We start from the raw sequence: 288358 nt of genomic DNA on the forward strand, positions 1-288358 counted from the left end.
ATTTGCGATTTTCATGAATAGTTAACGTTGCGTTATGCTAATGAGCTTGGGGCTATAAATAGAATCCCGGATCCGGGATTGCTCGACGCAAGAAGTTAAGCGCTAGTAAAACCAAATGCATGCTTTTCAACCGTTCGCTGCCTGCACCCGCAAGCCCGACTAGCATCACCACTCTGGATGATTCCGACCTAGAATATGTGGACATCTATAAGTACCTTGGTGAATAGACTGTAAACTCTCCTTCCAGTCTCATATCAAACATCTTCAATCTAAAATCAAATCTAGAGTAGGCTTTCTATTCCTCATCAAAGCCTCCTTCACTCACGCCGACAAACTTACCCTTGTAAAACTGACTATCCTACCGATCCTCGACTTCGGCGTCATCTACAAAATAGCTTCTCAGCAAACTGGATGCAGTTTATCACAGTGCCATCCGTTTTGTTACCTTATACCCCCCACCACTGCGACCTGTATATTCTAGTCGGCTGGCCCTCGCTACATATTCGTCTCCCTGTCAGAAATGCCATGCCACAGCTGCTGTTAGTTTGAAGATGAAATCTGGAGACAGACATCTCTTTAGCTATTGTCATGACGTAGGCCTGGGGGTAGGTTTATGACAGTCATAAATACCTCTTTCCCCCTTTTTCCTCTCTCTACCTTACTGGTGTTACATTTGCAAAACCCTTGGTTAACATAGAGATTCTGGGAACATCAGAAGGTGGGGGGGGGATGAACTATATTCTGGTAATGCGACCAATTAAACATATGTGGTGGTACTTGATGAATATGATGTCAGTTCGGTTGTCATGTGAGACGTTCTCATCAATGATAAGATGACACAAACTCTACAGTGGAAAGTCTACACATCAGAGTTGTCGGATTCACATGGAATTGTTGTTCAATTTAAATGTTTGAATATGAAATTATTCGTGATGGGATGAAATGTAATTTTAGCTTCTAAAATGTGAGATTTGGGTTTTCATAAGATAGGGCACTGCTCAATTAGTGGCCCGCCCCTGTGAAGGGACATGGGCTATAAAACATTTCAAACACTCCCTCCTCTCCCTTCCTATATAAGCCACCAAGATGGCACAGCAGTCAGACGTCTTTTGTCCTCGTCTTGTCGTGTCCCGTATTTATATATACAGTGCCTTGCGAAAGTATTCGGCCCCCTTGAACTTTGCGACCTTTTGCCACATTTCAGGCTTCAAACATAAAGATATAAAACTGTATTTTTTTGTGAAGAATCAACAACAAGTGGGACACAATCATGAAGTGGAACGACATTTATTGGATATTTCAAACTTTCTTAACAAATCAAAAACTGAAAAATTGGGCGTGCAAAATTATTCAGCCCCTTTACTTTCAGTGCAGCAAACTCTCTCCAGAAGTTCAGTGAGGATCTCTGAATGATCCAATGTTGACCTAAATGACTAATGATGATAAATACAATCCACCTGTGTGTAATCAAGTCTCCGTATAAATGCACCTGCACTGTGATAGTCTCAGAGGTCCGTTAAAAGCGCAGAGAGCATCATGAAGAACAAGGAACTGGAACATGCTTAACACCCCAGCCATCCTACAATCTAAGCTTGATGCCCTCAATCTCACACAAATTATCAATGAACCTACCAGGTACCTCCCCAAAGCCGTAAACACGGACACCCTCATAGATATCATCCTTACCAACTTGCCCTCTAAATACACCTCTGCTGTCTTCAACCAAGATCTCAGCGATCATTGCCTCATTGCCTGCATCCGTAATGGGTCAGCGGTCAAACGACCTCCACTCATCACTGTCAAACACTTCCTGAAACACTTCAGCGAGCAGGCCTTTCTAATCGACCTGGCCGGGGTATCCTGGAAGGATATTGATCTCATCCCGTCAGTAGAGGATGCCTGGTTATTTTTTTAAATGCCTTCCTAACCAGCATGCCCCATTCAAGAAATTTAGAACCAGGAACAGATATAGCCCTTGGTTCTCCCCAGACCTGACTGCCCTTTAACCAACACAAAAACATCCTATGGCGTTCTGCATTAGCATCAAACGGCCCCCTTGATATGCAGCTGTTCAGGGAAGCTAGAAACCATTATACACAGGCAGTTAGAAAAGCCAAGGGTAGCTTTTTCAAGCAGAAATTTGCTTCCTGCAATACTAACTCAATAAAGTTCTGGGACACTGTAAAGTCCATGGAGAACAAGAACACCTCCTCCCACTGCACTGAAGATAAGAAACACTGTCACCACTGATCAATCCACTATAATTGAGAATTTCAATAAGAATTTTTCTACAGCTGGCCATGCTTTCCACCTGGCTACCCCTACCCCGGTCAACAGCACTGCACCCCCCACAGCAACTTGCCCAAGCCTTCCCCATTTCTCCTTCTCCCAAATCCAGTCAGCTGATGTTCTGAAATAGCTGCAAAATCTGGACCCCTACAAATAAGCCGGGCTAGACAATCTGGACCCTTTCTTTCTAAAATTATCTGCCGAAATTGTTGTCACGCCTATTACTAGCCTGTTCAACCTCTCGTGTCGTCTGAGATTCCCAAAGATTGGAAAGCAGCTGCGGTCATCCCCCTCTTCAAAGGGGGGTACACACTCTTGACCCAAACTGCTACAGACCTATATCTATCCTACCCTGCCTTTCTAAGGTCTTCGAAAGCCAAGTCAACAAACAGATTACCGACCATTTTGAATCTCACCATACACTCTCTGCTATGCAATCTGGTTTCAGAGCTGGTCATGGGTGCACCTCAGCCACGCTCAAGGTCCTAAACGATATCTTAACCGCCATCGATAAGAAACATTACTGTGCAGAAGTATTCATTGATCTGGCCAAGGCTTTCGACTCTGTCAATCACCACATCCTCATCGGCAGACTCGATAGCCTTGATTTCTCAAATGATTGCCTCGCCTGGTTCACCAACTACTTCTCTGATAGAGTTCAGTGTGTCAAATCGGAGGGTCTGCTGTCCGGACCTCTGGCAGTCTCTATGGGGGTGCCACAGGGTTCAATTCTTGGATCCACTCTCTTCTCTGTATACATCAATGATGTCGCTCTTGCTGCTGGTGAGTCCCTGATCCACCTCTACGCAGACGACACCATTCTGTATACTTCTGGCCCTTCTTTGGACACTGTGTTAACAACCCTCCATGCAAGCTTCAATGCCATACAATTCTCCTTCCGTGGCCTCCAATTGCTCTTAAATACAAGTAAAACTAAATGCATGCTCTTCAACCGATCGCTGCATGCACCTGCCCGCCTGTCCAACATCACTACTCTGGACGGCTTTGACTTAGAATATGTGGACAACTACAAATACCTAGGTGTCTGGTTAGACTGTAAACTCTCCTTCCAGACCCACATCAAACATCTTCAAACCAAAGTTAAATCTAGAATTGGCTTCCTATTTCGCAACAAAGCATCCTTGCATCCACTCATGCTGCCAAACATACCCTTGTAAAACTGACCATCATACCAATCCTCGACTTCGGCGATGTCATTTACAAAATAGCCTCCAATACCCTAATCAACAAATTGGATGCAGTCTATCACAGTGCCATCCTTTTTGTCACCAAAGTCCCATATACTACCCACCATTGCGACCTCGTTGGCTGCCCCTCGCTTCATACTCGTCGACAAACCCACTGGCTCCATGTCATCTACAAGACCCTGCTAGGAAAAGTCCCCCCTTATCTCAGCTCGCTGGTCACCATAGCATCACCCACCTATAGCACGCGCTCCAGCAGGTATATCTCTCTGGTCACCCCCAAAACCAATTCTTTCTTTGGCCACCTCTCCTTCCAGTTCTCTGCTGCCAATGACTGGAACGAACTACAAAAATCTCTGAAACTGGAAACACTTATCTCCCTCACTAGCTTTAAGCACCAGCTGTCAGAGCAGCTCACATATTACTGCACCTGTACATAGCCCACCTATAATTTAGCCCAAACAACTACCTCTTTCCCTACTGTATTTATTTTATTTATTTATTTTTCTCCTTTGCACCCCATTATTTTATTTCTACTTTGCACATTCTTCCACTGCAAATCTACCACTCCAGTGTTTTACTTGCTATATTGTATTTACTTTGCCACCATGGCCTTTTTTTCTCTTTACCTCCCTTATCTCACCTCATTTGCTCACATCGTATATAGACTTGTTTTTACTGTATTATTGACTGTATGTTTGTTTTACTCCATGTGTAACTCTGTGTCGTTGAATGCAATGAACTGCTTTGCTTTATCTTGACCAGGTCGCAATTGTAAATGAGAACTTTTTCTCAACTTGCCTACCTAGTTAAATAAAGGTTAAATAAAAAAATAAAAAGCCCTTGACGACAATATAACCTCCTGTTCCGTGGACGTGAGGACGACTGTCCGATGTCAGAATGGTTCAGATAATAACTACAGAACGAAGCCAACATCAGCGTGAGCTTTGGTTGCGAAAGGTATGAACTTTGAACTCTTATTCACTACAGAAGTCATACCTCCTAGCCATTGAGTTAGCAACAGCCGCTGCAAACAAGGGGTAGGAAGGAACAGACAGAGTATCCCGTCTACCACACAATGACGTTACTACAACGTATTCAGTTTACCAGCAGAGACATTCTTCAAAGGATAAAGGACAAGGTTGGGCAACACGGCCTTCCGTCTACCACCAACCTACCGAAGCGCAGCTCAGATGAAATATTTATTGCATTTTCCTTTTCCAAATGGACGGTAATTTAGAATGCATAAGATACTATATTTACGATAGCACAGCTTCGCCTTTTGTTCCTCAGTCTACCCGCTCTTTCACTCAAACCCAGCCCCTTTTCTCGTGTAACCAGCTGTCATATCTGTTCCGCCCGCTAGGGACGTCTTCCTTTATGACGTAATTTGTAATCAAGTTATGATTTAAATATGTGTATGTGTAATTCTGTGTGATTAGTTAGGTATTTAGTAAATAAATAATTAAACCCAATTTTGTATTGCTGATTCAACTTGTTAGCCAGGGTACGTGCAGATAACTAAGAATTTACAACTTTCAGATGAGACTGAATTAAGATGACGATTAATATTGACTGCTATTGATGTAAAATATTACTGGGTTCGGAAGAGTTTATTCGGAAGATAACAGCTCTATAAATATTCTTTTGTGGTGCCTGACTCTCTAGTTAATTACATTTTTACCTTTATTTTACTAGGTAAGTCAGTTAAGAACAAATTCTTATTTTCAATGACGGCCTAGGAACAGTGGGTTAACTGCCTGTTCAGCGGCAGAACGACAGATTTGTACCTTGTCAGCTCAGGAAATTGAACTTGCAACCTTTACGGTTACTAGATCTGCCTACAAATACGTCACAATGCTGCAGACACCTTGGGGAAACGACAGAAAGGGCAGGCTCATTCCTCTCGCATTCACAGCCATATAAGGAGACAATGGAAAACAGAGCCTCAAAAATCCTGCTCATTTCCTGGATGCCGCCTCATCTTGGTTTTGCCTGAAGCTCACGTTCTAGGGCACGCACAGAAAATATCTTGGTAGTTCTGGACATCAGAGTGTTTTCTTTCGAAAAGCTATCAATTATATGCATAGTCGAGCATCTTTTTGTGACAAAATATCTTGTTTAAAACGGGAACGTTTTTCATCCAAAATGAAATAAGCCCCCAGAGCATCTGTTCAGGGGGCCGACAGATTTGTACCTTGTCAGCTCAGGTTTTGCAACCAACGCTCTAACCACTAGGCTACCCTGCCACCCCACATGATTAGCTCAATCAGGTAATATTAATTACAGATGAATTATTTTATAGCATAGCATGTCATATCACTTAATCCGGCATAGACAAAGACACGACACTATCATACTCCACTGATTTCAAAATTTGATCCTCCAGAAAGTGGAGAGCAACACTTATGCAACTCCACTACACATACATTTTTTTTAAAGCTGCGTTTGGCAGGATTACCAACACTGACTCACAAGCTTCTATTGCAGACTTGTTTGAACCTGTCTCTCGGCATGTCCAGCCCACTCATTACCTCAGCCAATCATGGCCAGTGGGAAGGTTTCTAACTTTTTCTGTGGCTTAACCAACAAGGCTCATAATTGAACAATTGTATTCGTATTTACAGATGGCATACGAGTTTGTAATTAAGTCACATGAAAGTTCACTTGTTCCAGAAGGCAAATCTGACAAAAAACGCATTTTGATTAAAAAAAATGTTTTACGTTCAAACGGCTCTCCTGTTAAGTTGTGACTTACGTCCAGTTTCCTGAATCGGGTCACAATGGTGACACAATGAGAGATACTATAGTTTTTTACGTAGTTGAAAGACTGTTTGGTGTCAGGACATAAAGAAGAGAGATGAACTTTTTGAAAGTCCGAACCCAAGACAAATACACTGAGTTGCTATTAGATTTATTAACCAGGGATAACGAGGAAAAGGGGCAATGGACAATGGTTTAGACTCTCTAAAACCTACATGATCAATATGTGGAGCTGAGCTGTCTCTTTCTATTAGATGTGGATCTCGATTAAGGCAGCCCCCCCCCCGGGTTAAATGCAGAAGACACATTTCAGTTGATGGTATTCAGTTGTACAACTGACTATGTATCCTCTCTCCCTATTAACAAATCATTGATATCGCAACACCAGGGGAAAGTCCATCCGTCTTCTGAACAGTTGTGTCTCTCCACCCTGACTAGAAGGTCATTACAAACCATCTTCATCTTTAAATAGATTGTGGTTTCAATCACTGTTGCCATTGCATGGAAAAATAATTAGAAGCTGTAGCCTAGTCTAATGGGTTGGAGGTTGGTGTTATAGTTTCTGCACCTAAGGTGATGTACCATAGAGCTAGCATTCAACCAGCACTGGCTCTCTCTGCATGTTGTGCTGTGACAGCCAGTGTCCTCACATATTCATGTGCAGAGGGAAAGGGAATTGGTTGCACTGAAAAACTAGTAAAATTATACCGTTAAATGTTTAATGAGCAGAACTTTGGCGAAGTGGGTTAGAGGAACAAACAGGTAGGAAGAGAGTGCTGTTTGCTGTGGCCACATGTAACAGTCAGCAAATGGAGGGAGGAGAGGAGGAGGAGGCATGGTATGTTTCCAGGGTCTCTTACGACATGACCTATGCAGGCCTGCCTCCTCTCCCCAATATAAAACAGGGCTTATGTGTGCATCACTGAATCACACAAGATGTTCAGGCCTTTTTTATAAACCAGGGAGTGGACAATGAGAGCCATCTTGGCCGAACACTTGCGAGGCGAGCTGAGACCAGAGAGTAATGTTCTCCTTTTATTTTACCAGGTAGGCCAGTTGACAACAAGTTCCCATTTAAAACTGCGACCTGGCCAAGATAAAGCAAAGCAGTGCGACAAAAAACACAGAGTTACACATGGGAAAAGCAAAAGTACAGTGAATAACACAATAGAAAAAGTATATAGACAGTGTGTGCAAATGGAGTAAGAAGGTAAGGCAATAAATAGGGCATAGTTGAAGTAATTACAATTTAGCAAATTAACACTGTAGTGATAGATGGCCAGTGAGATATACCTGCTGGAGCGCGTGCTATAGGTGGATGCCACGGAAGGAGTGGTGTATGGCATTGAAGCTTGTTTGGATGTTTGTTAACACAGTGTCCAAAAAGGGCCAGATTGTAACGGGATTCTTCTGTTGAAGGAGAGGCGGACCAATACGCAGCGTGGTTGAAGTTCATGGTTTTTTAATAAGAAATCTATACATGAACAAACTACAAAACAATAAATGTGAAAACCCGAAACCAGTCCCATGCGATACTGACACAGGAGACAATCACCCACAAAACCCAACACCAAACAGGCTACCTAAATATGGTTCCCAATCAGAGACAATGACTAACACCTGCCTCTGATTGAGAACCATATCAGGCCAAACACAGAAACAGACAAACGAAACACACAACATAGAATGCCCACTCAGATCACACCCTGACCAAACAAAACATAGAAACATACAAAGCAAACTATGGTCAGGGTGTGACACAGATGTATACAGAATGGTGTCGTCTGCGTAGAGGTGGATCAAGGAATCACCCACAGCAAGAGCGACATCATTGATATATACAGAGAAAAGAGACAGCCAGAGAATTGAACCCTGTGGTACCCCCATAGAGACTGCCAGAGGTCCAGACAACAGGCCCTCCGATTTGACACACTGAACTCTGTCTGAGAAGTAGTTGGTGAACCAGGCAAGGCAGTCATTTGAGAAAACAAGACTGTTGACTCTGCCGATAAGAATACGGTGATTGACAGGATCGAAAGCCTTGGCCAGGTCGATGAAGACTGCTGCACAGTACTGTCTTTTATCGATGGCAGTTATGATATCGTTTAGTACCTTGAGTGTGGCTGAGATGCACCCATGACCAGCTAGGAAACCGGATTTCACAGCGAAGGTACGGTGGGATTCGAAATGGTCAGTGGTCTGTTTATTAACTTGGCTTTCGAAGACTTTAGAAAGGCAGGTCAGGATGGATATAGGTCTGTAACAGTTTGGGTCTAGAGTGTCACACCCTTTGAAGAGGGGGATGACCGCGGCAGCTTTCCAATCTTTAGGAATCTCGGACGATACAAAAGAGAGGAGTGGAGTGATCAGAGGAGTGTAGTGATCAGAGCTGCTGTAGAATCAAAATATGGCCGGTATTCAGACCAAATGGAACTCAGCCAATGATGCATTGCTAACATAACGTTAAAACAGTGTATGCGTTATCAGTGTAGATTTGTACAGTGTTGTTTAAGTGTGTCTGAGCACCCATTTCATTTGAATCTGTTGAGGGGGCTGAACAGTAAATGGTCTTGCTTATTGAGATTCTAGCCGCATACATTTATCTGGTATCACTTTAGCAATGCTGCATTGAGATTGGAGTGCTCTGTAATTGACATGCAGCCACTGCAGCAGCAGCAGGGCTGCCTCAAACAGTCAGCGCCCGAGCCACAGGGGTTAAGGTTGTAACCTCTATAATTTGGGATATATCCAGGGGACTTAATAACAGGCCTGTCAGACACTGATGCACACTGATGCCCATTCATTACATACACAGCCCTCCGTTCACTGACCTTCACCCTCCACTGTCCACCTTATAACCTGCACCCACCAACCCCACAGCCCTCCTCAGGGCCAGTGCTGGTGAATGTCTCATCTCATCCAATCACAGATTACCCTCCACCTCTCTCCTCCTTCTCCTCTGCAACCTCCTCCTCCTAGTTATTTATTATTCACTTTTATTTAATCAGGGGAGCCCAATTGAGACCAGGGTCTCATTTTCAATAGTGCCCTGAGGACATAAAATAAAATATAAAACTACAAGATACAAGAAAAACAAGATAGAATAACAAGTACATTACATTAAAACATCACAAACATCAAACACAGGTATCATAAACAAATTATTAAAGTCAATCAAAATAATCCTCCTCCTCCACCACCACCTCTTTCTTCTTCTTCTTCTTCTTCTTCTTCTTCTTCTTCTTCTTCTTCTTCTTCTTCCTTCTCCTCCTCGTCCTCCACCACCTCCTCCTTCTTCTTCTTCTTCTCCTCCTCCACCTCATCCTATACCTCCTCTTCCTATACCTCCTCCTTCTCCTCCATCTTCTCCTCCTCCTCCTTCTCCTCATCTTCATCCTCCACCACCTCCTCTTCCTCCTCCATCTCCTCCACCACCCGCTCCTCCTCCATCTCCTCCTCCTCACCAGACATGGTAGAACCAGAGGCCAGGATGGGCACTGGCATTGGTCGAACTACTGCGGATAGAGTAGTAGAGGGATGATATGAGCGAAGAGAGCAGAATCCAGATGGGTTCTGTCTCTCACATCTCATTGATGTGGGTTGTGATGAGGGAATAACTCCGGATGGGCTGTAGTCAATGATTTATATATACACTAGATAACTGATAGGGGAGCTGTGTTGAAGCCACTGCACCTCCATCTTGGCACTCCTACAACATCGTAAAACATATTTTGGAAGCTATAGAAATGCATTTATTAATTCATATTTTTAAATCATATTATGTGAGCTAAACATGAAAAACATAAATATTTTTGGGAGATTACTCATGTTACTGTTCCCACTATAACAAAAAATACTTAAATACATATAATTTTGTCCTTGAAACATTTTATTGAAATACTGTAGAATTCCATTCATTCCTATGGAGGCCTGCTCCTACTGGGGACTGCCAATATGGCTGACCAGTGGCTTCAGAGCCTCTCAATGGCCAAAACATAGCATCAGCAATATTGTATTAGTTACTAAAATAAATGGTATTAGTTACTAAAACATTGTATTAGTTACTAAAATAAATAGTAAGAGTAGTGAGCTCGGGGCGGCAGTGTAGCCTAGTGGTTAGGGCATTGGACTAGTAACCGAAAGGTTGCAAGTTCAAATCCCCGAGCTGACAAGGTACAAAATCTGTCGTTCTGCCCCTGAACAGGCAGTTAACCCACTGTTCCCAGGCCGTCATTGAAAATAAGAATGTGTTCTTAACTGACTTGCCTAGTAAAATAAAGGTAAAAAAAAAAAAAAATTAAAAATATACAGTTGAAGTGGGAAGTTTACATACACTTAGGTTGGAGTCATTGAAACTCGTTTTTCAACCCCTCCACAAATTTCTTGTTAACAAACTCTAGTTTTGTCAAGTCGGTTAGGACGTCACCTCTTTGCATGACACAAGTAATTTTAGCAACAATTGTTTACAGACAGATTATTTCACTTATAATTCACTGTATCACAGTTCCAGTGGGTCAGAAGTTTACATACACTAAGTTGACTGTGCCTTTAAATTGCTTTGAAAATTCCAGAAAATTATGTCATGGCTTTAGCAGCTTCAGATTGACATCATTTGAGTCAATTGGAGGTGGACCTGTGGATGTATTTCAAGGCCTACCTTCAAACCCAGTCCCTCTTTGCATGACATCATGGGAAAATCAAAATAAATCAGCCAAGATCTCAGAAACAAAATTGTAGACCTCCACAAGTCTGGTTCATCATTGGGAGCAATTTCCAAACACCTGACGGTACCAAGTTTCATCTGTACAAACAATAGTTTGCAAGTATAAACACCATGGGACCACGCAGACGTCATATCGTCCAGGAAGGAGACGTGTTCTGTCTTGCGAAAAGTGCAAATTAATCCCCGAACAACAGCAAAGGACCTTGTGAAGATGCTGGAGGAAACAGGTACAAAAGTATCTATATCCACAGTAAAACGAGTCCTATATTGACATAACCTGAAAGGCCGCTCAGCAAGGAAGAAGCCACTGCTCCATGACTGCCATAAAAAAGTCAGATTATGGTTTGCAACTACACAAGGGGACAAAGAATATACTTTTTGAAGAAATGTCCTCTGATCTGATGAAACAAAAATAGAACTGTTTGGCCATAATGACCATCTTTATGTTTGGAGGATAAAGGTGGAGGCTTGCAAGCCGAAGAACACCATCCCAACCATGAAGCACGGGGGTGGCAGTATCATGTTGTGGGGATGCTTTGCTGCATAAGGGACTGTTGCACTTCACAAAATAGATTGCATCATGAGGGAGGAACATTATGTGGATATATTGAAGCAACATCTCAAGACATCACTCAGGAAGTTAAAGCTTGGTCGCAAATGGGTCTTCCAAATGGACAATGACCCCAAGCATACTTTCAAAGTTACTTCTTTGGGATGGGGGCAGCATTTTCACTTTCGGATAAATAGCCTGCCCAATTTCAACCTCCTGCTACTTATCCCCAGAATATCAGATATGCATATTATTAGTAGATTTGGATAGAAAACACTCTGACGTTTCTAAAACTGTTTGAATTATGTCTGTGAGTATAACATAACTTATGGAGCAGGCAAAACCCCAAGGACAAACCATTCAGATTTATTTTTTGAGGTCACTGTCTATTCAATGAGGTCACAGTCTATTCAACGACTTGTTTGCAGTTCCTACCGCTTCCACTGGATGTCACCAGTCTTTAGAAATTGGTTGAGGTTATTCCTTTGTGTAATAAAGAAGTACGGCCATCTTGAATGAGTGTCATTTGAAGTGTACATTTTGAGAGAAGCGCATGACTTGAAAAGTAGTGTCAGTTTGTTGTCTTCCTGTATTGAACACAGATAGTCCCGTCTTCAATATGATCGATTATTAACGTTTAAAAATACCAAAAGTTGTATTACAAAAGTAGTTTGAAATGTTTAGGCAAAGTTTACAGGTAACTTTTGAGATATTTTGAACTGACGTTGCGCAAATTGGAAGCGGTGTTTTTCTGAATCAAATGCGCCAAATAAATGGACATTTTGGATATATCGACGGAATTAATCGAACAAAAGGACCATTTGTGATGTTTATGGGACATATTGGAGTGCCAACAAAAGAAGCTCGTCCAAGGTAAGGCTTGATTTATATTTTATTTCTGCGTTTTGTGTTGCGCCTGCAGGGTTGAAATATGCTACTCTCTTTGTTTACTGTTGTGCTATCATCAGATAATAGCATCTTATGCTTTCGCCGAAAAGCCTTTTTAAAATCTGACATGTTGGCTGGATTCACAACGGGTGTAGCTTTAATTTTTGGTATCTTACATGTGTGATTTAATGAAAGTTTGATTTTTGTAAAAAAAAATTGGGCGCTCTGCATTTTCCCTGACTATTGGCCAAGTAGGACGCGACTGTCCCACCTATCCCAGAGAGGTTTTAAGGACAACAAAGTCAAGGTATTGGAGTGGCCATCACAAAGCCCTGACCTCAAACCTATAGAAAATTTGTGGGCAGAACTGAAAAAGCGTGTGCGAGCAAGGATGCCTACCTACCTTGCTCAGTTACACCAGCTCTGTCAGGAGGAATGGTCCAAAACTCACCCAACTTGTTGTGGGAAGCTTGTGGAAGACTACCCGAAACGTTTGACCCAAGTTAAACAATTTAAAGGCAATGCTACCAAATACTAATTGAGTGTATGTAAGCTTCTGACCCACTAGGAATGTGATGAAAGAAATAAAAGCTGAAATTAATCATTCTCTCCACTATTATTCTGACATTTCACATTCTTAAAATAAAGTATTGATCCTAACTGACCTAAAACAGGGAATTTTACTAGGATTAAATGTCAGGAATTGTGAAAAACTGAGTTTTAATGTATTTGGCTAAGGTGTATGTAAACTTCTGACTTCAACTGTACATCATTGGCTGTAGTGCCCACATGATGGCTGGTTGGGAGTGTCTCTATTTCTGAGATTAAAGACCCCTCTCCTCCACTTCTTTTTCATCTCTGTGACCAGATGAGGAATTACAATCACAATATGACTATATCCTGTAGAGGCTGTTGCTTTTATTCTGATTTGAACAATTGTGATTGTAATCCCTATTCTGATCATAAAGACAAACAGGAGTTGAGGGATGGGCCATAGCTAGGACCGTTCATTAAGCCTCAAGCAGTCTTGTTTCACATTTACACACGTTTCATCAAATAACCATTTATTTATTTTTATTTATTTTTTTATTTCACTTTTATTTAACCAGGCAGGCTTGTTGAGAACAAGTTCTCATTTCTAACTGTGACCTGGCCAAGATAAAGCATAGCAATTCAACACACACAACAACACAGAGTTACACGTGGAATAAACAAAACATAGTCAATAATACAGTAGAACAAAATAAAACAAAAAAGTCTATATACAGTGAGTGCAAATGAGGTAAGAAAAGGGAGATAAGGCAATAAATAGGCCATGGTGGCGAAGTAATTACAATATAGCAATTAAACACTGGAATGGTAGATGTGCAGAAGATGAATGGGCAAGTAGAGATACTGGGGTGCAAAGGAGGAAGATAAATAAATAAATACTGTATGGGGATGAGGTAGGTAGATATATGGACTGTTTACAGATGGGCTCTGTACAGGTGCAGTGATCTATGAGCTGCTCTGACAGCTGGTACTTAAAGCTAGTGAGGGAGATATGAGTCTCCAGCTTCAGAGATTTTTGCATTTTGTTCCAGTCATTGGCAGCAGAGAACTGGAAAGAAAGATGAACCAAAGGAGGAATTGGCTTTGGGGGTGACCAGTGAGATATACCTGCTGGAGCGCATGCTACGAGTGGGTGCTGCTATGGAGAGCTGCGATAAGGCTGGGCTTTACCTAGCAGAGACTTGTAGATAACCTGTAGCCAGTGGGTTTGGCGATGAGTATGAAGCGAGGGCTAACCAACGAGAGCGTTTAAGAGCAGTTGGCGGCCACGGAAGGAGAGTTGTATGGCATTGAAGCTCGTCTGGAGGTTAGCTAACACAGTGTCCAAAGAAGGGCCAGAAGTATCCAGAATGGTGTCGTCTGCGTAGAGGTGTACCAGAGAATCACCATCAGCAAGAGCAACATCATTGATGTACACAGAGAAGAGAGTCGGCTCGAGGTTTGAACCCTGTGGCACCCCCATAGAGGCTGCCAGAGGTCCGGACAACAGGCCTTCCAATTTGACACACTGAACTCTATCAGAGAAGTAGTTGGTAAACCAGGCGAGGCAATCATTTGAGAAACCAAGACTGTCGAGTCTGCCAATAAGAATGTGATGATTGACAGAGTCGAAAGCCTTGGCCAGGTCGATGAATACGGCTGCACCGTAATGTCTCTTATTGATGGCGGTTATGATGTCTTTTAGGACCTTGAGCGTGGCTGAGGTGCACCCATGACCAGCTCTGAAACCAGATGGCATAGCGGAGAAGGTACGGTGGAATTTGAAATGGTTGGTAATCTGTTTGTTAACTTGGCTTTCAAAGACATTAGAAAGACAGGGTAGTATAGATATAGGTCTGTAGCAGTTTGGGTCTAGAGTGTCACACTCTTTGAAGAGGGGGATGACCGCGGCAGCTTTCCAATCTTTGGGAATCTCAGACGATATGAAAGAGAGGTTGAACGGGCTAGTAATAGGGGTTGCAACATTTTCGGCAGATAATATTAGAAATAGAGGGTCCAGATTGTCTAGCCCAGCTGATTTGTAGGGGTCCAGATTTTACAGCTCTTTCAGAACATCAGCTCTCTGGATTTGGGTAAAGGAGAAATGGTGGGGTCTTTGGCGGGTTGCTGTGGAGGGTGCCGGGCAGTTGCCCGGGGTAGGGGCAGCCAGGTGGAAAGCATGGCCAGCCGTAGAGAAATAATTATTGAAATTCTCAATTATAGTGGATTTATCAGTGGTGACAGAGTTTCCTAGCCTCAGAGCAGGAAGCTGGGAGGAGGTGCTCTTATTCTCCATGGACTTTACAGTGTCCCAGAACTTTTTGAGTTAGTACTACAGGATGCAAATTTCTGTTAGGAAAGCTAAGGCTATCTTTTTCAAACTGCCTGTGTATATTTGTCCCCAACGTCCCTGAAAAGTTGCATATCACGGGGGCTATTCGATTCTAATGCAGAACGACACAGGATGTTTTTGTGCTGGTCAAGGGCAGACAGGTCTGGAGTGAACCAAGGACTATATCTATTCCTAGTTCTACATTTTTTGAATGGGGCATGCTTATTTAAGATGGTGAGGAAGGCACTTTTAAAGAATAGCCAGGCATCATCTACTGACGGGATGAGGTCAATGTCATTCCAGGATAACCCGGCCAGGTCAATTAGAAAGGCCTGCTCGCAGAAGTGTTTTAGGGAGCGTTTGACAGTGATGAGGGGTGGTTGTTTGGTCGCAGACCTATTACAGATGCAGTGATCGCTGAGATCTTGATTGAAAACAGCAGAGGTGTATTTGGAGGGCGAGTTAGTTAGGACGACATCTATCAGGGTGCCCGTGTTTACGGATTTGGAATTGTACCTGGTAGGTTCATTGATAATTTGTGTGAGATTGAGGGCATCAAGCTTGGATTGTAGGATGGCCGGGGTGTTAAGCATGTCCCAGTTTAGGTCACCTAGTAGCACAAGCTCAGAAGATAGATGGGGGGCAATCAATGCACATATGGTATCGAGGGCACAGCTGGGGGCTGAGGGAGGTCTATAGCAAGCGGCAACAGTGCGAGACTTGTTTCTGGAAAGGTGCATTTTTAGAAGTAGAAGCTCGAATTGTTTGGGTACAGACATGGATAGTAATACAGGACTCTGCAGGCTATCTTTGCAGTAGATTGCAACACCGCCCCCTTTGGCGGTGTTGCCAAAGGTTTTTGGTGGTTTTCCTAAGCCAGGATTCAGACACGACTAAGACATCCGGGTTGGCAGAGTGTGCTAAAGCAGTGATTAAAACAAATTTAGGGATGCTGCTTCTAATGTTAACAAGCATGAAACCAAGGCTTTTATGGTTACAGAAGTCAACAAAGGAGAGCACCTTGGGAGTGGAGCGCTAGGCACTGCAGGAACTGGATTAAACTCTACATCACCATAGGAACAGGAGAAGTAGGATAAGGGTACGGCTAAATGCTATACGAACTGGCCGTCTAGCACGTTTGGAACAGAGAGTAAAAGGAGCAGGTTACTGGGCACGATAGCATAAATTAAAGGCATAACATACAGACAAAGGTAAGGTAGGATGTGAGTACATTGGAGGTAAACCTAGGCATTGAGTAATGATGAGAGAGATATAGTCTCTAGAGACGTTTAAACCAGGTGATGTCATCGCATATGTAGGAGGTGGAACAACATGGTCGGTTAAGGCATATTGAGCAGGGCTAGAGGCTCTACAGTGAAATAAGACACTAATCACTAACCAGTTCAGTAATGGATGAGGCATATTGATATTAGAGAGAGGCATGCATAGCTAAGTGAACATATGGGTCCAGTGAGTGGTTGGGCTGACTGGGAACACGGCGATTCAGACAATTAGCAGGCCTATGCTAACACGCTAACAGTTAGTAGGCCGGGGCTAAACAAGCTAGCAGTTAGCAGACCGGGGCTGGCAAGCAAGCAGTTAGCAGGGGCTAGCAGTTAGCAGACCAGGGCAGGCATGCTAGCAGTTAGCAGACCGGGGCAGGCAAGTTAGCCTTTGGGGGACGTCGCGATGGGGGTAAGTCTGTTTTGCCTCTTCGTGCGGTGACGTCGATAGACCAGTCGTGGAATTAGTAGGGTTCCAAGCAGCTCTAGGTAGCTAGCAGGCCTAGCAGGTTAGCAGAATGGGCCTTCAGCGGACGTCGTGCCTGTTCGAATCCTCGGACAGATTATGTTGGTATTCCAGTCGTAGAGGATCGGAGGGCTTCCGTGCCCCGTACCAGCAGTAGAAGGGGTCTTGATATTGTAGCCCAGGAGTGGGCTTCGGTGGTAGCACAGGAGCCCTGGCCGGGCTAGCTTCAGGCTAATTGGTGCTTGCTCCGGGATTGAAACGGTAGCCAGGAGTGGTCACCCGGGATTGCAGTTAGCTAGTTGCGAAGATCCAGGTGAAAATGTTCAGAGTTTGTGGTTGGAATCCGGGGATATGGAGAGAAAAATAGGTCTGTTATGCTCTGGTTTAAGTCACGTTGTTTGAACTGGCGTGAGCTTTCCGAGCTAAAGGTTAGCTGATGACAGCTAGCAATGGTTTGCTAACTGATAGCTGGTAGGTAGTTAACTGGTTAGCTAGCTAGCTTCAGTTGAGGTATTCCAGTTCGGAGGTAAATAGAAATACTTTAGAAAAAAGCAGATCCACACCACATTGGGTGAGGCTGGTTGCAGGAGAGTATTTAGAAGTTGAGGTTGAGGAAAATTAAAGAAAAATATATGCGAAGAAAAATATGTAAAAAGATATATATATATACAAGGGACACGACAGGACAAAAGACAAAGACGTCTGACTGCTACGCCATCTTGGAAGACATGACTGCACACACACTACACACGGATATAGAAGGTCAGGATCTGGGCCACTGCCTCTGATCCTAAGGGAGTTGGGAGTGGATTAAGCCCTTTGTCACATTGATGGTAAAGGTTATTACAAGGCAGAGAGCAAATGGCTTACCAGGATTCCCCATGTTGAGACAAAGGTGCTACAAGGCTCTACCAATGTCTATGGGCTGTCTGTCTCTTGACATGATCTATGATGGCCAGGCTGAACTTTCCTTAGATGTAGCTCTGCTTTGACGTTCAGTACATATACAGTAGTACTCTCTGTTGTTAATGACTGTGGTCTATTGACGGTTATATAGAGGGGTGGATGACTACCATGCTCTGCTCGCTGCGTTGTATAACCAGGCGTGATGATTCTCAGCCCTGCTCGTGCTCCCTCTTGCTTCGTGGGGATCGGCTAGCTAGGAGACTGATCCAGTTCTGTGTGTTTTCCTCCAGCCCTCAAATTCTTCCTCTCCAAGAGGACCTACTGGAGCAGAAACAATGTTCTTGCATGCATGAAGCATTCTGTGTGCGTGTAGCTAGCGCACGCATACTCCCTCCTGAGGAGGTTCTGTGACACCAGACAGAATTGGGTCTGTGATTAGTAATGGCGGTGGCCTCCAGGCTCCAGGCCTGATGCTGAGGTTGCAGTAGAACAACCAGAGTATTTTTAAAGGGCACAGTGGAGGGATGAATCCTCCCGGCTGCCCATATGTCTACACAACCAAATGTCAACATTGGAAAATGCACACAGTTAATATCCTAGTTATAAGCAGGGCAATATAATGAGACAACCAACAAAGATGCAGTTTCTAGAAGGGGTGTACAGTGTTTAGCTATATATCCTACACTTAGTTATGTGAAATCTGAAATGGGTGTACCGTGTTTGTGATTTAAGATTGTCTTAACTGTCTGCTCTTCACTGTGTAGATGTGGATGGACCCATCTGTCAGGCTGTGTGATGGCGGTGTGTTCAGAAGCAGATAGGGGTACTGGACGTCCTTGGCCTGCACAGTGAGTCAACACAGGGAAAACCCAGCTTCATGTCATCCTCGCTACTCTACCATGCTCTTGTTAAGGGGAAATGTGAGAGCCTGATAGTAGATTACTGTAAGATAAGGCACAAGCAGAGACATTGATTTGGGAAGTGGAAGCTTGGCCCTCAGTTTAGCATCAATATCCGATGTGGGATCTCCATGCAACTCCAATAATGGCACTTTAACCAGTAAAGAAATGCACATAATTTACAGTAATTGACTGGTACGTTATCGATAGACAAGGAACTCTGCACGTACATCGGAAGCACTATGCTTCCTCTCCCATCCTGTGGCACTTACTGAAGCGTGTATCTGGAAACACACCAAGCACCAGCAACGTCATCAAGCTTGATAATCTCCCTTTCCTTCACTACATTCCTCCCTTAAGAGCAAAGCGGAGAGACAAATGTGTGTAGACAGCAAGTGCATTCTGTCTGCTCAATCTGGAGGAGCCGCTCTGCTCAGAAAGCCCTGATCAACGACACAGCACGAGAAGCAGGGCTAATGGAGGATCAAAGTGGAGCGTGTAGTAAAACCAAACCTGAAAATGCATCAAGAAACAGTGAAGTGGCCTTCAGAGTCGTTTAAAAGCTCTCTCCAGTAAATCCAAACAAAGTGAGCCAGAGTCATTGTCCTCTGTTCAATAACACAGTGTACTGTTGAAGAACCGTCCACAATGATGCTGTGTGAGTCAATTTAGGAGATTATGTCTGTTTTAATCTGGATTAATGAAGGGCGCTGAGGAGTTATCGTTGGGCCGGGGCCATTTCAGCTTTAGAGAGGAAACAGGTCTCAGGGGACGATGGGACGTGTGAGTGCAAACAGCCGCTTTAAAGGAGCTAGACACCCCACCGAGATAAGACTGGCTAAATACGAGTCTCAATTATTTAGCGTTCAGTGGCTTTAATAGAATTGGAGGAGCTTGTGGGCATTGTGGGAAATTGAGGCCTTTGTTGCCAGAGTGAGTTTTAAATGGTGAACACTGAGCCGAAGCCACAAAGGTCACTTTTAGTCTGTGTGTAGTTCATTCTCACCTCGGAGAATGAACTACTTCATTCTCACCTCTTACTAAATGATGAGAGCAAACCACACACACAAGTCAGAGTTAGTTATCAAAGTCCATCTTTAATTATATGAGCTCTATCACAACCCTGTGACTCTCAGATCAATTCAGTGTCTATCAATTAATTCTCTGAGAGTCCCTTCCACATTTCAACTGACAACTTTTATAGCAAAGACACACACAGGATAAGACAGCATCGGCATAATTCATTGTTCAGCTTTTTCTCCTTTCTCAAACTCAGAACCATAAACCAATCCTCCATATCAACAGGCATATATCAAATCCATCCTATCTTGACAAGATCACAGAGACACACTGACTGGCACACAGACATTGTGGTGCCAAGAGATACACGCTTGACCTCTCCCCTCTCTCCGGCCCAAACAACTTAGTCTTGACATAGAACAGATACTGCAACCCCGCCACAGTATTATACAAAAATAACATTCTGATGAGAAGTAACTTACAAACATATGATGAATATAAAACATCTTACCTATGTTACCAACCAATTCTGATTATTCCCCAACAGGCCTCTTTCTTCTTCCTGCCTGGTGGCCCTCACCACCTTCCTGGTTCAGATTGAGGACTGCTAGGACACACATAAAGCAAACGACTTCCTGTTGATTATTTACTGACTGCTATCACTCCTCATCAGTTGGTGTTGTCTACTGAGGTTACCTTTTGATTCACGCTACACACGCGTCTTGATTTAAAGCTGTTGTACCCAGAACTGGTCTTGCCATATTTCTAGGTATTTTTCGCTTCATTGTTTGGATCCAATGAACTGAGTAGGCTGGGCTGACATGCTTATAACCTTTGCGGGGACTTTCTTAATATGTGCATGAATCTATAATATTGTTCTGTTATTATCTCTCTCAATGTTATCTATTGTTATTGTTACTATTGTATTTTTCATGTTATTTGCTTATTTCTCTCTTAAAAAGCTCCCCCATAGATATGCAATATACCTATGGGGTTTTGAATGTGTGAGTGAACCGTGGCAGTATTTAATTATGGGGCTCCCGAGTGGCGCAGTGGTCTAAGACACTGCAGTACCTGGTTCAATTCCAGGCTGCATCACACCTGGCTGTGATTGGGAGTCCCATAGGGCGGTGCACAATTGTTGCTGAGTTAGGCTGTCATTGTAAATAAGAATTTGTTCTTAACTGACTTGCCTAGTTAAATAAAAACCATTGTTCTGGCCTATGCCAATTATAAATGTGATATTTCTGTTTTTATTTTTAATAAATGTGCAAAAATATCTAAAAGCCTGTTTTTGCTTTGTCATTATGGGGTATTGTGTGTAGATTGATGAGGGAAAAAACAATTGAATCCATTTTAGGAAAAGGCTGTAACGTAACAAAATGTGGAAAAAGCCAAGAGGTCTGAATCATTTCCAAATGCATTGTATATGGGGCATACAACAATCTCAGCTCTGTAGCTCTGTAGATTTAGCTGTGAAGAGACAGAATCACTACATAATTTATTCTAGTATTGCCCCTATGTAGCTTGTTTCTGGTCACAGGTTCAGGAATGGTTAAAAAATCACAACATTCACTTAAAATTAACCTTACAAATAGCAGTGTTGTGTGATTTGGAAAGCCATAGTCAGTCAATCAATAATATAATAATACTCATAGGAAAGGTTTTCATCTTTAGCTCACAATCTGTGGATACTATATGATTAGAAAGGTTAGAAGTTCATGTAAAACATCACAGTACAATTGAAAAATATATGACACATGGAAACCAAACGAGGGTGGTCTATGGTGATAGGTGGGATGGGCTGAGAGTGGCTGAGGGATGGGTTTAAAGAGCTGAGGTCTATGGTGATAGCTGGGATGGGCTGAGAGTGGCTGAGGGATGGGTTTAAAGAGCTGAGGTCTATGGCAACTATTGGAATAATGATTACACCCTAGACAAGCTAGATGCAGGCAAGGTGCAGGCAAGGTGGTATTGAATGTGTCACTGTCTGTCCATGTGTCACTGTCTGTCATCTCAAATTTTTCCCTCGACCTGTGCACCTACGGTGTAAACTTGAACTCATAGGCTAGGTTGTAACAACCTCATGATGGGTATAGGGAAAATGTGAGTATCACGCTTCCGGCGCCGACAGAGATGGCCGCCTCGCTTCGCGTACCTAGGAAACTATGCAGTTTTTTGTTTTTTTTACGTGTTATTTCTTACATTGGTACCCCAGATCATCTTAGGTTTCATTACATACAGTCGAGAAGAACTACTGAATATAAGAGCAACTCACCATCAGTACGACCAAGAATATGACTTTCGCGAAGCGGATCCTGTGTTCTGCCTTTCAACCAGGACAACGGAATGGATCCCAGCCGGCGACCCAAACAAACGACTTCATAAAAGGGGGAAACGAAGCGGTCTTCTGGTCAGACTCCGGAGACGGGCACATCGTGCACCACTCCCTAGCATTCTTCTCGCCAATGTCCAGTCTCTTGACAACAAGGTTGATGAAATCTGAGCAAGGGTAGCATTCCAGAGGGACATCAGAGACTGTAACGTTCTTTGCTTCACGGAAACATGGCTCACTGGAGAGACGCTATCGGAGTCGGTGCAGTCAGCTGGTTTCTCCACGCATCGCGCCGACAGAAACAAACATCTTTCTGGTAAGAAGAGGGGCGGGGGCGTATGCTTCATGGTTAACGAGACGTGGTGTGGCCACAACAACATACAGGAACTCAAGTCCTTCTGTTCACCTGATTTAGAATTCCTCACAATCAAATGTCGACCGCATTATCTACCTAGAGAATTCTCTTCGATTATAATCACAGCCGAATATATTTCCCCCCAAGCAGACACATCGATGGCTCTACCCAAATCCAGATAGCAGATGTTCTGAAAGAGCTGCAAAACCTGGACCCGTATAAATCAGCTGGGCTTGACAATCTGGACCCTCTATTTCTGAAACTATCCACCGCCATTGTCGCAACCCCTATTACCAGCCTGTTCAACCTCTCTTTCATATCGTCTGAGATCCCCAAGAATTGGAAAGCTGCCGCAGTCATCCCCCTCTTCAAAGGGGGAGACACCCTGGACCCAAACTGTTACAGACCTATATCCATTCTGCCTTGCCTATCTAAGGTCTTCGAAAGCCAAGTCAACAAACAGGTCACTGACCATCTCGAATCCCACCGCACCTTCTCCGCTATGCAATCTGGTTTCCGAGCCGGTCACGGGTGCACCTCAGCCACACTCAAGGTACTAAACGACATCATAACCGCCATCGATAAAAGACAGTACTGTGCAGCCGTCTTCATCGACCTTGCCAAGGCTTTCGACTCTGTCAATCACCATATTCTTATCGGCAGACTCAGTAGCCTCGGTTTTTCGTATGACTGCCTTGCCTGGTTCACCAATTACTTTGCAGACAGAGTTCAGTGTGTCAAATCGGAGGGCATGCTGTCCGGTCCTCTGGCAGTCTCTATGGGGGTGCCACAGGGTTCAATTCTCGGGCCGACTCTTTTCTCTGTGTATATCAATGATGTTGCTCTTGCTGCGGGCGATTCCCTGATCCACCTCTACGCAGACGACACCATTCTATATACTTTCGGCCCGTCATTGGACACTGTGCTATCTAACCTCCAAACGAGCTTCAATGCCATACAACACTCCTTCCGTGGCCTCCAACTGCTCTTAAACGCTAGTAAAACCAAATGCATGCTTTTCAACCGATCGCTGCCTGCACCCGCCTGCCCGACTAGCATCACCACACTGGATGGTTCCGACCTTGAATATGTGGACACCTATAAGTACCTAGGTGTCTGGCTAGACTGCAAACTCTCCTTCCAGACCCATATCAAACATCTCCAATCGAAAATCAAATCAAGAGTCGGCTTTCTATTCCGTAACAAAGCCTCCTTCACTCACGCTGCCAAGCTTACCCTAGTAAAACTGACTATCCTACCGATCCTCGACTTCGGCGATGTCATCTACAAAATTGCTTCCAACACTCTTCTCAGCAAACTGGATGCAGTTTATCACAGTGCCATCCGTTTTGTCACTAAAGCACCTTATACTACCCACCACTGCGACTTGTATGCTCTAGTCGGCTGGCCCTCGCTACATATTCGTCGCAAGACCCACTGGCTCTAGGTCGTCTACAAGGCCATGCTAGGTAAAGCTCCGCCTTATCTCAGTTCACTGGTCACGATGGCAACACCCATCCGTAGCACGCGCTCCAGCAGGTGTATCTCACTGATCATCCCTAAAGCCAACACCTCATTCGGCCGCCTTTCGTTCCAGTACTCTGCTGCCTGTGACTGGAACGAATTGCAAAAATCGCTGAAGTTGGAGACCTTTATCTCCCTCACCAACTTCAAACATCAGCTATCTGAGCAGCTAACCGATCGCTGCAGCTGTACATAATCTATTGGTAAATAGCCCACCCATTTTCACCTACCTCATCCCCACAGTTTTTATTTATTTACTTTTCTGCTCTTTTGCACACCAATATCTCTACCTGCACATGATCATTTATCAATCCAGTGTTAATCTGCAATATTGTAATTATTCGCCTACCTCCTCATGCCTTTTGCACACTTTGTAATTATTCGCCTACCTCCTCATGCCTTTTGCACACTTTTTTCTACTGTGTTATTGACTTGTTAATTGTTTACTCCATGTGTAACTCTGTGTTGTCTGTTCACACTGCTATGCTTTATCTTGTCCAGGTCGCAGTTGTAAATGAGAACTTGTTCTCAACTAGCCTACCTGGTTAAATAAAGGTGAAATAAAAAAAATAAAAAAATAAAAAATAAAATAAAAAAGCAGACACATCGATGGCTCTGAACGAACTTTATTTGACTCTTTGCAAACTGGAATCCATATATCCTGAGGCTGCATTCATTGTAGCTGGGGATTTTAACAAGGCTAATCTGAAAACAAGACTCCCTAAATTTTATCAGCATATCGATTGCGCAACCAGGGCTGGAAAAACCCTCGATCATTGCTATTCTAACTTCCGCGATGCATATAAGGCCCTGCCCCGCTCTCCTTTCGGAAAAGCTGACCACGACTCCATTTTGTTGCTCCCTGCCTACAGACAGAAACTAAAACAAGAAGCCCCCGAGCTGAGGTCTGTTCAACGCTGGTCCGACCAATCTGATTCCACACTCTAAGACTGCTTCCATCACGTGGACTGGGATATGTTTCATATTGCATCAAACAACAACATTGACGAATACGCTGATTTGGTGAGCGAGTTCATTAGAACGTGCGTTGAGGATATCGTTCCCATAGCAACGATTAAAACATTCCCAAACTAGAAACCGTGGATTGATGGCAGCATTTGCGTGAAACTGAAAGCGCGAACCACTGCTTTTAATCAGGGCAAGGTGACCAGAAACCTGACCGAATACAAACAGTATAGCTATTCCCTCCACAAGGCAATCAAACAAGCTAAGCGTCAGTATAGAGACAAAGTAGAATCTCAATTCAACGGCTCAGACACAAGAGGTATGTGGCAGGGTCTACAGTCAATCACAGATTACAAAAAGAAAACCAGCCCTGTCACGGATCAGGATGTCTTGCTCCCAGGCAGACTAAATAACTTTTTTGCCCGCTTTGAGGACAATACAGTGCCACTGACACTGCCCGCAACCAAAACATGCGGACTCTCCTTCACTGCAGCCGACGTGAGGAAAACATTTAAACGTGTCAACCCTCGCAAGGCTGCAGGCCCAGACGGCATCCCCAGCCGCGGCCTCAGAGCATGCGCAAACTTTGATTTGATTTGTTCATTGACTACAGCTTAATACCCTCCAAACTCGTCATTAAGCTCAAGACCCTGGGTCTCGACCCCGCCCTGTGAAACTGGGTACTGGACTTCCTGACGGGCCGCCCCCAGGTGGTGAGGGTAGGCAACAACATCTCCACCCCGCTGTTCCTCAACACGGGCCCCACAAGGGTGCGTTCTGAGCCCTCTCCTGTACTCCCTGTTCACCCACGACTGCGTGGCCATGCACGCCTCCAACTCAATCATCAAGTTTGCGGACGACACAACAGTGGTAGGCTTGATTACGAACAACGACGAGACGGCCTACAGGGAGGAGGTGAGGACCCTCGGAGTGTGGTGTCAGGAAAATAACCTCACACTCAACGTCAACAAAACTAAGGAGATGATTGTGGACTTCAGGAAACAGCAGAGGGAACACCCCCCTATCCACATCGATGGAATAGTAGTGGAGAGGGTAGTAAGTTTTTTAAGTTTCTCGGCGTACACATCACAGACAAACTGAATTGGTCCACCCACACAGACTGCATCGTGAAGAAAGCGCAGCAGCGCCTCTTCAACCTCAGGAGGCTGAAGAAATTTGACTTGTAATCAAAAACACTCACAAACTTCTACAGATGCACAATCGAGAGCATTCTGTCGGGCTGTATCACCGCCTGGTACGGCAACTGCTCCGCCCACAACCGCAAAGCTCTCCAGAGGGTAGTGGGGTCTGCACAATGCATCACCGGGGGCAAACTACCTGCCCTCCAGGACACCTACACCACCCGATGTCACAGAAGGCCATAAAGATCATCAAGGACAACAACCACCCGAGCCACTGCCTGTTCACCCCGCTATCATCCAGAAGGCGAGGTCAGTACAGGTGCATCAAAGCTGGGACCGAGAGACTGAAAAACAGCTTCTATCTCAAGGCCATCAGACTGTTAAACAGCCACCACTAACATTGAGTGGCTGCTGCCAACACACTGACTCAACTCCAGCCACTTTAATAATGGGAATTGATGGGAAATGATGTAAAATATATCACTTGCCACTTTAAACAATGCTACCTTATATAATGTTTACATACCCTACATTATTCATCTCATATGTATAAGTATATACTGTACTCTATATCATCTACTGCATCTTTATGTAATACATGTATCACTAGCCACTTTAACTATGCCACTTTGTTTACATACTCATCTCATATGTATATACTGTACTCAATACCATCTACTGTATCTTGCCTATGCCGCTCTGTACCATCACTCATTCATATATCTTTATGTACATATTCTTTATCCCCTTACACTTGTGTCTATAAGGTGGTAGTTTTGGAATTGTTAGCTAGATTACTTGTTGGTTATTACTGCATTGTCGGAACTAGAAGCACAAGCATTTCGCTACACTCGCATTAACACCTGCTAACCATGTGTATGTGACAAATAAAATTTGATTTGATTTACACTAATACATTTAAAACTGGGAGCAAAACCTTGCAGGATGAAAAAGTCTCACTCCTGTATCAACATACTCTGGTGGTGGAGGAATCAACATTAGTCATCTTAACCATACAGATGGGATTCCTTACATTGTTAACAATGTGACTGAGAACCATATTAAATCATCTAATCATTCCTGAGATTCACTTGTCAGATCACCCATCGGTCAGTCCTCCCAACCCTTCTCCTTCTGGAGACCCGTGATCATTATGTGACGCTCAAGTTGTCATATGGATAACGTTAAACCATGGCACACACTGGTCTGCTGTTTCCCAATCTATTCAAACACAAGTAACAGAGGCAGCAGCCAAATCATGTTGATTTGTGAGAACATGTTTATTTCAGTAATATGAGATTGAGCCTGTTCTATTACATGCATCGCTAGATCGAGAGAGAGTCAAATAATTATCTTGTTAGATGAACATGCACTACAAGAGGCCAGATGGCAAATCCTAAAATAATTGACCCAGATTTAACTCTTGGTTTTATCACCTCAAATCTGTTTCTAACAGTATGGCCTTCGTCTGTAGTCTTTCAGGACAGTATGGGTGTTTACATGCTGTTGCAGATTACCTTTGGTTTGCCAGTGCTTGCCTGCCTTCCTGCTATACTGTATGGGTGTGTATCGTGGGAAGCACAGATTCTGAGCTTTCCTGAGCTGACAAAGAGAAAAAGTGAAATTTGAGCACATACCAGGGAGAGTTGACAGAGCTGTGGGACTGAACAGCTGAGGAGGCTATTGAAAGACCAATGATGGTAGGTGGGAATCTGTGCCAACATGGATTCCAGGCAGTATGGCTACCCCCTTCCCCCCATCCACCCTACCACCATATCCCTCCATCCCTCCCTCCAACACAGCAAATTGGTTAGTGTTGATTTTCAGTGTTACACTTATAGTGTTGATTCAGGAGTTAACTTCACTCTGTAAGACCACCAATGTTGGTGTTAATAACCAGAGTTATTGTTTAACACTGGAGCGTAAAACAGCCCCATCAAAACCACGCCCCTCATTGTCCTATTTCCCAGCATGCTCTACTGCTGGTCAAATTTTTTTTACGATTGTTTTTAAGTATCTGTTTTTGCATGTACATTGATTTATTGATAAATCTTATGCAACACAAAGATAAATAACATACATTTTTCTAAACTTTTCCAATCAGTTAGTTCAATGTATTGCACCCGGTACTGGAATGGTTGTTCTGGTTGAAATGGTTTAGGTAGTGTTCTTATATCAAGTTTCCTAACCCTGACAGTCATTCTGAATGCAGGTAGCGGATGAATAAAAATTCCAATTGTTGGCCAATATCTAAGACCTTTTGATATATGTATTGTCATTCAGTTTTTATTGATAACATTTGCCTAGGAATTCACTTGGTGAAAGGCACATGTAGTCAAGGGAAAATGTATATGCAAATTAGGCTTTACACCACACAGTGTTAAAACAACACCACAAAATGATTTACTATTATTTACCATACCCCTGTCTGTACATTATGCCCTGAATCTTTTCTACCATGCCCAGAAATCTGCTCCTTTTATTCTCTGTCCCCAACGCACTAGACGACCAGTTTTAATAGCCGTTAGCTGTACCCTCATTCTACTCCTCCTCTGTTCCTCAGGTGATATGGAGGTTAACCCAGGCCCTGTGTGTCCCCAGGCCCTCTCATTTCTGGACTTCTGTAACCGTAAAAACATTGGTTTCATGCATATTAACATCAGACGCCTCCTCCCTAAGTTTGTTTTATTCACTACTTTAGCACATCCTGATGTCCTTGCCGTGTCTGAATCCTGGCTTAGGACGGCCACCAAAAATTTGGAGATTTCCAACCCCAACAACAACATTTTCCATCAAGATAGAACTGCCAAAGGGGAAGAGTTGCAATCTACTGCAGAGATAGCCTGCAAAGTTCTGTCTTACTTTTCAGGTCTATGCCCAAACAGTTTGAACTTCTAATTTAAATCTAATTGAATTTAATCTCTCCAGAAATAAGTCTCTCACTGTTGCCGCCTGTTATAGACCCCCCTCAGCTCCCAGCTGTGCCTTGGACACCATATGTGAATTGATTGCCCCCCATCGTTCTGCTAGGTGACCTAAACTGGGATATGCTTAAGACACCCCGGCCAATGTAAGCTAGATGCCCTCAATCTCACACAAATTATCAAGGAACCCACCAGGTACAACCGCAAATCCGTAAACATGGGCACCCTCACAGATATTATCCTGACCAACTTTCCTCTCCTGTTTTCAATCAGAATCTCAGCAATGGTTGTCTGCATCCAATATGGGTCCACTGTCAAACGCTCCCTAAAACACTTCTGCTAACAGGCCTTTCTAATCGACCTGGCCCGGGTATCCTGGAAGAATATTGACTTCATCCCGTCAGCAGAGGATGCCTTGTTGTTCTTTAAAAGTTGTTTCCTCACCATCTTAAATAAGCATGCCCCTTTCAAAAAATGTAGAACTAAGAACATATATCAAATCAAATCAAATTTATTTATATAGCCCTTTGTACATAAGCTGATATCTCAAAGTGCTGTACAGAAACCAAGCCTCTGCTGTCGCTAAAGAGTTGAAAACAGCAGGTCTGGGACAGGTAGCACGTCCTGTGAACAGGTCAGGGTTCCATAGCCGCAGGCAGAACAGTTGAAACTGGAGCAGCAGCACGGCCAGGTGGACTGGGGACATCAAGGAGTCATCATGCCAGGTTGTCCTGAGGCATGGTCCTAGTGGTCAGGTCCTCCGAGAGAGAGAAAGAAAGAAAGAAAGAAAAAGAGATAATTAGAGAGAGCATACTTAAATTCATACAGGACACAGGATACGACAGGAGAAATACTTCAGATATAACAGACTGACCCTAGCCCCCCGAGACAAACTATTGCAGCATAAATACTGGAGGCTGAGACAGGAGGGGTCAGGAGACACTGTGGCGCCGTCCAATGATACCCCCGGACAGGGCCAAACAGGCAGGATATCACCACACCCACTTTGCCAAAGCACAGCCCCCACACTATTAGAGGGATATCTTCAACCACCAACTTACCATGCTGAGACAAGGCTGAGTATAGCCCACAAAGATCTCCGCCACGGCACAACCCAAGGGGGGGCGCCAACCCAGAAAGGAAGACCACGTCAGCGATTCAACCTACTCAAGTGACGCACCTCTCCTAGGGACGGCATGGAAGAGCACCAGTAAGCCAGTTACTCAGCCCCTGTAATAGGGTTAGAGGCAGAGAATCCCAGTGGAGAGAGGGGAACCGGCAAGGCAGAGACAGCAAGGGCAGCTCGTTGCTCCAGAGCCTTTCCGTTCACCTTCACACTCCTGGGCCAGACTACACTCAATCATATGACCCACTGAAGAGATGAGTCTTCAGTAAAGACTTAAAAGTTGAGACTGAGTCTACGTATCTCACATGGGTAGGTAGACCATTCCATAAAAATCGAGCTCTATAGGAGAAAGCCCTGCCTCCAGCTGTTTGCTTTGAAATTCTAGGGACAATTAGGAGGCCTGCATCTTGTGACCATAGCGTACGTGTAGGTATGTACGGCAGGACCAAATCAGAAAGATAGGTAGGAGCAAGCCCATGTAATGCTTTGTAGGTTAGCAGTAAAACCTTGAGCCCTTGCCTTAACAGGAAGCCAGTGTAGGGAGGCTAGCACTGGAGTAATATGATCAAATTCTTTGGTTCTAGTCAGGATTCGAGCAACCGTATTTAGCACTAACTGAAGTTTATTTAGTGCTTTATACGGGTAGTCGGAAAGTAGAGCATTGCAGTAGTCTAACCTAGAAGTGACAAAAGCATGGCTAAATTTTTCTGAATCATTTTTGGACAGAAAGTTTCTGAGTTTTGCAATGTTACGTAGATGGAAAAAACCTGTCCTTGAAACAGTCTTGATATGTTCGTCAAAAGAGAGATCAGGGTCCAGAGTAACACCGAGATCCTTCACAGTTTTATTTGAGACGACTGTACAACCATTAAGATTAATTGTCAGATTCAACAGAAGATCTCTTTGTTTCTTGGGACCTAGAACAAGCATCTCTGTTTTGTCCGAGTTTAAAAGTAGAACGTTTGCATCCATCCTTATGTCTGAAACACAGGCTTCTAGCGAGGGCAATTTTGGGGCTTCACCATGTTTCATTGAAATGTACAGCTGTGTGTCATTCTCATAGCAGTGAAAGTTAACATTATGTTTTCGAATGACATCCCCAAGAGGTAAAATATATAGTGAAAACAAAAACAGAACCTTGAGGAACACTGAAATTTACAGAAGATTTTTCAGAGGACAAACCATTCACAGAGACAAATTGATATCTTCCGACAGCTAAAATCTAAACCAGGCCAGAACTTGTCCGTGTAGACCAATTTGGTTTCCAATCTCTCCAAAAGAATGTGGTGATCGATGGTATCAAAAGCAGCATCAAGGTCTAGGAACAATGCTTCAGTCTGGTTTTAGACCCCACCATAGCACTGAGACTGCACTTGTAAAGGTGGTAAATGACCTTTTAATGGCGTCAGACCGAGGCTCTGCATCTGTCCTCGTGCTTTGTATAGATTGTTTGTCTTCAGGAAGGCAGTGAGTTGCTGCACAACAGCTTTTTCTAATATTTTAGAGAGGAATGGAAGATTTGATATAGGCCGATAGTTTTTTATATTTTCTGGGTCAATGTTTGGCTTTTTCAAGAGAGGCTTTATTACTGCCACTTTTAGTGAGTTTGGTACACATCCGGTGTATAGAGAGTCGTTTATTATGTTCAACATAGGAGGGCCAAGCACAGGAAGCAGCTCTTTCAGTAGTTCAGTTGGAATAGGGTCCAGTATGCAGCTTGATGGTTTAGAGGCCATGATTATTTTCATCATTGTGTCAAGAGATATAGTACTAAAACACTTGAGTGTCTCCCTTGATCCTAGGTCCTGGCAGAGTTGTGCAAACTCAGGACAACTGAGCTTTGGAGGAATACGCAGATTTAAAGGGGAGTCCGTAATTTGCTTTCTAATGATCATGATCGTTTCCTTAAAGATGTTCATGAATTTATTACTGCTGAAGTGAAAGGCATCCTCTCTTGGGGAATGCTGCTTTTTAGTCAGTTTTGTGACAGTATCAAAAATACATTTCGGATTGTTCTCCTCAATTAAGTTGGAAAAATAGGATGATCGAGCAGCAGTGAGGGCTCTTTGATACTGCATGGTACTGTCTTTCCAAGTTAGTTAGAAGACTTCCAGTTTGGAGTGGAGCCATTTCCGTTCCAATTTTCTGGAAGCTTGCTTCAGAGCTCGGGTATTTTCTGTATGGGAGCTAGTTTCTTATGACAAATGTTTTTAGTTTTTAGGGGTGCAACTGCATCTAGTGTTGTGCAAGGTTAAATTCTGAGCAGATTATTTTTTGCGATTGCAAACGTAATAAAATGGTGGATTCGATAGTCCAGGGTTATGAGGAAAAACATTAAGATCCACAACATTTATTCCATGGGACAAAACTAGGTCCAGAGTATGACTGTGGCAGTGAGTAGTTCCAGAGACATGTTGGACAAAACCCACTGAGTCGATGATGGCTCCGAAAGCCTTTTAGAGTGGGGCTGTGGACTTTTCCATGTGAATATTAAACTCACCAAAAAATAGAATATTATCTGCTATGACTACAAGGTCCTATAGGAATTCAGGGAACTCAGTGAGGAACGCTGTATATAGCCCAGGAGGCCTGTAAACAGGAGCTATAAAAAGTGATTGGGTAGGCTGCATAGATTTCATGACTAGAAGCTCAAAAGACAAAAATGTGTGTTTTTTATTTTATTTTAATTTGCTATCGTAAATGTTAGCAACACCTCCGCCTTTGCGGGATGGAAGGGGGATATGGTCACTAGTGTAACCAGGAGGTGAGGCCTCATTTAACACAGTAAATTCATCAGGCTACAAATCTACTGTAATACCCTGCTAACCCCAGGAATGAAAAATTATTGGGGTTTCACAATTTCTCTCCCGATCTGATAGCCCAGGTACTCCATCTTGGCGTAGCCAAGAAAGGTTGCTGGTGCCCCGTGGAGCCCGAAAGGCAGAACCCGGTAGTGGTATAGCCCCCCCCCCGGGGTGGAGAAGGCCGTCTTCTCTCGGGAGGCCGCTGCCAGTGGCACCTGCCAGTACCCCTTCATCAGGTCCAAGGTGCTGACATATCTCGCCATCCCCAAGCGGTCGAACAGTTCGTCCACCCAGGGGATGGGGTAGGCATTGAACTTACTGACCTCGTTCAGGCCCAGGAAGTCATTACAGAAGCGGATGGTTCCGCGGTCTAGCACTATGGGGCTAGACCACTCACTGTGTGACTCCAGTACCCACATTTCTAGCATTGTTGCCACTTCCCGCCGGACTGCCACCCTCCGGGATCTGGTATCCGGTTTGGCCGTTTACGCACATTTTCTCCTAGACGGGTGTGGATATGATGTTCCACGAGATCCGTGCGCCCCGGCACCTCGGAGAACACAGCCATATTCCGCTGGACCAACACTCTGAGCTCTTGTCATTGGGTTGGACTGTGGCCGGGTCCACGTTACGCACAGTGCCTCGCGTGCGTGCCATTTTTTCAGTGAATTCACATGGTAAAGCTGGAGGGGTTTTCTCCGCCCCGGTTGGCTGACCTTATAGTTGATGTCGCCTACCCACTCAACGATGTCGTAGGGTCCATGCCACGTAGCCAGGAATTTACTCTCCGTTGTTGGGATCAGCACCAAGACCTTCTCACCTGGTTGGAACTCTCGTGGTTGTGCCCCCCGGTTGTAGACACGCTCCTGGGCACATTGCGCCTGGGCCATGTGCTCCCTCACCACTGGCCAAATCACTGTCATCCTCTCCCTCATCTCCTCCACATGTTCTACTACACTGTGAAGGTGGGTTGGCTGCTCTTCCCAGACCTCCTTGGCTAGGTCCAGGAGCCCGCGGGGCCGACGGCCATACAGGAGATCAAAGGGGGAGAACCCCGTGGATGCTTGGGGTACCTCACGCACTGAAAACATCAGGTGGGGCAGCAGCTGGTCCCAGTTCCGCCCGTCTCTCTCAATGACCTTATTCAGCTTCTGTTTTAGGGTCTTGTTGAAGCATTCCACCATCCCATCCGTTTGTGGATGGTACACACTGGTCCTCACCTGTTTTATTTGAAACAGATTGCAGTCATCTTTCATCACCCAAGACATGAACGCGGTGCCCTGGTCCGTCAGGATTTCCTGCGGAATACCTACCCAGCTAAATAAATGGAAGAGGTATTACACGAGAAGGTCTCGTGCGATACCTTTTGCTGCCACCGTGCGTAGTGGGATTGCCTCAGGATACCGGGTGGCGTAATCCACGATGACCACGATGTATTAGTGTACCCTCGCGGTCTTCACCAACGGACCCACCAGATCCATTGCCACCCGCTCAAATGGCACTCCTATAATTGGCAAGCGAACCAAAGGGTTTCAATAATTCACCCTCGGAGCTGTGATCTGGCAGTCCTGGTAACTATGGCAGTAGTCCTCCATGACGCGCTTGACTCCGGGCCAGTGGAATCCGCTCCCTGATTTTCTCCATCCCCAGGTGTGCCCCAAGCAGGTGGGTGTGGGTATGAGTAACAAGTCTTTTGTCTCCCCATTATGCCATACTACCTGATACAATAAATGATGCTTGATTGCGAAGTGGGGTTAGCGTCAATCACTTACCCCAGGTAACAGTACGCCATCCACCGCAATCACCTGGCCCCTAGCGATCTGGAGATTGGGGTCTTCTAACTGGGCCATCCCGAACTGACCCGTGAGGATTCCAGTGTCGGGAGGTCCGTCTAGGGCCTCCACCTCCATAAAGGGGAGCCTGAGGTCTTCCTCGCACGGTGGCTCGCTTGCCGGAGCGGGATAGTCTCCCTCCTCCGGGTCCGACTCGGGCCCAGTGGACACCTCTCGTGCCGGGGGTTGGGTTGCACAGGCCACTGTCCTTTTTCATTTTCTTCCTACCTCCCGTGCTCGCCTCCCCAGGTCCCTCCTCCACAGGGCCTGGAAGAGAGGGCAGTCTTGACCGAGGAGAATGGACATGGGTAGGTTAGGAACAGCTCCCACGTGCATCTAGCACTCCCCCCTTGGGGAGGTTATCCTCACTGGCACCGTTGGGTACCTCTTCGTGTCCCTGTGTACACAGGACACCGTCACCTCCTCGTCCATACTTCCCCTCTCGTGTGAGCCACTGCGGGTGGGCCAGGGTCACCATGCTGCCGGAGTCTATCAGAGCGCGGGTGTCGATGCCATCGATTCGTACAGGAACCATTGGAGGGGCTGTTTCGGTGTGCGCCCAACAGGAGGTGACGTGACTCGCCATCCGGGTTACCCCAGAGCTGGGGGATGCGGAGGGCATGGCCTGCTCCCGGCCGGGACAGCAGAGCAGAGAAGAGCAGAGTAGAGTAGAGCAGAGAAGGGCAAAGTAGAGTAGAGTAGAGCAGAGAAGGGCAGAGTAGAGTAGAGCAGAGAACAGAGTAGAGTAGAACAGAGCAGAGCAGAGTAGAGTAGAACAGAGCAGAGTAGAGTAGAGAAGGGCAGAGTAAAGCAGAGCAGGGCAGAGTAAAGCAGAGCAGGGCAGAGTAGAGTAGGGCAGGGCAGAGTAGAGTAGGGCAGGGCGGACTAGAGTACAGCAGGTCAGAGTAGAGTAGAGCAGGGCAGAGTAGAGCGGAGTAGAGTAGGGCAAGACAGAGTAAAGCAGGGCAGAGTACAGCAGGTCAGAGTCGAGCAGGGCAGGGCAGAGTCGAGCAGGGCAGGGCAGAGTCGAGCAGGGCAGAGTAGAATAGAGCAGGGCAGAGTAGAGCAGGGCAGAGTAGAGCAGGGCAGAGTAGAGCAGGGCAGAGTAGAGCAGAGAGAAGAGCAGGGCAGAGTAGAGTAGAGCAGAGTAGAGTAGAGCAGAGAAGAGTAGAGCAGGGCAGAGTAGAGCAGAGAAGAGTAGAGCAGGGCAGAGTAGAGTAGGGAAGAGTAGAGCAAAGAAGGGCAGAGTAGAGCAAAGAAGGGCAGAGTAGAATAGAGCAGGGCAGAGTAGAATAGAGCAGGGCAGAGTAGAGTAGAGCAGGGCAGAGTAGAGTAGAGCAGGGCAGAGTAGAGCAGGGCAGAGTAGAGCAGGGCAGAGTAGAGCAGGGCAGATTAGAGCAAAGCATGGCAGAGTAGAGCAAAGCAGGGCAGAGTAGAGCAGAGCAGGGCAGAGTAGAGTAGAGCAGAGAAGAGCAGAGCAGGTCAGACTAGAGTAGAGCAGGTCAGACTAGAGTAGAGCAGGGCAGACTAGAGTAGAGCACGGCAGAGTAGAGCAGGGCAGAGTAGAGTAGATCAGAGCAGAGTAGAGTAGAGCAGGGCAGAGTAGAGCAGAGTAGAGCAGGGCAGAGTAGAGCAGGGCAGAGTAGAGCAGGTCAGACTAGAGTAGAGCAGGTCAGACTAGAGTAGAGCAGGTCAGACTAGAGTAGAGCAGGGCAGACTAGAGTAGAGCACGGCAGAGTAGAGCAGGGCAGAGTAGAGTAGATCAGGGCAGAGTCAAATCCTACTCGGAACATTTCAGTAAAGAGAAAGCTGGATTATCGTTGATATATAAAACATATCCCCACAAAAAAAGTAACTATTTCAAATCTAAACATAGCAAGACAGACAAATTGTTTAGAAGTATGTTGGGTCAACTTAAGAATCACCCAATAAAAATTGGTCACCGGTCAAATAGTACATTTATGTTCAGAATATACAAATGCAATTTCCAGTCAAGAAACCAGTCTCTTCAGAAAAAAGTTTAATTTACAAAGAGCCAGTGGAAGTTTTACAGTGCAAATTTACACTCAGTAACACTTTGAGGTTCGCAGAACCGCAGTTTTAACAACAGTGCTGAAATGACAATTATAGCTGTAAATATGAATAAGACTACAGGCAGGAGAGGCTCATAGAGGCTCTTATGGCATAAGTTTTTTTAGAGACCGTCCGTCTGTGTGTGTGATTTACTGAATATAATCCAACCTGAATATTGAAAGAAACCCATGTGTTTTCAGTATATGAAGAGATATTTAAAGGCCCAGTACAGTCAAAAACATGATTTGCCTGTGTTTTATATATATTTCCACGCTATGAGGTTGGAGTAATGCTGTGAAATTGTGAAAATGATGATAAAGCCCTATTAGTGTAAGAGCTGTTTGAATAGACCGCCTGAAATTTCAGCCTGTTTTTTGGGGATGGAGTTTTGGCCTGCCTGGTGAGATAACAATGAATGAGTGTTCCAAACCTCTCTGCCAATAACAACTAGTTTACAGTGTTCCCATCCACACTCAGTCCTAGGTACATTTTTGTTTGAGAAATTGCTCATGCTAAGAAGGTATTTTTGTTTATTTTTGACAACTTTAATCGAAAACAATCACAGTAAGTTACTTAATTATTTCCCAGAAAATGATTTGATATTGAGATAAAAATGGCTACATTGGAACATTCATAATCATGTCTGTTGAATTAATGGATGGGGTGATGTTTGACTTCTCAGGCCACTCTTATTACTAGTGAGGGCTGAGGATTGTACTTGCATACCGTGTGTTTTCTAAAGAAGATAAATAGTTTTTGTAATTACAGTGATTTCCCTGAGGAAATTATATGTGGAGCTCAGCTCTGGAAAATGATTGCAAATGTTGCTAAACCATTCTAATGTTCATGCTGCTCTCTCAAATCTCTTCACAACACCTCCTTCATACAGTTTCATAAAGAGTGCTTGGTCTAACCACATATCTTCCGGGTTCAACCTCCATCTCTTTAAGTCCCTTTTTAAAATGACTTTACACAATGGCTAATCGACTTTGTTGACATCATGACATTTAGTACTGCATGTACATGTGGAATGATTCACTGTAAACATTCTCCTCCTCCTCAGTCCTCTGCTGTCTACATGAACTCTCCAGGCCCTGTCTCCAGGCCCTGTCTCCAGGCCCTGTCTGGTATTACATACATAGGACATATACATGTAACTTCAGCATCACAGCTTAGGGTTGGTTTCAAAACACCCGACAGCCTACGCTGAATGACTGCACCTCTTGTCTGTGCTGCTAGCTTGTCCTTATGTAACTGTAGGCAGCCAGATGGTACACAGCTCTTTCGCTCTCACTCCCTCTCTCTGCCATGTATAATACACTATCCAGGAGGATTGGCTGAAGAGCCACGATGTGCCATCATGTCTGCATGTCTTTTCAAACAGCTCTTACACTAAAAGGGCATTACAATCATTTTCACAACCTCATAGTGTGGAAATATATATAAAACACAGGTAAATCTATTTTTTTGACTGCACTGGGCCTTTACCCTATCCTGTGTGTGTAGGTGGATGGTGAATATGTAACAGAGGTGGTTCGAAACCAAGGAACCATGTGATGAGTAACCTTGCCTGAGACCTGAAGACCTGTGTTAGCTCCCCAAGCTAATACCTAGGCTTTACCTCAGCGGGCTAACAGTCTTGTGGTGTACAGGAGATCCAGGTTTGAACCCAGTCGGTCACACAGGCCACATCCCGATCCCTGAGTTAGGCTGATGGAACAATATTACACTCTGTGTGTATTCATCCAGCCGTCTGACTCTGGGCAGCGAGGCAGAGAAGCACCTGTGGTTGTGTTCAGTGGCAGTTCAGTGACTGTTTCACAATGTCATAGATGAAACATTTAGTAGTGCCCATGCAGGATGTGTCACAACTGACAGAAGTACGAGATGAGGGTGGGGATACACTTGGGTATACAGTAGAATTCAAACATATGAAACAGGGTTGAGGTTTGAAACCATGATGATGCTGTAACAACTCGAGAGAAATTCAGAGCATTATTATGTCCATATTGAAGTACCGTATATTGTATAGTCCAGGGCACTTATGCACTCATTAGAATCTTATTAACTTTGGTGAACCCATCTATTAGAGAAAGTCCTGCTTGCTCTCACAGTCACAGACAAAAAGGTCTTAGGATTGTCAGACAAACAGTTTCCCTGATAATCTCTCTATTGGGAAATAGTCTGGATATTCATCCCTCAGTCTGCCTTTTCTCTTGGAGAAGGAGACAGACAGACACACAAACCTCCTTGTTTCCACCCAAGAGCTCCCAGCCAAATCACCAACACCTGCCACCACCGCAGCATCCTAGAGCAGCGTCAGCATCACACCCACACAGCCGTGTTATAGTCAAACAAGGGCAGCATTTTCTCCATTCTGGCCCCTTGTCTCCTGTCTATGTAAAGCCCAGAGAACTGGCCCTGGCTCGTGGGATCTCTCTCCTCAGCCAACTGGGGACATGGCCGTCCCTTACCCTGCTGCCCGACACCTGCCCAGAACGGGAGGTAGAAGCTCCCCTTGGTCTGCTGCTTAGACACTTTCTTGGGCCTTTTAAAGAGCTCGGCCTCCTGACTCTCAGGGACCATCCAGCCTGGCCTCTCCTTAAGTAGCTTGTCCCTGTCGGGCCTCACACTGCGCAGGAACTTCTTGAAGATATTGGTGGTCAGAGAGACCTTCCTGCAGATCTCCTGGGAGCGGCTGAGACAGAGAGGGTGGGCCGGGGAGTCGGGCCTGTCGGTCCAGCCAATCATCTCCTCCTTCTCCAGCTCAGGCAGGTCCAGCCAGTTGCCCACCAGGTCGGCGAAAACGTTGTCCCCCAGCACCAGCGGCTGCCGGTTGCGGCTGCGGCTCATGAGCGAGGAGGTCCAGTCTCTGGAGTCGTCCATGCTGTCCTGGGAGTAGTCGCTGTCCAGCGAGGGGCCTTCCCTGGACAGGCTGTAGAGAATGCCAGGGAGATCCAATACCTGGCCTGAGTGAGCCGGCTGATGATGCTCTGGAAACACTTGGCTAAGATGTGGGCCACAGTACTCCACCTGTGGGGTGGTGTATCCAGACACTCTGTGGGGGAGAGGCTGGTTCTCACTCTCAGTCTCTACTGTCTCCAGGCTGGAGGAAGAGGGCGAGGTGCCCAGGCTGCTCTGGTGTCCCCCCCGGCTGGATGTCCTGACCAGGGGGGGCCTCAGGGTCTCATTGTGGCCAAAGCCAATGGTAGCATTGGGGCTGGGGATAGGGCCAGGGCATGTGTCCTCTGCTGGTGGTGGGGCCGCCCTTTGGACAGACCTCCCTGAGATGTCTAGCTGCTCCAACGCTGTCTGCACCTGTAGAAGCTTGAGTTCCTGAAGAGCCCCCATCATGGAGTTCATCTGAGCATGGAGGCCGTCTCCTGCCTCCTTCATAGACACCTGTAGAGAGGGAGAGGAGGGAGAGAAAAACAACAGGGAAATGGCTAGTTAGCTTAACAAAAGGACCTGCAAAACTCATCCATTCAAGCACTTGACCCATAACCTTCTGTCAAACATCGACCATTGTTTTCATTGCCCCTGTACGGTTGAACTTATGTTAGATCACAGCACCTCTTAGGACAAATAAATGCACTCAAGGACAAACCAAAATGTACACATGGTACTAACATATGAAAGAATTCTTCCTTTAGTGTTGCTACAGTTAATCGCTCTCTGCACCGTTGCCCTTTTGTGTTTTGAGGCCACACATGGTTTGTTCAGTCACGTGACCCGTTTAGAATGATAGGGCCCCCATCTGGCCTGAATATGTGAGAGGACCCTGTCGCACGGCAGCTGTAGGGAGGAGTAGCACTGGCTGTAGCTCTCTCTTTCTCTGGGCCAGCATCCTGTGGGACTGAGCTTACGTCATGTGACCGACCATGTTGTAACTGTTTCCCCTGCAACCAACTAATCCCTGAGGCAACAACCTGACCCCATGTCTTGACTTGTTCAAAATGAAGTCATGCACCCTGACTCACTTTGATATGACTGTTGTGTCTTTGAAATTAAGAATACACAGAGGCGAATGCAACCTATTAAAAGCAAAGCTGTGTGATCTTACGTCAAATGTAGCTTGACAGAAATAGAAAAAGATTTGCGGATATCCTTTTGAGAATACCATGTTGTATTCGAACATTTGAATAACGCATTGGTAAAATGGATAAAATAATGGATAACATTTCAGTAGTCTGATCAACTATGGGTTTTCACTGAACACAGATCTCTCTGAATATAGACAACTTTCACCCTAGAACACAATCTGCCCACCATACCAACAATGCAACATTATATGAGATTGCTCCAACTCACATTAGAATGCAAACATCGAAACAAGTTAGATAAAGTGCTGTTCAATACAATGACATATAGAAAACCTCTGGTCTGTCAATGTTCCTGAAACTTTTACAGGGCAGAACCATCAACATTCACCTTTATATCAATTAAATATTTCAACTCAATTTACTGGCATGGAAAACATATGTTTACATTGCCCAGCATATCTCCCTCTATACGTCCTACATCATCAATCTACCTCTCTGTTGGCTGCTCTGTCAGTCCGTCTCTGCTCCCCTCTCTCTCACCTTTCAAACAGCCCTTCCTGTCAGCCCCTATATGAAGCCCCTGCCAATCAGGGCCAGTGCCTGTCCTGGTAGCCAATCAGCTGTGTGTCTAGACGTTAATCCCTAACTGTGGGGGTGGGTTCACTCAAGCACACATTGATTGACAAAGACCGGGTGAGAGTCAGCAGCAGTGGAAGTGGTTTTTGGGGTAACAGCAGGGTAAGTTCGGGTGTGAGGGTCGTTATGGGGGCCTTGCCATATGTTTTTTTTTACCTTTATTTAACTAGGCAAGTCAGTTGAAAACAAATTCTTATTTACCTTGGCCAAACACTCCCCTAACCCGGACGACGCTGAGCCAATTGTGCGCCGCCCTATGGGACTCCCGATCACGGCCGGTTGTGATTCAGCCCGGGATCGAACCAGGGTCTGTATTGATGCCTCTAGCACTGAGATACAGTGCCTTAATCCATCTAGACGTGGCGCAGCGGTCTAAATGATTGAAGAACGGGACATGGGTGGGTGTCATAAATCACAAGGTCAGTGGTACTGTATCTGGGTACCATTAGTGCGTAGTGGGAAAGCATTGGATCCTGTTTTACAGTAACTAACACAGTAGCACATGACAGACAGGAGAGTATCACCAGCAGTGATTGAGAGGTGAATCTAATCATCTGCAAGTTTGTCCTAGTGTATGACTGTTGTTTTTATGTAACGACATGTTAATAACATGTTATAATGCTTCATATGTAAAGAGCCCTCATGAATCACATTGATAATACTTCATACTTTCATATTGAAAGAGTAACTCAAGTTAATCCGCATGAAAAATAATCTGTTGAATTTTGTAATTTGTCTACTTTCAACCGTTGCAAGAGCCACTACACTGACAAACGCTAAACTAGCCTTTCAGTCTCACATATTCCAACAAACATCATTACGCATTAAGAAGCACTTGAAAAGGTCTCATAGAAGATGTCATTTGAATCAATACGCAGCTCAGCTGACATTTCCACCGAAAATGAAAAGTAACATCAGTAGGCCTACTCTGAAGCATATGGAAAGATAGTGGAATAACTTAGGGTATGAATAACATTGGCAAAGGTCATATAATATGTCGATCTAAGCATATGCTGGAGACAAAGGAGTCTTTGTTTCCTGAGTAGCCATTATAGAAGGAGAAGGTAATTGGAACAATGAGGTCATCTCTGTGTTCTCCTGCGGTTCTAGGCGCTAACACCTATGGTTGACTTCATTAGGTATAATTAGCTGGAGTCTTTAGAAGCTGGGGAACTGACTGTATATAATTACGTTTTACTTCAAACCACATCAAAGTTCAACCAGCATTACCACACGATGCACACTTTCCCAATAACAGACGTCTCCATTAAACAACGTGGCTCTTTCAAAAGCATTACACCAGTATGATTCAAACGACTACGTCACAAGGTATAGAAGTTACCCTTCTACAGCTTCACTACAACCCCTGTTTGGAGATGCTACTATTCATCCTATTCTCATGGAATCTAGCTGGCTAACTTGTTCATGCCATTTTTTAATGCCTTGCTTACTGCTCACATGCAACCCTTCCCCGTGCCCCCAAATACACGCATTCCCTCCAGTTATCAAAAAGCACACGTGGTTTACTCCATCTTGACTCTCTGGCTGTGTTAAATGATTCAGAATGTGCCCTGCAGAGCAGTCCTATTGTTGGCCTCACTGTGCCATCTAAGGCACTTGCTCTGCCAGCGCATGGCCACAAAACTTTTAACCCAAATATGTCAGACATTTCCAGATTTTTATTTTTAACTAGGCAAGTCAGTTAAGAACAAATTCTTATTTTCAATGATGGCCTAGGTACAGTGGGTTAACTGCCTTGTTCAGGGGCAGAACGACAGATTTGTACCTTGTCAGCTCAGGGATTTGATCTTGCAACCTTTCGGTTACTAGTCCAACACTCTAACCACTTGGCTACTTGCCACCCCCAAATCATATCCTATAGCTGGCATCAGATTTTTGCTGGATGAGACTGACTGAATGACTGCTCACCCCCTGTCCCCCAGGGCAGTGTACTGTACCTCCCCAGATGTTTACTGTAATGTGTTGCAGAGATAGCTTGAGTCAGTGACTCATAGAATACGACTGCTATTCGCCTCCCTCTCATATTAACTGGAATAGACAGGCGCTGCTCCACATCCTCCAGGTCGAAATCTGTGAATCAGGAGCTTCAGGGCATGAAACACTGTGTGGTCCCATTAACTTAAGCAATGTCTTAAATACTGATGCTAAGTCCGCAGCTTTCAGTAACGTTAGTGTGCTAGCATTACTTCAGCAGTGTGATATGTTACTGTCTGCCTGTAACTGTCAGCTGTAAGGGTTTGGGGAATGACTGAGTATGTATTGAGAAGTAAGAGTGCAGGCTAAAGGCAATCCAGACATCCTCACACACAAACTAAAGCTAATTGTCAATGAAGAACTCAATACTCTCAAACTCTGGGAGTAATCGCTGCCAGTCTCGAATTAATGTTGGATGATCAGCCATTAAAGGCCCAGTGCAGTACAATTTATATTTCCCTGTGTTTTATATCAGATTGCACAACAGCTTATGAAACTAACATTGTAAATGTGTGAAAAAAAATGTATCACTGTTATTTCCTGATAGTTGCTGGTTCAACCTGGTTCAACCTGGATTCAGGGGTAGACGTCACATAATGAACACTCAAATAGATATGATATGTTAGGTTTGGTATGGTATGTATCAATTTGTGGATGTAACATGATATGTTACGAATTACAATTAGTATTGTATTTTATGAATTACAAATCGTATGATACAATATGTTAAGAATTTGAAATATGGATGATATGTTACAAATTCCAATTTATTGTGGCTAATGTTAGCTCGGTGAGCTAGGGGTTAAGGTTAGGAGTTAAGTTAAATGGTTAAGGGTTAGTGTTAGGTTTAGCTAACATGCTAATTAGTTGCAAAGTGGCTAAAAAGCAGTAAGTAGTTGCAAAGTTGCTAATTAGCTACATTTGTCAGTGATGAGATTCAAACACGCAAACTTTGGATTGCTATACGTTTGTGTTTTTTCCTTTAGTTTTTGCCTTCAGTAATCTTCTGTCTTATGTAACATATCATATTTATTTGAGTGTCCTGGATTTTCGTTTACTATGTCACGTCTAGTCTATGAGACCAGCCTGGCTGGTTGAAAATACAACTACAAAAAATTACAAATACAAAAAAAAAAATACAAATACAAAGGACCTTCTACTCAGCAGGTTTGCATGGGTGGGAGTTTCGGTAAATTGGTTAATAGACAAGTAACAAAGAGAGTTCTAAACCTCTCTGCCAATAATAGCTAGTTTTCAGTTTTCCCATCCCACTCAGACCACTCCCAGACAGGCCGACGTAAATTCTCGCTTGAGAAATATTTTTTCCAAAAACCTATTTTGCCCATTTTAATGGAAATCGATTACAGTAAGGTACTTAATTGTTACCCAGAAATGATTTGATATTGATATAAAACTGCTGCATTGGGCCTTTAAAAGATAAGGTGATGATGTCAGTGCTTCTTTCTTCAAATTCATATAAACTGTTCGCTAAAAGCAGGAAAGGAGTGTTCAGTTAACACACATTAGTCATTGAATATGCATGAATGTGAATTAAATCCAACCTAGCATAAATAAACAAACACTATATTGCACTCAGTTGAGATTAGGGTATGTGCTCTTCCGTGTTTTCTCATTCAGTTAATATATCCCATTTAGCAGACGCTTTTGTCCAAAATAAATGCTGGGGCCACTACTTTTAATATGGGTGGCCCCTGACCCGACGTTGGAATGCTCTACCGTTACACAGGACCCAGTTAAGGAGAAAATAAATGCGAGCAAACCTGACCCAGTTGGAATGGTTAAAGCCTGCTCCCTGTATGTGTGGTTGTTCGCAGAACCCGCATTGACACGGTTAAACTGGATTCAGTGAAGCAAACCAACACACAAAAACACGTCTTTAAGTGGCAGTTCATTGTAATAAGGGACAGTCAACTAAACACCCTTATTTAATGTCATGAATGTAAAGAGAGCCATTCAGAGTTGTTGACCAGAGGCAGGGGAAATGGGAGGCCAAGGCCAGCTTATCAAACCCTGGGCTTTTAGAGAGGGCATTATCCCATACACACACGCACATGCACGCACACACAAACATCCCCACAACCCCCCACACCCCTCTCATTGAGTATGAATGGTAGGCTGTGTTGGTCAGGAGCAGTAATAGGATGTTTGTTGGGGGCATACAGGCCATGCCTCTGTACTAGAGATGGTCAATATGGACAAAAATACAATTGACGCAATAACGATAAATAGTTTATAACATGAATGTGCATCACAGTTTTTTTATTACCCTTTAAACTACTACTACTAGTTTGTTTGATTGTAGCCATGTTATAGAGCAGAGCCCTGTTGTGGGGTGAGCTGCTGCACTGCGCTGACCATAGAGCAGGGACCAGAGGTGGGGTGAGCCAGACCAGGCCTCCTGGGGCATCTAACACTGGGAGGTGGTCTAATGGGCAGTTTCCTGGCCCGAGTGAAGCTGGAGAGATTACCAAGCTACTTCTTTGGAAGAACCGTTTTGGAGACGGTTGGTGATCCAATCTGGAGCCTTGGCTCACAATGACCAACAGCAGAACAGAAAGTCTGCACATGCTGTGTGCTGTTCAAGTGAGCATTAGTTTACTATCCAAACAAAATGCATAACAATAACAATATCAAATGTTACTGCATCATTGTACTGTAAACGCTCTAGATAATTGTAATTACTTTATCTATTTTTGACTTGCCTATTTAACTAGGCAAGTCGGTTAAGAAAAAAGTATTATTTACAATGATGGACTACCGGGAACAGTGGGTGAATTTCCTTGTTCAGGGGCAGAACGACAGTATTTTAACTTGTCATCCCGGGATTCAATCTAGCAACCTTTCAGTTACTGTCCCAATGCTCTAACCACTACAAACCTGCTGCCCCAATAACCATGAAATTAATTAGGTCTTGAGCAACTTGCTTATGTTTTCTGTTGAAGAATTGACTTTCACTGTGGATCCCATTCATCAGATCTCTGTGCAGATTGGAGTGGCATAAAATACATTAGTCCTTGTGGGAGGTTATCAGCGATCTCTGAAACACAATGATCACATCATGCAGCTGCCAATGTGACCTCGGACAATTTTAGCAGAGGGGAAGGAAGGGCTGGCTGGAGAATGGAACCACAGGAGAGGCTCCAAACAAACGAACAAGAGACCACTGCTCAGACTCAGAGCCATACCACTACCAGCCCAACGCCCTCGAGGTAACAAAGAATAAACAAACTCTGTGAGCACAGTAGCTTGGCCAACCACCTCAGGACATAACCGCATTGCCAGAGTTCACCTCTCAGAAGTTCCATGACCTTTACGGCTCACTCACACCCTCCTTTGAATAGAATTCCAAATTGACAGCCAGTTAGTTTAAATGTTGTGAAGCGAGTAACAGCTATAGAAGAACCATGAAATAAGAAACGTGTGTTCGTATCGATATCAAAAGCTTTGACAGCACCATGCAAGTGTTCAACTGCCATTTAGAAGATACCCAGGGGAACATTGAAAAGGACTGAGTCTTTGTGTGACTCATGATGAATCATCGTCGCTTAGCAACATTGTATTGTTAGAAACGGAAGAGTTTGTTTTGCCATGCAGGACTTCCATATGAAAGGAAATGTAAGTAAAGAGTCAAGGTTAGGAGATCTATCAGGCTCTGGTATGTTTCCAGTAGTCAGTACAGGTTTAAATAGTCCCAGATATACGGGCGGCTGGTAGCCAGGCCAGGTTAGAGTGTTGGGTCTCTGCTGCCAATGACTGGAATGAACTACAAACATCTCTGAAACTGGAAACACTTATCTCCCTCACTAGCTTTAAGCACCAACTGTCAGAGCAGCTCACAGATTACTGCACCTGTACATAGCCCACCTATAATTTAGCCCAAACAACTACCTCTTTCCCTACTGTATTTATTTTATTTATTTTGCTCCTTTGCACCCCATTATTTTTATTTCTACTTTGCACATTCTTTCACTGCAAATCTACCATTCCAGTGTTTTACTTGCTATATTGTATTTACTTTGCCACCATGGCCTTTTTTTTGCCTTTACCTCCCTTATCTCACCTCATTTGCTCACATCGTATATAGACTTGTTTCTACTGTATTATTGACTGTATGTTTGTTTTACTCCATGTGTAACTCTGTGTCGTTGTCTGTGTCGAACTGCTTTGCTTTATCTTGGCCAGGTCGCAATTGCAAATGAGAACTTGTTCTCAACTGGCATACTGGCCTACCTGGTTAAATAAAGGTGAAATAAAAAAATAAAAAAATAAAAGGTTGGGACAGCAACGCTGAGCTGGCAGGTTGGAAAAATCTGCTGTTCTGCCCTTGAGCAAGACAGTTAACCCTCTCAACAACTGCACCGATGATGTCGATTAAGGCATCCCCCTGCACCTCTCTGATTCAGAGGGGTTGGGTTAAATGCATTCAGTTGTGCAATTGACTAGGTATCAAATTAAATCAAACTTTATTTGTCACATGCGCCGAATAGAACAAGTGTAGGCTTTACCATGAAATTCTTACTTACAAGCCCTCAACCAACAGTGCAGCTCAAGAAGAAGATCAAATATTTACCAAGTAGGCTAAAATAAAAAGTAATAATAAAAAGTAACACAATAAGAATAACAAAAATGAGGCTATATACAGGGGGCACCAATACCGATTCGAGTAACTATGCATAAGTAACTATACATAAGTAACAAACAAACAGCGAGTAGCAGCAGTGTACAAGAGGGGGGAGGATCAATGTAAATTGTCCCGTGGCGATTTTTATGAATTGTTCAGCAGTTTAATGGCTTGGGGGTAGAAACTGTTAAGGAGCCTTTTGGTCCTAGACTTGGTGCTCCGGTACAGCTTGCTGTGTGGTAGCAGAGAAAACAGTCTATAACTTGGGTGACTGGAGTCTCTGAGAATTGTATGGGCTTTCCTCTGACACCGCCTATTATATAGGTCCTGGATGGCAGGAAGCTTGGTCCCAGTGATGTACTGGGCCGTACACACTACCCTCTGTAGCATCTCGCGGTCAGATGTCGAGTAGTTTCCATACCAGGCGGTGATGCAACCAGTCAGGATGCTCTCGATGGTGCAACTGTAGAACCTTTTGAGGATCTGGGGACCCATGCCAAATCTTTTCAGTCTCCTAAGGGGGAAAAGGTTTTGTCGTGCCCTCTCCACGACTGTCTTGCTATGTTAGGACCATAATAGTTTGTTGGTGATGTGGGCACCAAGGAACTTGAAACTCCCGACCCGCTCCACTACAGCCCCATCAATGTTAATGGGGGCCTGCTCGGCCCGCCTTTTCCTGTAGTCCACGATCAGCTCCTTTGACTTGCTCACATTGAGGGAGAGGTTGTTGCCCTGGCACCACACTGCCAGTTCTCTGACCTCCTCCCTATAGGCTGTCTCATCGTTGTCGGTGATCAGGCCTACCACTGTTCTGTTGTCAGCAAACTTAATGATGGTGTTGGAGTCGTGTTTGGCCACGCAGTCATGGGTGAACAGGGAATACAGTAGGGGCCTAAGTACACACCCCTGAGGAGCCCCAGTGTTAAGGATCAGCGTGGCAGATCCTTGTCCCCTTTCAAAGTCCACTGTTCAGCTTGACCTCCTGACACCACACTTTCCCACACATAGTGCTGCGCTACCTACCAGCTATGGCGGGTGGATCAGAGGGTCAAGTCAAGGTCTGTTGCAGATGTTTGTACTTTTTTTGACATTACAGAGACCCCAGATGATACAACAGTCCATAAAATGAGACATAACATCCACATGTACAATAAGAAGACTGTAGACTTGGATCATAAGGCTATTCTATTCCACTCTATTCTGTTGCCCTTATACACACCCTTGCTTTTTCCCACTGGCATAATGGTACAGTGTACCTCTGTGCCATCAATAGCGTGCCGTGGTTCTGGGGCCTGGGCCTTCAGTGAAGTCCTACACAGTCCCACCCGAATTAATCCACCTCTAATTACCATCATTATGATGCCATGGCTCTAGACACTATACATTTAGACAGAAACGCAGTATAACCAGGCGTTGCGTCACCTTGAAATTGACATTTTTAATCAGAGAATTGCAGGGGAAGAGTACAATACCTTTTCATTGTGCAGCTTCGTTGCCCTGCATGCTTGTTTGTTGAGCTGTAGATCCACTCGGGTGTCCCCAAAAGTTTTCAAAAGCACCATTGTTTGTAAGTGCCCAGCCGTACTTTGGTGTCTCATTGCTGCCTTGGTTAGACAACTCAGGTTTGCAAAGCCAGTGTGGCTCCAAACACCAAATCGATCACTTGCAAATAATAGGCATTCCCAGCAGTACAGTTTGCAGTGCTTCTCGGAGCCTGTCTTTGTAGCGTCGGCGTCTACTTCTCCTAACAATGTCTAACTTTTCTTGAAAGTTTGTCTTGAGAATGGCGTTATAATTATATCCTCGACCAAATCGATATCTTCTCCTTCCGCCATTGTGGGTTGAAAAAACAGTTTAGTAGTACGCAAATTAATTCGTTGATCAATTTCAGTTTCCTAGTTCTGAGAACTGCCCATATAGGACCTGCCTCTCAATATTGGTAATCCAATCAAAAGACGTGCAGGCACTACGCCTGCTAGCTGGCTCCTGTGTAACACTGGAGCCAGCCAGCAGGTGTACAATAGCCAACTCTAAAGCTGATTGGTTGACACAAAATTTTAATTTCCATTCACTTTAAGCTGCAAGCGCCCGCACTGTTGATTCTGAAGGCCTGAGGGCAGATTTTAGACCCCTGGCAACACATGATGGCTGAATATGATTGGATAAAATATCTAACATAAAGACCAGCCCTCCAAATCTCAACCTGGGGCTGGAAGCAGTGCAACCAAGAGGAACGCTATGAAATGAAGAGTGTAACTCTTACTCTGGGGAATAATTTAATACATATTTGTGGGAAAATATATTTAAAAAAAATTATATTCTGATGATGTTTAGGCCAGCAGAGAAGGCCTTGCTGGCCCTGACGGCCCACCACTGTGTGCCATGGGTGTTCAGGGAGCCAGGAATGGGAAGACACAGACAGACATGTGTGAACATTGGCATGGGCAACACAAGCGAATTCAGTGCAGACAACCCAGAAGCCACAGAATAGTAATGTTGCAGACCTTGCATGCCTTGCCATGGCCATGTGGGTTAAGTTTAAATTAACACCCTTCACAGTTTAAAAGGAGTTTGAAGAGAGTGTATAGCCTATACACGCCTCGGTAGTTAGGAATATGAATATAAGAATATTAAAAGAAGCAGCAGTTGAATATGAAAAGAAAAGGCAGCAGGAAGCTTGACCATTCATTATACTGTACCATTTCTTCCCGTTCATGGCGCCCAGACGCATGCACAACGGTCTGCAAAAAGTACATGATATGATGTTCGCACTGAGCTATTTGAGTAAACCATTTATAAACGGAGTCAATTGCACCGTGCCTTATTATGCAACCCCCCTACCGTGCAAAATCTGGTCGAAACAACGTTATTTCCACGTCATTTCAACAACATAATTAAATGTGGTGACGTTGAATCAACGTGGAAAAGTGATTGGATTTGCAAAAAGTCATCAGCGTTAGTCTTTTTTTTATACAACTTTTAACCTAAATCCAATGACAACATTTGTTGTTGATTTCACGTTAGTTGACAATTCAACCAAAAAACGAAACGTTGAAATGTCTGTGCCCAGTGGGTTAGCTGTATAACAATAACGAAATATTAACATGTATATTTTAGCTGCTGTTTACTCTTTTATTACCCAGTTGCATTTTAACTTGCAAAAATCTGAATGCAAAATCTGAATGTATATACTTAAATTGTATATCAGAACGGTATTTACAGTAAAAACAAAACAAACATACATTGTATACTATAACATGCAGAAAACTCAAATAAGACAACATACCAGTTCCTGCTTCAGACGTCTTAAGCAAGTATCCATATTTTTTTGCTCAGACTTGGGAAGCTGTCGTTCTATTTTTATAGATGTAAGCTTTTTCAACTAAAATACTTGCTCGTTCTTTCAAGCATGTCTCTAACAAATGTCACTCGCGTAGTATAGGCCATTAAATTGTGCGCAGAATTTTTTTTACTTTGATAAAGAGACGACTGTCGTCCTGACGATGGAACGCTGTAAAGACGCTCTTGTTCTGGAATACGCGCGTCTTGTCATGTGGATTCCAAAGGCATGAACTCTAAAATCTGTCACTCTGTGTATATTTAAGCCTACTCCAAAAATGATTGTTAAACCCAAAGCATGCTTTAGGTTTGCACGGCTGCCTGTCGATTTCTCCGACTTGTCATCCCATGCCTTGCTTACAGTGTGCAACCTATATTTTTTTTCTCATTCATGAGAAGCGCTTCGGTTGATCATCCAATGAGGTTGCGATTTTTTCTATCGCACAGTGCTGACGCTGTTGGAGCCGTAATTAAAAATGCATGTATTTGCAATAGAGGTCAGGTTATGCATTATGTCCGTGTGGTATTGAAATGAATCAATCTACATTTAGTTGAAAATATATAGTAGCTCTATATGTTGACAGTATTTTAGACTATATAAAATACACATTTAAATGAACTACAGTAACAATTTCACTGGTGTGAAGACACCTGTTCATTTGAAATTATTTAAATGTAATTGAAATGGAATGTAAGGCCCCGTGTTTGACACACAGATGATGATTGGTTGAAAGCGAGTTGTGTTATGCTTGACATTGGTGCTACAAGCATAATTCACATGATCAGTTCCACATGTGGGTAAGCAGACCCATGAGCCACTGCGGGCCCTTTTTGTGGCCGCCACCCCCATCAAAGTTGCCCAAATCTGAAAAAAGGTTTTACTCAGAGGAAATGTTGAGGGAAGTGACTGCAATTAGGAGCAGTACATAGGTTATATCAAGGAGAGCAGAACATTGTCACCCTCACAGCAAGGAAGCACCTGACCTGGATACAATACTAACTCAGTGGAGGAAGGAAGGGGTTGAACCTGACCTGCACTCCATTCATAGGTCTTCCGCTCTTGCAGAAGTGACATGCCTCTTGTATTGCAGACAGAGACACTTTGACCAGAATTCAGAAATGGAACTGGGAGTGGGAGCTCCAGAGCTCCTGGTGTATGACCTGATTCCATCTAAATACTATTTTTTTAATATATTTTTTTACCTTTATTTAACCAGTCAAGTCAGTTAAGAACACATTCTTATTTTCAATGACAGCCTTGGAACAGTGGGTTAACTGCCTGATCAGGGGCAGAACGACAGATTTGTACCTTGTCAGCTCGGGGGTTTGAACTTGCAACCTTCCGGTTACTAGTCCAACGCTCTAACCACAAGGCTACCCTGCCGCCATTATCATCTTGGTTTTTGTATCTGTCTTGCTGGGCTTTCCCAGGTGGATGTGAGAGAAGGAATTAACTCCGACTCCAACTCCAAAAGCAAGGAAATGGGCAGGATGTATTAATTATCTGAAACATCAGTGTACTTTAGGGAGAGAGAGACTGCTGCCTTCTACCCACTGTCTCCTAAAACATCAGTGTACTTTAGGGAGAGAGGCTGTTGCCTTCAACCCGCGGTCTCCTAAAACATCAGTGTACTTTAGGGAGAGAGAGGCTGCTGCCTTCCACCCGCTGTCTCCTGAAACATCAGTGTACTTTAGGGAGAGAGGCTGCTGCCTTCAACCCGCTGTCTCCTGAAACATCAGTGTACTTTAGGGAGAGAGAGGCTGCTGCCTTCAACACGCTGTCTCCTTTTATTAGCCAGCTGGATTTCACACCATTGTTATTATGGTATTATAATAAAGATAAATCACCATTGTTATTATGTTAGAAAGATCAGACTTGTTATTATGTTAGAGAGATCACAGTTGTTGTTATGGTGTTATGCTAGAGAGATCACAGTTGTTATTATGGTATTATACTAGAGAGAGAGAGAGAGAGAGAGAGAGAGAGAGAGAGAGAGAGAGAGAGAGAGAGATCACAGTTGTTATTATGGTATTATACTAGAGAGAGAGAGAGAGAGAGATCACCGTTGTTAATATGGTATTATATTTTGTAGTGTTCTTGGTTATTGTCTATATTAAAGATGTTGAACACTAACGACGCTGCATTTTGGTCCTCCTCTCCTTCAACGGAAGAAAACTGTTACAATTATGCGAGAGAGAGAGATCACCATTGTTATTATGGTATTATGCTAGAAAGAGAGAGATCACCATTCTTAATATGGTATTATGCTAGAAAGAGAGAGAGATCACCATTCTTAATATGGTATTATGCTAGAAAAGAGAGAGAGAGAGAGAGAGAGAGAGAGAGAGAGAGATCACTGTTGTTATTATGGTATTATGCTAGAGAGAGAGAGATCACCATTGTTAATGTGGTATTGAGAGAGCGAGAGAGATCACCGTTGTTATTATGGTATTATGCTAGAGAGAGAGAGAGATCACCGTTGTCATTATGGTATTATGCTAGAGAGAGAGAGAGATCACCATTGTTAATATGGTATTATGCTAGAGAGAGAGAGATCAATGTTGTTATTATGGTATGATGGTAGAGAGAGAGATCACCGTTGTTATTATGGTATTATGCTAGAGAGAGAGAGAGACACACCCTGATAGATAAACATGTCCACCAAAATAATACCAAAATAGACGCTTGCTTTATCGACTTCCAACAAGCATTTGATTCTATTTGGCATACAGGACTGTTCTCCAAAGTTATTGAAAGTGGCGTAGGGGGTAAAACATATGACATAATTAAATCAATGTATACTGGCAATACATGCAGCATTAAAATTGGCAAGAAAAGAACAGAATTCTTTAACCAGGGCCGGGCCTTCGTCAGGGTTGCAATCTAAGCCCTGCACTCTTCAATATTTACATCAACGAATTGGCCACTACTCTAGAAAAATCCTCAGTCCCTGGTGTTAGTCTCCACAATTCAGAAGTTAAATGCCTACTCTTCGCAGATGACCTATGCCTGCTACCACCCACAGCACATGGCCTACAGCAGAGCCTGGACCTGCTAGAGCAGTACTGCCAGACCTGGGCCCTGGCAGTAAAACCCCAAAAAGCATCAAATAATGATTTTCCAGAGAAGGTCCAGATCTCAGGGAATTAGACCAAAGTTCTCAATTGGTACAACATATATAGAGTACTGCACACACTACAATTACTTAGGTTTAAACATACGCTCAACTGGAGACCTTAATGAGGCAGTGAATGAACTGAGAGAGAAAGCACACAGGGCATTCTACTCTAATAAAAAGTGAATTAAAATTGAAATACCTTTTCAAATTAGGCTAAAACTAATTGAATATGTCATTGAACCAATTGCACTTTATGGCAGCGAGTTGTGGGGTCCACTTGCAAAACAAAATTTCATCAAATGGGACAAACACCCCATTTAAACCCTGCATGCAGAGTTCTGTTGCTCAAAGAAGAGCAATTAAGTTTTGAAATATCTAAAATACAGTGACCCCCTCTCATATCACTACCAAGCCCTGCAATGCCAAGAGCTGAGCAAAGAAAAGAGTCCCCTCATCCAGCTGGTCCTGGGGCTGAGTTCACAAACCTGTTCTACTAACACACAGAAGCCTCAGGACCAGAACATCCAATCAATCAGGATAAACCAAATTACAACACAGTCAACAACAAAAAAATTGCTTATTGGGAAACACAAACACAAAGCAAAATGCAGTGCTATCTGGCCCTAAATTGACAGTACACTGTGGCTAAATATTTGACCATGGTTACTGATCAAAACCTTAGAAAAACCTTGATAAAGTACAGGCTCAGTGAGCACAGCCTTGCCATTGAGAAGGGTAGAAAACCTGGCTCCCTGTAGAGGAAAGGCTGTGCAACCACTGCACCACAGCAGAACCTGAGACGGAGCTGCATTTCCTGACAAAATGTAAAAAATATAAAACAATCAGAGAGTGTCATTTCCCCAAATTTGAAACCCTTTTTGAAGGTTTCAAAGACCTCTCTGATGAGAGTAGGCTACCTGTCCTGTTGGGGGAGAACGCAGAGAGCTGTGGGTTGGCAGCGCACTACATTGCTGCCTGCCATAAGTTGAGTGTCTGACAGACAAATCAACCTACTCTACTGTATGCTTATTGTTATTGTTAAATGTATGGCTATTTTGACACTTGCTTATTGTTGTTACTGTTGTCCCGTTGACAATTTCGATTCTCATTTTTATATTGTAAATATCCAAAATAAGTTTTGGCGATATGTACATTGTTACGTCATGCCAATAAAGCAAATTTAATTTAAATGAATTGAGAGAGATCGCCATTGTTAATATGGTATTATGCTAGAGAGAGAGAGAGAGATCCCTGTTGTTATTATGGTATTATGCTAAAGAGAGAGAGAGAGATCCCTGTTGTTATTATGGTATTATGCTAAAGAGAGAGAGAGAGATCCCTGTTGTTATTATGGTATTATGCTAGAGAGAGAGAGAGATCATTGTTGTTATTACGGTATTATGCTAGAGAGAGAGAGAGAGATCCCTGTTGTTATTATGGTATTATGCTAGAGAGAGAGAGAGAGAGATCCCTGTTGTTATTATGGTATTATGCTAGAGAGAGAGAGAGATCATTGTTGTTATTATGGTATTATGCTAGATATGCTCCTGTTTCTATGGTATTTTGCTAATATGTTTGCAAGATAAACTTGCATTGTACAGTCGGTCTTTTTGTTGCATGTTGCATTCATTCAGATGCAATGAGGAGCTCTGTTACTGTTGTACCAGTATTTAGAGTTTCTTGTCTCCCGCCATAGTGTAATGGGAATCATGTCACATATGACAACCTTACTTTCTTTTAGTAAAGAATGTGAACACATGCGTGACCCTGACCTGCAGCTGCCCCCCTGCATGTTCCCACTTCCCCCAGCAGTCACCAGGACTAAGATGTCTGCGGAAACATGTCCAGCGCCAGACCACACAACAACTGTTCTCCATCTATCATTCATTGTCCCATTGCAGCGGCAAAGAACATGCTTTTAGATAGTGGTTATTGAGTTGAGTACTGGGCAGTGCATCTTGTCTTCAGTTTCTGGTCAACCATCTGCTTCACACCCAATTCCATGTACTATTGTTTATGTTGGAGTGAGTGCTCACCCAGTGCGAGCAAAATTGTCCCAATGCGCCATCATTGTCTTGCACAGTTTCTCCTCATCATCGTCGACTGTCACTGTAACTCTCATGAAGGGATTAAGGGAGAAGATAAGGACTGATCGGATGTTACCTTGTTTTGAAATGAATATGATCTCCACAAGCTGCTTTCTAAAATGGAGCAACGCTGGCTCAATGGTTGAAGACAGGCCTAACCTGACCCCTTGTGGCTGTCATTGGAATAACTTACAATAATATCAGAGTGCTATAGAGATGGTATGCGTTCCGCAGGTCAAGCTTAGTGAACACAACTGCTTCCTGGAGCAGCTCGAAGGCTGTGGCCATAAGGGGTAGCGGGTAACGGTTACGGACGGTTATGTCATTGAGTCCCCGGTAGTCGATGCAAGGACGTAATCCACCATCTTTCTTGGCCACAAAGAAAAACCCTGCTCCCGCCGGGGAGGTAGATGGACGCATGAGGCCTGCTTCCAGAGAGTCCTTGATGTAAGTATCCATAGCAGCTCGTTCGGGTGGAGATAGGGAAAAGATCCGACCCCTGGGGGGGCAAGTGCCCGGAAACAGGTCGATGGGGCAATCGTAAGATCTATGGGGTGGTAGCATGGTGGCCCTCTGTTTGCTAAACACCAGTTTGAGGTCATGGTAACACTCGGGAACTCGGGTCAGGTCGATGGATTCTAAAGACTCGGGAGTAGAACTCGGGAATTCTGGAAAATACAAGTAGCTTGGCACGTAGGACCCCACTGCTTGATAGTGCCCACAGACCAGTCGATGTGAGGGTTATGGCTGTGAAGCCAGGGGTATCCAAGGACGAGAGGGAACTCGGAACAGGAGATCAAATGAAAGTTCATCAATTCCTGGTGTTGTGAAACTGAAAGTCTCAAGGAGGTAGTGACATGAGTGACAAGTCCAGATCCCAAAGGGCTTCCATCCAATGTAGTAACCCTCATGGGGTCACTTAGAGGTTCAGAGGGAACGCCATTCTCCTTCGCCCAGACACCATCCATGAAGTTACCTGCGGCTCCAGAGTCTACCAAGGCTTGAAGGTGAAGCTTGTGGTTGTCCCAGGAGAGGGTGACTGGAATGAGCAGACGGGAGTTGGACGGATGGGAGGAGGTTATGTTTCCCGTTACAGTTCCCCCGGTCTGTACGGGACAGAGCGTTTCCCTGGAGCCCGGGACACGTGGAACGGAAATGGCCCGGTTTGCCGCAATATAGACAGCGTCGCTCCCTCATCCGGCGGTCTCTCTCAGCCTGGGAGATGCGTCCAATCTGCATGGGTTCCGGTGGAGCCAGCGATGATAAAGGTGGGGACTCGGAGCTGGGACTGATAGGGGCTAGAGGTCTACGGTTGAGTTCTCTCTCTCTCAGACGCTGGTCAATGCGTGAGGCCAACTTGATCAGGGACTCGAGATTGTCCGGTGGTTCCCGAGTGGCCAGTTCATCTTGGATAGTGTCGGAAAGGCCTTTCAGAAAGCACACCGTGAGCGCCTCGTTGTTCCAGCCACTCGCTGCTGCCACCGTGCGGAACTGGATGGCATAGTCCGTCACGCTGCGCCAACCTTGATGGAGAGTCAGGAGCTGTTTGGCTGAGTCAGAACCACTGCTTGGGCCTTGAAACACTCGTTTGAATTCCTCAGCAAAGGCAGAGTAGCTGGCACAGCAGGAACTATGGGCATCCCACACAGCAGTAGCCCAGGCCAGGGCTTTTTCCGACAGCAGGGTGATGATATATGCGATCTTAGACCGGTCGGTGGGAAACGACGAGGGTTGCAGCTCAAAGGAGAGAGAACATTGAGTGAGAAACCCTTTACAAGCACTTGGATCACCTGAGAACCGTTGGGGAGGTGGAAGACGAGGTTCAGCCAGGGGGTTAACTGCCATGGGTACGTGAACTTGAGGTACTGGGACGGGAACTGTTGCCGGGGTAAGTCGATCAGATATTTGCTTAATGGAAGTCAGCATCTCCGACAGAAGATGAGAATGTCTAGCCATTAAGGCCTCTTGCTGAACCAGGGCGGCTTCGTGGCGTTGGACAGTCTCCTGGTGGTGGGACAGCGTGGCAAAAAGGTCCTGGGAACTGGCTGCCTCTGGGTTCATTTTTGGCTCTGTGTTTCTGTCAGGACCCGGTTTCGAACCTGGGTCTCTGGAGTGAGAAACAGTCACTTAACCAACTGAGCCACGAATAGACAGCAGAACCCAGAAGATGAGGCAGACACAGCAGTACTTAAGACGGTGTATTTAATAAAGAAAAATCCTAAAATACAAAAAATGGCAAATCCAAAAGGTGGTAGGTAAAACACAAAAAGACCTCAAAAGAAACTCACCAAAAATAAACAAAAACAAAAAACAGAATACCACAAGAACGTCACCCGGAATCGACAAGAGCACACAGAACACTAGGGCAGGGTGCTAACATACAAACACAGAGCACAGAACTGAGGGAAACAAAGGGTTTAAATACAATCAGGGGAAACGAGACACAGGTGCAAATAATAATGGGGATCAAGGGAAAAACATAGGGACAAAAAGCACAATGGGGGCATCTACTGACCAAAACCCGGAACAACCCTGGCCAAATCCTGACACTCAGGCCATGTACCATTGAAAGAAATGGTCACAATTCCACTCTACTTATGGGGTGGCTCTACCATTGACACCAATGCGATAGCAACTGGGTCTGGTCTACTTAGTTAGTTAGAGAGTGGGATGTCTCGCTTCCTCTTCTGTCTTTGGTCACACCTTCAAGTTAACCACAATCTGGCCATGTAGAATCTGTTTAGACAGGCAGGCCAAATTCAGATTTTTTTTCTCTCACTAATTGGTCTTTTGAACAACCAGATCAGCTCCGAAAAAGATCTGATGTAAAAACAGATCTGATGATTGGTCAAAAGACCAACTAGTGGAAAAAAGATCAGAATTGGGCTGCCTGTGTTAATGTAGCCATTGAGTTTTGGGCATATGCCATTGAATACATTTAAATAGAGAATGGGGAGAGACAACCAATAAATCATAAGCCTGTCATATCACAAATGATCTGATACACACTACCACATTTGTATTGAAAGACTGGGTGCATATAGCAAAAGTGAGTAGAATGAATGTTTTTGTCCTTTAGTTTACCTGCAAACTGCCATATGGCTCAATCTGCTCCAGATGTGGTTTCACTCAGGGTAACAACAGCCAGCTTGAGGAATGAACCTATTCACTTTTAATGAGGCAGGATGTTAAGCACCTGATGAACAGAACACGTGATATGAGCTGCAGTAATATGTTTCAGACATGTCCATTACTTCTCTGTTGTAGTTCTTTGTACCAACTTCATGTGTGGAAAAATGACATGGAAATGTCCACAACTGTTCACGAAAAGAAAGCCCACAAGCCAGGTTTGGGTGGCAGATGAAATGTCTTTATCTGACACTACTTTATAGTCATTATGACACATAGACAAAGTCACGTGATAAACACCATCGGACGGATAATATGGAGCAGACAGAAAAACAGAGAGCACGGAGCAGACAGAAAAACAGAGAATACGGAGCAGACAGAAGAACAGAGAATACGGAGCAGACAGAAAAAGAGAGAATAGGAGCAGACAGAAAAACAGAGAATAGGAGCAGACAGAAAAACAGAGAATAGGAGCAGACAGAAAAACAGAGAATAGGAGCAGACAGAAAAACAGAGAATACGGTGCAGACAGAAAAACAGAATAGGAGCAGACAGAAAAACAGAGAGCACGGAGCAGACAGAAAAACAGAGAATACGGAGCAGACAGAAAAACAGAGAATAGGAGCAGACAGAAAAAGAGAGAATAGGAGCAGACAGAAAAACAGAGAATACGGAGCTGACAGAAAAACAGAATACGGAGCAGACAGAAAAACTGAGAATAGGAGCAGACAGAAAAACAGAGAATACGGAGCAGACAGAAAAACAGAGAATATGGAGCAGACAGAAAAACAGAATACGGAGCAGACAGAAAAACAGAGAATATGGAGCAGACAGAAAAACAGAATACGGAGCAGACAGAAAAACAGAGAGCTCGGAGCAGACAGAAAAACAGAGAATATGGAGCAGACAGAAAAACAGAATACGGAGCAGACAGAAAAACAGAGAATACGGAGCAGACAGAAAAACAGAGAATATGGAGCAGACAGAAAAACAGAGAATATGGAGCAGACAGAAAAACAGAGAATACGGAGCAGACAGAAAAACAGAGAATAGGAGCAGACAGAAAAACAGAATACGGAGCAGACAGAAAAACAGAGAATACGGAGCAGACAGAAAAACCGAGAATAGGAGCAGACAGAAAACAGAGAATACGGAGCAGACAGAAAAACAGAGAATACGGAGCAGACAGAAAAACAGAGAGCTCGGAGCAGACAGAAAAACAGAGAATATGGAGCAGACAGAAAAACAGAGAATACGGAGCAGACAGAAAAACAGAGAATAGGAGCAGACAGAAAAAGAGAGAATAGGAGCAGACAGAAAAACAGAGAATACGGAGCAGACAGAAAAACAGAGAATACGGAGCAGACAGAAAAACAGAGAATACGGAGCAGACAGAAAAAGAGAGAATAGGAGCAGACAGAAAAACAGAGAATAGGAGCAGACAGAAAAACAGAGAATACGGAGCAGACAGAAAAACAGAGAATATGGAGCAGACAGAAAAACAGAGAATATGGAGCAGACAGAAAAACAGAGAATAGGAGCAGACAGAAAAACAGAGAATACGGAGCAGACAGAAAAACAGAGAATACGGAGCAGACAGAAAAACAGAGAATAGGAGCAGACAGAAAAACAGAGAATAGGAGCAGACAGAAAAACAGAGAATACGGAGCAGACAGAAAAACAGAGAATACGGAGAAGACAGAAAAACAGAGAATACGGAGCAGACAGAAAAACAGAGAATATGGAGCAGACAGAAAAACAGAGAGCACGGAGCAGACAGAAAAACAGAGAGCACGGAGCAGACAGAAAAACAGAGAATACGGAGCAGACAGAAAAACAGAGAATAGGAGCAGACAGAAAAACAGAATACGGAGCAGACAGAAAAACCGAGAATAGGAGCAGACAGAAAACAGAGAATACTGAGCAGACAGAAAAACAGAGAATACGGAGCAGACAGAAAAACAGAGAATAGGAGCAGACAGAAAAACAGAGAATAGGAGCAGACAGAAAAACAGAGAATAGGAGCAGACAGAAAAACAGAGCAGACAGAAAAACAGAATACGGAGCAGACAGAAAAACAGAGAATAGGAGCAGACAGAAAAACAGAGCAGACAGAAAAACAGAATACGGAGCAGACAGAAAAACAGAGAATAGGAGCAGACAGAAAAACAGAGCAGACAGAAAAACAGAATACGGAGCAGACAGAAAAACAGAGAATAGGAGCAGACAGAAAAACAGAGCAGACAGAAAAACAGAATACGGAGCAGACAGAAAAACAGAGAATAGGAGCAGACAGAAAAACTTGATTAAAAAAGACCCAAACCTAAGGAGGAAACAAACGACAACAAAAAGACTTTCTGACAAGCGACCTTTTCCATTCTGTCTCAGGTGGATAAATGTGTCCATTATCTTCCCATCACAAGACAGGAATGAGACTTCATCACTGTTTTCTGTAGAGGTTAGCTTTGTAATCTCGATGTCCTCGCTAAGCATGAAACAGTACACAGAATGTGTACTAGGTCTACTGTTGAATTCACATTACTTGGGCAAATCAAAAACTCCATGCCCTAGTCATAGACTATAACTTGGGCTCTATTCAATCCGTATCGCGGAAGTTCAGCTTTATAGCGCGATTGACAATTAAAGGCAATGTCCGTGAAACCTTCATTCATGGTAAACGCTGCATGTCGGCTCAATCGGAAATGACTTTAACAGATGCCAATCTTTTAACAGTTCAGCGATACACCCTGAATAGAGCCCTTGGTCAGCTTGGTCAGCTCATATGACCAGGAAAACTCCTACACATTACACATTATGGACCCAGTTGTTAACCAGATGAGTGAACAGCGTTCTTTAAAGGGTGTGGTTAATGTGACAAGGCCTCAACCAGCATGGAGACCAATTAGGATGGTTAAGAACCTCCCTCCAATAGATAGGTGTTTGTAGTAACCCATTGATATGAACTTTACTCATCTTTTCACGTGACATGGTCAACATGTTAAAACATCTATTTTTAACATCCACGTTACATATTGACTCACAACAATGGATTAGGTGGCGATTTTATGACAGTATGTCCTTACCTCTGTCTACCACATGGCTGAGTACACAAAGTCAATACAAAAACATACAGATACCTTGAATGCAACATGGTATTTTCATTTTCATTATTCAAAAACCTACAGAGTAAAATAATAATTTACACAAAAAAATGAAAACAAAATACTTGTTTATCTGTTATAATTTTACTGTAGCACATCTTGGCAAGTAGTCACAAGCTATTCCAAAACACCAGGCACCTACAGCATGGACCTCCAACGGACAACAGTTAATGTAACATGTAGAGGAGGCCTGTTCACATCACAGTAGGGCATTGACATGGACATTCATCATTGCCATGGTGATTATACTGTCTTCCACTGAACTGAAACAACAACAACTAAACTGCTAAAGTCTTAAAAAAGAAGACAGTTTGGAAGAGAAAGAGAGACAGAGATCGAGCGAGGGAGAGAGAGAGAGATATAGAGAGAGCGATAGAGGGAGCGATAGTGAGAGACATAGAGAGAGACAGAGAGAGAGAGATATAGAGAGAGCGATAGAGGGAGCGATAGAGGGAGCGATAGTGAGAGACAGAGAGATATAGAGAGAGCGATAGAGGGAGCGATAGTGAGAGACAGAGAGAGAGACAGAGAGATAGCGAAAGAGAGAGACAGATTTGGGAAAGCAGCAATACTGTAGCGTGTCTGATGGAACATTTGTAGGCATTTATGTTGTTTAGATTTTAAGGACATTGTGGATAGATGGAAATGTAAGGTTATAACCCACTAAAATATGAACATTTCATAAAAGTATCTCACACACACACACACACACACACACACACACACACACACACACACACACACACACACACACACACACACACACACACACACACGGAAAATAGATAAGACAACACAAAACATAAAGAAGACCTAACAACCTAAAGTTAAAACATTGATAGGTGTCTTTTATCCTCATCTTTCAGACATTCAGGGTTTAGCTGTATTCAGATCAAAACAATAATATGTAGGTGCGAAGTGCACAAAGACACAGTGACTTCCTTTGTCCTGTCATAATCCCAAAATGCACACATACTGGCCCGTTTTAGGAAAATGCGCATATCGTAGCCTACTCTACCATCAGCTGCCGTGCAGCATTTCACTCAGTATAGCCTATCCCCTTGCTGCCTAAAAGGCTGCATACTCCTTGGTACACGGGGAGTTCTCTCCCATTTCTCTATCTCTGAAACGGGCGACAGGGGTCCTTCAAGGTAGAGTTCTAGTGAAAGCCTCTCTTCACCTCTCCTCCTGCTCAGTCAGTCTGTCGAGTGGGTCAGTCACACAGTCACAGAGCGGACACTTTGAAGACAGTGGAGCTGGCTGTGGTGCTAATACTGGCGGCCGCTGGGCCGGTGGGGGGAGGGGGGGGTCTGCGCTGGGGGGGTCCGTGAAGACCGTCCCCGTCCGGGGTGGCAGAGTGGGGTGTGGGGATGCTGATGATCGCCGTGGTGATCTGACCGCCCTTGCAGTTGAACAGACCCACCTCGTCTGTCTTCATGTTGAGACTAGAGCGACTGAGAGAGAGAGAGAGAGACAGAGAGTATAGAGAGCAAGAGAGAGAGAGAAAGACAGAGTAAGAAAGATAGAGAGAGAAAGACAGACAGACAGAGGGAGAGGGTGGAATAATACTGTAAAAGTACTGTAATTTTACAAATGGCCCAACAACTTGTAACAAAAGTGCTAGATACAACCCTACACCGCCATCTAGTGTTTTCTATGGGGACTCCATGTGTGGATGACGCATGTCTGTGCCGAGTATGATGAAGTTGCACCATGATTTAAGATCAGCTTAGTCCAGTTAAAGTTGATTGTAGACCTGTGCCTAAGGAGAGGAAACTTGGATTGGATACAACCTGCAATGGATAGGGTTTAGGTTTTATTTATTCACACCAAAGAAAAGAAGTGAAACACAAAACAGTACAGATAAAAAACTGGTAAAACGGTGTGCAGGTACGTACAATATGTACAAAAAAAATGTACTGGCCCAGACAATATTACAGTAAATGAGAGATGGGTAAATTAAGCAAAAGTATAGAGTTCGGAAGCAAGCCTGATGTACCAAACCTCTAATCTTTCTGATGATACCAACAGATTTCATCACTTTGCTACTGACAAATTTAATATGATCTTTCCATGATCATTTTTCATCACTTAGAACTCTAGTGGATGTGACTTGTTCTATTTCATTCTTTAAAAATAATGTTTTATTTCTTATTCTTACTAGTGAATACAATAGTAGGACTTTCTTTTTAACATTTAAAGATAATCCGTTTATCTGGAACCATTCAGAAAATGTGGCCATACCTGAGTTGGCTTCAGTAATTAGTGAATAAAAATGGTTGTGTGATAAATTCAAATTGGTATCATCAGAAAAGAGAATGTAAAGTAGAGTAGGAGACACAGCAGCAAGGTCATTGATATATCTTGGGAATCGAAATTACCCCCCCCCCCCCCCCCCACCTATACCTAAATCCGCCACTGCCTGTGGCACACCGCAGGATATCTTGGCCATGGTAGATGCACAGCCATTTGCCTAAACAAATTGTTCTCTATAATAAACATAACTATATATCCAATTATATGTATAATCATGAAAACCGTAATAATGCAATTTCTAAAGTAATATTTCCATGATCAACCGTGTCAAACACTTTGGATAACTCTAAAATGATGCCAAGAGCGTATTCAACCTGTCTCCCTGTGCCTGGCCGCCTGCAGTCTCTAACCTGGTGGTGGGGGGTAGCTTGTCCCCGCACTGGATGCGGAGGGCGCTGAGCTCCTGTAGCGGCCCATGCTGATGGCTGGGCTGGAGGGGCATGCTGGAGTTGGGCAGGGGGGAGCTCCTCTTCACCCGCCGGGTACAGCAGGTGCCTATGGGCGTGTCCTGGCTGGAGAGGGAGGGGCTACGGGAGGTGTAGCTCTGGACCGTGGTCTCCAGACAGTTCTGTTCATACAGCTGCTCATCCATAAACTCATGGGCCTGCAGAGGAGTGGCATTAAAAGACAGATGCTGCTCGCTCGATTATATATTCACCCTATAGAAATGAATATATTAGGTTTATATAGTTACAGAATAGTTGTCATTAGGTTTATATGGTGACGGAATAGTTATTAGATTAAACAGTGATATAATAGTTGTCATTAGGTTTATATAGTGACAGAATAGTTATTAGGTTAAATAGTGATAGAAAAGTTGTTATAAGGTTTATATGGTGACAGAATAGTTATTAGGTTAAATAGTGATAGAAAAGTTGTCATTAGGTTTATATCGTGACAGAATATTTATTAGGGTAAATAGTGATAGAATAGTTGTCATTAGGTTTATATGGTGACAGAATAGTTTTCATTAGGTTTATATGGTGACAGAATAGTTGTCATTAGGTTTATATGGTGACAGAATAGTTGTCATTAGGTTTATATGGTGACAGAATAGTTTTCATTAGGTTTATATGGTGACAGAATAGTTATAAGGTGTGGGGCATGTCAACTCCTCTCGATAACAACATTGGAAAACATGTTTCCATTATTTGAATAACGAATAAGACTATATTTTAGCATGAAACATTTTTTTTTACAGAGGAATCCTGACAAGTATGCCAGAGTATGGCTAGACTATGGTTTTCTAGTCATAGAGTATATTAGAGTATGGTTAGACGCATGGCTCTCCAACCCTGTTCCCGGAAAAATACCCTCCTGTAGGTTTTTGCTCTAACCCCAGTTGTAACTAGATCAGAGTTGGAGCAAAATAATCTACAGGACTGTAGCTCTCCAGGAACATAATTAGAGAGCCCTGGGTTAGAGTATGGTTTTCTAGTCATTGAGTATGTTAGAATATGGTTAATGTATGGTTTTCTAGTTATACAGTATGTTAGAGTATGGTTATATTATGATTTTGTAGTCATAGAGGATGTTAGAGTATGGTTAGAGTATGGTTTTCTCGTCATATAGTATGGTTGGACAAGAGACTCACAGTGGTCTTCTCCAGACAGTGCAATAGATGGTGGTGTTGACTCTCTAATAATGACATGCTCTTGCTGAGCAGCAGTTCCTCATCGTCTGAGCCCTTAGTGGAGACACACAGAAACACACAAAAACACATAGAAAAACATACAATACAAACATTTTTAACAGTCACATACATGGCATACAGATGTAGCATCTTAATTTGAGTCAATCTGCTACAGCAGGAAAATAATCCTGCAGCAACAGGAAACACAAATTATTATGTGGATTATAATTAACACATTTCTTTTTAGGGTTGATACATTTTTCGTTTGAGCAAATTAAGTCTAAAATGTTAACATGGAAATAGCTAAATTTAGAAGCCTTTTTAAACCTCAAATACACAACAAGTCTGCAGGAAAATTATCAACAACAAAAGAGTGATCTAATTAAGATCCTACATCTGTACAATGGTACAAGTGTGTGGATTAGCCAATTGAGCTCAAGGCATTTTGTCTCATTATCAATATCTACCAGACAGGTAGGGTTAAGATTAGTCTTTGCTGACAGAATTCAAGTGGATTGAGGATGTTGCATGTGTAGTTTTTCATTGTAACCTCATGTGATGGCTGATTAAATACCTCGTGGATATTGTTTTGCTTGTAAGGTTGTTGCTTCAGAGAGTTGAAGAGGAGAGAAGAGACAGCGACAGAAAAAAATGAAGACAGAAATGGCTTTACTTCTCATATGGATCAATTTCTTTACAATATTTTCTGTTTGTATTTTACCCCCTTTTTCTCTACCATTTCGTGATATCCAAATGCGATCTTGTCTCATTGCTGCAACTCCCCAACGGGCTCGGGAGAGGCAAAGGTCGAGTCATGCGTCCTTTGTAACATGACCCGCCAAACCGCGCTTCTTAACACCTGCCTGCTTAACCTGGAGGAAACACCGTTCAACTGATGACCAGAGTCAGCCTGCAGGCGCCCGGCCTGCCACAAGGAGTCGCTAGAGCGCGATGAGCTAAGTAAAGCACTCCCGGCCAAAACCTCCCCTAACCTGGACGACGCTGAGCCAATTTTGCGTTGCCCTATGGGACTCCCGGTCACGGCTGGTTGTGACACAGCCTGGGATCGAACCCAGGTCTGTAGTGATGCGCCACTCGGGAGGCCCCCCATTCTCTACAATTTTCATGAAACATAACTTGATCTAGCAGTTAACCATTGAACTGTTTCAACAACAATTACAGTAAAACACTTTTTTTTTTAAATCTGCAGACATACCTCCTGTTTGCAACAAATGGTGCTAGGCACAACATTGTACAATAGCTGGAAATACTTTTATGTCTCGATCAACAGAGATCTGTTCCATTTACTCTCATTCAAATTTCACACAGTCAGTTCAGTGGACAGTTAACACAGCGTTCCTTTGAAGGATTACTCTATGAAGGTTTTTCAGTTGAAGGAAACCATCTGGAAGTATAGCCTATCTCCTGTGAGTTTCTTTTGCTTGTTGATGTGTGGGGTACTAGCAAACAAATTACCAAGAAGATAAAACCAAACAAAGCTTGTCATCTGACTGAGAAAAACCACAAGGGGAGACAATCTTCCCAAAATGTGTAGAGGACAGAGTTTGCCAGTTCTTCTTCCAGCTACAGTATGTGGGCCCACACAGCACTGACTGACTGCGGTGACATGACAGTAATTCAAAGTGCCAGAGCGCTGGCAGCCGTATCACAGCCACGGTAAAACAACTAACTAAATGAAGCCTCTGAATGCTTCAGCTTTCTATCATACTTTTTGCTCTTCCTAAACTCACATGGACTTTGTGCCCCAAGTCTATTACACAGTATATATTTTCAATGTGACCTTTATTTAACTAGGCAAGTCAGTTAAGAATAAATTCATATTTAGAATGACAGCCTGCCCCAGCCAAACCCAGAAAACACTGGGCCAATTGTGCACCGCCCTACAGGACTCCCAATCACAGCCAGATGTGAACCAGAAACTGCATTGACACCTCTTGCACTGAGATGCAGTGCCTTAGACTGCTGCGCCACCCGGGAGCCCAGTAGACATAGAGGGATTTCAGGCCCTGCTACAGTTAACCAGAGTGTTGCTGAGAGAATGCCAGTCATGTCAGTCTATGCCATTTATTATGGTAATCCATCCACCGCTCCCTAAATGGCGAAGAAGTGAAGAGATATGGGACATTTGTCCATAAATGCCTGCTGTGATGCACCCCTATCTTTTAATTTCTCCCACAACATGAATACTACCATATTTCAATTCATCCCATAACATTAATATCAATATAATTTAATTTATCCTACAACATCCCACAATGCATACTAAAGCCTTCTAAAATCGATGGCATAATTTAGAGCCATTTGCTACTGTAATCTTTCAATGTAGCAGCCAGCACATTCATGGACAATAACAAAGAGTGACGCAAACACAATAACAGTTTTCCTTCTCCCATCTGACAATGTTTAATTAGGGCTACAGAGAAGACAACATGCCTGACTAGGCTTCATTACCTGGAAAACAAGACACAACAGACTTGTGAACTGAAAGAAGACACAAGACAAAAGAGAGAGCTAAAACTGACAGCAGAGAGCACTAAAACAGACAGCAGAGAGCACTAAAACAGACAGCAGAGAGCACTAAAACAGACAGCAGAGAGCACTAAAACAGACAGCAGAGAGCACTAAAACAGACAGCAGAGAGCACTAAAACAGACAGCAGAGAGCACTAAAACTGACAGCAGAGAGCACTAAAACTGACAGCAGAGAGCACTAAAACAGACAGCAGAGAGCACTAAAACAGACAGCAGAGAGCACTAAAACAGACAGCAGAGAGCACTAAAGCAGACAGCAGAGAGCACTAAAGCAGACAGCAAAGAACGAAAACTGACAACAGAAAACTAAAACAGACAGCAGAGAAATAAAACTGACAATAGAGAGCACGAAAACTGACAACAGAGAGCACTAAAAAAGACAGCAGAGAACGAAAACTGACAATAGAGAACACTAAAACTGACAATAGAGAGCACTAAAACTGACATCAGAGAGCACTAAAACAGACAGCAGAGAACGAAAACTGACAATAGAGAACACTAAAACTGACAATAGAGAGCACTAAAACAGACAGCAGAGATCACTAAAGCAGACAGCATAGAGCACTAAAACAGACAGCAGAGAACACAAAAACTGAAAATAGAGAGCACTAAAACAAAAAGCAGAGAGCACTAAAACTGACAGCAGAGAGCACTAAAACTGACAGCAGAGAGCACTAAAACTGACAGCAGAGAGCACTAAAGCAGACAGCAGAGAGCACTAAAACAGACAGCAGAGAGCACTAAAGCAGACAGCAGAGAGCACTAAAACAGACAGCAGAGAGCACTAAAGCAGACAGCAGAGAGCACTAAAGCAGACAGCAGAGAGCACTAAAACTGACAGCAGAGACCACTAAAACTGACAGCAGAGAGCACTAAAACAGACAGCAGAGAACGAAAACTGACAATAGAGAACACTAAAACGGACAATAGAGAGCACTAAAACAAACAGCAGAGAGCACTAAAACTGACAGCAGAGAGCACTAAAGCAGACAGCAAAGAATGAAGACTGACAACAGAAACCTAAAACAGACAGCAGAGAAATAAAACTGACAATAGAGAGCACTAAAACAAACAGCAGAGAGCACTAAAACAGACAGCAGAGAGCACTAAAACTGAGAGCTGAGAGCACTAAAACTGACAGGAGAGAGCACTAAAACAGACAGCAGAGAGGACTAAAACTGACAGGAGAGAGCACTAAAACAGACAGCAGAGAGCACTAAAACAGACAGCAGAGAGCACTAAAACAGACAGCAGAGAGCACTAAAACAGACAGCAGAGAACACAAAAACTGACAATAGAGAGCACTAAAACAAACAGCAGAGAGCACTAAAACAGACAGCAGAGAGCACTAAAACAGACAGCAGAGAGCACTAAAACAGACAGCAGAGAGCACTAAAACAGACAGCAGAGAGCACTAAAACAGACAGCAGAGAGCACTAAAACTGACAGCTGAGAGCACTAAAACTGACAGGAGAGAGCACTAAAACAGACAGCAGAGAGCACTAAAACAGACAGCAGTGAGCAATAAAACAGACAGCAGAGAGCACTAAAACTGACAACATAGAGCACTAAAGCAGACAGCAAAGAACGAAAACTGACAACAGAAAACTAAAACAGACAGCAGAGAAATAAAACTGACAATAGAGAGCACTAAAACAGACAGCAGAGAAATAAAACTGACAATAGAGAGCACTAAAACAGACAGCAGAGAGCACTAAAACAGACAGCAGAGAGCACTAAAACAGACAGCAGAGAGCACTAAAACTGACAGCAGAGAGCACTAAAACTGACAGGAGAGAGCACTAAAACAGACAGCAGAGAGCACTAAAACAGACAGCAGTGAGCAATAAAACAGACAGCAGAGAGCACTAAAACTGACAACATAGAGCACTAAAGCAGACAGCAAAGAACGAAAACTGACAACAGAAAACTAAAACAGACATCAGAGAAATAAAACTGACAATAGAGAGCACTAAAACAGACAGCAGAGAACGAAAACTGACAATAGAGAACAATAAAACTGACAATAGAGAGCACTAAAACAGACAGCAGAGAGCACTAAAACAGACAGCAGAGAGCACGAAAACAGACAGCAGATAGCACTAAAACTGACATCAGAGAGCACTAAAACAGACAGCAGAGAACGAAAACTGACAATAGAGAACACTAAAACTGACAATAGAGAGCACTAAAACAGACAGCAGAGAGCACTAAAACAGACAGCAGAGAGCACTAAAACAGACAGCAGATAGCACTAAAACTGACTGCAGAGAGCACTAAAACAGACAGCAGAGAACACAAAAACTGACAGCATTAAAACAAACAGAGAGCACTGACAATAAAACTAAAACAGACAGCAGAGACAGCACAAAAACTGACACAGAGAGCACTAAAGCAGACAGCAGAGAGCACTAAAACAGACAGCAGAGAGCACTAAAGCAAACAGACAGCAGAGAGCACTAAAACTGACAGCAGAGAGCACTAAAGCACAGACAGCAGAGAGCACTAAAACTAAAAGCAGACAGCAGAGAGCACTAAAGCAGACAGCAGAGAGCACTAAAGCAGACAGCAGAGAGCACTAAAACAGAGAGACAGCAGAGACCACTAAAACTGACAGCAGAGAGCACTAAAACAGACAGCAAAGAACGAAAACTGACAACAGAAAACTAAAACAGACAGCAGAGAAATAAAACTGACAATAGAGAGCACTAAAACTGACATCAGAGAACACTAAAACAGACAGCAGAGAACGAAAACTGACAATAGAGAACACTAAAACGGACAATAGAGAGCACTAAAACAAACAGCAGAGAGCACTAAAACTGACAGCAGAGAGCACTAAAGCAGACAGCAAAGAATGAAGACTGACAACAGAAACCTAAAACAGACAGCAGAGAAATAAAACTGACAATAGAGAGCACTAAAACAAACAGCAGAGAGCACTAAAACAGACAGCAGAGAGCACTAAAACTGAGAGCTGAGAGCACTAAAACTGACAGGAGAGCACTAAAACAGACAGCAGAGAGGACTAAAACTGACAGCAGAGAGCACTAAAACAGACAGCAGAGAGCACTAAAACAGACAGCAGAGAGCACTAAAACAGACAGCAGAGAGCACTAAAACAGACAGCAGAGAGCACTAAAACAGACAGCAGAGAACACAAAAACTGAAAATAGAGAGCACTAAAACAAACAGCAGAGAGCACTAAAACAGACAGCAGAGAGCACTAAAACAGACAGCAGAGAGCACTAAAACAGACAGCAGAGAGCACTAAAACAGACAGCAGAGAGCACTAAAACAGACAGCAGAGAGCACTAAAACTGACAGCTGAGAGCACTAAAACTGACAGGAGAGAGCACTAAAACAGACAGCAGAGAGCACTAAAACAGACAGCAGTGAGCAATAAAACAGACAGCAGAGAGCACTAAAACTGACAGCATAGAGCACTAAAGCAGACAGCAAAGAACGAAAACTGACAACAGAAAACTAAAACAGACATCAGAGAAATAAAACTGACAATAGAGAGCACTAAAACAGACAGCAGAGAACGAAAACTGACAATAGAGAACACTAAAACTGACAATAGAGAGCACTAAAACAGACATCAGAGTGCACTAAAACAGATAGCAGAGTGCACTAAAACAAACAGATAGCAGAGAGCACTAAAACTGACAGCTGAGAGCACTAAAACTGACAGGAGAGAGCACTAAAACAGACAGCAGAGAGCACTAAAACTGACAGCAGTGAGCACTAAAACAGACAGCAGAGAGCACTAAAACTGACAACATAGAGCACTAAAGCAGACAGCAAAGAACGAAAACTGACAACAGAAAACTAAAACAGACATCAGAGAAATAAAACTGACAATAGAGAGCACTAAAACAGACAGCAGAGAACGAAAACTGACAATAGAGAACAATAAAACTGACAATAGAGAGCACTAAAACTGACAGCAGAGAGCACTAAAACTGACAGCAGAGAACACAAAAACTGACAATAGAGAGCACTAAAACAGACAGCAGAGAGCACTAAAACAGACAGCAGATAGCACTAAAACTGACATCAGAGAGCACTAAAACAGACAGCAGAGAGCACTAAAACAGACAGCAGAGAGCACTAAAACAGACAGCAGATAGCACTAAAACTGACTGCAGAGAGCACTAAAACAGACAGCAGAGAACACAAAAACTGACAATAGAGAGCATTAAAACAAACAGCAGAGAACACAAAAACTGACAATAGAGAGCACTAAAACAGACAGCAGAGAGCACTAAAACAGACAGCAGAGAGCACTAAAACTGACAGCAGAGAGCACTAAAGCAGACAGCAGAGAGCACTAAAACAGACAGCAGAGAGCACTAAAGCAGACAGCAGAGAGCACTAAAGCAGACAGCAGAGAGCACTAAAACTGACAGCAGAGACCACTAAAACTGACAGCAGAGAGCACTAAAACTGACAGCAGAGAGCACTAAAACTGACAGCAGAGAGCACTAAAACTGACAGCAGAGAGCACTGAAGCAGACAGCAGAGAGCACTAAAACAGACAGCAGAGAGCACTAAAGCAGACAGCAGAGAGCACTAAAACAGACAGCAGAGAGCACTAAAGCAGACAGCAGAGAGCACTAAAGCAGACAGCAGAGAGCACTAAAACTGACAGCAGAGACCACTAAAACTGACAGCAGAGAGCACTAAAACAGACAGCAAAGAACGAAAACTGACAACAGAAAACTAAAACAGACAGCAGAGAAATAAAACTGACAATAGAGAGCACTAAAACTGACATCAGAGAACACTAAAACAGACAGCAGAGAACGAAAACTGACAATAGAGAACACTAAAACGGACAATAGAGAGCACTAAAACAAACAGCAGAGAGCACTAAAACTGACAGCAGAGAGCACTAAAGCAGACAGCAAAGAATGAAGACTGACAACAGAAACCTAAAACAGACAGCAGAGAAATAAAACTGACAATAGAGAGCACTAAAACAAACAGCAGAGAGCACTAAAACAGACAGCAGAGAGCACTAAAACTGAGAGCTGAGAGCACTAAAACTGACAGGAGAGAGCACTAAAACAGACAGCAGAGAGCACTAAAACTGACAGCAGAGAGCACTAAAACAGACAGCAGAGAGCACTAAAACAGACAGCAGAGAGCACTAAAACAGACAGCAGAGAGCACTAAAACAGACAGCAGAGAGCACTAAAACAGACAGCAGAGAACACAAAAACTGAAAATAGAGAGCACTAAAACAAACAGCAGAGAGCACTAAAACAGACAGCAGAGAGCACTAAAACAGACAGCAGAGAGCACTAAAACAGACAGCAGAGAGAACTAAAACAGACAGCAGAGAGCACTAAAACAGACAGCAGAGAGCACTAAAACTGACAGCCGAGAGCACTAAAACTGACAGGAGAGAGCACTAAAACAGACAGCAGAGAGCACTAAAACAGACAGCAGTGAGCAATAAAACAGACAGCAGAGAGCACTAAAACTGACAACATAGAGCACTAAAGCAGACAGCAAAGAACGAAAACTGACAACAGAAAACTAAAACAGATATCAGAGAAATAAAACTGACAATAGAGAGCACTAAAACAGACAGCAGAGAACGAAAACTGACAATAGAGAACACTAAAACTGACAATAGAGAGCACTAAAACAGACAGCAGAGAGCACTAAAACAGACAGCAGAGAGCACTAAAACAGACAGCAGATAGCACTAAAACTGACTGCAGAGAGCACTAAAACTGACTGCAGAGAGCACTAAAACTGACAGGAGAGAGCACTAAAACAGACAGCAGAGAGCACTAAAACAGACAGCAGTGAGCAATAAAACAGACAGCAGAGAGCACTAAAACTGACAACATAGAGCACTAAAGCAGACAGCAAAGAACGAAAACTGACAACAGAAAACTAAAACAGACATCAGAGAAATAAAACTGACAATAGAGAGCACTAAAACAGACAGCAGAGAACGAAAACTGACAATAGAGAACAATAAAACTGACAATAGAGAGCACTAAAACTGACAGCAGAGAGCACTAAAACTGACAGCAGAGAACACAAAAACTGACAATAGAGAGCACTAAAACAGACAGCAGAGAGCACTAAAACAGACAGCAGATAGCACTAAAACTGACATCAGAGAGCACTAAAACAGACAGCAGAGAACGAAAACTGACAATAGAGAACACTAAAACTGACAATAGAGAGCACTAAAACAGACAGCAGAGAGCACTAAAACAGACAGCAGAGAGCACTAAAACAGACAGCAGATAGCACTAAAACTGACTGCAGAGAGCACTAAAACAGACAGCAGAGAACACAAAAACTGACAATAGAGAGCATTAAAACAAGCAGCAGAGAACACAAAAACTGACAATAGAGAGCACTAAAACAGACAGCAGAGAGCACTAAAACAGACAGCAGAGAGCACTAAAACAGACAGCAGATAGCACTAAAACTGACTGCAGAGAGCACTAAAACAGACAGCAGAGAACACAAAAACTGACAATAGAGAGCATTAAAACAAACAGCAGAGAACACAAAAACTGACAATAGAGAGCACTAAAACAGACAGCAGAGAGCACTAAAACAGACAGCAGAGAGCACTAAAACTGACAGCCGAGAGCACTAAAACTGACAGGAGAGAGCACTAAAACAGACAGCAGAGAGCACTAAAACAGACAGCAGTGAGCAATAAAACAGACAGCAGAGAGCACTAAAACTGACAACATAGAGCACTAAAGCAGACAGCAAAGAACGAAAACTGACAACAGAAAACTAAAACAGATATCAGAGAAATAAAAATGACAATAGAGAGCACTAAAACAGACAGCAGAGAACGAAAACTGACAATAGAGAACACTAAAACTGACAATAGAGAGCACTAAAACAGACAGCAGAGAGCACTAAAACAGACAGCAGAGAGCACTAAAACAGACAGCAGATAGCACTAAAACTGACTGCAGAGAGCACTAAAACTGACTGCAGAGAGCACTAAAACTGACAGGAGAGAGCACTAAAACAGACAGCAGAGAGCACTAAAACAGACAGCAGTGAGCAATAAAACAGACAGCAGAGAGCACTAAAACTGACAACATAGAGCACTAAAGCAGACAGCAAAGAACGAAAACTGACAACAGAAAACTAAAACAGACATCAGAGAAATAAAACTGACAATAGAGAGCACTAAAACAGACAGCAGAGAACTAAAACTGACAATAGAGAACAATAAAACAGAAAGTAGAGAGCACTAAAACAGACAGCAGAGAGCACTAAAACAGACAGCAGAGAGCACGAAAACAGACAGCAGATAGCACTAAAACTGACATCAGAGAGCACTAAAACAGACAGCAGAGAACGAAAACTGACAATAGAGAACACTAAAACTGACAATAGAGAGCACTAAAACAGACAGCAGAGAGCACTAAAACAGACAGCAGAGAGCACTAAAACAGACAGCAGATAGCACTAAAACTGACTGCAGAGAGCACTAAAACAGACAGCAGAGAACACAAAAACTGACAATAGAGAGCATTAAAACAAACAGCAGAGAACACAAAAACTGACAATAGAGAGCACTAAAACAGACAGCAGAGAGCACTAAAACAGACAGCAGAGAGCACTAAAACTGACAGCAGAGAGCACTAAAGCAGACAGCAGAGAGCACTAAAACTGACAGCAGAGAGCACTAAAACAGACAGCAGAGAGCACTAAAACTGACAGCAGAGAGCACTAAAACTAACAGCAGAGAGCACTAAAACTGACAGCTGAGAGCACTAAAACTGACAGGAGAGAGCACTAAAACAGACAGAAGAGAGCACTAAAACTGACAGCAGAGAGCAATAAAACTGACAGCAGAGAGCAGTAAAACTGACAGCAGAGAGCACTAAAACAGACAGCAGAGAACACAAAAACTGACAATAGAGAGCACTAAAACAGACAGCAGAGAGCACTAAAACTGACAGCTGAGAGCATTAAAACTGACAGGAGAGAGCACTAAAACAGACAGCAGAGAGCACTAAAACTGACAGCTGAGAGCACTAAAACTGACAGGAGAGAGCACTAAAACAGACAGCAGAGAGCACTAAAACAGACAGCAGTGAGCAATAAAACAGACAGCAGAGAGCACTAAAACAGACAGCAGAGAGCACTAAAACAGACAGCAGAGAACACAAAAACTGACAATAGAGAGCACTAAAACAAACTGCAGAGAGCACTAAAACAGACAGCAGAGAGCACTAAATCAGACAGCAGAGAGCACTAAATCAGACAGCAGAGAGCACTAAAACAGACAGCAGAGAGCACTAAAACAGACAGCAGAGAGCACTAAAGCAGACAGCAGAGAGCACTAAAGCAGACAGCAGAGAGCACTAAAACTGACAGCAGAGACCACTAAAACTGACAGCAGAGAGCACTAAAACAGACAGCAAAGAACGAAAACTGACAACAGAAAACTAAAACAGACAGCAGAGAAATAAAACTGACAATAGAGAGCACTAAAACTGACATCAGAGAACACTAAAACAGACAGCAGAGAACGAAAACTGACAATAGAGAACACTAAAACGGACAATAGAGAGCACTAAAACAAACAGCAGAGAGCACTAAAACTGACAGCAGAGAGCACTAAAGCAGACAGCAAAGAATGAAGACTGACAACAGAAACCTAAAACAGACAGCAGAGAAATAAAACTGACAATAGAGAGCACTAAAACAAACAGCAGAGAGCACTAAAACAGACAGCAGAGAGCACTAAAACTGAGAGCTGAGAGCACTAAAACTGACAGGAGAGAGCACTAAAACAGACAGCAGAGAGGACTAAAACTGACAGGAGAGAGCACTAAAACAGACAGCAGAGAGCACTAAAACAGACAGCAGAGAGCACTAAAACAGACAGCAGAGAGCACTAAAACAGACAGCAGAGAGCACTAAAACAGACAGCAGAGAACACAAAAACTGACAATAGAGAGCACTAAAACAAACAGCAGAGAGCACTAAAACAGACAGCAGAGAGCACTAAAACAGACAGCAGAGAGCACTAAAACAGACAGCAGAGAGAACTAAAACAGACAGCAGAGAGCACTAAAACAGACAGCAGAGAGCACTAAAACTGACAGCCGAGAGCACTAAAACTGACAGGAGAGAGCACTAAAACAGACAGCAGAGAGCACTAAAACAGACAGCAGTGAGCAATAAAACAGACAGCAGAGAGCACTAAAACTGACAACATAGAGCACTAAAGCAGACAGCAAAGAACGAAAACTGACAACAGAAAACTAAAACAGATATCAGAGAAATAAAACTGACAATAGAGAGCACTAAAACAGACAGCAGAGAACGAAAACTGACAATAGAGAACAATAAAACTGACAATAGAGAGCACTAAAACAGACAGCAGAGAGCACTAAAACAGACAGCAGAGAGCACGAAAACAGACAGCAGATAGCACTAAAACTGACATCAGAGAGCACTAAAACAGACAGCAGAGAACGAAAACTGACAATAGAGAACACTAAAACTGACAATAGAGAGCACTAAAACAGACAGCAGAGAGCACTAAAACAGACAGCAGAGAGCACTAAAACAGACAGCAGATAGCACTAAAACTGACTGCAGAGAGCACTAAAACAGACAGCAGAGAACACAAAAACTGACAATAGAGAGCATTAAAACAAACAGCAGAGAACACAAAAACTGACAATAGAGAGCACTAAAACAGACAGCAGAGAGCACTAAAACAGACAGCAGAGAGCACTAAAACTGACAGCAGAGAGCACTAAAACAGACAGCAGAGAGCACTAAAACTGACAGCAGAGAGCACTAAAACAGACAGCAGAGAGCACTAAAACTGACAGCAGAGAGCACTAAAACTGACAGCAGAGAGCACTAAAACTGACAGCTGAGAGCACTAAAACTGACAGGAGAGAGCACTAAAACAGACAGAAGAGAGCACTAAAACTGACAGCAGAGAGCAATAAAACTGACAGCAGAGAGCAGTAAAACTGACAGCAGAGAGCACTAAAACAGACAGCAGAGAACACAAAAACTGACAATAGAGAGCACTAAAACAGACAGCAGAGAGCACTGAAACTGACAGCTGAGAGCACTAAAACTGACAGGAGAGAGCACTAAAACAGACAGCAGAGAGCACTAAAACTGACAGCTGAGAGCACTAAAACTGACAGGAGAGAGCACTAAAACAGACAGCAGAGAGCACTAAAACAGACAGCAGTGAGCAATAAAACAGACAGCAGAGAGCACTAAAACAGACAGCAGAGAGCACTAAAACAGACAGCAGAGAACACAAAAACTGACAATAGAGAGCACTAAAACAAACTGCAGAGAGCACTAAAACAGACAGCAGAGAGCACTAAATCAGACAGCAGAGAGCACTAAATCAGACAGCAGAGAGCACTAAAACAGACAGCAGAGAGCACTAAAACTGACAGCAGAGAGCACTAAAGCAGACAGCAAAGAACGAAAACTGACAACAGAAAACTAAAACAGACAGCAGAGAAATAAAACTGACAATAGAGAGCACTAAAACTGACATCAGAGAACACTAAAACAGACAGCAGAGAACGAAAACTGACAATAGAGAACACTAAAACGGACAATAGAGAGCACTAAAACAAACAGCAGAGAGCACTAAAACTGACAGCAGAGAGCACTAAAGCAGACAGCAAAGAACGAAGACTGACAACAGAAAACTAAAACAGACAGCAGAGAAATAAAACTGACAATAGAGAGCACTAAAACAAACAGCAGAGAGCACTAAAACAGACAGCAGAGAGCACTAAAACAGACAGCAGAGAGCACTAAAACAGACAGCAGAGAACGAAAACTGACAATAGAGAACACTAAAACTGACAATAGAGAGCACTAAAACAGACAGCAGAGAGCACTAAAACAGACAGCAGAGAGCACTAAAACAGACAGCAGAGAGCACTAAAACAGACAGCAGATAGCACTAAAACTGACTGCAGAGAGCACTAAAACAGACAGCAGAGAACACAAAAACTGACAATAGAGAGCATTAAAACAAACAGCAGAGAACACAAAAACTGACAATAGAGAGCACTAAAACAGACAGCAGAGAGCACTAAAACAGACAGCAGAGAGCACTAAAACTGACAGCAGAGAGCACTAAAGCAGACAGCAGAGAGCACTAAAACTGACAGCAGAGAGCACTAAAACAGACAGCAGAGAGCACTAAAACTGACAGGAGAGAGCACTAAAACAGACAGAAGAGAGCACTAAAACTGACAGCAGAGAGCAATAAAACTGACAGCAGAGAGCAGTAAAACTGACAGCAGAGAGCACTAAAACAGACAGCGGAGAACACAAAAACTGACAATAGAGAGCACTAAAACAGACAGCAGAGAGCACTAAAACTGACAGCTGAGAGCACTAAAACTGACAGGAGAGAGCACTAAAACAGACAGCAGAGAGCACTAAAACTGACAGCTGAGAGCACTAAAACTGACAGGAGAGAGCACTAAAACAGACAGCAGAGAGCACTAAAACAGACAGCAGTGAGCAATAAAACAGACAGCAGAGAGCACTAAAACAGACAGCAGAGAGCACTAAAACAGACAGCAGAGAACACAAAAACTGACAATAGAGAGCACTAAAACAAACAGCAGAGAGCACTAAAACAGACAGCAGAGAGCACTAAAGCAGACAGCAAAGAACGAAGATTGACAACAGAAAACTAAAACAGACAGCAGAGAAATAAAACTGACAATAGAGAGCACTAAAACTGACATCAGAGAACACTAAAACAGACAGCAGAGAACGAAAACTGACAATAGAGAGCACTAAAACAAACAGCAGAGAGCACTAAAACTGACAGCAGAGAGCACTAAAGCAGACAGCAGAGAGCACTAAAACAGACAGCAAAGAATGAAGATTGACAACAGAAAACTAAAACAGACAGCAGAGAAATAAAACTGACAATAGAAAGCACTAAAACAGACAGCAGAGAACACTAAAACAGACAGCAGAGAGCACTAAAACAGACAGCAGAGAGCACTAAAACAGACAGCAGAGAGCACTAAAACAGACAGCAGAGAGCACTAAAACAGACAGCAGAGAGCACTAAAACAGACAGCAGAGAGCACTAAAACAGACAGCAGAGAGCACTAAAACGGACAGCAGAGAGCACTAAAACAGACAGCAGAGAGCACTAAAACTGACAGCAGAGAGCACTAAAGCAGACAGCAAAGAACAAAAACTGACAACAGAAAACTAAAACAGACAGCAGAGAAATAAAACTGACAATAGAGAGCACTAAAACAAACAGTAGAGAGCACTAAAACTGACAGCTGAGAGCACTAAAACTGACAGGAGAGAGCACTAAAACAGACAGCAGAGAGCACTAAAACTGACAGCTGAGAGCACTAAAACTGACAGGAGAGAGCACTAAAACAGACAGCAGAGAGCACTAAAACAGACAGCAGAGAGCACTAAAACAGACAGCAGAGAGCACTAAAACTGACAGCAGAGAGCACTAAAGCAGACAGCAAAGAACGAAAACTGACAACAGAAAACTAAAACAGACAGCAGAGAAATAAAACTGACAATAGAGAGCACTAAAACAAACAGCAGAGAGCACTAAAACTGACAGCTGAGAGCACTAAAACTGACAGGAGAGAGCACTAAAACAGACAGCAGAGAGCACTAAAACTGACAGCTGAGAGCACTAAAACTGACAGGAGAGAGCACTAAAACAGACAGCAGAGAGCACTAAAACAGACAGCAGTGAGCAATAAAACAGACAGCAGAGAGCACTAAAACAGACAGCAGAGAGCACTAAAACAGACAGCAGAGAGCACTAAAACAGACAGCAGAGAGCACTAAAACAGACAGCAGAGAGCACTAAAGCAGACAGCAAAGAACGAAAACTGACAACAGAAAACTAAAACAGACAGCAGAGAAATAAAACTGACAATAGAGAGCACTAAAACAGACAGCAGAGAAATAAAACTGACAATAGAGAGCACTAAAACAGACAATAGAGAGCACTAAAACAGACAGCAGAGAGCACTAAAACTGACAGCAGAGAGCACTAAAACTAACAGCAGAGAGCACTAAAACTGACAGCTGAGAGCACTAAAACTGACAGCAGAGAGCAGTAAAACTGACAGCAGAGAGCACTAAAACAGACAGCAGAGAACACAAAAACTGACAAAAGAGAGCACTAAAACAGACAGCAGAGAGCACTAAAACTGACAGCTGAGAGCACTAAAACTGACAGGAGAGAGCACTAAAACAGACAGCAGAGAGCACTAAAACTGACAGCTGAGAGCACTAAAGCAGACAGCAAAGAACGAAAACTGACAACAGAAAACTAAAACAGACAGCAGAGAAATAAAACTGACAATAGAGAGCACGAAAACTGACAACAGAGAGCACTAAAACAGACAGCAGAGAACGAAAACTGACAATAGAGAACACTAAAACTGACAATAGAGAGCACTAAAACAGACAGCAGAGATCACTAAAGCAGACAGCATAGAGCACTAAAACAGACAGCAGAGAACACAAAAACTGAAAATAGAGAGCACTAAAACAAAAAGCAGAGAGCACTAAAACTGACAGCAGAGAGCACTAAAACTGACAGCAGAGAGCACTAAAGCAGACAGCAGAGAGCACTAAAACAGACAGCAGAGAGCACTAAAACTGACATCAGAGAGCACTAAAACGGACTGTAGAAAGCACTAACACAGACAGCAGAGAGCACTAACACAGACAGCAGACAGCACTAAAACAGACATGCTTGAGCTTTAGCTCAGCGGGCTAACTCAGCCTTGTGGTATTCACCACTTGGTGCACACATCCTGGGTTCAACCCTAGTTGGTGACATGTGTATATTTCAAACTAGGACTGGGTCATTTAGCTCAGTGGGCTAATGCAGTCTTGGGCCCTCAGAGGTCAAATGGGAGCCTTACCGTGAGCTCTAGCAGGTCGTTGAGGAGGTCGTTGCGTTTGCTCTGAAGGAATCCCGTGCAGGAGCTGCCCGCCTGGGCTATTCTTATCCTGGCCAGTCTGGCTTTCTGTGTGGGGAGAGGTTAACGTGTCAGAACCAGACAAGGATGAGAAATGTCTTATCATCTAATGGTGAGAATGTGCAGCCTCATCACCCCTTCCCTGGATGATGTAAAATGATGACTCGTATTATTATGGCTTGAAAGGGTTTAGAGTTTCCTATGGTTCGATGTTCACTATTATGATCTATTTCATGTTAGTGCAATTTCTGTTTTAGTAGGATACTGAGGCACTTCCAATGGATCCTTGGTGGGGAATAACTATACACCAAAAAAGAAAATCAGAAGCTAATTGTAGATGGAAATTAAAAATAAGCAATTAAAACTTGCTGCCAATCAGTGTAAAAACATTGAAATGGTGATAAAGATGATGAAGAGCATGATGAAGGACATTATGGTAGGTGAGTTTTGAGTCTGTCAATCCATGCAGGACTTCCAAAGTTCTCTCTTGTTCTAAATCCTAGAGATCTTTCCTTGATCTTGGTGTGTCTGTGACTTATGAAACGGCTATACAGTATGGTAAATGGGGGTGATTAATCTCTTTTTCAGTCCTGTTCATATCACAATGAATCAAGCTATCCTTCAGCCCCAGTCTCCCTTGTAGCTAAAGCAGCAGGTTTTCCTCTCATAGTCTCTTTATGTATTGTCGTTTATGTATTGTCATTCTCCATCTCTATGACGGAATCATAAGTCAAGTTATTGGTTAATTTAAAAGTACATCGAGATCACAGAGGACATCTGACAGAGAGAAAAAAAAAGGTGAGATTCAAGTGACTACCTATGGAAAGTATTCAGACCCCTTGACCTTTTCCACATTTTGTTAAGTTACAGCCTTATTCTAAAATGGATTTTTAAAATTAAGCTCAGGTGCGTCCTGTTTCCATTGATCATCCTTGAGCTGGCCTCCTGGCCAAACTGAGCAATCGGAGGAGAAGGGCCTTGGTCAGGGAGGTGACAGAGCTCTAGAGTTCCTGTGTGGAGATGGGAGAACTTTCCAGAAGGACAACCATCTCTGCAGCACTCCACCAATCAGGCCTTTATGGTAGAGCGGCCAGTCGGAAGCCCCTCCTCAGTAAAAGCCTGCTTGGAGTTTGCCAAAAGGCACCTAAAGACTCTCAGACCATGAGAAACAAGATTCTCTGGTCTGAATGCAAAGTGTCACATCTCTACGGTAAAGCATGGAGGTGGCAGCATCATGCTATGGGGATGTTTTTATCAGTGGCAGGGACTTGGAGACTAGTCAGGATCGGGGCAAAGATGAACGGAGCAAAGTACAGAGAGTTCCTTGATGAAAACCTGCTCCAGAGAGCTCATGACTTCAGACTGGGGTTAAGGTTCAACCTTCCAACAGGACAACAACCCTAAGCACACAGCAAAGCCAACGCAGGAGTGGCTTCGGGGCAAGTCTCTGAATGTCCTTGAGTGGCCCAGCCAAGAGCACGGACTTGAACCTGATCGAACATCTTTGAAGAGACATGAAAATAGTTGTACAGCGACGCTCCCCATCCAACCTTACAGAGCTTGAGAGGATCTGCAGAGAAGAATGGGAGAAACTCCCCAAATACAGATGTGCCAAGCTTGTAGCATCATTCCCAAGAAGACTCGAGGCTGCAATCGCTGCCAAAGGTGATTCATAGTACTGAGTAAAAGGTCTGAATACTTATGTAAATTTGATATCTGTTTTTTAAATATATAAATTAGCAAAACAATCTAAATCCTGTTTTGATTTGTGATGATGGGGTATTGTGTGTAGATTGATGAGGAAGAAAAACTATTTAATCAAGTTTAGAGTAAGGCTGTAACATAACAAAATGTGCAAAAAGTCAATGGGTCTGACTACTTTCAAACGGCACTGTAACAGTCTAATGTGCTTTTCAATCGTTCAAGGTGAGTGTCATTTCTTTTACAATGATCCAGGCAAACGCTTTAGAAATCCGAAAAAGAGTTGGAGCATCACTTCTCCCAGAAGACTCCTGTGATGTAATGAAACCCATTTGCTGGTTTGGTGATTCAACCTGTGAGACAACCTGTGCTGTCCTTGGGGATTACAGAGCGTGTGGATATGTGTGACTGTGCCAGAACCTGTAGCCTGGTCCCAGATATGTTTGTACTATCTTGCCAACGCCTATGTCATTGACAAGACAGCAAAAACAGATCCGGGAACAGGCCAGCACTTCTATGCTGCTGCTTTCTCTGGCCCTCACCAGTGGGATATATAGGACATGTCACTTAAGTGAGCAGGCTGCCTGTCTCATGTCATTCGCTTTACTCAAATAAGTTGATGAAAGGCTTCATTTGATGTAGGAAAAACTGAAATGAATAAATGAAAAACTGGAGCAGTATCTAACTGAAAGGAGGCATTGGAAATATGGGTGATGTGTACTGAGACACACTGTCTCTCTCTGGCCCTGATGGCACACTGTCTCTCTCTGGCCCTGACAGCACACTGTCTCTCTCTGGCCCTGACAGCACACTGTCTCTCTCTGGCCCTGACGGCACACTGTCTCTCTCTGGCCCTGACGGCACACTGTCTCTCTCTGGCCCTGATGGCACACTGTCTCTCTCTGGCCCTGACGGCACACTGTCTCTCTCTGGCCCTGATGGCACACTGTCTCTCTCTGGCCCTGACGGCACACTGTCTCTCTCTGGCCCTGATGACACACTGTCTCTCTGGCCCTGACGACACACTGTCTCTCTGGCCCTGATGGCACACTGTCTCTCTCTGGCCCTGACGGCACACTGTCTCTCTCTGGCCCTGACGGCACACTGTCTCTCTCTGGCCCTGACGGCACACTGTCTCTCTGGCCCTGATGGCACACTGTCTCTCTCTGGCCCTGATGGCACACTGTCTCTCTCTGGCCCTGACGGCACACTGTCTCTCTCTCTGCCCTGACGGCACACCGTCTCTCTCTGGCCCTGACGGCACACGGTCTCTCTCTGGCCCTGACGGCACAAGGTCTCTCTCTGGCCCTGACGGCACACTGTCTCTCTCTGGCCCTGACGACACACTGTCTCTCTCTGGCCCTGACGGCACACTGTCTCTCTGGCCCTGACAGCACACTGTCTCTCTCTGGCCCTGACGACACACTGTCTCTCTCTGGCCTTGACGGCACACTGTCTCTCTCTGGCCCTGACGGCACACTGTCTCTCTCTTGCCCTGACGGCACACTGTCACTCTCTGGCCCTGACGACACACTGTCACTCTCTGGCCCTGACGACACACTGTCTCTCTCTGGCCCTGACGACACACTGTCTCTCTCTGGCCCTGACGACACACTGTCTCTCTCTGGCCCTGACGGCACACTGTCTCTCTCTGGCCTTGACGGCACACTGTCTCTCTCTAGCCTTGACGGCACACTGTCTCTCTGGCCTTGACGGCACACTGTCTCTCTCTGGCCCTGACGACACACTGTCTCTCTCTGGCCCTGACGGCACACTGTCTCTCTGGCCTTGACGGCACACTGTCTCTCTCTGGCCCTGACGACACACTGTCTCTCTCTGGCCCTGACGGCACACTGTCTCTCTGGCCTTGACGGCACACTGTCTCTCTGGCCTTGACGGCACACTGTCTCTCTCTGGCCCTGACTGCTCACTGTCTCTCTCTGGCCCTGACGGCACACTGTCTCTCTGGCCCTGACGGCACACTGTCTCTCTCTGGCCCTGACGGCACACTGTCTCTCTCTTGCCCTGACGGCACACTGTCTCTCTCTGGCCTTGACGGCACACTGTCTCTCTGGCCTTGACGGCACACTGTCTCTCTGGCCTTGACGACAGACTGTCTCTCTGGCCTTGACGGCACACTGTCTCTCTCTGGCCCTGACGGCACACGGCCTCTCTCTGGCCCTGACGGCACATGGTCTCTCTCTGGCCCTGACGGCACACTGTCTCTCTCTGGCCCTGACGACACACTGTCTCTCTCTGGCCCTGACGGCACACTGTCTCTCTGGCCCTGACGGCACACTGTCTCTCTCTGGCCCTGACGACACACTGTCTCTCTCTGGCCTTGACGGCACACTGTCTCTCTCTGGCCCTGACGGCACACTGTCTCTCTCTTGCCCTGACGGCACACTGTCACTCTCTGGCCCTGACGACACACTGTCACTCTCTGGCCCTGACGACACACTGTCTCTCTCTGGCCCTGACGACACACTGTCTCTCTCTGGCCCTGACGGCACACTGTCTCTCTCTGGCCTTGACGGCACACTGTCTCTCTCTAGCCTTGACGGCACACTGTCTCTCTGGCCTTGACGGCACACTGTCTCTCTCTGGCCCTGACGGCACACTGTCTCTCTGGCCTTGACGGCACACTGTCTCTCTGGCCTTGACGGCACACTGTCTCTCTCTGGCCCTGACTGCAAACTGTCTCTCTCTGGCCCTGACGGCACACTGTCTCTCTGGCCCTGACGGCACACTGTCTCTCTCTGGCCCTGACGGCACACTGTCTCTCTCTTGCCCTGACGGCACACTGTCTCTCTCTGGCCTTGACGGCACACTGTCTCTCTGGCCTTGACGGCACACTGTCTCTCTGGCCTTGACGGCACACTGTCTCTCTGGCCTTGACGGCAGACTGTCTCTCTGTCCTTGACGGCACACTGTCTCTCTGGCCCTGACGGCACACTGTCTCTCTGGCCTTGACGGCACACTGTCTCTCTCTGGCCCTGACGACACACTGTCTCTCTCTGGCCCTGACGGCACACTGTCTCTCTGGCCTTGACGGCACACTGTCTCTCTGGCCTTGACGGCACACTGTCTCTCTCTGGCCCTGACTGCACACTGTCTCTCTCTGGCCCTGACGGCACACTGTCTCTCTGGCCCTGACGGCACACTGTCTCTCTCTGGCCCTGACGGCACACTGTCTCTCTCTTGCCCTGACGGCACACTGTCTCTCTCTGGCCTTGACGGCACACTGTCTCTCTGGCCTTGACGGCACACTGTCTCTCTGGCCTTGACGACAGACTGTCTCTCTGGCCTTGACGGCACACTGTCTCTCTCTGGCCCTGACGGCACACGGTCTCTCTCTGGCCCTGACGGCACATGGTCTCTCTCTGGCCCTGACGGCACACTGTCTCTCTCTGGCCCTGACGACACACTGTCTCTCTCTGGCCCTGACGGCACACTGTCTCTCTGGCCCTGACAGCACACTGTCTCTCTCTGGCCCTGACGACACACTGTCTCTCTCTGGCCTTGACGGCACACTGTCTCTCTCTGGCCCTGACGGCACACTGTCTCTCTCTTGCCCTGACGGCACACTGTCACTCTCTGGCCCTGACGACACACTGTCACTCTCTGGCCCTGACGACACACTGTCTCTCTCTGGCCCTGACGACACACTGTCTCTCTCTGGCCCTGACGGCACACTGTCTCTCTCTGGCCTTGACGGCACACTGTTTCTCTCTAGCCTTGACGGCACACTGTCTCTCTGGCCTTGACGGCACACTGTCTCTCTCTGGCCCTGACGACACACTGTCTCTCTCTGGCCCTGACGGCACACTGTCTCTCTGGCCTTGACGGCACACTGTCTCTCTGGCCTTGACGGCACACTGTCTCTCTCTGGCCCTGACTGCACACTGTCTCTCTCTGGCCCTGACGGCACACTGTCTCTCTGGCCCTGACGGCACACTGTCTCTCTCTGGCCCTGACGGCACACTGTCTCTCTCTTGCCCTGACGGCACACTGTCTCTCTCTGGCCTTGACGGCACACTGTCTCTCTGGCCTTGACGGCACACTGTCTCTCTGGCCTTGACGGCACACTGTCTCTCTGGCCTTGACGGCAGACTGTCTCTCTGGCCTTGACGGCACACTGTCTCTCTGGCCTTGACGGCACACTGTCTCTCTCTGGCCCTGACGACACACTGTCTCTCTCTGGCCTTGACGGCACACTGTCTCTCTGGCCTTGACGGCACACTGTCTCTCTGGCCTTGACGGCAGACTGTCTCTCTGGCCTTGACGGCACACTGTCTCTCTCTGGCCCTGACGACACACTGTCTCTCTCTGGCCCTGACGACACACTGTCTCTCTCTGGCCCTGACGGCACACTGTCTCTCTGGCCTTGACGGCACATTGTCTCTCTCTGGCCCTGACGGCACACTGTCTCTCTGGCCTTGACGGCACACTGTCTCTCTGGCCTTGACGGCACACTGTCTCTCTGGCCTTGACGGCACACTGTCTCTCTGGCCTTGACGGCACACTGTCTCTCTGGCCTTGACAACACACTCTCTCTGGCCCTGGTGGCACACTGTCTCTCTCTGTATGGCACCACTTAACTTTGCCGTGCCATTAACACCGTGACCCCAGCCCAGTCAGAACCTGCTGTGCTGTGGGTGAGAGCCCTCCCTATTGCTCTAGCAACTAGATTTGTGTTCCACTAAAATAAAACCTTTGCTGCCATGACTCTGGGCTTCAGTAGCATTTCACCAGTGAATAAGACGCGCCACAAAGTTCTACTTGTCCTCGTTGTGTGGCTGGTCAAGCTAGTGGCGTCCCTCAGTTAGAGTAAATGGGATGGTGCGTTAGGGGAGCCCGCCACACAGGGTTGATGCGTAACAATACCAATCTTCGTACCCTTCTTACATATTATTGCACTTTACTTAACTATGAAAATAGAATAACTATCTGCCTGTCTGCTAGATGAAGTTAAAGGTCTGTACTAGGACGAGGAAGACAGGATAGGATACATGAGAAGTCTGTTTTTTTACAGTGTTGGCCCCAGACGGCCAGCTAATTGTACTGGGAGCCTGGAGCAGCCAGCCCGCTATTAAATCGGGGACGAAGACTGATGAGGGGGAGAGAGGGAGAGGTGAAGACAGCTAATTTGAGAGACACCCACTCTGGCTCGCCAGCGCACGTGGACCAACCCACCGGGCACAGATGTCAGTTCAACATCTATTCCACGTTGGTTCAATGAAATTTCATAGGAATGAAATGGAAACAACATTGATTCAACCAGTGTGTGCCCAGTTTGAAGGTGCATGTGGTGCACATTTCAGGAGCCTGGCACAAGAGAGTAATAACTGTTAGCAGGTACGGGGCAGGAGGTAGGGGGTAGGGGTCGTCAGGGACAGTCTTGAGAGACTGATTAGCACCGTGTCTATGACGTTTCCACTGCAGTGTTAGAAGATAAAATGACAATGCTACTCACTGTAGAAACCATAGGAAAGCACACACCAGTTATTTGCCTTAACATTTGACCTCAGTAGTGTAACCACAGGAATGTGACCTCAGGAGTGTAACCTGGGGAGTGTAACCTGGGGAGTGTAACCTGGGGAGTGTAACCTGGGGAGTGTAACCTGAGGAGTGTAACCTGGAGAGTGTGACCTGGGGAGTGTAACCTGAGGAGTGTGACCTGGAGAGTGTGACCTGGGGAGTGTGACCTGAGGAGTGTAACCTGGGGAGTGTAACCTGAGGAGTGTAACCTGGGGAGTGTGACCTGGGGAGTGTAACCTGGGGAGTGTAACCTGGGGAGTGTAACCTGAGGAGTGTAACCTGGACAGTGGAGTGTAACCTAACCTGGGGAGTGTGACTTGGGGAGTGTAACCTGGGGAGTGTAACCTGGGGAGTGTAACCTGAGGAGTGTAACCTGAGGAGTGTGACCTGGGGAGTGTAACCTGAGGAGTGTAACCTGAGGAGTGTAACCTGGGGAGTGTAACCTGGGGAGTGTGACCTGAGGAGTGTAACCTGGAGAGTGTAACCTGGAGAGTGTAACCTGGAGAGTGTAACCTGAGGAGTGTAACCTGGGGAGTGTAACCTGAGGAGTGTAACCAGGGGAGTGTAACCTGGGGAGTGTGACCTGAGGAGTGTGACCTGAGGAGTGTAACCTGGAGAGTGTAACCTGGAGAGTGTAACCTGAGGAGTGTAACCTGGGGAGTGTGACTTGAGGAGTGTAACCTGGGGAGTGTAACCTGGGGAGTGTAACCTGAGGAGTGTAACCTGAGGAGTGTAACCTGAGGAGTGTGACCTGGGGAGTGTAACCTGAGGAGTGTAACCTGAGGAGTGTAACCTGGGGAGTGTGACCTGAGGAGTGTAACCTGGAGAGTGTAACCTGGAGAGTGTAACCTGAGGAGTGTGACCTGGAGAGTGTGACCTGGGGAGTGTGACCTGAGGAGTGTAACCTGGGGAGTGTAACCTGAGGAGTGTAACCTGGGGAGTGTGACCTGGGGAGTGTAACCTGGGGAGTGTAACCTGGGGAGTGTGACCTGGGGAGTGTAACCTGGGGAGTGTAACCTGAGGAGTGTAACCTGGAGAGTGTGACCTGGGGAGTGTAACCTGGGGAGTGTAACCTGGAGAGTGTAACCTGGGGAGTGTAACCTGGAGAGTGTGACCTGGGGAGTGTAACCTGGGGAGTGTAACCTGGAGAGTGTAACCTGGGGAGTGTAACCTGGAGAGTGTGACCTGGGGAGTGTAACCTGGGGAGTGTAACCTGGGGAGTGTGACCTGAGGAGTGTAACCTGGAGAGTGTAACCTGTAACCTGGAGAGTGTAACCTGGGGAGTGTAACCTGGGGAGTGTAACCTGGGGAGTGTAACCTGGGAGTGTAACCTGGAGAGTGTAACCTGGGGAGTGTAACCTGGAGAGTGTAACCTGGAGAGTGTAACCTGGGGAGTGTAACCTGGGAGTGTGACCTGGGGAGTGTAACCTGGAGAGTGTAACCTGGAGAGTGTAACCTGGGGAGTGTAACCTGGAGAGTGTAACCTGGGGAGTGTAACCTGGGGAGTGTAACCTGGAGAGTGTAACCTGGAGAGTGTAACCTGGAGAGTGTAACCTGGGGAGTGTAACCTGGAGAGTGTAACCTGGGGAGTGTAACCTGGGGAGTGTAACCTGGGGAGTGTGACCTGAGGAGTGTAACCTGGAGAGTGTAACCTGGAGAGTGTAACCTGAGGAGTGTAACCTGAGGAGTGTAACCTGGGGAGTGTAACCTGGGGAGTGTAACCTGGGGAGTGTAACCTGGGGAGTGTAACCTGAGGAGTGTGACCTGGAGAGTGTGACCTGGGGAGTGTGACCTGGAGAGTGTAACCTGAGGAGTGTAACCTGAGGAGTGTAACCTGGGGAGTGTGACCTGAGGAGTGTAACCTGGAGAGTGTAACCTGGAGAGTGTAACCTGAGGAGTGTGACCTGGAGAGTGTGACCTGGGGAGTGTGACCTGAGGAGTGTAACCTGGGGAGTGTAACCTGGGGAGTGTAACCTGGGGAGTGTAACCTGGGGAGTGTAACCTGGGAGTGTGACCTGAGGAGTGTAACCTGGGGAGTGTAACCTGGAGAGTGTAACCTGAGGAGTGTGACCTGGAGAGTGTGACCTGGGGAGTGTGACCTGAGGAGTGTGTAACCTGGGGAGTGTAACCTGGGGAGTGTAACCTGGAGTGTAACCTGAGAGAGTGTAACCTGAGTGTAACCTGGGGAGGAGTGTGTAACCTGGGGAGTGTAACCTGAGGAGTGTAACCTGTAACCTGAGGAGTGTGACCTGGGAGTGTAACCTGGGGAGTGTGACCTGTAACCTGGGAGTGTAACCTGAGGAGTGTGAGTGTGACCTGGGGAGTGTGACCTGGGGAGTGTAACCTGGGGAGTGTAACCTGGGGAGTGTAACCTGAGGAGTGTGACCTGGGGAGTGTAACCTGTAACCTGGGGGAGTGTAACCTGGGGAGTGTAACCTGGGAGTGTAACCTGGGGAGTGTAACCTGGGGAGTGTAACCTGTAACCTGGGAGTGTGACCTGAGGAGTGTAACCTGGGGAGTGTAACCTCGGGAGTGTAACCTCAGGAGTGTAACCTCAGGAGTGTGACCTGAGGAGTGTAGCCCAAGGAGTGTAACCACAGGAGTGTGACCTGTTGAGTGTAACCTGTTAAGTGTAACCTCAGAAGTGTGACCCTGACCCAAGGAGTGTAACCTGTAACCACAGGAGTGTGACCTGAGGAGTGTGACCTGGGAGTGTAACCTGGGGAGTGTAACCTGGGGAGTGTAACCTGAGGAGTGTAACCTGAGGAGTGTGACCTGAGGAGTGTGACCTGAGGAGTGTGACCTGAGGAGTGTAACCTGGGGAGTGTAACCTCAGGAGTGTAACCTGAGGAGTGTAGCCCAAGGAGTGTAACCACAGGTGTGTGACCTGTTGAGTGTAACCTGTTAAGTGTAACCTCAGAAGTGTGACCTCAGAAGTGTGACCCAAGGAGTGTAACCTGTTGAGTGTAACCACAGGAATGTGACCTCAGGAGTGTAACCTGGGGAGTGTAACATGGGGAGTGTAACCTGAGGAGTGTAACCTGGGGAGTGTAACCTCGGGAGTGTAACCTGTTGAGTGTGACCTGTTAATTTGAACCTGTTAAGTGTAACCTCAGAAGTGTGACCCCAGAAGTGTAACCTGTTGAGTGTAACCTCAGGAGTGTATCCTCAGGAGTGTAACCTGTTGATTGTATTCTCAGGAGTGTAACCTGAGGAGTGTAACCTGGGTTGTGTAACCTGGGGAGTGTAACCTGAGGAGTGTAACCTGGGTTGTGTAACCTGGGGAGTGTAACCTGAGGAGTGTAACCTGAGTAATGTGACCTGAGGAGTGTGACCTGAGGAGTGTAACCTGAGTAGTGTGACCTGAGGAGTGTGACCTGAGGAGTGTGACCTGGAGAGTGTGACCTGGGGAGTGTGACCTGAGGAGTGTAACCTGGGGAGTGTAACCTGGGGAGTGTAACCTGGGGAGTGTAACCTGGGGAGTGTGACCTGAGGAGTGTGACCTGGGGAGTGTGACCTGAGGAGTGTAACCTGGAGAGTGTAACCTGGAGAGTGTAACCTGAGGAGTGTGACCTGGAGAGTGTGACCTGGGGAGTGTGACCTGAGGAGTGTAACCTGGGGAGTGTAACCTGGGGAGTGTAACCTGGGGAGTGTAACCTGAGGAGTGTAACCTGGGGAGTGTAACCTGAGGAGTGTAACCTGAGGAGTGTAACCTGGGGAGTGTAACCTGGGGAGTGTAACCTGAGGAGTGTAACCTGGAGAGTGTAACCTGGAGAGTGTAACCTGAGGAGTGTAACCTGAGGAGTGTAACCTGGGGAGTGTAACCTGGGGAGTGTAACCTGGGGAGTGTAACCTGGGGAGTGTGACCTGGAGAGTGTAACATGAGGAGTGTAACCTGAGGAGTGTAACCTGGGGAGTGTGACCTGAGGAGTGTAACCTGGAGAGTGTAACCTGGAGAGTGTAACCTGAGGAATGTGACCTGGAGAGTGTGACCTGGGGAGTGTGACCTGAGGAGTGTAACCTGGGGAGTGTAACCTGGAGAGTGTAACCTGAGGAGTGTGACCTGGAGAGTGTGACCTGGGGAGTGTGACCTGGGAGTGTATCCTGGGGAGTGTAACCTGGGAGTGTAACCTGGGGAGTGTAACCTGGGGAGTGTAACCTGGGGAGTGTGACCTGGGGAGTGTAACCTGGGGAGTGTAACCTGGGGAGTGTAACCTGAGGAGTGTGACCTGGGGAGTGTAACCTGGGGAGTGTAACCTGGGGAGTGTAACCTGGGGAGTGTGACCTGAGGAGTGTGACCTGAGGAGTGTAACCTGGGGAGTGTAACCTCGGGAGTGTAACCTGAGGAGTGTAACCTGGGGAGTGTAACCTCGGGAGTGTAACCTCAGGAGTGTAACCTGAGGAGTGTAGCCCAAGGAGTGTAACCACAGGTGTGTGACCTGTTGAGTGTAACCTGTTAAGTGTAACCTCAGAAGTGTGACCTCAGAAGTGTGACCCAAGGAGTGTAACCTGTTGAGTGTAACCACAGGAGTGTGACCTGAGGAGTGTGACCTGAGGAGTGTGACCTGGGGAGTGTAACCTGGGGAGTGTAACCTGGGGAGTGTAACCTGGGAGTGTAACCTGGGGAGTGTAACCTGAGGAGTGTGACCTGAGGAGTGTGACCTGAGGAGTGTGACCTGAGGAGTGTAACCTGAGGAGTGTAACCTGGGGAGTGTAACCTCAGGAGTGTAACCTGAGGAGTGTAGCCCAAGGAGTGTAACCACAGGTGTGTGACCTGTTGAGTGTAACCTGTTAAGTGTAACCTCAGAAGTGTGACCTCAGAAGTGTGACCCAATGAGTGTAACCTGTTGAGTGTAACCACAGGAATGTGACCTCAGGAGTGTAACCTGGGAGTGTAAGTGTAACCTGGGGAGTGTAACCTCGGGAGTGTAACCTGTTGAGTGTGACCTGTTAATTTGAACCTGTTAAGTGTAACCTCAGAAGTGTGACCCCAGAAGTGTAACCTGTTGAGTGTAACCTCAGGAGTGTATCCTCAGGAGTGTAACCTGTTGATTGTATTCTCAGGAGTGTAACCTGAGGAGTGTAACCTGGGTTGTGTAACCTGGGGAGTGTAACCTGAGGAGTGTAACCTGGGTTGTGTAACCTGGGGAGTGTAACCTGAGGAGTGTAACCTGAGTAATGTGACCTGAGGAGTGTAACCTGAGGAGTGTAACCTGAGTAGTGTGACCTGAGGAGTGTGACCTGAGGAGTGTGACCTGAGGAGTGTGACCCGAGGAGTGTGACCCGAGGAGTGTAACCACAGGAGTGTAACCTCAGAAGTGTGACCTCAGGAGTGTAACCTGGGGAGTGTAACCTGAGGAGTGTGACCTGAGGAGTGTGACCTGAGGAGTGTGACCTGAGGAGTGTGACCTGAGGAGTGTGACCTGAGGAGTGTGACCTGAGGAGTGTAACCTGGGGTGTGTAACCTGGGGAGTGTAACCTGGGGAGTGTGACCTGAGGAGTGTAACCCGAGGAGTGTAACCACAGGTGTGTGACCTGTTAGTGTAACCTGTTAAGTGTAACCTCAGAAGTGTGACCTCAGAAGTGTGACCCAAGGAATGTAAGCTGTTGAGTGTAACCACAGGAATGTGACCACAGGAGTGTAACCTGAGGAGTGTAACATGGGGAGTGTAACCTGAGGAGTGTAAGCTGTTGAGTGTAACTACAGGAATGTGACCTCAGGAGTGTAACCTGGGGAGTGTAACCTGGGGAGTGTAACCTGAGGAGTGTAACCTGGGGAGTGTAACCTGGGGAGTGTAACATGGGGAGTGTAACCTGGGGAGTGTAACCTCGGGAGTGTAACCTGTTGAGTGTGACCTGTTAATTTGAACTTGTTAAGTGTAACCTCAGAAGTGTGACCCCAGAAGTGTAACCTGTTGAGTGTAACCTCAGGAGTGTATCCTCAGGAGTGTAACCTCAGGAGTGTATCCTCAGGAGTGTAACCTGAGGAGTGTGACCTGAGGAGTGTGACCTGAGGAGTGTGACCCGAGGAGTGTAACCACAGGAGTGTGACCTGAGGTGTGTGACCTGAGGTGTGTGACCTGGGGAGTGTAACCTGGGGAGTGTAACCTGGGGAGTGTAACCTGGGAGTGTAACCTGGGGAGTGTAACCTGGGGAGTGTAACCTGGGGAGTGTAACCTGGGGAGTGTAACCTGAGGAGTGTAACCTGGGGAGTGTAACCTGGGGAGTGTAACCTGAGGAGTGTAACCTGGGGAGTGTAACCTGGGGAGTGTAACCTGGGGAGTGTAACCTGGGAGTGTAACCTGGGGAGTGTAACCTCGGGAGTGTAACCTCAGGAGTGTAACCTAAGGAGTGTAACACAAGGAGTGTAACCACAGGTGTGTGACCTGTTGAGTGTAACCTGTTAAGTGTAACCTCAGAAGCGTGACCTCAGAAGTGTGACCCAAGGAGTGTAACCTGTTGAGTGTAACCACAGGAATGTGACCTCAGGAGTGTAACCTGGGGAGTGTAACCTCGGGAGTGTAACATGGGGAGTGTAACCTGGGGAGTGTAACCTCGGGAGTGTAACCTGTTGAGTGTGACCTGGGGAGTGTAACCTGGGGAGTGTGACCCGAGGAGTGTGACCCGAGGAGTGTGACCGAGGAGTGTGACCGAGGAGTGTGACCCGAGGAGTGTAACCTGTTGAGTGTAACCTGTTGAGTGTAACCTGTTGAGTGTAACCTGTTTAGTGTAACCTCAGAAGTGTGACCTCAGAAGTGTGACCTCAGGAGTGTAACCTGAGGAGTGTGACCTGGGGAGTGTGACCTGAGGTGTGTGACCTGAGGTGTGTGACCTGAGGAGTGTAACCTGGGGAGTGTAACCTGGGGAGTGTAACCTGGGGAGTGTAACCCGGGGAGTGTAACCCGAGCAGTGTAACCCGAGGAGTGTAACCCGAGGAGTGTAACCCGAGGAGTGTAACCCGAGGAGTGTAACCTCAGGAGTGTAACCTCAGGAGTGTAACCTGTTGATTGTGACCTCAGGAGTGTTTCCTGAGGAGTGTAACCTCAGGAGTGCGACCTCAGGAGTGCGACCTCAGGAGTGCGACCTCAGGAGCGTAACTTGAGCGTAACCTGAGGAGTATGACCTCATACTGGACTCAACTACACTCTGCCTTGATGGACTATTATAATTTTATGAAAGGTCAACACCACTGGGGCTGTGGTGAGAGTGGTTAGGCACGGCCACTTAATGCTTGGTGTGTGTGTGTACTTAGCGTTTAGTGGGTATAGTCAGAGCACCTGTAGAGGGTCTCTCTCCCAGGAACACTGAGAACACACAGGATGTGTGAAGGCTGACGGCGTAGCAGCCGGACATGTGTTTTTGTCTTGTCCCTTGTAAACATAGTTTTTCGTTGTTTTTTTTGTATATACAGTATATTTAATATTTTAATATCACTTTCTATCTACGGACTCAATATACTCTTCTGCAACCCGCCTCACCCAGTGTGGTACTGATCTGCTATTTTTATACTTAAGAACTCATCAACAGCTAGCCAACTAACTGGCTACCAGCTAACTGGCTACTAGTTAGCTACGGCCCGCTAGCTGTCTAAAGTACATCGGACTGTTAACTTAAGAGGCCCATCGGGCAAATTCTTTGGCCACTATACCCACCATGCTGATCCGTCGTCTGAACAGTCGCCTGAACCGGAACCCCAACAGATGCTAGCCAGCTAACTAGCTACTAGATAGTAGTCAGCTAGCCACTGCTAGCGGTCATCAGCACGGACAACTCTCGCCAGTCTGCACAGCGCGACTCAAACCAGGGCAATTCGGACTTATTTTTCTCCATATCTACGGATTCCTACAGCAAGCTCTGAACCTTTTTTTCTTTACCCGGATCACTGCAGCTAGCTAGCTGCTATTCGAGTGGCCACTCCTGTCTAATGTCACTGTCCCAAAGCAATAACCAATTAGCCTGGAGATGGCCTTGCTAAGCCCATCTCCCGGCTAGCCAAAGAGGTCCACCAGCCACTACTTGGACTACAATATCTCTTTTTGCCTGTTAGCTTAAGAGGCCCTCCGGACAAATTCTTTGGCCACTATACCTATTCTGCCAATTGACCTGGTTTACCACACGGAGCCCTACTGATCCGTCTGCCGATGTAATAGCACGAGGGGGCCACAACAGACTTTCTTCCGTCGCGACGTCCCTCCAAGGCCCTTCTGTTAGCTTGCTAGCCCCGGCCCGCAAGCTGCCTGAAGCCACTCACTGGACTCCTATGATCACTCGGCTACGCATGCCTCTTGCTAACGTCAATATGCCTTGTCCATTGCTGTTTTGGTTAGTATTTATTGTCTTATTTCACTGTAGAGCATTTAACACCTTAGTTCCACCTACCACCTACCATTTTTATGCTGATGCTGATGATACTGTTATTTACTGTTGTGCCTCGTCTCTTACAAAAGCTTTCCAGAACATGCAAACTGCTTTTTATACTGTTCAACATACCTTGTGTCAATTAAAGCTTATCCTCAATACTGACAAAACTAAACTAATGGTGTTTTCTAATGCAAGAAATAGACCTCTGAACCTTTCACCTATTACTACCTGTCAGGGCAAGGAGATTGAGGATGTAACCTCATATAAATATCTTGGAATTTTAATTGATGACGGCAACTCTTTTAAATTGCATATTTAACAACTTACAAAAGAATTGAAGCTGAAATTGGGATTTTATTTGAGGAATAAGGCCTGTTTTTCTTTTGAAGCCAGAAGGAGGCTAGTATCAGCTACATTTATGCCTTTACTAGACTATGGGGATATTCTATATATGAATACTTCCGCTCAGTGTTTGAGATCAATTGACACTCTTTACCATGGCACTTTGAGAATTATTTTAAACTGCAAAACCCTTACGCACCACTGCACTTTGTATACCAGGGTTGGCTGTCCTTCTCTAGTCACTCGTAGGCTCTTTGGGTTTACTACCTTTTTATTTGTGCATTTTTATTGTTCAGAAATGTGGTGGGTCCTCTCTTCGTTCGCTGGACTTTATCCTGCTAACTGTTCCAAATGTCCGAACTGAATTTGGTAAAAGGGCTTTTATGTACTCTGCGCCGTCGTCTTGGAACACCTTACAAAATACTTTTAAACTGGAAGAACTTGTCCCGATTTGGTGTTTTTAAATCACTGATGAAGGATTTTGAGGCTGATTCCCTGACCTGTCAATGTTTTTAATTTGCTGTTTTATACTCTTGTGAATGCAATGGTTTTTTACTAGATTACTTGTAGTTTTTATGTTGTCTGTCTGTCATTTTTTGTAATGACCTGGTGCTGCCTATCTTGGGCGCTCTTGAAAAAGAGATTTTAATCTCAATGAGCCATTCCTGGTTAAGGTTAAATAAACCACACATGCGGTGACATCACCTGGTTTAAATTATATTTCCAGGGACAATATCTCTTTAATTGTCACTCTATGCATAGGTTTAGCTTCACTGTATCCACATCCTACCATACCTTTGTCTGTACATTATGCCTTAAATCTATTCTACCGTGCCCAGAAATCTTCTCCTTTTACTCTCTGTTCTGAATGTACTAGACAACCAGTTATATTAGCCTTTAGCCGTACCCTTATCCTACTCCTCCTCTATTCCTCTGGTGATGTGGAGGTTAATCCAAATCTACCTTTCCAGAAACAAGTCTCCCACCGTTGTTGCTTGCTATAGACCACCCTCTGTCCCCAGCTGTGCCCGGGACACCATATGTGAACTGATTGCCCCCCATCTATCTTCAGAGCTAGTGCTGCTAGGTGACCTAAACTGGGACATGCTTAACACCCCGGCCATCCTACAATCTAAGCTTGATGCCATCAATCTTTAACAAATTATCAATGAACCCATCAGGTACAACCCCAAATCCGTAAACACGGGCACCCTCATAGATATCATCCTAACCAACTTGCCCTCCAAATACACCTCTGCTGTTTTCAACCAAGATTTCAGCGATCACTGTCTCATTGCCTGCATCCGTAACGGGTCTGCGGTCAAACGACCACCCCTCATCACTATCAAACGCTCCCTAAAACACTTCAGCGAGCAGGCCTTCCTAATCGACCTGCCCCGGGTATCCTGGAAGGATATTGACCTCATCACGTCAGTAGAGGATGCATGGTCATTCTTTAAAAGTGCCTTCCTCACCATCTTAAATAAGCATGCCCCATTCAAAAAATGTAGAACCAGGAACAGATATAGCCCTTGGTTCTCTCCAGACCTGACTGCCCAACACAAAAACATCCTATGGCGTTCTACATTAGCATCGAATAGCCCCCGTGATATGGAACTTTTCAGGGAAGTCAGGGACAAATATATACAGGCAGTTAGGAAAGCTTAGGCTAGCTTTTTCAAGCAGAAATTTGCATCCTGTAGCACAAACTCAAAAAAGTTCTGGGACACTGTAAAGTCCGTGGAGAATAAGAGCATCTCCTCCCAGCTGCCCACCGCACTGAGGCTAGGAAACACTGTCACCACCGATAAATCCACTATAATTGAGAATTTCAATATGCATTTTTATATGGCTGGCCATGCTTTTCACCTGGCTACCCCTACTCCGGTCAACAGCACTGCACTCCCCACAGCAACTCGCCCAAGCCTCCCCATTTCACCTTCACCCAAATCCAGAGAGCTGATGTTCTTAAAGAACTGCAAAACCTGGACCCCTACAAATCAGCCGGGCTAGACAATCTGCACCCTCTCTTTTTAAAATGATCTGCCGAAATTGTCGCAACCCCTATTACTAGCCTGTTCAACCTCTCTTTCGTATCGTCTGAGATTCCCAAAGATTGGAAAGCTGCCGCGGTCATCCCCCCTCTTCAAAGGGGGAGACACTCTAGACCCAAATTGCTACAGACCTATATCTATCCTACCCTGCCTTTCTAAGGTCTTCAAAAGCCAAGTTAACAAACAGATTAACGACAATTTCGAATTCCACCGTACCTGGTTTCAGAACTGGTCATGGGTGCACTTCAGCCACGCTCAAGGTCGTAAACGATATCATAACCTCCATCTCTATGGGGGTGCCACAGGGTTAAATTCTCAGACCGACTCTGTTCTCTGTATACATCAATGATGTTGCTCTCACTGCTGGTGATTTTCTGATCCATCTCTACGCAGACGACACCATTCTGTATTCTTCTGGCCCTTCTTTGGACACTGTGTTAACTAACCTCCAGACGAGCTTCAATGCCATACAACTCTCCAACTGCTCTTACAGGGCTCCAACTGCTCTTAAATGCAAGTAAAACTAAGTGCATGCTCTTCAACCGATCACTGCCCGCACCTGCCCGAGTAGTACTCTGGACGGTTCTGACTTAGAATATGTGGACAACTACTAAATCTAGAATCGGCTTCCTATTTCGCAACTAATCAATTCAATTCAATTCAAGGGGCTTTATTGGCATGGGTAACATGTGTTAACATTGCCAAAGCAAGTAAGGTATATAATATATAAAGTGAAATAAACAATAAAAATTAACAGTAGACATCACACATACAGAAGTTTCAAAACAATAAAGACGTTACGAATGTCATATTATATATATACAGTGTTTTTGCAATGTACAAATGGTAAAGGACACAAGATAAAATAAATAAGCATAGATATGGGTTGTATTTACAATGGTGCGTGTTCTTCACTGGTTGCCCTTTTCTCAAATAGTGGCAACAGGTCACAAATCTTGCTGCTCTGATGGCACACTGTGGAATTTCACCCAGTAGATATGGGAGTTTTTCAAAATTGGATTTGTTTTCAGAAATCCTTCACCCATCTTTGTGGATCTTATCCAGAGCGACTTACAAATTGGTGAATTCACCTTCTGACATCCAGTGGAACAGCCACTTTACAATAGTGCATCATTTAAGGGGGGGTGAGAAGGATTACTTTATCCTATCCTAGGTATTCCTTGAAGAGGTGGGGTTTCAGGTGTCTCCGGAAGGTGGTGATTGACTCCGCTGTCCTGGCGTCGTGAGGGAGTTTGTTCCACCATTGGGGGGCCAGAGCAGCGAACAGTTTTGACTGGGCTGAGCGGGAACTGTACTTCCTCAGTGGTAGGGAGGCGAGCAGGCCAGAGGTGGATGAACGCAGTGCCCTTGTTTGGGTGTAGGGCCTGATCAGAGCCTGGAGGTACTGCGGTGCCGTTCCCCTCACAGCTCCGTAGGCAAGCACCATGGTCTTGTAGCGGATGCGAGCTTCTATTGGAAGCCAGTGGAGAGAGCGGAGTGACGTGAGAGAACTTGGGAAGGTTGAACACCTTTATTTAACCAGGCAAGTCAGTTAAGAACAAATTCTTATTTTCAATGACGGCCTGGGAACAGTGGGTTAACTGCCTGTTCAGGGGCAGAACGACAGATTTTGTACCTTGTCAGCTCGGGGGTTTGAACTCTCAACCTTGCGGTTACTAGTCCAACGCTCTAACCACTAGGCTACACTGCTGCCCCAAAAATATCTCACTGGGCACCCCCAAAGCCAATTTCTCTTTTGGCCGCCTTTCCTTCCAGTTCTCTGCTGCCAATGACTGGAACGAACTTCAAAAATCAATGAAGCTGGAGTGTCATGACTTCTACCGAAGGTAACTCCTCTCCCTGTTCGGGCGAAGCTCGGCGTTGCCGGTTTACTAGCCACTACCGATCCCTTTTTCCTTTTCTGGTTGTTTTGTCTGTGTTCCTTTTCACACCTGGTTTCTATTGCTTTTATTTCTGTGTGTATATAGGGCACCTGTTGCCTGCCTTAATTCATGCAGGATTAAGCTTGTGGGTATTTGCGTTCGATTATCTATGCTGTTTATTGTTTTCGCTATTACGTACGTGTATGTAGTGTCGGAACTGTGGTTGTTCCTCCATGTATTGACACGAGTTTCTGTTCCTTCGAGAGCGTAGTTTTGGATTTTCATCTGTGCCAATTTTGTATTGGTGGACTATGTGTGTATATATATATATATATATATATACACACACATAGTCCACCAATACAAAATACAATACAAAATATATATATCTATTAAACACGCTTCTCAGAAATCTCTGCTCTCCTGCGCCTGACTCCTACACCTCTCACCGAGACGCACCTTATCACATGGAGACCCATATCTCCCTCACTAGCTTTAAGCACCAGCTGTCAGAGCAGCTCACAGATCACTGCACCTGTACATAGCCCATCTGTAAACAGCCCATCCAACTACCTCATCCCCATACTGTATTTATTTATTTATCTTGCTCCTTTGCACCCCAGTATCTCTACGTGCACATTAATCGGATGTCTGTGTCTAATTGCTATGTAGTAATTACTTCACCACCATGGCCTATTTAAGGCCTTTACCTCCCTTATCTTATCTCATTTGCACTCACTGTATATATATATTTGTATATTTTCTACTGTATTAATGACTGTATGTTTGTTTATTCCATGTGTAACTCTGTGTTGTTGTATGTGTCGAACTGCTATGCTTTATCAGGTCGCAGCTGTAAATGAGAACTTGTTCTCAACTAGCCTACGTGGTTAAATAAAGGTGAAATAAAAATAAATAAATCTGCTACTCAGACACTGAGTACGTACTTAATGGGAGAACACCCAGCTGAAAATGTCCAAAATATCCTTTCTGCCTTTCATCAAACAGAGCAGATTTGTCATCAGATCTTTGCCGCTGACATTAAACTAATGATCCTTTGCTAAATGGTGGTTTTATTGTGTGATGCTGGAACAAGGGCCTCCCATCGACCCCCCAGCACTTCCTAGTGCGTAGCCTCTTACATCTGTCTGTATGCTGGATGCCAGAGGTCTAGCGGGCCGGGGCTAACCTCTGAAGAAAGGGGGGCGAGGGGTGTCGCACTCACACACACACACACACACACACACACACACACACACACACACACACACACACACACACACACACACACACACACACACACACATACACATACACATACACATACACATACACACACACACACCCCTTGCCTCCCTACAGCCGGATGCAGGTGATCCATCAGGTGAATGGTGTTCACCTGTACTTTCTGAGCACGCCGTTTGTCAGCTCTCTGGTTCTGGTGATAGATGCGGCTAAAGTTGGACACGATGACGGGAACGGGCAGGGCGATTACCAGCACCCCGCTCAGAGAACAGATAGAACCAAAGATCTTCCCTGCGATCGTCTTGGGCACCATGTCCCCGTAACTATAGAGAGAGAGAGAAAGAGAGAGAAATAGGGAGAGAGAAAGAGTAGAAAATATGATATGCTGTATTGGATACATTTAAAATGCAATCTCCAGTTCTGAAACTGTACATTTGACCTTCCAAAGGGTTAGCATCTCAGCAGGTTGTGTGTGTGTGTGTGTGTGTTTAGGTGTGTATGTATGTGTGTGTTTATGTGTGTTTAGGTATGTGTGCGTGTGTATGTGTGTGTTTATGTGTATGTGAGTATGTGTGTCTGTGTATTGTGTACTGAGACGCTCTCTACTCTTCGACTTGAGGGCTAAACCCATATCAACAGCGACTCTTTCATTCCCAGCCTTCCCATTCGTTTCTTGCTATGCAATTACGTGTTGCTCTCTCAGTTCCTTCGGCTGAGGCTAATTTTATTACACAGGTGGAGGAGGCAGTGACAAGCTTAGTAACAGGTGGGGAGAGGCAGTGAGATAGAGGCGCTATCTGGGCTGCTCAGACAGGGCACAACAAAGTCACGCCAGCACAGCTCCTTTCTTGTCAGTTCAGGGGCAGGCAGGGTGAGCACAGGGGAACAAATCACTTTGTCAATGGGGACTTCAGGTACAAGCTCTCATGAAGTTGAGTCAAAACAGAGGTGTGTGTGTGTTTATTTATTTAACCTTTATTTAACTAGGCAAGTCAGTTAAGAACAAATTCTTATTTACAATGACGGCCTACCCCGGCCAAACCCTAACCCGGACAACACTGAGCCAATTGTGCGCCCCCCCCCCTCTATGGGACTCCCAGTCATGGCCGGTTGTGATACAGCCTGGAATCGAACCTGGGTCTGTAGTGGCACCTTTAGCACTGAGATGCACTGCTCGCCACTCGGGAGCAGCGGTCTAAGTGAGTGGTGGGGCGGGAAGGTTAAGGGGGGGTTAACGGGGTTGAGAGTGTTTTACTTGGCAGATCTACTCTGAATCAATTAGTTAAAAAATAAAAGGAAATGTAAAATAAGGTTGTGGAGTTCAGAGAATGTCAGACACACACAGCCCAGCTGATATTTCACTGCAAACCAATCATCAGAGGTATGTTCCTGTGACTTCTTTTGTTTCCAGTGTCATTTGCCCTGATTGAGAAATCTGTAGTCAACTGTAAATGTATTCTGACAATCTATTTATGACCTTTTTAACGAACACCAACCTTTGTCATATTGTATTCCTTGTGTATTCCATGTATTCTCTTAAACAACAGAGCAATTTGAGAAAGTGGAATCTAAAGATGCAACACCTAGGATGGGTTGCTAATATTACTAGAATTGTGCCTTTGGCTTCTGGACAACAAAAGAAAGATTATATGAAAACAGAGAAGAAAATAGGGAAGCAAATGGAAATACTTTCTCCAGAAAGCATGACTTAGCCACAGAGGAATCTAGGATCATTAGCTTCTTTTAAAAAATATCTGTGGATTGTTTCAAATCACAAGCTCGTAGGCCTATGACTCTTTTTTATTGACTTGTTTATTGTTTACTCCATGTGTAACTCTGTGTTGTCTGTTCACACTGCCATGCTTTATCTTGGCCAGGTCACAGTTGCAAATGCGAACTTGTTCTCAACTAGCCTACCTGGTTAAATAAAGGTGAAATAAAAAAATATAAAAAAATAAATTTGGGAAGCCTGCAATTTGGGCAGCGTGCTTGGCAATAGGCCTAGCTGATTATTGAGTTGCTGTTGTCAGTGAAAAGAATCTAAAATATGTATTAAGATAGTGTCTTCTAGAGTATAATTTAAAATGTTGAGACAAGAAGAAGGGGAGGGGCATGTGGCGAAGATATAGGCAAGTCTCTCTCCACAATGGCTCAGCTGTCTCCTGCCAGTTTCATGTGAATAGTTTTTTTGTAGTTTTTGTAGTTTTTTTGTAATGATCTTTTTATTAAAATGTTATTTTCTATTAACAGGGGTTACATAGACAACCAGACAAAGTGCACCACACAGACTCAGTACAATAAAAGGAATAAGGATAGAGTAAAACATTAAACAAAAAGGCAGTCAAAAATTGAGAGAAAAAATTACAAACATCACAATTACAACATGGGTGGGTCGAGCCCTGAATGCAGATTCGCTTACAGCCGTGCTATATCAGATCATATACAACGGGTCTGACAAAATATGTATTTTTACTGCTCTAATTACGTTGTAAGATGCAGAGTAGGTGAACGGAGCATCTCTGCATGTGTGGTTCCCACCGTGAAGCATGGAGGAGGATGTGTGATGGTGTGGGGGTGTGGGGTGCTTTGCTGGTGACATTGTCAGTGATTAATTTAGAATTCAATGCACATTTAATCAGCACAGCTTTCTGCAGTGATATGCCATCCCATCTGGGTGAGCTTAGTGGGACTTTCATTTGTTTTTCAACAGGACAATGACTCAACACTCCTCCAGGCTGTGTAAGGGATATTTGACCAAGAAGGAGAGTGATGGAGTGCTGCATCAGATGACTTGGCCTCCACAATCAGACCTCAACCAAATTGTGATGGTTTGGGATGAGTTGCACTGTAGAGATAAGGAAAAACAGTCAGCTCAGCATATGTGGGAACTCTTTCAAGACGGTTGGAAAAGCATTCCAGGTGAAGCTGGTTGAGAGAATGCCAAGAGTGTGCAAAGCTGTCATCAAGGCAAAGGGTGGCTACTTTGAAGAATCAAACATGTTAAATATATTTTGATTTGTTTAACACTTGTTTGGTTACTACATGATTCCATATGTGTTATTTTATGGTTTTGATGTCTTCACTATTATTCTACAATGTAGAAAATGGTAAAAATAAAGAAAAACCCTTGAATGAGTAGGTGTCCAAACGTTTGACTGGTACTGTATGGGCTAGGCTACATGTGACTGTATTGTGTGTGTGTGTTCAGGTACATGCATATGAGTGCAATAGCGATAATGTTTAGGAAAATGTCAAAGATGAGGTTATTCATTTGTCCTCCACATGTCCATAGATCTAATTCCCCTTTATTCAATATAGGACATAATACAACTTCTTAAAAACCCTTAGTGGGCTTCCTGTTAACAACATGACAGAAAACAGGATATATACTCTTTTTGGGGTGTGTCGTTTCATTTGGGGACTCAGCAGTGGGGGGTTTCAAAATTGTATTCTTATGTGATGCACTACTCAGTCTGAGTTAAGTTATTATTTAATACTACTGAAACATAAACAGTTCATTTAAAGCAGTCTCCTGGAATGTTCGGGGCATGTGGTTTCTAGGTAGAAAATTCTAACATTCTTAAAAATGGAAAGGGTTTTAATTGCTATGCTACAGGAGACCCATTTATCTTCAACAGAACATGCTGAAGGGGGACTGGGTGGGCCAGGGGTATTTGTCTTATTTTAGTTCAAACAAAAGAGGCACTGCCATCCTTGGAAATAAAATGTCCCATTCATTATTTGAGCACCAAGTTACAGACCCTGAAGGACTATTTATTTTGAATACAGGTAATATACTTGGTCAACATCTTACTATACTAAATGTATATGCCCTGAACACATACTCCACCAAAGGGACTTGGGTTTATTTCAGGAGATTATATCTGGTTTTAGATTAGCTGGATAAATCTTCAGCTGCTCCAGTCAAGATTCATAGAGCCTCAAATACTCTTAGAAACATTTCTGATTCATCTGGTTTAGTAGACATATGGAAAGAGATAAATCCTAATGTCAGAGACTATACTTTCTACTCTAGACCCCATAATGAATTTTCTAGATTGGGCTATTTTTTTATGCCCTGAGTGTATATAGATAATGAAATTGGCAAAACAATCCCAAAACAAAATACGTCTCTGCTTAACAATAAAGGATTCTGCTCTGTAATAAAAGATAAATTATCACATTACTGTCTTGACAATCAACTCTCTCTTGTCTCAGCTGCAATTGTCTAGGATGCTGCTAAAGCAACTATAAAGGGTTTTATGATTTCCCAAGCCTCTCTGATCAAGAAGCTTAGGATGGAAAATAGGGAAAGGTTGGAGGCTGAAGTAAAGCCTGTAGAACTTCTTCATAAACAACAACCAACCCAGGAGAACAGGAAGTCACTAGCTCATGCTGAGGCCAAACTCTATTTAGATCATACAAAGCATGTAAAAAAAACTATTGTTTTTTATCAAGCAAAAATATTCTGAGTTCGGTAATCATCCATGCCGTCTACTTGCACACCAACTTAAAAAATAACAGAACGAAAGATCGATTAAGTCTATAAGGATGGCAGATGGCTACACTTCTTATGATCCATTGCTTGTCAATAATATGTTTTGCGACTTCTAAAAATCTCTTTATACCTCACAATGTACAAGATCTAACAACAAAATGACAAAATATCAGAATAAGATCATCTTGCCCACTACAGTATATCAAATGAGCATAGAAATAGACTAAATGCTCCCTTCACTCCTGAAGAGGTTTGGGAAACTATTAAGGCAATGCCTTCTGGCAAGGAACCCAGCCTTGATGGCTTCCCAGCAGAGTTCTTTGGCCTATCTTCATGCCTGCTCTAAATGATATGTTCAAAACAGACATCATACCAGAGTCCTGGAAAAATTAGCCTGTTTCTATAAAATGGACAATGTGAGATGTGCTTTAATATCATAAACCATCTTGGCCGAATGAAAGACCCTGCACTTATTGTCACTCTCGATGCTGAAAAGAGATGAGTGGAAATTATTGTTTCCTGTATTAAAAAAAGTCAATTTCCTATCGGTAGGGGCTATCGTCAAGGCTGTCCTTTATCTCCTGCTCTGTTCTCGTTAGGTTAGTCATAGAACCACTGGATGAGGCAATAAGGTCTAGGGGCATCTCTATGGGTGATGAAAATCATAGAATTTCATTAATTACTGATGATGTGTAATGGACATCATATCTGAATATGGTAGCCTGTCGGTACAACATTTACACAGATAAATCCATTGCTTTACCTTTGAATATCCCTTCTACAATCAACTTAGAAACGCTATCTCCATTCCAATTGACTGAAACAGATTTTAAATACTTGGGCTATACAGTACCAGTCAATAGTTAGGACACACCTACTCATTCAAGGGTTTTTCTTTTCTGTTTAGGATTTTCTACATTATAGATAATAGTGTAATAATGAAGACATCAAAACTATGAAATAACACATATGGAAATATTTAGTAACCAAAAAGGTGTTAAACAAATGTTAATAGATTTTAGAGTTGCCACCCTTTGCTTGATTTGTGTGTCCAAACAACTCTTGACTGGTACTGTATATATATATATATATATATTTACAAGTTGCGGGCTTAAAGTAAATGAATATATCCTAGTAATATACGTCACTTTGTCTACCTTGAGGCCCAACTAAAGGAGCAAATTAAGGAACGTCTTTGGGTTTTGGCTTATTCTTTCAACCTCAGTTCTGTAAATGAAAAGCCTAGTTACAATACACCATAACGCTTATTAACGATTACTTTGCATGCCTACCATGGCATGGTAGACGGTTCCATCCTGAGGTAGTCAGCCATCTATATGCGGTGCATGGACTACCCAAATAGGGCAAAAAGAAGTTAATCATGTTCACTGCCATAAGCTGTCGATGACTGGAGGTCTGTCAAGCATCTCTCCAGGATGTCTTGCAGTAAAGAGGCCATGAACTCGGTAGGATTGCACCCTTCTGTCCCTTCTGGGATTCCGACCACATGTATGTTCAGTCTCCGGAAACGGTTTTCGTGTTTATCAAGACTAACCTTTAGCTTCACGTTCTCGGGGGTAAGCTCCTAGTTTTTGGTCTCCAATTCGGTAAGCCGCTTATTGATGTCGGTGAACGATGTTTCCATATGTTGTTTGTAGTGTCCCCATAGTTGACTGGACTTCTGTCATAATTTCAGCTTGTAGACTTGACACAGAGGTACGAAGATTGGTCATGAAAATGAGAGCGTAGCGTAGCCATTTCTGCATTGATGGTGACTAGCATCTCCATAACTTTAGCATCCGCCATCTTGTTGCGAGTCCTCGTCGTGTCTTCTTATTTACCCTTCTGTCTCATTTTCCCAGTTACAGACATATCCAAGAATGCCACCCAAACATTGCTAGAGCCAGTAGGTGTGCAAAGTGTGTTCTCTGCACACCCACAGGAAAGGAAGACCCAGAGGATAAGTTCATTAGAGTTAACTGCACCTCAGACTGCAGCCCAAAAGTATCAACCCTTAGTGGAGAGGCCTCGGAACACGTCTTTACGCAGCCATGTTGAAACCGTGCCCGTTTTTTTTTTTTTTTTTAATCAATTCCTCATTATTAAATATGTCACCAGTTGTAAATGTACCGTTAATCCCTGTCATTTGGTTACATTCATTTCTGTTAATGTATGCATTAATTACAGTCTGTTCTCATTCTTGGAGTGGAAACATTGTTTGCAGAGTTCAACACTTGCTACACATGTGAAAAACAAGTTTTGGTTTATTTCACAACCATCATTTATGAGGTTTGTCAATTCTTTCATTGTCTTTTGTCTGGAGTGCTCCATGTGAGCAATGAGCATGTTTGAGCAAGCATAGAAGTACCTGGCCTGCTGCACGGAAATGTAGGACATTTTTTTTATTTATTTTTTACATCCATTGCGAATTATAATAGAGTACATTATACAGCAACATGTAAAGTCTTGGTCCCATGTTTCAAGAGCTGAAATAAAAGATCCCAGAAATATTCCATATGCATAAAAAGCTTATTTCTCTCAATTTATGTGCAGAAATTTGTTTACATCCCTGTTAGTGAGCATATCTCTTTCGCCAAAATAATCCATCCACCTGACAGGTGTGGCATATTAGGAAGCTGATTAAACAGCATGACCATTACACAGGTGCACCTTGTGCTGGGGACAATAAAAGGCCAGTCTAAAACATGCAGTTTTGTCACATAACACAATGCCACAGATGTCTCAAGTTTTGATGGAGCGTGCAATTGGCATGTCCACCAGAGATGTTGCCAGATAATTTTATGTTCATTTCTCTACCATAAGCTGCCTCCAACATCATTTTAGAGAATTTGGCAGTACGTCCAACCGGCCTCACAACCACCGACTACGTGTAACCACGCCAGCCCAGGACCTCCACATCCGGCTTCTTCACCTGCGGGATCGTCAGACGAGTATTTCTGTCTGTAATAAAGCCCTTTTGTGGGGAAAAACTCATTCTGATTTGATTTGCACCCATGACTGCGCCCCTGCCCAGTCATGTAAAATCCATAGATTAGGGCCTAATGAATTTATTTAAATGGACTGATTTCCTTATATGAACTGTAGCTCAGTAAAATCATTGAAATTGTTGCAATCTCCCAATCTTTGGTGTGAAAGAGCAATGGAAGTTACAGGCCTACTGCTGCATTGGCCTTTAGGCTCTGCGCCCATTTCTTTAGCCAACAACGGATCACTGTGTATCAATGTGTCCATATAGTAGAGGCTGGTGATCTCGCAGTAATGTTTTTAAAATGCATAGAGCTTCCAGCTCACATTGTAAAGTGGTGGGTGATGCGCTGATAGCCTGTTGCCTGCACTTGATGGTGAATGGGAGGTGCGCTTTAGTACCAGTTGAGAAATAATAAAAATAGTAGCTCTATTTAATAGCACACCAAAATGTTTTTTAACACATGATTACATTTACAGTAGTTGCACAATGAATAGGCTTATAAAAGCATGTTTTTCTCAAGCAGCAACCAGCTGAGGAGCAGCAGGAGAAATCCCTCTCAACATAACCTCTGCTCTGTATGCTGTGCGCTTGTGATAGTTGTGTTGGATAAATATAATACATGATGACTAACAAAAATACACATAAGGCAATTTAATTCCACTAAATTATGCCAATTAACCTATAGACCAATATGCATGATGGTCAAATGTATTTACATCGGCTTGCATTTCCATCAATGACTGAAATAATTTTATTTTATTTTGCAATGGCATTTTTTTTCTTCTCCCGGTCATTTTGGCCATCAATAATTTTATTTATTGGGTTTTCTTTTTTTAAATCAGCCAAAAGACGGTAATTGCCGACTAAAGGAAACCCTGTGACAGAAGCGTCCTCTGACTGCTCTGATTCTGGCCATTAACTTTCCTCTCCACTGCGTCCTGCACAGATTGGACCCCTGACAGGTAACACATGGGCTGTTGCCTCTGCTGGCTCTCTGGGGACTCTCGGAGCCTGCAGGAAGACGCACACCACTGACTTGGGAACTGGCATCAAACTTTTCCTGATGTGCATTGTCTCACACAAACTCCCTCTCCATTTCCAAACGTCTTCTGCAAACTCCCTCTGCCGGCCACACTCACTGAATGCCCACGACTTCTTCTCTGAGGGAAATGGGATTGTGTCATTACCAAGGTTACTCCTAAAAAAGCAAATTGAGCCATAAAATGTTTCTTCTACTTCCTGCTGTCTTATGCTTTTTTCAGAGTCAATCACCCCTGGCAAAGATTTCCTTTACATGGAGAGGGGAGCACACAACATAATAAAAGGACGGCAACTCTGGATAAAAACAGCCCAAAATTATCCCAGCTGTCAGAATGGAGTATCAGAGCTGCAACGTCTCTGAAGCATTGAGACGGGTGTGTTGAGTTGTGTCCTGGCTGCCAAGTGGTGGATCTCTCAGTCCATGCCGTCTGTCTGTCTCTCTATTACTGATGACACCCCAACGGCTCCGTCTCTGCATAAACAGCTCTACAGCCAGATAGAAATGTGAAAAATAACGCCTCACAAATAGTTGTTTTCTCTTTACCTCTCTCTAGGTTTAGTAAAAGAGAAGTAGGCATTTAGAAAATTCCTGACGGTTATGATCCGGTCAATTTAATTACCTTACTTTTAGAATTACAAACCAACCATTTAGAGAACAGCAAAAATTTGATTGGAGGTGGAGGCATGGAAAGTTGGATGTCCCCTCTGTAACATCAAAGCTGTAAAATAACTAACATTTTGAAAAAACACATTCACCTGGAAAACATCCTTTGTTCGAGTTCAAGGAAAACAATACAATGTGTTACTGTGAAACCATAAAGCCAGTACTGCGAAACTAATCTACAGAGTTTGATTTTCAGACACAAATACATTAATTAGTGTCCACTCCACACAACCATAGAGGAAGACAGAGGAAATTAGGAGAGGAGAGATAAACAAAGCTACACACACACACACACACACACACACACACACACACACACACACACACACACACACACACACACACACACACACACACACACACACACACACACACACACACACACACACACACACACACACACACACACACACACACACACACACACACAGAGAGAGAGGTGAGCTCCTCCTAAAACACAGTGTGGATGTCACTGGAATGGAACCTCATTATAACTAGGTGATTATAATTAATCAGGAAGTTAGTGGCTCATTTTATGATGGAAAGAAAGCAAATTAAACATTTGAACATGCATACTGCAAGCTAATCCAACTCATACAGGTCAATAAAGTGAACATGTGACAGAGCAAATGGTCTATGGTTTTGATTTTGACAATTACTTACAGAAGACATTTGAGTGAAAAAAGAATAGGCTAACAAAGCCTATATTTGTCAGAGAAACAAACAGTGTGGTTACAAGAGACAGAAGAGAAAGCTAACGATACTCAACTACTGCATGCTGTCATTCCTCTGGCAAATTAGTTTCTTCAGGCATTATATTGGTATTGTGGGATGCTCCATATTGACATTATCTATTGTCCGTTTTAGAGAGGAATGAGAGGAGGACGGGTAGGAGAATATCACTTTTGTTTTATCCCTTCAATTTCTTCTTTACTGTGGTCTTCATTAAATAAATGTCTCCAATTGTTTCCACTACAAGGTCAAAATCTTTTAAAGTGGGTTCTTCTTGATAGTATTCTGATGAACATGAAATGAAATACATTGAATCGGTCGTTTCAAAAAGACGCAGCACAACCAAAACAATCCATTAAACTCAATTATTTCAGCTTGTTTGGGGACCGAATGAAAGCAGTGGAGATCTGTCAAACATACTTAATACTGTGATTTGCTTAAAGGTCCAATGCATCCATTTTTATCTGAATATCAAATCATTTCTGGATATCAATTATGTACCTTAATGTCATTGTTTTCAATTATTAATTAAACAAAAATAGCTTCTTAGCACAAAGCTATTTCTCAAGCAAGAATTGTGCTAGGACTGTGTGCGAGTGGTCTGAGTGGGCGGCCTAATTGGACTAGCCGATTGGGAGTGACATGTAACCTGAAAACTAGCTGTTATTGGCAGAGGGCAAACTCTCCTTGTTATTGGTCAATTAACTTATACTGCCTGATGTCACCAGGCGGTCCAGAACCCCTCCCATGAAAAACAAGCTGAAATTTCAGGCGGTCTTTTAAAACAACTCTTACACTAATATGGCATTATAATACTTTTTCCAATTTCACAGTATTATCCCAAATGAATAGTCTGGAAATATACACTGAGTGTACAAAACATTAGGAACACCTTCCTAATATTGCGTTGCACCCCCTTTTGCCCTCAGAACAGCATCTATTAGTTGGGGTATGGACTACAAGCTGTCAAAAGTGTTCCACAGGGATGCTGACCCATGTTGACTCCAATGCTTCCCACAGTTGTGTCAAGTTGGCTGGATGTCTTTTGGGTGGTGGACCATTCTTGATACACACAGGAAAAACCCAGCAGTGTTGCAGTTCTTGACACACTCAAACCGGTGCGCCTTGCACCTACTACCATAACCCGTCCAAAGGCACTTAAATATTTTGTCTTGCCCATTCACCCTCTGAATGGAACACATACACAATCCATGTCTCAAGGCTTAAAAATCTGCACTGGTTGAAGTGGATTTAAAATAAATATGCAATCATAGCTTTCAACTGGATTCACCTGGTCAGTCTATGTCATGTTCCTAATGTTTTGAACACTAAGTGTATATACAGTACATTCGGAAAGTATTCTGACCCCTTCCCCTTTTCCACATTTTGTTGTTACAGCCTTATTCTAAAATTGATTATATACATATTTTCCTTAAATCAATCAAACTCACTGAACTTCTGGAGAGAGTTTGCTGCACTGAAAGTAAAGGGGCTGAATAATTTTGCATGCCCAATTTTTCAGTTTTTGATTTGTTAAAAAAGTTTGAAATATCCAATAAATGTCGTTCCACTTCATGATTGTGTCCCACTTGTTGTTGATTCTTCACAAAAAAATACAGTTTTATATCTTTATGTTTGAAGCCTGAAATGTGGCAAAAGGTCGCAAAGTTCAAGGGGGCCGAATACTTTCGCAAGGCACTGTATAAGGTCCCACAGTTGACAGTGCATGTCAGAGCATGAGGTCGAAGGAATTGTTCGTAGAGCTCCGAGACAGGATTGTGTCGAGGCACAGATCTGGGGAAGGGTACCAAAACATTTCTGCAGCATTGAAGGTCCCCAAGAACACAGTGGCCTCCATCATTCTTTAATGGAAAAAGTTTGGAACCACCAAGACTCTTCCGGAAGTGGCAAGATGGCGAACTGAACACTGCTATGTAGACCACCTCAAGATAAAAATGTAACATTTAATATCGATAAGTTAGACTAAAAATTAGCACTGCGCAATCTGGTGGGTAATAACCTTCAATCTGGATAACAAACCAAAACAAATCACAAGTCTAGAGAAATGTATCTACAAATATTATGAACGCAAACAACACCCAAACATGGTGGAGAGTAAGACAGGGGAACCTATTTCAAAACGAAAACGTGACTCTTCTACAGACACAGACAATTTAATATTTTCACCAGCGGGAATGGTAAAGATCGAAGCCCACCTGTTAAAATCAATAAATGACAAACTGGGTATACTTGAACTAGTCAGTAAGGATAAAGAAGTTGAAGGCCTCGAGATGAGCGACGAAAAAGCTGCGACATTGGAGAAAGACACAAAAAAGCTAAAAGGGACGGTCAATAAGATTGAAACCGAAGTGAATGCACTTAAAAAGGAGAACATCGTTCTGAGAGAAGCCTTACTTGACATACAGGCTAGATCCATGAGAGAGAATCTGGTACTTACAGGAATCCAAGGGAAAGAAGAAGTACTGAATTTGTAGTTAGAGAGTTCCTCCTTACAGCGCTTCAGATTTCACATGAAGCTATTGACAAAATGACAAAATCCAACTTGAACTTGTACACCGCTTTGGACAGAGAGGGCAGAGGTATGAACGCCCAATCGTTGCCAAATTTGCTTTCCTTAAAGATAAAATAATGGTTAAAAGCCTGTGTAAAAGACTTGCTGGCATGAAAATTGGCATGAATGACCAGTTCCCAAAGGAAATTGGCATGAATGACCAGTTCCCAAAGGAAATTGGCATGAATGACCAGTTCCCAAAGGAAATTGGCATGAATGACCAGTTCCCAAAGGAAATTGCAGAACGGTGTAAAGTTCTTATCCAATTTTCAAAGAGAAAAGATTGAAAGGGAAACGCGTAGCTCTTGTCGTCGATAAACTGTATATTGATAACCAGTTGTTCTGAGACACAAATACCACTTTGCCATTTTAAAAATGACAAAGTTCTCATAGAGGATTCAAATAAGGAAACACATAATTCTAGCCCGGTTATGGATTGTAATAATACAAAAAATATAGCTTTTCTATCTATTTTCTAATATAATTAATTGGAACACAAAGCACTAATTCAACATGGTGGAGATAAAAACTCAGTAAACAGAAGGCACAGTATGTGTGGATGGATGGTGTGGTGTGTGTTTTTTGGTGTTTGGGAAAGTGTGGCATTGAGTGAGAAAGGAAATGGTTGCATATCCCTGAACCAATGTATTTCTGTGAGCAGGTGTTGTGAGAGAGCGTTCAATGTTGTTCAGATGAGGGATATACATTTTATAATGAATTATACATCTTATTTATTTATTGTCCTATCATAGTGGAACAGCGTTTTAAAATAAATTACACGCATCATTTATTTATTGTTCTATCACGGGAAACTACATTTTTAAAATAAATGATACATCTAATTTATTTATTTATGATCCTATATTGATGGAACGGTCCACAGCCCTATACCCTAGACATCCAACTGAATTACCCAGATACTAAGGAAGTCCCTAACTGTTTTATGGGCCTGCTGTAAGTGGCCTGTATGCAGCCAAAATGTGGTCAGAGACCTACAACAGCACTACCCCCTCAAGATTCTGAGCCTGCTTGGCTGGGTTGGTCCTGCAAAGCCAAAGCCCCCTGAAGGGAGAGCAAAATATACAAGGAAATTCTCAAAGCTGCTAATGAGAACCTTGATAACCTTGTACCTATCCGGTGGAGATTCCTGTGGGGTGCCCCCACCCAGGCAGTGGCAGTGCTGGCAACACAAGCTGCAGTAACCCATGGGGAGGGGTCACACTCAGACATTCAGAGAGGGGACATATTATTGAGTCCCTGGTGGCACAAAATCAAAGGTCTGACTGCATGGAGATGCTTGGGAAAATGGTCAATCCGGGGGACCATGTTGTGGGTGTTTCAGGGGTTGAAGGTACATCTGACCTCCATCATCTATGACGTGACAAAGGTTAATAAAATCTCCCCATTTCTGCCCATTTTTTTTGCACAGTTCTGCAGGCCTTCACATACAGCTGCAACTATATATGCATTCGTAATTCAAGACCTTTCTTGAGTTGGGCTCTGGGATGGTGCAACTGTTGACAATGTGAGTCTATGGTTGTTGTGGGTGCAAAGGGATTGAGTGTGTATGAGTGTGTGGGTGTGTTTGTGTGTATCCCAGAGCTGTTGCGAGGGAGTAAAAGATATTAGGGACAATATAGGATGATTCACAATAATTGTTTGCTAATATAATAATTGCTTGCCATAATGTCATTTTGGTAATGGCGAGACTGGTGAGAGGTAAAAATCCATTGCACAAATTGCCTACATTAGTACAAATATTAATAGCTAATTATGGAAAATAAGATAAACAGTATTTTTTAAATATATATTTTTGAATGGCTATATATAATACATTTGGCGGTTTATCTGCTTCTGTTCTGTGGGTGGCACTGTGTGCTCTCTTGGAAGGATGGGATCCGGGGAGTCGGGTGTGGTCTGCCGGGCATTGGGATGACAACCCAACTCGGGATAAGGAGGGATTTTAGTAGGTGGAATAGTGAGGACCAATTGGAGGTTTACTTAGTAGCAATGCAAATATCATGATACAGCTATATATACACTCAATCATCATGTTACTTTTCAATGGTATAAGCAGATAATAAGAAAAGACAATCAGTATTTACCTGGCTAAAAGAGAAGGAATAAAATATATATTGTTAGCAGGAAACTCATTCAACAATTTTAGATTAAGTTTTGTGGAAAAAGGACTGTGGAGGCAAAATATATTTTTCCCATGGGCAAAGGAATTCAAAAGGGGTAGTGATATTGATTAACAGTAATTTTGATCCAAATGTGCAAATTGTCCAAACAGATTATCAAGGTAGATGGATCATTTTAAATATGTTATTGGACAATAAACAGATATAGCTTATTAACCTAAATGCTCCAAATAATGATGATCCAAGCTTCTTTGAAAATATATATAAGAATTGATCAACTCTACAAGCAACACTAGACTATTATTAGGGTGGGAGGTTTTAATACGGTCTTAAATACCTCTATGGACCGGAAAGGAAATCCCACTACAAACTATCACCCTCAGGCACTTAAGGAAATCATGAATGTCATGGATATATTGGAATTAGTGGATATATGGAGGCTTAAATACCCTGACCTAGTGAGATATACATGGCAGGGGCTTAATCAAGCTAGTCATCTTGATTACTTTCTTATGTCATTCTCTCTGGCACCAAAAGATAGGGGACAGAATGCGGTCGGATCATCACATAATTGGTATATATATTACTCTTAAAGAATTTCCATGTGGGCGAAGATATTGGAAATGTAATCAAAGCCTACTGGATGATAACTAGTTTATAACTACGATATAATAATTTATAACTGACTTTTTACGACATAACGTAGGTACAGCAGATCCATTTTGGATGGGACAATTTTAAATGTGCTTTTAGAGGCCATGCAATTCAGCACTCATCTGTAAAACAAAAGCAATTTAGATCAAAAGAGTCAATAATAACAAAGGAAATTGAAGGACTAACAGTACAGTTAGAGGCACAGAATACTTTAGAGGAAAAACAAAAAGAAATGGAGGAACTTATTCAAGAAAGTTCCAGTGTAATATATTATAAAAAATAAAGCAAACTGGATGGAATATGGGGGAAATGCACCAAATTATTTTTCAATCTTCAACATAGAAATGCTACCAAAAAAATGCATTGAGACTTGTTACAAATGATGGAGTCACGCATGATTCACCAAATGATATTTTGAAAGAGGAAGTGAAGTACTTTAAGAATATGTTTTAGTTTCAGTCTCCTCCATCTCCACGAACCAAAGCTAATTGTATAGATTTTTTTCCTATTAATAATGTAAAATTAACATCTGAACAGAAAGACTCATGTGAAGGCCAAATTACAGAGGAAGAAATTATTGATGCAATTAAAGCCTTTAAGGCTGGGAAAACTCCAGGGCTGGATGGCATACCAGTGGAAGTATACCAAACTCCAGGGCTGGATGGCATACCAGTGGAAGTATACCAAACTTTTTTTGATATACTCAGAGGACCATTATTAACTTGTTTTAACTTCTTTGGGACTTTGGGGCAGTATTGACTAGCTTGGATGAATAAGGTGCCCAGAGTAAACTGCATGCTACTCAGGCCCAGTTACTAATATATGCATATTATTCGTAGATTTGGATAGAAAACACTCGGAAGTTTCTAAAACTGTTTGAATGATGTCATATGGCAGGCAAAAACCTGAGAAAAAATCCAACCAGAAAGTGGGAAATCTGAGGTTTGTAGTTTTCAACTCATTGCCTATCGAATATACAGTGTCTATGGGGTCATATTGCAATTCCTAAGGCTTCCACTAGATGTCAACAGTATTTAGAACCTTGTTTGATGCTTCTACTGTGAAGGAGGGGGAATGGGAGCTGAGTCAGAGGTCTGCCAGAGTGCCATCAGCTGACCTCGTGCGTTCACGTGAGAGTTAGCTTGCGTTCCATTGCAATTCTACAGACAAAATTCTACAGAATTCTCCGGTTGGAACATTATTGACGATTTATGATAAAGACATCATAAATATTGATTCTATACATTGTTTGACATGTTTCTACGAACTGTAATATGACTTCTCTTCTGAACCTTCGCCTGGACCTGCCCGCGCGTCGTGAGTTTGGATTTGTGAACTGAACGCACTAACAAAAGGAAGTATTTGGACATAAATTATGGACTTTATCGAACAAATCAAACATTTATTGTGGGAACTGGGATTCCTGGGAATGCATTCTGATGAAGATCATAAAAGGTAAGTTAATATTTATAATGCTATTTTTGACTTTGTTGACTCCACAACATGGCGGATATTTGTATGGCTTGATTTGTTGTCTGAGCACCGTACTTAGATTATTGCATGGTGTGCTTTTTTGGTAAAGCTTTTTTGAAATCTGACACAGCAGCTGCATTAAGGAGAAGTTTATCTAAAGTTCCATGCATAACAGTTGTATCTTTTATCATGGTTTATTATGAGCATTTCTGTAAATTGATGTGGTTCTCTGCAAAACCACCGGATGTTTTGGAACTACTGAACGAAACACGCCAATGTAAATGTCTGATGAAGATCAAAGGTGAGTGATTAATTTTATCTCTATTTCTGCTTTTTGTGACTCCTCTCTTTGTCTGGAAAAATCGCTGTGTTTTTCTGTGACTCGGTACTGACCTAACATAATCGTTTGGTATGCTTTCATCGTAAATCGTTTTTGAAATTGGACACTGTGGCTGGTTTTACAACAAGTTTATCTTTAAAATGGTGTGAAATTCTTGTATGTTTGAGGAATTTTAATTATGGGATTTCTGTTGTTTGTTGCCCTGCACTTTCACTGGCTGTTGTTGAGGTGGGACGCTACCGTCCCGAATATCCCAGAGAGGTTAACCACTCCTATATAAACGGTAGATTATCTGACACGCAACAAGAATGTCTGTCTTTCATTATTAATGAAACAGGATCCAAGTGGTATATATAAAGATCCAGGCCATTTAAAAAAATTGGAGGCCTCTTGTGATGCAAAAATTCTAGCTAAATGCTTGGAGCATATAATTAAAACGGTATATTCAGATATTATTCATCTTAATCAGACGGGTCTTTACATGGACAATACATTGGAGATAATGTAAGACAAGAACTGGAAACAATAGAATACTATGAAATATCAGGGACACCAGGACTGGTTTTCATAGCAGATTTTGAAAAGGCTTTTGTTAAAGTACAACTGGAGTTTACATATAAATGCCTAGAATATTTCAATTTTGGAGAATCTCTTATAAAATTGGTTAAAGTTATGTATACATGGGTGTAAAATATTAAATAATGGCTACACCTCAGAAAGTTTTAAACTGTCAAGAGGAGTTAAACAAGGTTGTCCATTATCGGCATATCTACTTATTATTGCCATCTAAATGTTAGCTGTTAAAATTAGATCCAACAATAATATTAAGGGATTAGAAATCTGTGGTTTTAAAACAAAGGTGTCATTGTACGCTGATGATTCTTGTTTTCTTTTAAAACCACAATTTTAATCCCTCCACAGCCTCATAGAGAATCTAGATACTTTTGCTAACCTCTCTGGATTAAAACCAAATTATGATAAGTGATAATTATGTATTGGAGAACTAAAAAAATGAACTTTTACATTACCATGTAGTTTACCAATGAAATGGTCTGATGGGGATGTGGACATACTCGCTATACAAATCCTGAAAAAAAGAAATTATCTCACCAATACATTTTTATAGAAAGTTAATAAAAATAGATAAAATCTTGCTACCGTGGAAAGGAAAATACCTGTCTATTTGTGGAAAAATTACACCACAGTTTCCCTATTTGCTTATGGTTTTGCCTACACCTAGTGACCTGCTTTTTAAATAATATGAACAAAAAATATTCAATATTACAGACAAAATTAAAAGGGCTTATTTCTATAACTAATATGAATTCTGAGGGCAGAAATGATTAAATATTAAAGCATTAGACCTCTCAGTAAAGGCATCAGTCATACAAAAGTTGTACTTAAATCCGAAATGGCTCTCTAGTAAATTGGTCTCACCCAATGTTCAAGTGGCCTTTTCCCCTTTATTCAGATTACAACTGCTCACTTTCAGTTGTTTGAAATATCATAAAATATCCAAAATATCATAATTCTTTAAAACAAGCCTTAGAAAGTTGGTTTCAATTTCAGTTTAATCCTGAAAAACAGAACAAATAATACAACAAATATTGTGGTTAAACTCAAATATACTAATTGATAAAATAAAACTTATTTTTCAATAAAATGTTTTTTTTTTAAGTTAAATTTTTGTAAATGATATCATAAGTAGGACTGGTGGAGTTATGTCACACATGCAGTTAAAACAGACATACGGAAATGTCTGCTCAACCCAAGATTACAACCAACTAATTGCAGCATTACCACACAAATGGAAGAGGCAAGTAGAAGGTGGAAAAAGTAAGGAACTTGTCTGTTGGAACTGCATTAAAGAACATAAATGGTTAAAGAAAATTGTGATGAATAAAAACATATACCAATTTAATATAAGGACCAAACAATTGACAGCTGTGCCATATAAATTGCAAAATAGTTGGGAAGAGATTTGCGATGTACCCATTTGTAACGGGTTTCTTCCAACTCCTCCTCTGACGAAGAGGTGGAACAAGGATCGGACCAAAATGCAACGTGGTTCGTTCGATACATCTTTAATGATGAAGAACACGAACAATACAAAACAACAAACGTCGAAAACCGAAACAGCCCTGACTGGTGCAACAAACACAGAGACAGGAACAATCACCCACAAACACACAGTGAAACCCAGGCTACCTAAATATGGTTCCCAATCAGAGACAACGATAATCACCTGACTGATTGAGAACCGGCTCAGGCAGCCATAGACTAATCTATACACCCCACACAACCCCAAGACGAAACACACTACAAATAAACCCATGTCACACCCTGGCCTGACCCAATAAATGAAGATAACAAAATAAATATAGACCAGGGCGTGACAGAACCCCCCCCCTAAGGTGCGGACTCCCGGACGCACAACAAAAACAATAGGGAGGGTCCGGGTGGGCGTCTGTCCATGGTGGCGGCTCCGGCTCGGGACGTGGAACCCACTCTATGAATGTCTTAGTCCCCCCTCCTCGCGTCCTAGGATTGTCCACCCTCGCCGCCGACCATGGCCTAGTAGTCCTCACCCAGAAACCCACTGGACTGAGGGGCAGCTCAGGACAGAGGGGCAGCTCGGGACAGAGGGGCAGCTCGGGACAGAGGGGCAGCTCGGGACAGAGGAAGTCCAGCACTGAGAGGAAGCCCAGCACTGAGAGGAAGCCCAGCACTGAGAGGAAGCCCAGCCAGGTAGTTGAATCCGGCAGATCCTGGCTGGCTGGCAGTTCTGGCAGATCCTGGCTGACTGGCGGATCTGGAAGAGTCTGGTTGACTGGCAGATCTGGAAGAGTCTGGCTGACTGGCAGATCTGGAAGAGTCTGACTGACTGGCAGATCTGGAAGAGTCTGGCTGACTGGCAGATCTGGAAGAGTCTGGCTGACTGGCAGATCTGGAAGAGTCTGGCTGACTGGCAGATCCTGGCAGACTGGCGGCTCTGGCTGCTCCATGCTGATTGGCGGCTCTGGCTGCTCCATGCAGATTGACAGCTCTGGCAGCTTCTTGCAGACTGACAGCTCTGGCTGCTCCATGCAGACTAACAGCTCTGGCAGCTCCTTGCAGACTGGCAGCTCCTTGCAGACTGGCAGCTCCATGCAGACTAGCAGCTCCATGCAGACTGGCAGCTCTGGCTGCTCCAAGCAGACTGACAGCTCTGGCTGCTCCATGCAGACTGGCAGCTCTGGCTGCTCCATGCAGACTGGCAGCTCTGGCTGCTCCATGCAGACTGGCAGCTCTGGCTGTGCTAAACGGGCAGGAGACTCCGGCAACGCTGTAGAGGCAGAAGGCTCTGGCAGTGCTAAACAGGCGGGAGGCTCCAGCAGCACAGGAGAGGAGGAAGGCTCCGGCAGCGCTGAAGAGGCGAGGCTCACAGTAGGTCTGATGCGTGGTGCTGGCACTGGTGGTACTGGGCCGAGGACACGCACAGGAAGCCTGGTGCGGGGAGCTGCCACCGGAGGGCTGGGGTGTGGAGGTGGTACTGGGTAGACCGGACCGTGCAGGCGCACTGGAGCTCTTGAGCACCGAGCCTGCCCAACCTTACCTGGTTGAATACTCCCGGTCGCTCTGCCAGTGAGGCATGGTGGAATAGCCCGCACTGGGTTATGCAGGTGAAACGGGGATACCGAGCGTAAGGCTGGTGCCATGTAAGCTGGCCGAAGGAGACGCACTGGGGACCAGATGCATAGAGCCGGCTTCATGACATTTGGCTCGACGCTCAATCTAGCCTGGCCGATACGCGGAGCTGGAATAGAACGCACCGGGCTATGCACCCGCACTGGAGACCGTGCGCACAACAGCATAACACGGTGCCTGCCCGGTCTCTCTAGCCCCCCGGTAAGCACAGGGAGTTTGCGCAGGTCTCCTACCTGACGTAGCCATACTCCCTGTTAGCCCCCCCCAAGAAATTTTTGGGGCTGACTCTCGGGCTTCCAACCGCGTCGCCGCGCTGCCTCTTCATACCAGCGCCTCTCCGCTTTCATCGCCTCCAGTTCTTCCTTGGGACGGCGATATTCTCCAGGCTGTGCCCAGGGTCCTTTTCCGTCCAATATCTCCTCCCAAGTCCAGAAGTCCTGTGATCGCTGTTGCTGCCTTTGTTGCTTCTCCTGTGGCTCCTGCCTGTTGACACGTTGCTTGGTCCGTTTGTGGTGGGTGATTCTGTAACGGGTTTCTTCCAACTCCTCCTCTGACGAAGAGGTGGAACAAGGATCGGACCAAAATGCAACGTGGTTCGTTCGATACATCTTTAATGATGAAGAACACAAACAATACAAAACACAAACAACAAACAGCCCTGACTGGTGCAACAAACACAGAGACAGAAACAATCACCCACAAACACACAGTGAAACCCAGGCTACCTAAATATGGTTCCCAATCAGAGACAACGATAATCACCTGACTCTGATTGAGAACCACCTCAGGCAGCCATAGACTAATCTATACACCCCACACAACCCCAAGACGAAACACACTACAAATAAACCCATGTCACACCCTGGCCTGACCCAATAAATGAAGATAACATAATAAATATAGACCAGGGCGTGACACCATTCCATGGCACATGGTTCATGAATTGACATGCAAAACAATGCTCGATTCAAAACGTCACATTTTTCAATTTAAATTATTATACAAAATTCTTGCAACCAATGGAATGTTATATATATATGAGGGATACAATCTTCCCAGCTCTGCAGATTTTGCTGTGAGGAGTCAGAGTCATTAGATCATTTATTTTGGTACTGTCCATATGTAGCTCGTTTTTGTTCACAGGTCCAGGAATGGCTGAAGAACTGCAACATTTGCCTAGAACTAACGCTGCAGATAGCAATACTGGGTGATGTGGAAAGTCATAGTCAATCAATCAATTACATAATAATTATTTAAGCAAAAATGTGTATATTTAATTTACAACCTGTAGAAGCTATGAGAATAGAAAGGTTCAGTACTTTTGTGAAGCATAACAGCACAGTTGAAAAATATATGGCAAGTAGAGATCCAAAATGGATGAGATAGATGGGAGATAGATGGGAGGGGTTGCATGGAGCTGAAGGGTGGGACTAATAACAAGATAACCAATGTAAAACATATGTGGTCTGTAAAATGTATTTAGGTTCAGATATTTTTGAAATAGCACAGTTACAAATAGAAATCAAACTGGATGGACATCAGAAATAGAGGAAGGACTAAAAATAAACAAAATATAACTATTGTAAAAAAGATTGTGTCTGTAAAATGTGTATAATATGTATAAACTGAAGGTAGAAGCCTAAGTGGTATTGTTAATTAGTTTACTCCAATTGGGGGAGGGGTGGTAGGGTTTGCAGGGAATAATAAAGGCATATACTAAAAAAAGTATGTATATGTACAGTTGAAGTCGGAAGTTTACATACACCTTAGCCAAATACAATTAAACTCAGTTTCTGTCACGCCCTGGTCTTAGTATTTTGTGTTTTCTTTATTATTTTGGTCAGGCCAGGGTGTGATATGGGTTATTTATGTGGTGTGTTTTGTCTTGGGGTTTTTGTAGTTATGGGATTGTGGTATAGTAGAGTTGTCTAGGTAAGTCTATGGTTGCCTAGAGTGGTTATCAATCAGAGGCAGGTGTTTATCGTTGTCTCTGATTGGGATCCATATTTCGGCAGCCATATTCTTTGAGTGTTTTGTGGGTGATTGTTCCTGTCTCTGTGTTAGTTTGCACCACATAGGCTCAGTCACTCTGTTTTTTTTTCTTCCTTGTTTTGGAAGAGAAGAGAACGTGAGCCGGGTGTGCCATTCTCCTTGCGGAGGTGCAAAATCCATCAACACGGTCGGTCCCAGGGATTGGGCTGGCCAACATGATTTGGTTTGCTTGGAAGGAAAAGGAGTTGGAGCCTTTAGGACGGGAAACTTTTGGAAGGACAATATTGATGCGGATTCTAAAGCTGACGGTGAAGGACGTGTTTTGTTTCCAAGGCAACTCGTTGGAGGGAGCATACGACGTGGCACTACATACAGAGGAGAAACACGATGATATCCTGAGAAGGGCAAGAGCAGTGGGAGATGAGAGGCCGATGAGCCACTATGAAATAACAAGCCTGGCGAGGAACAACTTTACCGTTGTAACTGTCAATATTTACAACCCATACGTTAAGGACGAAGAGGTGATGGCCTTTCTGGGGAGATACATGGATAACGTCTCCTCAGCAAGGCACCTCAAAGACTCCCTTGGGTTTTGGAATGGGAGGAGAGGCTTCCAGGCCCTCCTCAGGGAGGATCCAAAGGGACATGGTGGCTACCTCCATCCTCCTGCTATGTTCTCCTTGGGGGCTGACAGGGGGACGTTGTTTTATGCACGTCAGCCTCCATTTTGCAGGCGCTGTATGGCCTACGGCCACATCTTCGCCTCGTGCAGCGCAAGAAAATGCAGATTTTGTGGATCTGGGGAGCACGAGGCGAGGGATTGTGACGAGCCTATGGCGTGCCACGGGTGTGGCTCGTTAGCACACCTGTGGCGGGGGTGCCCGGCTCGTCAGAGGTCATACGCGTCTGTGGCTGGGGGGAGAGCAGGAGCGGGGGATGGGGGAAGAAGAGGAGGGGAAGGAAGAATGCCTCATGACCAGAGTACAGGTCCAGAGGGGAGGGTCGCAAGAAGGTGGAGGAGCAAGAAGTGGCGGATGGACGAGAGAAGGAAACGGAAGGCACGGGAGTAGGAGAACCAGGAAAAGCGGCGGAAGAAGGCAAGCGAGTGGAGGAGCATGAGAGAGAAGAAAGCGAGGGAGGGGTGGTGGAGAAGGAGACGGTGGAAGAGCAAGTGGACTGGGGGGAAAGTGCCCTGGTGGAAGAGATGAGGGGTATGGTGGAGGAGCTGGCGGAGGGGGAGGGTGGTATCTCTCCACTGCCGCCATCACCAAAGAAGAGAATGAAGAGGAGGGTGCGATTGGCCGACAATGAGAGGGAGGGGATGGTCAAGAGAGTGATGGGGGTGGGAGAAACCTCTGGGTTGCTGCTGGTTTCCCCAGGCCCTCAACTTCTGTTGGGTGGGGTCACACCTAACAAGACTCAGGACTGGGTACAGGAGGAGGTGGGGAGTTTTTTGTTTGGGGACTCAGCCTCCCCTATTTTTTTCCAAACCAGCTGCAGCGCTGGGGAGGGGGAGGAGTGTGGGGGGTGCAGGGCACCCCGGAGCCAAACACTATTCCTGCATCCTGGGTTGGTGAGATGGAGGAAGAGAGGGGGGATGTCGGGAGTACGGATGGTGTTCTCACCGGTAGATATGGAGCAGGGGAGCATCGGGTGAGTCTCCTGTTTTCTTTTCTGTCTGGGTTTAGAATTTGAGTGTATTACATGTTTTTATTTTATTCTTTCATGGGGTCTAATTTTACTTTTGTTAGTTAAAATGTAAGGGGTTTAAGGGATTTTGTTAAGAGGAGGGCGGTTTTTAGTTATTTGGAGGGTGTGGGGTTTGATTTTTGTTTTTTTACAGGAGGTTCACCTGAGGGATGGAGGGGATGTTAGTAGGTTTAAGAGGGAGTGGGACAGGGGGAGTCGGTTTGGGGTATTGGGGGGGTGCACTCATCGGGGGTAGGGATTTTGTGTGGACACAGGGAGGTAAAAGTGGAGGGTTATTTTGTGGTGATGCAAGGGAGGGTTATATGGGTGGATGTCATGATATTGGATTGTAAATTTAGATTAGTGGTGGTGTATGGGCCACAGGTGGTGGCAGACAGGAGGGAGATGGTGGACTGTCTGGCGCCCCTGTGTGTCACAAATAGGAAATTAGTGATAGGGGGGGACTTTAATACAGATTTAGGAATAGGGGGGGATAGCAGTGCAGGCGCCATCACCGGGCTAATGGCTTGCCATGGTCTGGTTGATGGTGGCCTGCACACTACTCCGAAAATGGCCGGTCCTACATGGCGCAACTGCAGGGGGGTTTTGGGGTATACTTTGACCAGTGGTCCTCAAAGTCTTGAAGGCCATCCTTGAGAAGGGGGTCCCGGGGGGATCAATGGCTGTTGGTGTGCTGTCACTTTTATATAAGAAGGGGGAAGTAACAGACCTTGGCAACTGGCGGCCGTTGACCATGCTGTGTGTAGATTACAAGCTGCTTGCAAAGGTTTTAGCAGACCGGTTGCGCACAGCCCTTCCCTACGTCGTCCATGAGGATCAGACGTGCGGGGTAGAGGGCTGCTCTATTAGATGGAACCTACAGTTAATCAGGGACTCCATCACTTGGGTTGAAGATAGAGGACTGCCTTTAATGGTAGCAGCGCTAGATCAGGCGAAAGCCTTTGATCGCGTGAATAGATCCTTTTTATTCAGAGTGTTAGGTCGATTAGGATTTGGGGAGAAGTTCATAGGATGGATTCGTACATTATATGTCGGAGCGGGGTGCCGAGTTAGTGTAAATAGTCACTTGGGTGATGTTTTTGACCTCTCGTCTGGGGTCAGGCAGGGGTGCCCACTCTCGGCTCTCCTCTTCGTTCTGTACATGGTGCCTCTGGGGGCTGCCATTAGGGCAGACACAGGGGTGGAAGGCTTGTTGATCCCTGGAAGTGGTGGGCTGCGTGTTAAGTTGACGCAGTACGCCGACGACACTTCCTTGCTGCTGTGCAAGGACTCGTGCCTGACAAGGTCCCTTGCCATCTTTGGGGATTTCACCCGAGCGTCGGGAGCGGTTCTGAACCATGCAAAGTCTTCCGTCAAGTTTTTCGGAAGATGGTGTGGTAGAACGGATGTGCCCGGGGGTTATCTCTCTGTGAGGGGGCCCTGAGGATTCTCGGGGTCCATTTTGAGACCTCCGGCTCAGCGACGCTAAACTGGAACATGCGTATCGCAGTGGTACAGATGAAGCTAGCAATGTGGAAGGCTAGGTATTTGTCTTTTATGGGCAAAGTCCTGGTCCTAAAGGTGGATGTGTTGCCATCTCTTTTGTATTTGGCGTACATCTACCCATTGCCGGCTTGTCTGAGGAGGCCTCCAGTGAGGCTTGTGTTTCAGTTCATGTGGAGTGGCAGGTGCGAGTGGGTCGCCAGGGCACGCATGCTCTGTCCCATCGGGGAGGGAGGTAGGGGGGTACCACATTTCCCCCTCAAGATGGACGTAATTTTTGTTTCTTTCTTGTTAACGGAGCTTGCTCATCCAGTGATACACCCGTCCGGTTACCTCCTGCGGGTGTTCTTCTCGTATCAGGCCGGAAGAGCAATGGTGTGGTCTAACACGGGTCCTCGGGCGGAACAGCTGCCGTGGCACTTTGGTCATGCGGCCAAGTGGCTGCGTGTGCACCCTGAGGTTGAAGTTGCCTGAGTAGGTTTAGATCACAGGCACCTGTAGGAGGAGGTCAGAAAGGCAGGGAGTCCGGCGTCTGTAGTGGGCATCTCGGAAGTGGTCTGGGAGGGAGTGCAAGCGCGGGGTCTGGACAACAGGCTCAAGGACCTGAATTGGTTGAGCCTCCATAAGTGCTTGCCGGTACGTTCCATCATGTACCGGTATAGTTTGGTGCAATTCCCCACCTGTCCAAGATCCTCTTGTGGCAGGGAGGAGACTGTGCGCCATGTCTTTTGGGACTGTGCCTTTGCCGGAGTAGTATGGGCTAGGGCACGGGTGTTGTTAGGTTTGGTAAGGGGGGATTTTGTATTGACATGGGCCAGGTTAGAGAGAGGTGTAGGGAGAGCGAGAGGGACGGATAGGGACAGGTTTCTGCTCTGGCTTCTCATGAGTCTCTTTAAACGGGGGCTGTGGGAAGCCAGGCAGAACATGGTGAAGACAGGGAGAGATTGGGGGTGGAAGGGATAGTGAGGAGGGTGGAAGGAGATTTGAGGGGGAGGATGAAGAGGGAGGAGAGGAAGTGGGGGCAGCATGCTGCTCGGGAGAGGTGGAAGGGGGGTTTAGGGCTGGGTGTCATTTAGATTTGTAAGGGGATAGATTAGTGACGGGGAGATAGGGAAAGGTAGTTTGTAGGGTGACGGGGAGGGAAGATGCTCCCCAGAGGTTTTGTTTGGGGTTTTTGTTTAGTTGAATTAAAATAACATTATTGGAGTATGTATGAAAATTATGAGTTAAGAATGAATGGTATTGAAGGTAATAAATTATTTTTTATTTAAAAAAAAGATAGGGCTGGTTCAGTTTTTCACGGTACGTTTATTGCTTTTGTATTGTTCGTCATTATCTTTATTAAAGATGTATGAAGATGAACACGCTGCCTTTTGGTCCGATCCCTGCTACACCTCCTCTTCAGAGGAAGAAAACCTTAACAGTTTCACAATTCCTGACATTTAATCCTAGTACAAATTCCCTGTTTTAGGACAATTCGGATCACCACTTTATTTTAAGAATGTGAAATGTCAGAATAATAGTAGAGAATGATTTATTTCAGCTTTTATTTCTTTCATCACATTCCCTGTGGGTCAAGAGTTTACACGCACTCAATTAGTATTTGGTAGCATTGCCTTTAAATTGTTTAACTTGGGGCAAATACAAGCTTCCCACAATAAATTGGGTGAATTTTGGCCCATTCCTCCTGACAGAGCTGGTGTAACTGAGTCAGGTTTGTAGGCCACCTGGCGCGCACACACTTTTTGGTTCTGCCCACAAATTGAGGTCAGGGCTTTGTGATGGCCACTCCAATACCCTGACTTTGTTGTCCTTAATTAGAGCTCGGACCATTTTTTCTCTATTTCCGCCTGAATGACGTGCCAAAAGTAAACTGCCTGATGCTCAGGCCCTGAAGCCAGGATATGCATATAATTGGTAAAGATAGATTAGTAACGTAAGAGAATATAATAGATATGGTAGGAGAAAATCCAAAGAAAAACCAACTGGATTTTTTTTGTTGAGAGACCATCCTCTTAGAAAGGCAAGTCAAAGGTCATGCTGAGAATTAGCTCCCTGGATGCAATTCATATGGCTTCCACACGACGTCAGCAGTCTATGTTCAAGGTTTCAGGCTTGTAACTTCAAAAACTAATAAGAAATCTATATTTTAGTACAGGGACACAACCTTGGAAATGTGAGTTTGCGCACCATGAAGACAGGACGCACCTTCTAAAATCGGTTTCCTATTGCACATACTTCTTTCCGTGAGAAATACTATATTTGATTATATTTTAGGGTATCTGAGGAATTGATAGAAACTTATTTTGACTTGTTGAAAAGTCAAAGTTTAGGGGTAGATTTTTGGATTCCTTTCAAGGTAGGCCTTGAAATACATCCACAGGTACACCTTCAATTGTCTCAAATGATGTCAATTAGCCTGCCAGAAGCTTCTAAAGCCATGACATACTTTTCTGAAATTTCCCAAGCTGTTTATAACTTCTTACAGCTGAAATCCCGTTAACAGGATCGATTTGACAACAGCCAGTGAAAGTGCAGGGCGCCAAATACTTTCCCAAACCACTGTAATCTTACTGATAAAGAGGATTATATTTGGAATTATAAAAACAACAAATCTCCTTAAGCGTTGTTAAACTGCAAATGCCAGCAGCATACCACCCTGCATACCACTGCTGGCTTGCTTCTGAAGCTAAGTAGGGTTGGTCCTGGTCAGCAGCGTACCACCCTGCAAACCACTGCTGGTTTGCTTCTGAAGCTAAGCAGTGTTGGTCCTGGTCAGTCCCTGGCTGGGAGACCAGATGCTGCTGGAAGTGGTGTTGGAGGGCCAGTAGGAGGCACACTTTCCTTGGGTCTAAAAAAAATATCCCAATACCCCAGGGCAGTGATTGGGGACATTGCCCTGTGTAGGTCATTAAAGATCCCATGGCACTTATTGTAAGAGTAAGGGTGTTAACCCGGTGTCCTGGCTAAATTCCCAATCTGACCCTAAAACCATCAGTCACCTAATAATCCCCAGATTACAATTGGCTCATTCATCCCCCTCCTCTCCACTGTAACTATTCCCCAGGTCGTTGATGCAAATGAGAATGTGTTCTCAGTCAATTTACCTGGTAAAATAACAGATAAATAAACCTGACATCAGACATGTCACCAAGGTGACTGCTAATCTTCTAATGTGTTGTCAGGTTCCTCAACAGCCATACACCAGTGGTGGCATTGCAGGATAATAGCTGTTTTAAAGAAATGCATACAGTGCCTTGCGAAAGTATTCGGCCCCCTTGAACTTTGCGACCTTTTGCCACATTTCAGGCTTCAAACATAAAGATATAAAACTGTATTTTTTTGTGAAGAATCAACAACAAGTGGGACACAATCATGAAGTGGAACGACATTTATTGGATATTTCAAACTTTTTAACAAATCAAAAACTGAAAAATCTGGCGTGCAAAATTATTCAGCCCCTTTACTTTCAGTGCAGCAAACTCTCTCCAGAAGTTCAGTGAGGATCTCTGAATGATCCAATGTTGACCTAAATGACTAATGATGATAAATACAATCCACCTGTGTGTAATCAAGTCTCCGTATAAATGCACCTGCACTGTGATTGTCTCAGAGGTCCGTTAAAAGCTCAGAGCATCATGAAGAACAGGATCACACCAGGCAGGTCCGAGATACTGTTGTGAAGAAGTTTAAAGCCGGATTTGGATACAAAAAGATTTCCCAAGCTTTAAACATCCCAAGGAGCACTGTGCAAGCGATACTATTGAAATGGAAGGAGTATTAGACCACTGCAAATCTACCAAGACCTGGCCGTCCCTCTAAACTTTCAGCTCATACAAGGAGAAGACTGATCAGAGATGCAGCCAAGAAGCCCATGATCACTCTGGATGAACTGCAGAGATCTACAGCTGAGGTGGGAGACTCTGTCCATAGGACAACAATCAGTCGTATATTGCACAAATCTGGCCTTTATGGAAGAGTGGCAAGAAGAAAGCCATTTCTTAAAGATATCCATAAAAAGTGTTGTTTAAAGTTTGCCACAAGCCACCTGGGAGACACACCAAACATGTGGAAGAAGGTGCTCTGGTCAGATGAAACCAAAATGTAACTTTTTGGAAACAATGCAAAACGTTATGTTTGGCGTAAAAGCAACACAGCTCATCACCCTGAACACCCTATACCCACTGTCAAACATGGTGGTGGCAGCATCATGGTTTGGGCCTGCTTTTCTTCAGCAGGGACAGGGAAGATGGTTAAAATTGATGGGAAGATGGATGGAGCCAAATACAGGACCATTCTGGAAGAAAACCTGATGGAGTCTGATGCAAAAGACCTGAGACTGGGACGGAGATTGGTCTTCCAACAAGACAATGATCCAAAACATAAAGCAACATCTACAATGGAATGATTCAAAAATAAACATATCCAGGTGTTAGAATGGCCAAGTCAAAGTCCAGACCTGAATCCAATCGAGAATCTGTGGAAAGAACTGAAAACTGCTGTTCACAAATGCTCTCCATCCAACCTCACTTAGCTCGAGCTGTTTTGCAAGGAGGAATGGGAAAAAATTTCAGTCTCTCGATGTGCAAAACTGATAGAGACATACCCCAAGCGACTTACAGCGGTAATCGCAGCAAAAGGTGGTGTCAGGATTTGGCCAGGGTTGTTCCGGGTTTTGGTCACTAGATTCCCCCATTGTGCTTTTTGACCTTATGTTTTTTCCCTTGTTCCCCATTATTATTTGCACCTGTACCTCGTTTTCCCCTGATTGTATTTAAACCCTTAGTTTCCCTCAGTTCTGTGCTCTGTGTTTGTATGTTAGCACCCAGCCCTAGTGTTCTGTGTTTTCTTGTCGATTCCGGTGGATGCTCTTGTGGAATTCTGTTTTTGTTTTTGAGTATCTCTTGAGGCTTTTTGTGCTATTCCTACCACCTTTTGGATTTGCCATTTTTGTATTTAAGGACTTCTCCTTTTTACTTTATTAAATACACCGTCTTAAGTACTGCTGTGTCTGCCTCATCTTCTGGGTTCTGCTGACTATTCGTGGCTCAGTTGGTTAAGTGACTGTTTCTCACTCCGGAGACCCAGGTTCGTAACCGGGTCCTGACAGAAACACAGAGCCAAAAATGAACCCAGAGGCAGCCAGTTCCCAGGACCTTTTTGCCATGCTGTCCCACCACCAGGAGACTGTCCAACGCCACGAAGCCGCCCTGGTTCAGCAAGAGGCCTTAATGGCTAGACATTCTCATCTTCTGTCGGAGATGCTGACTTCCATTAAGCAAATATCTGATCGTCTTACCCCGGCAACAGTTCCCGTCCCAGTACCTCAGATTCACGTACCCATGGCAGTTAACCCCCTGGCTGAACCTCGTCTTCCACCTCCCCAACGGTTCTCAGGTGATCCAAGTGCTTGTAAAGGGTTTCTCACCCAATGTTCTCTCTCCTTTGAGCTACAACCCTCGTCGTTTCCCACCGACCGGTCTAAGATCGCTTATATCATCACCCTGCTGTCGGAAAAAGCCCTGGCCTGGGCTACTGCTGTGTGGGATGCCCATAGTTCCTGCTGTGCCAGCTACTCTGCCTTTGCTGAGGAATTCAAACGAGTGTTTCAAGGCCCAAGCAGTGGTTCTGACTCAGCCAAACAGCTCCTGACTCTCCACCAAGGTTGGCGCAGCGTGACGGACTATGCCATCCAGTTCCGCACGGTGGCAGCAGCAAGTGGCTGGAACAACGAGGCGCTCACGGTGTGCTTTCTGAAAGGCCTTTCCGACACTATCCAAGATGAACTGGCCACTCGGGAACCACCGGACAATCTCGAGTCCCTGATCAAGTTGGCCTCACGCATTGACCAGCGTCTGAGAGAGAGAGAACTCAACCGTAGACCTCTAGCCCCTATCAGTCCCAGCTCCGAGTCCCCACCTTTATCCTCGCTGGCTCCATCGGAACCCATGCAGATTGGACGCATCTCCCAGGCTGAGAGAGACCGCCGGATGAGGAGCGACGCTGTCTATATTGCGGCAAACCGGGCCATTTCCGTTCCACGTGTCCCGGGCTCCAGGGAAACGCTCTGTCCCGTACAGACCGGGGGAACTGTAACGGGAAACATAACCTCCTCCCATCCGTCCAACTCCCGTCTGCTCATTCCAGTCACCCTCTCCTGGGACAACCACAAGCTTCACCTTCAAGCCTTGGTAGACTCTGGAGCCGCAGGTAACTTCATGGATGGTGTCTGGGCGAAGGAGAATGGCGTTCCCTCTGAACCTCTAAGTGAACCCATGAGGGTCACTACATTGGATGGAAGCCCTTTGGGATCTGGACTTGTCACTCATGTCACTACCTCCTTGCGACTTTCAGTTTCACAACACCAGGAATTGATGAACTTTCATTTGATCTCCTGTTCCGAGTTCCCTCTCGTCCTTGGATACCCCTGGCTTCAAAGCCATAACCCTCACATCGACTGGTCTGTGGGCACTATCAAGCAGTGGGGTCCTACGTGCCAAGCTACTTGTATTTTCCAGAATTCCCGAGTTCTACTCCCGAGTCTTTAGAATCCATCGACCTGACCCGAGTTCCCGAGTGTTACCATGACCTCAAACTGGTGTTTAGCAAACAGAGGGCCACCATGCTACCACCCCATAGACCTTACGATTGCCCCATCGACCTGTTTCCGGGCACTTGCCCCCCAGGGGTCGGATCTTTTCCCTATCTCCACCCGAACGAGCTGCTATGGATACCTACATCAAGGACGCTCTGGAAGCAGGCCTCATGCGTCCATCCACCTCCCCGGCGGGAGCAGGGTTTTTCTTTGTGGCCAAGAAAGACGGTGGATTACGTCCTTGCATCGACTACCGGGGACTCAATGACATAACCGTCCGTAACCGTTACCCGCTACCCCTTATGGCCACAGCCTTCGAGCTGCTCCAGGAAGCAGTTGTTTTCACTAAGCTTGACCTGCGGAACGCATACCATCTTGTGCGGATCAGACCTGGTGACGAGTGGAAGACCGCTTTCAACACGCCTACTGGTCACTATGAATACTTGGTGATGCCCTTCGGCCTGACCAACGCCCCAGCGGTGTTCCAAGCGCTCATAAACGATGTGCTTAGGGATATGCTTAACATATTTGTGTTCGTTTACTTGGATGACATCCTCATCTTTTCGAGCTCCCTTCAAGAACACACTAAGCATGTCAGACAAGTACTCAAACGCCTCCTGGACAGCCATCTGTACGTTAAGCCGGAAAAATGTGAATTCCATTCATCCCGAGTACAATTCCTGGGATTTGTAGTGGAACCCGGTCGAGTCCAAATGGACCCCAGGAAGGTAGGGGCGGTAGCGGATTGGCCCACCCCCAAATCCGTTAAGGAAGTTCAGCGTTTCCTGGGCTTCACAAACTTTTACCGCAAGTTCATCAAGAACTTCAGCTTGGTGGCAGCCCCTCTCTCAGCTTTAACCAAGGGTGGCAATGCAAGGTTTTTGTGGGGAAGAGAAGCTGAGACGGCCTTCCAAGGACTCAAGCAGCGCGTTCTCTCTGCTCCCATCCTGATACTACCGACTACGGATGAACCATTTGTGGTGGAGGTAGACGCATCAGAGGTTGGTGTTGGAGCTGTCCTGTCTCAGAGGGGTGAAGACAAGAAGCTTCATCCGTGCGCTTTCTTCTCACACCGGCTTACCCCGACTGAGAGGAACTACGATGTGGGGATCGTGAACTCCTAGCGGTTAAGATGGCATTGAAGGAATGGAGACACTGGCTCGAGGGGGCTTCTCACCCGTTTCAAGTGCTTACGGACCACAAAAATCTGGAGTATATCCAGCAGGCGAAGCGGTTGAACTCTAGACAAGCTAGATGGTCTCTTTTCTTCAATCGATTCCAGTTTATCCTCACCTATCGGCCCGGGTCGAAGAATCTCAAACCGGATGCCCTGTCCCGAGTCTACGCTACCTGCCATTCGAGATGACACGGACATGCCTGTCCTTCCTGATGCTAAGATTGTGGCTCCGATCTCGTGGCAAGTTGAGGATACCGTGAGACGTGCTTAAGCTAGCGAACCGGACCCGAAAGGAGGTCCTGCCAATCGGTTGTTTGTCCCCAAGGCAGTGAGGACTCAGGTCCTTCTGTGGGGGCACTCCTCTCGCCTCACCTGTCATCCGGGCGTAGGCCGCACCTTGGAGTTCATCCAGCGTAAGTTCTGGTGGCCTACCATAAGAGAAGACGTTGCCACTTTCGTCAATGACTGTCCCGTGTGCTGCCAGGGCAAATCTTCTCACCTCCGCCCTCAAGGACTCCTTCACCCTTTACCTGTTCCCCACAGACCCTGGTCCCATATCTCATTGGACTTTATTACTGGACTTCCTCCATCCCATGGCAATACTACTATCCTAGTCATAATCGACAGGTTTTCAAAGGCGGCCAGGTTCGTCCCTCTGACTAAGTTACCTTCTGCCAAGGAAACGGCTGAGTTGGTAATTAATCATGTGTTCCGAGTCTTCGGCATTCCTCAAGATATGGTTTCTGACAGAGGTCCCCAGTTCGCCTCAAGGTTTTGGAAGGCCTTCTGCCAACTCATGGGGGCTTCTGCCAGTCTATCTTCAGGGTACCATCCGGAGTCCAACGGCCAAACAGAGAGGATGAATCAAGAGCTGGAAACCACCCTCCGATGTATGACTCGTGACAACCCGTCCACATGGTCATCCTTTATTGTTTGGGCCAAATACGCGCACAACACCTTGCGCTCCTCCTCCACTGGTATGTCCCCGCACGAGTGTCAGTTTGGCTATGCTCCTCCATTGTTCCCGGACCAGGAGGCAGAAGTCAGAGTGCCTTCAGCCTTGAAGTTCGTCAGACGCTGTCGGCTTATGTGGAGGAAGACCCGTCTTAATCTTATGCGTTCCTCACAGAGGTACCAACAACAAGCCAACAGACGTCGCCGTCCCGGGCCTATCCTGCGCCCCGGCCAGAGAGTCTGGCTCTCCACAAGAAACTTACCTCTACGGGTGGAGTCTCGCAAGCTGTCCCAAAAATACATCGGTCCCTTCAAGGTTGCCAGGAGAGTTAACCCAGTTTCTTATCGCCTACACTTACCCAGATCCCTTAAGATTAATCCCACATTTCACATTTCATTGTTAAAACCTGTTGTTTTTCTCCCCTTGTCCCGGCAGACAGACCTCCCCCTCCGCCTCGTGTCATTGGAGGCCAGCCGGCTTATACCGTCCATCGGATACTGGATTCCCGCCGGGTGCAGCGGTCCTGGCAGTATCTGGTGGACTGGGAAGGCTACGGTCCCGAGGAGCGCTCCTGGGTTCCTGCCAAAGACATCCTGGATCCTGACCTCATTCGTCAGTTCAGGGCCCTCCACCCTGAGAGAGCTGGTAGGAACGTCAGGAGCCGTTCCTAGGGGGATTCTGTCAGGATTTGGCCAGGGTTGTTCCGGGTTTTGGTCACTAGATGCCCCCATTGTGCTTTTTGACCTTATGTTTTTTCCCTTGTTCCCCATTATTATTTGCACCTGTACCTCGTTTTCCCCTGATTGTATTTAAACCCTTAGTTTCCCTCAGTTCTGTGCTCTGTGTTTGTATGTTAGCACCCAGCCCTAGTGTTCTGTGTTTTCTTGTCGATTCCGGTGGATGCTCTTGTGGAATTCTGTTTTTGTTTTTGAGTATCTCTTGAGGCTTTTTGTGCTATTCCTACCACCTTTTGGATTTGCCATTTTTGTATTTAAGGACTTCTCCTTTTTACTTTATTAAATACACCGTCTTAAGTACTGCTGTGTCTGCCTCATCTTCTGGGTTCTGCTGACTATTCGTGGCTCAGTTGGTTAAGTGACTGTTTCTCACTCCGGAGACCCAGGTTCGTAACCGGGTCCTGACAGGTGGCGCTACAAAGTATTACCTTAAGGGGGCTGAATAATTTTGCACGCCCAATTTTTCAGTTTTTGATTTGATTTGTTAAAAAAGTTATATATATATATATATATATATATCCAATAAATGTCATTCCACTTCATGATTGTGTCCCACTTGTTGTTGATTCTTCACAAAAAATACAGTTTTATATCTTTATGTTTGAAGACTGAAATGTGGCAAAAGGTCGCAAAGTTCAAGGTGGGCCGAATACTTTCGCAAGGCACTGTAGCATGTCTGCATGTTATTAACATAATTTGGATTATATCAGTTGCCTGAAAATAATCCTCATCTCCTCAAATAAATGGTAATTTTATAATTTTAAGGATTGGAAACGAGAAAGGATTGAAATAATAATAATAATAATAATAATACTTTGACAAAGCAAAGACATTACAGTATATATATGTGTATATATATGCATGTGTGTATGGATATATATATATTTACCAAAAACATATGGGGGATTGGAAATGATGCAGACAATTACATTGGAAGCAACATTCTTTCCGCAATATTAAGCTGATCCACCCTCTTAAAAAAAAGGACATACTCCAAATGATTGTCTGTTCTTGACCTTTGGGACAGTGACCTCAAATAAGTAGATTAGATTATAACAGGGCAAACAACTCCCCCACAGAGTTTTTCTTATTGGTTCCTATTTCACACTTCAAGGTACATTTGTAACCCACCTCTGTGGCCTAATCATTGTACTGCCAACACAGAAACCAATCTAGTCCACTAAACGACTGTCACCAAAGTGAACAAGCAATAAGTGAAAAACTACCCAAGGGGAATTACAGGTTAATATTCTCTGCCTCACCCTACAATATCTCCTTTCAATTCAGCAGAGGAGGAGGGGTTGATAAAAGGAAAACTGAGGAAATACTCCCTCTGTGGGGGAAAAGCTGGAGAGACTGGAGGTCTGTGTATTGTAACCAACCAGGTATCAAACACAGGTACCCCATTCATATATATATCCAAGTTGTCATTCGAATCATTTAGCAGATGATCTTATCCAGAGCAACTCACAGGAGTAATTAGGGTTAAGTGCCTTGCTCAAGGGCACACCGACAGATTTTTCACCTATTTGGTTTAGGGATTTGAACCAGCGACCTTTCTGTTACTGGCCCAATGCTCTTAACCACGAGACTACCTGCCACCCATTACTCATGTATTTATTCCTTGTGTTATTATTTTTTGTATCATTTAAAAATGTCTCACTGCATTGTTGGGAAGGTCCCGTAAGTAAGCATTTATTTCACTGTTAGTCTCGACCTGTTGTTTATGAAGCATGTGACAAATAACATTTGATTTGATTGTAACCAACCAGGTATCAAACACAGGCGGTGGGTGTGCCAGAAGAGCTTAGCTAAAAACAATTCTACACTGAACAAAAATATAAACGTAACATGTAATGTGTTGGTCCCATGTTTCATGAGCTGACAAAAAAAACCTCACAAAATGTTCTATACTCACAAAAAGCTTATTTCTCTCAAATGTTGTGCACAAATTTCTTTACATCCCTGTTAGTGAGCATTTTTCCATTGCCAAAATAATCCATCCACCTGACAGGTGTGGCATATCAAGAAGCTGATTAAACAGCATTACACAGGTGTGTTGGGGGGGAGTATTTCTGTCTGTATTTCTGTATGCTGAGGAGTATTTAAAGGGAAAACTCATTCTGATTGGCTGCCATGGCTGCGCCCCTGCTCAGTCATGTGAAATCCACAGATTAGGAACTAATTTATTTATTTCAATTGACTGACTGAACAGTCTATGGTTGGATTCTTAACGATTTTCTGGGCCTTCCTTTCACACTGCCTGATATAGAGGTCCTGGATGGCAGGGAGCTCGGCCCCAGTGATGTACTGGGCTGAACACACCACCCACTGTAGCACCATGAGTTCGAGGATGGTGCTGATGCCATAACAAGCAGTGATGCAGCCAGTCAAGATGCTCTCAATAGTATAGCTGTAAAACTCTTTAAACATTTGAGGGCCCATGCCAAACCTTAGCAACCTCCTGAGAGAGGAGATGCTGTCACGCCTTCTTCACAACTGGGTGCGTCTCTGTGGACCATTTTAATTTCTTAGTGATTTGCCTCTGAGGAAATTGAAGCTCTCGACCTGCGCCACTTCAGCCCTGCCGATGTGGATGGGAGAGTGCGCGCCCCCCTCTATTTCCTGTAGCCCATGATCAGCTCCTTGGTCTTACTGACGTTGAGGGAGAGGTTGCTGTTCCAGTCCCACACTGCCAGGTCACTGACCTCCTCCCTGTAGGCTTTCGCATCATCACCGGTGATCAGGCCTCCCACCATTGTGTCATCTGCAAACTTACTTATGTAGTCGTGGGTGAACAGGGAGTACAGGAGGGGTCTAAGCACGCACCCCTGTGGGGTCCCCATGTTGAGGGTCAGCGTGGCTGACGTGATGCTGCCTACCCTCATCGCCTGGGGTCGGCATGTCAGGAATTCCAGGATATCTCTAGAATACTATAAAATACGGCCTCCCAAGTGGCGCAGCGGTCTAAGGCACTGCATCGTAGTGCTAGAGGCGTTACTACAGATCCGGGTTTGATGTCCTTGTCCCATCACACTCTAGCGACTCCTTGTGGCGGCCGGGTACATGCATGCTGACTTTGGTCACCTAGTTTATCTCCGCAAATAATTGCTCATTGTCCTTCTGCCTTATTCCAATCCAATACCAATGCTGCATCCTCCTTGACTGAGTTTTCTCCCAAACAATTTGGAAGGCGTGCTGTCACACTTTATTCATTGACAATGTTGGCTATGCAATCAGCCAGAGTAATGGAGCATGGCATTCAGAGAATGTGATGGAAATGTATATTTGACTTCTGTTTTACTCTGACTGGAGCGGTGCTTCTGAAATGCTGTGGCAGCAGTACACTCAGGAGCAATGTGTGTCGGTGCTGAACCATACACGATTAGTGCTGCTGCCTTCTCTTATTGCAATGTACTGTGTGGTGGACTGAACAAAAATATGTCTGCTGGTGTTATGACTATATATAACATTATCAAGGAAAAGATGTCAAATGTTTCAGTGACTATGAATTGGATGTAATGCATACAAGGCATCATATCTGACAACACTACGATTGGCCAGTGCAGTGCAGCTTCAGTCAGGACAATGGCTCAATAGAAGAAAGAAAGAGGTTTGGCTAATCAGGATGTTAGTACAAATTCTTCATCATTACGTCAGTACTCTCATGGTGCTGTGCAGATCACAGGATCCACACACAGCCACAAACACCTAGCTGATTACCATTTTGAACAATAGCTGAGCTATACGGCAGACTGCCAAGCCACTTCATATATCATCAAGTACCTGCATATATTCATTAAGATTATTGGCCTACAATCTCCTCTCCAATCATTTGATACCACAGAATCCTTATATCTTCAAACACAAAAAGCCTAACATGTTCATCTGCATATAGTATTATTTTATGAAGTCTTCCTTCATGTACATGCCCCTCTAAAGGCCGACAGAAAACACATTAATTTACAATCCCCATTGGGTGTTATTTAACTAGTTGTCCCAATGCTAATTCATTAGACTCTCCCTTTGACTTACTCAGGGGAAATCAGTACAGGTGGGACTAAATCAGTGTGGTATATCTGGTGGGACTAAATCAGTGTGGTCTCTGGTGGGACTAAATCAGTGTGCTCTCTGGTGGGAATAAATCAGTGTGGTATATCTGGTGGGACGAAATCAGTGTGGTATATCGAGTGGGACTAAATCAGTGTTGTATATCTGGTGGGACTAAATCAGTGTTGTATTTCTGGTGGGACTAAATCGGTGTGGTATATCTGGTGGGACTAAATCGGTGTGGTATATCTGGTGGGACTAAATCGGTGTGGCATATCTGGTGGGACTAAATCAGTGTGGTATATCTGGTGGGACTAAATCGGTGTGGTATATCTGGTGGGACTAAATCAGTGTTGTATTTCTGGTGGGACTAAATCGGTGTGGTATATCTGGTGGGACTAAATCAGTGTTGTATATCTGGTGGGACTAAATTAGTGTGGTATATCTGGTGGGACTTAATCAGTGTGGAATATCTGGTGGGACTAAATCAGTGTGGTATATCTGGTGGGACTAAATCAGTGTGCTCTCTGGTGGGACTAAATCAGTGTGGTATGTCTGGTGGGACTAAATCAGTGTGGTATATCTGGTGGGACTAAATCAGTGTGGTATATTTGGTGGGACTAAATCAGTGTGGTATATGTGGTGGGACTAAATCAGTGTTGTATATCTGGTGGGACTAAATCGGTGTTGTATATCTGGTGGGACTAAATCAGTGTGGTATATGTGGTGGGACTAAATCAGTGTTGTATATCTGTTGGGACTAAATCAGTGTGCTCTCTGGTGGGAATAAATCAGTGTGGTATATCTGGTGGGACTAAATCAGTGTTGTATATATGTTGGGACTAAATCAGTGTTGTATATCTGGTTGGACTAAATCGGTGTGGTATGTCTGGTGGGACTAAATCAGTGTGGTATATCTGGTGGGACTAAACCAGTGTGCTATCTGGTGGGACTAAATCAGTGTTGTATATGTGGTGGGACTAAATCAGTGTTGTATATCTGGTGGGACTAAATCAGTGTTGTATATCTGGTGGGACTAAATCGGTGTGGTATATCTGGTGGGACTAAATCAGTGTTGTATATCTGGTGGGACTAAATCGGTGTGGTATATCTGGTGGGACTAAATCGGTGTGGTATATCTGGTGGGACTAAATCAGTGTGGTATATCTGGTGGGACTAAATCAGTGTGGTATATCTGGTGGGAAAAAAATCAGTGTGGTATATCTGGTGGGACTAAATCAGTGTTGTATATCTGGTGCGACTAAATCGGTGTTGTATATCTGGTTGGACTAAATCAGTGTGGTATATGTGGTGGGACTAAATCAGTGTTGTATATCTGGTGGGACTAAATCAGTGTGGTATATCTGGTGGGACTAAATCAGTGTGGTATATCTGGTTGGACTAAATCATTGTACTATATGGTGGGACTAAATCATTGTGGTATATCTGGTGGGACTAAATCAGTGTGGTATATCTGGTGGGACTAAATCATTGTGCTATATGGTGGGACTAAATCAGTGTGGTATGTCTGGTGGGACTAAATCAGTGTGGTATATCTGGTGGGACTAAATCAGTGTGGTATATTTGGTGGGACTAAATCATTGTGGTATATCTGGTGGGACTAAATCAGTGTGGTATATCTGGTGGGACTAAATCAGTGTGGTATATCTGGTGGGACTAAATCATTGTGCTATATGGTGGGACTAATACTGGGCAAGATAAGTCCTCATTGCTCCAGAGCAGTGGTTCCCAAACGTATTATAGTCCCGTACCTCCAGCTGTGTACCCCCTCTAGTACCAGGGTCAACGCACTCTCAAATGTTTTTTGGGCCATCATTGTAAGCCTGCCACACACACACTGTACGATAAATTTATTAAGCATAAAAATTTGTGTTTTGTCACAACCCAGCTCATGGGAAGTGACAAAGAGCTCTTATAGGACCAGGGCACAAATAATAATAATCAATAATTTTGCTCTTTATTTAGCCATCTTACATATAAAACATTATTTGTTCATCGAAAATTGTGAATATCTCACCACAGGTTAACAGCACGATTTGCCAAGGCAAGATACTCTAAGTGCAGCCCAATCCAGAAATCTGGCAGTGGCTTCTGATTAAATTACATTTTCACAGAACTGCTTGTTGCAATTTCAATGAGGCTCTTGTTCAGATATCGGTAAGTGGACTGGAGGCAGGGCATGAAAGGGATAATGAATCCAGTTGTTTATGTCATCCGTTTCGGGATAGTACCTGCGTAATTGCGCATCCAACTCACTCAGGTGCTTCGCTATATCACATTAGACATTGTCCGTAAGCTTGAGTTCATTTGCACACAAAAAAATCATACAATGACAGAAAGACCTGTGTGTTGTCCTTATTAATGCAGACAGAAAAGAGCTCCAACTTCTTAATCATAGCCTCAATTTTGTCCTGCACATTGAATATAGTTGCAAAGAGTCCCTGTAATACTAGATTCAGAACATTCAGGCAAGAAACAACATCATCCAGATAGGCCAGTCGTGTGAGAAACTCGTCATCATGCAAGCGGTCAGACAAGTAAAAATGATGGTCAGTAAAGAAAGCTTTAAGCTCGTCTCTCATTAAAAAAAAACATGTCAATACTTTGCCCCTTTATAACCAGCGCACTTCTGTATGTTGTAGAAGCATTACTTGGTGGCTGCCCAATTCATTGCATAGTGCTGAACATACATGACAGTTCAGGGGCCTTGCTTCTTATGGCTGCAGGGGCACTATTGAGTAGCTTGGATGAAAGGTGCCTAGAGGTGCCCAGAGTAAACGGCCTGCTCCTCAGTCTCAGTTGCTAAAATATGCATATTATTATTAGTATTGGATAGAAAACACTCTGAATTTTCTGAAACAGTTTGAATGATGTCTGTGAGTATAACAGAAATCATATGGCAGGCAAGAACCTGAGAAGAAATCCAAACAGGAAGTGAGAAATCTGAGGTTGGTATATTTTCAAACCATTCCCTATTGAAATCCCATTGCGATATGAATGAAGATTCACTTCCACTAGATGTCAACCGTCTATAGAAATTTGAATGAGGCCTCTGTGTTGTGGGACTGAATACGAGGGGAATAAATCAGACAACTGGCAGAGAGCCAGTACCAGGTCACATGCATACCGCATGATATCTTCCTGCATTCCGTTCCTCCTCAAGACACAAAGGTATTCTCCGGTTGGAACTTTATTGAAGATTTATGATAAAAACATCCTAATGATTGATTCTGTACTTAGTTTGAAAAAAATGTTTCTTTGACCTGTAATATAACTTTTTGGAGATTTTGTCAGAAAAAATGGTCGACCAGCACCAGCGTTTGGATAGGTGTACCAAATGCACTTACAAAAGTAGCTAATTGGACATAAATAACGGACAAATCAAGCATTTATTGTGGACCTGGGATCCCTGGGAGTGCATTCTGATGAAGATCAAAGGTTATAGGGAATATTTGGCATGTAATTTATGGTTTCTGTTGACTCCAACATGGTGGCTAATATGACTATTGTTCTGAGCGCCGTCTCAGATTATTGCATGGTTTGCTTTTTTTCATAAAGTTTTTTTGAAATCTGACATAGTGGTTGCATTAACGACAGGCATATCTATAATTCCATGTGTATAACTTTGTTACTGTAATTTAATTATGCCAATGTGCTTTCATCAATTGAAAGCCCTTAATCTATTTTATGAGAATTTGTAAGATTTGCATAAAATAGACGCAGACCAGTCTTTCAATAATAGGTAATAGAATTTATTCTCGGAGCACGATCCCACTTAAACACGTGCAACAGTTTATATACAGATCATGACGTCATTTCACTGCTTTAACAGAATCCCCTCCTCTCGACCGGGACAAAGTAAGGTGAAAAGTTCATTCTAACTTACTAACACACTCCCAGATAACTTTTGACCCCTCAACATTATCGATCACCACTGAACTGACAGTTATAATTACCAGAAAACCTAGGAATGCACTCACTGCTTTATCTAAAAACCCCAGAGCTAAGTTTCAGTTGGGTCAACCATAGGCTAACGACCTTATGTGTTTACACAGTCCCCAACCCATTTGTTTCTGCCTAGTTGGAATGGTGTTCATTAACTTTTTATTACTCCTTGTCCTGTCACACAATCCCTTCTTATGAACTCATATTGTCAATCACTTATAAAACAAAGTATAAGTTTACCTAGATACAATTCTATTTAAAATGGGTATATTGTTTATTCATTTATCCATAATAAATTCAACAAACTTGTATTATCATCTACATTTATGAGGAGTATTTCTGTTGGATCGATGTGGATATGCAAAATCACTGGATGCTTTTGGAACTAGTGAATGTAACGTGTCAATGTAAACTCTGATTTTTTGATATAAATATGAACTTTATCAAACAAAACATACATGTATTGTGTAACATGAAGTAACATGAGTGTCATCTGATGAAAATCAAAGGTTAGTGATTCATTTTATCTCTATTTGTGCTTTTTGTGACTCCTCTCTTTGGTTGGAAAAAATGCTGTTTTTATTGTGGTTTGGTGGTGACCTATAGTGATTTGTGGTGCTTTTGCTGAAAAGCATATTTGAAAACGGACACTGTGGTGGGATTAACAACAAGACTACCTTTAAAACAGTATAAGATACATGTATGTTTGAGGAATTGTAATTATGAGATTTCTGTTGTTTTGAATTTGGCGTCCTGGACTTTCACTGGCTGTTGTCATATCATCCCTTTAACGGGATTGCAGCCCAAAGAGTTTTTAACAAAGTTAACAATTTTCACTGTAGTGTCCAAACCGTCTTTCAAGCTGTCAGGCATTCCTTTGGCAGCAAGAGCCTCTCGGTGGATGCTACAGGTACCCAAGTGGCTTTGGGAGCAACTGCTTTCACGGGACTTACCACTCCACTATGTCTCCCTGTCATGGCTTTTGTGCTATCAGTACAGATACAAACACATCTTGACCACCAAAGTCCATTTGATGTCACAAAGCTGTCGAGTAAGGATCCACCCCTTTTTTTTCCAATTTTCGCCTAAAATGACATACCCAAATTTAACTGTGTTATGTACTTGAGTGAAGACCCAAAAGCGGTTTTAACAGAAAACAGAGTTCTTTAATGAAAAACAGGAATGGCATAAATCCTCTTCCAACGTAGTCAATGGAACAAAAAGAACGTTAGTATAATGCAGGATGCACCTGCCAGGCAGACTCCGACAGGATAGGACAAGGTGGAAGCAAACGGGACGACAGCTTGCTTCTGGCATCGAAAACACAAACAAGAATCAGACACTGAAAGTAGCAGGAACAGAGAGAGAAATAGAGACCTAATCAGAGGGGGAAGAGAGAACAGGTGGGAAGGAGTGAATGAGCTAGTTAGGGGAGATGTAGAACAGCTGAAGAATGAGAGACAGAGAAGGTAACCTAAAAAGACCAGCAGATAGAGACAGAGTGAAGAGAAAGGACAGGAACAGACATAACAAGACATGACAGTACCCCCCCCACTCACCGAGCGCCTCCTGGCGCACTCGAGGAGGAAACCTGGCGGCAACGGAGGAAATCATCGATCAGCGAACGGTCCAGCACGTCCCGAGAGGGAACCCAACTCCTCTCCTCAGGACCGTACCCCTCCCAATCCACTAGGTACTGATGACCACGGCCCCGAGGGCGCATGTCCAAAATCTTACGAACCCTATAGATGGGTGCGCCTCGACAAGGATGGGGGGAAGGGACGAGCGGGGGCGCGAAGAACGGGCTTAACACAGGAGACATGGAAGACCGGGTGAACGCGACGAAGATAGCGCGGGAGAAGAAGTCGCACTGCGACAGGATTAATGACCTGAGAAATACGGAACGGACCAATGAACCGCGGGGCCAACTTGCGAGAAGCTGTCTTAAGGGGAAGGTTCTGAGTGGAGAGCCATACTCTCTGACCGCAACAATATCTAGGACTCTTGATCCTACGCTTATTAGCGGCCCTCACAGTCTGCGCCCTATTACGGCAAAGTGCCGACCTGACCCCCTTCCAGGTGCGCTCGCAACGCTGGACAAAAGCCTGAGCGGAGGGGACGCAGGACTCGGCGAGCTGAGATGAGAACAGCGGAGGCTGGTACCCGAGGCTACTCTGAAAAGGAGATAGACCGGTAGCAGACGAGGGAAGCGAGTTGTGGGCGTACTCTGCCCAGGGGAGCTGTTCTGACCAAGACGCAGGGTTACGAAAAGAAAGACTGCGTAAAATGCGACCAACAGTCTGATTGGCCCGTTCGGCTTGACCGTTAGACTGGGGATGAAAGCCGGACGAGAGACTGACGGAAGCCCCAATCAAACGGCAAAACTCCCTCCAAAATTGAGACGTGAACTGCGGGCCTCTGTCGGAAACGACGTCAGACGGAAGGCCATGAATTCGAAAAACATTCTCGATAATGATCTGAGCCGTCTCCTTAGCAGAAGGGAGCTTAGCGAGAGGAATGAAATGAGCCGCCTTAGAGAATCTATCGACAACCGTAAGAATAACTGTCTTCCCCGCTGATGAAGGCAGTCCGGTGATAAAATCTAAAGCGATGTGAGACCACGGTCGAGAGGGAATGGGAAGCGGTCTGAGACGGCCGGCAGGAGGAGAGTTCCCAGATTTAGTCTGCGCGCAGACCGAACAAGCGGCGACAAATCGACGCGCGTCACGTTCCCGAGTGGGCCACCAGAAACGCTGGCGAATGGAAGCGAGCGTACCCCGAACGCCGGGGTGGCCGGCTAACTTGGCAGAGTGGGCCCACTGAAGAACGGCCGGACGAGTAGGAACGGGAACGAACAGAAGGTTCCTAGGACAAGCTCGCGGCGACAGAGTGTGAGCGAGTGCTTGCTTTACCTGCCTCTCAATTCCCCAGACAGTCAACCCGACAACACGCCCCTCAGGGAGAATCCCTCGGGGTCGGAGGAGACCTCAGAAGAACTGAAGAGACGAGATAAAGCATCAGGCTTGGTGTTTTTGAGCCCGGACGATAAGAAATAACAAACTCGAAACGAGCGAAAAACAGAGCCCAACGAGCCTGACGCGCATTAAGTCGTTTGGCTGAACGGATGTACTCAAGGTTCCTATGGTCAGTCCAAACGACAAAAGGAACGGTCGCCCCCTCCAACCACTGTCGCCATTCGCCTAGGGCTAAGCGGATGGCGAGCAGTTCGCGATTACCAACATCATAGTTACGTTCTGACGGCGATAAGCGATGAGAGAAAAACGCGCAAGGATGGACCTTGCCGTCAGAGAGAGAGCGCTGAGAAAGAATGGCTCCCACGCCCACCTCTGACGCGTCAACCTCAACAACAAACTGTCTAGAGATGTCAGGTGTAACAAGAATAGGAGCGGATGTAAAACGATTCTTAAGAAGATCAAAAGCTCCCTGGGCGGAAACGGACCACTTAAAGCACGTCTTAACAGAAGTAAGGGCTGTGAGGGGAGCTGCCACCTGACCGAAATTACGGATGAAACGACGATAGAAATTAGCGAAGCCCAGAAAGCGCTGCAGCTCGACGCGTGACTTAGGAACGGGCCAATCAATGACAGCCTGGACCTTAGCGGGATCCATCTTAATGCCCTCAGCGGAAATAACGGAACCGAGAAAAGGAACAGAGGCGGCATGAAAAATGCACTTCTCAGCCTTCACATAAAGACAGTTCTCCAAAAGGCGCTGGAGGACGCGTCGCACGTGCTGAACATGAATCGAGAGAGACGGTGAAAAAATCAGGATATCGTCCATGTAAACGAAAACAAAAATGTTCAGCATGTCTCTCAGGACGTCGTTAACTAGTGCCTGAAAGACAGCTGGAGCGTTAACGAGGCCGAAAGGAAGAACCCGGTATTCAAAGTGCCCTAACGGAGTGTTAAACGCCGTCTTCCACTCGTCCCCCTCCCTGATGCGCACGAGATGGTAGGCGTTACGAAGGTCCAATTTGGTGAAAAACCTGGCTCCCTGCAGGATCTCGAAGGCTGAAGACATAAGAGGAAGCGGATAACGATTCTTAACTGTTATGTCATTCAGCCCTCGATAATCCACGCATGGGCGCAGGGACCCGTCCTTCTTCTGAACAAAAAAAACCCCGCTCCGGCGGGAGAGGAGGAGGAGACTATGGTACCGGCGTCGAGCGAAACCGACAAATAATCCTCGAGAGCCTTACGTTCGGGAGCCGACAGAGAGTATAATCTACCCCGGGGGAGTAGTTCCCGGAAGGAGATCAATACTACAGTCATACGACCGGTGTGGAGGGAGAGAAGTGGCCTTGGAACGACTGAAAACCGTGCGCAGATCGTGATACTCCTCCGGCACCCCTGTCAAATCGCCAGGCTCCTCCTGTGAAGAAGAGACAGAGGAAACAGGAGGGATAGCAGACATTAAACAGGTCACATGACAAGAAACATTCCAGGATAGGATAGTATTACTAGACCAATTAATAGAAGGGTTATGGCGCACTAACCAGGGATGACCCAAAACAACAGGTGTAAAAGGTGAACGAAAAATTAAAAAAGAAATGGTTTCGCTATGATTACCAGAGACAGTGAGGGTTAAAGGCAGCGTCTCACGCTGAATCTTGGGGAGAGAACTACCATCTAAAGCGAACAAGGCCGTGGGCTCCCCTAACTGTCTGAGAGGAATGTCATGTTCCCGAGCCCAGGTCTCGTCCATAAAACAGCCCTCCGCCCCAGAGTCTATCAAGGCACTGCAGGAAGCAGATGAACCGGGCCAGCGGAGATGGACCGGAAAGGTAGTGCGTGATCCAGAAGGAGAGGCCTGAGTAGTTGCGCTCACCAGTAGCCCTCCTCTTACTGATGAGCTCTGGCTTTTACTGGACATGAGGTGACAAAATGACCAGCGGAGCCGCAGTAGAGACAGAGGCGATTGGTGATTCTCCGTTCCTTCTCCTTGGCCGATATGCGGATACCCCCAGCTGCATAGGCTCAGCATCCGAGCCGGCGGAGGAGGGTGGCAGTGATGCGGCAGGTGGCAGTGATGTGGAGAGGGGAGCAACGGAGAACGCAAGCTCCTTTCCACGAGCTCGGCGACGAAGATCAAACCGTCGCTCTATGCGAATAGCGAGAGCTATTAAGGAGTCCAGACTGGAAGGAACCTCCCGGGAGAGGATCTCATCCTTAACCTCGACGAGGAGACCCTCCAGAAAACGAGCGAGCAAAGCCGGCTCGTTCCAGTCACTAGAGGCAGCGAGAGTGCGAAACTCAATAGAATAATCCGTTATGGATCGATTCCCCTGACATAGGGAAGACAGGGCCCTGGAAGCCTCCTCGCCAAAAACAGAACGGTCAAAAACCCGTATCATCTCCTCCTTAAAGTCCTGATACTGGTTAATACACTCAGCCCTCGCCTCCCAGATTGCCGTGCCCCACTCACGCGCCCGTCCGGTAAGGAGAGAAATGACGTAGGCGATGCGGGCTGCGCTCCTGGAGTAAGTGTTGGGCTGGAGAGAGAACACCACATCACACTGAGTGAGGAATGAGCGGCACTCAGTGGGCTCCCCAGAGTAACACGGCGGGTTGTTGATCCTGGGCTCCGGAGACTCGGAAACCCTGGAAGTGGGCGGTGAATCGAGGTGGAGTTGGTGAACCTGTCTTGTGAGGTCGGAGACTTGGACGGCCAGGGTCTCAACGGCATGTCGAGCAGCAGACAATTCCTCCTCGTGTCTGCCTAGCATCGCTCCCTGGATCTCGACGGCGGAGTGAAAAGGGTCCGGAGCCGCTGGGTCCATTCTTGGTCTGATTCTTCTGTTATGTACTTGAGTGAAGACCCAAAAGCGGTTTTAACAGAAAACAGAGTTCTTTAATGAAAAACAGGAATGGCATAAATCCTCTTCCAACGTAGTCAATGGAACAAAAAGAACGTTAGTATAATGCAGGATGCACCTGCCAGGCAGACTCCGACAGGATAGGACAAGGTGGAAGCAAACGGGACGACAGCTTGCTTCTGGCATCGAAAACACAAACAAGAATCAGACACTGAAAGTAGCAGGAACAGAGAGAGAAATAGAGACCTAATCAGAGGGGGAAGAGAGAACAGGTGGGAAGGAGTGAATGAGCTAGTTAGGGGAGATGTAGAACAGCTGAAGAATGAGAGACAGAGAAGGTAACCTAAAAAGACCAGCAGAGAGAGACAGAGTGAAGAGAAAGGACAGGAACAGACATAACAAGACATGACAACTGCCTGTATTTCAGGCCCTGAAGCAAGAATATGCATATTCTTGGTACCGTTTGAAACTAAACAAATTGAATTTTGTGGGAATGTGAAAGGAATGTAGGAGAATATAACACAATAGATCTGGCAAATGATAATACAAAGACAAAACCAACCGTTATTTTGTATTTCTTTGGACCATCATCTTTGAAATGCAAGAAAAAGACCATAATGTATTATTCCAGCCCAGGTGCAATTTAGATGTTGGCCACTAAAAGGCATCAATGTATGTGCAAAGGTTTAGACTGATCCAATGAACCATTTCATTTCTGTTCAAAATGCTGAATCAAGACTGACCAAATGTGCCTAATTTGTTTATTAATAACTCATGTTCAAAATTGCACACTCTCCTCAAACAATAGCATGGTATTATTTCACTCTAATAGCTACTGTAAATTGTACAGTGCAGATTAACAAGAATTTAACCTTTCTGCCAATATCAGATACAGTATGTCTATGTCCTGGGAAATGTTCTTGTTACTTACAACATCATGCTAATCACACATTAGCTCAACCGTCCCGTGGAAGTGACACCAATCCCGAATAATTAAAACATCTCCTCTTCTTTTGTCCTGGTTTCCAGTGGTTTGCAGAAGAGGCCGTCTTCCTTAATTGACCCCCCATAAACATAACAGACATATACCAGGAGCTGTGCCAGGCCTGCCACGTCTGTTGATCCAGCTTAAACGCATAGAATTCACTGGCTTGTATGCAAAGCAGTAATTGTTTCGAAACATCTCCTGCCATGTCACTGATGCGTTGTTAAACAGTGTTGTTTAATGAATGCATTGTCTGTATATTTTTTTGCCTTTTCCCCCAGCACTGTCCCAGCCATATCTGAGGCAGCAGGAAGAATTTTAGTCCTCCACAATAGTATGGGGCTTGCCTGTACTAGTGTCACGTTGGCATAAATGATTTGGGAGACAGGCACAGGAATACGTAATAGGAGTTTTCATTAAGCCCCAAATTACGGCGTGCCATGTAAAGGCACGAGGGCGAAGACCAAACAAAACACGTAACAATAACACAGGGTTGAAGCCCAAACAAAAGAGCGAGGAGTACCTCAAATAAATAACACAAACACACAAAGATTATCACACGGGACGAGGCCCGTAATCATCTGCGCATTCCACAATGGCACGAAAGCCAAAATGCACAGCACAGGTACTCACATGAACCAACGGACATAGTAACAATAATCGACAACAAAAGGCACATATACAAATACAATCAGTGGAAATAGGGGCCAGGTGTACGCAATGAAAGTTCACGAGGGATCCGTGACATCTAGACACTCGGTAGCTCACCATATAAGACGCTTCTAGCCCCTTCTTATTAATGGCACCTATTGCTTTTATACATGACTTACTACTCTAAAGTCGTCTTAATTCTCGCTCAAAAAACTCCTGTGGCTTATCTTTTGGTTTCTAAATGTCTGCGCAAGAGTGAAGGTTTCATCGAGTTGTGAGATAGTACTTTTGCACATATATCACACTGTGGCTGAGGAAAGGCACTTCTCCCAATATAAGTGAACCACAAATCAATGTAGTTCTCATCATATTTGCGCCTCCTCGATGGTCCAACATCCCTGTCTGTTGTTCGGTGCTTTCCCGGGTACGTGGGCAGTAGCTCTTCGGCTGCATCAGATTCACAACCATCAGTGTCCATGCTAGCTGGGCTAACAACAAATGTAGAATTACTGATGCTAGCATTGGATGTGCTCGTGGAAGCAGAACAACTTGTGTCGTCGACAGGTGCAGGTGTAGTACTGCTGGTAGTAGCAGTACTACCAGTAGAGCTGGTATGTGTCTCTATGGATGCGGGCCTTACTTTTTTGAACCATTTATCAATTTTCGAGCAAATGGAATGAGCAGCTGCTACGTTTGGCTACATACGGACCATTAGTGGAATTCTCGTGAGAGAGTAACGGTTGAGGTGATTGGATGTTAATCACTTGACTAGGCTACCTGTATTTGACAATGTGTTGTTATTTCACTGAACACTAGATGGTTTAGTTTTATTTTTGGCAGTGAAACGAGGCTACTCAGGTGAGAAAAAAACCTCACCCAAATATATAGCCCCATTAGAAAATATAAAATGGACTGTTTGAAAATGTGAAGAATTGTTGTATTTTTTTTTTGTTCAAATAATTATCAATTAAAATGTGAATCATATTTTTATTTGGCTTAACCCAGTTTGGGAGTACCCGCTCCAGAGGATTGAACTCAAATTAGTTTCTCTTCTTTCCTCTCAAGTCCTTATCTTTATCTTTATTCAATGGACTCCTACCATACTATCGATGACAGTTTGAATCTCTCCGTAACACAATGGGACAGTGAACCATTAGTGTTTAACTTCTTATCGCTAGCGTCCCACCTGGCCAACATCCGGTGAAATTGCAGAGCGTGAAATTCAAACTACACAATTATAAATATTTAACTTTCATAAAATCACAAGTGTAATACATCAAAATAAAGCTTAACCTTTTGTTAATCCAGCCGCTGTGTCAGATTTAAAAAAGGCTTTACGGCGAAAGCACACCATGCGATTATCTGAGGACAGCGGCCCGCATACAAAAGCATGAAAAACACATTTCAACCAGGCAGGTGTGCCACGAAAGTCAGAAATAGCGATATAATAAATGCCTTACATTTGATGATCTTCTGTTGGCACTCCAAAAGGTCCCAGATACATAAAAAAAATTTCCTTTTGTTTGATAATGTCCTTCTTTATATCCAGCAAAACATAGTTTAGCTGGCACGCTTCAGTCAATAATCCACCCAGTTTCCCTCCATCAAAATGCATACAAAATGAATCCCAAACGTTACTAATAAACTTCATCCAAACAAGTCAAATAATGTTTATATACAAACCTTAGGTACCCTAATACGTAAATAAATGATAAAATTTAAGACGGAGAATCGTTAGTCTTTACCGGAGGAAAATACCAAAGAACGCGCTCTCTTCCATGCTCTTGGAAACACTACAGCCAAAATGGGAGCCACCTAGAACTACAATTTCTGGCTCATTTTTTCAAAAACCACCATTGAAACTCTTTCTAAAGACTGTTGACATCTAGTGGAAGCTGTAGGAACTGCAATCTGGGAGGATTTTGCCCCATAATAAACATGACAGCCATTGGAAAAAGTGGTAGGCTGAATTATTATTTTTGGATGTTTTGTCCTCTGGGTTTCGCATGCCATATCAGTTCTGTTATACTCACAGACATTATTTTAACAGTTTTAGAAACTTTAGAGTGTTTTCTATCCAAATCTAATTATATGCATATCCTAGCTTCTGGGTCTGAGTAACATGCAGTTACTTTGGGCACGCTTTTCATCTGGACGTGAAAATACTGACCCCTACCCAAGAGAGGTTAAACGGGGGACTTACCTCAGTCAGAGTTGCATCAGGGGAAGTAAGGTGAGAAATGAAACTATATCAATTAAGAGAGTTTGTCCAGCTCTACCTTTCTCTTTCTCTGTAACGGTCCAATCTGGCAGCTCTGATCAGGCTTTGCGTACCTCATCTGTGATGGAAGCCACACACTGGGCTGCCCCTGTTGAACTATAAAAGACGGGCTTAAAAGACACATGGGTTTTAATGCATTAGGATCTCCTGCTGATGTAAGGACAGAAAGTGTCACACTCAGACTCCACCCAGACATTTAGAGAAGATGTCTTCACCTGCTCACTTAAAGTTATTGAGGAGGACACCAACAATATAAGTTGGGACTCTGCTCCAGACTCACTCATAAGAATGTCTCGTGTCTAGTACGAACGTCTCTTTGAGAATGTGTCTCCAAAATGTTAAGTAGAGGATGACAAAACTGGTTGAACTTCCTACAATTGGATGTTTTAGGTCACCTCAGTCCACCAGCATCCAGAGATGTGGGCTGGGGCATTGAATAGCGACCTGGGCAGGTGCGGACTGGCCATATGGTATTTCGGGCAATGTGCGGGTCTCTAGGAAAAAAAATAGGCCGGTATGAGGGTCTCAAGTGAAAAAAATGGTCTGGTCTGTTAGAATGCCACGAGCAATTTTTACACCCCTGGACCTGGATAAAGATGCAGGTAGGTGTCTGGGTTGGTGGCTGTAGGGAAAGCAGTTCAGAGATTAACGTCCTGTGTCTGCTGCAGATGGTCTGCCAGACGGACACTAACAGGAATGGGCCATGGTGTTCTGGTGGAGGGGAAGTACACACACACACAGCTGCTGTTTAAATGTATTTAACACATTTTCTGATTCATCAACTTCAAAACCTTATGGATAATGAACTACATTGTGTTGGTACTGTAAGTATCCGGGGTGAGATAATCCTAAAGCAGCCACAGCGTAGAGTCAGTGACTATGCAATTATTATTTACCTTAGTGAGCCTCAGTAACAGTGACTCATGTAATGTCCCCCTTTGTCCAGGTGAGAGACAGAGCACAGACACATCTGGCCACTGATCAAAGCATCCCTGGTGTGTCCAGACACTTCTCCCACCCTCCCTACCTACCTCCATCCAGCTCAATTTCAATTCTCTGCTCTTTAATTAAAAATGCTCCCTTCAATCTCCCACCTCCCCTCATCTCATGGAGAACGAGGAGAAAAGAGATGAACAGCTTCAATGGGTTCCCATGCCGGCTTTTTAAAAAGTTCCTAAACTAGGTTACAGGCAAAAGTAGGCTGCCAGCGAGGCTCAGGAGACCTGAGTAGCTACTGTTGTTCTACTCCAGAGGGCCCCCATCCCACTTCAGGAATCCACACAGAGGGTACAAATGAACCAACGAATGAGAGAGACAGATGATGTGTGATGCAGCAGGTATACAGTAAGCTAAGAGGTTCTTGTCTGATGTAAGAGAAGATCAGTCTCATGTTGGCTCGCTCAGATGTGGTCATTAGGATATAATATAGAATGCGGTACTGTCCACAGTAACAGAGGTGGATCTGTCAAACACTCTCATGTGACGAGTAACCTTGCCTGAGACGTGAAGACTTGTGTTAGTGCCCCGAGTTAATGCCTTGGGTTTAGTTCAGCAGGTTCAGCAACCTTGTGGTGTGCATGACACCTGTGTTCGAAACTCAGTATGTCACATCAGCATTACCACCTTGACCTGCAGGAAAACATCTTGGTCCAATGAGGGTCAATGTGACCAGTACCAGTAGTGTACACTTCACTATGCTGATTGCTGAACCCCTTAAGATCAACCATCACTGCTAATAAGTCAATCAGTAAACACCTATAAAACATCAACGTGAGGCCAAGAACGAACCAATCGAGAGATGGCGTAATTCCTTGATTGAAGTCTCGAGACAGAACAAATCTCATTAAATGATCTCCACTTCTCTTTTGTTAGATTGTTTAAATGATCTTCAAATGATCTTCAAAGCTCCATCTCTGTAGCATAGCAATGGCAAGATTCTGATTGGTCCCTGACTATCTGTTGGTAACACCTAGTCAATCTCAGGTCCAATTAAGAATCCAGATCCCATACCCCCTTATGGTGATCTACTGAGAGTTTACTAATTGCAACATCCAGTGCATGTTATATCACAAATGGATTGGTTTCCTGTTAAAACAGAATACAAATATAGTAGCTACATATACTAGTATATAGTTGTCCTGCAGTGTTGGGATTTGATTAGATTAGAGCAGGGGCGTTTGGAGAGGTTTAAGATTAGGGAGGACAATTTATTTTTATGAGCATGGCCTTATTTCTATTACAGCACATTGGTTGTCATATTCCATTCACCCAGCTCAATGTAACATCTATAGGTTCATGCCACTACATGATAATATTATTCTCCCGGAGGCGGCTGGTGGGAGGAGCTATAGGAGGATGGGCTCATTGTAATGGCTAGAACAGAATAACTGGAATGGTATTAAACAAACATATGGAAATGTTTGACTCCGTTCCACTAATTCCATTCCAGCCATTACAATGAGCCCATCCTCCTATAGCTTCTCCCACCAGCCGCCTCCGGGAGAATAATATTATCATGTAGTGGCATGAACCTATAGATGTTACTGGCCCAATGTTCTAACCACTAGGCTACCTGCCGCATAACATAGGTGCGCAGGTCGAGAGGCAAATTGGAGATGACAGAAAGTGACCAATTCAATACTGTCTCGCAGCTGATCTGGGGTGTAATCATTATTCCAAACAGTTGCAAAACCACAAGTTTCTATTGGACAAATCAAGGTAGGTCCCTCCCCATTTCAATCCAATGGCGTAGCAGTGCAGACGTTGTTTGTCATTCTCCCATGTATTTTTTTTATTTTTTTCCATCTCTTTTTCCATTTTTTAATGAAATATACCTTCCGGCAACCCGCCTCACCCAATGTGATACGGATCTGCTATTTTTAGACCTTATAGCCAGAACCTCCATCAGAAGCTAGCCATCAGAGGCTCACCAGCTAATTAGCTACTTAGCCACTAGCGGCTTTACCTTTAGCACAGACACGAGCCGCTTTTAGCCTGGATAATACTTGCCAGTCTGCATAGCGCAATATCAACCCTGAACATACCGGACTCCACTACAACACCAGATTCCTGCTGTAAGCCCTGGACCATTACTCCTGATCATGGCAGCTAACTTGCTGCTACCGAGTAGCCCAGCCCCGAAACTAGCCTTGAGCCAGGCCAACCTCCCGGCCTACTCAGTGGACCCTATTTATTTATTTATTTCACCTTTATTTAACCAGTTAGGCTAGTTGAGAACAAGTTCTCACTTAAGGAAGGAAATAAATAGGCCATAGTGGCGAAATAATTACAATATAGCAATTAAACACTGGAATGATAGATGAAGATGAATGTGCAAGTAGAGATACTGGGGTGCAAAGGAGAATAAAAAATAATAATAACAGTATTGGGATGAGGCAGTTGGATGGGCTATTTACAGATGGGCTGTGTACAAGTGCAGTGATCTGTGAGCTGCTCAGACAGCTGGTGCTTAAAGTTAGTGAGGGAGATATGAGTCTGCGATTTGTTCCAGCCATTGGCAGCAGAGAACTGGAAGGAAAGGTGGCCAAAGGGGGTGTTGGCTTTGGGGATGACCACTGAGATATACCTGCAGGAGCGCGTGCTACAGCTGGGTGTTATGGTGACCACTAATCTGAGATAAGGCGGAGCTTTACCTAGCAAATACTGATAGATGACCTGGAGCCAGTGGGTCTGGCAACGAATATGTAGCGAGGGCCAGCCGACGAGAGCATACAGGTCGCAGTGGTGATTGGTATATGGGGCTTTGGTGACAAAACATATGGCAATGCATCCAATTTGTTGAGTAGAGTATTGGAGGCTATTTTGTGAATGACATTGCTGAGGTCAAGGATCGGTAGGATTTTTTATGAGGGTATGTTTGGCAGCATGAGTGAAGGATGCTTTGTTGCGAAATAGGAAGCCAATTCTAATTTTAATTTTGAATTGGAGATGCTTAATATGAGTCTGGAAGGAGAGATTACAGTCTAAACAGACACCGAGGTATTTGTAGTTGTCCATATATTCTATGTCAGAACCGTCCAGAGTAGAGATGCTGGACAGGCAGGCAGGTGCGGGCAGCGATCGGTTGAAAAGCATGTATATAGTTTTACTTGCATTTAAGAGCAGTTGGAGACCATGGAAGGAGAGTTGTATGGCATTGAAGCACGTCTAGAGGTTAGTTAACACAGTGTCTTAAGGGCCAGAAGTATACAGAATGGTGTCGTCTGCGTAGAGATGAATCATGGAATCACCCGCAGTAAGAGCGACATCATTGGTATATATAGAGAAAAGAGTTGGTCCCTGTGGTACACCCATAGAGACTGCCAGAGGTCCGGACAACAGGCCTTCCGATTTTACACACTGAACTCTGAGGAGTAGTTGGTGAACCAGGCAAGGAAGTAATTTGAGAAACCAAGGCTGTTGAGTCTGCTGATAAGAATACGGTGATTGATAGACAACAGCCTTGGCCAGGTCGATGAAGACTGTCACCATAAGACCCACCTGTAGCACACGCTCCAGCAGGTATATCTCACTGGTCATCCCCAAAGCCAACACCCCCTTTGGCCGCCTTTCCTTCCAGTTCTCTGCTGCCAATGACTGAAGCTGGAGACTCATATCTCCCTCACTAACTTTTAACATCAGCTATCTGAGCAGCTTACCGATCGCTGCAGCTGTACACAGCCCATCTGTAAATATCCCATCCAACTACCTACCTCATCCCCATATTGTTTACTTTTGCTCACCAGTATTTCTACTTGCACATCATCATCTGTACTGTATTTATATCACTCCAGTGTTAATTGCTAAATTGTAATTACTTTGCTACTATGTTCTATTTATTGCCTTACCTCCTTACGCCATTTGCACACACTGTATATAGACTTTTTCTATTGTGTTATTGACTTTACGTTTGTTTATTCCATGTGTAACTCTGTTGTTTGTGTCGCACTGCTTAATCTTGTCCAGGTCGCAGTTGTGAATGAGAACTTGTGAAATTAAATAAATAAAAAATAAACATTTTGTTCCCGTTGTTTCCATTTAAGAAATGTTTTGCAACAGAATCGGTGGAATGATAGGGGAGAGGCGGGACAAAAGTAAGACAGGGCTAAAATAACGCCCATTTTCTCAGATAACACAAAGCTAGAATGACAGTGAAGTCAGCACGTAACTAATGTGGAGGACGACCTCCCTGCAAAAAACAGCTCAGTTTGACCTTTTTCCGCAAAAAGTGGTTTTGAGTGATTTAAGTATAAAAAAACAGAACTGGAAGTGTTTTTCGGTTTTAGAGTTGTGTTTAGTTGTTTAAAGTTCCAAGCATACAGTACCAGTCAAAAGTTGACACACCTACATTGCAGAATAATAGTGAAGACATCACAACTATGAAATAAAACATATGGAATTATGTAGTAACCAAAAAAAGTGTTAAATCAAAATAGATTTTAGATTCTTCAAAATAGCCACCCTTTGCCTTGATGACAGCTTTGCACACTCTTGGCATTCTCTCAACCAGCTTCATGAGGAATGCTTTTCCAAGTCTTGAAGGAGTTCTCACAAATGCTGAGCACTTGTTGGCTGCTTTTCACTCTGTGGTCCAACTCAACTCTACCATCTCAATAGGGCTGAGGTCGGGTGATTTTGGAGGCCATGTCATCTGATGCAGCACTCCATCACTCTCCTTCTTAGTTAAATAGCCCTTACGCAGCCTGGAGGTGTGTTTTTGGGTCATTGTCCTGTTGAAAAACAAAGTATAGTGACACTAAGCGCAAACCATATGAGATGGATTATCGCTGCAGAATTCTGTGGTAGCCATGCTGGTTTAGTGTGCCTTGAATTCTAAATAAATCACTGACAGTGGCACCAGCAAAGCACCACCACACCTCCTCCATGCTTCACGGTGGGAACCACACATGCGGAGATCATCCGCTCAACTACTCTGCGTCTCACAAAGACACAGATGTTAGAACCAAAAATTTGGAGTCATCTGACCAAATGACAGATTTCCACCAGTCTAATGTTTGCTCATGTTTCTTGGCCCAAGCAAGTCTCTTCTTATTACTGGTGTCCTATAGTAGTGGTTTATTTGCAGCAATTCGACCATGAAGGCCTGATGCAAGCAGTCTCCTCTGAACAGTTGAAGTTGAGATGAGTCTGTTACTTGAACTCTGAAGCATTTATTTGGGCTGCAATTTCTGAGGTGCAGTTAACTCTAATGAACTTATCCTCTGCAGCAGAGGTAACTCTGGGTCTTTCTTTCCTGTGGTGGTCCTCATGAGAGCCACTTTCATCATATGGTTTGATGGTTTTTGCGATTGCATTTGAAAGAAACTTTCAAAGTTCATTAACATTTCTGGTTTGACTGACATTCATGTCTTAAAGCATTGATGGACGTCTTTTTCTCTTTGCTTTTTGGTTACTACATGACTCCATATGTGTTATTTCATAGTTTTGATGTCTTCAATTATTCTACAATGTTGAAAATAGTAAAAAGAAAGAAAAAACATGGAATGAGTAGGTGTCCAAACTTTTGACTGGTACTGCATGTCATCTACGTAACCACACTAGTGACTAAATGACAGCATAGGTTTCAAGTATCATGCTAGCAAGGCTTTGGGTGTTAGCCTGGGAGAAGTTACAGGAGGGATGTAACACAATGTAAACTAGTGACCTGGAAAAAAATACAACTCTAGATCATACTGCATTAATAATGTTAGCAAAATATCAACATGTGACTGAATGTTTAAAAATAATATGACATCATTAGAATTATGCCTAAATCAATTGACCTGATGGATCAGCTTTTCACGTAGGTGTTTATCAACAGGTTAGTCGATAACATCTCCTACTTCTTACCCATTAAAGTGAGATGAGAAAATTATGGTTAATAATGTTGTGATCCATTTTAGTCTGATTAATATTGTAATGCAAAATATACTGGTTGCACAACATTACGATGTTGTAATTGTCATACATTTAAAACCTATAGCATCAATTATTCAAATCAATGCAAACATGAAATTACCAATAATAGTACATTTTGTGAAAGTACAGAGCATTACAAACCAGAAACATAGAGATAAGATAGACTTCTCGCCAGCCAGCTGTTACTTCTGTCCCAAGGCTGTGTACTTCTGTCCCAAGGCTGTGTACTTCTGTCCCAAGGCTGTGTACTTCTGCCTCTGATTGAGAACCATACCAGGCCAAACACAGAAATCCCAAATCATAGAAAAAAGAACATAGACAACCCACCCAACTCACGCCCTGACCATACTAAAACAAAGACACAACAAAAGAACCAAGGTCAGAACGTGACAAAAAGTAACATTGCGGTAGTTCAGTTCTCAGTCTATTTAATTTAAACTAATTTACCCTAGAAATGAAATTGCAGTTGCTAATGGTGGAGGACCTATATAAGTTGTTTGTCATAAAATATGGCCACATACAGCATCATCACTTTGATCAGGCCTCCTGTGCACCTCCGTAGCCTTGCATGTCCTGTGCCAGCACTGCTCTCAAGATCTCCAGTACGCCTTCACGGTCTAGCCCATCCTGTGCCACCTCCACACACCAGCCCTCCGATGGCATCTCCCCGCACCAGGCTTCCTGTGCGTGTCCTCGGACCAGTACCACCAGTGCCAGCACCACGCATCAGGTCTACAGCGCGCCTCGCCTCTCCAGCGCTGCCGGAGCCTTCCTCCTCTCCTGCGCTGCCGGAGTCTCCCGCCTGTTCAGCGCTGCCCGAGCCTTTCTCCTCTCCTGCGCTGCCGGAGTCTCCCGCCTGTTCAGCGCAGTCAGAGCCTTTCTCCTCTCCTGCGCTGCTGGAGTCTCCCGTCTGTTTAGCGCTGCCAGAGCCTTCCGCCTCTACAGCGTTGCCATAGTCTCCTGCCTGTTTAGCGCAGCCAGAGCTGCCAGCCTGCATGGAGCAGCCATGGCTGTCAGTCTGCATGGAGCAGCCAGAGCTGTCAGTCTTCATGGAGCAGCCAGAGCTGCCAGTCTGCATGGAGCAGCCGGAGATGCCAGTCTGCATGGAGCAGCCAGTCTGCAAGGAGCTGCCAGTCTGCAAGGAGCTGCCAGTCTGCAAGGAGCTGCTAGAGCTGCCAGTCTGCATGGAGCAGCCAGAGCTGCCAGTCTGCAAGAAACAACCAGAGCTGCCAATCTGCATGGAGCAGCCAGAGCCGCCAGTCAGCATGAAGCAGCCAGAGCTGCCAGTCAGCATGGAGCAGCCAGAGCCGTCAGTCTGCAAGGATCCGCCAGTCAGCCAGACTCTTCCAGATCCGCCAGACAGCCAGACTCTTCCAGATCTGCCAGTCAACCAGACTATTCTAGATCTACCAGTCAGCCAGACCTTCCAGATCTGCCAGTCAACCAGACTCTTCTCTTGGCGTGATCCTGGACAACACCCTGTCGTTCTCAACTAACATCAAGGCGGTGGCCCGTTCCTGTAGGTTCATGCTCTACAACATCCGCAGAGTACGCCCCTGCCTCACACAGGAAGCGGCGCAGGTCCTAATCCAGGCACTTGTCATCTCCCGTCTGGATTACTGCAACTCGCTGTTGGCTGGGCTCCCTGCCTGTGCCATTAAACCCCTACAACTCATCCAGAACGCCGCAGCCCGTCTGGTGTTCAACCTTCCCAAGTTCTCTCACGTCACCCCGCTCCTCCGCTCTCTCCACTGGCTTCCAGTTGAAGCTCGCATCCGCTACAAGACCCTGGTGCTTGCCTACGGAGCTGTGAGGGGAACGGCACCGCAGTACCTCCAGGCTCTGATCAGGCCCTACACCCAAACAAGGGCACTGCGTTCATCCACCTCTGGCCTGCTCGCCTCCCTACCACTGAGGAAGTACAGTTCCCGCTCAGCCCAGTCAAAACTGTTCGCTGCTCTGGCCCCCCAATGGTGGAACAAACTCCCTCACGACGCCAGGACAGCGGAGTCAATCACCACCTTCCGGAGACACCTGAAACCCCACCTCTTCAAGGAATACCTAGGATAGGATAAAGCAATCCTTCTCACCCCCCCCTTAAATGATTTAGATGCACTATTGTAAAGTGGCTGTTCCACTGATGTCAGAAGGTGAATTCACCAATTTGTAAGTCGCTCTGGATAAGAGCGTCTGCTAAATGACTTAAATGTAAATGTAAATGTTCTAGATCTACCAGTCAGCCAGACTCTTCCAGATCTGCCAGTCAACCAGACTCTTCCAGATCTGCCAGTCAGCCAGGCTCTTCCAGATCTGCCAGTCAACCAGACTCTCCTAGATCTACCAGTCAGCCAGACTCTTCCAGATCTGCCAGTCAACCAGACTCTTCGAGATCTGCCAGTCAGCCAGACTCTTCCAGATCTGCCAGTCAACCAGACTCTTCTAGATCTACCAGTCAGCCAGACTCTTCCAGATCTGCCAGTCAACCAGACTCTTCCAGATCTGCCAGTCAGCCAGACTCTTCCAGATCTGCCAGTCAGCCAGACTCTTCCAGATCTGCCAGTCAACCAGACTCTTCCAGATCTGCCAGTCAGCCAGGCTCTTCCAGATCTGCCAGTCAACCAGACTCTCCTAGATCTACCAGTCAGCCAGACTCTTCCAGATCTGCCAGTCAACCAGACTCTTCCAGATCTGCCAGTCAACCAGACTCTTCTAGATCTACCAGTCAGCCAGACTCTTCCAGATCTGCCAGTCAACCAGACTCTTCCAGATCTGCCAGTCAGCCAGACTCTTCCAGATCTGCCAGTCAACCAGACTCTTCCAGATCTGCCAGTCAACCAGACTCTTCCAGATCCGCCAGTCAGCCAGACCCTTCCAGATCCGCCAGTCAACCAGACTCTTCCAGATCCGCCAGTCAGCCAGACTCTTCCAGATCCGCCAGTCAACCAGACTCTTCCAGATCTGCCAGACCCTTCCAGATCTGCCAGTCAGCCAGACTCTTCCAGATCTGCCAGTCAGCCAGACTCTTCCAGATCCGCCAGTCAAACAGACTCTTCCAGATCTGCCAGACCCTTCCAGATCTGCCAGTCAGCCAGACTCTTCCAGATCTACCAGTCAGCCAGACTCTTCCAGATCTGCCAGTCAGCCAGACTCTTCCAGATCCGCCAGTCAGCCAGACTCTTCCAGATCCGCCAGTCAGCCAGACTCTTCCAGATCCGCCAGTCAAACAGACTCTTCCAGATCCGCCAGACTCTTCCAGATCCGCCAGTCAGCCAGGATCTGCCGGAACCGTCAGTCTGCCAGACTCTTCCAGATCCGCCAGTCAACCAGACTCTTCCAGATCCGCCAGTCAGCCAGACTCTTCCAGATCCGCCAGTCAAACAGACTCTTCCAGATCTACCAGACCCTTCCAGATCTGCCAGTCAGCCAGACTCTTCCAGATCTGCCAGTCAGCCAGACTCTTCCAGATCAGCCAGACTCTTCCAGATCCGCCAGTCAGCCAGGATCTGCCGGAACCGTCAGTCTGCCAGACTCTTCCAGATCTGCCAGTCAGCCAGACTCTTCCAGATCTGCCAGTCAGCCAGACCCTTCCAGATCTGCCAGTCAGCCAGACTCTTCCAGATCCGCCAGTCAGCCAGACTCTTCCAGATCCGCCAGTCAGCCAGACTCTTCCAGATCCGCCAGTCAGCCAGACTCTTCCAGATCCGCCAGACTCTTCCAGATCCGCCAGTCAGCCAGGATCTGCCGGAACCGTCAGTCTGCCAGACTCTTCCAGATCCGCCAGTCAACCAGACTCTTCCAGATCCGCCAGTCAGCCAGACTCTTCCAGATCCGCCAGTCAAACAGACTCTTCCAGATCTGCCAGACCCTTCCAGATCTGCCAGTCAGCCAGACTCTTCCAGATCTGCCAGTCAGCCAGACTCTTCCAGATCTGCCAGTCAGCCAGACTCTTCCAGATCCGCCAGTCAGCCAGACTCTTCCAGATCCGCCAGTCAGCCAGACTCTTCCAGATCAGCCAGACTCTTCCAGATCCGCCAGTCAGCCAGGATCTGCCGGAACCGTCAGTCTGCCAGACTCTTCCAGATCCGCCAGTCAGCCAGATTCTTCCAGATCCGCCAGTCAGCCAGGATCGGCCAGAGCCTTTCTCCTCTCCTGCGCTGCCGGAGTCTCCCGCCTGTCCGGCGCTGCTGCCGGGGTCTCCCGCCTGTCCGGCGCTGCTGCCGGGGTCTCCCACCTGTATGTTTCTATGTTTTGATTGGTCAGGGTGAGATCTGAGTGGGCATTCTATGTTGGATGTCTTGTTTGTCTATTTCTGTGTTTGGCCTGATATGGTTCTCAATCAAGGGCAGGTGTTGGTCATTGTCTCTGATTGGGAACCATATTTAGGTAGCCTGGGTTTCACTGTGCGTTTGTGGGTGATTGTTCCTGTCTCTGTGTTTTGCACCAGATAGGGCTGTTTTCGGTTTCGTAGGTTTGTTATTTTGTTAGTTTATCATGTATAGTTTCCGTATTTAATAAAATGAATCAAAACTACGCTGCATTTTGGTCCGCTCCACCTTCCCACAACGAAAGCCGTGACACTCCCCTTCCTCCTCTGAGAAGCCTCCACGGGACTAGAGGAACCACAAGCTTACTGCTTGGCAAAACATGCAAACAGTGAAGAGCAACCGTGTTCAGCAGTGCAAGTCTGCCAGAGCAGAAGCCGGGACGGACGACTGGCATGAGGGGCGACTGGCATGAGCACTAAAGGCATGGCCCGAATCATCTGGCTTCTAACGAAATGGGCACAAAACAGCTCTGTCCCTAGACGGTCTGCCAGGATTTCATGCTCGTGAGATAGATGGATCAAAACACATTCCTCTCTCTACAAAGAGCCTGGCTGGGGCTGCACACCATAATAAGTGTGAATAGATTTCACTTTAATTAAAGGGTAGGAGAGGAGAAGTTTATAACACATAACTAGTATAGGGGACGAAAAGGCAATGCGTGTGGGAGTACACCCATCTTCCCCATCTCCCATCATTCCATAGCCATGTTCCAATTCAATACCTTAACATCTACTTCCTCCATGAGAAGAGACTCCAGATTCATGTTTTCCCCTGGGTTTTTTTAAATTAGTGGGAGACAGTGAGAAAGGTTTGAAAAACTTTTAATTAGTGAGTTGGGCATTAATAACCCATGTTAGGCTTATCTTTGCCCAAAAAGAGTGAACTCAGGTCATTATCGGTAATTTGATATCATTTCTGACAGCTCTGGATTCCTCAGTAAGAGCCTTGGTGAGAACAAGAGCAGCGAGACAGGATGTAATCCTATCGGTGTAAAAAAAAAAGATTAAGAAAGACTTTTCACTTTCCAAGTCACTTATCATTTATCGTTCTCCCTGCAAACAAAACAGAAGCTTGTGTAATTTAACATATGTGGCAAAAGCTGTATTGTGCATCAGATAACGATCTTATCACCATGCAGGTTGGTTTAAAGTGGTTACTGACACAGCTCCAGGGACAACATGCCATAAGAGTCAATTGCAGAGAACCACTTATACCTGCTATTAACTATGGTTGCCTTGGTGATGACACAAAACAACCTTTATTTTCCAAGTCTTGTTAAATGCATTATATGGTTTTCCATTTCTAATAAGTGAATTGCACTATGACAACACTTCTGTATTTACCTGGCTAGTACTTGCCATGTGAAATGTAGTCTGAATTCTACATTATACCCAGCAGGAATGCATATTGCCCTATCTTAGCAGCACCAATTCTCTACAGTCAATTATTACTGCTAAGGCATTTCCATTGAAGAGAGAGACACAGCTCCAGGCTCATTGTTTTCCTCTGTTGGCTCCAAGCTACTCACTAATCCCTGCTAGTTCCTGCTAGTTCTTTAGAAACAACATTGTGGGAATGTCTTTCTTTGAACTGTGTGTGTGGATTCAATAACAACCAAACACACTACAAACCATGTTAGATTACAATACTTCTGTGGTGAAATAATGGATTAACTTTGGTTTCAATTAATGTCAGTATAATGGAATGTCTTCATAAAGGGACTTCAATAAAATCCTTTACAAAGTGATTCATAATGTAGCTAACATACCTTAATCTACATATATGCCCAGTGTATCCTCACTGAGAAGGGGACTACCTAGTTAGATGCACAACATGTCTTCTGCATTTAACCCAAGCTCTCTGAATCACAGAGGTGCAGGGGGCTGCCTTAATCAAGGTCATCAGCACCCATGAAGCAGTTGTTAGTGGTTAACTTGCTCAAGGGTAGGACAGCTTGTTTTTCCACTTTGCTGGCTTGGGGAGTTGAACCAGAAACCTTTGGGTTACTAGTCCAACGTGCTGAACCGCTAGTCTACCTGCCGCTCCTAACTATGTATTGAGAATGAGGGAGTTTGTCTAAAGTGTTAGCTCTTTTGACATTAAAACTGTCAGGACCCGGTTACGAACCTGGGTCTCCGGAGTGAGAAACAGTCACTTAACCAACTGAGCCACGAATAGTCAGCAGAACCCAGAAGATGAGGCAGACACAGCAGTACTTAAGACGGTGTATTTAATAAAGAAAAAAGGAGAAGTCCTTCAATACAAAAATAGTAAATCCAAAAGATGGTAGGAATAGCACAAAAAAGCCTTAAGAGACCCTCAAAAACAAAAACAGAACTCCACAAGAGCATCCACCGGAATCGACAAGAATACACAGAACACTAGGGCTGGGTGCTAACATACAAACACAGAGCACAGAACTGAGGGAAACTAAGGGTTTAAATACAATCAGGGGAAACAAGGCACAGGTGCAAATAATAATGGGGAACAAGGGAAAAAACATAAGGTCAAAAAGCACAATGGGGGCATCTAGTGACCAAAACCCGGAACAACCATTGGCCAAATCCTGACAAAAACATTTAAAAACTCAGATAAAAACCAGTATACACATTCCTCGATGTAAGATGACAGTGAATCTGGTATGAATCAGTAGTGTTCAGCTGTAGATGATTAGACAGTGAAATCCATGAGGAGTGACAAATACATTGCTGAGTGACAGTGGCATTTCAAAGTGTCAAAGCCTGAATTCGCTGCATTAAGGTTTCACATAATTATATTAAAACCAGGGATTTTGTTGCTGATGCCCCTACAGACACATGTAGCTGTAATTCCCAGTCATTACCATCTGGTTGGGCTTGTCTTTACATGTTTTAGGCCTCAAAACAAACATCCTCTGCTTTGCCATTTCCCTCAGCAAACAGCTGCACAGCAGAGATAGGTTTTGGGGCATTAAGATTCACAAGCTGCTCAATATTCACTGAATAAATTATAGCTGACATTTTACAGGTGTCAATTCAGTAGATACGGCTCTGTTCTACAGCAAAATAAAAGCAAGTGTTTTTTATGTAATTTGTATTTTGTTGCTCACCCATTCCAATCTTTCTCTTTCAGAATGTATGCTCCAGTTTTAATTACTGAATGGATCTCATTGCTACCATCAGACTGGCCATAAAAACAGAAGGATTTTCTTACTAGGATTTTTTTCTCACAGAGCATGAATGTAGAGAGGCAGGCAAAAGGTGATATTGACAAAAAGCCTTGGCCAGTGGAAAACACAGACAGACTCTTGCCTCTTAAAGAAAAGCATTTTGCTGTTTTGACCCCACTCCCCAGCAGAGCCTCAGATACACTTAACTAATTGTGACAGTGACATATTTGGCATCTGACATATTAAAGTCACAATGTAGTCTGTGTTTTATAATATTTCCCCACTATAGTTTGGAATAATTCTGTGAAATTATGATAATGTAATTTTTGTGTAATAGCTGTTTGGAAAGAAAGCTTGAAATGTCTGCCTGTTTTGGTGGGATTGAGTTTTGGACTGCCTGTTGACATCACCAGGCAGTAAATTAGTTAATAGACCATTAAGAAAGAGAGTTCCAAAGCTCTCTGCCAATAACTACTAGTTTTCCATTTTCCCCTCGCCACAGACCACACCCTGACTGTCCTAGCATAATTATTGCTTGAGAAATCGCTCTTCGCTAAGAAGCTAATTGTATTTATTTTTTAAATGATTTTAATCTAATACAGTCACAATACGGTAGCCTACTTAATTGTTACAAAGAAATTATTTGATGTTGGGGTAAAAATGGCTGTGTTGGATCTTTAAGTGCTATCAACATGACCTAACATTGGAGGGAGGCAGGAGCTGCTTCCCCCCTTGACAGATGAGCCCTAATATTTGTCATCATGGCTGTTACATCATGGCCATCCATCAACTGTTGAACACTGTAAATGCCTTGCAAGAGACAGACAGCCGGAGGGAGAGGTAGCATGCTGGCAGCGGCCTGACACTAATTCCCCGGATGATGTCATAGAGGTAGAGGTCGCGCCGCATGACACATCTGTGTGTGTGTGTGTGTGTGTGTGTGTGTGTGTGTGTGTGTGTGTGTCTCAGTGCCTCAGGCTGAAGGGAACATGGAGGGGGCTGCCTGTAGGGACGGGGGACCTAATGGGGTGAAGAATGGAAACCAGGAAAAAGAGAGAGATGAAGATGGGAGGATAACAGAGTGGAGAGATGGAGGGAGAGAGAGATTGAGGGAGAGATGGAGGGGCCTTGTCTCTCATTCCCAACGTGGGAACCTGCTTGGACGGTTAGAGATGTAATTACATACATCATTTTTTTAGATGTACTGTCATGTTTTCAATGCATCGCTCTTAGGGAAAGTAATTTCCATTTGTTTATCTAGGACAGGGATGGGCAACTTTGATTGGGGTGGGTCATCATGATGGGCCGCAGTTGCGAAGTCACCATTTGTGCAATTCTACACATATTGACATGGGGTGTAGAGAAAATGTTGATGCTTAACATGTTTGCTTCAATTCTACACATTTTGCCTGGGTCGGAGTGAAGATTTAGCAATTTTACATTTATCTGACATGGGCTAATTGAGTGACTATCAGTGACTGACATAACAAGAGAAAAACTGCTGAAGCACAACAAATTTAGAAATTGCCTCTTGCCCAGTTGCCCATCTCTGATCTAGGATCTAGAAACCCTGAACATGAACGCAGAACGCAGGCCAAAACAAGGTACTGTTCCTATGACAGGCTATCTTGTCCAGCTATCCTGTTCCTCTGTGAATTGCTGCTAGGGGGATTTTTATCTCCAACAGCAACATTGACTGACTGTTCAGTATCTGACTCCATCTCTATTCACTCTGCGCTATAAAGGTAATGTCTGTCCCTCTGTAGACAGAAAAAAGGAGACTCCAGCACACTGCCAGTCTTGAATGCTCCATAACATTTAACACCGCTGTTGTGTTCTGGTCGAATGGGACCGATTTAGAAGTTCTCTCTGAAAAATGTAGTTAATTTAATCGGATTGTCATAAGGTTCCATGACTCTGTCTACACAGGACATCTGAACATACAAAATACATTTAGATGATTTTCATTACATTTTGGGTGTTTTATTTAACTTTTTTTCCCGGTCAAAAATGACCAGTTATTAGAAATGAAGGGTTCAGACTACAATTAGTGTATAAAATTAAGTTCAGGCACATGTGCAGTCATCAGATAGACACACTTCCACTCCCAGACCCCCACATGCACACACACACCTCGTTCCCCTTTTAGGCTTCCATGGCAACCCCAACGGTAATCTTTCCCCCACAGAAACCACACCTGTTAGCATTCTCACAAACAATCGTAACATTGTTTCAATAATATATAGAACTTTTCTCTCAGCTCTGGTATATAACGCTTTTTTGAGGACTTGCTCACAATTCATTCTGTGGCAGTACAATAACCAAACGATATACTGTATGTGAGGCTCTTGATCATATCTTTGATCATGACACTGGTGAGGAGTAGAGAGGCCAGGAACCTAACAGTGAAGATGCATTAGAGGAGGAAGTGTCAGAAGTTGAAGACAACACAGAATATGATCCAGACCAAGAGACAACCGATGTGGAACAATCCAGTGATGAAGAAAAGGGGTCTGCTGAGGTTGTTGTTGTCACGTTCTGACCATCGTTCGTGTGTGTTTTCCTTGTTTTAGTGTTGGTCAGGACGTGAGCTGGGTGAGCATTCTATGTTGTGTGTCTGGTTTGTCCATTTCTATGTTAGGCCCGATATGGTTCTCAATCAGAGGCAGGTGTTAGTCATTGTCTCTGATTGGGAACCATATTTAGGTAGCCTGTTTTGTGGGTGATTGTTCCTGTCTTTGTGTTTGTGGCACCAGATAGGCCTGTTTTGGTTTTTGCACGTTTCTTGTTTTGTAGATTGTAGTATTTTCATCTTTATTAAAGATGCACAAAACTAACCACGCTGCATTTTGGTCCGCCTCTCTTTCCCCACAAGAAAACCATTACAGTTGTTACATTCCGGTCAAATAATGGGAATTTGTCCTGGTCTTCATCCCCAACATCATCCCCCAGAGAGGTTGGCTGTCAGCTGAAAATGTTATCAGGATGACCACAGGGCCAACTGTTAAGGTTTTCTTCCGATGAAGGAGAGGAGGACCAAACTGCAGCGTGGTTATTTCGATACATCTTTAATAAAGATGTATAACGAATGATACTAACTGCAACATGAAAAACCAAACCAGCCCTATCTTGTGCAAACAGAGACAGGAACAATCACCCACGAAACACTCAAAGAATATGGCTGCCTAAATATGGTTCCCAATCAGAAACCGTGATAAACACCTGCCTCTGATTGAGAACCACTCCAGGCAACCATAGACTTTTCTAGACAACCCCACTAACCACAATCCCATGACCTACAAAAAAAACCTAGACAAAACACACCACATAAATAACCCATGTCACACCCTGGCCTGACCAAAGTAATAAAGAAAACACAAAATACTAAGACCAGGGCGTGACACCAACGAGATATGCCAAATCCTGGGTTGATGACATAAAAGCCTGCCACTATTTAAAAATGTGAAATGGTTTCAAAACAAATGTCCTTGTTAAACTTTTACACAAGGTAGTCTGTGATAAATAGCACAGTATGTTTCATCTGAGTATTTGTTATAGTCAAAATAATCCATACATGATGCATTTTTTACTCAAAAACGAGTTGTATGAGATCAGGTCAATGAGGCCTACAGGCCATCAATAGAAAATAGAAGTTCAAAACTTAAAATAGAAGTAATGTTCACAAGAACTGAAGTTGATATAAAGATCTAACACAACATTAGGTGGTAATATATGTATTATTATTATTTTATAATTAGCTATAATGGGGTGATCATTTTGGACTGGGAATACAGAATTAATTAACATGAAACGAACACAACAGGAGCGTTAACCAATCTTTCAATCAAAAGACCTTGGTCACTCCCTGTGTGGAGTGGACACCAGAATCTGACAAATCCATTGGTCTGGCTCTGTCAGCTCTAGAAAGGGAGAAACTTCCTGAGATAGCTCTTTGGCTCATCAGAAGATAAATCTTGGTGGCAGAGATAATCCTGGATTGTTTGTAAAGGGGATTGTGACAAAGAACACACTTTTAGTGCGCATCACTGAGAGGAATCCTAACGTAAAGACAAAGTGAGACTCAAGAGCTGACCCGATGGCATTTAGCAGGAGATGGTTCTGAATTGAAGTGTGCCTTCAGCTCAGCTTTGTGATAGCTCCAGTTCCGAGCCTTAAAACATATTTCCCATACGATTTGCTGTGATAGGCAGAGCACCTTCTCATAAATGAACATTATATTCCAAGACAGTCTAGGAAGAGTTGTATTTTACTGTTTTCCAGAGTGTGTTCCAGAGTATACAACGTCACAAGTAAAGAACTGTTCAGAACACACAAATAAAAGTACATCCTCTCTCTCTCTCTCTCTAATCCCCTTCATCCCTCCTTTCCCTCTCTTCCTCCTTTCATCCCACTCAGTTGGAAGGGTCAAAGGTGTAACAGAAAATGGTCCATGCTATTCACAGCTCTCCGCCCACTGAGCCCCAGTGGGGGAGTCTGAAGTCCGCCTGACCCCTATCCCACCCTAGCTTTGAGGCCTCACCCCGGCCCCTTTCATGCCTGACCTGACCTTTTCCACACACCTACAGGTCGAGAGACAAGCTCTCTCCATCTCTGTACTTTCACTGAAGCATTTCCTTTCTACAGAGGAGAGAGGGCTTGGTAAAATTAGCTTCTAAAACTGTATTTCTGGATTATAATTAAAGTGTCCTACACACGGAAATCTCTGTGATCCTGATGTTCTGTGTTCCAGTGGCAAGAGAGCCACGGACAGATCATGCTTCTGAAATGTTCAACTTCTGTTTTTAATGCAGATACATTTAGATGATTGTATTCTTGGTTACGGAATAATGCAGAGAACAAAATAGTGATACATTCTAAAGCCCCTTAAGATGGCGCCGAAGAGGATGGCTGACGTTTTACATGCCCCTAACCAATAGTGCAATTTCGTTCTTTTTTTTGCATTGTTGTAACTTATTTTTTAACTTATTTTGTACATAATGTTGCTGCTACCGTCTCTTATGACCGAAAATAACTTCTGGACATCAGAACTGGGATTACACACCACGAACATTTGCGCGAAGAAAAGGTGGAGGAAAAGAGGATGCCGATCGGGCTGCCTTTTGAGAATCCGTGGGCGAGCGAGTAAACTCCCACTGCAATTGATTCTACTTGCTAACATGCAATCATTGGAAAATAAAATTGACGACCTACGTTTCCGATTATCCTGTAAAACGGGACATTAAGAACCGTAAAATGTTATGTTTCAACGAGTCGTGGCTGAACGACGACATGGATAATACAGAGCTGGAGGGATTTTCAATGAACCGGCAGAACAGAGAACAGTTCAATACCATAGTGCCCACAAAGCTCATCACTAAGCTAAGGACCCTAGGACTAAACACCTCCCTCTGCAACTGGATACTGGACTTCCTGACAGGATTCCCCCAGGTGGTAAGGGTAGGCAACAACACATCTGCCACGCTGATCCTCAACATTGGGCCCCTCAGGGGTGTGTACTTAGCCCCCTCCTGTACTCCCTGTTCACCCACGACTGCATGGCCAAACACGACTCCAACAACATCATTAACTTTGCTGACGACACAACAGTGTTCACCTGATCACCGACCATGATGAGACAGCCTATAGGGAGGAGGTCAGAGAACTGGCAGTTTTGTGCCAGGACAACAACCTCTCCCTCAATGTGAGCAAGACAAAGGAGCTGATCGTGGACTAAAGGGTTGAACAGGCACCGTTGACATCAACAGGCTGTAGTGGAGCAATTTGAGAGTTTCAAGTTCCTTGGTGTCCACATCACCAATGAACTATCATGGTCCAAGCACACCAAGACAGTCATGAAGAAAACACAGCAACACCTATTCCCCCTAGGGAGACTGAAAAGATTTGGCAATGGTCCTCAGATCCTCAAAAAGTTATACAGCTGCACCATCGAGAGCATCCTGACCAGTTGCATCACCGCCTGGTATGGCAACTGCTCAGTATCTGACTGTAAGGTGCTACAGAGGGTAGTGTGTACGGCCCAGTACATCACCAAGCTGTCCTGGATGGCTTCCTGCCATCCAGGACCTATATAATAGGCGGTGTCAGAGGAAAGCCCATGAAATTGACAGAGACTCCGTTTCCTCTGCTACCGTTACAGCAAGCGGCACCGGAACACCAAGTCTAGGACCAAAAGGCTCCTTAACAGTTTCTACCACCAAGCCATAAGACTGGTGAACAATTAATCAAATGGCCACCGGACTATTACATTGACACCCCCCATTTGTTTTGTACATTGCTGCTACTCGCTGTTTATTATCTATGCATAGTCACTTCACCCCGACCTACATGTACAAATGTCCTTTAACCTGTACCCCCGCACACTGACTCTGTACCGGTACCCCCTGATTTGATTTTGATTTGAGCATAATAATATAATCTATAGATAGAAATATAATATATGTTTCTGAGGGCTTTAGTGCTGAGCGATTAATGCTTTTTTCTGGTCGGTTTCGGTTCGATTAAATAATAAAAAAATAATCACAGTTTTCGATTTCGGTTTAGATTATTTGGGTTAAATGCTGTAACAACACAGAATAAAACAATTACTAAAAGTCCCATGACGGTAGTGACTTCCCATTACTGCTCATCACTTATTAACCATCATTTATTCACAATACTTTAATAAAATATTTCTTTGTTGCGTATATTACATTTATTTTATTTGATGATTTTATTATTCTAAGTTATCAACTCTATAGAGCTGCTGCCTATGCAAGTCTGATAAAATCACTATTCTAGTAGTTATTCAGAGTTAATAAGACCTACACTATATATACAAAAGTATGTGGACACCCCTTTGAATTAGTGGATTTGGCTATTTCATCCACACCCGTGGCTGACAGGTGTATAAAATTGAGCACACAGCCATGCAATCTCCATAGACAAACATTGGCTGTGGAATGGCCTTACTGAAGAACTCAATGACTTTAAAATGTGGCACCGTCATTTTTATTTATTTTATTTCACCTTTATTTAACCAGGTAAGCTAGTTGAGAACAAGTTCTCATTTGCAACTGTGACCTGGCCAAGATAAAGCATAGCAGTTCGACACATACAACAACACAGAGTTACACATGGAATGAACAAAACATACAGTCAATAATACAGTAGAAAAAAAAGAAAACAAAGTCTATATACAGTGCAAATAAGGTCAAATAAGGGAGTTAAGGCAATAAATTGGCCACGGTGGCAAAGTAATTACAATATGGCAATTAAACACTGGATTGGTAGATGTGCAAAAGATGGATGTGCAAGTAAAGATACTGTGGTGCAAAAGGAGCAAAATAAATAAATACAGTATGGGGATGAGGTAGATAGATGGACTGTATACAGATGGGCTATGAACAGGTGCAGTGATCTGTGAGCTGCTCTGACAGCTGGTTCTTAAAGCTAGTGAGGGAGATGGGAATCTCCAGCTTCAGTGACTTTTGCAGTTCGTTCCAGTCAGTGGCAGCATAGAACTGGAAGGAAAGGTGACCAAACGAGGAGTTGGTTTTGGTGGTGACCAGTGAGATATACCTGCTGGAGCGTGTGCTACGAGTGGGTGCTGCTATGGTGACCAGCGAGCTGAGATAGAGCGGAAGCTTTACCTAGCAGAGACTTGTAGATAACCTGTAGACAGTGGGTTTGTCGACGAGTATGAAGTGAGGGCCAGCCAAAGAGAGCGTACAGGTCGCAGTGGTGGTCGTATATGAGGCTTTGGTGACAAAACGGATGGCACTGTGATAGACTACATCCAGTTTGCTAAGTAGAGTGTTGGAGGCTATTTTATAGATGACATTGCCGAAGTCAAGGATCGGTAGGATGGTCAGTTTTACGAGGGTATGTTTGGCAGCATAAGTAAAGGAAGCTTTGTTGCGAAATAGGAAGCTGATTCTAGATTAAATTTTTGATTGGAGATGCTTAATGTGAGTCTGGAAGGAGTTTACAGTCTAGCCAGACACCTAGGTATTTGTCATTATCCACGTATTCTAAGTCAGAGCCGTCCAGAGTAGTGATGCTGGATGGGCGGGCAGGTGCGGGCAATGATCGGTTGAATAGCATGTATTTAGTTTTATTTCCGTTTAAGAGCAGTTGGAGGCCACGGAAGGAGAGTTGTATAGCATTGAAGCTCGTCTGGAGGTTAGTTAACACAGTGTCCAAAGAAGGGCCAGAAGTATACAGAATGGTGTCGTCTGCGTAGAGGTGGATTAGAGAATCACCAGCAGCAAGAGCGACATCATTGAGGTATACAGAGAAGAGAGCCGGCCCAATAATTGAACCCTGTGGCACCCCCATAGAGACTGCCAGAGGTCCGGACAACAGGCCCTCCGATTTGACACACTGAGCTCTATCAGAGAAGTAGTTGGTGAACCAGGCGAGGCAATCATTTGAGAAACCAAGGCTGTTGAGTCTGCCAATAAGAATGTGGTGATTGACAGAGTCGAATGCCTTGGCCAGGTCGATGAATACAGCTGCACAGTAATGTCTCTTATCGACTGCGCGGCAACGCACGCCTCCAACACAATCATCAAGTTTGCGGATGACACAACAGTGGTAGGCTTGATTACCAACAACGACGAGACGGCCTACAGGGAGGTGGTGAGGGCCCTCGGAGTGTGGTGTCAGGACAATAACCTCACACTCAACGTCAACAAAACTAAGGAGATGATTGTGGACTTCAGGAAACAGCAGAGGGAACACCCCCCTATCCACATCGATGGAACAGTAGTGGAGAGGGTAGTAAGTTTTAAGTTCCTCGGCATACACATCACAGACAAACTAAATTGGTCCACTCACACAGACAGCATCGTGAAGAAGGCGCAGCAGCGCCTCTTCAACCTCAGGAGGCTGAAGAGCCAAAAACACTCACAAACTTCTACAGATGCACAATTGAGAGCATCCTGGCGGGCTGTATCACCGCCTGGTACGGCAACTGCTCCGCCCACAACCGTAAGGCTCTCCAGAGGGTAGTGAAGTCTGCACAACGTATCACCGGGGGCAAACTACCTGCCCTCCAGGACACCTACACCACCCTATGTTACAGGAAGGCCATAAAGATCATCAAGGACAACACCCACCCGAGCCACTGCCTGTTCACCCCGCTATCATCCAGAAGGCGAGGTCAGTACAGGTGCATCAAAGCTGGGACCGAGGGACTGAAAAACAGCTTCTATCTCAAGGCCATCAGACTGTTAAACAGCAACCACTAACATTGAGTGGCTGCTGCCAACACACTGACTCAACTCCAGCCACTTCAATAATGGGAATTGATGGGAAAGGATGTAAAATATATCACTAGCCACTTTAAACAATGCTACCTAATATAATGTTTACATACCCTACATTATTCATCTCATATGTATACGTATATACTGTACTCTATCATCTACTGCATCCTTATGTAATACATGTATCACTAGCCACTTTAACTATGCCACTTTGTTTACATACTCATCTCATATGTATATACTGTACTCGATACCATCTACTGTATCTTGCCTATGCTGCTCTGCACCATCACTCATTCATATCTTTATGTACATATTCTTTATCCCCTTACACTGTGTATAAGATATTAGTTTTGGAACTGTTAGTTAGATTACTTGTTGGTTATTACTGCATTGTCGGAACTGGAAGCACAAGCATTTTGCTACACTCGCATTAACATCTGCTAACCATGTGTATGTGACAAATAAAAATTGATTTGATTTGATTTGATTCGATGGCGGTTATGATACGGTTAAGGACCTTGAGCGTGGCTGAGTGGCACCTATGACCAGCTCGGAAACCAGATTGCATAGCGGAGAAGGTACGATGTGATTCAAAATGGTCAGTAATCTGTTTGTTAACTTGGCTTTCGAAGACCTTAGAGATGCAGGGTAGGATTGATATAGGTCTGTAGCACTTTTGGTCTAGAGTGTCTCCCCCTTTGAAGAGGGGGATGACCGCGGCAGCTTTCCAATCTTTGGGAATCTCAGACGATACGAAAGAAAGGTTGAACAGGCTAGTAATACGGGTTGCAACAATTTCGGCAGATAAATTAAGAAAGAGAGGGTCCAGATTGTCTAGCCCGACTGATTTGTAGGGTCCAGATTTTGCAGCTCTTTCAGAACATCAGCTATCTGGATTTGGGTGAAGGAGAAATGGTGGGGGCTTGGGCGGGTTGCTGTGGAGGGTGCCGGGCAGTTGACTGAGGTAGGGGTAGCCAGGTGGAAAGCATGGCCAGCCGTAGAGAAATACTTATTGAAATTCTCAATTAGATAAGATGCCACCTTTCCAACAAGTCAGTTCATCAAATGTATGCCCTGCTAGAGCTGCCACGGTCAACTGTAAGTGCTGTTAATGTGAAGTAGAAACGTCTAGGAGCAACAACGGCTGGTAGGCCACACAAGCTCACAGAACGGGACTGCCGAGAGCTGAAGCGCATAAAAATCATATGTCCTCAGGTGCAACACTCACTACAGTGTCCCAAACTGCCTCTGGAAGCAACGTCAGCACAATAACTGTTAGTCAGGAGCTTCATGAAATGGGTTTCAAAGGCCGAGCAGCAGCATACAAGGCTGCGAGCCAGGCCTACTGCGAGCCAGGCCTAATCGCCCAACATCAGTGCCCAACCACACTAATGCTCTTGTGGCTGAATGGAAGCAGGTTCCCACATCTGTTCCAACATCTAGTGGAAAGCCTTCCCAGAAGAGTGGAGACTGTTATAGCATCAAAGTTCTAAAATCTAGTAGAAAGCCTTCCCAGAAGAGTGGAGACTGTTATAGCAGCAAAGTTCTAGCATGTAGTAGAAAGCCTTCCCAGAAGAGTGGAGACTGTTATGGCAGCAAAGGGGGGAACAACTCCATATTAATGTTCATGATTATGGAATGAGATGTTCCACAAGCAGGTGGCCACATACCCTTGGTCATGTAGTGTACTTTTATGACTGCTGAATTCCATCTATCAATCACTTAGATCATGTATTTTCAGGTAGAGATACTGTACCTTGCGAAGTAACCGTTGCTCTCTATAGAGCCCGCCAGCTTGTATAGTCCTAAAACTTTGAAATTAGTTACCTCTGTTTCGTTCAGCCATTCCTATGGGGAAAATGAATGAGGAAGGAGTAGGGTTTTGGGATAAACACCGAAATTAAGGTTTGAGGTTAACACAGGCTTAGATCATATACTTATTGTTTTATGAGATATCAGTCAGTAAACATGACCTTTATGAATTATGAAGCCTTTATGTGCTTTATGCTTAAAAATTCACAAAGAGTGGTGTTAGCTGATGAAGATTATCTCATAGAACAAAATGTATAAGATCTCTTAAGCCTGTGTTCACCACAGACCTTCTTTTCGGTGTTTATCCAAAAACTCCATTAATTTCCCCATTTGCTTTGACCAACGAGCCACGGTGGAGTTAGTGCCTAGAGAAAAATATGGCATTACCATTTCTCTCTAAATCCCCTCACCATCGTAAGAAACACATACCGGACAAGTAGATCCGCAATGGATTATGGTCATTGTAGTTAATTACCATGTTTTATGCGGTAAACTATGTAGAATATTGGTCTGTTGGAAACTATAACTCCATACTATCGTCACACCGTTCAGGCTGGAGCTGATTTATCTCTGTGTGCAATGTGCAAGAAACTGTGCATTGAGTTTACAGAAAAAAATGAACAAAATAGAGTTCAAATAATTTAGCTGACCTCCATTAATAACTTGTTTAAAAAAAGAAAATAATCTTCATGTTGGTTAATTGCTCAGCACTAGACGGCTTTGACCGACAACACATAATCATTCAATGGGATTTAGCTTTTGTGTGCCTGTCACAAATCAACATTTTTGTTAAATGTGCAAGGTCGTTTTGGCGTCAACAAGAGGCGGTAACAAATAAAGAGAACTGGTACTGCAAATATTGTTTCGTTATGCTCTTTCAAAAGGTGTGCAGACACTGAAATCAAATCAGCCAGTCAATCTGTTCACTCTTCATTGCATTCGGTGCAATTTACCTGGAGAGTGGCGATGTAATCTGTGAGTCACCTCTGTTTTCCCGTCTAGGCTCTGGCTGCCTGCAGTTTCCAGCTGTTGCTGTCTCTGCACTGCCATTTATTTACTGAAACCAGACAAGGTGAGAGGAGAGCCACAATAGATTCCGCAATTACATCAGGTCAGTTTGAGAGGCTTTACACTTTGTCTACAGATACATGAAAGACATTAGATCAACTAGTCAGGACCAAGGCTCAACAACAGGTTTTTAACAAGCAGTCTCAAAATTAATTAGATGTGTAGGATTAATATTTCATCCCTGCCTCAGAAACAAGGTGCCTGAGGTGTTCTGAGTTTGGAACGTATTCACCTCTTCATTTAAACATCTTGTCTGTGTTTCTTTTTGTCCTCTTTCACAAAACAGATTTCTATCCGAATGAAAAATACCTGAAGGTCTGTCTCTCTGCAGAGTGCCATGTGTCGTTGATTAAATAACAGCTTCCATACTGAAATATGAGGGAACAAGAAGCAATAGACATAATCATTAACAAAGTTGAAGCTGATTCCTGGGCCTTTAAGTGGCTACAGAGAGAATTGCACTAAGAAGGCCATGCAATTAGGGAGTGAGAAAGAATAACATAAAATATCTAATCGAATCCCTTGCACTTAACATCAGCATTCAGACCAATTTCTAGACAAATATTTATTTGTAAAAAAAAAGGTCTGTAATTTTAGCCACCAGTAAGTGTAAATCAGTCTGGGGGTGTTAAAAACATCACCATAACATTCAAGATGTCTTAGCTTAAATCTATTCAATGGTCTGCCCATTAGTCCTTTCCAACATTTCTTTAGCTAAACTCCAAGTGAAACATATTGCTACAGTATATATTTAGCTAAACTCCAAGTGAAACATATTGCTACAGTATATATTTAGCTAAGCTCCTAGTGAAACATATTGCTACAGTATATATTTAGCTAAACTCCAAGTGAAACATATTGCTACAGTATATATTTAGCTAAACTCCAAGTGAAACATATTGCTACAGTATATATTTAGCTAAGCTCCAAGTGAAACATATTGCTACAGTATATATTTAGCTAAACTCCAAGTGAAACATATTGCTACAGTATATATTTAGCTAAACTCCAAGTGAAACATATTGCTACAGTATATATTTAGCTAAGCTCCAAGTGAAACATATTGCTACAGTATATATTTAGCTAAACTCCAAGTGAAACATATTGCTACAGTATATATTTAGCTAAACTCCAAGTGAAACATATTGCTACAGTATATATTTAGCTAAGCTCCAAGTGAAACATATTGCTACAGTATATATTTAGCTAAGCTCCAAGTGAAACATATTGCTACAGTATATATTTAGCTAAACTCCAAGTGAAACATATTGCTACAGTATATATTTAGCTAAGCTCCAAGTGAAACATATTGCTACAGTATATATTTAGCTAAGCTCCAAGTGAAACATATTGCTACAGTATATATTTAGCTAAGCTCCAAGTGAAACATATTGCTACAGTATATATTTAGCTAAGCTCCAAGTGAAACATATTGCTACAGTATATATTTAGCTAAGCTCCAAGTGAAACATATTGCTACAGTATATATTTAGCTAAGCTCCAAGTGAAACATATTGCTACAGTATATATTTAGCTAAGCTCCAAGTGAAACATATTGCTACAGTATATATTTAGCTAAGCTCCAAGTGAAACATATTGCTACAGTATTTCTTTAGTGAACAGACAGCTAGTGAGTGTAGGCATGCATGAGAGATGATATGAAGTGTATGTTTGAGAGAGAGAGGGGGAGAGGCAGAGAGACAGAGAGACAGAGAGAGAGCGAGAAAGAAAGCGAGAGAAGGAGGGAGAGGCAGGGAGCGAGAGAGAGAGAGTGAGAGAGAGAGAGCGATAGAGAGAGGCAGAGAGAGAGAGAGAGAGAGAGGCAGAGAGAGACAGGCAGAGAGAGAGGTAGAGAGAGACAATTAAAATGTCCCATTTCCTTATCAGATTGAATTCTTTACAACAAGCAACGCACAATTAATACAGCATTGATTTGGTTGCCTAGGCTACCTCACTTTTTCCTTTTAACACTACCCAGGCCTGTCAGGCACTGTCAACTAATCTCCTTCTGCTGAACAACTTATCATCAAACATAGTTAATACATAATGGTGGTAAATTATACACAGCCATAATTTATTTTCAAATCAAAATCAAATCAAATGTTATTTGTCACATGCGTCAAATACAAGAGGTGTAGACTTTACCGTGAAATGCTTGCTAACAAGCCCTTCCCAACAATGCAGAGTAAAACAAATATTTTGTATTCAATCTTGGTTTATAGGCAGCTGAGTTCAATTCCATTTCATGTGTGAATTTCTCTGACCTTTCTGATGAAAATGATTAACAACAGACACAAGACTGTTAGTGCTAATGCAATGTGACAAACCCAATGATAGGTGGGGTCAGCTTGAGTAATGTCATTTAATGGCCATTGCATGGCTTGACCTTAAATTGCTTTAGTAACTGATAGATTTCTCTATGTCCTCACAATTACAGTGCTGCTGCCTGGGAAAAGCTGCAGTGATCTGAAGTCAGAACATGGAGTCCACAACATTTTTCAACTACTAGGACGGAACAACTCAAATAACCCTGGCTAAAATGGTTAGTATGGCTAGCTTGTTGCTACAGTCCAAGCTCTACATACCAATCAGACTTCATACAGTACAATAGACTGGCTCTTGGTACGTGGAAATACACTGCATACGCTACCATAGACTGGCTCTTGGTACGTGACAATACATTATGTAGCAGAGAGAGGAGAGAGCTGGAGATGCGTGGAGAGATGGAGATGGCTGTGAACTGAGCAACACCAGTGAGCTTTCCTATTCCTCTGGGGAACAGCCAGTCTCCAAGGGATGTCCATTAGAGATATAGGAGGCCAGTGAAGATGGCCTCCGTTTTTGGTCATTGATACTCAGATAAAACATCTTCAGTTTTTTTGGTGAAAATCCAATCTGCTTCTTCCCTCTTTTACATAGACTACAGTTCAAAAGTTTGGGGTCACTTAGAAAGGTCCTTGTTTTTGAAAGAAAAGCAAAAAAAAATTCCATTAAAATAACATTTATCAGAAATACAGTGTAGACATTGTTAATGTTGTAAATGACTATCGTAGCTGGAAAGAGATGATTTTTAATGGAATATCTACATAGGCGTACAGAGGCCCATTATCAGCAACCATCGCTCCTGTGTTCCAATGGCATGTTGTGTTAGCTAATATAAGTTCATCATTTTAAAAAGGCTAACTGATCATTAGAAAACCCTTTTGCAATTACATTAGCATAGGTGAAAACTGTTGTGCTGATTATTTAAGAAGCAATAAAACTGGCATTCTTTAGGCTAGTTGAGTATCTGGAGCATCAGCATTTGTGGGTTTGATTACAGGTTCAAAATGGCCAGAAACAAAGTACTTTCTTCTGAAACTCATCAGTCTATTCTTGTTCAGAGAAATGAAGGCTATTCCTTATGAGAAATTGCCTAGAAACTGAAGATTTCGTACAACGCTGTGTACTATTCCCTTCACAGAACAGCGCAAACTGGCGCTAACCAGAATATAAAGAGGAGTGGGAGGCCCCGGTGCACAACTGAGCAAGAGGGCAAGTACATTAGAGTGTCTAGTTTGAGAAACAGATGCCTCTCAAGTCCTCAACTGGCAGCTTAACTAAATAGTACCCGTCAAAACACCAGTCTCAACGTCAACAGTGAAGGTCCTCTGTCCAGTGTCTGTGTTCTTATGCCCATCTTAATCTTTTATTTTTAATTAGAACCAATCCTCAGTCAGAGTAGTTTTCAGTTAGACCAGAGACGCTGGGGACAAAACCTCACCTGGCTACTGTATGATAATTCACCTTAGATTAAGATCCAGTCTATCAAGATCAAAACATATGACCTAGTGATATTAGTCAAGCTAAGCCCCAAGCCAACAACGTACAGTATTAGACATAGGTAACACCTATCCTAAATAGTATCTCTAGAATAACTTGTCCCATGACCATGACATACAGTCCAATCTGAATACGGCCAAGGCCATCTCAAACTATATATATTATTCCAATGGTCATTAGCTAAAAATACACCACATTATTCAGTACGTGTTCAATATGGTCCATCCAGCAAGAGCGAGCAGCTGCTGCAGACCAAGTGGTCATCTGGCTGTGTGGCTGCAGGCCCAGGTAGAGCCAGGGATGAGTTAACCCCTGGTGAACAGAGACTGACTCCACTGCATGAGCTGAGGAAGTGTGTTTGGCTGGGCTGGATAGGGTAGGGCTGGATAGGGTAGGGCTGGGTAGGGTAGGGCTGGGTAGGGTAGGGCTGGATAGGGTAGTACTGGATAGGGGAGGGCTGGATTGGGTAGGGCTGGATAGGGTAGGGCTGGGTAGGGTAGGGCTGGGTAGGGTAGGGTAGGGCTGGATAGGGTAGGGCTGGATAGGGTAGGGATGGATAGGGTAGGGCTGGATAGGGTTGGGCTGGGTAGGGCTTGGCTGGGTAGTGTTGGGCTGGGTAGGGATTGGCTAGGGTAGGGATGGATAGGGTAGGGCTGGATAGGGTTGGGCTGGGTAGGGCTTGGCTGGGTAGTGTTGGGCTGGGTAGGGATTGGCTGGGTAGGGTTGGGCTGGGTAGGGCTTGGCTTGGCTGGGTAGGGTTGGGCTGGGTAGGGCTTGGCTGGGTAGTGTTGGGCTGGGTAGGGATTGGCTGGGTAGGGTTGGGCTGGGTAGGGCTTGGCTTGGCTGGGTAGGGTTGGGCTGGGTAGGGCTTGGCTTGGTAGTGTTGGGCTGGGTAGGGCTTGGCTGGGTAGTGTTGGGCCGGGTAGGGTTGGGCTGGGTTGGGATTGGGATGGGTAAGGCTGGGTAGGGTATGGCTGGGTAGGGATGGGTAGGCCCAGGCTCAGTAGGGATGAGTAATACTGGGCTGGGTATGGCTGGGCTGGGTAGGGTAGGGATGGGTATGGCTGGGTATTACTGGGTAGACCTGGGCTGGGTATGGCTGGGTATTACTGGGTAGACCTGGGCTGGGTATGGATGGACTGGGTATGGCTGGGCTGGGTAGGAATGGGTAGCGTAGGGCTTGTCATGATGTGTGTTTTGTCCTATATTTATATTTTTGTATTTTTTATTTTGAAACCCAGCAACTGCAGAAGTCCTTTTGCCTTTTGGTAGGCCATCATTGCAAATAATTATTTGTTCTTAACTGACTTGCCTAGTTAAATAAAGTTTAAATAAAATTAAAATAAATAAAAAGGGCTTGGTTGGGCTGGGCTGTGTAGGGATGGACTGTGTAGGGATGGGCTGTGTAGGGATGGACTGTGTAGGGATGGGCTTGGTAGGGCTGGGCTGTGTAGGGATGGACTGTGTAGGGATGGGCTGTGTAGGGATGGGCTGTGTAGGGATGGGCTGTGTAGGGATGGACTGTGTAGGGTTGGGCTGTGTAGGGATGGGCTGTGTAGGGATGGACTGGGTAGGGATGGGCTGTGTAGGGATGGGCTGTGTAGGGATGGACTGTGTAGGGATGGGCTGTGTAGGGATGGACTGTGTAGGGTTGGGCTGTGTAGGGATGGACTGTGTAGGGATGGGCTGTGTAGGGATGGACTGTGTAGGGTTGGGCTGTGTAGGGTTGGGCTGTGTAGGGTAGGGCTGGGTAGGATGGGCTGGGTAGGGATGGGCTGGGTAGGGATGGGCTGGGTAGGGATGGGCTGGGTAGGGATGGGCTGTGTAGGGATGGTCTGTGTAGGGATGGACTGTGTAGTTTCGGGCTGTGTAGGGATGGTCTGTGTAGGGTTGGGCTGTGTAGGGTTGGGCTGTGTAGGGTAGGGCTGGGTAGAGATGGGCTGGGTAGGGATGGGCTGGGTAGGGATGGGCTGGGTAGGGATGGTCTGTGTAGGGATGGACTGTGTAGTTTCGGGCTGTGTAGGGATGGTCTGTGTAGGGTTGGGCTGTGTAGGGTTGGGCTGTGCAGGGTTGGGCTGTGTAGGGTAGGGCTGGGTAGAGATGGGCTGGGTAGGGTTGGTCTGTGTAGGGATGGACTGTGTAGGGATGGGCTGTGTAGGGATGGGCTGTGTAGGGATGGGCTGTGTAGGGATGGACTGTGTAGGGATGGGCTGTGTAGGGATGGACTGTGTAGGGTTGGGCTGTGTAGAGATGGGCTGGGTAGGGTTGGTCTGTGTAGGGATGGACTGTGTAGGGATGGGCTGTGTAGGGATGGGCTGTGTAGGGATGGGCTGTGTAGGGATGGACTGTGTAGGGATGGGCTGTGTAGGGATGGACTGTGTAGGGATGGGCTGTGTAGGGATGGGCTGTGTAGGGATGGGCTGTGTAGGGATGGACTGTGTAGGGTTGGGCTGTGTAGGGATGGGCTGTGTAGGGATGGGCTGTGTAGGGATGGGCTGTGTAGGGATGGACTGTGTAGGGTTGGGCTGTGTAGGGATGGGCTGTGTAGGGATGGTCTGTGTAGGGATGGGCTGTGTAGGGATGGGCTGTGTAGGGATGGACTGTGTAGGGATGGGCTGTGTAGGGATGGACTGTGTAGGGATGGACTGTGTAGGGATGGGCTGTGTAGGGATGGACTGTGTAGGGTTGGGCTGTGTAGGGATGGTCTGTGTAGGGATGGACTGTGTAGTTTCGGGCTGTGTAGGGATGGTCTGTGTAGGGTTGGGCTGTGTAGGGTAGGGCTGGGTAGAGATGGGCTGGGTAGGGATGGGCTGGGTAGGGATGGGCTGGGTAGGGATGGGCTGTGTAGGGATGGTCTGTGTAGGGATGGACTGTGAGTTTGGGCTGTGTAGGGATGGTCTGTGTAGGGTAGGGTTGGGCTGGGTAGGGATGGGCTGGGTAGGGATGGGCTGGGTAGGGTTGGGCTGTGTAGGGATGGGCTGGGTAGGGATGGGCTGGGTAGGGATGGGCTGTGTAGGGATGGGCTGTGTAGGGATGGACTGTGTAGTTTCGGGCTGTGTAGGGATGGTCTGTGTAGGGATGGACTGTGTAGGTTTGGGCTGTGTAGAGATGGGCTGGGTAGGGATGGGCTGGGTAGGGATGGGCTGTGTAGGGATGGGCTGGGTAGGGATGGGCTGGGTAGATGGGCTGGGTAGGGATGGGCTGGGTAGGGATGGGCTGTGTAGAGATGGGCTGGGTAGGGATGGGCTGGGTAGAGATGGGCTGGGTAGGGATGGGCTGTAGAGATGGGCTGGGTAGGGATGGGCTGTGGGAGGGTTGGGCTGTGTAGGGTAGGGATGGGCTGTGTAGAGATGGGCTGGGTAGGGATGGGCTGGGTAGGGATGGGCTGTGTAGAGATGGGCTGGGTAGAGATGGGCTGGGTAGAGATGGGCTGGGTAGGGATGGGCTGTGTAGAGATGGGCTGGGTAGGGATGGGCTGGGTAGAGATGGGCTGGGTAGGGATGGGCTGGGTAGGGATGGGCTGTGTAGAGATGGGCTGGGTAGGGTAGGGCTGGGTAGAGATGGGCTGGGTAGGGATGGGCTGGGTAGGGATGTGCTGGGTAGGGATGGGCTGGGTAGGGATGTGCTGGGTAGGGATGGGCTGTGTAGAGATGGGCTGGGTAGGGATGGGCTGTGTAGAGATGGGCTGGGTAGGGATGGGCTGGGTAGGGATGGGCTGTGTAGAGATGGGCTGGGTAGGGATGGGCTGTGTAGAGATGGGCTGGGTAGGGATGGGCTGGGTAGGGATGTGCTGGGTAGGGATGGGCTGTGTAGAGATGGGCTGGGTAGGGATGGGCTGTGTAGAGATGGGCTGGGTAGGGATGGGCTGTGTAGAGATGGGCTGGGTAGGGATGGGCTGTGTACAGATGTGCTGGGTAGGGATGGGCTGTGTAGAGATGGGCTGGGTAGGGATGGGCTGTGTAGAGATGGGCTGGGTAGGGATGGGCTGTGTAGAGATGGGCTGGGTAGGGATGGGCTGTGTAGAGATGGGCTGGGTAGGGATAGGGGTGCTGGGTAGGGATGGGCTGTGTAGAGATGGGCTGGGTAGGGATGGGCTGTGTAGAGATGGGCTGGGTAGGGTAGGGCTGGGTAGGGTTCGGCTGGGTAGGGATGGGCTGGGTAGGGATGGGCTGTGTAGGGTTGGGCTGTGTAGGGATGGACTGGGTAGGGATGGGCTGGGTAGGGTTGGGCTGTGTAGGGATGGGCTGTGTAGGGATGGACTGGGTAGGGATGGGCTGGGTAGGGATGGGCTGGGTAGGGATGGGCTGTGTAGGGATGGGCTGTGTAGGGATGGGCTGGGCTGGGTAGGGTAGGGCTGGGTAGGGATGGACTGGGTAGGGATGGGCTGTGTAGGGATGGGCTGGGCTGGGTAGGGTAGGGCTGGGTAGGGATGGGCTGGGTAGGGATGGGCTGGGTAGGGATGGGCTGTGTAGGGATGGGCTGGGTAGGGTAGGGCTGGGTAGGGATGGGCTGGAAGGGATGGACTGGGCTGGGTAGGGTAGGGCTGGGTAGGGATGGGCTGGAAGGGATGGGCTGGGTAGGGATGGGCTGTGTAGGGATGGGCTGGGTAGGGATGGGCTGGGTAGGGATGGGCTGTGTAGGGATGGGCTGGGTAGGGATGGGCTGGGTAGGGATGGGCTGGAAGGGATGGACTAGGTAGGGATGGGCTGGGTAGGGATGGACTGGGTAGGGATGGGCTTGGTTGTGTGCTTAGGAGGCTATGAGGCAGATGTGCCACTCCATCCATGTCCTATGCAGGTTAGATGAGCTGTAACTGCTGATAGCTTTTTCTGGAAAGGGTATTCCTGTACTCTGTAACATTACCTCACCAATCAACCAATCAAAATGTATTTCTGTATTCTGCAACGTTACCTCACCAATCAACCAATCAAAATGTTTTTTTGTATTTCTGTATTCTGTAATGTTACCTCACCAATCAACCAATCAAAATGTATTTCTGTAATCTGTAACGTTACCTCACCAATCAACCAATCAAAATGTATTTCTGTATTCTGTAACGTTACCTCACCAATCAAAATGTATTTCTGTATTCTGTAACGTTACCTCACCAGTCAACCAATCAAAATGTATTTCTGTATTCTGTAACGTTACCTCACCAATCAACGAATCAAAGTGTATTTCTGTATTCTGTAACGTTACCTCACCAATCAAAATGTATTTCTGTATTCTGCAACGTTACCTCACCAATCAACCAATCAAAGTGTATTTTTGTATTTCTGTATTCTGTAACATTAACTCACCAATCATGCAATCAAAATGTATTCTAAGACATCTCTTGCTTTGTTGATTGAATAACAAACGTTCCAATTTCAAAGAGATTAATTCAAATAAAGATGTATAGTCTGTAAATCAGGTTATCCATATTGTGCATATTGTACCTGTTATAATTGAGATGAGTGAATTAAGACACCAAACAGCCTTCTATAAGTCATACACAGAAGACTAAGGGCTGGATTCAATCCAAAGATCCTGCGAACGTGGGATTTAAATCGAGCTAGTAACGTGGAACTTCCCGTGTTTCTTCTGCAATACGGATTGAATCCAGACCTTACTGTGCTCCTTTCAGGATTCAGACACTATCTGCCTTTTTAGCAGTCAACAAAGTGACAGGAAGCCCAAAACAGAGGTCTATCAGGAGCTACATTCATGAATTCAAATTTCCACCACTCTAATCTCAGCTCCTTGATCAACACATTGTAATCTTTTTCATCTGCATGTATTATCTACTACTTGCTCTCAGCGTCCTTCAGACTCTAATTGAAATGTGCTTTTCATAAGAAGTTCAGCTTCTCCTCAGATACATTATCTATCAACAAATCATCCTGATAGCAGAGTACCACGCCTGGGTTCAAATAGTATTTGTTTTCTTTCATATACTTTAGCTGTGCTTGATTGAGCTTGCATGGCGCAATGGAAGTAATGGAATAGTTCCAATAGTACAAACCCCGCTTATCTGGCATTCCAGGCAGACTCAATCAATCAAATGCTCACAGTACTTGAACCGAGGTCTACGGTCTATAGCCATACGCATATAAAGATCCACTTATCACATTGCTGATTTGTAAGAAATGTAAATAGCAACCATTTCTCAGTTCAGTTCCTTTGTCTGTATACAGCATGAAAACAGAACCCATCCACCCCCACATCAACGCAACTGCTTTCGGAGTACAGTATTTTAGCACATTCAATTTCATTTGCAAGCCATTTTGAGTGTTACGGCTCCCACCCCATGCAGGAAAAAAGCAAGTTCTACGTCTAACTGATGCGCTTACAAGCCCTAAAAATAGAGTTCAGTTTAATCTTGCACTCTTTTGGGACGTACTCGAAGCAATGAAAAACAAAAAAATGGTGTTGTTTAAGAATAAACCGATAGAATCTACCTTTACAACCCTGATTAGGGCCTGTACTTTATATTGCTGCAGGGCAGACAGGCGGTGTAGTTGAGTAATAAATCATCAATGCAAATGACTGACAATAGATCATCAATTGTCATTGAACCTACAAGCACCATTCAAACAAGAGGAGCCCCAGGATTTCTTGTTGTCCTGATACTAAGTAGAAATGTGTTTGGAACAGCGACATGCAGAATCTATTTCCCTCTCTGTGTTTTCCTGGCTGCTGTATGGCATAAGTTTAAAGTTTTATTAGTTGTATGTACAGGATACACATGGTATACACCATACAACAAAATGCTTACTTGCAGGTTCCTTCTCGACATTGCAACAAGAATACAAATGTAATAAAAGATAAGAATATGGACATAAAGTAAATAAAGTAAAGTAAATGGCTCAGTAGAATAGAATACAGGAAGGCACAATTTATAGTCCAATATTTACACATTACACATGTATCAGGGAAAGGGGGATTGGGGGGGGGGTAGTGTTTAAATTGTGCAGGTAATAAAGTAATGAGGGTATGTGTGGATGTCAAGACATGGGGAAAGGTGACAGCCTCTACGGGGCTTCATGTCTATTCCACTGTAGGAGTAATATAGGAGTTTTCTTACAGTAGGTACTGCTCCAACACAAACAGTTACCGTTCTCGAACATAACACATTTGCCTAACATGCTGACCAAACCGGACGTGCACGTGCGCCTGCGTGCAGGTTGAAATATCAAACCATTTAGATTAATTTGGGAACTGGTCGAAAAGCATTAAACATGTATGGCAATTTAGCTAACTTGCTTGCTGTTGCTAGCTAATTTGTCCTGGGATATAAACATTGGGTTGTTATTTTACCTGAAATGCACAAGGTCCTCTACTCCGCCAATTAATCCACACATAAAACGGTCAACCAAATTCCTTTCTCGTCATCTCTCCTCTTTGGACTTTATATGACGGTTGGCAACCAACTTTACTGTGCATTACGACAACCGACTGGAGTGTGGAAGTCCGTTCATCTAACAATCACCCACGTGGGTATATGCTCCTAAACACCAATGAGGAGATGGCACGTGGGTATATGCTTTTAAAAACCAATGAGGAGATGGGAGAGGCCGGACTTGAAGCGTATTGAGCGTCACAAATAAAATAAAATAGAAATAAACATTTCCATTTTAGCCCCTGGCCACGCAGACGCTCCCTGAGGAGCATGAGCAGTGCGGGTGCAATTATTGAATAACATGTAGGTGTACGCGACGCAAGAGGTGTGGTCAGCATGTACAACAACCAATGCATTGTACATATTGCCAATAACTAGTAGCAGAGTTTTCCCTGGTTAGAGATGAAACACACTAGAATGATGGACGGACAAGTGCCTCTGACCAGCATATCGCCCGATCATTTCCTGATGAATCTATATGTTGAATAGGCACAAACAGCCACCGTTCGCCAGTACCCAGTAGGTGTTCGCTATAAAAACACCATAGCAACCACAAGCGATAGGATGGCCACTTGCTGCTTTAAGTTGTTTGACGGTGCAATGTGTCCGCCCCTTAAAGTCACATGGTCAGGGAAACGGCTGTCCCTAATCATGACCGTTTAAATAGACTGGTGCTCGGCAATAAAAGTCACCAGACCAGTCAATATGATAGTCTAGCCGTTCCTAAAGGTCACATGGCTAATTAGCTCTGTTCTCGTTTATGACCATGGAATGGATACAATGTTGGACCTCCGCTGGTGTCTGCTCCCTCATTGTTAACCATGCTGCACTGCCCTGTAGGCTTCTGGAAGGAGAACATGCTGGCATATTCCACTGGCTCTGCTGCTGCAAGGCAACATTGAAAAAAGGAATGAAGTCGAATTGAATACAGTTTTATTTGGGAAAAATATATATACAACAATATATTGTATGTACAAATATGTACAATGTGTTACCATAGGACAGCACTTAAAAGTATTCATTAAAGATACACTCAGGGATGTTAAGTATAACAAATTTGTAACATATCACACAAATTGCAATTTTTGGGGGATATCATATGAATTACACAATTCGTAACATATCCCACGAAATGGATGACATAGTACACAAAAAACGAGAACCCCTTTTGGCTTGTGAGAACCAGTTTGAAAACTACTGGCTGAAACTATACCAAAGTTTGAGGGTGCATCTTTAAAACACTTGTTTTCAAAGTGGTCCTGGAGACGTCTGCAACATCCAACATCCTCAATCCATGACTTCAGTCACTGTTGAGAGCATGTCAGATTTGAGGATATTGCACACAGTGGTATCATGTACTCTCATACTATTGGCACTCACCAAGGTGGCCTGTCTTTACTCGAGCATCTACTTACAGAGAGAGCTGTTGGCTTGACACGGATCAACGGGTAAATGGAGAACAAAGTGTAGTCGGCAGAGCCGCTGAAAGCCTGGTTCATCAATGGTTGAGTAAATCAGCACTGTTTGGGCGACCATGTTAAATGATGACTCACCCTGGGCTGGCTGTATGTCTTCTCTGTGTAGCATGCATTAAATAAGTGTGTTTGGAGACAGTGGAAACAGATGGCTGCTAAACCTCACAATATGGATGCATACTGTAGGTGGGGTCTCGGTTTCAGGTAGAATTAATGGCATCATCTCACTGTGTAAAGAGACCACTTACTTTAGATCCACAGTCATTTATTAACGACATGCTCCGGAGCTTTGGTGACTACAAAGTATTTTTTAAACATCCCGCTTTGGGTCAATGTGCAGTTTACATATGCATAGTATATGAGCAGAATTACTGTGTTACCCCAATTAGCCACGAAATCTCTAGATTGAAACCAACTATTTTTCTGGAAGCTGTGCTGCGCCATTTTCCTCCAAGTGGGGGAGCCTCCTAGAAATTTGAGTTCAACCAGTGAGCTTCAGCCCAACCACAGCTGAGTGAGAGAGAGAGCAATGTCGTGATGCACATATCTGCACATACTGTATGTAACGTAGTTTGCAATTTCCAGGGATCACTTTTGGCTTGTGGGCACTACTTTCAGAAGTACTAGGCAAAAAGCATATACAATAGTACCTGCAAATCCTTTCAACAAGCACATATGAAATTCCTAAATGACATGGAAACGACAAAGACATTGAAAAGATATGGAAAAAAGACATGGCAAAGTGTGGAGTGAAGAGCATCCTGACAGGTTGCATTACCGCCTGGTATGGCAACTACTCAGCATCCGACCGCAAGGTACCACAGAGGGCAGTGCGTACGGCCCAGTACATCACCGGGGCAAAGCTTCCTGTCATCCAGGACCTCTATACCAGGCGGTGTGAGAGGAAGGCCTTAAGAATTGTCAAAGACTCCAGCCACCCTAGTCATAGACTGTTCTCTCTGCTACTGCATGGCAAGCGGTACCGGAGCACCAAGTCTAGGTCCAAGAGGCTCCTAATAGCTTCTACCCCAAAGCCATAAGACTCCTGAACAGCTAATTAAATGGCTACCCAGACTATTTGCATTGCCCCCCCATCTTCTGGAACGCGGCTGCTACTCTCTGTTATTACCTATGCATAGTCACTTTAATAACTCTACCTACATGTACATATTACCTCAATTACCTCGACACCGGTGCCCTCGCACATTGACTCTGTACTGGTACCCCCTGTATATAGCCCTGCTATTGTTATTTACTGCTGCTCTTTAATCATTTGTTATTCTTAACTCTTACCTTTTCTTTTAGGTATTTTCTTAAAACTGCATTGTTGGTTTTAAGGACTAGTAAGTAAGTATTTCACTGTAAGGTCTATGGGTGTAGCCTACTATACCCTATTGTATTCGGCGCATGTGACAAATCAAATTTGATTTGAAGACAAATGACATAAACAACAGTTCGAGGAAAAGGAGCATGTGCATCTGCTGTAGACAGAGACAGGAGAAAAGGGCCACGGCAATTTAGGACTGTGCCTGATGTCTCCATGACGACCCCTCAGTCCTGGCCGACCGAACGACTCCGTCAGTGTGACTTATTGCTAACGAGATACCTGGGACGCTGCAGTCTAAACACACAGAGCCACAGACGACAGTCAAAGGCTCTTTCAGGATCAACATGAGTTATTGGAACAGTAAACAGTTTATGTTAGGGAGTTATCTATCTGCAAGGAAAAAAAAGTTTTCCCTATTTGTTATACTGCAGTGAAACTAGGTCTCCTCAGTGATACTGTAACCTGTGCTATTAGCGGACAGACAGGAAAAGTAGGTGCTGCAGAGAGTTTTTAATGATAGGGATCTTTCTATATTTCTCCATTAAATGGACACCCCTAGTGAGATTATGATCCTGTTGAAAATGCTGGTTTATCTCATTTAATTATTTCAGTCCGACTGATTCATCATTATGGGATAAACTATATATAGAGCGGTTTGAAGCTCTCAAGTAACCTCATAAAAAGGATGTCAAGGATGTTCCAGGATGAGGAGACAATGCCGTTGAGGAAGAAAGAGATATTTCAAGATATGAGACGAGGAGAAAGCGTCCACATGCCCCCGGCTCAACAGGTAGCTAGCTGCTCATCTATCAAGAGCTGCAGAGACAAGAAAAATACAACTATTTCCCAACAAATAAATCACACCAAAGTGTTACTGATAAAGTTCACTCCTTTGAAAATAGGACCTGATCATAAACAATAACCAGTAACAATGTCTGAAAAGCCAAAGAGAACTGCATGTTGTGTGGGGAGGTCTAACTGTGTTAGTTTATTCATCCCTCCAAGAGTGATAAACATGTTTAGGTTTTTTCTATCCATTGTCATTTTCAATTAAATTACTAATTCTCTGTCATCATGCTCATGTACTAGTGACGGTGTAGCCAAAAATATAAAACAGACAGTCTGTACTAGTGAGGGTGTAGCCTACAATATGAAACAGACAATCTGTACTAGTGAGGGTGTAGCTTACAGTATGAAACAGACAGTCTGTACTAGTGAGGGTGTAGCTTACAATATGAAACAGACAATCTGTACTAGTGAGGGTGTAGCAACAATATGAAACAGACAGTCTGTACTAGTGAGGGTGTAGCTTACAATATGAAACAGACAGTCTGTACTAGTGAGGGTGTAGCCTACAATATGAAACAGACAATCTGTACTAGTGAGGGTGTAGCTTACAGTATGAAACAGACAGTCTGTACTAGTGAGGGTGTAGCCTACAATATGAAACAGACAGTCTGTACAAGTGAGGGTGTAGTCTACAATATAAAACAGACAGTCTGTACTAGTGACGGTGTAGCCTACAATATGAAACAGACAGTCTGTACTAGTGAGGGTGTAGTCTACAATATAAAACAGACAGTCTGTACTAGTGAGGGTGTAGCCTACAATATGAAACAGACAGTCTGTACTAGTGAGGGTGTAGCTTACAGTATGAAACAGACAGTCTGTACTAGTGAGGGTGTAGCCTACAATATGAAACAGACAGTCTGTACTAGTGAGGGTGTAGCCTACAATATAAAACAGACAGTCTGTACTAGTGAAACAGGGTACTAGTGAGGGTGTAGCCTACAATATAGACAATCTGTACTAGTGAGGGTGTCTACAATATAAAACAGACAGTCTGTATTAGTGAGGGTGTAGCCTACAATATGAAACAGACAGTCTGTACAATATAAAACAGACAGTCTGTACTAGTGACGGTGTAGCCTACAATATGAAACAGACAGTCTGTACTAGTGACGGTGTAGCCTACAATAGAAAACAGACAGTCTGTACTAGTGAGGGTGTAGGCGACAATATGAAACAGTGTTGTGTTGTGTTGCCCTCAATCACCTAATGTCTACACAGCTTAATGGATCCCAAACCCTTCCATTTAGGTCGTTCATTTCAATTATGCTTTATCCCACTTGGCACAGATGTCATTTCAACATCAAGTTTTGATTTACATTTGGTTGAGTTGTCAACTAACTTGAATTCAACATGAAATGAACCAAAAATATCACCATGTCATTAGATTTAGTTTAAAAGTTTGTTGAAAAAAAGAAACAATTTACTTACGTTCATGACTTTTTGCAAATCTGATCAGTTTTCCACATTGCGTCAATGTCATCACATTGAAATGTTGGTTGAAATGACGTGGAAACAACGCTGATTCAAACAGTTTTTGTACAGTGTTATGAATGTAACCAAGTGGAAAATATTGTCTCTACAAAAAAGGCATGAGTGGATTTTATAGTCTAGTCAACCTTTTATCCTTCTTTAAGGGGAACCGTTCATCCCAAGTGAAGTTACTATGGGAACGGCTGTTGCTAGGATGAGACGGATGGGAAGGATGAGCGAGCAATCCAATTTGGAAATATGTATAACAGTCGGCAGACCTAGACCATGCCAACAAGGTCTGCCAACAAGCACAACCTAATTGATTTGAATCCAAGGACTTTTAATATCCAATTAAGTCTCACTGGATAGATAGAGGATAGCTATCTAAAAGGCTCCAGCCTCTAGTTCAAACACATGCCCTTGGAGTGTCTGGCCATCATTTAGGCTACCCTTCGTCTCTCTTATTGAGGTAAAAATAAACCATGAATTATTTTATATACACTATATATAGAAAAGTATGTGGACACCATCAAATTAGTGGATTCGGTTATTTCAGCCACACCCGTTGCAGACAGGTGTATACAATTGAACACACAGCCATGCAATCTCCATAGACAAACATTGGCAGTAGAATAGCCTTAATGAAGAATTCAGTGACTTTCAACATTGCACCATCATAGGATGCCACCTTTCCAACAAGTCAGTTCATAAAATGTCTGCCCTGTAAGAGCTGCCCAGATCAACTATATGTGCTGTTATTGTGAAGTGTAAATGTCTAGGAGCAACAACGGCTCAGCCGCGAATTGGTAGGCCACACAAACTCACAGAACGGGACTGCCGAGTGCTGAAGTGTGTAGCGCGTAAAAATCGCCCTCAGTTGCAACACCCATTACCGAGTTCCAAACTGCCTCTGGGAGCAACATCAACACAATAACTGTTCGTCGGTATCTTCATGAAATGGGTTTCCACGGCTGAGCAGCCGCACAATAGCCTAAGATCAACATGCGCATTGCCAAGCATTGGCTGGAGTGGTGTAAAGCTTGCCGCCATTGCACGCGCTCCAGCAGGTATATCTCACTGGTCACCCCCAAAGCCAATTCATCCTTTGGCCGCCTTTCCTACCAGTTCTCTGCTGCCAATGACTGGAATGAACTGCAAATATCACTGAAGCTGGAGACTCATATCTCCCTCACTAGCTTTAAACACCAGCTGTCAGAGCAGCTCACAGATCACTGCACCTGTACATAGCCCATCTGTAAATAGCCCATCTGACTACCTCATCCCCATACTGTGTTTATTTTTTTATCTTGCTTCTTTGCACCCCAGTATCTCTACTTGCACATTCATCTTCTGCACATCTACCATTCCAGTGTTTAATTGCTATATTGTAATTACTTCGCCACCATGGCCTATTTATTGCCTTACCTCCCTTATCCTACCTCATTTGCACACACTGTATATAGACTTTTTCTACTGTAATACTGACTGTATGTTTGTTAATTCCATGTGTAACTCTGTGTTGTTGTATGTGTCAAACTACTTTGCTTTATCTTGGCCAGGTCGCAGTTGTAAATGAGAACTTGTTCTCAACTAGCCTACCTGGTTAAATAAAGGTGAAATAGAAAAAAATTATTATAATAATAAATTGGAGCAGTAGAAATGTGTTTTCTGCTTCACCATCTGGCAGTCCGATGGATGAATATGGGTTTGCGGATGCCAGGAGAACGCTACCTGCCCGAATGCATAGTGCCAACTGTAAGGTTTGGTGGAGGAGGAATAATGGTCTGGGGCTGTTTTTCATGGTTCGGGCATGGCCCCTTAGTTCCAGTGAAGGGAGATATTAAATCTACAGCATACAATGACATTCTCAACAATTCTAGACTTCCTACTTGGATGTAACAGTTTGGGGAAGGTCCTTTCCTGTTTCAGCATGACAATGCCCCAGTGCACAAAGCAAGGTCCATACAGAAATGGTTTGTCGAGATCAGTGTGGAAGAACTTGACTGCGAGCCAAGCCTAATCGCCCAACATCAGTGCCCGACCTCACTAATGCTTCTGTGGCTGAACAGTAGCAAGTCCCCGCAGCAATGTTCCAACATCTAGTGGAAAGCCTTCCCAGAAGAGTATTCTGAATACGAAGTGGTATGTTTTGGGCAAATCTTATACCACATATTACTGAGTACCACTCTCCTTATTTTCAAGCATAGTGGTGGCTGTATCATGTTATGGTATGCTTGTAATCATTAAGGACTGGGGAGTTTTTCAGGGTAAAACTTTTACAGAATGGAGCACTGTATATACAGTGCCTTCAGCAAGCATTCATAGCCCTTGACTTCTTCCACATTTTGTTGTGTTACATTTTGTTGTTTTAAACCCCATAATGACATAGTGAAAACATGTTTTGACATTTTTTGACAAATGTATTGAAAATGAAATACTGAAACATATAATTTACATACATATTCACACCTGAGTCAATACTTTGTAGAAATACCTTTGGGTAAGTCTCTAAGTGCTTTCCACACCTGGATTGTGCAACATTTGCCCGTTATTCTTTTTCAAATTCTTCAAGCTCTGTCAAGTTGGTTGTTGATCGTTGCTAGACAACCATTTTCAGGTCTTCCAATAGATTTTTAAGTAGATTTATGTCATAACTGTAACTCGGCATCTCAGGAACATTCACTGTCTTCTTGGTAAACAACTCCAGTGTAGATTTGGCCTTGAGTTTTAGGTTATTGTCCTGCTGAAAGGTGAATTCATCTCCCAGGGTCTTGTGGAGAGCAGACTGAACCAGGTTCTCCTCTAGGATTTTGCCTTTGCTGAGCTCCATATATACAGTACATACAGTACCAGTCAAAAGTTGGAACCTACTCTTTAAGGGTTTTTCTTTATTTGCACTATTTTCTACCTTGTACAATAATAGTGAAGACATCAAAACTTTGAAATAACACATATGGAATCATGTAGTAACCAAACAATTGTTAAACAAATCAAATTATATTTTATATTTGAGATTCTTCAAAGTAGCCACCATTTGCCTTGATGACAGCTTTTCACACTCTTGGTATTCTCTCAACCAGATTTATGAGGTAGACACCTGGAATGCATTTCAATGAACAGGTGTGCCTTGTTAGAAGTTAATTTGTGGAATTTATTTCCTTCTTTATGCATTTGAGCCAATCAGTTGTGTTGTGACAAGGTAGGGGTGGTATAAAGAAGATTGCTTATTTGAGCTGTTCTTTTACCAAATAGGGCTAAGAAACGACAGTCCATCATTACATTAAGATATGAAGGTCAGTCAATTCTGAACATTTCAAGAACTTGCAGTCGCAAAAAACATCAAGCGCTATGATGAAACTGGCACTCATGAGGACCGCCACAGGAAAGGAAGACCCAGAGTTACCTCAGCTGCAGTGGATAAGTTCATTTGAGTTTGCAGCCTCAGGAATTGCAGCCCACATAAATGATTCAAAGAGTTCAAGTAACAGACATATCTCAACATCAACTGTTCTGAGGAGACTGAGAGAATCAGGCCTTAATGGTTGAATTGCTTTAAAGAAACCACAACCAAAGGACATCAACAATAAGAAGAGACTTGCTTAGGCTAAGAAACATGAGCAATGGACATTAGACCGGTGGAATTCTGTATTTTGGTCTGATGAGTCCAAATTGGAGAATTTTGGATCTAACCGCTGTGTCTTTGTGAGATGCCGAGTTGGTGAAAGGAGGATCTCCGCATGTGTGGTTCCCACAGTGAAGCATGGAGGAGGTGTGATGGTGTGGGGGTGCTTTGCGCCCGAGTGGCTCAGCGGCCTAAAGCACTGCATCTCAGTGCTAGAGGCATTACTACAGACACCCAGTTTTGAATCCAGGCTGTATCACAACTGGCTGTGTTTGGGAGTCGAATAGGGCGGTGCATTATTGGCCCAGCGTCATCCGGGTTTGGCCGGTGTAGGCTCTAATTGTAAATAAGAATTTGTTCTTAACAGACTTGCCTAGTTAAATAAAGGTTAAATCAGAGAAAACTGGTGACACTGTCTGTGATATATTTAGAGATGAAGGCTAACTTAACCAGCATGGCTACCACAGAATTCTGCAGCCACTAACCCTTCAATGAGTAGGTGTCCAAACTTTTGACTGGTACTCTATATACAGTTGATGTCGAAAGTTTACATACACTTAGGTTGGAGTCATTAAAACTCGTTTTTCAACCACTCCACAAATGTCTTGTTAACAAACTATAGTTTTGGTAAGTCGGTTAGGACATCTACTTTGTGCACGACACAAGTAATTTTTCCAACAATTGTTTACAGACAGATTACTTCACGTATAATTCACTGTATCATAATTCCAGTGGGTCAGAAGTTTACATACACTAAATTGACTGTGCCTTTAAACAGCTTGGAAAATTCCAGAAAGTGATGTCATAGATTTAGAAGCTTCTGATAGGCTAATTGACATCATTTGAGTCAATTGGAGGTGTACCTGTGGAAGTATTTCAAGGCCGACCTTCAAACTCAGTGCCTCTTTGCTTGACATCATGGGAAAATCAAAAGAAATCAGACAAGACCCCAGAAAACAAAATTGTAGATCTCCACAAGTCTGGTTCATCATTGGGAGCAATTTCCAAATGCCTGAAGGTACCATGTTCATCTGTACAAACAATAGTACGCAAGTTTAAACACCATGGGACCACGCAGCTGTGATATCGCTCAGGAACAAGACGCATTCTGTCTCCTAGAGATGAATGTACTTTGGTGCAAAAAGTTCAAATCAATCCCAGAACAACAGCAAAATACATTGTGAAGGTGCTGGAGGAAACAGGTACAAAAGTATATATATCCACAGTAAAACGAGTCCAATATCGACATAACCTGAAAGGCCACTCAGCAAGGAAGATGCCACTGCTCCAAAACCGCCATAAAAAAGCCAGACTACGGTTTGCACATGTGGACAAATATCGTACTTTTTGGAGAAATATACTCTGGTCTGATGAAACAAAAATAGAACTGTTTGGCCATAATGACCATCGCAATGTTTGGAGGAAAAAGTGGGAGGCTTGCAAGCCGAAGAACACCATCATAACCGTGCAGCAGAGGTGTGGCAGCATCATGTTATGGGGGTGCTTTGCTGCAGGAGGGACTGGTGCACTTCACAAAATAGATGGCATCATGAGGGAGGACAATTATGTGGATATATTGAAGCAACATGTCAGGACATCAGTCAAGAACTTAAAGCTTGGACGCAAATGGGTCTTCCCAATGGACAATGACCCCAAGCATACTTCCAAAGTTGTGGCAAAATGGCTTAAGGACAACAAAGTCAAGGTATTGGAGTGGCCATCACAAAGCCCTGACTGCAATCCTATCAAAAATGTGTGTGCAAAACTGAAAAAGCGTGGGCGAGAAAGGAGGCCTACAAACCTGAGTCAGTTACACTAGCTCAGTCACTAGGAATGGGCCAAAATTCCCCCAATTTATCGTGGGAAGCTTGTGGTAGGCTACCCAAAATGTTTGACCCAAGTAAAGCAATTTAAAAGCAATGTTACTAAATACTGATTGAGTGTACGTAAACTTCTGACACACTGGGAATGTGATGAAAGAATTAAAAGCTGAAATAAATAAGACTCTGGCGGCGCCGGACAGGCGGGAGACTCTGGCGGTGCCGGAGTGACGGGCGCCACTGGACTGACGGGCGGCTCTGGCAGCTCCGGACTGACGGGCGGCTCTGGCAGCTCCGGACTGACGGGCGGCTCTGGCAGCTCCGGACTTACGGGCGGCTCTGGCAGCTCCGGACTGACGGGCGGCTCTGGCTGCTCCGGACTGACGGGCGGCTCTGGCAGCTCCGGACAGATCGGAGGCTTTTGTAGACCTACAGGAGGCCTGGTGCGTGGAGGAGGCATCGGATGGACCGGGCTGTGGGGGAGCACTGGAGCTCTGGTGGCAAGCCTTGGCACCACTCCTCCAGGCTGGATGACCACTTTAGCCCGGACACCCAAGAGTGCAGGAAAAATGTTGAACCCGAGCTGTGGGGGAGCACTGGAGATCTGGTGCATACCACTCGCACCTCTCCCTTAGGCTCAATGCCCACATTCGCCCGGCACCCCCTCCCAGTGCCCCGGAGACACAGCACGCAGACCCGGCGCAGGACACCGTGGGCCGATACGGTGTACCGGAGACCAAACACGCTGAGCGCGTACTGGTGACACCGTGCGCTTGACCGCATAACACGGTGCCTGACCAGTACTGTGCTTCTTCCGGTAAGCACAGGGAGTTGGCTCAGGTCTATCGCCTGACTCCGCCAATCTCCCCGTGTGCCCCCGCCCAAACATTTTTGGGGCTGCCTCTCGTGCCTGTTGTGCTGCCTTACCTCATATCGCCGCCCCAAGGAAGAGCTGGAGGCAGCTGGAGGCAGTCTCTCGATGTGCAAAACTGATAGAGACATACCTCAAGCGACTTACAGCTGTAATCGCAGCAAAAGGTGGCGCTACAAAGTATTAACTTAAGGGGGCTGAATAATTTTGCACGCCCAATTATTCAGTTTTTGATTTGTTAAAAAAGTTTGAAATATCCAATAAATGTCGTTCCACTTCATGATTGTGTCCCACTTGTTGTTGATTCTTCACAAAAAAATACAGTTTTATATCTTTATGTTTGAAGCCTGAAATGTGGCAAAAGGTCGCAAAGTTCAAGGGGGCCGAATACTTTCGCAAGGCACTGTATGTAAAATTCACACTTCAACTGTATATTTATATATGCTTACTCTACCATGCACTTTAGAGGCTGCTGCCCTATGTACTGTACATAGTCATGGAACACTGGACACTTTAAATAATGTTCACATACTGTTTTAACCACTTTATGTGTACAGTCGTTGCCAAAAGTTTTGAGAATGACACAAATATTAATTTCCACAAAGTTTACAGCTTCAGTGTCTTTAGATATTTTAGTCAGATGTTACTATGGAATACTGAAGTATAATTACAAGCATTTCATAAGTGTTAAAGGCTTTTATTGACAATTACATGAAGTTGATGCAAAGAGTCAATATTTGCAGTGTTGACCCTTCTTTTTCAAGACCTCTGCAATCCGCCCTGTCATGCTGTCAATTATCTTCTGGGCCACATCCTGACTGATGGCAGCCCATTCTTTCATAATCAATACTTGGAGTTTGTCAGAATTTGTGGGGTTTTCTTTGTCCACCTGCCTCTTGAGTATTGACCACAAGTTCACAATGGGATTAAGGTCTGGGGAGTTTCCTGGCCATGGACCCAAAATATCGATGTTTTGTTCCACCGGGCCATTTAGTTATCCATTTTGCCTCATGGCAAGGTGCTCAAAAAGGCATTGTTCGTCACCAAACTCTTCCTGGATGGTTGCTCTCGTGTTGGTGCCATTCTTTATTCGTGGCTGTGTTCTTAGGCAAAATTGTGAGTGAGCCCACTCCCTTGGCTGAGAAGCAACCCCACACATGAATGGTCTCAGGATGCCTTACTGTTGGCATGACACAGGACTGATGGTAGCTCTTACCTTGTCTTCTCCGGACAAGCTTTTTTCTGGATGCCCCAAACAATCGGAAAGGGGATTCAGCAGAGAAAATGACTTTACCCAGTCCTCAGCAGTCCAATCCCTGTACCTTTTGCAGAATATCAGTTTGTCCCTGATGTTTTTCCTGGAGAGAAGTGGCTTCTTTGCTGCCCTTCCTGACACCAGGCCATCCCCCAAAGTCTTCGCCTCACTGTGCATGCAGATGCACTCACACCTGCCTGCTGCCATTCCTGAGCAAGCTCTGTACTGGTGGTGCCCCAATCCCGCAGCTGAATCAACTTTAGGAGACAGTCCTGGCGCTTGCTGGAATTTCTTGGGCGCCCTGAAGCCTTCTTCACAACAATTGAACCGCTCTCCTTGAAGTTCTTGATGATCCGATAAATGGTTGATTTAGGTGCAATCTTACTGGCAGCAATATCCTTGCCTGTGAAGCCCTTTTTGTGCAAAGCAATGATGACGGCACGTGTTTTCTTGCATGTAACCATGGCCGACAGAGGAAGAGCAATGATTCCAAGCACCACCCTCCTTTTGAAGCTTCCAGTCTGTTATTCGACCTCAATCAGCATGACAGAGTGATCTCCAGCCTTGTCCTTGTCAACACTCACACCTGTGTTAACGAGAGAATCACTGACATGATGTCAGCTGGTCCTTTTGTGGCAGGGCTGAAATGCAGTGGAACATTTTGGGGGGGATTCAGTTCATTTGCATGGCAAAGAGGGGCTTTGCAATTAATTGCAATTCATCTGATCACTCATCATAACATTCTGGAGTAGATGCAAATTGCCATTATACAAACTGAGGCAGCAGACTTTGTGAAAATTAATATTTGTGTCATTCATTTGGCCACGACTGTATATATTGTATTCTAGTCAAGGCCTATCCTATTTAACTATTGCTGTACATATATTAGTCTTCATATATTAATCTTATACTACATATTCTATCCATAAACTGTCCATATTGTCTATACATTCTGTCACATAAAAAATTAAGTTTGAGTTGATCAGTTATCTTGCACTTTGATTTCCAACCGGAAAATGTAGACTGAGTTTCTGTTGCGCATGTACTGTATTATTGCCAATATGCTAATTATGCTAATTATTATGACCGCCAATGACTCAACTAAAGAACAAATCTGCCTGTTCTGCTAATCCCAGCTGTCATTATACATGTACCAGTGGAGATCGGTGCTGTTTAAGATGAGGGAGGACGATTTTTTTTCTTCTCATGAGCATGGCCTTGTTTCTATTACAGCATTTTGGATGACTGTCATTCATATTCCATACACCCAGTTCAATGTAACATTGATAGGTTTAGGCTACTACATGTTACTCAAATTTTCTCTCTACCCATCATGAGGTTGCTAAAACCTAGCCGATTAATGAAAGTTTACAGCATAGGTGCACACAGGTAGAGATAACATAATTACTGTGTACGTCTATGGAAAGGGTGTGAGGTGAGAACCACGAGACTCCTAGGTTTTGTATTGAAGTCAATGTACCCAGAGGAGGACAGAAGCTAACTGTCCTCCAGCTTCACTGTGGTGCTACCCTACAGAGTGCTGTGGAGGCTAAGGTAAACCTTTATTGCAAAACAGTGTGTTTTAATCAATTGTTTGGTGAAATTGAAATGTTTTCAATGTTTAAAAATATATTTTTTTTATGAAATTCACTGAGGAGGATAGTCCTCCCCTTCCTCCTCTGAGGAGACTCCACTGACATGTACAGTCAGTTAATCATCTGTCTTTTGGTACGAACGTGCTGATGGATCTAAGCATGCAATGTGAACCTTTGAGTTATAACTAATGGCTTACTATAAACCCTTTACAATCTCCCTTTTGCTTGACAGCTTGATTAAGACAAGCTGTACACCCTGAACCCATGGCTGCAGAACTCAGGGCTGCAGAACTCAGGGCTGAAGAACTCAGGGCTGAAGAAGCCAGGGCTGCAGAACTCAGGGCTGAAGAACCCAGGGCTGCAGAACCCAGGGCTGTAGAACCCAAGACTGCAGAACTCAGGGCTGCAGAACCCAGGGCTGCAGAACCCAGGGCTGCAGAACTCAGGGCTGAAGAAGATAGGGCTGCAGAACCCAGGGCTGAAGAAGCTAGGGCTGCAGAACCCAGGGCTGAAGAAGCAAGGGCTGCAGAACTGAGGGCTGAAGAAGCAAGGGCTGCAGAACTCAGGGCTGAAGAACCCAGGGCTGAAGAAGCTAGGGCTGAAGAAGCTAGGGCTGAAGAAGATAGGGCTGAAGAACCCAGGGCTGAAGAACCCAGGGCTGCAGAACTCAGGGCTGAAGAAGCTTGAGCTGAAGAAGCTATGGCTGAAGAAGCTAGGGAGGAAGAAGCCAGGGCTGAAGAACCCAGGGCTGAAGAAGCTAGGGCTGCAGAACCCAGGGCTGAAGAAGCTAGGGCTGAAGAAGCTAGGGCTGAAGAAGATAGGGCTGAAGAACCCAGGGCTGAAGAAGCCAGGGCTGCAGAACTCAGGGCTGAAGAAGCTTGGGCTGAAGAAGCTAGGGAGGAAGAAGCCAGGGCTGAAGAACCCAGGGCTGAAGAAGCTAGGGCTGCAGAACCCAGGGCTGAAGAAGCTAGGGCTGCAGAACCCAGGGCTGAAGAAGCTAGGGCTGCAGAACCCAGGGCTGAAGAAGCTAGGGCTGCAGAACTCAGGGCTTCTTTAGCCCTGGCTGGTCGCCTCGCTTCAGGTCCTTAGAAAACTATGCAGTTATTTGTTTTTTAAATGTATTATTTCATACATTGTTAGCCCAGTTAATCCCAAGTGTTATTACATACAGCCGGGAAGAACTATTGGATATAAAAGCGATGTCAACTTCCCATCATTACGACCAGAAAAATGTCTTTCCCGAAGCGGATCCTTTGTTAGGACCTCCACCCTGGACATGGGATCTTATCCCAGAGGCTGACCCAAAACAACATGGTCGCCGCAGGAGAGGCAGACGGAGCAGCCTACTGGTCAGAATCAGAAAGCAAGCACACCATCCACCGCTTCCCTGCATATTACATGCCAATGTCCAATCTCTAGATAACAAGGTGGACGGAATTAAGGCACAAGTTGCCTTCCAGAGAGACATCAGAGATTGTAACATTCTCTGTTTCACGGAAACATGGCTCACTCGGGATATGTTGTCAGTCGGTACAGCAGTCCGATTTCTTCATGCATCGCGCCAACAGAAACAAACATCTCTCTGGTAAGAAGAAGAGGGTGTATGCCTTATGATTAATAACGACTCATCGTGTAATCACAACAACATACAGGAATTCAAGTCATATTGTTCACCTGACCTAGAATTCCTTACGATCAAATGCCGAATGTATTATCTTTGAAGAGAATTCTTTCCGATTATAGTCACAGCAGTGTATTCCTCCCCCCCCCCAAAGCACATACCTCGCTCTGAAAGAACTTAACTGGACTTTATGCAAACTGGAAACAATACATTCTGAGGAAGGATTTATTGTAGCTGGGGATTTTAACAAAGCTTACCTGGGAACAAGTCTTCCTAAATTCTATCAGCATATTGAATGCGCAACACGAGCTGGTAGCATTCTGGATCATTGCTACTCTAACTTCCGCGATGCATACAAGGCCCTCCCCTGCCCTGCCTTTGGCAAATCTGACCACGACACCATCTTGTTGCTCCCAGCCTATAGACAGAAACTAAAACAGGAAACGCCCATGCTCAGGTCTATTTATTTTATTTTATTTTATTTTTTATTTCACCTTTATTTAACCAGGTAGGCTAGTTGAGAACAAGTTCTCATTTGCAACTGCGACCAGGCCAAGATAAAGCATAGCAGTGTGAACAGACAACAACACAGAGTTACACATGGAGTAAACAATAAACAATAAACAAGTCAATAACAGTATAAAAAAAGAGAATCTATATACATTGTGTGCAAAAGGGATGAGGAGGTAGGCAATAAATAGGACATAGGAGTGATTAATTTCAATTTAGCAGATTAACACTGGAGTGATAGATGTTCAGATGAACATGTGTAGGTAGAGATACTGGTGTGCAAAAGAGCAGAAAAGCAAATAAAATAAAAACAGTATGGGGCTGAGGTAGGTAAATTGGGTGGGCTACATACCGATGGACTATGTACAGCTGCAGCAATCGGTTAGCTGCTCAGATAGCAGATGTTTAAAGTTGGTGAGGGAGATAAAAGTCTCCAACTTCAGAGATTTTTGCAATTCGTTCCAGTCGCAGGCAGCACAGAACTGGAAGGAAAGGCGGCCAAAGAGGTTTTGGCTTTAGGGATGATCAGTGAGATACACCTGCTGGAGCGCGTGCTATGGGTGGGTGTTGCTATCGTGACCAGTGAACTGAGATAAGGCGGAGATTTACAATGCTGGTTTGACCAATCGGATTCCACGCTTCAAGATTGCTTTGATCAAGTGGACTGGGATATGTTCCGGAATGCCTCAGGCAATAACGGTGATGTATACACTGATTCGGTGAGCCAGTTTTTTAGCAAGTGCATCGGAGATGTCGTACCGCTTTTAATCATGGCAATGCGACTGGAAACATGACCGAATACAAACAGTGCAGCTATTCCCTCCACAAGGCAATCAAACAAGCATAGCTTCAGTATAGAGACAAAGTAGAATCGCAATTCAACGGTTCAAGTATGAGAAGTATGTGGCAGGGTCTACAGTCAATCACGGATTACAAAAAGAATACCAGCCCAGTCGCAGACATCGACGTCTTGATCCCAGACAAATTAAACAACTTCTTTGCTCGCTTTGAAGACAATACAGTGCCACTGACACAGCCCGCTACCAAAGCCTGTGGGTTCTCCCTCTCCGTTGCCAACGTGAGTGAAACATTTAAACATGTTAACCATTGCAAGGCTTCTGGCCCAGACGGCAACCCTAGGCGTGTCCTCAGAGAATGAGCAGACCAGCTGGCTGGTGTGTTTACCGACATATTCAATCAATCCCTATCCCTTTCTGCTGTCCCCACATGCTTCAAGACGGCCACCATTGTTCCTATTCCCAAGAAAGCTAAAGTAACTGAACTAAATGACTATTGCCCAGTTGCACTCACTTCTGTCATTATGAAGTGCTTTGAGAGACTAGTCAAGGACCGTATCACCTCCATCCTACCTGACACCCTAGACCCACTCCAATTTGCTTACCGCCCAAATAGGTCCACTGATGATGCAATCGCCATCACACTGCCCTATCTCATCTGAAAAAGAGGAATACCTATGTAAGAATGCTGTTCATTGACTACAGCTCAGCATTTAACACCATAGTACCCTCCAAACCCTGGGTCTCGATCCTGCCCTGTGCAACTGGGTCCTGGACTTTCTGATGGGCCGCCCCCAGGTGGTGAAGGTAGGAAACAACATCTCCACCCCGCTGATCCTCAACACTGGGGCCCCACAAGGGTGCATTCTCAGCCCCCTCCTGTACTCCCTGTTCACCGATAACTGCGTAGCCATGCACGCTCCCAACTCAATCATCAAGTTTGCAGACGACAATACAGTGGTAGGCCTGATTACCAACAATGACGAGACAATCTACAGGGAGGAGGTGAGGGTCCTGGGAGTGTGGTGTCAGGAAAATAACCTCTCTCTCAACGTCAACAAAACAAAGATGACCGTGGACTTCAGGAAACAGCAGAGGGAGCATCCCCCCCATCCACATTGACGGGACAGTAGTGGAGAAGATGGAAAGTTTTAAGTTCCTCGGCGTACACATCGAGGACAAACTGAAATGGTTCACCCACACAGACAGTGTGGTGAAGAAGGCACAACAGTGCCAAATTTGGCATGTCACCTAAAACACTCACAGAATTTTACAGATGCACAATCGAGAGCATCCTGTCGGGCTGTTTCACCGCCTGGTACGACAACAGCACCACCTTCAACCGCAAGGCTCTCCAGAGATCGTAGTGAGGTCTGCACAACACACCCCCGGGGAAAACTGCCATCCAGGACACCTACAGCACCAGATGTCACAGGAAGGCCAAAAAGATCATCAAGGACAACAACCACCTGAGCCACTGCCTGTTCAACCCAACTAACATCAAGAAGGTGAGGTCAGTACAGGTGCATCAAAGCTGGGACCGAGAGACTGAAAAACAGCTTCTATCTCAAGGCCATCAGACTGTTAAATAGCCATCACTAACATAGAGTGGCTGCTGCCAACATACAGACTCAAATCTCTGGCCACTTAAATAAATGGACTTAATAAAGTTATCACTAGTCACTTTAAATAACGTCACTTTAATAATGTTTACATAGAGGTATCACTAGTCACTTTAAATAACACCACTTTAATAATGTTTACATATCCTACATTACTCATCTCATATGTATTTTCTGTATTCTATACCATCGACTGCAACTTTTCTATGCAACATGACCATCGCTCATCCATATATTTATATGTACATATTATTATTCATCCCTTTACATTTGTATGTATAAGGTAGATGTTGTGAATTTGTATCTAACATCTACTTGTTAGATATTACTGCACTGTTGGAACTAGAAACACAAGCATTTTGCTACACTCACATTAACATCTGCTAGCCATGTGTATGTGACCAATAAAACATTTTTTTTACATTTGCAGTTGGAGGAGTGCTGAGCTAATCTTTGCTGTGTCTATCAGTCATTCTGTTTCAACTATATCTCCTGCTGTGGCAGGATGGAGGCTAGGTCAAAATAGCCCTGCTTGATGCAGAGATGCACTGCTGGAGAGACACAGACAGTATGGGAGTTGCCCCCCCCCCTCCCCCTCTCACTCTCTCTCTCCAGCTGCAACACATCACCAGTATGATAGAAGTGACAACAAGGGTCCATAGCTTTTCCTTGTTAGGGCTTTTGTCTGGTCATGTGGTCGGGTCATGCGGTTCGTAAAAACTGACCCTAGATTATTTAACATTTATTTCGACACCACTTTGGAAGGATTTACATTTCTGAGTCATTGAAATGCCAGTGTCAGTATGACCATGCAATACTTGGACAGTGGTTACGAATAAAGTGTGGAAACCACAGACCAGTTTCCATGGCCCTGAGAAACGTCAACAACAGACATGTCAAGTCAAACTGTAAACTGTTAAGTTGGGGATGGTTGCCAAGACTCTGCATACGGTCTCTTCCCTCCTGATGGATCCGCTCCAAGAGGCTGTTCAATTCCTATTATGGTCTAGAAGAGACACCATGACTCAATACTGGAAAACACAAATGGGTTTCATCCTTAAAACCTGTTGTGACTAGGGGTCAGTATTTTCATTTTTGAAAGAAAAAAAACGTTCCCGTAGTGAACGGGATATTTTGTCAGGACAAGATGCTAGAATATGCATTTAATTGACAGCTTAGGATAGAAAACACTCTAAAGTTTCCAAAACTGTAAAATATTGTCTGTGAGTATAACAGAACTGATGTTGCAGGCGAAAGCCTGAGAAAAATCCAATCCGGAAGTGCCTCATGTTTTGAAAGCGCTGCGTTCCAATGAGTCCCTATTGAGCAGTGAATGGGCTATCAACCAGATTACTCTTTCTCCGTATTCCCCAACGTGTCTACAGCATTGTGACGTAGTTTTATGCATTTATGTTGAAGAATACCCACAAGCGGCTACATTGCGCAAGTGGTCACCTGATGCTGCCAGAGAGATTCTCGCGTAAAAATACAGAGGTAGCCATTACTCCAATCGGTCCTACTGAAAAACGAATTGTGCCGATGGATATATTATCGAATAGATATTTGAAAAACACCTTGAGGATTGATTATAAACAACGTTTGCCATGTTTCTGTCGATATTATGGAGTTAATTTGGAATATTTTACGCCGTTTTCGTGACTGCAATTTCCGGGCGATTTCTCAGCCAAACGTGAAGAACAAACGGAGCTATTTCGCCTACAAAAATAATATTTTGGGAAAAAAGGAACATTTGCTATCTAACTGGGAGTTTTGTGAGTGAAAACATCCGAAGCTCATCAAAGGTAAATGATTTAATTTGATTTCTTTTCTGATTTCCGTGACCAAGTTACCTGCTGCTAGCTGGACAAAATGCTATGCTAGGCTATCGATAAACTAACACAAATGCTTGTCTAGCTTTGGCTGTAAAGCATATTTTGAAAATCTGAGATGACAGGGTGATTAACAAAAGGCTAAGATGTGTCTCAATATATTTCATCTGTGATTTTCATGAATAGGAATATTTTCTAGGAATATTTATGTCCGTTGCGTTATGCTAATTAGTGTCAGGCGATGATGGGGAGTCACTAGAGGATTTATTAAATCGGCCACCTACTAGATTCTCTGTTAGTTATGAGTACATGAAAAGTGTTTCCTGGGGTGGTTGTCCACATGTCAACACTTTTGATATTGAAGTAAACTGCTGATGGGAGCACAGAGTTGAGAGAGGCATATTTGTCTCCAGTACAGCTGGAAATGGGCATCTGAGGTTTCAGACAATCTCATGGACATTCCACATGCTGAATGGATCCCATACCAAGGTCATGTCACTTATTGTGTTGGGTGGGAAAAGTCTGTTCTAAAATAGAATTGCAAGTCTTTATAAGAAACAGGCAAATGGATTTTTTTGATTTGTGCCTTTGCATCAAAAACTAAACAAACAGACACATGGTAATGTGATGGGCATTAGTGTGAAATAATTGTTTTGTGTCAGCCATCTCCATTCAAACTTTGATTGAATTTACCCACCTGCGTAAGTAGACCGTGATTAAGCAAGATAATTGCCGCAAATGTCAGGTTGACGTCTGTGCCCCAGGTTTTCTTCCTTCACGCTCGCTAGATGAGCGACCGTCATTCCATCTAGAATAACAGCCAACCAGTTAAGACTGAAATCATCAATGCTTTGGGCCGTGTAAGATGACAGTGACACCTGTGTTGTCCTCAACAGCAATGGATATTTATATTTACATATTATCGTGTCCGGCAGCAGCAAATGTCACTAAGATGTGATTTTATAAGAAGAACATGTAGTCTAAGAAATGTCTTGCTTCAGGATCCCTATGAAGAAGTAGGAAAACTGATCTGTAATTTGAAAATGTGAAAGATTTCATAAAGAAAATGAGACAAAGCTTTCTAACGCAATACAATCTTTTTCTCCCAATTTCAATTATGATCTTGTCTCATAGCTGCAACTCCTCCAAAACATGACCCACCAAACCACGTTCCTTAACACCCGCCCGCTTAATCCAGAAGTCAGCTGCACCAATGTGTCGGAGGAAACACTGTTCAACTGACTACCGAAGTCAGCCTGCAGGCACCCGGCCCGCCACAGGAAGTCACTAGAGCGCCATGAGGCAAGTAAAGCCCCCCCGGCCAAACCCTCCCCTTACCCAGCCGATGCTGGGCCAATTGTGCACTGCTCTATGGGACTCCTGGTCACAGCCATTTGTGACACAACATGGGATCGAACCCAGGTCTGTATTGATGCCTCAAGCGTCACTCGGGAGGCGCCGCGCTTATATTTTTGCTCTCCAGAGGGTGGTGCGTTCTGCCCAACGCATCACCAGGGGCAAACTACCTGCCCTCCAGGACACCTACAGCACCCAATGTCACAGGAAGGAAAAAAAGATAATCAAGGACAACAACCACCCGAGTCACTGCAGGCCCGTTTGCCACCAGTTGGGAACCCCTGTCTTACGATATGGAAAAATGTCAACAGGGATGAAAAATCAAATAAGTGATGGGAGCTAAACGTCTCTTCTCCTAATATGTTGTGTGGAAAGTCAGCACAAAGTTCCCCACCCATGGCTATCCTGCCAGACACCATCTTCAGAGTCACAAGGGTAACAGTGTCATACTGGAAATATTAACAAAGTTGGCATGTACAGTACACTAACAACACTATTGATTCACTTCAAGGTAAAGTGGCGAATACTGAGGTGGCAGATTGAGTGCTCATGTGGCCTGGAAGGGAGAAACCGGCCTATGTGATGTAAACACCGATCTTCATTTGTATATCGCTTCCTGTCAGTGCATGTGTGAAGGAATTCTAGCATCAGACTTCTATCACCATCTACAATACTTGTTGTTGAGAGGTGACCTGACATTTTCCTACAAGCTCTCATCCAATAAGTTTGTGAACAACTTGAATTGCAATAGCCATGGATAGCTTTGGAGGTCATGACATTCTGTCAGCCGGTGATTGTCAAGGAAATAACTGTTGGTCTCCCGGTAATTGACCGTTAATTAACATAAACACATTTAGCATCTCCTGGCTTCCACACATGGCCTACAAGCTGCTGATGGAGACCTTTCGAACATTTCCATTTTAAAAAGTCTAATAATTCCATGTAATATAGTCTACACCTTCACAATAAAGTCATTATTATTTTAGACAGGTCTAAAGAAGCATGATAGGAAGAAAATGTAGTGTATTTCAGAAGAACAGAATAGCATACTCTGAGTTGTCCTTATGTCAGGTCCTGATCATGCTGTGGCCTACACTAGTTAATTTAGCAGACAAGATTTGTATATAGCCTCGCAATTGTTATTTTACTGCTGCTCTTTAATTATTTGTTACTTTTATTTTTTTTTTGTATTTTTTTTTTTAGGTATTTTTTCTTAAAACTGCATTGTTGGTTAAGGTCTTGCAAGTAAACATTTCACTGTAAAGTTGTATTTGGTGCATGTGACAAATACAATTTGATTTGACTTCTGACTTCCACTCTCCGGCTATATTTATGATGTTAATGGAAAGCCATAAGCTCACTATAAATAAACATGCCAGCATATAATAACGTCAGGTAGGAATATGCACCAGAGGCAGAGGTAAACAAAAACAAGGCTGAGCAGAGTAAGAAAACTGCACACACTACAATCCCCATCATTGGAATGGAACAACCATTTTCATGTCACATACCCTTGGGAGAGATGAGAACTGTATTAAAAAGCTTGTAAATTAGATTTATGAATAAACATTTAATGCATTACAATGATGCAGTTAAATCCACAGGGGAATATGAAAATAGCCCTAGCATATAGCAGTGCATATTTGTTCACTTCATGATGCTGGCTGTTGCCAGATTAATTTTGCTTCATCGAGTGTGCTGTGTTGAATACGAATTTGATCTATCTGAGAGTGAAATCATTCATTAAAAAATGATCACAAAACGTGTACAAATATATGTGTTGTGAATGCGATTCTCAAATTATCATTTGGCCCTGAGACACGGAAAGAGACCCAACAGTTACCAGGACAATCAGTCCACTTCACATTGATACTGTAGATCTCACTCACATTATACACACAGTATCACTAACATATACAGACATACTATAAACAACAAAACATTTAGTTTATTTTAGTTTACCTGACAACAATGCTTTTATGAAACCTGAAGGTTCCTTCAGACTGACCCCTGTCTGACAGAGTATGCTGTCCCCTAGTTGACCGATGGGCCAACACATGCCAGGTGTTAGGAAAGATAAGGCAAAAATAAAAATGAGTCTGCCTATTTTGGGGAAAGTGTGCTATTATGCTATAATGTCAACATCTTGAGAGGATCAGAGTTGGAGTCAATTCAATTTCAACTCAAAGAATTTCGTCATGAATTGAACAGTCCACACAGAAAAATGATGGGTGATTTTGAATTGATAAATTGAATTAATTGAATTCCAATTAATATTTTTGAACTGACTGAAGATAAATATAATTGGCCACTGCCTGGCTGTTTCCAGTCCAGTCAACTCCCTCCTTCCTCCCAGACTCTGGCATGACCTATACCTGTCTCACCAAGCCAACAATGTCAATGTGCCCCGCAGTGACTCTTTACCATTACCCCCTGTCTATAGCCTCACTATTGTTATTTTACTGCTCTTTAATTACTTGTTACTTACATTTATTTTTCTTTTTTATTATCTATTTTTTTACTTAAGACTTATTTTTCTTAAAACTGCATTGTTGATTAAGGGCGTGTAAGCATTCCACTGTAAGTTCTACACCTGTTGTATTTGGTGCATGTGACAAATAAAATTTGATTTCATTTTTGATTTGAAGTGTCTACAGTGAGAGCTCAGCTGATCTTACATTCATTCCCACTGAACATCTGCACATCTATCTGTCTCTGGCCCAACACCGCACGCAACCCAAAGTAAGCAATCTGAATCAATCAATCAATCAAATGTATTTATGAAGCCCTTTTTTATCTCAGCCAATGTCACAAAGTGCTATAGAGAAACCCAGCCTAAAACCCCAAACATCAAGCAATGCAGATGTAGAAGCACGGTGGCTAAGAAAAACTCCCTAGAATACATGAACCCTGTCTCATCTCTCACAGACTCTTGGCTCAGGACCAGACATTGTAAACCGATGGAGCCTGCTGGTGCTTTTACCATGTACAGTAGCATGTGAATTACAGGTAACTGCCAAAATAAAGGAAACACTTGATTACATGAGGGCAAAGATTATGGATATACTGGCAAGATACATGTCTCTCAGCCCTAACAATGGGTGTCATTATCCACAAAGCGGCACGGTGGGCTGTCTAGCTCCCCCATATCCTTTCTTTGGATTGGTGGATACAGCTCATTATAGTAATCCTTTTTTGAATATTCAATGCGGATTGTTGACGGCAACGGCCTGTATTGAATGGAGAAAGATGCTATGCTACTAGCTTCAAACCATGAATATGCATAGCTACCTCCAGACAACTCCAAAATAAAGCGTTTTTTCTCAAGGTTTCCGGGATGTTACGTGTCATACTTATATCATACTTATATCACTTATAACAACTTAAGCAGACTTAAACAACTCGATCAAATAAACCTCACAAAGCAAATACCAAATTTGACACTCTCTCATTGACCTCCAAACAAAACTTCCTTGCTTGGTGGGCGAAACAACAAAAAATTGCCACCTGCTGGACAGAGACAGATTTTCTGCCACGTTGGGCCTCTCTCTTCCTATTCCTCTTCCTCTCTGATGAAGGATACAATATATATTGAAAGCAGGTGCATCCACACAGGTGTGGTTCCTGAGTTAATTAAGCAATCAACATCCCATGATGCTTAGGGTCATGTATAAAAATGCCTAGTTGCCCATTATTTTGGCTTCCACGGCTAGAAGAGTTAGTATAATTACTTTTAAATGAGTTGAGGTGCTAAATGAATCTCCGACAGAGCTAAATTAAATTCCACAGCTATCATTAGAAAGGTCCCAATTAGAGAGGGCTGTGTTGGGAAATTGGTTCCAAATTTCTTAGCCAGATAAAGGGCATCATTGTTATTTCCTACTAGGTTTGCTCATTCTGATCAGCGATGCTGTAGGGCCGCAAAACGCACCATTAAGTCCATTTTGAAGTTAGGTTGCCATTGAAGATAACTTAGCTTTGATGATGAGGGTGAAACGTCTTCCTAGTGCTTATAAAACATGTAAATGTGCATTTCACTTATGTTTCATCTAGCTGCAGATACACTGAATTATTCACCAATAATGTACAGTACACCATGCCGTTCATGAAGACATGAAATAAATAAAGCCATTGACAGATTGCCTTTGAGCAATCCACACCTCCACTCTTCTATTTCCACTCGCTCATTGCTTTTGATGAATCTTCATTCATTCCCTAGTTTTCTCCTGGTGAAATAATAATCCAACACCCAACAATATCATAAATTATTGTACATTATATAAGTGTATGACTTGATAAATGTGTGGAGACAGCAGTCAATCAAATACATTCAACGTTCCAAAATGGTGGTAGTAGATGGCTTGTTCTGTGACATGCTGGTAAAGTTCTCAGAAAGACTGACAGTGAAGAGTGGGAGACTGATCGAGTCTTAGAGAAAGGGAGCCATATTGGCTTTCATCATAACTAACCATGAGGTTATTGGTTTTCTTTCCCCACCCCTGGCTAATGTCTGTCACGTTCACTCAGCTCAGTGGCACAGTGCCATGGGGATCAATGGTAACCTAATTTGCATTTTACATTTTTTCATGAGCGACACAGAACACAGTCGGGGAGATGCAGCAAGTCACTCGTCTCTGGTGGAAGAAGCCACTCTTTAAATACGTCCTCCAGTTATTTTGTAACTTTTCCTGCGATATCACATGTATAGAGACAGTACATTTTATTAAAGGGTAATTATTTTTGTTGTTTTTCTGAATCTATTTTTTTGGTTAAATAAATTGGGTGATAAATGTTACCCATTTCAAGTAGCTCGACGCTTGTCGCACATCGATACTTGACAGGAGAGCCATTTGAACGTTTAACAAACTATATATAACAATTCTTTTTTTGGCCCAGTTGGTTTAGCCACGGAAAAAATGAAGGAACCTTCGCACTAGCCATGATTGGCTGAGATAATGGATGGGCTGGAAAGGCTGAAAGATGAGTTCGGATTGGCCTGCCATGTATCACGCTTCTGTATATGTACAGTGCCTTGCGAAAGTATTCGGCCCCCTTGAACTTTGCGACCTTTTGCCACATTTCAGGCTTCAAACATAAAGATATAAAACTGCATTTATTTTGTGAAGAATCAACAACAAGTGGGACACAATCATGAAGTGGAACGACATTTATTGGATATTTCAAACTTTTTTAACAAATCAAAAACTGAAAAATTGGGCGTGCAAAATTATTCAGCCCCTTTACTCTAAGTGCAGCAAACTCTCTCCAGAAGTTCAGTGAGGATCTCTGAATGATCCAATGTTGACCTAAATGACTAATGATGATAAATACAATCCACCTGTGTGTAATCAAGTCTCCGTATAAATGCACCTGCACTGTGATAGTCTCAGAGGTCCGTTAAAAGCGCAGAGAGCATTATGAAGAACAAGGAACACACCAGGCAGGTCCGAGATACTGTTGTGAAGAAGTTTAAAGCCGGATTTGGATACAAAAAGATTTCCCAAGCTTTAAACATCCCAAGGAGCACTGTGCAAGCGATAATATTGAAATGGAAGGAGTATCAGACCACTGCAAATCTACCAAGACCTGGCCGTCCCTCTAAACTTTCAGCTCATACAAGGAGAAGACTGATCAGAGATGCAGCCAAGAGGCCCATGATCACTCTGGATGAACTGCAGAGATCTACAGCTGAGGTGGGAGACTCTGTCCATAGGACAACAATCAGTCGTATATTGCACAAATCTGGCCTTTATGGAAGAGTGGCAAGAAGAAAGCCATTTCTTAAAGATATCCATAAAAAGTGTTGTTTAAAGTTTGCCACCAGCCACCTGGGAGACACACCAAACATGTGGAAGAAGGTGCTCTGGTCAGATGAAACCAAAATTGAACTTTTTGGCAACAATGCAAAACGTTATGTTTGGCGTAAAAGCAACACAGCTCATCACCCTGAACACACCATACCCAATGTCAAACATGGTGGTGGCAGCATCATGGTTTGGGCCTGCTTTTCTTCAGCAGGGACAGGGAAGATGGTTAAAATTGATGGGAAGGTGGATGGAGCCAAATACAGGACCATTCTGGAAGAAAACCTGATGGAGTCTGCAAAAGACCTGAGACTGGGACGGAGATTTGTCTTCCAACAAGACAATGATCCAAAACATAAAGCAAAATCTACAATGGAATGGTTCAAAAATAAACATATCCAGGTGTTAGAATGGCCAAGTCAAAGTCCAGACCTGAATTCAATCGAGAATCTGTGGAAAGAACTGAAAATTGCTGTTCACAAATGCTCTCCATCCAACCTCACTGAGCTCGAGCTGTTTTGCAAGGAGGAATGGGAAAAAATTTCAGTCTCTCGATGTGCAAAACTGACAGAGACATACCCCAAGCGACTTACAGCTGTAATCGCAGCAAAAGGTGGCGCTACAAAGTATTAACTTCAGGGGGCTGAATAATTTTGCACGCCCAATTTTTCAGTTTTTGATTTGTTAAAAAAGTTTGAAATATCCAATAAATGTTGTTCCACTTCATGATTGTGTCCCACTTGTTGTTGATTCTTCACAAAAAAATACAGTTTTATATCTTTATGTTTGAAGCCTGAAATGTGGCAAAAGGTCGCAAAGTTCAAGGGGGCCAAATACTTTCGCAAGGCACTGTATGTGTACAGTAGATAATTCTTGCTATTGCAGATTTTTTGAAAGATATAACGTTAACCATGGAGATATGCAAAAGTGTTGCTACTGCTCTCAACAACATTGCTGCCAAGAATTTGGCAGGCACTATCAACAAAGATCAGTGTGATGGACTACTTTCTGCACACGGTCAGTGTGAACCGGAGTGACTTGACACAACAACGGGCCAAACCAGCTGTAGCTAGCTACAAACCAAATGGAAAAGACACTCTGCCGTGAAGCGTTCATACATGTATACGGGAAGAGTCTAGCTACATTTTCAGATATTATGCATTTCAAATTTTGTTACGAAGTTGTTTTCATTGCAAGTTACCATTAGCTAGCTAGTGAGTGTTAGCTGGCTGGTGCGCTAGCTGATGTTACGTGTATGATCGGTGTAGTAATATTATTTGTATCTTAGAAAGCCAATTGCAGTGCTAGTTATAGCCTAATGTTAGCTAGCTAGCTAACATTGAACCTAGTTGGTTGGCTTTAGTTACCTGCAGATTCATGCTCCAGCATTTCATGTATAGTGGATAGCTATGACAATCCGCATGTACTGTAGCTATGGGTTGGGATTATGGTTAGCCTGATAGCTAGCTACATGCCTAAACAAAAGACTCCACTTCGCAAGAGAATGATTACATGACCCATCAAGTTAGCCAGGTGTGTCTGGGGGTGATTATGGCCATCTATTGTATTCCATGAACATGTGTACATGTTTAAACAATTGTGACACATCCACTTAGATATATGTGGCTGCAGGTTGGTTATAACATTTCTTTCACATAAAAAAAAAAATCTGGACACTTTCAAAGTCAGATTCGAATATACTATTGGCCAAGGATGGTGTAGACAAGAAGAGCTCTCCAGTAGGTGTACCAAAACATTCAAGGGCCATTTTCTAAAAATTGGGGTTACAAGTTGATCAACTTTCAAAGCAGAAATACTTTCCCATTGTTCCTCAACGGCAGTGTATGATCTAGCATTTTGTAGCTCTGAGTTGCTACTTTTATCCAATGTAAAAAAAAAAAAAATAACAATTTCAAATGTTGCTACATAAGATCGAATCGAGGCGGTGGGTCACAAATGAGGTGAAAAGGAGACTGGAGTGAAAGTTACACTGGGTGTTACTGAGACTTGTTTTGGAAAACACAGAGGTAAGAAAGTATGTGTGTGTGTGTGTGTGTGTTTGGCCTCTTTTAGACCCCTCCTTGGTTAGGGGCCTCACAATAACAATTCGGGGCCTCTGCGATGTTCACACAGCACATGCTGTAAGTGGTACACTCTCTCTCTCTTTCAATCCCTTTACCTCTTCCCCTCTCTCACTTTCTCTCTCTACCTGTACCTCTCACACGTCCTCTCTCTCTCTGGCATCCAGCACCATCCAGTCCAATCTTTAAATGTCTTATAATGACGGTCCTAACACAGGAGAGAGGGCTAAATGTCTCTCTGAAGCAGCTTATATATAGCCAGTGATTAAGGCAGACGGGAACATGACCTACATGCATAACAACACTTCTGCTGCTCTGCCACAGAATACTTTGGTTCAGGACTTTACAACTGGGAGAATCAGACTAATTATAACACCGGAGTCATACTACAGTTCACATCACACCTCGTTATTAATATAGAACCATTTTTGGGTTAATATTTTGGGGAGTCAATGACACCACCCAGTGAAGCTCTTGTGCCTGGCCTGCCTGCGCCTTGTAGTTGCTCAGGTAAAACGACTGCTCCCTACTGCAGGAGTGGGTCCATCCGCATATTGCATTTTTAAACAGATATCACACTGTTGATGGGCCTAAAATAGCCACCTTCCCCCCTAGGAACCACTTGGGGATGGAAGAGAGGGGAGATAGAAAGGGCTTCCTCCATCCCCATCAATCTTTTGGGTCCAGTCCCACTGCTGCTGCTGGCTGCCAAATGCACTGTATCTATCTATCCAGCAGGTGAAGTAGCTTCGAGCGACTCCTGCTGTGATTCAAGGGAGATCCTTTTATCAGCCCACCTGAGTTTGATTGAAATAGCCCTGTTCCTCTGTAGCCAAGGTGTGATGATCAGTCACCTGAGTTTGGATGAATAGCCCTGTTCCTCTGTAGCCAAGGTGTGATGATCAGTCACCTGAGTTTGGATGAATAGCCCTGTTCCTCTGTAGCCAAGGTGTGATGATAAGTCACCTTAGTTTGGATGAATAGCCCTGTTCCTCTGTAGCCAAGGTGTGATTATCAGTCACCTGAGTTTAATTGAACAGTCTTGTTCCTCTGTGGCCAAGGTGTGATTCCCCCATCTCCAGCCCCCTGTACACCCAATTACCCAGGCTGCACTGTCTGCTCTCTGACAGGAATGGAGGAGGGGGGCAGTCGGCCAAAGAGAGGAGACAGGTTCAAAAGTGGTTGTAAAAAAAGGGTTGCATAGATGTAGGTGGCTGACCACAGAACTGACAGGTTTATTGCTGAATGTGGAGGGTCTGGGATGGAGGGGGGAGGTGCTGCCCTTGGAGGGGGTTAAGAGTGAGGAAGGTTAAAGATGTATTCTAACTTCTTCACAGTCTAGGAAACTGAACAGAGTAAAATGGAGGGCCAGACTGAGAGAAGAGATTGAACAGTCTTGTAACAAATGAATCACCTTGGATTATAAGCAGTCTGGTTTGTAAATATGGTATTCACACAGTGAAGTAAATCCCCCACTACATCTTCCAATAATGGTGTCAGAGAGGTTATTTGTGACCTGTGTTTCTGAAGAGAAGTTACAGCTACTATATTCTATGACAAAACACAATGCATTATTAACCAGTCTGGGACCTTTCCTACTCAGTGATGTATGGTTCTGAACACACCCTGTAGAACAGTCTCTCTCTCTCTCTCTCTCTCTCTCTCTCTCTCTCTCTCTCTCTCTCTCTCTCTCTCTCTCTCTCTCTCTCTCTCTCTCTCTCTCTCTCTCTCTCTCTCTCTCTCTCTCTCTCTCTCTCTCTCTCTCTCTCTCTCTCTCTACGCATAATACACACCCAGACAATCTGGGATGGAAAGCCATTCATTAATAGCATCACACAGGTAAAGGTATTTCTGGAATTGATAATGGGGTTGGGATGCGGAGGAATATTTACCACACATATACTGCATAATCACAGCTGATGGTATGCCGATGAGGGTTAGTACTCCATTATACAGATTTTTAGGCCCTAATTTTAGCTTGCAAAGAGAATAACAGCAGGAAGGGGCGGTAGGGTAGCCTAGTGGTTAGAGCGTTGGACTAGTAGCCGGAAGGTTGCAAGTTCAAACCCCCGAGCTGACAAGGTACAAAGCTGTCGTTCTGCCCCTGAACAGGCAGTTAACCCACTGTTCCTAGGCCGTCATTGTTCTTAACTGACTTGCCTGCTTAAATAAATGTACAAACATTTTTTTACAAAATATTGCAAGGTCCCATCCAACAAAACACAGACTAAAATCTACTAAAACATAAGGAAAATAAATAAAAAAGATAACACCATCTCTACGTCCACAAAACTTTTCTGGTAAAATGATTTTCTGGTAAAATGTGTTTGGGGCAGAGAAGGTTGCTTGGTTTGCATCCATAGTTCTTACATAAAGAGACAGATGGGAAATGGGTGACCTCATCACCTGTGCATATGCCCCTTCAGCAGGTGAGCAAAGTGACAGGCTTTAGAAACGCTGTGTCGGAACAAGAATTCCCAATGTGGCCCTCAAACCATCACGGTCACCTAATAATCCCCAGTTTACAATTGGTTCATTCATCCCCCTCCTCTCCCCTTTAACAATTCCCCAGGTCATTGCTGCAAATGAGAACATGTTCTCAGTCAACTTACCTGGTAAAATAACGGATAAAAAAATACAAATAAATAGAAAGATGGCTGACTGACTACTGAGTTTCTGTGGTGATCCCATTCTGTAATAATGAGAAGCTTTATCCACACTTACAGTAAATTATAGAAGATTGGGGTTATTCATATTATTATAGTATAGAACAAATTGATTTATTCGACAGACATGTTGAAAATGCCAACCCAAATACCCATGTATTCCAGTTATTTCGCTTTTCAAGATTTTGACAAAAAGTTGAACCTTAAACCAAAGCTAAACTAAGCAATAGAAATGAAGGACACTCTGTTATTGGAGTTTAAAATCTCAAGGTCAACAACCATGTCAATCCAAGATGAAGCAGCAAGTGAGTTTGTAGAAAACAAAACAGAAACAAGCCTGAACTGGGTGTCTGTTATAAAAAGATGTTCAGTGTTTTTGACACAAAAATCAACTGTACTAGTTGTTCAGGCTCTGGTCTTGTGCCATCTTGATTACTGTCTGGTAATATGGTCAAGTGCAGCAAAGAAAGACCTAGAAAAGCTGCAGCTGGTTCAAAACAGAGCAGCACGCTTTGTCCTTAACCGCACATCCAAACTAACATCAACAACATACATACCATGTCTTTCCTGGTTGAGGGTTGGCAAAAGATTAACTGCCTCTCTTCTAGTTTTTATGAGAAATATTACTGTGATGAAAATTCCAGATTGTCTACATAATCAAATAAAATTCAGCTCAGACACCCATACACACCACACAAGACATCCAAAACGAGTTCACAGCAATGCAGAGTTTTATACAGAGCATTGATCGCATAGAACTCCCATCTCCAACTACTCAAATAAACAGCAAAATTACCTTTAAAAAAACTCATGGAATGGCAAACACACACACACACAGACACACTCTAACACACATTATTTTTGTTGTTGTATTGTTTGTATATCGATGTATTGTAAATGTGTGTGACTGTCCTTGTCTATCAGTGTATCAGTGTTTTATTACTTGTCAAGTTTTGTTTTGTCCCCAGGAAGTGTAGCGGCTGGCTGCTTCTGCAAAATAAATGGCACTATTTTCTGGAGAGACTTCCTAGCTGCTTGGCGAAATAAGCGTCAAGGTCTCTTTACTAGCTGACCAGTGAAGAATCAGAACAGCACCGGTCTACCAGTAAGACATTAGAGGTCATTGTCAATGACTAACACGATGTGGAGATGGAGAGAGCCCAATAACTAACACAATGTGGAGATGGAGAGAGCCCAATGACTAACACAATGTGGAGATGGAGAGAGCCCAATGACTAACACAATGTGGAGATGGACAGAGTGTCAGGATTTGGCCAGGGACTAACACGGGTTTTGGTCACTAATGCCCCCATTGTGCTTTTTGACCTTATGTTCCCACATTATTATTTGCACCTGTGCCTGTTTCCCCTGATTGTATTTAAACAGAGACCAGTCCTGTGCTCTGTGTTTGTATGTTAGCACCCAGCCCTAGTGTTCTGTGTATTCTTGTCGATTCCGGTGGATGCTCTTGTGGAATTCTGTTTTTGTTTTGAGTATCTCTTGAGGCTTTTTGTGCTATTCCTACCACCTTTTGGATTTACCATTTTTGTATTGAAGGACTTCTCCTTTTTACTTTATTAAATACACCGTCTTAAGTACTGCTGTGTCTGCCTCATCTTCTGTGGAGATGGACAGAGTGGCTCAGTTGGTTAAGTGACTGTTTCTCACTCCGGAGACCAAGGTTCGTAATGGGAGATGGACAGAGCCCAATGACTAACACAATGTGGAGATGGACAGAGACCAATGACTAACACAATGTGGAGATGGAGAGAGCCCAATGACTAACACAATGTGGAGATGGACAGAGACCAATGACTAACACGATGTGGAGATGGACAGAGACCAATGACTAACACAATGTGGAGATGGACAGAGACCAATGACTAACACAATGTGGAGATGGAGAGAGCCCAATGACTAACACAATGTGGAGATGGAGAGAGACCAATGACTAACACGATGTGGAGATGGACAGAGACCAATGACTAACACAATGTGGAGATGGAGAGAGACCAATGACTAACACAATGTGGAGATGGACAGAGACCAATGACTAACACGATGTGGAGATGGAGAGAGCCCAATGACTAACACAATGTGGAGATGGACAGAGACCAATGACTAACACAATGTGGAGATGGAGAGAGCCCAATGACTAACACAATGTGGAGATGGACAGAGACCAATGACTAACACAATGTGGAGATGGACAGAGACCAATGACTAACACAATGTGGAGATGGACAGAGACCAATGACTAACACAATGTGGAGATGGACAGAGACCAATGACTAACACAATGTGGAAATGGACAGAGACCAATGACTAACACAATGTGGAGATGGACAGAGCCCAATGACTAACACGATGTGGAGATGGACAGAGCCCAATGACTAACACAATGTGGAGATGGACAGAGACCAATGACTAACACAATGTGGAGATGGACAGAGACCAATGACTAACACAATGTGGAGATGGACAGAGACCAATGACTAACACAATGTGGAGATGGATAGAGACCAATGACTAACACAATGTGGAGATGGACACACTGAGACCAATGACTAACACAATGTGGAGATGGACAGAGACCAATGACTAACACGATGTGGAGATGGACAGAGACCAATGACTAACACAATGTGGAGATGGACAGAGACCAATGACTAACACAATGTGGAGATGGACAGAGCTAACATCCACCAATGACTAACACAATGTGGAGATGGACTACAGAGTTGTCTTCAATGACTAACACAATGTGGAGATGGACAGAGCCTAATGACTAACACAATGTGGAGATGGAGAGAGCCCAATGACTAACACAATGTGGAGATGGACAGAGACCAATGACTAACACAATGTGGAGATGGACAGAGACCAATGACTAACACAATGTGGAGATGGACAGAGACCAATGACTAACACAATGTGGAGATGGACAGAGACCAATGACTAACACAATGTGGAGAAGGACAGAGACCAATGACTAACACAATGTGGAGATGGACAGAGTCATTCCAATGACTAACTGTCAATGTGGAGATGGACAGAGACCAATGACTAACACAATGTGGAGATGGACCCAGAGCCCAATGACTAACACAATGTGGAGATGGACTGAGAGATCACCAATGACTAACACAATGTGGAGATGGAGAGAGATCCTCATCTCTCCCAATGACTAACACAATGTGGAGATGGACAGAGCCCCAATGACTAACACAATGTGGAGATGGAGAGAGCTTTCCAATGACTAACACAATGTGGAGATGGATAGAGCCCAATGACTAACACAATGTGGAGATGGACCTCAGAGTCTCTGACCAATGACTAACACAATGTGGAGATGGATAGAGCCCAATGACTAACACAATGTGGAGATGGGAGAGCCCAATGACTAACACAATGTGGAGATGGAGAAGAGCCCAATGACTAACACAATGTGGAGATGGATTCCAAGAGCTAACCCAATGACTAACACAATGTGGAGATGGATAGAAAAGCCCAATGACTAACACAATGTGAGATGGACCCAGAGCCCAATGACTAACACAATGTGGAGATGGACTTGAGAGCCCAATGACTAACACAATGTGGAGATGGAGAGAGCCTTCAATGACTAACACAATGTGGAGATGGACAGAGCCCAATGACTAAACAATGTGGAGATGGAAGAGCCCAATGACTAACACAATGTGGAGATGGATAGAGCCCAATGACTAACACAATGTGGAGATGGACCAGAGATCCTCCTCTCCAATGACTAACACAATGTGGAGATGGACAGAGCCCAATGACTAACACAATGTGGAGATGGACCAAGTCACCAATGACTAACACAATGTGGAGATGGACAGAGACCAATGACTAACACAATGTGGAGATGGATGAGAGACCACCTCAAGCTGAACACAAGTGGAGATGGAGAGAGATCTCCAATCACTAACACAATGTGGAGATGGACAGAGATCCCAATGATTAACACAATGTGGGAGATGGACAGAGACCAATGATTAACACAAGGAGATGGCGCAGGTCCCAATGATTAACACAATGTGGAGAAGGACAGAGACCAATGACTAACACAATGTGGAGATGGGGCTCCTGACTGTGCACAATTAAACCCCTACAATGGATCCAGAACAATGACTAGCCCGATGTGGAGATGGACAGAGACCAATGACTAACACAATGTGGAGATGGACAGAGACCAATGACTAACACGATGTGGAGATGGACAGAGCCCAATGAGAAGTCGGCAGAAAGAGACAAAGTATAAAAAGAGGAAAATAGTTTTAAAAAGTATGAAATCTTCATAAGTACCTATAGACGGTTCTTGAAAACATTAAAAATAATGTGCAGTTATCTTCATTATAACAAATACAAATTTCACCGGCATTCAGGATCCTAAATATTATTACAATATTGTTTTCTGGGACTATGTGTTCCAGAGTAAACCATGATTACTGGCAGATCAAGGAAATTATAGAAATGACAATAGACACAATACACCCAGGACAGATGAATCACAACTTCCGGAACACACATCTCCCACTACTTCAATAACATACCTAGGATAAGATAAGTAATCCTTCTCACCACCCCCCCCTTAACGATTTAGATGCACTATTGTAAAGTGGCTGTTCCACTGGATGTCAGAAGGTGAATTCACCAATTTGTAAGTCGCTCTGGATAAGAGCGTCTGCTAAATGACTTAAATGTAAATGTAAATGTATACTGTTAGGCCTGGTACAGTAGGTGAATGTAGTGGTGGTACCCATCCATCACTCACACTGGCAGCAGCCTCATACCACATTCACCCACTAGTCTATTGAAGACGTTTCATGCTTCAACTTCAAATTTAGCACAGTGCTGTTGGCTTTTATCCATATTCCATAACAGCAGAACACATACAGTATCCAGGAAAACCATTACAAAAATACATCAAAACAATAGCCTGAGGTATTACATTTTTTGTACAACACAGGCAAGCATTTTAGCATCAGGTCAAGTCTAGTAATCAACCATTTAAGGTGTGTTAATTATAGTTGTATAACTAATTATAGCACTTTTGGAACATAGTTGTTGTTTGGATTGAACTTTGGAGGATTTACTTTTTAGGATGCCAAGTAAGGTTTATGGAGAGCTCCTGATTTGAAGATATTATTTGGGCACCATCTTGAATTATCTTGGGGGCATTATTCCAACGGAGAAGACACACATTTTATGGACCACATGAGTGGAGGGAGAGAGAACTAAAACTGTGGAGAGAAAGAGAGGGAGAGATAAGCGAGAGATAGGGATGAGAAAAGGTAAGAAAGAGAGATAGACAGAAGGAGGACATACCCCAACGTGGTCATTGTGACAATGGTGTACCAGAAGGAGGCTGGGATGCTGGTGAACTTGGTTGACGACGACCCCTTCTCTGCGTAAAACATGACGGTGGCGAAGATGATGATGGCCATAGTGAGGGAGAAGAGGAGAAAGCCCAGCTCCGAGGCGCAGCTCTTCAGCGTGTACCCCAGGATCCTGAGGCCCTGCGAATGGCGGGAGAACTTGAAGATGCGGAACACACGGAACACACGGAGTGTGACGAAGGCTCCGCTCACATCCTCGTTGTCTGTCATCACCAGGCCGATGTAGTAGGGAAAGATGGCCACCACGTCGATGATGCTCATCACACTGCGCATGAATTGGTAACGGCTGGGCGCGGCAAACAGTCTCATGAGGTACTCTATGGTGAAGATGAGGACGCAGGCCGTGTCCATGCAGAAGAAGGCTACGGTGTAGCGCTCGCCACATGGCATGTCCTTCTGGGAAGGTGTGGCACCGCACGGAACCGTCTCTATCACGTTGGTGAGGACTGAGATGGCGATGAAGAAGCCGGTGACATAGTAAAACACCAGGGCCATGGTGGAGGTGTGAGGGTTCTCAAAGGCCCTCCACATGGTCTCTCTGTATGTCATGTTGGGCAGCTTGCAGTCCTTGTTGTCATCCTGGTCGTCCTGGAGACGTTCAGCATTCTCCCGCTTCCGATCCTTGTACTCTTCATAGCAGCAGTCACCGATGATCTCCGGGATGATGCCGAAGAAGGTTAGCTCTTCGTCGTAGGCCGAGATGCACTCATAGCGTGGATAGTGCAACTTGCCCGTCCGATAGAAGTTGAGAATGCTACGGAAGGAGTCAGGGTCCCGGTCAAAAAAATACTCTTTGGTCTCCTCATCGTAAAAAAACTGTTTCTCTGAGCTTCCCAGCAGGGTGTCTGGGTAGCGGTCCAGTGTGGTCCTCCAGGTCTGGAAGCGTCGTCCACTCACATTCAGGATGATCAGCTCATCATGTCTCTTTGTGTGGTCTCTAGGAGCGATAGGCATGGGGCAGTTGGCCACAGGCATCCAGCCAATAGCTGCTGCCCGGGCGAAGGGAAGCCATGCAGCCACTCCTGCCGCCATGGCAACTCACTCTGGTTTCCCGCTTGCCTTAAAATGACCTGTCATCTTGAGCAGAGAAACAGACAACACAAAATCAGTAACCCATGAATAAAGCATTTCCACTATAAGTTGGTTGCATGGTAGGTGGTTTGCACTATAAACTACTATAGCAACTCATAGTATTAAAGTGTTTCCATCATAAACCAAAGAGCCTATTGCGTTCTAAAGAACTCAAACAAATATTTGATGATAGGTTACATCGCTGATGCTAGTCTTCTGTGTTCTCATGACTGTTGGAGTCACAACCCTGACTCTGTTATTCATCCCAACAGTAGCCCCACCACTTGGTGTGGTGTTATAACAGGAAATGTATCCACTCTGGAATTCATAGATGGAGATGGATGCAAGGACTATAATGACACTCCCTCTGCCAGAACACCAACACCACAAGATCTCTAAGCAGGCGGTCAAATTCCCTGTAATTTCCAGAGCTCACTGAACAGAAGGTTTAAGAAAGAGAGGATAATGTGAAGCCTCTTTAGGAAGCTCTGTTAAACATATATGAAAAATAGAATTGGTCTCTCCAGAATAGAGAGAGACCTGTTGAGTCAGAAGTGCCATATCGCTAGGTCTGTATCAGATTTAAGGATAATGTTAATGTGAAGAAAAATGATGTAAAATTATAGAAAATCAAGTTTACCTTTGCCTATTTATAGCTCTTCTTTTCTTTTAAAGAAAAAATCTCGAAAGGATTGTTTGCTCTAACGTTAGTCGAATACAATTCTGTATTTCGATGCTTTAACATTCTGATTACGATGATCAACTCCACATGTTAGGATACTTGTAGAAGTAAGAGAATAAAAACAGACAAGCACATTAGAAACAAATATAGACAACTCATCAGGTGCATCTTCTAAGCTTTCTTTATCACTTACCTCCAAACAAGGAAAGATCCAAACAATTTCAATGCGCGATCCTCCAGCAAAATTACTCCTCTGGGGAAAAGCTACAGAAATTGAAAGACGCGAAATTGAAGGACCCCTGTGCGAATAAGCGAAAAAAGCATAGAGGACCACGAGATGGGGATATCGATGCGTTGAACGATCGTAAATGTGTTAATGAAATTCACTAAAACCTTAAAGTCTGTTCTTTAAACCACACCTACATATTGATGCACCTGCGGTTTGGACAGACAGCACAGATTCATTTCGCAGCCTTCAGGATGATATTCACACCTACCTCATGACTGTGATGATGACTAGAAAAGTGGGTGATGGACATGAGTCAGACTCCGTAATCTCTCTCTCTCTCTCTCTCTCTCTCTCTCTCTCTCTCTCTCACTCTATCGTGCGCATAGGCTCCTCTCACACAATTTTACGGTGCAAAATCAGTCCACTCGACCGACTAAATGGACGGATGTGTCAACAACACTTTCTTTCTTATTTACTTTTTATAGTTAATTTGAGAAAATATCAACCTTTTTATTCTGCACACTTTTAATGAGGAAGTTGGTGTTACTGGAAAATGTCCTCAATTCAATTACGCGCAGCACAGTGAGAGAAGTTGCCTTCTAGACAAATTGTATGACATGACAGGATGCTATAACTAGAACACTTGATAGCAGCCAGCATCTCTATGATCAGGAAATACTTGTATCGTCTGTGCTTTATAACATTTTCTTTATTACATGGTTATATATCTCAATTGATTGTCTCATCTTTTTTAAGATCCCTTATCAAATCGCATATTCACTCAATAATGAACATATTTAATAGCCTCTATAATTGACACTTATTACAATGCAATTTCGAAGTAAATACAGTACCTTGTTAATTATTTTACATTGTGAATATGTAAATGATTTATCATATCACTATATGATAAAATAAAATAAAAGGTCATTAAGTTGGATTTGAGATAATTAAAAATGTCGACCTCGACTTTCCTTATTACTAGCATACCCATTGTTGTTACCCAAGAGAGGCAGTAAGCATTGATTGGACTGAAGAACGTACGTGTGCTATCATTGAGCCAACTCTATGTATCATCAAATTCCCTTGTTGCACTGTGCGGTGCAGACATAATATTCAGTAAGAGTGCTCAGCCTACACAACTCACAGAGTATTTACTTTGCCTCAAGTTCGTTGTTGATTAATAGTAGCCTTCACAAACTTGGACAAAACCTTTGGATCAACTTTCTTTCCCCGAGTACCAATTTTTATCCATACCCAAAAAGGCCCTCCAGAAGGACATTCTTTCACTAATTAGTAATTATCATTAGGATTGTGATGTATTCTAAAAAGGTATCAAATTGCTCTGGCGGCCTTGAAGTAGTGAAATAACCCTCAGATTTAAAACATACTATCAAGGCCGGCTCCAGGCATAAGCGATATAAGCGGTCGCTTAGGGCCCTAGAAAGGAACTCAGTTGGGGTCTCAACTTACTGTTGGTGCAAGTTTTAAATTTGTTTGTGTATCAACAATTTTTCTCTTGTTATGTCGGTCACTAACATTCACTCAATTAGCCATGTCAGCTAACAATATTTAGATTTGTAAGTCAGCTGGCAAGACTATCTAAACTTAGTAATCACATCCGAAATACCTGACCTGCAGGGGGCCCCCAAAGCTTTTGTTAGTCACTCTCAGTCAGATATCGTTATGTAACATGGCATAAGTCATGTAAAAATGTATAGAATTGTAGGAAATTTGCTTTAAAACTAAAAAAAAAATTCTCCACCCCATGGCAAAGTGGGTAGAATTGCAGGAAATGAGTTGTAAAACAGGAAGGAAAAAAATTCTGCCCAATGGCAAAATTAGTATAATTGCATGAAGTGTTAAAAAAAAAGATAAATGTTCTCTCCACCCCATGGCAAAATGTGGAGAACTGCAGAAAACGTGAATTAAAACTGCTACATTTTCTCTATACCCCATGGCAAAATGTGTAGAATTACAGAAAATTAACCTTTAAAAAAAAATGTACTTCTGTCGTCAAAAGCAGGCCCCAAATCTCGCTTAGGGCCCCCAAAAGGCTAGGGCCGGCACTGCATACTGTAATGAAAAGCCCTACAAGGGTTCATAGAAGTGCTTTCAGAACCCTCTGTGCCTTGTGAGGTGATGGTGCTGATGCAAACATGTTATTTCAACATCTGTTCAGCAGCTTAATGACTAATGGCGAATTTTCACTGAGGATTTACCCCAGCCTTTTTGCCCAAAATGAATTTTTGGGCAAACAGGCACACTCTGCTCCATCATTCATTGATTCAGATGGCTCATTAATTACAAAACCAACTGATATGACCTAATATTTTAATGATTTCGTTCTTTGGCAAGATTAGCAAATATAGCCATGACATGCCAGCAACAAACGCTGACACTACACATTCAAGTATATCTGACTAAATTCTGAAAGACAAGCATTGTAATTTTGAATTCTGTAAAGTGAGCGTGGAAGAGGTGAAAAAAATATTGTATATCAACAATGACAAGCCACCGGGATCTGACAACTTGGATGGACAATTACTGAGGATAATAGTGGACGATATTGCCACGCCTATTTGCCACATCTTCAATTTAAGCCTAGCAAAAGTCATTCTCCTAAGAATAGTAAAGCCCCCTTTACTGTCTCAAATAGCCAACCAATCAGCCTGTTACCAACCCTTTTGACCAGATACAGTGCTATTTTAAAGTAAACAAATCGAGTAAACAAATCGACAACAGACTTTCAGCACGCTTATAGGGAAGGACATTTAACAAGAAATCGATCATAAAAAGTTTGTGGGGGCTGTTTTGTTAGACTTCAGTGCAGCTTTTGGCATTATCGTTCATAGTTTGCTGCTGGAAAAATGTATACGTTATGGCTTTACACCCCCTGCTATATTGTGGATAAATAGTTACCTGTCTAACAGAACACAGCGGATGTTCTTTAATGGAAGCCATTCCAACATAATCCAGGTATAATCAGGAATACCCCAGGGCAGCTGTCTAGGCCTCTTACTTTTTCTTTACTAACGGCATGCCACGATGGCATGCCATGACTGAAATGATTGCAACACTTAACAAAGAGCTGCAGTTAGTTTCAGAATGAGTGGCAAGGAATAAGTTAGTCCTAAATATTTCAAAAACTGAAAGCATTGTATTTCAAATCAAACTTGCGCTGAATACAACAAGTGTATACCTTAACATGAAATGCTTACTTACAAACTGTTAACTCTTCTTGAAATGCACTGTTGGTTAAGAAAATATTTAGCAAATTAACTAAAGTAAAAAAAATAAAAAATAAAAAGTGACACAATAACATGACGATAATGAGGCTATATACAGGGGGTACTGGCATCGAGTCAGTGTGCGAGGGTACAGGTTAGTTTAAGTATTTTGTACATGTAGGCAGGGGTGAAGTGACTATGCATAGATAATAAACATGTAAATAGTCCGGTGGCCATTTGATTAATTGTTCAGCAGTCTTATGGCTTGGGGGTAGAAGCTGTTGAGGAGCCTTTTGGTCTTAGACTTTGGCTCTCCTGAACCACTTGCCGTGCGGTAGCAGAGAAAACAGTCTATGAATTGGGTGACTGGAGTCTCTGACAATTTTATGGGTTTTCCTCTGACACCGCCTATTATATAGGTTCTGGATGGCAGAAAGCTTGGCCCCAGTGATGTACTGGGCCGTACGCATTACCCCCTGTAGTGCCTTACGGTCAGATGCCGAGCAGCTGCCATACCAGGCGGTGATGCAACCGGTCAGGATGCTCTCGATGGTGCAGCTGTAGAACTTTGAGGATCTGGGGACCATTGTCAAATCTTTTCAGTCTCCGGAGGGGGAAAATGTGCTGTCGTGCCTTCTTCATGACTGTCTTGGTGTGTTTGGACCATGATAGTTTGTTAGTGATGTGGACACCAATGAACTTGAAACTCTTGACCCGCTCCACTACAGCCCCATCGATGTTAATGGGGGCCTGTTCGGCCTGGCTTTTGCTGTAGTCCACGATCAGCCCCTTTGTCTTGCTCACATTGAGGGAGAGGTTGTTGTCCTTGCACCACACGGCCAGGTCTCTAAACCTCCTTCCTATAGGCTGTCTTTGTCAGTGATCAGGCCTACCTTTGTTGTTTCATCTGCAAACTTAATGATGGTGTTGGAGTTGTACCTGGCGGTGCAGTCCTGAGTGAATAGGGAGTACAGGAGGGGACTGAGCATGCACCCCTGAGGGCCCCTGTGTTGAGGATCAGCGTGGTGGATGTGTTGTTACTTGTTCTGTGATAATGGTGTTGATTTGAGAACACATCATTGGGCACAGGGACTATGGTGGTCTGCTTGAAACATGTTGGTATTATAGACTCAGACAGGGAGAGTTTGAAAATGTAAGTGAGGACACTTGCCAGCTAGTCAGCGCATGCTCGGAGTACACGTCCTGGTAATGTTGTGAATGTTGACCTGTTTAAAGGTCTTACTCACATCGGCTGCGAAGAGCGTGATCACACAGTCGTCCGGAACAGCTGATGCTCTCATGCATGTTTCAGTGTTACTTGACTCGAAGCGAGCATAGAAGTAATTTAGCTTAGTCAGGTAGGATCGTGTCACTGGGCAGCTCTCGGCTGTGCTTGCCTTTGTAGTCTGTAATAGCTTACAAGCCCTGCCACATCGACGAGTGCTGGAGCCGGTGTAGTACGATTCAATCTTAGTCCTGTATTGACGCTTTGCCTGTTTGATGGTTCGTCGGAGGGCATAGCAGGATTTCTTATAAACTTCCGGGTTAGAGTCCCGCTCCTTGTAAGCAGCAGCTCTACCCTTTATCTCAGTGTGGATGTTTCCTGTAATCCATGGCTTCTGGTTGGGGTATGAACGTACAGTCACTGTGGGGACCACGTCATCGATGCACTTATTGATGAAGCCAGTGACTGATGTGGTGTACTCCTCAATGTCATCGGAAGAATCCCAGAACATATTCCAGTCTGCGCAGGCAAAACAATGCTTCCTGCTTTAATTTTTGCTTGTAAGCAGGTAATCACGAGGATGGAATCACTATCAGATTTGCCAAATGGAGGGTGAGGGAGATCTTTGTACGTGTCTCTGTGTGTGGAGTAAAGGTGATCTAGAATTTTATTCCTTCTGGTTGCACAATTAACAAGCTGGTAAAAATTAGGTAAAACGGATTTAAGTTCTGCTGCATTAAAGTCCCCGGCCACTAGGAGTGCCACCTCTGGATGAGCATTTTCCTGTTTGCTTATGGCGAAATACAGCTCATTGAGTGCGGTCTTCGTGCCAGCATCGGTCTGTGGTGGTATGTAGACAGATACGACGAATACAGATGAAAACTCTCTAGGTAGATAGTGTGGTCTACATCTTATCATGAGATACTCTACCTCAGGTGAGCAAAACCTTGAAACTTCCTTAGATATCGTGCACCAGCTGTTGTTTACAAATATACATAGACCACCACCCCTTGTCTAACCGGAGCCTGCTCTTCTAGTAGGATATACATGCTTTTAGTTCATCCAATTTATTATCCAGCAATTGTACGTTGGCCAAAAGTACCGATGGCGAAGGCAGATTAGCCACTCATCGCTTGATCCTCACAAGGCACCCTGATCTCCTTCCGCAAAATCTCTGTCTCTTTCTCCTGCGAATGACGGGGATGAGGGCCTGTTCGGGTGTCTGAAGTAAATCCCTCTCGTCCGACACATTATAAAAAAATATATATTTGTCCAGTTCAAGGTGAGTAATCACTGTTTTGTCCAGAAGCTATTTTCGGTCATAAGAGACGGTAGCAGCAACATTATGTACAAAATAAGTTACAAACAATGCAAAAAAACTCACTAAATAGCACGGTTGGTTTAGAGCCAATAAAATGGCAGCCATCCTCTCCGGCGCCATCATGAAGAGCAAACACTCGTATCCAGAGTGACTTACAGTTAGTGCAGTCATCTTAAGATAGTATCAAGGCACAAGGCGAGACCTAAATGCAGGCACAGGAGGCAGATGGTTGGAGTCTTACAACGTTTATTAATCAAAAGTGGTAGACAAGAGATTGGTCGTGGACAGACAAAATGGTCAAAACCAGATCAGAGTCCAGGAGGTACAAAGTGGCAGACAGGCTAGTGTTCAAGGCAGGTAGAATGGTCAGGCAGGTAGGTACAAAGTCCAGAAACAGGCAAGGGTCAAACCCAGGAGGACTAGAAAAAGGAGAACGCAAAAAGCAGGAGAATGGGAAAAACGCTGGTTGACTTGGAAACATAAAAGATGAACTGACACAGAGAGACAGGAAACACAGGTATAAATACACTGGGGAAAATAAGTGACACCTGGAGGGGGTGGAGACAATAACAGGAACAGGTGAAATAGATCAGGTGTGACAGATACCTACAGTAGGTTGGACAACCATATATCACAGTCATAGAAAGTATCTTTTTCCTCATTAAAGTCAGTAGAGTCCGAGTGGGGGGGAGCTTGGACTGGGGTGGGAGGGCCAAGATACCTGAGAATGAGTGACTTGGTGTATGGAGAGAAGAGGAGAGGGCCTAGAACCGAGCCCTAAGGGATACCAGTAGTGAGAGTACGTAGTGCAGACACAGATTTTGTTTAATTAAAGCATTACATAAATTACATACATTTCAATACACCATTTTGTATTCCTCCCATGCCTTTACTTGAACTGAAGTCTGTCTTGATCTCAAAACTCTGCCTAGTTTCTTCAATATTCTATAAAATGAGATCATTGTTGTGCTCCTTTTATACCCACATATTTTTCACACATTTTTTGATTCTTGAGATTCCCTGTCTGACTACAGCAGATCAGATTACACTGCGTGATTCAAAGGAGGAAGAGGGCCTTGGTCTAACTTGCTTCACATTTGGAATCAGTCAATAGTTACTGTGCCATGCCATTATATTCTCTAATACCAACTTTGATGAGTGAGAGAATAGCAGGCAGTATAAAAATGGATTTGTATTCATGGCAGGTTTATCACCCTGATCCTGTGCCAGTCATGTTATTGGCTCAATTGCCCCCACTGTGTGTTAATGAATTGGAAATTAAGTTTGTTGAGTGGAAAAATATGGATGTTTAGCCCTTAGATAAAAATATATAAATACAGTTATTTTCAGAAAAACAGTCAGACACCATACTACATTGTCTTTAGGCTAGCGTACAAGACCCACTAAAGCATTTTAAACAATGAAATATTGAACCATGTGTGGTCACATGTGGCTCAATTGGTAGAGTATGGCACTTGCTAAAGCAGGGTTGTGGGTTTGGTTGTGGGTTCGATGGCAGGGTTGTTGGTTTTTGTTGTGGGTTCGACGGCGGTGTTTTGGTTTTGATTTCCGTGGGGAAAACTTACAACTGTAGGCTGCTCTGGATAAAAATGACATAGATGGCTAGAGACCTCACTTTAACATGACATTTTTGTCACATTTTTCATGTAATCATTAGCAATTATTTCCTTGTTAACCCAGCCAATGGGAGGTGAGTTGGCACTGTAAAGCAAATCCCAGAGTAGAAAAGCACCCAATAGCCTGGCCCCAGACCTGTTTGTGCTTTAGCCAACTCTCATGACTCCTCACATCCATTCATTTAGACTTGTAAATTAATCATTTATAGCTATTGATTATTGAATAATATCTTATAAATGCCTCATGAGCTTAGTTTAACTGTCAAATTCAAAATATACTCTTGTTTAACTCCAATGTTTGTAAACAAAGTAAATGTAAACAAACTCTGTATAGCTATAAAACATGGTGCGGTCATGTTTTATAGCTCATGCATAGTCATCCTATTTCCCAAGTTAAAAATAGCCTTTGAATGACCAAAACATCACCCATAATATTTTGACGCTATTAAAATGCTCAGAATTTAAGACATTTGACCTTTTCTCTCATCTGTAACGATCAGAAAGCCTGAACGAACAGGCTGAATGGGCGGGGAGCTTATATTCATGACCTTGCCTTGACTGACATCTCTTTGAAAAACACTGCCAGGTAACAAGGTAAACAATGGACCACATGTCATTCTGAGCATAAATAGTATGCCTCAAACCATTTTCCCCGCTAAATGTTCTCATGGTCAATAGAGCTGATCATGGACTGTTGGATATCAGACAAACAGCAGCAATACACAACTGCATTTATATTGTTTTGTAACTAATTACAGAATACAGTTAACTGGTACACTTCTTCACAAGAATTAGTAAAGCTTCAGTCATCTTAGAAGCTTAGACATAAGGGATTGTATATGAAAACACCATACAATAAATGTACTGGAAATGTATTGGCGCCTCTGAATTAGCATTATAAATGGCAATATGTTCAGAATGATATGTATTGATCAGAAATGTATTTGATTATTTACCATATGCCACCATAGCTGAAATATTGATCAACATGATCACTCATGAGAAATAATGGTGAGACATCATTTGACATAAAAGTTCTCAGAGCCATAAGCCTGCCACCAGCTCATAATGACACTCACCTGGACTCCATCACCTCCTTGATTACCTGCCCTTTATATGTCACTTCCTTCAGTTTCTTCCCCAGTCGTCATTGTTGCTGTTTCATATCGGTGCGCTGTTCATTTATTTATTAAATGTATTCACTCCCTGAACTTTCTTCCCAACTCTCAGCGTACATCGTTAAAAAGCCTAATATAGGCACCCGGCACACTACAATGTGCAGGATCCATTGACTCATACAATTTGTAACACTCATCTCCCATCCGAATGTTTGAAGAAAAAATATACAAAGTGTGATGTCATATCACGTAAAAGTTAATTACTTAGGCTTTAGGGAATGTAACTAACTACAGTATAGAGATGGATGAGAGGGGGACCCGTGTACCCCACTTCAATCAAGCAGGCTTCAGTCACCCACTTGGCTTCAGTCACCCACAAGATTGAGCGGGAGACAAATCCAGCTATGGCCTCCTTGTCAGGTCTCTCACACTGGGCAGACAGGGGTCCTGGGATGGTCAGCTCCCACAGCTTCCCTGCATACGGTCCTTTGCTGGCTCAAGGCTGACCTCGTTGAAGAGGAGATCCAGGAGCCATCCTTTTTCAATATTTTTGAAAAAATAGATGTTTGGTAAATGGGTAGTGAATTGAATTTCCTTTTATTTACTGTTCTGTGTTATGATGCTATCAATTCCTTGATGTTGTGGTCTACTCATTCTACCATGTGTTTCATGGTGTTTTTGAAATATTCAATTTGAAATATGCAACATTTGGTTGTGAACTTTATTGTGAAACTTTTCAATGTTTGTAATTGAAATTTTCCTGTGCCCGAAATGTAGATTTGAAATTAATAAATATGACTTACAGTATGTTAGGTCCGACTTCATAGGCTTCACACCAAGTCCCCCTTCTTTGCCTTGGGAAAGCTGTTTTTTGTATTGCACTATTCCTGTTTTGGTGGGTTGCCTAGGAAGCTGTAAAGACAGTACATTTTCTAAAATGTCTATCATTACAGCTTGATGATAGTGGAAAGACAAAAGGAGATGGAAGGTGAAATAATACAACCCACACAATGGAATAGCAAAATATGATTTTCAGGGGTAACGTATCATGACAGACTCATCAAACTCTGATACTAACATCATGGTCTACGCTTGCAAAATCTACTGACGATGATGGTACAGCATCTGTCTTCAGGATTAGCTTCCTGGCAATACCCATTGAATGTTCTTCCCAATTGATAAAGCAACTTCACTCGAAATGTGCACTGCACATGTCTGACATGATTTTAATTTGCAGCCTGTCCACCCAGCCTGAGCCACTATCGTCGGATGTCTTAATTCTTCTGAAAATAGTGTAAGGTTAATTGTATACTAAGGCATCCAGTCACAACACAGTGTGCTTTTGCCGGCATGCTAATAAGTAGCTTGCTAGCAAACAGTCACACCACAGATGAAAGGTTACCAGTATATTTAGTCGTACGTTCTGCTTAAGCTAGCGACTAGTAGCTAGTTTACGGTTTGTAAACAAAGCCAAAGCAAGGAGTAGGCACACGTGATGACGGTTTTAAAGCGGGACGGATTTAAATGAGTTAAGATGATAAGATGCTACCGTTGATGTATTTCCAGCTTTGGTAATGCCTGCCTCCTGAATCCAAGAGTTTGAACTAGAGGGAGGGGACCAGTAACTTTATGATTAAAATTTATCAACGTATTAGCTACAGTCATTTTTCATACTTGGGTAACAATACTTTGAACTGATTTTATCCGAATAGGACCTAATTTGATCAAAAACATGATTTTCACTGTTCAGGATCTTTAAACTAAAATTTTGATATCATGAATATTCAGCCTTTGCAGCCAAAGCTATGTCTATGAATTTGAGAGTGATAATATTTCTCCAGCCACATCTCTCGGCTTTTTACCAAAACAGTGGTGGGGACTTCACTTTGTTATAGTTTCAACTGCTGATTGGCCCTTTAAGTACCTCTTGTACTTTTCTGGAAGAGATCTTGACTTCCCAGATCAAAGTCTGTATCTGAAAAACAGAAAGAGGGTGGTTTAAAAGTGATGATTGCACTAAAGATTCATTTCCATTGCCAGATTCATTTGACTCAGCATTGTCCGTTCAATGCAAAATCAATAGAATGATTTGCTGTGGTTATTACTGTAGCTGTCAATCTTCAGTGATTTGAAGTGTCACACACAATGCACAATTTACAGTCAGTGGCGGTTCTAGACCATTTCAACTGGGGGGGCCAAGCTGGGGCCAGTTGTACTGTTAGAGGAGCCAGTTACATTAGACGTTATTGTAGTCATCGTTTTCTTCACTGCATTAGCAAGCAAACGACCATGTTCATAACCGTCATCGTCGCCACTGTCTAATAACGGATGTAAAAAAAGAACGATAGCAAAAATTTGTTCTCTCAAAATGATTTCATACTCCACATTTAGGGGGGTCACAAGGGGGTCCAAAATTGTTGTCACAGGGGCACTGCCCCCCCCCCCCCCCCCCCAGAACCGCCACAGTGACAACATTGTGGCTATGTAGCTGCAGTATTTAGTCATTCAAACACACTTGGTTGAACTAAATTAGAGCCACATTTACTGGGACCATACTGTAAAGCCATATTGTTCATGAATCAAAACCTGCTCACCTGTTCTGGGACATTTGCTCCTGAGTGGATGAAAGCATCTTGGTTAGCACACAGCCAATTAATTGTTGTCCTTTGAACCTGGTCCTCTCACTGGAGCCAGACAGGCAGAAGATGAAGACATTATTAAAGTTTTAGGCTTTGTGTTGCTTTTGTGGAGATAGTATGAATCTTTTGTATGCCTATTCAAACTTTACAACCTTCCCACCGTAGCCACTCTCAAGGTCTTGCAGAGAGATGTTTGCCATTCATCGCCATAAAAACATTCTCACTGCTAAAGGAAGGTTACAGACAGTAATACAGGAGACTTATTCAGGAGGTTTTGAGAGATGTAGTTTCATGATTTGATTAGCATTCCTTGGGAGAATAATGGACTGCAAACATTGCTTTGATTTCTTAAGTGTTGTTTTTGTCCGCTATGTTTTCTTATGAGCTCCGTATCCAACTATAATCATCAGTGCTGTTTGACTTGGAAAAGGAGATATAGGGGATACAGGAGAAAAGTTGGTTAATTGTTTGTATCGGTTTAAGCTCAATATGGTGAAATGCATTAGAAGAGAAGCACTTCTGTCTAAAATATTTTTTTCTGAGAGGATAAAATACTTCCAGAGCAGAGAAACCAAGGCAAATATTGCCACTTTATTCCGAACCACTGCTGTGCATTGGTAAACAAAATAACGTAGGTCACATCATGCAGTTGAAGCAGTTACAGTAGGCTTGGATGTCCACTGGGTAATGATCATAGCTATTACCATTTCAAAGTGAAGGACTCTTGCCTGGAATAATCAGTTGGCACGGTCTCGTTTGGACACACCTACTCATTCAAGGGTTTTTCTTTATTTTAACTATTATCTACATTGAAGAATAATAGTGAAGACATCAAAACTATGAAATAACATATATGGAATCATGTAGTAATGAAAAAAGTGTTAAACAAATCAAAATATATGACATATTTGAGACTCTTCAAAGTAGCCAACGTTTGCCTTGATGACAGCTTTCCACACTCTTGGAATTCTCTCATCCAGCTTCAGGAGGAATGCTTTTCCAACAAGCACCCCCACACAATCACACATCCTTCTCCATGCTTCATGGTGGGAACCACACATGCGGAGATCATCCGTTCACTTACTCCGCGTCTCACAAAGGCATGGCGGTTGAAAGCAAAAATAAAAAATTTGGACTCATCAGACCAAAGGACAGATTTCCACCGGTCTAATGTCAATTGCTCGTGTTTTTTGGCCCAAGCAAGTCTCTTCTTCTTATTGGTGTCCTTTACTAATGGTTTCTTTTCAGCAATTTGACCATGAAGGCCTGATTCACACAGTCTCCTCTGAACAGTTGATGTTGAAATGTGTCTGTTACTTGGACTCTGTGAAGCATTTATTTGGGCTGCAATTTCTGAGGTTGGTAACTCTAATGAACTTATCCTCTGCAGCAGAGGTAACTCTGGGTCTTTCTTTCCTGTGGCTGTCCTCATGAGAGCCTGTTTCATCATAGCGCTTGATGGTTTTTGCGACTGCACTTGAAGAAACTTTCAAAGTTCTTGAAATGTTCAAATTAACTTTTATCAAGGAATACCTGTTACTTGAAATGCATTCCAGGTGACTAACTCCTGAAGCTGGTTGAGAGAATGCCAAGAGTGTGCAAAGCTGTCATCAAGGCAAAGGGTGGCTACTTTTAAGAATTTCAAATATAACATTCATTTTGATTTGTATAACACTTTTTTGGTCACTACATGATTCCATATGTGTTATTTCATAGTGTTGATGTCTTCACTATTATTATACAATGTAAAAAATAGTGCAAACAAAGAAAAACCCTTAAATGAGTAGGTGTGTCCAAACCTTTGACTGGTACTGTATAAGGACCGAGGGCATGGCTGTGTCAGATGAAAGGGGGCAACATTCTTCTCTCCTCACTGCAGCAACATGTGTGGACCTCGCAAAGAAAATATATTTTTCAAGCACACCCAGTCATTCTGTTCAATAAGGAAAGGCTTTTGGGGGGGAAGAACTGAATAACATAATAAAGTGTGAAAGTCAATCAGCAATTCAACCTTGGAAATGTCTGTGATGGTGACACAACAGTAGATGGATGTACTGTGTGTAGTCTGATAAATCTCAGGGATTTCTATCCAATAAGAAGAGGATTTACAGAGGTTGGCACCTTGCTCTGCTTATCAGATTTCTTATTATCAAGTGAAGCATCTTTTCTTTCTCCCTCATAATTATGTGAAGATACTTAATTTCTAGGATAATTGCAATGCGATGCTACGGACGGCAGAGAAGTCAGACGCAGAAGAGCGGAAACTGATTTACAACGGTTGTGTTTAATAACCATAAACAGAATAGTAATAATAAATGGGTCAAACAAAACCCGGTAAATACCAGCATAACGATCACAAGCACTACACAAACAATTACGGACAAGGACATGGGGGGGGGGAGAACAGAGGGCTAAATACACAACATGGAATTGATGGAATTGGAACCAGGTGTGATGGAAGACAAGACAAAACCAATGGAATATGAAAAGTGGATTGGCGATGGCTAGAAGGTCGGTGACTTCGACCGCTGAACGCCGCCTCTACAAGGAGAGGGTCCAACTTTGGTGGAAGTCGTGACAATAAACACTTGTATTTAAGTATTCACTGGCAAATAAATATATAATCTTGGTCTCATTTGCACAGTAATTGAAATTGCAAAAATAAAAATCCATCAAGATAGTATATTAATATTGGGTGTTTACATAAAGCTGGATAAATAATCAAAACTCTTACTTTCCTTAGATAATCTACACACTAGTTGATCTCATACTATTCTACCTACTTATCAATACCATATCTGACACATTACATTTGTTTGTGAAGTCTAATTAGACTCGTCTGTGTCTCAGCCCCAGCAAATCCAAAGTTAAATCTAGAATTGGCTTCCTATTTCGCAACAAAGCATCCTTCACTCATGCTGCCAAACATACCCTTGTAAAACTGACCATCCTACCAATCCTCGACTTTGGCGATGTCATTTACAAAATAGCCTCCAATACTCTACTCAACAAATTGGATGCAGTCTATCACAGTGCAATCCGTTTTGTCACCAAAGCCCCATATACTACCCACCATTGCGACCTGTACGCTCTCGTTGGCTGGCCCTCGCTTCATACTCGTCGCCAAACCCACTGGCTCCATGTCATCTACAAGACCCTGCTAGGTAAAGTCCCCCCTTATCTCAGCTCACTGGTCAGCATAGCATCTCCCACCTGTAGCACACGCTCCAGCAGGTATATCTCCCTAGTCACCCCCAAAACCAATTCTTTCTTTGGCCGCCTCTCCTTCCAGTTCTCTGCTGCCAATGACTGGAACGAACTACAAAAAGCACTGAAACTGGAAACATTTATCTCCCTCACTAGCTTTAAGCACCAGCTGTCAGAGCAGCTCACAGATTACTGCACCTGTACATAGCCCACCTATATTTTAGCCCAAAACAACTACCTCTTTCCCTACTGTATTTAATTTATTTATTTTGCTCCTTTGCACCCCATTATTTTTATTTCTACTTTGCACATTCTTCCATTGCAAATCTACCATTCCAGTGTTTTACTTGCTATATTGTATTTACTTTGCCACCATGGCCTTTTTTTGCCTTTACCTCCCTTATCTCACCTCATTTGCTCAAATCGTATATAGACTTGTTTATACTGTATTATTGACTGTATGTTTGTTTTACTACATGTGTAACTCTGTGTCGTTGTATGTGTCGAACTGCTTTGCTTTATCTTGGCCAGGTCGCAATTGTAAATGAGAACTTGTTCTCAACTTGCCTACCTGGTTAAATAAAGGTGAAAAAAAACACACAAAAAACAATAGATGAGCATTATCTTGACTGGTTGCCAGCATCCATGTGTCTTGGTGCTATAGATATAATCTGGAGGACTTTGCTGTGCAAATGAGTTTGAGGTCTGACGTCCATATCCATCTGGTGTGAATGGCACTAAACATCCCTCTGTAGTTAGAACATGAGAACCATGTCGACATAGAATCCACCCTCACAGCCCTCATTCATAGCTAAGACAATGAGTTTTACCCGTGTCAGTGGCTAACATGATTTCACCAACACAGCTTCATGACGAACCAGGACTAACACAGCTTCATGACAATCCGGGACTAACACAGCTTCATGACAACCCGGGACTAACACAGCTTCATGACGAACCAGGACTAACACAGTTTCATGACAACCCAGGACTAACACAGCTTCATGACAACCCAGGACTAACACAGCTTCATGACAACCCGGGACTAACACAGCTTCATGACGAACCAGGACTAACACAGCTTCATGACAACCCAGGACTAACACAGCTTCATGACAACCCGGGACTAACACATCTTCATGACAACCCGGGACTAACACAGCTTCATGACAACCCGGGACTAACACAGCTTCATGACGAACCAGGACTAACACAGCTTCATGACAACCCGGGACTAACACAGCTTCATGACAACCCGGGACTAACACAGCTTCATGACAACCCGGGACTAACACAGCTTCATGACAACCCGGGACTAACACAGCTTCATGACGAACCAGGACTAACACAGCTTCATGACAACCCGGGACTAACACAGCTTCATGACAACTCGGGACTAACACAGCTTCATGACAACCCGGGACTAACACAGCTTCATGACAACCCGGGACTAACACAGCTTCATGACAACCCGGGACTAACACAGCTTCATGACGAACCAGGACTAACACAGCTTCATGATGAACCAGGACTAACACAGCTTCATGATGAACCAGGACTAACACAGCTTCATGACAATTTAGGACTACCATCTACAGTGGGGTCTGAAATTATTGACACCCTTGATAAAGATGACCAAAAATAAATCATTCAAATACTGAGCTGTAGTGGATGCACATTTTGTATACAACAACTATATACAGTGCATTCGCAAAGTATTCAGACCCTTTCTCTTTTTCCACATTTGATTAAATAAAGAAAAATCCTCATCTACACACAATACCCCATAATTGTAACAACAACTCAGGGAGAAAAAGGTGTAGATTCACACACAGAAGGCAGGAATCGGTCACAGGCGGGCAATCATCATACACAGATAGGCAAACAGGCAGGTGAATCAAAACTAGGACTGAAGGTTATAACTGGTTCTCACAAACAAGCTAGGAAAAGGCTTAGTAGAGTCAAAACGAACAATACCTCACAGAGGCACAAACAGAAGGAACTGAACTAAATAAGGAGCTGATGAGACCAGGTGAGTACCTAACACAGGTGAAATCAATGAACAAAAATGAAAGACAGGGCTACGTTCAAGAACACAAAGAAACAGAACACAAGGTCGACTAAGAAATTAAATACAGAACCTTACAATAATGACAAAGAGAAAACAGTTGTTTTTATTTTTGCAAAAAAAAACAACAACATATTCACATAAGTGTTCAGACCATTTGCAATGAGACTCGAAATTAAGCTCATGTGCATTCTATTTCCATTGATCATCCTTGAAATGTTTCTACAACTTGATTCTAGTCCACCTGTGGTAAATTCAATTGATTGGACATGACTGGGAAAGGCACACACCTGTCTATATAAGGTCCCAAAGTTTACAATGCATGTCAGAGCAAAAACCAAGCCATGAGATCAAAGGAATTGTCCATAGAGCTCCGAGAGAGGATTGCCGAAGCACAGAACCACCAAGACTCTTCCTAGAGCTGGCTTCTCGGCCAAACTGAGCAATCGGGGGAGTAGGGCCTTGGTCAGGGAGGTGACCAAGAACCCGATGGTCACTCTGACAGAGCTCCAGCTCCTCTGTGAAGATGGGAGAATCTTCCAGAAGGACAACCATCCCTGCAGCACTCCACCAATCAGGCCTTTATAGTAGAGGGGCCAGATGGAAGCCACTCCTCAGTGAAAGGCTCATGGCAGCCCACTTGGAGTTTGCCAAAAGTCACGTAAAGAACTCACAGACTATGAGAAATAAGATTCTCTGGTCTGATGAAACCAAGATTGAACTCTTTGTTCTGAATGCCTAGCGTAACATCGGGAAGATAACCTGGAGCCATGCATACGGTGAAGCATGGTGGTGGCAGAATCATGCTATTGGGATGTTTTTCAGTGGCAGGGACTAGGAGATTAGTCAGCATCTAGGGAAAGATGAATGGAGCAAAGTACAGAGAGATCCTTGATGGAAACCTGCTCCAGAGCGCTCAGGTCCTCAGACTGGGGTGAAGGTTCACCTTCCAACAGGACAACAACCCTAAGCACACAGCCAAGCCAACGCAGGAGTGGCTTTGGGACAAGTCTCTGAATGTCCTTGAATGGCCCAGGCAGAGCCCGGACTTGAACCTGATCGAACACCTCTGGAGAGACCTGAAAATAGCTGTGCAGTGACGCTCCCCATCCAACCCGACAGAGCTTGAGAGGATCTGCAGAGAAGAATGTCAGAAACTCTCCAAATATAAGTGTGCCAAGCCTGTAACTTCATACCCAAAATACATTAGTCTGCCATTGCTGCCAAAGGTGCTTCAACAAAGTGCTGATTAAAGGGTCTGAATACTTACATAAATGTCATATTTCCATTTTTTATTTTGAATACATTTGCTAAAATTTCTCGAGTGGCTCAGTGGTCTAAGGCACTGCATCGCAGAGTTTGAGGAGTCACTACAGACCTGGGTTCGATCGATCCCCGGTTGTGTCACAACCAGCCGTGACCGGGAATCCCATAGGGCAGCACACAATTGGCCCAGTGTCGTCCGGGTTAGGGGAGGGTTTGGCTGGGGGGGCTTTACTTGGCTCATCACGCTCTAGAGACTCCTTGTGGCATGCCGGGCGCCTGAAGGCTGACTTCGGGCATCAGTTGAACAACTCTGACACATTGATGCAGCTGGCTTCCGGATTAAGAGGGCGGGTGTTAAGGAGCGAGGTTTGGCTGGTCATGGTTTCAGACTTGACCTTCGCCTCTCCCGAGCCCGTTGGGGAGTTGCAGCGATGAGACAAGATCACAATTGAATTTGGGAGAAAGCGGGGGTAAAATACAAAATATAAATTAATAATCTGAAAACCTGTTTTTGCTTTATCATTATGGGGTATTGTGTGTAGATTGATGAAGAGAAAAAACAATTTAATCAATTTTAGTATGAGTCTGTAAGGTAACAAAATGTGGAAGAAATCAATGGGTCTGAAGACTTTCTGAATGCACTGTACAATTGCTCAGAAAAATAGATTTTGTTTAACAAGTAATGTATTTTTTCTCAAAAAGGTAGGGGTCAAAATGATCGACACCCCTGTTTTCAATACCTTTCAATATCTCAACTTGCGACGACAATGGCACTGAGCCTTTTTCTAAAATGTTTTATGAGTTGAACAGCAGAAATGAACCCCATAACTACTGTTGGTAGTGGATCTTTCATGTTATGAGGCTATTTTGCTTCCACTGGTCCTGGGGCCCTTTTTAAGGTCAATGGCATCATGAACTTTACCCAGTACCAGGATATTTCAGCCAAAAACATGGTTGCCTCTGCCAGGAGGCTAAGTAGATAAATATAAGTAGACATTCCAGCAAGGCAATAACCTTAAGCACACGTCAAAATCCACAAAGAGATGGTTAATTGGCCACAAAATCTACATTTTGCAATGGCCATCTCAGTCTCCAGACTTGAAATCCATTGAAGACCCGTGGTTTGAATTGAAGAGGCCAGTCCACAAGCACAGACAAAGGATATCAGGGATCTGGAAGGATTCTGGTGTAAGATCCCTCCCAATATTTTCTTCAACTCATAAAACATTTTGGAAAAAGGCACAATGACGTTATCCTCGCAAGGTGAGATATTGAAAGGTATTGAAAACAGGGTTGTTAATAATCTTGACCTTTTGACCTCTAATAATACAATTTCCCAATTGTTTTTAGCATAAAATATAGCTAAGTATTTGAATATTTTTTTATACAGTAATTGCTGCTAGTCATTATCAATGGTGTCAATCATTTCAGACCCCACTATAAATGATGATCCAGAATCAATAGAACAACATTTCCCCAAATCACACCATCATTCTCATGTTAGTAAGATTGAAATGTTTATTTTTAAACTGCTGTGTAATTTATGCTTGACTGCGACAGCTGAAGTTATTTTTATGGGTTTTAATGTGGCTATTGGCTGGTTTGTTTTTATTTAGAGCATTTGAAATACAGAGATGATTGGTGTCCATACCCCCCTGTCTTGTGTCTCAAACACTCATTGAGGTCTGTCCATAACTGGAGTGTTGCGGATAATGATAAGGAGCAGTGGTACTAGGTCGCGAGAGGAGACAGAGTTGGGTTGTCTGCTCATCACACTCACATTAGCTCCATGTGTGTGTGCATGCTTACGTGTGTTCGTGTGGAAACTGATAAAACACATTTGGACTCCGATAGTCTATGAGGGAAAAGGTGCACATCAATGTAACTAGAAACATAGCAGCTCCATTTTCATCAACACTATTAGATAAAAGTTTTTCTCCTTTGAGCCTTTGGGTGAATTTGTCAGGGAAGACTTCTATAATTGAGAATATCCATTATCACATGCAATTCATTACCCTGACATGAATCAGCTTGATTCTGTAGACTTCCCCTGTGTGCTCATTTTAGTTTTAATTAAAATATTTTCTGAGATAATATAGCTAATTTTGGGGTGACAAGACGATACTAGGGAGGGAGAAACCGTACCTCTTCTTGTCATGTGGTATGAATCATACCACACAATCTCTGCACTCACTACTGTAAGTCACTCTGGATAACAGCGTCTGCTAAATGACAAAATTGTAATTGTATACAGATGAAATTCACACCATAATGGAACTTTATTTACTACTGTATTTACTAAACAATCAATGACCAAATCACGAGAAGTTACTGTTTAATAATAGCAAATAAAAGCTAACCAGCGGGAGTCTATCTTGGATACTTCCACATTTCTTTGAATCACTGCTGCTGCCTCTTTCTGGTCATTCATTAGTGTACACCTGTGATGTCTGTTTGCAAGCTACTCTGAATAACCCTCACAGCATGAGGTGCCAAAAGCAATAATCATTTAACTGTGCTGTGAGGCAGGCAGGTAGCTATTCAAGCTGCAGTGGTTACACAGCTATGAGCAATAACAAGGAAGTAATGTTTATAATATTTGTTATTGTTCCTCTGTAGCTTATTTGGTAAAGCATGGAGCTTGCAATGCCAGGTTAGTGGGTTTGAATCCCAAGACAATCCATAAATAAAAAGTATATGCACTACTGACTGTAAGTCGCTTTGGATAAAGGTGTCTGCTAAAAGGCCAATACTGTAAATGTTATGATGAATTCACTATAAATCTGTCATAAGCAACACATGCATTTCAATACGAAGAATCTTTCGCTCCCATCTTCCACTTTCCATGATGACTGTTTGTTTTTCTTCCTGGAGATTCTCGGCTGTCTTATCTCCTCAGGGAGCCTCAACCTTTCTTCTTTCTCTGTATGCTTTGTTGATGCCTCTCTGACGATCTCACTCCATCCCACTCCTCCTCTTGCTCTTGTTCTCACTTTGTTGGAGGACTTCGTGAACTGTGTCCTCCTCATTCCCTTCCTCGCCTTCCAGGGCCTCCCTTCCCCCTGCACTCTGCTCACCATAGAGTACTCTAACCTCTATTTATCTTGCTGTCCGGCCGCTCTCCTTTGATGCGAGCCGCATCTCCACAAGAATATGAAGTTGCCTTCGCTTTCCGCTGCACTAACAACACAGTTACATGCATAGGTCATGTTGGTGTGGTTACCTTCAGAGGCTGAGAGAGAGTGTGAGAGTGGTACTTGAGTGAATTACTGAATTACTCCATTTACAGCCAGGAAGTATCATGAGAGAGGAATAAACACAATGAAAATGGTCTAAATCCTCTTTCAAAGATTTCCCACTTGTCTCAAGCTTGGTGACACATTACCGACAAAACCAATAGCAGAATTACCAGATCTTTTCTATTTCTAGAAGTAGTGCTCACACGCTTTTTTTGAGAAAGCAGTTCGTTCAGTGGGGTTTTACATTTTCATTCATCAGACCAGCATTACCACAACATGCTCAGTAGGGTTGTACATGTTTCATTAATCAGACCAGCATTACCACCACATGCCCAGTAGGGTTTTACATGTCTCATTCATCAGACAAGCATTACACGAACATGCTCAGTTGGGGTTTACATGTTTCATTCATCAGACCAGCATTACCACAACATGCTCAGTAGGGTTGTACATGTTTCATTCATCAGACAAGCATTACACTAACATGCTCAGTAGGGGTTTACATGTTTCATTCATCAGACCAGCATTGCGTGACACTTGGCATTCAGGCCAAAGAATTCAATCTTGGTTTCATCAGACCAGAGAATCTTGTTTCCCATGGTCAGAGAGTCTTTGGGTGCTTTTTGGTAAATTCCAAGCGGGCTGACATGAGCCTTTTACTGAGGAGTTGCTTCCATCTGGTTGTCCTTCTGGAAGGTTCTCCCACTTCCATAGAGGAACTTTAGAGCTCTGTCAGAGTTACTATCGGGTTCTTGGTCCCCTCCCTGACCAATGCCCTTCTCCACCAATTGCTCAGTTTGGCGGGGCGGCCAGCTACAGGATGAGTCTTAGTGGTTCCAAACTTCTTCCATTTAAGAATGATGGAGGTCACTGTGTTCTTGGGATCCTTAATGCATCAGATATTTGTTGGTACCCGTCCCCAGATCTGTGCCTCGACACAATCCTGTCTTGGAGCTCTATGGACAATTCCTTCTACCTCATGACTTGGTTTTTGCTTTGACATGCACTGTGAACTGTGGGACCTTATATAGACAGGTGTGTGCCTTTCCAAATCATGTCCAATCAATTGAAATTATTACAAATTGGAGAAATAGCTCAAGAATGATCAATGGAAACAGGATGCACCTGAGCTCAATTTTGAGTCTCATAGCAAAGGGTCTGAAAACTTATGTAGATAAGATATTTCTGTTTTTATTTTTAATACATTTCAAAAATGTCTAAAAACCTGTTTTCATTTTGCCATTATGGGGTATTGTGTTTAGATTGATGAGGAACATTTTTTATTAAATCAATTTTAGAATAAGGCTGTAATGTAACAAAATGTGGAACAAGTCAAGCGGTCTGAATACTTTCTGAAGGCACTTTAGATGTGTATGTATATAATTCACGCTAGCGTCCCACCTCGTCAACAGCCAGTGAAACTGCAGGGTGCCTAGTTCAAAACAACATAAATCCCATAATTAAAATTCCTCAAACATACAAATATTTTACACCATTTTAAAGATACACTTGTTGTAAATCCAGCCACAGTGTCCGATTTCAAAAAGGCTTTACGACGAAAGCACACCAAACGATTATGTTAGGTCAGAGCCAAGTCACAGAAAAACACAGCAATTGTTCCAGCCAAAGCAGAAATAGAGATACAATTAATCCCTAACCTTTGATGATCTTCATCAGATGACACTCATAGGACTTCATGTTACACAATATATGTATGTTTTGTTCGGTAAAGTTCATATTTATATCCAAGAATCTGAGTTTACATTGGCACGTTATGTTCAGTAGTTCCAAAACATCCGGTGATTTTGCAGAGAGAAATTTACAAAAATACTCATAATAAACATAGTTAACCTCTAGCGTCGAGCAATCCCGTATCCGGGAGCGTAATCATAGCCTCAAGCTCATTAGCATAACACAACGTTAACTATTCATGAAAATCGCAAATTAAATGAAATAAATATATTGGCTCACAAGCTTAGCCTTTTGTTAACAACACTGTTATCTCAGATTTTCAAAATATGTGTTCAACCATAGCTACACAAGCATTTGTGTAAGAGTATTGATAGCTAGCATAGCATTAAGCCTAGCATTCAGCAAGCAACATTTTCACAAAAACAAGAAAAGCATTCAAATAAAATCATTTACCTTTGAAGAACTTCAGATGTTTTCAATGAGGAGACACTCAGTTAGATAGCAAATGTTCAGTTTTTCCAAAAATATTATTTGTGTAGGAGAAATCGCTCCGTTTTGTTCATCACGTTTGGCTAAGAAAAAACCCCGAAAATTCAGTCATTACAACGCCAAACTTTTTTCCAAATTAACTCCATAATATTGACAGAAACATCGGAAACGTTGCTTAGAATCAATCCTCAATGTGTTTTTCACATATCTATTTGATGATAAATAATTCGTGGCAGTTGCCTTTCTCCTCCGCACCAAATGGAAAAGTAGACGCAGCTGGAGATTGCGCAATAATTTCGACGGAGGACACCAAGAGGACACCTGGTAAATGTAGTCTCTTATGGTCAATCTTCCAATGATATGCCTACAAATACGTCACAATGCTGCAGACACCTTGGGGAAACGACAGAAAGTGTAGGCTCATTCCTGGCGCATTCACAGCCATATAAGGAGACATTGGAACACAGGGCATTCAAAATCTGGGGCATTTCCTGTATGAAATTTCATCTTGGTTTCGCCTGTAGCATTAGTTCTGGGGCACTCACAGACAATATCTTTGCAGTTTTGGAAACGTCAGAGTGTTTTCTTTCCAAAGCTGTCAATTATATGCAGAGTCGAGCATCTTTTCGTGACAAAATATCTTGTTTAAAATGTTTTTTTTTTATCCAAAAATTAAAAGAGCACCCCCTATATCGAAGAAGCTAAAAGATACAACTGTTATCCATGGAATTTTAGATCCACTGCTCCTTAATGCAACCACTGTGTCAGATTTAAAAAAAACTTTACGTAAAAAGCAAACCATGCAATAATCTGAGTACAGCACTCAGACAACAAATCAAGCCAAACAGATATCCGCCATGTTGGAGTCAACAGAAGTCAGAAATAGCATTATAAATATTCAGTTACCTTTGATGATCTTCATCAGAATGCACTCCCAGGAATCCCAGTTCCACAATAAATGTTTGTTTTGTTCGATAATGCCCATCATTTATGTTCAAATACCTCCATTTTGTTTGCGCATTTAGCCCAGTATTCCAAATTCATGACGCGCGATCACTAGGAACAGACGAAAAGTCAAAAAGTTCCGTTACAGTCCGTAGAAACATGTCAAACGATGTATAGAATCAATCTTTAGGATGTTTTTAACATAAATCTTCAATAATGTTCCAACCAGAGAATTCCTTTGTCTTCAGAATTGCAATGGAATGCAAGCTAACTCTCACGTGAATGAGCGTGGCCAGCTCGTGGCTCTCTGGCAGACCTCTGACTCATTCCCCTCTCATTCGCACCCACTTCACAGTAGAAGCATCAAACAAGGTTCTAAAGACGGTTGACATCTAATAGAAGCCTTAGGAAGTGCAATATGACCCCATAGACACTGTGTATTCGATAGGCCAGTTGAAAAACTACAAACCTCAGAATTCCCACTTCCTGGTTGGATTTCTTCTCAGGTTTTTGCCTGCCATATGAGTTATTTTATACTCACAGACATCATTCAAACAGTTCTAGAAACTTCAGAGTGATTTCTATACAAATCTACTACTATTATAAGCATATTCTAGCTTTTATGGCTGAGTAGCAGGCAGTTTAATTTGGGCACGCTTTTCATCCAAAAGCGATCCCGTAGAGGTTAAGTGATAGCCTGGTCCCAGATCTGTTTGTGCAGAGGTATTATAGTTGTTCATAATGTTTCTTAAGTGTTAGCCTGGTCCCAGATCTGTTTGTGCAGAGGTATTATAGTTGTTCATAATGTTTCTTAAGTGATAGCCTGGTCCCAGATCTATTTGTGAAAAGGTATTATTAGTTGTTCATAATGTTTTGAACACTCACTGTATTACGTGTTCCCATCTCTCAATATGTGGGATTTCATGGAATAATAATGGACTTGGTAACCGTATAATTTGACTCAATATCTTTACACCTGATTCTCCTGGGCTATTATTATACTAGCTCATTTATAAACCTCTGTCAGTTCCATTGCCTTGTTCTGGATTTTAGGAATTTAATTTCCAATCTAATTAGAATGAAACATGACCGAGTGCGTTCATATTCTTGGATGAAGGATACAAACTTCATCAAGCCCTTTTCCTCTCTGGTGAGGTAATATTTGACACGCATTAAACGCTGTTTAATAATTCTGCACTCTTCTCAAACATTAGCATGGTATTCTTTCACTGTAATAGCTACTGTAAATTGGCCAGTGCAGTTAGATTAACAATAATTTAAGCTTTCTGACAATATCATATATGTCTATATCCTGGGAATTGTTTTTGTTACTTACAATCTCATGATAATAACATTAGGGGGGGGGGGGGGGGCAGGGGCGGCGATCCCGTTGATAGCCTGGTCCCATATCTGTTCATGCAGAGGTATTATAGTTATTCATAATGTTTTCTAAGTGATAGCCTGGTCCCAGATCTGTTTGTGCAGAGGTATTATAGTTGTTCATAATGTTTTCTAAGTGATAGCCTGGTCCCAGATCTGTTTGTGCAGAGGTATTATAGTTGTTCATAATGTTTTCTAAGTGATAGCCTGGTCCCAGATCTGTTTGTGCAGAGGTATTATAGTTGTTCATAATGTTTTCTAAGTGATAGCCTGGTCCCAGATCTGTTCGTGCAGAGGTATTATAGTTGTTCATAATGTTTTCTAAGTGATAGCCTGGTCCCAGATCTGTTCGTGCAGAGGTATTATAGTTGTTCATAATGTTTTCTAAGTGATAGCCTGGTCCCAGATCTGTTCGTGCAGAGGTATTATAGTTGTTCATATTGTATCTTTAAGAAGAATCTTTTTTCCGCAGATGTATTGCACATCCCTATTCTCCAGTAGATGTGTCAGCTGTGAAGCATAGTGTTCAGCTGTTCTAATCTCTATGGGGTTTTGCCACTGTGGATGGTTGTGGTTCTAAATCTATTTCCAAGAAAAATAGCAATCACCACAGAAGCTACAATCCGAGCCAGCAGTGAAACATAGAAATGACCAACAGGAAATCCACTGGCGCAACTGGATGTTTGGCTCAATCTGTCTGGATGGGGAAAATGAGAAAGCCAGGTGTCAACAGAACATTTCACAAGAAGTCACATCCTGCTTCTCAGACCACACTGCCCTGGACATTGCTGCTCTTGATTGGTAAGTAAGTTAAATGCAGTTTACACATCCACTCGATGTCGAGCCTTGACATAGCTTTGAGATTGAATGTTTGTGACCGAGGCATACAGTTCTTCAATGATTTTGTTTTGCTTCTCTGGAATTAAATACTATGGAAATAATATAATTTCTTGCCTCCCTCAATTCAATATCAACAAACGTCTTGTTAAAGTATCTCCTTCTTACTCACGCCATATGAATTGATCTGTCTGAACGGGCTGTTTATGGTGCTAAGAATGGTGGTTTTCTGACAGGAATAATTCTGCAAATCCTCTCACAGAAAGCCTTGATGTGTGGAATGGGAGAGATGCTTTGAAAAGCCTCACCATTTGAGGCACTGGATCGATATGGCAGCCTTTTCAACTCAGAATATAGTGTGCAGGCTTTGACAAACACACCGGCTGAGGAATATCCTGTCATGTCGTGTCCTGTGGGATATCTCTACCCGGTCAAAAGAGATCAGTTATGGCCTGAGATAAAGGTTATCAGGGGAAAAGCCTACACCATCGAACTGATATACTGTGGAACACTTAGGCACAGCACAATCTTGAAACCGTTGGAACACAGTGTATTATAGCACTCGCTTACGTCTACAAGTAACTAAGTGATAGCCTGCTGTACGATATTAGATTTAAGCAATAAGGCACGAGGGGATGTGGTATATGGCCAATATAGCATGGCTAAGGGCTGTTATTATGCGCGACGCATCGCGGAGTACCCGGACAAAGCCCTTAGCTATGGTATATTGCCCATATACTGCAACATAAACCCCCCGAGATGCCTTATTGCTATTATAAACTGGTCACCAACGTAATTAGAGCAGTAAAAATAAATGTTTTGTCATACCCATGGTATACGGTCTGATATACCACGGCTGTCAGCCAATCAGCAATTAAGTCTCGAACCACCCAGTTTACAATGAGGCATAACACAAATGCATAATTTACTTCTGATTGCACAAGCCTGCAGTATAGAATCATTTATTTACTGTCCTCACTGATCTTACGTGATAGAGGTAGGCATCATGGAGACGAGTAGCTAGCTCTTCACCAAGACAAGATGGAAACGTTTAAGGGTTAAATTGGGAAATTGGAGATGGGGAGCCCAATCTGGTGGGTTAAGGCCAAGGGTTGAGCAAAAAGGTTAGGTTTATGGCTCGGGTAATGGTTACCGCTGTAAGTCTTGGTGAAGAGCTAGCCACTTGTCTCCATGATGCCTACCTCTCTCTTTCTAAAATTATCTGCCAAAATGTCTGCGACCCCTATCACTAGCCTATTCAACTTCTTTCTTATCGTCTGAGATTCCCATAGATTGGAAAGCTGCCGCGGTCATCCCCCTTTTCACAGCGGGAGACACTCTAGACCCAAACTGCTACAGACCTATATCTATCCTACCCTGCCTTTCTAAGGTCTTCAAAAGCCAAGTTAACAAACAGATCACCGACCATTTTGAATCCCACCATACCTTCTCCACTATGCAATCTGGTTTCAGAGCTGGTCATGGGTGCTCATCCACGCTCAAGGTCCTAAACAATATCATAACCGCCATCGATAAGAGACATTACTGTGCAGCCATATTCATAGACCTGGCCAAGGCTTTAGACATTCCACATTCTCATTGGCAGACTTAACAGCCTTGGTTTCTCAAATTATTGCCTGGTTCACCAACTACTTCTCTGACAGAGTTCAGTGTGTCAAATCGGAGGGCCTGTTGTCCGGACCTCTGGCAGTCTCTATTGGGGTGCCACAGGGTTCAAGCCTAGGGCCAACTCTCTTCTCTGTATACATCAATGATGTCGCTCTTGCTGCTGGTGATTCTCTGATCCACCTCTACGCAGACAACATCATTCTGTATACCTCTGGCCATTCTTTGGACACTGTGATAACTAACCTCCAGACAAGCTTCATTACCATACAACTCTCCTTCTTTGGCCTCCAACTGCTCTTAAATACAAGTAAAACTAAATGCATGCTCATCAACCCGGTCGCTACCCGCACCTGCCCGCCCGTCCAGCATCACTACTCTGGAATGTATGTGGACAACTACAAATACCTAGGTGTCTGGTTAGACTGTGAACTCTCCTTTCAGACTCACATTAAGCATCAGCAATGCTAAATTAAATCTAGAATTGGCTTCCTATTTCACAACAAAGCATCCTTCACTCATGCTGCCAAACATACCCTCGTAAAACTGACCATCCTACCGATCCTCGACTTCGGTGATGTCTTTTATAAAATGGCCGCCAACGCTCTACTCATCAAATTGGATGCAGTCTTTCACACTGCCATCCGTTTTGTCACCAAAGCCCCATATACTACACACCACTGCGACCTGTACACTTTCATTGGCTGGCCCCCGCTTCATACTTGTCGCCAAACCCACTGGCTCCAGGTCATCTACAAGTCTCTGCTAGGTAAAGCCCCGCCTTATCTCAGTTCACTGGTCACCATAGCAGTACCCACCCGTAGCACGCGCTCCAGCAGGTAAATCTCACTGGTCACCCCCAAAGCCAATTCTTCCTGCTGCCAACGAACTACAAAAATCACTGAAAGCTGGAGACTCATATCTCCCTCACTAGCTTTAAGCACCAGCTGTCAGAGCAGATCACAGATCACTGCACCTGTACATAGCCCATCTGTAAATAGCCCATCCAACTACCTCATCCCCATACTGTGTTTATTTATTTATCTTGCTCCTTTGCACCCCAGTATCTCTACTTGCACATTCATCTTCTTCACATCTACCATTCCAGTGTTTAATTGCTATATTGTAATTACTGCGCCACCATTGCCTATTTATTGCCTTAACTCCCTTATCCTACCTCATTTGCACATGCTGTATATAGACTTTTTCTACTGTATTATTAACTGTATGTTTGTTTATTCCATGTGTAACTCTGTGGTTGTTGTATGTGTCGAACTGATTTGCTTAATCTTGGCCAGGTTGCAGTTGCAAATGAGAACTTGTTCTCAACTAGCCTAACTGGTTAAATAAAGGTAAAATATATATATATATTTTATATATATTTTAAATTAAAAAGTACAATGCATGACCATTTTAGGTTAAGGGGGTTATATGGTTAGGGTTCGTACATTTATCCTACTTGAACTCGTAAGGTGCTGTAGCTCCGCTCCGCTTGGCTCTCGCTTTGATCCAAGGTGCAAGAGCACAGTTCCGGGTAGCTCTGGCTCAATTTAAGCACGGGAAATTTCAATGAAACGCTTAGGCATAGATATAAGTATATGCAACACCTAAACATGGGTTTATTTTTATTTGTGCCGTTATTTCCGAAAATGTCAAAATTAGATAGGCATATTTATAGTTCAGAAAGGAAACACCACTTAGAAATATGTTTAACCATTTATTAAAGAATTAATCATGTAAGTGTTGGTGATATAGGCTCTGCACCTTCAGGGTAGCTCACTGCCCAAGCAAAGTGTCAGTATCGATATATAAAATGACTTACAAGCAGTGAGCGCGGTAAGCTATAAAATGAAATGAAATTAAATGTTATTTGTCACGTGCCAAATACAACAAGTGTAGAACTTACCATAAAATGCTTACTTACAAGCCTTTAACCAACAATGCAGTTCAAGAAACATTTACTAAATAAAATAAAATAAGAAGTATCACAATAAAATAACAATACTGAGGCTATATAAAGGGAATACCAATCCCCCCAGCAGGAAAACAGAACCTAACAGGAGAAGACTGGAGTGGTGGTGGGAGCGAGAGAAGCAAACACATACTAGCACTAGCAGCATGCGGCAGCAGGATGTGTGAGCACAACCGGTCAGCTTATAGACCACCAAGTAAGGTAGTGGGATTGTTGCTAACACCTAATTGGTGCAATCTTTGCCGATGCCTAAACTGAGGCGGGCATTCGGGTTCCCTTTCTGAACAGGTTTTGCTTTATTTAACAAGATGAGAATTTATGGTAACAGTAGTGGGAATTATAGCATGCCATGTCTTTTGTGGTCACATTTGTTATGTGGATAGAGTTTTTACTATTCATCTACTGTTCTACAAATCTCAATCTGGTGTGAAATGATAAAAGTTGTGGAAAAATTGGTCACAGGTGAGAGGATTGATGATGACCAGTGAATAAGGACAGAATAATGGTGTCTAGACAGACAGTGGTCAAGACCCTCAGCAGCCAACCAGCCAGTCAGTCAGCAGCTAGCCAGCCATCCAGCCATCCATCCAGCCAGCCAGCCAGTCAGTCAGTCAGTCAGCAGCTAGCCAGCAGCCATGCCAGTCATGGACCTCAACATATAACACATAACAAAGGAGACATTCAGGTGCTTGTGCAACTTTGTTTAATGGGATTATAGTAAAGGTTATGGAGGCAATTACAGAGCACTGATTTAATAAGAGAGAGAGAGAGAGAGAGAGCCCGACGGTCAGTCTGATGCTGTACCCTTTACATAATGTGCGGCCACCTGGTAAAGACCAGGCTTCACACAGCCACAGACATACGTCACTTTAAATGGAAAATCCACTCAAAAACTATTTTTTTCATTAGTCCACTGTTGACACAGTCCCAAAATGTGTTGCATGTCAGCAGTCTCTTTCAAGAAGTGAAGTGTCACCGACCACATGCCTCAGGTAATACAGTATCCTATAGCCTGGCCAGCAACCCAACATTAAGCATCCTTCTGCTAAAGGAGCACTCAGGTAACACAGTATCCTATAGCCTGGCCAGCAACCCAACATTAAGCATCCTTCTGCTAAAGGAGCACTCAGGTAATACAGTATCCTATAGCCTGGCCAGCAACCCAACATTAAGCATCCTTCTGCTAAAGGAGCACTCAGGTAACACAGTATCCTATAGCCTGGCCAGCAACCCAACATTAAGCATCCTTCTGCTAAAGGAGCACTCAGGTAACACAGTATCCTATAGCCTGGCCAGCAACCCAACATTAAGCATCCTTCTGCTAAAGGAGCACTCAGGTAACACAGTATCCTATAGCCTGGCCAGCAACCCAACATTAAGCATCCTTCTGCTAAAGGAGCACTCAGGTAACACAGTATCCTATAGCCTGGCCAGCAACCCAACATCAAGCATCCTTCTGCTAAAGGAGCACTCAGGTAACACAGTATCCTATAGCCTGGCCAGCAACCCAACATCAAGCATCCTTTCTGCTAAAGGAGCACTCAGGTAACACAGTATCCTATAGCCTGGCCAGCAACCCAACATTAAGCATCCTTCTGCTAAAGGAGCACTCAGGTAACACAGTATCCTATAGCCTGGCCAGCAACCCAACATCAAGCATCCTTCTGCTAAAGGAGCACTCAGGTAACACAGTATCCTATAGCCTGGCCAGCAACCCAACATCAAGCATCCTTAAAGGAGCACTCAGGTAACACTAAAGGAGCACTCAGGTAACACAGTATCCTATAGCCTGGCCAGCAACCCAACATCAAGCATCCTTCTGCTAAAGGAGCACTCAGGTAACACAGTATCCTATAGCCTGGCCAGCAACCCAACATCAAGCATCCTTCTGCTAAAGGAGCACTCAGGTAACACAGTATCCTATAGCCTGGCCAGCAACCCAACATCAAGCATCCTTCTGCTAAAGGAGCACTCAGGTAACACAGTAACACAGCATCCTATAGCCTGGCCAGCAACCCAACATCAAGCATCCTTCTGCTAAAGGAGCACTCAGGTAACACAGTATCCTATAGCCTGGCCAGCAACCCAACATCAAGCATCCTTCTGCTAAAGGAGCACTCAGGTAACACAGTATCCTATAGCCTGGCCAGCAACCCAACATTAAGCATCCTTCCAGCAACCCAACATCAAGCATCCTTCTGCTAAAGGAGCACTCAGGTAACACAGTATCCTATAGCCTGGCCAGCAACCCAACATCAAGCATCCTTCTGCTAAAGGAGCACTCAGGTAACACAGTATCCTATAGCCTGGCCAGCAACCCAACATCAAGCATCCTTCCGCTAAAGGAGCAGTTTGTAGATGCAAATCAAATTTGTTTGAAAACAGACACACTTTATAAAGTATGTAATCTCTAAGAGGTTTGAGACAGACATGTCAGCTGGAGTGAAATTAGTTAGAAAAATGCTAGCTAATTTGAAAATGGGGTTTTAAAATGCTAAAATGATATGCCTAAAAACAAAACAAAGAAACGAACGTAGGCTACAGCTGAAACAATTACACGATGATACTTGGACAACTCTTACAGTGACATGCTTTTAGTAAGACACCCCAAATGGCCATTCATTTTATACCATAAAGTTATCTGACCCTACCATGAACTTGAGTGATGACCTATGGTAATATCAATAGTAACATGTGAGCCCTCGGCCCTAGTGTCTTGGATCTTTACCGCTGTGACAGCTGCACTTTCTTTCATTTTTTCTACTTCAGGATTACTGCAGTTGACATTTGGCAAATCTGGTCAAGGGAGATAAGATGGGAATCTCTGTATGCCAGTCTTCAAAGTTGAAATTGCCAGGGGTACTTATGAGTGACTTACAGAAGTGAGAGTAGAGGCAAGGCCAGTGATGTTGAAGAAATGCATTTCATGAATCTTATTAGCAGCCCATGTGAGTTACAAATAGAGGTACTTGAAAATATATGGCCCTATGCATTGGCAAATGTTTACTTGAACTGTCTGAGTACCAACATTTCTTTTGAGATGAGGAGCCGCTAGCTTCCAGATGTTTTAACAGGAAATTAGATTCTAAAAGCCAGAAGCATGCTGATTTGAAGAGCAAAGACCATCTGCAGACAAGCCTGGAGTGAAATATTGTAATTACAGGAGATAACTCTACTATCTAATCTCTATTTACATATCTATCTGGATCCACATTCTTTACTTTGTTAGACAATCTAAAGGTTTACAAATGTCTGAATATATGGACTGTTGGAGAAAGGGGAATTCTGTTTGTCTATATGTGACAAGTCGATTATTATTTTGTACTTTTCGATACAGAATTGTAATGAAGTGACAGATTAATAGGAACATACATTTTGACATACATTGATCTATACTGTCCTACGCATACTATTATTCTACCATAGGTAAGAGGGACCAGGCAGTGTGTGTGTACGTTGTATGCACGTGCATGTGTGTGTGCATGTGTGAGTGTGCATGTGTGAGTGTGCATGTGTGAGTGTGCATGTGAGAGTGTGCATGTGTGAGTGTGCATGTGTGAGTGTGCATGTGTGCGTATTAGAACGAGTGAGACAATATATGAATGCCATGCAGAGCCTCAATTACAAAAGAGATGCAGTCATCATTAGGTTCAGCAAACTGTCATGTTTGAAGGGACTCATTAATTTTGGATACTTGTTGACTTACACATTAAAGCAGCAGCAGCAGCTTACATCCTGTAGGCTATATAAAAGGAATCAAGGGAAGGTCATTGGTTTTCAATGAGCCAAACATCCTTTGTAAAGAAAAGAGATCTCCTTTTTGAACGTGCTCCCTGGCAGCCAAACTGTTTCCACAGCCTCTGCCTTGTGCATCAACCTTGTAGATGACATACATGGGGAGTGTTTAATGGCAAACTAATTTGGATGTTCAGGGAACATGCAGGAGCAACATTTTCTGTCTGAATAGCGAAAGAAACATCATCATTTAACCCAAACAGCCACTCATTTCATTCTCTAGGAAGAGAGTTTAAACTGCTGCTTCAACATGTCCTCAGATTACTACCACCATCATGACAAAAAAAAAACAGTTCTAGGGTCACAAATGATTCAATAATAAAATGTAAAACCTATTCTACTGAATGAATAGCACTAAAAGTTAAAGGTATAAAATTGGCTTCTCAGACAAAATAGTCTGTTTCACCGACACACAGAATCGAAATGTGCTTTTACTCAGCGGGAAGCATGGGTCCCCTCAGACCCATGAACATTTTTTGTTTATGTCTTTTGTAATAGGATTTTGCTATACTAGGGACTAATGTGGGAATATATCTGATTTATAATTTACAGTTAGGCTGCAACTTGTCAATAATAGTAAATATACTCTCTCTAAGTGTCTATGTATGATGGTTATATATTGTTTCAACAAATAGATACAGTATTTCAATGCAACGAGTCTGGCATGTCAAACCTTCAGCCTTTGTTTTTATTACACTAACTCACTGTACATATCAACCCCTTTGGTGTCCAGCACAGTTTCTTATCAGGCAAAGTTGAGGTGTGTGAATAAAATGGAATGTAACATTTTTCTCCCCTAATATCTATCATTACATTTGACACTACATACGTGGAAAGGTGGAGCAGCCACCAGAAATGAGCCATTTGAAAGGACTCTATGTGATTAAATTACCATTCATAATCTGGTACTTAGCAGAGCCATTTGCCTGGCTGTCTCGCCATGTTGGTCTGTGTGGACAGGGCTTCCCAGCTAACAACAAATGTTCTCACGACTATTGAGAATGTTCCCTTTAGAGTCGCGTTAGGTCATTAACTAAAGTCTTCATAGAAATGTTTCTGTGATGTACAAGGAATCTTTCCAAAAGACTGTTCTCTTAATGCAAAATAGAGCTTACCCCTAACGTGGTTACCATGTTCTCAGAACTTAAGATATTCATGTTCTAGACACGTTTCTTGAGGACGTTGCAAGAACATTCATGTGTCCAGTTTTCTGTGGGTAAGGAGAATATTCCATCAACGTCCCACCAAACATACACAGAACATGATTGCGATGTTCACAGAACATAAGATAGGAAAGTTCTAGACACGACTCATGGGAACATGGCAAAAACATTCATGTGTCCAGTTTTCTGTGAGTTTGGAGAATATTCCACCAAAACATGCTGAAAAGGTTCTCAGAACGTTTTTTGCTGACATGGATTGTTCCACTAACTAACGAAAAAAACTGGACACTCAAACATTAGGGGACTATTGCGGGTAACATTACAAAAAATATTCTCTCTCCCTAGAATTGTTAGCTGGGTTTCTCTCATTGTTTACCCAGACAGTGTTACTGAGATGGTACTTTGAGCACAGGAGGCTGGTTGCACATTAATTGGGGAGGACGGGCTGATGTTAATGACTGGAGTGGAATGAGTGGAATGAGTGGAATGAGTGGAATGGCATCAAATACATGGGGCGGCAGGTAAAAGGTAAAAAAGGTCAGGTAAAAAAGGTCAGGTAAAAATCTGTCTTTTTTTCCCTGAACAAGGCAACACACTGTTCGTAAACCATCATTGTAAATAAGAATTTGTTCTTAACTGACTTGCCTAGTTAAATAAAAATGTATTTTATGTCATGTGCTCCGTTACAGATGTTATTATCAGCCTCCGCTGATTTTGAGTACTGCTGGGGAAGACCTGAACCTCAGAGTTTGTCTTTCATCTAAACCGCATTGCAGTATTTATACAGTAGCTCTTTCCCCCTTGGTCAAATTCAATCGCAGACTGTTTGGGGGTAGTCTTAAAACCGCCTTCTACGAGATTCTGCTCACAGGTGAATGCTTCCTGTTTTCAAAATAACAAGTGTGCTTGCATGGGCAATATTTCATAAGTGTGCTTGCATGGGCAGTATTTCATAAGTGTGCTTGCATGGGCAGTATTTCATAAGTGTGCTTGCATGGGCAGTATTTCATAAGTGTGCTTGCATGGGCAGTATTTCATAAGTGTGCTTGCATGGGCAGTATTTCATAAGTGTGCTTGCATGGGCAGTATTTCATAAGTGTGCTTGCATGGGCAGTATTTCATAAGTGTGCTTGCATGGGCAGTATTTCATAAGTGTGCCTGCATGGGCAGTATTTCATAAGTGTGCTTGCATGGGCAGTATTTCGCAAACATTGCTATGGTGGATTTAGTTGAATGTCACATCAATTTCAGGATTCTCTGTGTACATTTGGATGTCCATCACCAGCTTGTAATGGTGTAATTTTATTATACAGCAGCATGGTGTTGCTGCAGTGTTACACACTGTCACTAGACTATAGTTATTCTCTCAGCTATGATAAGCATAGCACCCAAAAGGTCTTCATCTTACCAACACTGCCTATTGTACATCATCCTCTACTTGACTGTTTGCCCTAAACCTAGACATGACCCATGATCCACAAATTCTGAGCATATCACACCAGCTGTGCTGCTGTAATCTACTCCATTCCTTTGAGGTAAAATCACACACTCCACCATGGCACAGCTGTGCAGAGACAAAAAAGTATTATCCAACTAATATAAATCTCCCTTCCCTCTGTTCACTGGTTTCACCCCGGCATGTTTGTTCCTTGCCAGCCATTATTACAGGTAGCAGCAGACAACAACCAATTGATAGGGCAGGTTTATTTGAGTAGGCCAGGAAAAACACCTTTTTCAAATGGTTGAACAGAGCCATATGCTCCAAATGTCAACCCAGGTGTCTACAAATATAATTACAGCACTCAAGGGCTCCATTTGACATAGCTTTCTTAAAACATCATGATTTAATGTTTGTTTGTTTTTGTTGGAAGTGTCAGCAATGCCTAATGTGGATTTAGAACTGGAGAGTAGTTTCAGCTCCAACTCTACTTGTTCAACATTCTTGTTCACACTACTCTATAACAGTAGTGAGGACACTTTCGTGTTTTGTTGCTCGCGTCATTTTGTAATAGATAAAAAAAAATATTTTGGCATTAACCTTATACAGTATAATACAGTTGAAGTCGGATGTTTACATACACCTTAGCAAAATACATTTATACTCAGTTTTTCACAATTCCTGACATTCAATCCTCGTAAAAAATTCTCTGTGATAGGTCAGTTATGATCACCACTTTATTTTAAGAATGTGAAATGTCAGAATAATAGTAGAGAGAATGATTTATTTCAGCTTTAATTTCTTTCATCACATTCCCAGTGGGTCAGAAGTTTACAACCACTCAATCAGTATGTGGTAGCATTGCATTTAAGTTGTTTAACTTCCACAAGCTTCCCACAATAAGTTGGGTGAATTTTGGCCCATACCTCCTGATAGAGCTGGTGTAACTGAGTCAGGTTTGTAGGCCTCCCTGCTCGCACATGCTTTTTCAGTTCTGCCGACAAATGTTCTATAGATTTGAGGTCAGGGCTTTGTGACACCCACTCCAACACCTTGACTTTGGTGTCCTTAAGCCATTTTGCCACAACTTTTGAAGTATGCTTGGGGTCATTGTCCCCATTAGGAAGACCCATTTGCGAACCAGCTTTATGTTCCTGACTGATGTCTTGAGATGTTGCTTCAATATATCCACATAATTGTCCTCCCTCATGATGCCATCTATTTTGTGAAGTGCACCAGTCCCTCCTGCAGCAAAGCACCCCCACAACATGATGCTGCCAGGTCTACAATTTATTTTCTGAGGTCTTGGCTGATTTCTTTTGATTTTCCCATGATGTCAAGCAAAGATGCTTGAGTTTGAAGGTAGGCCTTGAAATGCATCCACAGGTACACCTCCAATTGACTCAAATGATGTCAATTAGCCTATCAGAAGCTTCGAAAGCCATGACATAATTTTCTGGAATTTTCCAAGCTGTTTAAAGGCACAGTCAACTTAGTGTATGTAAACATCTGATCCACTGGAATTGTGATACAGTGAATTATCTGTCTGTAAACAATTGTTGGAAAACTTACTTGTGTCAAGCACAAAGTAGATGTCCTAAGCGACTTGCCAAAACTATAGTTTGTCAAAAAGAAATTTATGGAGTGGTTGAAAAACGAGTTTGAATGACTCCAACCTAAGTGCATGTAAACTTCCGACTTCAACTATAACTACTACAGTGTTTTAAGAATTTGTTGACTTGCCTAGTTAAACAAAAGTTAAATTATTACTATTATTATTATTTTACAGTATATTTAAATGATAGGTGAAAAAAAATACATTGGCAGTACTTGTACCTTGTTTGCAGTGACACTCTGAGATCTGTGATAAATAAGCCCTCAAGACGTATACAAAAAAGCACTGTCACTCTCAAAGGCCAAGCGGCGAGGCAATTTACACATCACGTGACTGTACAGCTGAAACAAATCAATAACCCAGAATCACGTTCTTCAAGCATTCTGGTATGGTAAAAGACCCTGCTGGTGCGTGGTTGGAGGTGTAGCTGTCTAAGTGTGACTCAGGAGGGGTTGCTGAAGGGTTACATCGTCCTACGCCGTTATGTCCTCTTTACGGGGAGTCAGACAGACAGAGTGAAAGATACCCTACATATCTGGGTGCCAAGCAACAGATGCCGATAACAGCCGCAGATTAGGTCTTAGATTGGTGACGGATCCCGCCAAGACGCTGATGCAATATTTACAGCCTTTCACCTCCTCTCCTCTGATCAGCCTGCACTGTGTGTGTGTGAGTGAATGTGTGTGAGTGTCGTTGGGTTTTGACTGGAGCACCAGGTGTGAAATGGATATGAAAAATTAATTTAAGCATTAGGAAGAATGCACTATTTTAATAAGTAGGGTAACGTAGAGGTAGAACAGAGAGGAGGGAGATCATTCCTGTGTGGAATGCAGAGGTGAAAGAGAGAGGAGGGAGATCATTCCTGTGTGGAATGCAGAGGTGAAAGAGAGAGGAGGGAGATCATTCCTGTGTGGAATGCAGAGGTGAAAGAGAGAGGAGGGAGATCATTATTGCATGGAATGCAGAGGTGAAAGAGAGAGGAGGGAGATCATTCTTGCATGGAATGCAGAGGTGAAAGAGAGAGGAGGGAGATCATTCTTGCATGGAATGCAGAGGTGAAAGAGAGAGGAGGGAGATCATTCTTGCATGGAATGCAGAGGTGAAAGAGAGAGGAGGGAGATCATTCCTGTGTGGAATGCAGAGGTGAAAGAGAGAGGAGGGAGATCATTCTTGTGTGGAATGCAGAGGTGAAAGAGAGAGGAGGGAGATCATTCCTGTGTGGAATGCAGAGGTGAAAGAGAGAGGAGGGAGATCATTCTTGTGTGGAATGCAGAGGTGAAAGAGAGGAGGGAGATCATTCCTGTGTGGAATGCTGGTTCTCATCCAGAGTCACTTGACCTTCTGGAGTGTGATATTAAAATGTATTTATAGAATTATCAAGGGGCTATGTGTATTTTAGCCTTATTCTGATTCAAGGGTGTATCATACTGATGATAGTGTAAGGACCAGCCATTCCATTAAGGCCATTTCCATATGAAAGGACCTATGAGCACCAACATGCAAAGTCTGTAGGAACATGACACCGTCTACACAGTGGATCTGCAATGGATCCGATGGAGCTCAATTTGCATAGCATCATATGTAGTTCTATGTCCTTTTGTGGTGCAACTTTTTTTTTAAATGTGGCACTGTTAGACTAGTGGTTAGAGTGTTGGGCCAGTAACCGAAAGGTTGCTAGGTTGAATCCCCGAGCTGACAAGGTACAAATCTGTCGTTCTGCCCCTGAACAAGGCAGTTAACCCACTATTCCTAGGCAGTCATTGTAAATAAAATTTGTTCTTAACTGACTTGCCCAGTTAAATGAAGGCTAAATAAAACATTAAATAAACCAGAGCTCCGTTATACTGTGAAATCGCTGTGGAGAGCCCTAAAGAGTCTAGATTTTGGGGAAATGAAGGCATAGGTATGTTTTTCAACCATGAGAAATAAGTAAAGGCTTTGATTTCTGGTCCTACAGATGGAAAATGGGTTTTAAAAAACATGTACTAGAAAAAGTCTTAAAAGGAATTAGAAATACATCAAAACACAAATCATGTTGAAGGCCCCTGCCAACTAATATCAACACTTATATTTAGTTTTGCAGAAATTATTTGCGTTTTCGTGTCATTCTATTACCAAAAACCCAGATATTTTCACATTTCTCTCCCTCATAAGGAGGGAGCATTATGAAGATACACAGAAGTAACAGTTTGTAAGTCGCTCTGGATAAGAGCGTCTGCTAAATGACTTAAATGTAATGTAAATGTAACAGGTAAAGGTAGACCTACCAATTAGTTATAGCGTTTTTACTGATAACAGTTTTATTTATTAATTACTAATTGAATTGGTACCAAATCTGTAACAGAATGATTGCAATTGAATTGGCCACAATGGGTAATTATAATATTCACAAACCACTGTTGCAGTAAAGCACAGCACAGTACAATGCAGTAGAGTGCAGTGCAGTAGAGCACAGTAGAGCACAGTACAGAACAGTAGGGCACAGTAGAGTACAGTAGAGCACATCACATTACAGTAGAGCACAGCACAGTACAGTAGAGCACGGTACAGTAGAGTACAGTGCAGTAGAGCACAGCACAGTACAGTACAGTACAGTAGAGCACAGTACAGTAGAGTACAGTGCAGTAGAGCACAGTACAGTAGAGCTCAGTAGAGCACAGTACAGTACAGTAGAGCACAGCACAGTTCAGTAGAGCACAGTACAGTACAGTAGAGCACAGCACAGTTCAGTAGAGCACAGTACAGTAGATTACAGTGCAGTAGAGCACAGTACAGCACAGTACAGTAGAGCACAGTGCAGCAGAGCACAGTAGAATACATTAAAGAAAAGTACTGTAGAGTAGTAGTGTAATAGAGTTCTATACTGTACTGTGCTCTACTTTTCTGTATTGTACTGTTCCGTACTGCTCTGTGCTGTACTGTTCTGTACCGTACTATGCTGTACTGTACTGTGCTGTGCTGTGCTGTGCTGTACAGTACTGTACTGTACTGTACTGTACTGTACTGTACTGTACTGTGCTGTGCTGTACTGTACTGTACTGCTCTGTGCTCTACTGTACTGTACTGTTCTGTACTGCTCTGCTCTGTGCTGTGCTGTGCTGTGCTGTACTGTACTGTGCTCTACTGTACTGTGCTCTACTGTTCTGTACTGTAAAATAGATCTTTGTATCAGCATGACTCCCTGTCAAAATAAAATACTCTACTTTACTGTACCCTGCATTACTGTGCTGTACTGTCCAAACATAGACGTCTATAATTGGTACAGATTTGGTCTGGACCAAACACATTTGGTGCTGTTTGGGGGCGGAGCTCATTAGTATAACATCCAGTGTGTAGAATAATACCCAAACATGCAAAGGAGGATATTACATATTCTTACCTTTGTGTACTATTCAGGATACATCACCATGAAGAGAATGACAGAATTACATCCATAATGATGCATTTCTGTATAGTACAGATCAAGGACCCATGATGTCATTCTGTTACCGGGTGTTGATCCATTTCACTTACTGTAGTTCAATAACCTGTCACACCCTGACCATAGTTTGCTTTGTATGTTTCTATGTTTTGTTTGGTCAGGGTGTGATCTGAGTGGGCATTCTATGTTGTGTGTCTAGTTTGTCTGTTTCTGTGTTTGGCCTGATATGGTTCTCAATCAGAGGCAGGTGTTAGTCATTGTCTCTGATTGGGAACCATATTTAGGTAGCCTGTTTGGTGTTGGTTTGTGGGTGATTGTCTCCTGTGTCAGTGTTTGTACCACACGGGACTGGTTTCGGGTTTTCACATTTATTGTTTTGTAGTTTGTTCATGTATAGTTTTTCTTATTAAAAAACCATGAACTTCAACCACGCTGTGAATTGGTCCGCCTCTCCTTCGACGGAAGAACCCCGTTACAGAATCACCCACCACAACAGGACCAAGCGGCGTGGTGACAGGCAGCGGCAGCAGGAGCAACAAAGTCTGGATTATACGACTTGGGAGGAAATAGACAGGTGGGCGGTCGACCCAGGGAGAGTGCTGGAGCCCGCATGGGTTTCGCTGGAGCAGTGCGAAGAGGGTTATAGGAGAATGGAGTTGGAGAAACAAGCACGTGGCGCGGTAGGAAGCCCGAGAGTCAGCCCCTAAAATTTCTTGGGGGGGGAACACAGGGAGTATCGCGAAGCCAGGTAGGAGACCTGCGCCAACTTCCTGTGCTTACCGGGGGGCTAGAGGGACCGGGCAGGCACCGTGTTATGCTGTGGAGCACACGGTGTCTCCAGTGCGGGTGCATAGCCCGGTGCGGTACATTCCAGCTCCGTGTATCGGCCGGGCTAGAGTGGGCATTGAGCCAAGTGCCATGAAGCCAGGCTCTACGCATCTGGTCTCCAGTACGTCTCCTTGGGCCGGCTTACATGGCACCAGCCTTGCGCATGGTGTCCCCGGTTCGCCTGCATAGCCCAGTGCGGGCTATTCCACCTTGCCGCACTGGCAGGGTGACTGGGAACATTCAACCAGGTAAAGTTGGGCAGGCTCGGTGCTCAAGAGCTCCATTGCGCCTGCACGGTCCGGTCTATCCAGTACCACCTCCACGCACCAGCCCTCCGGTGGCAGCTCCCCGCACCAGGCTTCCTGTGCGTGTCCTCGGCCCAGTACCACCAGTGGCAGCACCACGCACCAAGCCTACAGTGCGCTTCGCCTGTCCAGCGCTGCCGAAGCCTTCCTCCTCTCCACCGCTGCCGGAGTCTCCCGCCTCTCCAGCGCTGCCAGAGCTTTCCTCCTCTCCAGTGCTGCCGGAGTCTCCCACGTGTTTAGCGCTGCCGGAGTCTTCCACCTGTTTAGCGCTGCCGGAGTCTCCCGCCTGTTCAGCGCTGCCAGAGTCTCCCGCCTGTTCAGCGCTGCCAGAGTCTCCCGCCTGTCCAGCGCTGCAAGGAGCTGCCAGTCTGCAAGGAGCTGCCAGTCTGCAAGGAGCTGCAAGGAGCTGCCAGTCTGCAAGGAGCTGCCAGTCTGCATGGAGCAGCCAGAGCTGCCAGTCTGCATGGAGCAGCCAGAGCTGCCAGTCTGCATGGAGCAGCCAGAGCTGCCAGTCTGCATGGAGCTGCCAGTCTGCATGGAGCCACCAGTCTGCATGGAGCAGCCAGAGCCGCCAGTCTGCATGGAGCAGCCAGAGCCGCCAGTCTGCATGGAGCAGCCAAAGCCGCCAGTCTGCATGGAGCAGCCAGAGCCGCCAGTCAGCCAGGATCTGCCAGAGCAGCCAGTCAGCCAGGATCTGCCAGAGTCGTCAGCCAGTACGGAGCTGCCCCTCTGTCCCGAGCTGCCCCTCTGTCCTGAGCTGCCCCTCTGTCCTGAGCTGCCCTCCTGTCCCGAGCTGCCCCTCAGTCCAGTGGGGTCATTTAGAAGGGTCGTGGTTAGGAGGCCACGGAAGCGGACAATGTGGCGGACTAAGACTATGGTGAAGTGGGGGCCACGTCCAGCACCAGAGCCGCCAGCGCGGACAGATGCCCACCCAGACCCTCCCCAATAGGTTCAGGTTTTGCGGCCGGAGTCCGCACCTTGGGGGGGGGGGGGTACTGTCACACCCTGACCATAGTTTGCTTTGTATTCTTCTAAGTTTTGTTTGGTCAGGGTGTGATCTGAGTGGGCATTCTATGTTGTGTGTCTAGTTTGTCTGTTTCTGTGTTTGGCCTGATATGGTTCTCAATCAGAGGCAGGTATTAGTCATTGTCTCTGATTGGGAACCATATTTAGGTAGCCTGTTTGGTGTTGGGTTTTGTGGGTGATTGTCTCCTGTGTCAGTGTTTGTACCACACGGGACTGGTTTCGGGTTTTCACATTTATTGTTTTGTAGTTTGTTCATGTATAGTTTTTCTTATTAAAAAACCATGAACTTCAACCACGCTGCATATTGGTCTGCCTCTCCTTCGACAGAAGAATCCCGTTACATAACCAAAAGACATTTTTTCAAACTGAAGGTGTCATATCATAGCTGAGTTTTTGGAAAACGTGGTCACGTAAAAAACTGGGGGAGATTTGTACTGTAATTCTTTTACCAAACTTCGCACTTGCACTGTTCCTTAAGTACATGTGTTTTAATAAAATAGGAGGCAATTGTTAAAAGAAGAAATATGCACATACAGTTGAAGTCGGAAGTCTACATACTGTCACGTCTAATCAAGGTGGGTGGAATCAGGCGCAGAGAGCAGATAGCGATATGAAGGTTTTATTCAGGTTTCACACAGGTGAAACCATTCAGACAAAACCAACAGATACACGAAAAGGGTTCGGTAGTGGCTAGTAGGACGGTGACGACGACCGCCGAGCACCGCCTGAACAGGCAGGAGAGCCAACCTCGGCGGAAGTCGTGACAGTACCCCCCCCCTGACGCGCGGCTCCCGCAGCGCGCCGCCACTGTCCTCGAGGACGACCCGGAGGACGAGGTGCTGGGCGATCCGGGTGGAGGCGGTGGAATTCTATCAGGAGAGAAGGGTCCAAAATGTCCCTCACCGGAACCCAGCATCTCTCCTCCAGGCCGTACCCCTCCCAGTCCATAAGGTACTGTAGGCCCCCCACCCGGCGTCTCGAATCCAGAATGCCTCGAACTGTATACGCCGGGGGGCCCTCGATGTCCAGAGGGGGCGGAGGGACCTCAGGCACCTAACCTTCTTGCAGGGGACCAGCCACCACCGGCCTGAGGAGAGACACATGAAACGAGGGGTTAATACGGTAATACCTAGGAAGTTGTAACCTATAACACACCTCGTTTATTCTCCTCAGGACTTTGAACGGCCCCACACACTGCGGCCCCAGCTTCCGACAGGGCAGGCGGAGAGACAGGTTTCGGGTCGAAAGCCAGACCCAGTCCCCCGGTGCAAACACGGGGGTCTCACTGCGGTGCTGGTCAGTGCTCCTCTTCTGCCGTTCTCCCGCTAACCGTAATGAGTCCTGAATGGCTTTCCAGGGGTCCTTGGAGCGCTGTACCCATTCCTCACCCGCAGGAGCCTCGGTCTGCCTCTGATGCCATGGAGCCAGGACCGGCTGGTAACCTAACACACACGCAAAAGGAGACAAGTTAGTAGAGGAGTGGCGTAAGGAGTTTTGGGCTATTTCGGCCCATGGAACATACCTTGCCCACTCACCAGGCCGGTCCAACACGGGCGCATTGGTGAACAGCTCCTTCAGACGACTGAAAGCTCTGCCCGCCTCTGCTGACCAGCGCAAGCGCACCGGTCCTCGCTTCAGCAGTGAGGTGATGGGAGCAGCCACCTGACCAAAACCCCGGATAAACCTTTGGTAGTAATTGGCAAACCCTAAAAACCGCTGCACTTCTTTCACCGTGGTCGGAGTCGGCCAATTACGCACGGCTGTAACGCGATCATCCTCCATCACCACCCCGGAGGTGGAAATACGATACCCCAGGAAGGAAACGGACTGTTTGAAAAACTCACATTTCTCCGCCTTGCAATACAGGTCATGCTCCAGTAGTCGCCCAAGTACCTTACGCACCAGAGACACATGCTCCGCACGTGTGGCAGAATAGATCAAGATGTCATCATGATGTCACTACCACTCCCTGCCCGAGCAGGTCTCGGAGAATCTCATCTACGAAGGATTGGAAAACGGCTGGAGCATTCTTCAACCCGTATGGCATGACGCAGTACTCATAATGAACAGAAATGGTACTAAATGCGGTTTTCCACTCATCTCCTCCCCGGATACGTACCAGATTATACGCGCTCCTCAGGTCCAGTTTTGTGAAGAATCGCGCCCGGTGAAGTGATTCCATTGCCGTAGCGATGAGAGGTAGTGGGTAACTAAACCCCACTGTGATGGAATTTAGACCTCTATAATCAATACACGGACGCAGACCTCCATCCTTCTTCTTCACAAAAAAGAAGCTCGAGGAGACGGGTGATGCGGAGGGCCGAATGTACCCCTGTCCCAGCGATTCAGAAACATATGTTTCCATCGCAACTGTCTCCTCCTGGGATAATGGATACACATGACTCATTTACATTACATACATTTAAGTCATTTAGCAGACGCTCTTATCCAGAGCGACTTACAAATTGGTGAATTCACCTTCTGACATCCAGTGGAACAGCCACTTTACAATAGTGCATCTAAATCATTTAAGGGGGGGTGAGAAGGATTACTTATCCTATCCTAGGTATTCCTTGAAGAGGTGGGGTTTCAGGTGTCTCCGGAAGGTGGTGATTGACTCCGCTGTCCTGGCGTCGTGAGGGAGTTTGTTCCACCATTGGGGGGCCAGAGCAGCGAACAGTTTTGACTGGGCTGAGCGGGAACTGTACTTCCTCAGTGGTAGGGAGGCGAGCAGGCCAGAGGTGGATGAACGCAGTGCCCTTGTTTGGGTGTAGGGCCTGATCAGAGCCTGGAGGTACTGCGGTGCCGTTCCCCTCACAGCTCCGTAGGCAAGCACCATGGTCTTGTAGCGGATGCGAGCTTCAACTGGAAGCCAGTGGAGAGAGCGGAGGAGCGGGGTGACGTGAGAGAACTTGGGAAGGTTGAACACCAGACGGGCTGCGGCGTTCTGGATGAGTTGTAGGGGTTTAATGGCACAGGCAGGGAGCCCAGCCAACAGCGAGTTGCAGTAATCCAGACGGGAGATGACAAGTGCCTGGATTAGGACCTGCGCCGCTTCCTGTGTGAGGCAGGGTCGATACTCTGCGGATGTTGTAGAGCATGAACCTACAGGAACGGGCCACCGCCATGATGTTGGTTGAGAACGACAGGGTGTTGTCCAGGATCACGCCAAGGTTCTTAGCGCTCTGGGAGGAGGACACAATGGAGTTGTCAACCGTGATGGCGAGATCATGGAACGGGCAGTCCTTCCCCGGGAGGAAGAGCAGCTCCGTCTTGCCGAGGTTCAGCTTGAGGTGGTGATCCGTCATCCACACTGATATGTCTGCCAGACATGCAGAGATGCGATTCGCCACCTGGTCATCAGAAGGGGGAAAGGAGAAGATTAATTGTGTGTCGTCTGCATAGCAATGATAGGAGAGACCATGTGAGGTTATGACAGAGCCAAGTGACTTGGTGTATAGCGAGAATAGGAGAGGGCCTAGAACAGAGCCCTGGGGGACACCAGTGGTGAGAGCGCGTGGCGAGGAGACAGATTCTCGCCACGCCACCTGGTAGGAGCGACCTGTCAGGTAGGACGCAATCAGCGTGGGCCGCACCGGAGATGCCCAACTCGGAGAGGGTGGAGAGGAGGATCTGATGGTTCACAGTATCGAAGGCAGCCGATAGGTCTAGAAGGATGAGAGCAGAGGAGAGAGAGTTAGCTTTAGCAGTGTGGAGGGCCTCCGTGATACAGAGAAGAGCAGTCTCAGTTGAATGACTAGTCTTGAAACCTGACTGATTTGGATCAAGAAGGTCATTCTGAGAGAGATAGCGGGAGAGCTGGCCAAGGACGGCACGTTCAAGAGTTTTGGAGAGAAAAGAAAGAAGGGATACTGGTCTGTAGTTGTTGACATCGGAGGGATCGAGTGTAGGTTTTTTCAGAAGGGGTGCAACTCTCGCTCTCTTGAAGACGGAAGGGACGTAGCCAGCGGTCAGGGATGAGTTGATGAGCGAGGTGAGGTAAGGGAGAAGGTCTCCGGAGATGGTCTGGAGAAGAGAGGAGGGGATACGGTCAAGCGGGCAGGTTGTTGGGCGGCCGGCCGTCACAAGAAGCGAGATTTCATCTGGAGAGAGAGGGGAGAAAGAGGTCAGAGCACAGGGTAGGGCAGTGTGAGCAGAACCAGCGGTGTCGTTTGACTTAGCAAACGAGGATCGGATGTTGTCGACCTTCTTTTCAAAATGGTTGACGAAGTCATCTGCAGAGAGGAGGAGGGGGGAGGAGGATTCAGGAGGGAGGAGAAGGTGGCAAAGAGCTTCCTAGGGTTAGAGGCAGATGCTTGGAATTTAGAGTGGTAGAAAGTGGCTTTAGCAGCAGAGACAGAGGAGGAAAATGTAGAGAGGAGGGAGTGAAAGGATGCCAGGTCCGCAGGAGGCGAGTTTTCCTCCATTTCCGCTCGGCTGCCCGGAGCTCTGTTCTGTGAGCTCGCAATGAGTCGTCGAGCCACGGAGCGGGAGGGGAGGACCGAGCCGGCCTGGAGGATAGGGGACATAGAGAGTCAAAGGATGCAGAAAGGGAAGAGAGGAGGGTTGAGGAGGCAGAATCAGGAGATAGGTTGGAGAAGGTATGAGCAGAGGGAAGAGATGATAGGATGGAAGAGGAGAGAGTAGCGGGGGAGAGAGAGCGAAGGTTGGGACGCGCGATACCATCCAAGTAGGGGCAGTGTGGGAAGTGTTGGATGAGAGCGAGAGGGAAAAGGATACAAGGTAGTGGTCGGAGACTTGGAGGGGAGTTGCAATGAGGTTAGTGGAAGAACAGCATCTAGTAAAGATGAGGTCGAGCGTATTGCCTGCCTTGTGAGTAGGGGGGAAGGTGAGAGGGTGAGGTCAAAAGAGGAGAGGAGTGGAAAGAAGGAGGCAGAGAGGAATGAGTCAAAGGTAGACGTGGGGAGGTTAAAGTCTCCCAGGACTGTGAGAGGTGAGCCGTCCTCAGGAAAGGAGCTTATCAAGGCATCAAGCTCATTGATGAACTCTCCGAGGGAACCTGGAGGGCGATAAATGATAAGGATGTTAAGCTTGAAAGGGCTGGTAACTGTGACAGCATGGAATTCAAAGGAGGCGATAGACAGATGGGTAAGGGGAGAAAGAGAGAATGACCACTTGGGAGAGATGAGGATCCCGGTGCCACCACCCCGCTGACCAGAAGCTCTCGGGGTGTGCGAGAACACGTGGGCGGACGAAGAGAGAGCAGTAGGAGTAGCAGTGTTATCTGTGGTGATCCATGTTTCCGTCAGTGCCAAGAAGTCGAGGGACTGGAGGGAGGCATAGGCTGAGATTAACTCTGCCTTGTTGGCCGCAGATCGGCAGTTCCAGAGGCTACCGGAGACCTGGAACTCCACGTGGGTCGTGCGCGCTGGGACCACCAGATTAGGGTGGCCGTGGCCACGCGGTGTGGAGCGTTTGTATGGTCTGTGCAGAGAGGAGAGAACAGGGATAGATAGACACATAGTTGACAGGCTACAGAAGAGGCTACACTAATGCAAGGAGATTGGAATGACAAGTGGACTACACGTCTCGAATGTTCAGAAAGTTAAGCCTCCTAGGAAGTGCAGCGTTTTCCAGAAGGTTTATCGCGCAGTCCTCTCGACGATGAGGGGGTAATTGGGTCGCCTTCCCTTTACTGAAGGCGATAGCCAAATCGGCATATTCAGAGGGAATGCGCACGGTGGAAACTTGGTCTGGACTCTCCACCGTAGTCGCACCAACGGCAACTCCTATACACCTACCTGAACACTCCTCTGACCACCCCTTAAGAGCCCCCTGTTGCCAGAAAATCACTGGGTTGTGTTGAGCTAACCAGGGAACCCCCAACACCACTGGAAATGCAGGTGAATCTATAAGGAACAGGCTAATCTGCTCCTTATGATCACCCTGCGTTACCATGTCCAGCGGCACCGTAGCCTCCCTAATTAATCCTGACCCTAATGGTCGGCTATCTAAGGAGTGCACGGGGAAAGGTCGATCTAACGACACCAGGGGAATCCCTAGCCTTAACGCAAGCCCACGATTCATAAAATTCCCAGCTGCGCCTGAATCGACTAGCACCTTATGCTGTAGAGAGGGGGAAAACCCAGGGAAAGAAATCAATACAAACACATGACCGACAGGAAGCTCTGAATGAGTTTGGTGCTTACTCACCTGGGGTGATCGAGCAGTGTTCCACCTGTCCTCCCGACTCCTAGACGAGTTCCTCCAGCACCGGTCGGACGTGTGCCCTCGTCGACCACAACTGGTTCAGAAGGACACTCCTCCTCCGGTCCCCCTCAGAGGATGTATACGAGCATGAAAACACCTCTCTCAGCAATAACGTCAATGTAAATAAGTAGAGGGGAAGAAAAGTTTACACGAGGGCGCACACGCTCTCCTCTCCAGAGGGAGCAGGACGCACGGTAGCCAGGTATAGTTCCAGTTGAAGGAGGAAACCCTGGCACCCAGCCGCCGATCCGTCAAACTCCCGTGGGAGTGTCAGCCGAAGAGCCCCGGAGCCAGATGTGGTCGCAGAAACAGGAGGTGGTGGAGAAGGGGTTGGTAGAGATGATGTGGGGAGGCCACTCCTCTCCCATCGATCCATTCTCTCCATCATTTGGTCCATAGCAGAACCAATCCGGTGAAGCACGCTGGTATGATAGAGGACCCTCTCTTCCATCGATGGGAGAGGAGACGCTGCTGCTCCTGCTGATTCCATGGTGGTGTGGGATTCTGTCACGTCTAATCAAGGTGGGTGGAATCAGGCGCAGAGAGCAGATAGCGATATGAAGGTTTTATTCTCCAGTGAACAAGAAACACTGTCAACCCAATACACACAGGGTGAATAATCCAACACAGGATAAAAGACGAACCGGAGAATAAGAACACAAGATACACCGTCAGACAATAGATGATAAGTAAACAATCCAGCACAAAACAAGGGCGGGACAACCTACATTATATACAGACACTAATTAACTAAACAACACACAGGTGAAACCATTCAGACAAAACCAACAGATACACGAAAAGGGATCGGTAGTGGCTAGTAGGACGGTGACGACGACCGCCGAGCACCGCCTGAACGGGCAGGAGAGCCAACCTCGGCGGAAGTCGTGACACATACACTTCGGTTGGAGTCATTAAACTCGTTCTTCAACCACTACACAAATTTCTTGTTAAAAAAATATAGTTTGGCAAGTCAGTTAGGACATCTACTTTGGTCATGACAGAAGTAATTTTTCCAACAATTGTTTACAGACAGATTATTTAACTTATAATTCACTGTTTCAGAAGTTTACATACACTAAGTTGACTGTGCCTTTAAGCACAACAAAGTCAAGGTATTGGAGTGGCCATCAAAAAGCCCTGACCTCAATCCTATAGATTTGTGGGCAGAACTGAAAAAGTGTGTGCAAGCAAGGAGGCCTACAAACCTGACTCAGTTACACCAGCTCTGTCAGGAGGAGTGGGCCAAAATTCACCCAACTTATTGTGGAAGCTTGTGGAAGACCACCCGAAACGTTTGACCCAAGTTAAACAATTCAAAGGCAATGCTACCAAACACTGAGTGTATGTAAACCCACTGGGAATGTGATGAAAGAAATTAAAGCTGAAATAAATTGTTCTCTCTACTATTATTCTGACGTTTCACATTCTTAATATAAAGTGTTCATCTAACTGACCTAAGACAGGGAATTTTTAAGAGGATTAAATGTCAGTAATTGTGGAAAACTGATTTTAAATGGATTTGGCTAAGGTGTATGTAAATGTCCGACTTCAACTGTAGGTGTATGGTTTGTTCAACTTTGCAATAAATGGTTTTTGCTTGGGATACATTTTAAAGTGATAAAGTGAGTCTCAGCATCACGCTGTTACCGTGGAATTGCCATTAACTAATTTGTTTAGTCTAGTCGATTGTACATCCATTACGTTTTGTCCATGCATACCAAATACATTTGTTCATCCAAGCTTGTGGGTCCAAGACAAAGTGTGACCTCAAATATCATTGGAGCCCAATCTTATTTTCAGCTAAATCTGACAACTGGAATCCACAGTCAATGTTCTACGTAAAGTTAGCTTCTGCATTTGACTGAAGGCCAGCCAGCACACCTTGAGGAGGATGTTTACGAGCATGAAAACACCTCTCTCAGCAATAACGTCAGTGTAAATAAGTAGAGGGGAAGAAAAGTTTCAGAGTTTCAAATGAAAGAAAGAAAAAAGAAAAAAGAGAACAGCTATGCGATGCTGACACCACACAATTCTAACAGAGCTTTTTAGTCTGAATATCTTGCCTTGTGCTTAACCTTCAAGTTACATTCCACTTTGTTTATTCAGTATTGTGGCAGGTAATGTAAAACTTTTTGGGAGGATTTCATTGGAATGAGGGTATCATTGGCTATCTACACTACATGAACAAAAGTATGTGGACTCCTGCTCATCGAACATCTCATTCCAAAATCATGGACATTAATATGGAGTTGGTCACCCTTTGCTGCTATAACAGCCTCCACTCTTCTGGTAATGCTTTCCACTAGATGAGGGGACTTGCTTAGTTCTTCCACACCGATCTCGACAAACCTTGCTTTGTACACGGGGGCATTGTCATGCTGAAAGGGCCTTCCCCAAACTGTTGACACAAAGTTGGAAGGACAGAATCATCTAGAATGGCATTGTATGCTGTAGCGTTAAGATTTCCCTTAACTAGAAATAAGGGGCCTATCTCAAACCATTAAAAACAGCCCCAGGCTATTATTCGTCCTCCACCAAACTTTACCGTTGGTCTTATGCATTGGGGCTGGTAGCGTTCTCCTGGCACCTGCAAAACCCGGATTCGTCCGTTGGACCACCAGATGGCAAACCCTGATTCATCACTCCAGATAACACATTTGCATTGCTCCAGAGTCCAATGGTGGAGAGCTTTACACTACTCCAGCTGACGCTTGGCATTGCACATGGTGATCTTAGGCTGAGTGGCTGCTCGGCCATAGAAACACATTACATGAAGCTCCCGTCGAACAGTTAATTTTATGATGTTGCTTCCAGAGGCAGTTTGGAACTTGGTAGTGAGTGTTGCAACCGAGGACAGATGATTTTTACGCGCTACGTGCTTCACCACTTGATGGTCCCGTTCTGTAAGCTTGTGTGGCCTACCACTTCGTTGCTGAAACATTTTTACTCCTAGACTTTTCCACAATAACAACACTTA

At 44.2% G+C, this 288358-nt stretch overlaps 2 protein-coding genes across 6 annotated transcripts; both read right to left on the reverse strand.

The window, feature by feature from the left end:
- Positions 1-36863: 36863 nt before the first annotated feature.
- LOC135540313 (PAK4-inhibitor INKA2-like) lies at positions 36864-52074 on the reverse strand. 4 transcript variants are annotated; one of them, XM_064966897.1, is made up of 3 exons: positions 51539-52074; positions 50952-50993; positions 36864-40338 (listed from the first exon to the last, which is right to left on the reverse strand). In XM_064966897.1, the coding sequence occupies exons 1-3, from the start codon at positions 51572-51574 to the stop codon at positions 39262-39264; spliced, it is 1155 nt and encodes a 384-aa protein (XP_064822969.1). In that variant the 5' UTR covers positions 51575-52074; the 3' UTR covers positions 36864-39261. The 4 variants fall into 4 exon arrangements, with proteins under 4 accessions (XP_064822969.1, XP_064822967.1, XP_064822970.1 ...); XM_064966895.1 differs by having other exon boundaries at positions 49725-50993; XM_064966898.1 differs by lacking the exon at positions 50952-50993 and having other exon boundaries at positions 51539-52073.
- A 10995-nt stretch (positions 52075-63069) lies between these two features.
- On the reverse strand, positions 63070-235937 carry LOC135540314 (potassium voltage-gated channel subfamily D member 3-like). Of its 2 annotated transcripts, XM_064966900.1 has the most exons (8): positions 235630-235937; positions 233613-234760; positions 104888-105056; positions 83550-83654; positions 67611-67643; positions 66998-67090; positions 65754-66007; positions 63070-64541 (listed from the first exon to the last, which is right to left on the reverse strand). In XM_064966900.1, the coding sequence occupies exons 2-8, from the start codon at positions 234713-234715 to the stop codon at positions 64313-64315; spliced, it is 1986 nt and encodes a 661-aa protein (XP_064822972.1). In that variant the 5' UTR covers positions 234716-234760; positions 235630-235937; the 3' UTR covers positions 63070-64312. The 2 variants fall into 2 exon arrangements, with proteins under 2 accessions (XP_064822972.1, XP_064822973.1); XM_064966901.1 differs by lacking the exon at positions 67611-67643.
- Positions 235938-288358: the final 52421 nt, after the last annotated feature.

The sequence above is a fragment of the Oncorhynchus masou genome, chromosome 5 (assembly GCF_036934945.1).
Source record: "Oncorhynchus masou masou isolate Uvic2021 chromosome 5, UVic_Omas_1.1, whole genome shotgun sequence".
Taxonomy (NCBI): domain Eukaryota; kingdom Metazoa; phylum Chordata; class Actinopteri; order Salmoniformes; family Salmonidae; genus Oncorhynchus; species Oncorhynchus masou.

Coding starts and splice junctions, on each gene's coding strand:
- LOC135540313 (XM_064966895.1), bottom strand. CDS start 49,850: ATGAGACACCAAAGTACGGCTGGGCACTTACAAACAATGGTGCTTTTG. Junction 40,339..49,724: donor CGAAGCTGCACAATGAAAAG/GTATTGTACTCT, acceptor CCCTCTCTACAG/GTGTCTATGAAGGAGGCAGG.
- LOC135540314 (XM_064966900.1), bottom strand. CDS start 234,715: ATGGCGGCAGGAGTGGCTGCATGGCTTCCCTTCGCCCGGGCAGCAGCT. Junction 83,655..104,887: donor GGCGTGCTCAGAAAGTACAG/GTGAACACCATT, acceptor CTCCCCACACAG/AAAGCCAGACTGGCCAGGAT. Junction 67,091..67,610: donor AGCAAAACAATATCCACGAG/GTATTTAATCAG, acceptor GTCTCCACTAAG/GGCTCAGACGATGAGGAACT.